We start from the raw sequence: 288,358 nt of genomic DNA, 5'->3' as shown, positions 1-288,358 counted from the left end.
CTGAATTGTTCATATCGACTGGTTAGAGCAGTGGTAAAATCAAGCTGAATGGATTGTAAAATAGTTTGAGCGGGGTCTTATTTATCTATTCCCTTTTCTACAACTGTAAAACTGCAGAAGGTGTTAAAGATACGTATATAAGTGACAATAATAATTCACTGCTTTTGCCGTGCTACGCCGACCAAATACTCTCTAGCAGCAGGTATTTGATTAAAGGGACACTCCAGGCACCCAGACCACTCCAATGGGCAACTCCCACTACCCTTAACCCTGCAGCTGTAAATAGTGCAGCTTTCATAAACTGCAATAATTACAAAGCACGGTTAACTCCTCTAGTGGCTGTCTACTAGACTGCCACAAGGGGGAATTCCTAGTTTCTAGCACAGGTTTACTGTGCTAGAGCGTTGCTGGACGTCCTCACGCTGTGTGAGGACCTCCAGCGTCGCTCAATTCCCCATAGGAAAGCATTGAAAGCATTTTCAATGCTTTCCTATGGAGAGGTCTAATGCGCGCGTGTGGCATTGCCGTGCATGCGCATTAGGGCTCTCCCGCCGGCAGCTGTGCATGCACGATCGGTCTCCCCACCGGATGACGTTGGCGGGGGAGGAGCGTGAGCGGACCCGAAACCACCGCCGAGGGACATCGGCGGGGGTCTCAGGTAAGTCACTGAAGGGGTTTTAACATTGTAGTTTCTACATGCTTTACATTATAGGGTTACAACTAAAGGGTCACTACACACAGACCACGTCATTAAAGTGAAACTCTAAGCACCATAACCACTACAGATGACTAGATTAGTCTTATGGTGTTTGTTTATGGCGCTTAGAGTCTTCAGGTGCTGTACACCATCTTGGAATTTTGTTTTATTTAAACTTTTGGAGAGGTTTGACAAAAAACTTTGCTCTTCTGTTGCCCAATGCCATGCCTTGTATTTATTTGCATTTTTACTCGACATGGAATTTGCATTATGAATAATAGAAGAATTTTAGGATTTTATTACCACCCACAGTGCAAACTATACATATTAACTGGCATTTTATCTTTTTCTATTATTAGCAAGAGAAGGTTCAGCTATGGAAACAAGGGTGGAGAAAGATTGCATTTTCTGATAGGAGACAAACAATCCATCATATCACAACAATACTATGTCATGGTATCTTTTGGGTGGAGATTTGTCCTGTAAATTCTGAAATGCATAGGAGCTCTTTAATAAATACTTGCAGTAATGATTAGCAGTGTGTTTTAAATAGAGGGAGCCTTCCTGAGTTTCTATGTGCTTCCTAGTGTTTGTATTCTTATCAGAATTATTCCAGCACTATGAATAGTATACTGTATATATACTGTATTTACTTAAGGCACAGTGGGGTACAATGGAGAAAAAATAAATTCTGAATCACAGCATTTTAGAAAATTAGTTTTTCTCTAGTGGTCATTTGAACTGGCAGTATATGGTCATTTCAATTTAAAGGAACACTCCAAGTACCATAACCACTGGCAGTGCCAATCCACCACCCCCCCCCCCCCCACTACCCCCAATTTGTAAGAGTCTTCACTACGTCAGCTTTTGTTAGATCTGCTCAGCTTAGCTACAATAGAAGAAGTAGGGGTACCAGGGCATGCATAGCACTTTAAAGGAACACTATAGGGTCAAGAACACAAACACGTATTACTGAACCTATAGTGTTAAAACCACCATCTAGACCTCCTCGCCCCCCCTTTCCTCCCTAAATATAGTAAAATCTTACTTGTATTGAAGTATGCAGCTGCTGCCTCTGCTTCTGAACTGCCTCTGTCTGCTGACATCATCAGAAGTGATGGCCTAAACCAATTACAATGCTTCCCCAAAGGATTGGCTGAGACTGTCAAGGAGGCAGATCAGGGGCAGAATCAGCGCAAGTCAAACACAGCCCTGGTCAATCAGCATCTCCTCATCTCTATGAGGAAAGTTCAGTGTCTGCATGCAGAGGGTGGAGAGACTGAATGGCAGTGTTGCAATGGAAATGGAAAACAATTAAATGTAAGAGGCATTGGTTTATTCACTAAATAATTCTGATTTAAATATAAAATCTGATTTGTTGATTTGAAAACCAAATCACTTAAATTAGGCTAAAATAGCTAAGCCATGATTAAAGAACAGTTAGAGAATTTCCAAAATCCCCTATTTTGGCCTAAATGTTGCAAATTGGTTTCTAGTTCACTAACATTCACTGTAGATTTGTTAATGAATTCTGTAATGTCCGTATACTGAAAAGCTGGTTTAAAGGGGCAGCAGAGGTAGGTCTCCTCCAAAAATGTGTTGCACAAAAAATAAACTTGTTGAAGTTGTGAGAACTAATGATGAGGGTGTCTGTTGTAATACGTTTTGCAGTGTACTTACTCCCCTTCTCTGTCTTGACGGTTGGGGATGCAAAGAAATGAATCCCAACTGTCCCAAAGTTAGGACATATTGAGGGATATTAAGGGATATGCACCAAACCCCCCAATTTATTGCATATTGAGAGAATGCTATTAACATAATAGGGAATAATAATAATATGTGTGGTGCAGGGATTATGATGTCAGGAGACCTCAAATTCATTCCCACAGTAAATGTTCAAAAAGTGTTATCCCAGCTGCTGGTTCCTCTGGTATGGACACACTTCTCTGATATATCTAAATTGGATATACCCCTTCTGCCTCATATATATAAATGTTGTCCCTATTTGGATGGAATTCATTGGCTAAAAATCATCAGCCAATGAATTTTATCCAAACAGGGAAGGAAATGAAATCACTAATGCAGATGTAGGAAATTAAAGGGCATTAGTCAAATCAGAAGTGGAGTCTGGACCGGGGGTGCTTAAGGGAACCAAATAAGTGTTAAACCATTCAAAAACCATTTGCTTTAGAATGCTGTTATGGGGCTCCTGGCACCATAACCAGTTTGGTGCCTTATTCATTAAATATTTTTCTAATGTTTGTTTTACATATATCAGACATTAAATGACCCCAATAGGTCACAAGGAATCAGCATTAGTTTAAGGAAAAGACAGGAGGGGAGAGTATAGACTTATAAGATTTATATGTGAGGTATATATTGACCTCATACCAGAAAGAAAATATATGCGACCAATAATCTTTTCTGCCAGTCTCGCATCTGAAGAAATAACCTTTTATCTATAAGGCATGTGTCTTGCGCCACACTATGCTCTTTTACTGCACTCAATCTAAGTGTAGAATCCCATTAGTTCTGCAAATGTATTTCTAATGCTTTCTGGAAGTATAAAAGTGTTGTGGTAATCCACACATTTGTCTGAGGATGCACTTTATTGTCCTCCAGTGTTGTTGCTCTATCTGTGAGTTTCCAATATTTGCCTCCATAGTCCACATCTTCTGTTACTCATATTGCACTTTGTGGTTTGAATTTCGGTGTTTGGATTTACTTGCTGGTCATTCATTGAGCATTCACTTTTTATTTTGCTTTTTCATGTCTAAATTATGGATAGTAGTTATTCATTATAAAAGCATCTTGTACATCTTTGAAACAGATATAAAACAAATCTGCAATGTGCACTTTTGTGCTCGCCATGGATCACATCTAGGATGGAGGGACAGCAGCCCGGATTTAGTACTATCTGACTGGATTTGGGACTCTTGGAAGGCCTGTAGCTCTATCTGTAAAACCATAAATCTGCAGTTCCATTCACATTTTCTGATGAATAGAAATGCCATAGAGAACGTAACTCCATATTCTGTAAAACTTAGAAGAGTTATAACCATAGCTATATAACTGGAGAGCTAAGAAATAACTCCCCCAGGTGAAAGGACCACTATAGGCACCCAGACCACTTCAACTTAATGAAGTGGTCTGAGTGCCAGGTCCAGCTAGGTTTAACCCTTTTTTCTATAAACATAGCAGTTTCAGAGAAACTGCTATGTTTATAATAGGGTTAATCCAGCCTCTCATTGACAGCCACTAGAGGCGCTTCCGCGCTTCTCACTGTGATTTTCACAGTGAGGATAATGCTTTCCTATGGACAGGCTGAATGCGCGCGCGGCTCATGCCATGCATGCGCATTCAGCCGAGGAGGAGAGGAGGAGGAGAGGAGGAGGAAAGTCCCCTGCCCGGCGCTGGAGAAATAGGTAAATTTAACCCCTTCCACCCCCTAGAGCCCGGTGGGAGGGGGGCCCTAAGGGTGGGGGCACCCTCAGGGCACTATAGTGCCAGGAAAATGAGTGTTTTCCTGGCACTATAGTGGTCCTTTAAGACCTGTGCTTTAACTGATGGGAAGGTTAGTGGGACTTTGTTTAAGACTTTCCATTTTTGCATTGGCTTTTGGTAGGGTGGAACCACTGGCGTACATACCGCGGTTGCCATCATCTTTTGCGGCCACGGCTCGCTGGGCGCTTTAACAGCGCAACTGGGCCCCCTGTGATGAGCTCACACAGAGCTGGAAGGAAATGACCGCACATCACTCCTCCCAGCATACAGAGAGCCTGCGTGGGAGGAAGCAGAGGGAGTCAGAGTGGGAACTCTGACTCCCACCCACCTGAGCCACCACTGAAGCTTAGGGAAAGTCATCCTCCTGCACCTAAAAGGTAGGAAATAGGAGGGTGACTTAGACATTATGTGTGTGTGTATGTATGTATGTATGTATGTGTCTGTCTGTGTGCCTGTCTGTATGTATGTATGTGTGTGTGTGTGTGTCTGCCTGTATGTACATGCGTCTGTCTGTATGCGTGTGTGCCTGTATGTCTGTCTGTCTGTCTGTGTCTGTCTGTGTGTCTGTATGTATGTGTCTGTGTGTGTGCCTGTCAGTCTGTATGTATGTGTCAGTGTGTGTGTGTGTCTGGATGTATATATGTGTGCCTGTCTGTTTGTATGTATGTGTGTATGTGTGTGTGTGTGTGTGTGTCTCTATGTATGTATGTGTGTGTGTGTGTCTGTCGGAGGGGGGAGTGGCGGAAATAGGGAGGGTGGGGGAGGGGCCCACGGATAATTTTCACATTGGGGCCCCATGGATTGTGTGTACGCCACTGGGTGGAACAATCCCTGCACCTCGAGCATTGACCTATGTACTGTTTTTGCTCTTTGCTAGCTTATTCACAGGGGGCTCTTTAACAATCTAGACAGTCTTTAATAATCTAGACAGAATAAGCTCTTTAGTAATCTAGACAGAAATTATGGTCTCAAAAAAGGACACGTGTATATGGCCTCTGCTCTTTACTATTTCTCTTTATTTCTTTTATAATTATTTACAATATGGCATCTGGATGATATATTTTACATTTTAGCAGTGAACTCTCTACATTTTATACAGTAGGAACGCAGATGCATAATCATTAAGACCTGGCTAGAGGAGCCACTTCTTGCCCCAGGTCGAACTTTTAGATTGTTGTGGACACATATAAACTGGATATAAGATCAAAGCCCTGGTTACAATCAAAGTTAAATAATTGGTTGGAACTCTAGGTCAGTACAGGATGAGTTCAAAGCAGAGTAAAAAACAAAGCAGGCACATTACCACAAGCAACATAATGCAGTAATCCTATAGTCAATCCATAGTAAAATAATACAAGGGAAAGGAGGTTCAAATAAACAATCTAAGTTTAAAAGCACAGGTTTATAAATTACTGCAGTTTTACATAATTAAGAGTAGGGAGACAGCAACTGTGCACCTCCTTGCACTATGAGTAAGTAGCATAAGTTGTTATAATGTTTGAAGTCTCCATTTAAAGAACAAAGAGCGTCACAATCTTGTTTGCACCAAACAAGATTGAGATGCTTCCTTCATGGAGGAATTCTGAACTTTACAATACTCAGTCTTTGAGTTCTGTCTAGCAATATTTTTGGAGCATAAAGGAAAAGCATCAGGAATATAGGGGTAGAAATGGTGGGCCTGTGAAACAAAATAAACTTTGATCAAAAAGAATAAGAATAATAAAGATCTATCCTTCCTCGGAAATGTTAATATTATGTTTATATATCTCAATAGCAGACAATTATGTACAGTTTTTGCAAAGTTTATTATGCAAATAGTGCCACCACTTTAAGAAAATATAAATACAATACAGATGCTCCTCACTTACCGACTGGGTTCCATTCTTACGAGCTGGTTGTAAAACGAATTGGTCAGTAAGTGAGGCGCATGCGCACCAGTGCAGGTTTATGTTCGGGGAAATCTTACCGAACATAGATTCGAGGGATTCCCTGCCCTGGTGCGTATGTCTATGTCTGAGGAAATTTCCCCGAACATAGACAAGCGCAGCAGAGCAGGGAATCCCTCAACTCTATGTTCGGGCAACGTTCCTCGAACATAGACTAGATGGATTCCCTGCTCTGGTGCATTTTTCTATGTTCGGAGAAATTTCCCCAAACAAAGATTAGATGGATTCCCTGCTCTGGTGCATTTTTCTATGTTCGGGGAAATTTCCCTACATATGCACCAGAGCAGGGAATCCCTCTAATATATGTTTGGGGAAATTTCCCCGAACATAAACCAGCTCTCTAACGTGGAGAATCTCTTGAATCCCCATGTTAGAGAGCTGTCCGTAAGTGCAAGTTGTCGTAAAGCAGGTAGGTTGCAAAGTGGGGACCACCTGTACCGCACTCAATAAAGTTGTAATAAGAAGCTGCTAAATGTTTTTAGTTTTTATTTGTATTTAATTTCCAATATTGGTCAGACCAAAATATCAGCAGTGATAGACAGTTAGCATAGAACAGCATAAAAAAAGCAGTCTACTGTTAGATAAGTATAATTTACAATTTACTTTTTATTTGTAACCACCCCAGAATTATATATTCCGAGGTGGAAGTTGTATTGTATAAAGTAATACATGTAAGTAATTACATGCTCTTGTTGCATTTTGTTAGTATACATCTCATGTTTTATATTCTTTTCATGTGTTAGTTCATACCTGACCAATGTTTGACATTAAATACAAATAAAAAGGAGAAAAAAAATAATTTTGCAACCTTCTTTTACAACTTTGAGTGAGGTATTTCATTTATATTTTGGTATTTTTGTATTCAGGTCTTTTGGAGAGTGACCTTAATACCCGCACCAGTGGTTCATTTGATTTCCGGTGCCACTATTTTAGCTTAATAGAAAAAATGGCAACAAACACTATCTTATTTGTAACCGGCAGTCAGAATAGAGTAAACATACAAAGAACAGGATAATTGAAACAATGTTCCCATTTCTCCTCTTTATTTGCAATGTTTGCCCTGTTACCTTTGCTGAACTGGACTATGAAGCTAAATACATTTGAAAGAAAACTAAATATCACATAGAAAAAAAGGTTATAACAAATTCCGGGTGATTTTCTAAATTTTATTCAATGGTGTAAATGTCAGATAAGTGACAGTACTACTTTAAAGAAACACATTTAGCATAATCAACTGTAACCTAATCTAACTGTGCCTGGAGTGTCCCTTTAAGCATTCTCTCTCTGTACTTCTTCTTCAAGCAGCCTCTATGTATATTCTGTGTAAAGGGGTATTTGGCGAGAAGTTAATTTGCAGTATGCAGAAACGTCTTGAAATAGCTGCAGTCTGTCTAGACACATTACTGACTCGGGGTGTAACCCACGTCTCGCTATGCAGATTCGCACAATTTATCTTTCTGCTGCAAAAAATCAGTTCGTTTTCAAAACAGTATGCTAATTTAAACATACCACGCCAAATGTGAATTAATTGAAAGCTGACAAAGAAATGACAAACATTAGGACAAAATAAACAGAATAGACAAGCTGGAACAACAAATACCTTGAAAATAACAATTCCACAAGTTTCATTCAATAAACTCCATAGAGCCTCTCCACCTCTTGCCTCTTATATCCTGCATGTTAATTACCCGTTGTGTAATATCCCCATTCTATAATTGTAAAGCACTGTGGATTACGTTGGCGCTATATAAATGCTATATTTTATAGTCCCTTTAACTGTTTAAACACTTTTTAGTACATTGCTAAACCATATGACCTATTAAGACCTTTACTGCTGTTTTTTTCTCAGATAGTTCCGCACAAAAATAGCTGATTAATCAATAAATTTAACCCATGCACCATATGAATGCTATATACTGTCAGGGGTTCTTTCCTAATATATTATCATATTGGTCTCGGAATTTGGTGATCTTGTTATCCCATCTGACAACACACGAGTTATGCATCATCCATACCTTTAAACTGCATCGAAGTGTCTTCCATAGATTGGAATGCATGCCTGTGACGGAGGAGAATGTAGGCGGTAAGGCCCGTTTCTGTATTGCATGCTTTGTATTGATTTAATAAGCATCCTGCACTGAATGTTTTTTTTTTTTTTAAGGTTTATGCAGTTGTTTCCAAATGAGAAGAACAGAGTCTTGGAAAATCTGAGGTCATTATACTTCGTGACTTGGCTTACAATCCTCCATGACCATTGCTCCCTTAAACGTGGAACTCAATCCGTCAAAAAGGATTAGAGTGTATATTTAAAGGGACACCCTAGGTGGCATTGATATCCATTTCATGTGTTATTTGCTTTAGGTTATGTATTAAATTACATATAAAAAAAAAAAAAGTATTAAAAATGTTCTTGTGGAGTAGATCGACCGAGGTATGAATTCACACTCAGATCTAAAAATGATGTGATACAGATATGTCAGCCGATCCTATGTCTCCCTTTTATTTGCCTGGAAGGATTAATGAATAATTCTAGATGAAAGTCTGACGTCACACGTTTACATACTCAGTCATTCTTCACACAGATGAGTGTTCTCCCATGTTCTTAATACAAATAAATCATAGAAAAGGTCCTAGTTTGGTATCCCATAAAGCAATGTTGACCTACCTGTGACTCACCACCTACCATCAGCCAAAATATTACTCATTGCTATCGCTTGAGTTCCCACAAAAAAACTACGTCTACATTTATATATTTTGTTTTTGGTTAAATCTAAAATAGTTTTGTTGATTTTTGAACAGAAACAACAGATAATCAAAATTCACTGTTATGGTGTTGTCTACCAAGATCAATACTATATGGGGAAAAAGGAAACTAATTCTCTACTTGCACCATATGAAGCAAAATAATGGAAACTCATTAGCTGCATTTTAAAGAGGTATTGCTTGAAACAATATCTAAAGGCCAGTAAAGGTTATGCAAGTAAAGGAATGAATAAATGCTCCACACGTTCCATTAAAACTTAAAATTTATATCTGTGTATGTTCATATGTATTACAAAACACTTAAAAATGCAATGTGACAGACATCTCAACACTTGCCTGACACATTTTGTGCTGATTTACTAAAGGGGTAGGGTTAGCATTAGGGTTAGGGTGTACGGTTAGGGGATAGGGTTAGGCCTAGCATTAGGGATAGGGTTAGGGGGTAGTGTTAGGGGTAGGGCTAGGTGTAGATTTAGGGTTAGGGGTAGGGTTAGGGCTAGCATTAGGGGTAGCTTTAGGGTTAGTGGTAGGGCTAACATTAGGGGAAGGGTTAGATTCCTGCCATTATTCCTTTAATTTTCCCTCCCTCTCTTGTTTTGCCACTTTTCAGAAATCCGAAGCACTTCGGCACTTATGAAATTCGTCACTTTGGCAATTCGCAAATACAGAAGCATCCAATGTCCGAATTGCTGAAATTTGTCTGAATTTAAATTTGGGCGAAACGAATTGCACATGTCTACTGAATAGGGACTGTGTCCATTTTTTTTTTATTTTTTTTTAATTCTTTATTTTGTTGTGCAGATTCAACAGAAATGTCCACATAGCCACAACAGCTCATGCAGGCATACTTAGCAACATATATTAATACAGTAGCAGCATATTTATATACATAGCACTTTTTATATATTAATTGTGTAGTCGTGTTGTCGTCTATTGTTTCGGGCATGTCCGAGACCTGGTGGATTCTTGGAGTGTGCCTTCTTGGGGTTTGTCTTTGGACATGTGTTGTCTTATGGGTCTGTTTGAATACCAGCTATGGAGACGTATGTTAAATGTGTGGTGTGAGGTCCGTGGGGTCCCCCCAACGTGACTGTCCGTCTAGTCTCCGGTGTGTGAGGATGAGCCTCGTCTTGGTTGGGGTGCCCTAGGATGGTATGTGTCCCTCGCCAGGGATACCCTCCTGTCACAGTGGGTATGTTTGTATCTGTGTCTTCCATGTTCGTGTGCGGGGGTAAGTCAAATGCAGTTGTGGTCGGTAGTGAGCCCGGTTGTGAGTATTTGCGTCCCCGGTATAGGGTGTGAGTGCCGCTGTCGATGTGTCTTGGGTGCGTGAAATCTACTTCGGGGAGACCTATATGGACTTTTTGTTAACTAGGAAAAAGTCAACTTTGATCAACAAAAACTCTATGAGAAGGAGGAACTTGGGTGTTGACCATGTGTAAGTTCTCAAGTGAGCAGAGCGGGTTCATCTTGGGCAGGAGGCCATATCCTGGAAGAGTGCATTATCAGCAGTCTCTGGGGTTCTGAGGAGAAACCCCTTATTGCAGTTTCCCTCAGGGTATCCTTCGTTGGTGCGGTGGTCGGGTGGGTGCTCCTGGGATAAAGTCAGTGACCGCAGCTGGGTCCAGTCTGGCGAGGTCTGAGCTTTCCCTGCGTGGGGGCGACAGTAGGCCCGCTGTGCGAAGTTGAGAGTCCAGTTCATGGTAGCTCCGAGCTCGGTATGTGGTATCCTGAAGTGTGAAGGTGACCATGTTCGGTGTCCCCCATTTATACTGGATGCTCTTGTTCCTGAGGTGTTGTAAGAGTGGCTGCATGGTCTTGCGCCATCCCATGGTGCTTTTAGTTAGGTCCTGAAAGAGGGACAGCGTGGCTCCCTCAAATGTCAGAGGGATTTTCCCCCGTGCGGCCACCAACAGCTGGGCTCTGTCTTGCAGGTTTTGAAAACGGAGGATCAGGTCTGTGTGTGCCGTAGCTGGTGCCGTTGTGGGCTTTGGCAGTCTAAATATACCATCTAGTCGCACTGCTTTTGCCTGTTTGGGTGGGAATAGATCGGCCAGCAGGTGCCTGATGAAGTGCGGTAGGTCTGTCTGGCCTATTGAATCCGGGATACCCCAGATCTTGAGATAATAGTGCCTTCGTTGGTCCTCAAGGGTGTTTATCCGGTTGTTTGATATGCTTTGTTGTGATTGCACCTCCGTTAGTGCTTGTTCTAAGGATGCTATCCTTGATTCTTGGGAGGTAGTTGAGGCCTCTAGCCTCAGGACTCTGGTAGTGACCCCCTCCACTGCCTCTTTTATACCAGCTATGTCTGCTGCTATGTTGGTTCTGAGTTCTGCCAGTATGCTCTTAAGTATTGTGGCCATGACAAGGTATTCTGCAGGGGTATGTGAGGGCTTAGGGTTGGGTGGAGGGGCTTGTGCCATACCTTCTCCGGGGTCGATGGAGAAATCATCAGATGAGAGTGAGTATCCGTCGTCTCCCGCCGCCATCTTGTCCCATGCGGACTTTTGCGAGCGTCGGAGAAGTTCCCCGATATCGTGGGTGGTCGGGTCTTTATTCGCTCGGGTTTTCTTATGTTTGCGTCCCATGGCTAATCCCGGGTCGGGTATGAGCAGTTGAGCCCGGGTGGACGTCGGAAATCGCCTTGTTTAGCGTTTTATTTGCGGTTCGTGTCGGGGAGCTCTCAGTGAGTGCGACCGCTCTGCTCCGCTTCAAGCCCCGCCTCCGGGACTGTGCCCATTTTAAGCACCAATCCCTCTGCCTCTCTTTTATATGCAAATGTCTCTCTTTTCTAGGAGTTCCATTGTAATGATATTGATGTTACAAAGTTTTGGAGTCTAGTAGCCAGATCAGCAATGTTTTCTGCCAGAGGTAGCCACTCGTTACCCAGGTGGTTGAGCCCCTGAGCCTTAAGTGGCCGTCTGGTCTTAAGCAGAGATGGGAGACTGGAACAGAGAGATGATAATCGTCATGAGGCAAGCCGAGGTCAGTGGGAAGGAGAAGCAGCAAAGTCAAAACGGTCCAAATTCAGCAACAGGTAGGAGAAACAGGAACGAGCTTGATTAGAGAGTACAGGAACCACAATAATCTGGCAAAGTTACAGAGACAGGAAGTGGCTTTTATAGGCCAAGAACCAGACACCCGACCAGACACAGCTGAAGAAAGTTGTCACTGATACCATTGCTTGTGAGTCAAGGTTATTAGATCTCAGATAAATTTGCAAAAGGCCGGCTGGTGTACTGGTAAGGAAGAGGTTAAGCAGCATGTAAACCAGGGTTCTTTACAGCCATTTTGCTGGTGTCTCTGAGTGTATAACAGAGCTCTACAGGAATTATATTTATATTAGTGTATCTTTAAACTACAGTAAGTGTGTTTAAAAATATGTCTGTGTAAATAAGATACTTTTGTTCGTTCTAAATCATATTTTAGTTGCATAAATTGTTATTAGTAAGTCACCTAAAACCAAGCCCCAGGGCACGCCCCCAGTCACATCCCTAAAATTAAAGTGTCCCTCTCTGTCCATTTGAAATATTGGAAGACATGAGAGCCAGAGTGTCAAAGATTATAGGCCACTATTAATAGTTCACTGTGTAAACTGTGAATTAATTGCATTCTAAAAAAATCTTCATGTGTATGTTAGAGAAAACGAGTTTAGAAAGTGTTTTAAATAAACACAGTTTAGGCACAATAAGTAAATATTCTTGAACTACTTGTCAAATATGTATTTTGTTTTGTTTAACAGAAGACATTTGTAAGAGAATTTTTAAATAATAAAACAAACTTTTACCTCAGGAACATATATATATATATATATATATATATATATATATAGAAACATAGAATGTGACGCAGATAAGAACCATTCGGCCCATCTAGTCTGCCCAGTTTTCTAAATACTTTCATTAGTCCCTGGCCTTATCTTATAGTTAGGATAGCCTTATGCCTATCCCACGCATGCTGAAACTCCTTTACTGTGTTAACCTCTACCACTTCAGCTGGAAGGCTATTCCATGCATCCACTACCCTCTCAGTAAAGTAATACTTCCTGATATTATTTTTAAACCTTTGCCCCTCTAATTTAAGACTATGTTCTCTTGTTGTGGTAGTTTTTCTTCTTTTAAATATAGTCTCCTCCTTTACTGTGTTGATTCCCTTTATGTATTTAAATGTTTCTATCATATCCCCCCTGTCTCGTCTTTCCTCTAAGCTATACATGTTCAGATCCTTTAACGTTTCCTGGTAAGTTTTATCCTGCAATCCATGAACCAGTTTAGTAGCCCTTCTTTGAACTCTCTCTAAGGTATCAATATCCTTCAGAAGATATGGTCTCCAGTACTGTGTACAGTACTCCAAGTGAGGTCTCACCAGTGTTCTGTACAATGGCATGAGCACTTCCCTCTTTCTACTGCTAATACCTCTCCCTATACAACCAAGCATTCTGCTAGCATTTCCTGCTGCTCTATTACATTGTCTGCCTACCTTTAAGTCATCAGAAATAATCACCCCTAAATCCCTTTCCTCATATGTTGAGGTTAGGACTCTATCAAATATTCTGTACGCTGCCCTTGGGTTTTTACGTCCAAGATGCATTATCTTGCACTTATCCACATTAAATGTCAGTTGCCACAACTCTGACCATTTTTCTAGTTTACCTAAATCATTTTCCATTTGGCTTATCCCTCCTGGAACATCAACCCTGTTACATATCTTAGTATCATCCGCAAAAAGACACACCTTACCATCAAGACCTTCTGCAATATCACTAATAAAAATATTAAAGAGAATGGGTCCAAGTACAGATCCCTGAGGTACCCCACTGGTGACAAGCCCAAGCTTTGAATATACTCCATTGACTACAACCCTCTGTTGCCTGTCACTCAGCCACTGCCTTACCCATTATATGGTAATCTCATTTTATGTTAGGAAGCATCTTACAAGAGTAAAACTGTCTCTGAAAGGTCAGATTCCAAGCAATTATTAGGGCATGCATTCCCTGTGGCAGAGCAGTGCAAGTGAACAGTGATTTGATTCTACTGGGGAGATTGCTTTAAGTCATTAGAGCATTGAAGGGTGGCTAGATTAAGTGTCATATACTTGTCTTTTGTTCTGATATCTTCTGTAAATGATCCGTATATGCCAGATTCTCATCTGTAGAAATTGAGGAAATGCTTCCACCTTGCAGCGATTTGGAACCTTGCCGCTCACTTACTTGGATTGCAAAGTGTGTAAAACAACAAACAGAACATCGGGGATTTGCAATATCTCTCCCATATTTAGCAATAATTGTAAAATTCACATCCTGCTATATTCCTTCCAGAGGAAGGTGTAATCTGTTTGGAAGATGAGGTGGGGACTGGGGACTTTATCCACTATGTTGCAGAATTTAACACTAAGAAGAAATAGTGTTTCTGGGTGTAGTAATTCAGGCTTTACATTCCCCGCCACCCCAGTGCATTTCATTTAGTTGGTCATGAACTAATTGTAAGGAAAATGACTGTTAAACATTTGTTTTCCATAGAATTCTAATTTTTACTAACTAATACAGTGAAAAATTCAAACACAGCATTCATGGTAAAGGTCTACTTTAACCAATGTACCAGCCAAGACTTGGTACCTCCATTTTCTGCAAACGGTGCACTCACAAGTCTTTTGTGGAAACCTTGCCAAGACCTCCATTTTCTGCAAACGGTGCACTCACAGGTCTTTTGTGGTAACCTTGTTGATCTGGTTTAATGAGAACAATATCACATAATGGTATCCAATCAACTTCATGAAAAAGACCAGCTGTGGGTTGAAACGCATTAGATATCATTATGAAGACCAGCTGTGGGTTGAAACGAATGAAATACTATACTACTATTATATATTATACCATTATGTAATATTGTTCTCACATTAAACCAGAGCAACAACGCTACCCACAAAACATGGTGAGTGCATCCATGATCTATTTCGATGTATTTTATTCATGCCTGGGTTGCAACCAGGCCAATTTTTAGACTTATTTCAGTTAAGTGCAGAGGTGCACCTGTAAATATCACCTTTCCATAATTGTAAACTGTTACAGAATATCCGTTTGCTATATTAATGATAATAATAATTATATTACATTTCACTATATAACTTGCTAGATTTGTATTGGGTATGTACTGGAAGAGTGGTGTATAATGATGTACAATTAGTTATGGAATTCCACTGTAACGCCATTCCTGCCTCGTGGCATATCATGTGATCATGGCACTCTTTGAGAGGAGCAATGAGAGAATAGATAAACAAAGGTAATTTGTGCCACTAACAGGCAAAGGTTTTCTGCAAATCCTTTCCTTATATACAACTAAGTAAATAGTTCTCTTGTCTCTATTCTCCCGATGACTGGCATCTGTCACAAATTATTGTTAGCCCCCAACTCGTATATTACAAATATTTGGTCAGTTTATATGTTTTATACCTCGTTGGGAGGTCTCCTCTGTCCTCCTTTATCAATCAATTCCTCGACATAGAGTCTATGCCAAGCAAATGATTGACAGGTAGGAGAAATACTTATTTTTAAAGGAACACTTTAGGCTCAGGAACACAAACATGTATTTCTGACCCTATAGTGCAAAACCCACCATTTAGGTGGCTTGCCCCACTTAGCCTCCTTAAAAGTTAATAGAACTCACCTTGTTTCCAGCGCCGTGCGGGTCCACCGGAGCTGGCCCCTCCCCCTTGGTGACATCAGAATTGCCCATGGGAAAAGCATTGGTTTGGCTAAAACTGGCACGGGGCAGGGCCAAATGCTGTTTTGGCCAATCAGCGCCTCCTCACAAAGATGCATTGAATCAATAAATCTTTTTGAGGAAACTTCAGCGTCCCCATGCAGAGCGTGGAGACGCTGAACGGCAGTGCTGCTTACTGTGCAGCACTGAGCCAGGAAGCACCTTCAGTGGCCATCTGAGGAGTAGCCACTTGGAGGTGTCCATAGGGGCAATGTAAACACTGCCTTTTGTCTGAAAAGGCAGTGTTTGCATGAAAATTCTTGCATATAATGATTATACTCACCAGAACAACTATATTAAGCTGTAGTTGTTCTGGTGACTATAGTGTCCCTTTAAATAGGTTTTTCTCCCAATCTATACATTTGCTACCAAAACTGCCAGCATAATGTATAGATGAAATGTCATGCCCTTGAAAGAGAGCTAAGTAGTTTTTGAATGACAGGTGTGCCCTTTAATATGATTTGTGCATTTGACATGTTCATTTCAAAAGTTATTAAATACAATGTGGCTTTTTAAGTTTTAATGACAGCAAGGGTACTGAAAATAATGATAGGTGATGTGTTAAAAATGATGACTGATTATCAAACAAGGAGCATCACATACATGATGTTTAACTGCTTAATAGGTCAAATATTTCAGTTGTGCCTATTTTATTAAATAGCTGTTCTATGTCTGTGCTTTTTGTGTATGTGTCGTCGTGTCACATGACCAGTGGCTTTCTAAACTGATAAAGTTACGCCGCCAGGGTAGTTAATAAACCCGTACTTAGCTCAAGCAACTTACTGTTTACCTTTTATGAACATGCAACACGTATTTTGGCTCCATTGCTTTATGCTGAAGCCAATGATTTTGCTTAGATAAATATTGTAAAATTTACACAGCATTATTTTCATTATGCGTAAGCCAAATTCCCATGTCCATCCCTCCTGACATGGTGATGTAATAAAAAAGAAATTAAAGGAGCAAACAGCTTTATTGTTAAAGGTGATCATAGAGCAAGTCTGTGTCTAGAAAGCATATCACCATGAGGTTAAATGTAGATTTAGATTTGTAGAGTGTTCAGAACTCCATTCTAGATTTTTTAAGATCTATCTACAACCTCTACATAGAGGATATATTTCTATGACTTGGCCAGTGAAATTTTAAGGGTTATCCCAAGTACTATAACCACTTCACTAATTTGAAGTGGTCATGGTGCCTGGAGTCTGTATGTACAGCATTTTGCTATAAAACACTGCACATACAGAGTTTAACCCCTTGAGCAGCCCAGCCGTGCACGTGCTGTGAATGCTGCTAACAGACTGCCAATGGTGGCATGCCCCTCCCCCCCCCCCCCCCCCTCGGTCCTGTCCCTGTTCTCCTCCAGGTTGGATTAGAACTTTAAATTACATTGCACTATTTTAGTGGACACAAGTCTCTTTTCAGCTATGTAACTATGTATTTTTCTAGAAGTATACCTGCTGTCATTACATTCTTTTTGCACTGTAGCAGGGAATTTTTTATCCAGCTTTTTGTAGCATGATTGGGATGTTTAATCTAGTAGGTGCCCTGAAAGGCACACTCAGGGACAGATTTAGGGCCTGGTGCATCGCCTCTCCCTGTCCTTGTTGTTTCCTCGGGATGTATATATATTTAGTTTCAAATGTAGTTCTTCCCAGTCAGTGATACAGAAACGTCTAAACATATGTGCCTGTTACAATGATATCAAGATGTGTTCTCTGAAAATATTTGTTCGCTGAGTACAGGAAGGAGACATTTTTTGAAAGCTGAATGTTTTGTGGCTTTCCAAGTTATGGTACCTTGTATTAGATGAGATTTGTTCATTTAGTGAATTAACTTATTAAAATAAAATGAATTATATACAATTAAAAATAAACAGAAAAAAATATTGTTAATTTCTATTCCCCCTGTATGTTCATGGTGGAATTTAAAGGAACTATATGAACACTCTAAAGCTTGCTGAAGTGCTTTATGTGTCTGGAGTCTGTCATTTTCTTGACAGTTTTTAAAACTGATGATTTTAATAGAAATTGGCACTTTTATAGTGAGGGCCGAAACACCTGGCTGTCAATCAGAAAGCTAGTGTGCCCGCCGTCCTCTTGCCACTGATCTGTACTTCCAGAGTGAGGATTTTATGCTCAATGAAAATGGTATGGTGGGGGGGGGGGGGGGGGCTGGGCTTGGCCCATCGCAGCAGTGCTGACTAACCATCTGATTACTGAAACTAAGCTTGCTTACATTTCACAGTGGTGCACAGCTACTCCAGACACAAGATGGCGGCAGACCACAATGACCACAGTTACTGCAGTCGGATTCTCAGCTAAGCTGGATGGAGAACTTCCTTGCAGCATTCGATGCTGTCTACGCCAGATTCTGGGCTTGTATCTCCTTGCAGACCGTACCAGCTGTGGCACCTCCTCTGCAGGCAGACCAAAGGGGCATCAATGTCGTTCCCTCACCTTTGGGGCCGTGAAATCAGATGGGCTTACCCCCTGAGCATAGTCCACGCGCCTGGGGGAGATCGTGACCATGACCCAGTTCAGCAGTGGACATTGTGCTTTGGTTCCCTCTGGAGCCTGGAGCAGGATGGGGAGCACTGAGAAGCACTACCAAGCAAACTCAGCAGGACTTTACCTGCGGTTGGCCGCGAAGGTCTTTCCCAGCCAGGGCATAGGCTGGCTCTAAATACCGGACTGAATTGGCTGCCCATGTGCCTACCCTAGGGCATATCGTTTTTCCTAGTGCCTGCCAATATTTGCCCCACTGTTGACTATCTGTTTACTGGTTTCATATATTTTCTTACTTAGTTTACCTTGACCATGCAGCAGGCCTTTGGAGGGTATTAGTCCTGATGAAGGGTTATTTGTTGGGGCGATGGTACCCGTTACTTGTTTGTTTAAGTGTGGTTATTAATTTTTTAATTCCTTTAAAAAAGAGTCTTGAATACTCAATAAGTGACCTGATATTGAATGGTATTAGGGTAATGATATGTCAGCTAGGTTTCTTTCCAACACACGTCTTAATGCGATAGTATATTGTTGCCTTCCTGGATTGGTCACTGATATACTGCAAAACTATGAGTTATAACTATGCCTCAATAAAAAACTAATTGACAAAAAAAGACTTTGCATTATGGATATTTTTGTAACCAGGACATTTAAATATATATATTGTTCAACGAGGGAAGGGTTTCCTTATAGTGATAACGCTTTCTCACTAAATAAACATATATTAGATTTATTATGTTTTAAGTAATGTTTAGATGGTATTTTTCTCTGGGTTCGGACCCTAATGTAATATGTTGTGTACGTGGCAGCCATACAGGGCAGTTAATTGGTCTGCCCTATATGTCGGACGCCTGCTGTGTTTGGTCTTCCACCTCCTCAAAGCCACCTTCCTCCTCTGACTCCTCTTCTTCAGACTCCTCTCTCTGCGTTGCCTCTCTCTGCGTTATTATAAGGTGTGTTAAGTAGTACTATTCCTAACAGTTTAATCCCTGTTACGTCCCCTATCAGGGGACGTGTATATGGCATTGATTTTAGGAACCGGGAGATGGAAAAAGATGCTTGGTTGGTCCTCCTACTTCAAATTTGGGGCACTGCGCGTGCAATCTAATGTGCCACCAGATAGGAGTGGTGTGTTAAGTAGTACTATTCTTATCAGGTTAATCCCTGTTACGTCCCCCTCATCAGGCCTTTTTTAGTCGAATGTATCGCCCACTGTCAGTCCCTTCGGGATCCATCCCTCATCTTAATAAAGGTGAGGTAATCTAGACTTTTTTGACCTAGGCGACTTCTCTTCTCAGTGACAATACTTCCTGCTGCACTGAAGGTCCTTTCTGCCAGGACACTTGAAGCGGGGCAGGCCAGAAGTTCTATTGCAAATTGGGATAGCTCAGGCCACAGGTCAAGCCTGCACACCCAGTAGTCAAGGGGTTCATCGCTCCTCAGAGTGTCGATATCTGCAGTTAAGGCGAGGTAGTCTGCTACCTGTCGGTCGAGTCGTTCTCTGAGGGTGGACCCGAAGGGCTGTGGCGATGCGTAGGACTTAAAAAGCTCCACATGTCCTCCATCAACAACACATCTGTAAAGCGTCCTGTCCTTGCCGGCGTGGTCGTGGGAGGATTGCTTTCACCTCTTCCCCTGTTAGATTCCCGTTGTGCTGTGACATCACCCTTATATGCTGTGTAAAGCATACTTTTAAATTTATTTTGGAACTGCTGCATCCTTTCCAACTTGCGGTAATTCGGTAACATTTCAGGCACTTTCTGCTTATACCGGGGGTCTAGTAGCGTGGACACCCAGTACAGGTAGTTTTCCTTCAGCCTTTTTATACGAGGGTCCCTCAACAGGCACAACAGCATGAAAGACGCCAATTGCACAAGGTTGGATGCCGAGCTACTCATGTCCCGTTCCTCGTCCTCAGTGATCTCACTGAAGGTATGTTCTTCCCCTAAGCCACGTACAACACCACGGGTACCAGATAGGTGACAACGAGCACCCTGGGATGCCTGTTGTGGTTAGTCTTCCTCCTCCTCCTCAAAGCCACATTCCTCCTCTGACTCTTCTTCTTCACAATCCTCTTCCAGCGTTGCCGCAGGTCCAGCAAGCGATGCTGATAAGGCTGTTTCTGGTGGTGATGGTGACCACAACTCTTCCTCTTTCTCTTCACGCTCATCTACGGCCTGATCCAGCACTCTTCGCAGGGCACGATCCAGGAAGAAAACAAATGGTATGATGTCGCTGATGGTGCCTTGGTGCGACTGACTAGGTTTGTCACCTCCTCCAAATGACGCATGAGCCTACAGGCATTGTGCATGAGCGTCCAGTAATGTGGCAAACAAATTCCCAGCTGTCCTAGCACCCCGGTCATACAAATAGTCGTTAGCGGCTTTTTCTTGTTGGAGCAGGCGGTCGAACATTAGGAGTGTTGAATTCCAATGTGTTGGGCTGTTGCAAATCAAGCGCCTCACTGGCATGTTGTTTCGCCACTGGATATCGGAAAAGTGCGCCATTGCCATGTAGGAACGCCTGAAATGGCCACACACCTTCATGGCCTGCTTAAGGACGTCCTGTAAGCCTGGGTACTTATGCACAAAGCGTTGTACGATCAGATTACACACATCTGCCATGCACGGCACATGTGTCAACTTGCCCAAATTCAATGCCGCAACAAATTTCTTCCATTGTCACAAACCACTTTGCCGTAATCCAGTTGGTGCGGATCCACCTGTGCATTCAGGGCGGAAAGGAGTGCTGGTCCGGTGTGACTCTCTGCTTTCAGGCAAGTCAACCCCAAGACGGTGTGACACTGCCGTATCCGGGATGTGGAATTGTACCTGGGGAGCTGGGGGGGTGCCGTTGATGTGGAGCAAGACGCAGCAGCAGAAGAGGACTCAGCCGAGGAGGTTATGGAAGAGGATGGAGTAGGGGGAGTAGAGGAGGTGGCAGCAGGCCTGCCTGCAAGTCATGGCGGTGTCACCAACTCCTCTGCAGAGCCACGCATTCCATGCTTGGCAGCCGTCTGCAGGTTTACCCAATGCGCAGTGTAGGTGATATACCTGTCCTGACCATGCTTTGCAGACCAGGTATCAGTGGTCAGATGGACCCTTGCGCCAACACTGTGTGCCAGACATGCCATTACTTCCTTTTGCACAATCGAGTACATGTTGGGGATTGCCTTTTGTGCAAAGAAATTTTGGCCGGGTACCTTCCACTGCGGTTTCCCAATAGCTATTTTTGGAACACCTGAGACTCCACCAGCTTGTATGGTAAAAGCTGGTGGGCTAAGAGTTCAGACAAGCCAGCTGTCAGATGCCGGGCAAGGGGGTGACTTTGTGACATTGGCTTCTTACGCTCAAAAATGTCCTTGACAGACACCTGACTGTGGGCAGATGAGCAGGAACTGCTCAACGCGAGAGACGGAGTGGCGGTTGGTTGAGAGGGGGCAAGGAGGACAGTAGTGGTTGACGTGGCTGAAGATGCTGGACCAGGAAGAGGATGGCGGCTTTGAGTTTGTGTGCTGCTTGTACTCATGTGTTGATCCCATAGGTGTTTGTGATGTGCGATCATGTGCCTTCGCAAAGCAGTTGTACCTAGGTGGGTGTTGGACTTCCCACGACTGAGTTTCTTTTGGCACAGGTTGCAAATGGCATCGCTGTTGTCAGAGGCAGACACACAAAAAAATGCCACACTGCTGAGCTCTGCAATGACGGCATTCTGGTGGTGGCAACAGCATGCGTTGATTGGCGTGCTGTCTGGCTGACCCCGGGTGCCAATGCATGCTGTCTGACAGTGCCACTAGCTCCTTGCGACGACCAACCCCTGCTTCCAACTCATCTCCTCCTCCTCTCTGTCTCCCCATCTGAACTTTCCCCCTGTTCTTCTTCTCTTCTAGCGGGCACCCACGTGACATCCACAGATGCATCATCATCATCAACAGCTTCACTTGTATCTGACAACTCAGCAAAGGAAGCAGCAGCGGGTACAACATCATCATCATCACACCGTACGTCCATGTGTGTAATGCTGCCTGACTGAGACATATCCCTGTTATCTACATCCTCTGGCAATAATGGTTGCGCATCACTCATTTCTTCCAACTGATGTGTAAATAACTCCTCTGACAGATCAAGTGAAGCGGCTGTGGTGCTAGTGTTGGTGGTGGCGGCAGGCGGGCGAGTGGTAACTTGAGAGGTGCCCAAAGCTAAGCTGGAGGAGGATGGTGCGTTGAGGTTCCGAGCGGAAGCTGTAGAAGATTGGGTGTCCTGTGTTAGCCAGTCAACTATGTCCTCAGAACTTTTCGAGTTTAGGGTACGTGGCCTCTGAACACTGGGCATTATTCTAGGGCCAAAGGGAATCACAGCACCACGACCACGACGGCCCCTGCGGGGTGGCCTGCCTCTGCCTGTAATTTTTTTTCCGATTACTGGTACTATGCGTGCAAGCTACTGTGACAACAGATATGAGGGGCACTGTGCACTGGCAGAAGTTGGCAGAGTAGACGCTGTAGGCCTGACACACACGCTTGCAGACAACTAACTGCTATTCAATCTATTACAGTCAAATTTCTAGTTTTTTTTTAAATGTACACTACTGTTACACCAGATATGAGTTGCACTGGTGTGACACTGTGCCCTGGCAGGCCCTGAAATGCACACGTGTGAAGGAAACTGACTGCTATTATTTCACAGTCAAATTTCTATTTTTTTTTTTTTTTTAATGTACACTACTGTTACACCAGATATGAGTTGCACTGGTGTGACACTGTGCCCTGGCAGGCCCTGAAACGCACACATGTGAAGGAAACGGACTGCTATTATTTCACAGTCAAATTTCTAGTTTTTTTTTTTTTTTAATGTACACTACTGTTACACCAGATATGAGTTGCACTGGTGTGACACTGTGCCCTGGCAGGCCCTTAAACGCACACGTGTGAAGGAAACTGACTGCTATTATTTCACAGTCAAATTTCTATTTTTTTTTTTTTTTTAATGTACACTACTGTTACACCAGATATGAGTTGCACTGGTGTGACACTGTGCCCTGGCAGGCCCTGAAACGCACACATGTGAAGGAAACGGACTGCTATTATTTCACAGTCAAATTTCTAGTTTTTTTTTTTTTTTAATGTACACTACTGTTACACCAGATATGAGTTGCACTGGTGTGACACTGTGCCCTGGCAGGCCCTTAAACGCACACGTGTGAAGGAAACTGACTGTTATTATATTACAGTCAAAACATTTTTTTGTTTTAAGTGCAAGCTATTGTGACACCAGATATGAGTGGTGGCACTGGGCAAGTGGGCACAGTATACGCTGTGAGCCTGACACACACGCTGGCAGGCAGGCAACTGCAATTAGATTACACAGAAAAAAAAAGCAGACTGATGTTCTAGCCCTAAAAAGGGCTTTTTGGGGTGCTGTCCTTACAGCAGAGATCAGATGAGTCCTTCAGGACTGTAGTGGACACTGAATACACTAGCCTAGCTATCGATTCCCTATTAAATCAGCAGCAGCTTAAGGGGGAGTGAGGACTACACTGTCCCTCCTCTCACTTAGAATGCAGCTTCACAATGAATCTAAAATGGATGCTGTCCAGGAGGTGGGAGGGTCTGGGAGGGAGGGTCTGCTGCTGATTGGCTGGAATGTGTCTGCTGACTGTGAGGTACAGGGTCAAAGTTTACTCAATGACGACGAATAGGGGGCGGACCGAACATCGCATATGTTCGCCAGCCGTGGCGAACGCGAACAAGCTATGTTCGCCAGGAACTATTCGCCCGCGAACAATTCGGGACATCTCTATATGTTACAAATGCACAGTGACTACTGGATGTTTGAAAGTGCTGTCTGTGTATGCACATGCAAAATTAAACATCACATTTGAGAGATGATATATATCTTTTTGACAAGGCGTAGGAGAAAAAGCAGATTGTCTAAAATCATTTAATTTGCATTTATAAACATTGTGATATAAGCTCATTGTATGACTGCAGAATTGATTCTTACACATTTTAAATGCCTTTCCAAACCCTAGGAAAGGCACTTAAAATTAAAACAACCAATCAGGTCGATTATGAGATAGTAAGCCAATGACAACTTTTAGACCACAATCGTCCGACTGAAAGCATAGCTCACTTGGTGATTTTTGCCAGTTGTGCTATTTTGGTCTGAATTCAAAAATTCACTTTGGATTCTTGACAATTCTTATGCTTCAGGGGAAAAAAAACATGTCATTGGTGGAAAAAAACTTCCAGATGTATAAGGAAATAAGCAGATTAACAATAATATAAGTTTTTGTGAGAATCATTTATTTTTTCAGATAGTGTCTGTTCCTCTATGATGTCATTGAGACAGAGAGAAATACAGATAAATATAGCATATTCATTTGATGACCACTTAATATTAACACCAGTCATTGTTTGCTACTTATGCCAAAGAAAAAACACGAATGTACTTTGATTTCCAATTAGTAGAAGATCAAATCGCACTAATGGCCTCTTCTGTTTCAGATTAAGGGAATATGTTTATTTTTAGAATGGATTGTAGATAACCTCTTCATTGGAAGGGAAAGACAAATTAACAATATTGTGTTACTGAAAGAAAACTTTATCCTATTGGGCTTTAGTTTGGAGATAGACATGTAATATTCAAAATATTTAAAATCCAAAAATGTGTATAATATTTTCTACGTGAGTTGATGTTGGTAAAATAGTGTCTAAACATAGAAATCATTAAAGTGGCACTGTCACTTGTGGGGTCTTTGCATTTTTGCAACCCAGTGATTTGTCCATTTACATGGTGGCAGCTCAATAAAATGGTTTTGGTGTATAGATCATATCTCTGTAATCTCACTGCTTAATTATCTGCCATTTAGGGGTCAAACTACTTTGTTTATGCAGCCCTAGGAACACCTCCCCTGTATGTGACTTGCACAGTCTTTCTACAGACATCCTGTAAAGAGAGATCTAATTTTTTAACTTCTTTCACTGCACAGTCAGTTTAATTTAGAATATCTTATGGTCTTCTCTGTTTATTACCTGCTAGAGCAAGCAGAGGTCTAATTTGTATGATTACAGTTCAATTAACAGAGCAAGAGATTAAAACTTCTAAAATAAACACTCTGTGCTTTGACTGAATTTGAAACCATGTTTTTCATGTAGTCTGTGTCAATCACAGCCAAGGGAGGTGTGGCTATGGTTGCATAAACAGAAACAAAAAATGATTTAATTTAAAAATGTCAGAGAATTGAACAGTGAGACTGCAGGAGCATGATTTATACACCTAAACTGCTTTATTAAACGGACACACCACTGCCCAAATACAAAATAAATTAAAAGCACTGTTTAGCATGCCTTTAATCAGTGGCGTACTAAGGGGGGGGCGGGGGGGGCGGCCCGCCCCGGGTGCCACTGACTAGGGGGGTGCCATGACGTCCAGTGTCATGTGTCACCCCCCATCATTACGCTGCGGCGGCTGCGCACAGCCGCAGCACCTTTGCGGCCCAGCGGGACTTACTTGAAGGAGAAGGGGGAGGAGTGTTGCGGGCCGCGGCGTCGCGCACCGTGATGACGTCGTGCGCAGCGCCGTCAGCCCGCCTTCACGGATATCCAGCTGAAGGTTCCAATATCCGGGCGGTGAGGCACCCAGTCGGTCAAGGCATCATCAAAATGTGAGTAGATTAATTAAGGGGGCTGTATTAAGGGGGGTGAGGATTAATTAAGGGGGTGGATTAAGGGGGGTGTGGATTAATTAAGGGGGTGTATTAATTAAGGGGGGAGTGAGGATTAATTAAGGGGGTGTATTAAGGGGGGTGAGGATTAATTAAGGGGGGAGTGAGGATTAATTAAGGGGGTGTATTAAGGGGGGTGTGGATTAATTAAGGGGGTGTATTAATTAAGGGGGGAGTGTGGATTAATTAAGGGGGTGTATTAAGGGGGGGTGGATTAATTAAGGGGGTGTATTAAGGGGGGTGTGGATTTATTAAGGGGGTGTATTAATTAAGGGGGGAGTGAGGATTAATTAAGGGGGTGTATTAAGGGGTGTGTGGATTAATTAAGGGGGTGTATTAAGGGGTGTGTGGATTAATTAAGGGGGTGTATTAAGGGGGGTGAGGATTAATTAAGGGGGTGTATTAATTAAGGGGGTGTATTAATTAAGGGGGGGGTGGATTAATTAAGGGGCTGTATTAATTAAGGGGGGAGTGAGGATTAATTAAGGGGGTGAGAGGATTAATTAAGGGGGGTGTGGATTAATTAAGGGGGCTGTATTAATTAAGGGGGGAGTGAGGATTAATTAATGGGGAGTGAGGATTAATTAAGGGGGTGTATTAATTAAGGGGGTGTATTAATTAAGGGGGAGTGAGGATTAATTAAGGGGGGAGGGAGGATTAATTTAGGGGGGTGTATTAATTTGGGGGGGTGTATTAATTAAGGGGGAGTGAGGATTAATTAAGGGGGTGTATTAATTAAGGGGTGTGTGGATTAATTAAGGGGGGTGTATTAATTAAGGGGGGGGTGGATTAATTAAGGGGGAGTGAGGATTAATTAAGGGGTGTGTGGATTATTTAAGGGGTGTGTATTGATTAAGGGGGTGTGGATTAATTAAGGGTGTGTGTATTAATTAAGGGGGTGTAATAATTAAGGGGGGTGTGGATTATTTAAGGGGGGTGTGGATTAATGAAGGGGGTGTATTAATTAAGGGGGAGTGAGGATTAATTAAGGGGGGTATATTTATTAAGGGGTGTGTGGATTAATTAAGGGGGGTGTATTATTTAAGGGGAGGTGTGGATGAATTAAGGGGGGTGTATTAATTAAGGGGGAGTGAGGATTAATTAATGGGGTGTATTAATTAAGGGGGTGTGGATTAATTAAGGGGGGTGAGTATTAATTAAAGGGGTGTATTAATTAAGGGGGTGTATTAATTAAGGGGGGTGTATTAATTAAGGGGGGTGTATTAATTAAGGGGGAGTGAGGATTAATTGAGGGGGGTGTATTAATTAAGGGGTGTGTGGATTAATTAATGGGGGTGTATTAATTAAGGGGGGTGTATTAATTAAGGGGGGAGTGAGGATTAATTAAAGGGGGCTGTGGATTAAAGAATTAAAGGGGGAGGTTTACATAATGGGGGTGCAGGGTTTTTTTGATTAAGGGGGTTGCAGTATTCTATTTATTAAGGGAGGATGTGCACTGCAGATTTTTGTTTTTTGTTAAGGGGTTGTGCAGGGTTTTTATAAGGGGTGTGTGCAGATTTTTTGTTATTAAGAGGGGTTGTGCACGTTTTTGGTTTTTATTAAGGGGGTGTGCAGGATTTTTATGTGTAGGGAGTGAATGAAATTTATGTGATCGGGGTGGGGGGGGGGGGGTGCTCTAGGTACGCCCCTGCCTTTAATTATACATGTTTTTTTATTGGGGTTACATCTAAAACCACTTGCAAAACCTGCAGGTCTCTTGTCTGCTGCCTTTGCAAGCCCTTCCCTTTTAACCCCACCCAGACCTTCTGTGACTGTCCAATCACAGACTTACCAATGCAGCTCAATGAGAAGTCTCTGCAAGGCAGGTGCTCTGAGCAACTTTTTTTTAATAAAGATTTTATCCATATAAAAAAAGTCATAGCTACTTCAACTGTCCAGATTGCCTTGCTAAATAGTAGCAATATAATGGCATCAATCAAATTTTAAGCTTTTGCTGAATAATGTGATCAGGCAGTGCTACTACTCCTTCTCTATCCTAGGGAAACAGTACTCTTAGCAAAGCCTCATAACAAATAAGATCTGTATTCCATCACCTAGGTACAATAGAAAGGAAATGGTTACAATGTTATCACAACCTTTGTGAAGTAACTGGGCTATTCTCTAAAGTGAGAATTCCAAGTGAATTCAAAATTAATTTCAAATTTAAGGCCAAAGCTGACTATTTTTTCCTTAGATTTTAAATCCACTTTAAATTCACATTTTATTAAATAACTCGGCCAGATCAGTAGATCGTTTAATAAAGTATACATAGTAACACTCCCACGTGCACAAAATATTGATAAAATGTGATATTTTTATAAGTTAAATAAAACAAGTGAAGGTTCAGCTAAACATTCAAACTCAAGTAAAGGTTTGTGTGAAACGAGTTATTCAGATTTCACTAAATGGCTATCCTGCTGGTAAATGGGTCTCTTTATAACATGTCATGCAAAAAAACATCTTGGTTTCTGCGGGGTCAAAGTCCTGAAAATGGATGAAAAAGCTCTTTCATTGAAGCATTTAAAGAAGGCAGAACGAATCAATGTAGCTACTGTACAGTATTTATTTGAAGTCATGAGACTATTGTCCGCAGAATTGAAACAATGATGGTTCTAGACTCAACTATATAACAGAAATAAAGGTATTATTAGACATTTTTTTCTTTTTCTTTTTTGTCAGAAACAAAGATAATGAATATCTATTTGAATAATGTAATTATATTTTTATTTATTGTTATTATTATTATTATAGTATATTATAGTATAGATCTGTTTTCATTTTAATATGCTTGTTACCTGTAAAATATATTGTCAAGTTAATGTCTGAGTTAAACAAAATATTATTTAGAGTTATAGCAAATTAATCGCAAAGCACAAAAGGAAATACAGCTCACACATGCTAGCACAGCATGTGTGTTGCTCCTGTTAGCTCCATGGTACAGCTAAAACAATTTAGTAGAATTAAAGTTTGTCGCCCATGTCAGCAAGGCTACAGAGATATAGCGCAGTCAAATCCTGCGATATCCTAGTTCTCCAAACCTATTATAGTAGCGTATGTGCGCACAGAATCTAGACAAAATCTAGAGTGAGTACTAAACTTGTGCATGGAGACAGGGCCGTCTTTAATTTTGATTGGACCCTGGGCAAGCATTTACTTGGGCCCCCCTGACTACATATAGATACACACAAATACACTACCTGACACACATGCAGATACACACTGACCGCATATAGATACACACAAGAACATACAGATACACACAGACACTGACACACACATAGACACACACACACAGATACAAACACTGACATACATGCAGATACAAAGGTACACACACTGACTACATATAGATACACCGACACACACACACAGATACACACAGATACACAGATACACAACCTAACACACATGCAGATATACAGATACAAACACTGACACATACAGATACAAACACAAGCACAAATGGACAACATACAGATACAGAGACACATTCTGACATACTGACACAGACAGCCATACTGAGACACACATACACAAAGACATACTGAACCACACAGACACTGATGGACTCACACACACAGACATACAGATACACTGACAGACATACCGGCACATATACACACAGACAGATGGACATACTGAAACACACATACACTGACAGACATATTGACAAACACAGACATACAGAACCACACGGACACTGACAGACTCACACATAGACATTCTGTCACACATACACACAGACAGACAGACATACAGAAACACACATACACACAGACACTGACAGACATACACACATACAGACATTTTGACACTCACAGACAGCCATACTGAAACACACATACACACATACATAATGAACCACACAAACACTGACAGACTCACACACACACAGACATACTGGCACACTAACAGACATACACACATACATATATACTGACACACACACACACACACACACACACACTCAGACACTCATGCAAAATTTGATAACCACCCTCCAGTTTCTTACCTTTTCCTGGAGGGTGACTTCCCTGGGGTCCAGTGGGCTGGCTGGGGTGGCCTGGAGTTAAGCTCTCACGGCCTGGCACCCTCCTGAACAGCTCCTTCCTCCTGCGCGGCTCCTGTTTCTGTGGGAGGAAGTGACGCGCGGCTGTCACCTCCTCCCAGTGCTGCTGAAAAGCAAGGGCCTGGTCGCGCTGTTAAAGTGCATGGACCACCCGATGGGCCCCCATAGTTTGAGGGCAGAGGGCAACGAAGCAGCTACAAAAGAAACAAATGTGTGAGTTGTAGGTGCTTATTTGTTTAGTAGTTTTCAGTGGTAGCAGCTTGTACACTTTGTGGGTGCTCCAAAAATCACCCTCTATTTAGAAAACAAGACAAAAACACACAGAGAGGATAGAGAGTGAAAGAACCCTCTACCACTCCGTGAGATAGTAGTGCAGCGCTATATAATAAAGTAAACTCACCCTATTAAAATTAGTTGGGTAGTTCAGCTAGGTCACATATTACATAGTTACATAGTTAGATAGCTGAAAAGAGACTTGCGTCCATCAAGTTCAGCCTTCCTCACACCTGTTTTTTGCTGTTGATCCAAAAGAAAAAAAAAAAAAAAAAAACAGTTTGAAGCACAATTTTGCAACAAGCTAGGACAAAAAATTCCTTCTTGACCCCAGAATGGCAGTCAGATTTATCCTTGAATCAAGCAGTTATTACCCTACATTGAAAGATTATATCCTTGAATATTCTGTCTTTGCAAGTATGCATCTAGTAGCTGTTTGAACATCTGTATGGACTCTGATAAAACCACTTCTTCAGGCAGAGAATTCCACATCCTGATTGTTCTTACAGTAAAAAAACCTTTCCTTTGCCTTAGACGAAATCTTCTTTCTTCCAGTCTAAACACATGGCCTCGTGTCCTATGTAAAGTCCGGTTTGTGAATAGATTTCCACACAATGGTTTGTATTGGCCCCAAATACACCCCAAAGCAGCTGTCTTGGGCCCCCCAGCAGGGACAGCTGCCCCGTTTGCCCGCATTTAAGACGGCCCTGCATGGAGAACATTTTTGGTTAATGCAAACTGATGCGATTCTGATTTTCACAATCTCACAAAAACAAGTCCTGCGCTCAAACTTCCACTACTCTTGGGCGGCAGCAAAGACCATAGTAAACATCAGTACATACAGTAGAAACCAAAGATAAAAAGTTACCTGTAATCTTCCCAAATCCCTATGCATATTTACACAAATTGAGGTTATTTAGTTACTCCAATGGCCATTAGAGGGATGCCCACCTGCCACGTCAAGGCAAACCTCTTAGGTGGGTCCTACACTGACTATTCACCTTGCTTCCTTGAGCTTCTGGCAAATATATCTCTAATGAGACAGAGAGGGGTATTTTTCTAAACCCCTACATGCTTATTAATCCTTAATAGGGAACACATGGGGTAGGTGGCAGCATTGTAACATAGCTGTGTGATACAAAAGTGAATACAAATACACAAAAACAAGTCCTGCGCTCAAACTCCCACTACTCTTGGGTGGCAGCAACGACCATAGTCAGCCCCAATGATTTTCACAATCATTAGGTTCTTTCAGTCAAATTTCGATCCGATATTCTGAGATTCAAAATTACGCAGTATCAATTTATTCTGACTGAAACATATTTCCTAGTCTAGTGAGTACACTTTTAGCATTCTTGCACCATAACCACTACATTGCCATTAGAGGACCACTTTAAATAAATGTAAATAGTACGTTACAATTTGAAACGTATATAGTACTTACGTGAACTTGACATCAGGCATGTAGAAGTCCCATTTGACGTTTGTGCGAGTTGCAGAGGTTTGTGTTGTTGTTTTTTTTTCCCCTCTCTTCTTTTGTCTCAACATCTCCTCCTGAAACTCCCCTCCCCCCCCCTACCCATGCCACCACCCTCATGCCTCGGTTTTCAAAAAGTTCTGAAAGGTGGGACAAGGATGAACTAAAATAAAGGAAACTATGTACACAGTGTGTATGCTTACAGGATTGTGTGCCACCAACACTCCGTTTAAGTCAGTTTTTGTCTAGTCAGTGAGTGTGTCTATTGTAGTTGCGATCTACTGCAGTGTGTGTTGCGACTTCCTTTTTATCGTATTTATGTGTGAGGTATGAGGTTGGTTATACAGTCATAAATAAGATCCTATTCAATGTAATATGATGGTATATTCAAAGTAATATGATGGGATAGTGGACCTCCTTTTCGGTATAAAATAGTTTTGCCTTTTTTGTTTGTTTTTTCTTCTCCTTCCTCCCCTATTGATTAGTTGTTTCATTTATGTGATTCTCCCATTCGGTTCTGGCTTTTAAGATGTGTTTCCGAGGTTGGAGCTATTTGTGGGCCATAGCTTCATAGTCTAGGTTCAGGGATATTTGTTTTCTTAGGGCAGATTTCAAAGTAATCATATTCGTTTTCCAGGCCCTAGCTACTAGGAGGTTTGCCGCTATAAGAGCCTGAAATATCAGGCTAGAGTCTTCAATGGAGAATGACATAAACAACAAGACCATTTTTGGTGTTATCTGTACCTTAGGTGTAGTTATGTATGATAGTTCCTCCTTTACCAGGGTTGTGTCTTTTCACATGACCACTATATGTGGTGCATGGTGCAGACTTCGCTTTGGCATCTCCAGCATAAGTCAGATGTGTTAGGATATATACGGGACAGTCTGGCAGGCACCATATACCATCTGTATTGGAGTTTGCGCTTTATCTCTAGATGTGTCTAGACTTATTTATACATTTCCTTTGGTTGGTGTTCGGGGCATATATGTTTGCTATTGTGTGTAGCACATCATACACAGATCCCATTACAATGACGTATCTACCATTGGAATCTATCTCTTGTGAATGTAGTTGGAAGGTTACATTTTTTCTAATTACGATGGAGGCTCCCCTAGATTTAGCAGGGGATGTTGCGTGGTACGGGAATGGAAAGTCAGATGTCAATTAATGCAATGATTTAATATGGTAAGTAAGAGAAACACGGAGGCCATTTCAGACTGCCACATGTATAGCAGGAAGGGTATAGGTAGGTGCTGGACAATGTCGGTGTACTTTACAGCACAATACATACACATGCACAGGACTCAATAATGTTTTTACTTTTTGCACAGACCATTCCACATTCCACCATATAAGTTTAGCCATCACTATCACCATTTAGCAAATGTTAAACAATGTTAAAACATGGTTCTGGTTGTCTTTTGAGGTTTTCTTTTAGCCATCTGTGGTTTGGCAGCCATGTTAGCTTTGAATACCTTGAATTTCAAGATAAAGACAACAAAAGAAAGTAAACTGGCCACTACAAAACAGAAACTACAAAACAGAAGCCATCATAACATAATGCATGGTCTATTTCCTGATATGATTCATGTCGCATTATGCAATCTGCATGATCTTATGGTTAGATGACAATGTACAATAACCCAATCACAAAGAAAACACTGATAACATTAAGTTCATGAATTATTATTATTCATATGAATTAAATATTAATGCAGGTTGCATGCAGGGGGACGGTTGGTACATGCCATTGTCCATGCCCTACCCATGTACAGCCAGTGGGGGCTGAAATACTATGCTTGTGAGTAACCCCTTTCTCCCCCTAGCATCTAAACTCTTTACTAGTGCCAGGGAATGCCACAGCCATCTAGGACTACTGGGCAAATAGTGCCTGCCTCCCCCTATACCCATGTGGCCATAGGAGGGTCTTTTATTATATACCCATTGTTGTAATAGAACTGCAACTCCCATGATGCGGAGCAATTGTAAGGCTGGCTGAACTTTTGTGCTTTTTAGCGGATTGCCAAACTTTTATTTAGTGTATGGCTGTATTCATAATGTGTGTCCATAATGTAGTTCACATTGTAGTAGTGAAATGTAATATTGATATGATGGTACACTGGTGAATATATATATTTCATGAGCTGTACTTTATAGAACTTTAATGAGTCTTCCTTATCCATGTGCTGCCTTTTTAAGCACGCACCATGCATCACGTTTTCCTTGATTAACCTTGTGTTGACTCTTACTCTCTCTTTAGCCTATCTGCTATTCATCCAGTAGCTTAAAACGCAAACATCTTGCATTAGCTGAGTTTAAAAGACACGGCATGGCAAAATTGTAACTAGAGCAGTATTCACTAATGTGTGAATTTGAATTAATTCAAAGTGAATTCCAATTTTTAGGCCAAACATCCAAAGCTAAATTGGAGAATTTTTCCAATATGCTATTTTGACCTGAAAATGGGAAATCCGTTTTGAATATACACGTATTGACACTTTAATATATAATCCGGTTAAAGGGACACTCCAGACGCCTAAAGCACTTTAGATTGCTAAAAACTTTATGTGTGAAAAGTGTGTCCTCTTTATTTAATTTTACAAAATGTACAGATTTCAATAAAAATTAACACTTTTATAAATTAACACCCCCCAGCTTTTCAAACAGACAACTGGTCATGTCACTTCCTGGTTTGGTAAGCTGAGTGGAGCTGAACTCAAGAGGGAGCAATTTCTCGGAGCGCCTGTCTTGCAAACACTTCTCATTGAGCTGCATTGTGAAGTCAGCCACAGAAAGTGTGGGCGGGCTTAGTACAGGAGGGTTTGCACAGGCAACATACATGCGATCTGCAGGTTTTGCAAGCTATTAGGTATACCCCAATGAAAAAAAGGCTTAATTAAATACATTTAGGTTTTCATTGTGAATATATCTACTAAATAGTGATTTCTATTTCATTTGTATTTGAGTGTCCCTTTATGTCATTGAACTCATTAGATCAACCTCTCTTTTCCTGACTTGTTTGTAAGTCCATTGATCAAGCAGTGTGGCAAAAAGTAAAAAAAAAAAAAAAAACATTTATAGTGTATAGATTGCATAGTTGGAAGCTTCAATGGTGAATGCATGTAAGTCATTTTTCATTTTTTGAGACCCCACATGGATTTTGAGGGGTGCGTATGGAAATGTATATAAAAAACAAAAAAAAAACAGATCTTTTGCAAAGTTCTAAAGGTGGAACAATGAATATGATCATTTAATTGGTTTCCTTAGTAGTGGCTCAACTTTTAGAACTTTATCTTAAAATTGCTCTTTGTAAATACCACCTACTGTGCAGAGTTCTAGAGACCATAGCTTCAAAGGTCATTTGAAGAGGGTTTGAAGTTTGATCATGTAGAAATATTTTCTGATTAAAATGAATACACTGTGGATAGGAATTAATTATCCCAATCTGACATCCTGGGATGATTATTTTATGATAGGAATAAAAATAACACAAAGTATTCCTAAAATAATGAACATTCACAGCTCGAAAATGCTAATGCGAGGGAAATATTCCTGTTGTGGTTGCATTTATTCATATGAGCAAAACCTGGTATCTGAATCAGAGGAAATGCAGTCATCCGAATGTGATTAAAAGAACAGCAGTAATAACGATTTTCAAGGTCTGTTTTCAAATCTGCTAGTAAGATAAATGTAGTGGTAGGGAGAGCACAGATAATTGTTTTCTTTTACAGATAATATAAAATGTATTAATATCAATAAATGCTGCAATGCTTAAAAAACAGTTCAGGAAGCAAAACAACGAAAAGAAAACATGTGAACAGAGATTTTAAACAATTTCTAGGGCAGTTAGTTCGTGCTTGTCTATGTAGTCTATCTAGTTGGTAATCAGGTTTTACTCCCTCATTTATCTCTTGTCCCTCTTTAAAAATTCTTACCCCCTCAATTGTCTCTTATTCCCCATTCTGAGTGTCTTTCCCCATCATTGTTCTCTTACCCCTCATTCTGAGTGTCTTACCCCATCATTGTTCTCTTACCCCATCATTGTTCTCTTACCCCTCATTCAGAGTGTCTTACCCCAACAGTGTTCTCTTACCGCTCATTCAGAGTGTCTTACCCCATCAGCGTTCTCTTACCCCTCATTCTGAGTGTCTTACCCCATCAGTGTTCTCTTACCCCTCATTCTGAGTGTCTTACCCCATCATAGTTCTCTTACCCCTCATTCTGAGTGTCTTACCCCATCATTGTTCTCATACCCCTCATTCTGAGTGCCTTACCCCATCAGTGTTCTCTGACCCCTCATTCTGAGTGCCTTACCCCATCAGTGTTCTCTTACCCCTCATTCTGAGTGTCACCCCATCATTGTTCTCTTACCCCTCATTCTGAGTGTCTTACCCCATCAGTGTTCTCTTACCCCTCATTCTGAGTGTCTTACCCCATCAGTGTTCTCTTACCCCTCATTCTGAGTGTCTTACCCCATCAGTGTTCTCTTACCCCTCATTCTGAGTTTCTTACCCCATCAGTGTTCTCTTACCCCTCATTCTGAGTGTCTTACCCCATCAGTGTTCTCTTACCCCTCATTCTGAGTGTCTTACCCCATCAGTGTTCTCTTACCCCTCATTCTGAGTGTCTTACCCCATCAGTGTTCTCTTACCCCTCATTCTGAGTGTCTTACCCCATCAGTGTTCTCTTACCCCTCATTCTGAGTGTTTTACCCATCAGTGTTCTCTTACCCCTCATTCTGAGTGTCTTACCCCATCAGTGTTCTCTTACCCCTCATTCTGAGTGTCTTACCACATCAGTGTCCTCTTACCCCTCATTCAGAGTGTCTTACCCCAACAGTGTTCTCTTACCGCTCATTCAGAGTGTCTTACCCCATCACTGTTCTCTTACCCCTCATTCTGAGTGTCTTACCCCATCAGTGTTCTCTTACCCCTCATTCTGAGTGTCTTACCCCATCATAGTTCTCTTACCCCTCATTCTGAGTGTCTTACCCCATCATAGTTCTCTTACCCCTCATTCTGAGTGTCTTACCCCATCATTGTTCTCATACCCCTCATTCTGAGTGCCTTACCCCATCAGTGTTCTCTGACCCCTCATTCTGAGTGTCACCCCATCATTGTTCTCTTACCCCTCATTCTGAGTGTCTTACCCCATCAGTGTTCTCTTACCCCTCATTCTGAGTGTCTTACCCCATCATAGTTCTCTTATCCCTCATTCTGAGTGTCTTACCCCATCATTGTTCTCATACCCCTCATTCTGAGTGCCTTACCCCATCAGTGTTCTCTGACCCCTCATTCTGAGTGTCACCCCATCATTGTTCTCTTACCCCTCATTCTGAGTGTCTTACCCCATCAGTGTTCTCTTACCCCTCATTCTGAGTGTCTTACCCCATCAGTGTTCTCTTACCCCTCATTCTGAGTGTCTTACCCCATCAGTGTTCTCTTACCCCTCATTCTGAGTGTCTTACCCCATCAGTGTTCTCTTACCCCTCATTCTGAGTGTCTTACCCCATCAGTGTTCTCTTACCCCTCATTCTGAGTGTCTTACCCCATCAGCGTCCTCTTACCCCTCATTCTGAGTGTCTTACCCCATCAGTGTTCTCTTACCCCTCATTCTGAGTGTTTTACCCATCAGTGTTCTCTTACCCCTCATTCTGAGTGTCTTACCCCATCAGTGTTCTCTTACCCCTCATTCTGAGTGTCTTACCCCATCAGTGTTCTCTTACCCCTCATTCTGAGTGTCTTACCACATCAGTGTCCTCTTACCCCTCATTCTGAGTGTCTTATCCCATCATTGTTCTCTTTCCTATTTTAATGTCTTACCCCATCATTGTTCTCTTACCCCTCATTCTGAGTGTCTTACCCCATCAGTGTCCTCTTACCCCTCATTCTGAGTGTCTTACCCCATCAGTGTTCTCTTACCCCTCATTCTGAGTGTCTTACCCCATCAGTGTTCTATTACCCCTCATTCTGAGTGTCTTACCCCATCAGTGTTCTCTTACCCCTCATTCTGAGTGTCTTACCCCATCAGTGTTCTCTTACCCCTCATTCTGAGTGTCTTACCCCATCAGTGTTCTCTTACCCCTCATTCTGAGTGTCTTACCCCATCAGTGTTCTCTTACCCCTCATTCTGAGTGTCTTACCCCATCAGTGTTCTATTACCCCTCATTCTGAGTGTCTTACCCCATCAGTGTTCTCTTATCCCTCATTCTGAGTGTCTTACCCCATCAGTGTTCTCTTACCCCTCATTCTGAGTGTCTTACCCCATCAGTGTTCTCTTACCCCTCATTCTGAGTGTCTTACTCCATCAGTGTTCTTTTACCCCTCATTCTGAGTGTCTTATCCCATCATTGTTCTCTTTCCTATTTTAATGTCTTACCCTCTTTAGTGTATCTTTAGTCCACCTTGTGTCTCTTATACCCACCTTTGTGGCTCTTACTCGCCCCCTCTCTATTTTGTGGCTCTCATCGTATCTATATCATGAACTTTGTGGATCTTTGTGGATCTTCTCTCTCTACCCAGTTTGACAGGAAGCTTCTTGCTGCTCTTCCCCACCTATCCAGCTCTATGTCAGACCAGGTTGAGAAATAAGATTCCCTCCGCAGGTCCATTAAGCCATGCAACAGAAACTGACCAGGAGTGCTGGGAGGATTTTTTCTGCTCAAAGTGAAGGCCAGAGCTGGAGCATAGAAGGCAAACCATGCAAAAATGAAATCAACCCCATGTCTACTCTTGGTCAAAAAGTTATAGAATTGACATTAACATTTTAAGAACTTTGGCTGATGCGCATTAACATGAACTTATTGCAGAATAACAGAATATTTAATTATGTTGTTTTCATTAGCATATGATTATAGGAAATTTATATAAGTGAAAACAAATATACAAGTAAAGAGGGGTCTACATGATAGCAAACACAACCATCAACATAGAACTTAATATACACAATCTGCATAGAAGTGTAAACACAAATTGTTGGTGAGAGTCCTTCTGGGTATATAACAAGGTAAGGAATCGTTGAAAATTTTAAACTAAACTTTACATGGTTTAATACACAAAGTAGGTGAATGGTATAAAATGCACTCACATAATTTGGATGATATTTCATGCTCTTCTCCCCATCTAGGGTGTAACTGCTTAACTGTGTCCTTCAGTAATCAGTATACCTTTCAAAATATGGAAACTTAAAGCAACAGAATAGTGCAAAATAGTTTTCTTACCATCATTTTTTTTTTTTTTTTTTTTTTTTTTTACAAACAAATGCACTTTCAAGATATTATTTAAAAACAGGCATATCACTGGAGACAGTTTGAGAAAAATGTATTTAGGTTCTCAGTTTGGGGATTTTTTTTACTGGTAATTTTCGTAAATTTTTTCTCAAGTTTTCTGTGCTTCAATTTTCCCACTAATGTTTTAAACATTATACAAGTTCTCAAAGATGTAACTTATATAGTTTAATTGTCTGCTTGGGTAGGACAAATAATGAATACAAGATACATACATCTTTCATATTATCTATGAATATTTGTTTTAATAACAAACACCATTTGTCTAGAAAAACAACTGTTTTTCTCTGCTGAACAATGTTTGGGTGGGTTATTATTTAGATAAGGGTGTAGGCAACTTTTGGCACTCCGATGTGGACTACATCTCCCCTGATGCTTTGCCAACATTAGGGCTGTAAGAGCATTTTAATGCATACGTTTTAAAATAAGAAAATAACCTTTCACAAATATTTTTGGAAGATCCCACACTGTGTGGAGGTGGTTACCCTGGTGCCAGCTCAATGGTGCCATTGGATATGCATCCAACATCTGCCCATACTTCCATTTGCCATTTTCCCCATCACTTTTGCTGGCTTCATCCTCCTTACAATCTCTGTCAACATTGTACACTGACAGCCACTAGCAGCACTTTTGTCGTAATTAAACTCATTTAGTTCAATCAGATGGTCTGATAGAGGCAATTTGATTGGCGCAACAAGGTGTATTGCCGAGCTTGCACACTAGCCTTCTACTGATGTCCTATGGGAAAGCTTTGGATTGGCTGAGATCGTCAAGATTGATGATCTCAGCCAAGGTCGAAACAAGTAGAGAGCCCAGGGCAAAGAAGAAAAGTTAAGTAAACGCACCTTTCTTCTTCACACAAGGGGACCAGTCCAGTCCCCTAACATTAGGTCACTATAGTGTTAGGAATACATGTTTGTGCTGTTTTGTAATATGCTTTCTAAATTAAAAAAGGTAAAAATGTACTTATTTAAAAATTGGAAAAATAACACTCGTTACTGTGAAGCAATACAACAGACAATAGAAACCTACAACGAGTAGGCACGCACGAGACAGCAGACTCACACAGAGTTAAAAGTGGGACTTTGTATTTCTGGCACTTGGTGGTATTTTCTTTTTGGAAATGTGGTCACAAATCTCTTTTCCCTTTGTCCTTATAAGGTTATAATTGTTTCACTTTTAGGAATTCTACATAAATTTAGAAGTCTCTGCACAAATGTATTTGCTTCTGCAGGATATTAGGTTGGGTGGGGACCTCGGCGAGGTTACTTGCTCTTTTAGAATTTCAATTATATCAGCATAATTCTGGAAAGTTACTGTTATCACAAGTTATAATTCTGTCTCTAGCTTTGGCAGGAAAAACAGAGCGATTACTGGTCAAAATGAAATGGACATTAAAATAACATTCCTGCTCCAGAAACTGTGTAAAAATACTTTATAGCGAAAGGCTCATTACACTTAACAGACTTTGATAGTTACATGTGTGCAGCTAGTAACATATGGGAAAGCACACTGGTCACTAAACATTTGTATGCAACAAAGTAAAACGTGTTATTTGCAATGGGCATCATTGATGTTAATATCAATCTGTAATACAACATTTCTCTTAGAATGGAACCAAATGCTTATAACAAAAAAATCTAAACTTTACCATATGATATCAGGATGTAAAGGGGGAGATTTATCAAGGAACAAAACAGGTGCTATTGGGGCAAAGTGCTAAATAAGGAGCAATCACCATGGAAACCATTAGAACGGGGTCTCAGAATTTAACAGCTTGCAATCAGACTAGTACCTTGTTAGCCCTGATAAATGTCCCTGAAATATCAGGCCATTATTTATATTCAAAAGACCACTAAAGTCACCCAGACCACGTCAATGTCGTTTTTACCCTGAAATGTAAAGCTTTGTAGTTTTGGCGTAGCAAAGGGGCAGCCACCACTGGACTCAAGTATGACCGGTTAAGTCCTGTGTACTGACAGGACCAAATTAACATAGGGGCAGGCTGATGAACCTTCAGCTCCAGGCCCATGTCCAAATTAGGTCCACTGTTAGGCTCTTCCCGTACAATACTCCTTGGCAGCACTGAGCGGAAATTATGTCACATCATACAATTTCCTCCCAGCACTCTATCAAAAGGGTATAGGAGGGAGATAATGCACTAGCTATACAATCAGCTCGAGCTCCTCTGGACCCAAAGAAAGCCGTCATCTTGCATTGATATGGTAAGTAAAGAGGAGGGTGGCTGAAATTACCCTGCGCGTTAATTTTTTTTTATAGTGTCATGAATCTGTGTGTCCTTGTGTATCTGTGAGTGTGAATCTAAAAATGTGAATCTGGGTGTGTGTGAGAATCTGTGTGTGAACCTTTGAGTGTGGGTTTTCGAGTGTGAAAATATTAGTGTGTGTTAACCTGGGAGTGGGAGTTGTGAGTTTGTGAATCTGTTAGTATGTCTTAATCTGTGTGTGTGGATCTGGGAGCATGTGTCAATGTATTTGCAAGGGAATTGCAAAATCTAGGCCGAAATTGCAAAACTGGAAACATTTTCAATTCAACTCTTTATTCCAAGTCAGCTACCTTTGTCTAAATATTGCAATTTCATTACCAATTCACCTCAGTTCACTTTTCATTGAATAACCCATTCGTAAACTAGCCTACACATTAAAAAGAATGGGATCCTAGATACCTTTTTTATCATTATTAAAAACATTCTATCGGACCTGCAATCTGTCAGAGACATGGATTTTGTTTTTGCTGAAGGGACACAAGAAAAAGGATTTGACCCGGAACCTCATGACCTCGCTATGCCTCTGGTTATAGTCATTGAAAAGAGATGAACGATATACACCACTTGAATTAATTTTTAATAGTATGTTTACTTTTTCCTATATTAAATAGACATGTGCACAAATTCTTTTCAGCTGGTATAAACAAATTAAATTCCATTTAATCTATGCTCAAATAAATCGATCCGTCTGGGATAGAGATGTCGCGAACATAAAATTTTCGTTCGCGAATGGCGAACGCAAATTTCCGCAAAGTTCGCGAACGGGCGAACCGAGCGAACCGCCATAGACTTCAATAGGCAGGAGAATTTTAAAACCCACAGGGACTCTTTCTGGCCACAATAGTGATGGAAAAGTTGTTTCAAGGGGACTAACACCTGGACTGTGGCATGCCAGAGGGGGATCCATGGCAAAACTCCCATGGAAAATTACATAGTTGATGCAGAGTCTGGTTTTAATCCATAAAGGGCATAAATCAGGTTCGGTTCGAGAATGGCGAACGCGAACTTCCGCAAATGTTCGCGAACGGGCTTCAATAGGCAGGCGAATTTTAAAACCCACAGGGACTCTTTCTGGCCACAATAGTGATGGAAAAGTTGTTTCAAGGAACTAACACCTGGACTGTGGCATGCCGGAGGGGGATCCATGGCAAAACTCCCATGGAAAATCACATAGTTGATGCAGAGTCTGGTTTTAATCCATAAAGGGCATAAATCACCTAACATTCCTAAATTGTTTGGAATAACGTGCTTTAAAACATCAGGTATGATGTTGTATCGATCAGGTAGTGTAAGGGTTACGCCCGCTTCACAGTGACAGACCAAACTCCCCATTTAACGCACAGCAAACAACCGCAAACAGTCCATTTGCACAACCGCAAACTCCCCATTTGCACAAGGTTGGATACCAAGCTAGCCATGTCCCGTTCCTTGTCCTCACTGATGTAATTGAAGGTCTCTTCCTCTACCCAGAGACGTACAACACCAAGGGTCCCCGAAAGGTGACAACAAGCCCCCTGGGACACCTGCTGTGTTTGGTCTTCCACCTCCTCAAAGCCACCTTCCTCCTCTGACTCCTCTTCTTCAGACTCCTCTCTCTGCGTTGCCTCTCTCTGCGTTATTATAAGGTGTGTTAAGTAGTACTATTCCTATCAGTTTAATCCCAGTTACGTCCCCTATCAGGCCTTTTTTAGTCGAATGTATCGCCCACTGTCAGTCCCTTCGGGATCCATCCCTCATTCATCTTAATAAAGGTGAGGTAATCTAGACTTTTTTGACCTAGGCGACTTCACTTCTCAGTGACAATACCTCCTGCTGCACTGAAGGTCATTTCTGACAGGACACTTGAAGCGGGGCAGGCCAGAAGTTCTATAGCAAATTGGGATAGCTCAGGCCACAGGTCAAGCCTGCACACCCAGTAGTCAATGGGTTCATCGCTCCTCAGAGTGTCGATATCTGCAGTTAAGGCGAAGTAGTCTGCTACCTGTCGGTCGAGTCGTTCTCTGAGGGTGGACCCCGAAGGGCTGTGGCGATGCGTAGGACTTAAAAAGCTCCGCATGTCCTCCATCAACTACACGTCTGTAAAGCGTCCTGTCCTTGCCGGCGTGGTCATGGGAGGAGGAGGATTAATTTCACCTCTTCCCCTGTTAGATTCCCGTTGTGCTGTGACATCACCCTTATACGCAGTGTAAAGCATACTTTTTAAATTTATTTTGGAACTGCTGCATCCTTTCCGACTTGCGGTAATTCGGTAACATTTCAGGCACTTTCTGCTTATACCGGGGGTCTATGTCAGGGTACCTGTGGACTCTACCTCCGAAAGAGGTAGAGACTTAGCTGTTCCTCCATCCAGACGGTCTGATGGCTCCCTTCCCCGCGGTCTATCCGGTCATGCTAGGCCGGCCGCGAGGGAGTGACTGCCTTTTACAGCATCTAGGCAGGAAGTAGTCATCAGGACACTCCCCCGGAACAACCTGTCAGTCAATGGCTGCAGGACCAATCAGGACGCCTTGGGGGCGTGGTTACTGCTCTGAACAGGGTATTTAACAGAGCTTCTTTCATTAGCTCATTGCCCTGTCGTGGTTCTAGCTTGTTCTAGTCACTCAGTGCTTGTGTATTCTATTATCCCTTTTGGTTTTGACCCGGCTTGTTTACCTTACTCTGCTTATCTCTGTTACCCTTGATTCGGCTTGTCTCTCGCTTACCTGTCTTCTGTTACTTACGTTAGTCCGGCCATTCTAAGGTCCGGTATACGTATCTGGCTACTGTTTGTACTCTGCGTGTTGGATCCCTGTCCCGATCCTGACATTACGACAGGGCCAATGGATCCTGCAAGTACAAACGGTCAGCTGGCTGCTCCTGATCCTAGGTTTGAAGCCATGGATCACAGAATGGATCAGATGGCGCTTGCGCTACAGGCTCTATTAGCTTGTGCCAATAACCCACCAGAGGAGATACGTAATACCCCTGTTTCTCTTGTCGGTTCAGGTCTAGAGGTAGCCACAGTGGGTGCTTCTTCTCACATTACCCCCCCAGTACGCTATGGTGGGGCTCCTGAGAGGTGTCGTGGTTTTTTAAACCAAATTAGTATCCACTTTGAATTGCAACCTCGCTCTTATCCTACAGATAGGGCAAAAGTAGGATTTATTATCACCCTACTCATTGAGAAAGCTCTGAGATGGGCCAACCCACTATGGGAGAACGATAATCCATTAGTTTATAACTATAACGCATTTGTAGCTGCTTTTCGAAGAACATTTGACCCTCCAGGTAGAAAGGTTAATGCAGCCAGATTACTGTTGCGCCTGAGACAGGAGAACCAAACACTGGTGGATTATGCACTAGAGTTCAGGTCTCTGGCGGCAGAAATCAAGTGGAATGAGCAGGCGTATATGGATGTATTTTTGAATGGCCTATCTGATGTAATCCTTGATGAGGTTGCTACCAGAGAACTCCCTGAGAATTTAGAGGATTTAATTTCGTTCATCTCTCGTATAGATGAACGTCTAAGAGAGAGACAGAACACTCGAGAGGGGAACCAGAGACCTTCTTTTAGGTTAGCTCCCGCTGTTCCAAGTCCTGACTCCACGATATCTTTGCTTACTGAACCTATGCAGATAGGGTATACCCGCCTCTCTGAGGAGGAAAGACAGCACAGGAGAAGAGAGGGTTTGTGTATGTATTGTGGAGCCAAGGGTCATTTACTCTCGAACTGTTCTAACCGCCCGGGAAACGCTCGCACCTAAGTCTCTCTAGAGGACAGGCCTTGGGTGTTTCTATTTTGTCCTCTACTCCTGATTATAAAGATCACAGGCTTCTGCTACCAGTTTCCTTAACTTGGGGGAAGGAAGTAGTAAGGGCTATGGCATTGATAGATTCCGGTGCTGCTGAGAATTTTATCGACCAAGCCTTTGCTAGTAAGAACAATTTCCCATCCCAGCTAAGGGAGACACCTTTGGCCGTTGAGGCCATAGATGGTAGACCACTACTAGACCCTGTTATCTTCCGTGAGACCATACCCATTAATTTAAATGTGGGTATCCTACACGTGGAGAATTTATCTCTTCTGCTCATTTCGTCTCCTTCCGTTCCCATAGTTCTGGGGTACCCATGGTTGAAAAAACATAACCCTATTATCGATTGGGAGTTAGGAGAGATACTCTCGTGGGGCCAGGGCTGCCAGGATCGGTGTTTGTGCAAGGTTTCTCCATTAGCTAATATTAACATACCGGAGAATCCTACTCAGTCCACAGAAAGACAAATACCAGACCTTTACCTAGACTTAAGGGCAGTGTTTGACAAGAAGAATGCCGATTCTTTGCCTCCACACAGGTCATTTGACTGTAAGATTAAGCTTCTACCCGGCACTATGCCTCCGAGGGGCCATGTATATCCTTTGTCTGTTCAGGAAAACTCGGTTCTAGAGGAGTATATTCGGGAGAATTTAGAAAAGGGATTCATCAGGAGGTCTTCTTCTCCGGCCGGGGCTGGGTTCTTTTTCATTAAGAAGAAGGATGGCACGCTGAGACCTTGTATCGATTACCGAGGCTTGAATAAAATAACTGTCAGAAATGCCTATCCTATCCCACTGATTACCGAGTTATTTGATCGTCTTAAGGGCTCCAAAATCTTCACCAAGTTAGATCTCAGAGGGGCTTACAATTTGGTGAGAATCCAGCAAGGTCACGAGTGGATGACGGCATTCAATACCCGGTATGGCCATTACGAATACACTGTTATGCCATTTGGACTATGCAATGCTCCTGCAGTATTTCAAGATTTGATTAATGAGGTACTTAGGGAGTTTCAGCATGATTGTGTTATTGTTTACCTGGACGACATACTAATACACTCTAAGGAGATTGAGACTCACCATAGACAGGTCAGAAAGGTATTACACAAGCTGCTGCAACATGGTCTATATTGCAAATTGGAGAAGTGCAGTTTTGATCAGTCTCAGGTAGACTTTCTTGGATACGTGATTTCTGGGGAGGGTTTTAAAATGGATCCTGTAAAACTCCAATCTATTTTAGACTGGCCCTTGCCCAAAGGACTCAAGGCTATCCAAAGGTTTATTGGTTTTTCCAACTACTATAGGCGCTTCATTAAAGGATACTCCTCTATCATTGCGCCTATTACCAATATGACCAAACAAGGGGCTGATACTAAGTTCTGGTCTAAGGAAGCTCTGGGTGCTTTCAAGACTCTCAAGGAACTTTTTGCCTCGGCTCCCATTCTAGTCCATCCTGATACGACTCTGCCTTTCTTGCTCGAGGTCGATGCCTCTGAGACAGCAGTTGGGGCTGTTCTGTCTCAAAGGTTAGGGGTGGATAAACCGTTACACCCTTGTGGTTTCTTCTCTAAGAAATTTTCTGGGCCTGAGAGCAGATATGACATCGGGGAAAGGGAACTGTTAGCAGTCATTAAAGCCTTAAAGGAGTGGAGACATTTGTTGGAGGGGACCCTACACCCTATTACGATTTTGACGGACCACAAAAACTTGTCCTATATTGGGGAGGCTAAGCGCTTATCCTCTAGACAAGCTCGTTGGTCCTTATTCCTGACTCACTTCAATTATGTACTGACTTACAGACCTGGTTCTAAAAACTCTAAAGCCGATGCATTATCTCGCCAATATGAACCTTCTACTGTACCTGAACCAGTTCTTTCTTCTATAGTTCCGAAATGCAATATCATTGCTAATACGAATCTCAGGATTCATTCTCCATTACTGGCCGAGATCATTAAGTTGCAACATCTAGCACCTAAACAGACTCCTGCGGGCCGTCATTTCGTTCCTCCTGCTCTTCAACTGGAACTTTTACAGTGTTTACATAATAGCAAGATGGCGGGACATCCTGGTATTCGCAAAACTTACGCGTTGATCTCTAAGGACTTCTGGTGGCCTGCTTTACGGAGGGACATTGAGGAGTTCATCGCTGCATGTGAAGTTTGTACTAAAACCAAACAACCCCATACGCTTCCATGTGGATTCCTGCAACCCTTGGAGGTTCCAGAAAAACCATGGTCCTGTTTGGCCATGGACTTTATTGTCGATCTACCTATCTCTAAAAGACAGACTGTTATCCTCACCGTGGTTGACAGGTTTACTAAGATGGCACACTTCATTCCCCTGCCTAAACTCCCGTCTTCTCCCGAATTGGCAGAGATATTCGCTAAGGAGATTTTTCGCCTACATGGGATACCCTCTCAAATTGTATCGGACAGAGGCTCCCAATTTGTTTCCCGCTTTTGGAGGTCCTTCTGCTCTCAACTTGGTATTAAATTAAACTTTTCTTCTGCCTATCATCCTCAGTCTAACGGAGCTGCTGAACGTACCAACCAGAAAATTGAACAATATTTACGATGCTTTGTTTCTGAACACCAGGATGATTGGGTCGGTTTGATTCCTTGGGCGGAGTTTGCACACAACAATCTCGTTTGCGATTCTACTCATTCAAGCCCCTTCTTCATGAATTATGGTTTTCATCCGTCTATTCTTCCTTCGGATTCCCCTTCCCAGGGGGTGCCGTCGGTTGATGTTCATGTTGCCAATTTGAGGAAGTTGTGGGATCAAACTCGACAAATCCTTGTGCACAACTCTATGTTGGTCAAGAAACACGCTGATAAACGTAGAAGGGCGGCTCCGGTCTTTGTTCCAGGTGATAGGGTATGGCTGAGCACGAGGAACATCCGTTTAAAAGTGCCCTCCATGAAGTTCGCTCCTCGTTATATTGGACCCTACAGGGTGCTGACCCGTATCAATCCAGTTGCGTATCGTTTAGCTCTTCCTAATACCTTACGCATCCCGAACTCGTTTCACGTTTCATTGCTGAAACCACTCATATGTAACAGATTTTCCTCCACAATAGCCCCTCCTCGCCCCGTTCAGGTGGAGGGTCAGGAGGAGTATGAGGTTAACTCTATTATTGATTCTCGAATCTCCCGGGGGAGAGTACAATATCTGGTTGATTGGAAGGGATATGGTCCTGAGGAGAGGAGTTGGGTACCTCAGGAGGATGTTCATGCTCCCCGTCTCCGCAGGGCGTATCACTCTCGCTTCCCATCTCGTCCCGGTTCATTCCGCCCGGTGGGCGTATCTGAGAGGGGGGGTACTGTCAGGGTACCTGTGGACTCTACCTCCGAAAGAGGTAGAGACTTAGCTGTTCCTCCATCCAGACGGTCTGATGGCTCCCTTCCCCGCGGTCTATCCGGTCATGCTAGGCCGGCCGCGAGGGAGTGACTGCCTTTTACAGCATCTAGGCAGGAAGTAGTCATCAGGACACTCCCCCGGAACAACCTGTCAGTCAATGGCTGCAGGACCAATCAGGACGCCTTGGGGGCGTGGTTACTGCTCTGAACAGGGTATTTAACAGAGCTTCTTTCTTTAGCTCATTACCCTGTCGTGGTTCTAGCTTGTTCTAGTCACTCAGTGCTTGTGTATTCTATTATCCCTTTTGGTTTTGACCCGGCTTGTTTACCTTACTCTGCTTATCTCTGTTACCCTTGATTCGGCTTGTCTCTCGCTTACCTGTCTTCTGTTACCCTCGACCTCGGCTTGTCTTTGACCATTCTATACTGTACTACTTACGTTAGTCCGGCCATTCTAAGGTCCGGTATACGTATCTGGCTACTGTTTGTACTCTGCGTGTTGGATCCCTGTCCCGATCCTGACAGTCTAGTAGCATGGACACCCAGTACAGGTCGTTCTCCTTCAGCCTTTTTATACGAGGGTCCCTCAACAGGCACGACAGCATGAAAGACCCCATTTGCACAAGGTTGGATGCCAAGCTACTCATGTCCCGTTCCTCGTCCTCAGTGATCTCACTGAAGGTATGTTCGTCCCCCCAGCCACGTCCAACACCTGGGATGCCTGTTGTGGTTGGTCTTCCTCCTCCTCCTCCTCCTCCTCCTCAAAGCCACATTCCTCCTCTGACTCCTCTTCCTCACAATCCTCTTCCAGCGTTGCCGCAGGTCCAGCAAGCGATGCTGATAAGGCTGTTTCTGGTGGTGATGGTGACCACAACTCTTCCTCTTCCTCTTCACGCTCATCTACTGCCTGATCCAGCACTCTTCGCAGGGCACGCTCCAGGAAGAAAACAAATGGTATGATGTCGCTGATGGTGCCTTCGGTGCGACTGACTAGGTTTGTCACCTCCTCAAAAGGACGCATGAGCCTATAGGCATTGCACATGAGCGTCCAGTAACGTGGCAAAAAAATTCCCAGCTCCACAGAGGCTGTCCTAGCACCCCGGTCATACAAATAGTCGTTAGCTGCTTTTTCTTGTTGGAGCAGGCGGTCAAACATTAGGAGTGTTGAATTCCAACATGTCGAGCTGTTGCAAATCAAGGGCCTCACTGGCATGTTGTTTCGCCGCTGGATATCTGAAAAGTGCGCCATGGCCGTGCAGAACGCCTGAAATGGCCACACACCTTCCTGGCCCGCTTCAGGATGTCCTGTAAGCCTGGGTACTTATGCACAAAGCGTTGTATGATCAGATTACACACATGTGCCATGCTCGGCACATGTGTCAACTTGCCCAAAATCAATGCCGCCAACAAATTTCTTCCATTGTCACAAACCACTTTGCCGATCTCCAGTTGGTGCGGAGTCAGCCACTGATCCACCTGTGCGTTCAGGGCGGACAGAAGTGCTTGTCCGGTGTGACTCTCTGCTTTCAGGCAAGTCAACCCTAAGATGGCGTGACACTGCCGTATCCGGGATGTGGAATAGTACCTGGGGAGCTGAGGGGGTGCCGTTGATGTGGAGCAAGACGCAGCAGCAGAAGAGGACTCAGCCGAGGAGGGTATGGAAGAGGATGGAGTAGGAGGAGTAGAGGAGGTGGCAGCAGACCTGTCTGCAAGTCGTGTCAAGTCACCAACTCCTCTGCAGAGCCACGCATTCCATGCTTGGCAGCCGTCAGCAGGTTTATCCAATGCGCAGTGTAGGTGATATACCTGCCCTGACCATGCTTTGCAGACCAGGTATCAGTGGTCAGATGGACCCTTGCCCCAACACTGTGTGCCAGACATGCCATTACTTCCTTTTGCACAATCGAGTACAGGTTGGGGATTGCCTTTTGTGCAAAGAAATTTTGGTCGGGTACCTTTCACTGCGGTGTCCCAATAGCTACAAATGTTTGGAACACCTCAGACTCCACCAGCTTGTATGGTAAAAGCTGGCGGGCTAAGAGTTCAGACAAGCCAGCTGTCAGATGCCGGGCAAGGGGCTGACTTTGTGATATTGGCTTCTTACGCTCAAACATGTCCTTGACAGACACCTGACTGTGGGCAGATGAGCAGGAACTGCTCAAGGCGAGAGACGGATTGGCGGATGGTTGAGAGGGGGCATGGAGGACAGCAGTGGTTGACGTGGATGAAGATCCTGGACCAGGAGGAGGATGGCTGCTTTGAGTTTGTGTGCTGCTTGTACTCATGTGTTGATCCCATAGGCCTTTGTGATGTCCGATCATTTGCCTTCGCAAAGCAGTTGTACCTAGGTGGGTGTTGGACTTCCCACGACTCAGTTTCTTTTGGCACAGGTTGCAAATGGCATCGCTGTTGTCAGAGGCAGACACACACACAAAAAATGCCACACTGCTGAGCTCTGCAATGACGGCATTCTGGTGGTGGCAACAGCATGTGTTGATTGGCGTGCTGTCTGGCTGACCCCGGGTGCCGATGCATGCTGTCTGACTGTGCCACTAGCTCCTTGCGACGACCTTCCCCTGCTTCCAACTCGTCTCCTCCTCCTCTCTGTCTCCCCATCTGAACTTTCCCCCTGTTCTTCTTCTCTTCTAGCGGGCACCCACGTGACATCCACGGACGCATTGTCATCATCAACCGCTTCACTTTTATCGGACAACTCAGCAAAGGAAGCAGCAGCGGGTACAACATCATCATCATCATCACACCATACGACCATGTGTGTAATGCTGCCTGACTGAGACATATCCCTGTTATCTACATCCTCTGGCAATAATGGTTGCACATCATTCATTTCTTCCAACTGATGTGTAAATAACTCCTCTGACAGATCAAGTAAAGCAGCTGTGGTGCTAGTGTTGTTGGTGGCGGCAGGCGGGCGAGTGGTAACTTGAGAGGTGCCCGAAGCTAAGCTGGAGGAGGATGGTGCGTCAAGGTTCCGAGCGGAAGCTGTAGAAGATTGGGTGTCCTGTGTTAGCCAGTCAACTATGTCCTCAGAACTTTTCGAGTTTAGGGTACGTGGCCTCTGAACACTGGGCATTATTCTAGGGCCAAAGGGAATCACAGCACCACAACCACGACGGCCCCTGTGGGGTGGCCTGCCTCTGCCTGTCATTTTTTTTCGATTAGTGATACTATGCGTGCAAGCTACTGTGACAACAGATATGAGTGGCACTGTGCACTGGCAGAAGTTAACAGAGTAGACGCTGTAGGCCTGACACACACGCTTGCAGACAACTAACTGCTATTCAATCTATTACAGTCAAAAATTATTATTTATTTTTTTTAAATGTACACTACTGTTACACCAGATATGAGTTGCACTGGTGTGACACTGTGCCCTGGCAGGCCCTGAAACGCACACGTGTGAAGTAAACTGACTGCTATTATATTACAGTCAAAAAAGGGTTTTTTTTGTTTGTTTTTTTTAAATGCAAGCTATTGTGACACCAAATATGAGTGGTGGCACTGGGCAAGTGGCCACCGTATACGCTTTGAGCCTGACACACACGCTGGCAGGCAGGCAACTGCAATTAGATTACACCGAAAAAAAAAAAAGCAGACTGATGTTAGCCCTAAAAAGGGCTTTTTGGGGTGCTGTCCTTACAGCAGAGATCAGATAAGTCCTTCAGGACTGTAGTGGACACTGAATACACTAGCCTAGCTATCGATTTCCCTATTAAATCAGCAGCAGCATACTGTCCCTCCTCTCACTAAGAATGCAGCTTCCGAATGAATCTAAAATGGATGCTGTCCAGGAGGTGGGAGGGTCTGGGAGGGAGGGTCTGCTGCTGATTGGCTGGAATGTGTCTGCTGACTGTGAGGTACAGGGTCAAAGTTTACTCAATGATGATGAATAGGGGGCGGACCGAACATCGCATATGTTCGCCCACCGTGGCGAACGCGAACAAGCTATGTTCGCCAGGAACAATTCGCCAGCGAACTATTCGGGACATCTCTAGTCTGGGATTTATCTGTAGAATCTTATTCACTGCTGGACTCAAATATTGAATCTAACACCTTCACCGTGTATCTTTTAATGTGCTTTATATATAATGCATGTACTTAGTAATTTATGTGTTTATAAAGGTATGGAGGTATGAATACTTTTGGAGTTATGAATGCTCACAGTATACACAGAGACGTACACAAACAGACATTTGTAAACACGTGTTTTTAAAGCCCCTCTATTATTCCACTCATACAAAGAGCCTTCTATAGAGAGTTTTCTAGGTCTGTTGAAGCAGCAGTTCGGAATTCCACAGTCACATTATTACCATCCTGACTTTGGTTTTAAATAGGGATGTTCAATGACTCAGCTCTCTCATGGCTGCCAAGTCTGTTTTTAACCAACTGTCTATTGCCCAATGTATTTAATTAAAGAAAGACATCAAACATCAATATTGTTTTTTTTTTATGAAATACGATCAGGTTCTTTTAGTAGTCTTATTTTCATCTACTGCTTATTTTTGTACCTGTTAAAGCAACTTTAAAAAAAAAAAAAAAAAGTTTTTCTTTACTCTTTGTTTGTCTTGGTTTTGAAATTACCAAACTAAAATTATCTTTAAAGCTTATTCTGACCTCCATGACCTATTCTGCTTTTTGCAGCGGTCATGGTGGTAGGAATCTGTATGTGCAATGTTTCTGCTTGAGTTACACCCCCAGCACATGTGACTTAGGCATCCTGGAACTCTGTTTCTGGGATACCTAACATCAATTTGTGCAAAAATTTGCCTGCGCACACAGCGTGCTGCCAAAAGACTGCTGCCTGCAAGGGGGAAGCTTGTATCTCCCCTCCTTCCCCCCACCATCCCTGCCTCACTATGCCATTAAAACTTGTGGCTTTTTTTTTCTTTAATATCCCTCTCTCCCTGTCCTTTTAATATCCATTCCATCCTATCTACCTGCCACTTCCTCCCTCCCTTTACTGGATCAGAGTGCACACATGTTCCTTGAGCCAGTGAGAACGGTCCAATCAAATGCTTATCTTTGAGAAGAATTTGATTTGAACTTGTGAAGGCAGTGGTGCCATCAGAGTAGGCATGGAAACTAGCTCGGTGCCCAGTGTCCAGTGCAAGTCTCCAGGTAAGATTATCTTTATTTTATGGGAGAAGTGGGGACCTAATAGTAATGCCTAACAGAGCATTTAACATTAAAGATGGTTGAAATAACCGTTTAAGGATACATATATGCCCTTTAAGTTGTAAGATAATAAATAATTTGAATCTTCATCAAAATTACAGCTACCAATCAATCCAATACAATAGCATAGTTTAATGAATTCGGGAATGAAAGAAACCTATAATCCCATTGGGTGAAACTGAGAACTCTGGGAAAGATTCTTAAACCTGCAAATGAAACACGAACATTGCAACATTTTCTTTTTTGTAGTGAAGCAGAGAATTAATGTGATTACAGTATATCCAAAGATTAAATGTCTACAAAACCCATTATTTTGACTTCTGCCGGGAATTGACCTGCCTCATTCAGTGTAAATAAAACATATGATGTCGTCGTTGCTTTTTGCTGTAAAGGATATGCCGGCAGGTGGATGTTATTTACACAGAGCACACTGCCTCATTGTCAAGTTTCAGTTGAACATGTCTCATAAAATAGAACTCCGAGCTTCTAAAGCATATCCATTTCACTTTCCTTCACAATAACAGGCCTGTGTTCTGCTTGTGTAATGAGCATGCATACTCTGCTTAACATACCAAGCATTTTGTTTAATGGTATAAGAACTTGGAACCAGCTCACTCCATAGAAAACACAACTACCCACAAACCATTTGTTAAACTGTTCACTGTAACATGATCCGTGTGCAAGTTTTTGTTGAGTTACAATTCAGAGCCATGTCACATCCATCGATACAATTTATGCAGTTTTGGAATATCCAATAAAGTGCATGGGATAGTAATGGGACACTTCAGGAACACGGATACAACATGTGCAATGTGTAAGTTAATGGTAATGTATAATTTTTACAATAATATTTCTTGGAAAAGCATGTTTAAAATATTAGTACCCCTGAACACCATTGTCAAGGACAGTTGCCGATGCCCCTAACATGTATTTCTTGCATTGTTGCCTAGGCCGCTAACTACGAATAACGTTATATTACTTGTTTAGTGGCAGTGTTTATCACAGCTTCATTACTGTTATTATTTCATACGGTTAGCACAATGTGAATCGAGTGTAGTTTAGGGCGTAAGCTCGAACACTAGCCGATCTCTGTATTAAGCTCGACCTATCCGATACAATAACTAGCAGAAACGAATACTCAGCAAAACTCCCGCTATGTTTTCGGGAGATTCTCCTAGACGTAACAACTACTGCGAAAATCAAGCTTTTAGAGCTTGTTAGCATAAAGGCCACACAAGCCGATGTACGCAATGCAGAGCATTGCATCTTTGGTTTCAGTTTCTCTCTTCCCGTAACTCTTCTTTGCTATACGACTAATCCTCACCGTTTAGGCAAGCATGGGACACAGAGCATAACCTGCCTATCCCACCGACCACATTCTTCAGCGCCAGTAACCCTAACACTGTCCCATGCTCATTAGACCCAGCAGCCTGCATAATTTTAAAAATTTTGTTTATGTCAATCTGTTAATTTCATTTTAATTCCTTGGAAAATATGTGATGTACGGACCGCTAAGACTTGCAGTGTCCAGCAAACTACCTGCAAACACTGTCGTGGCCTTATATGTCTCTCACTACCACTCATCGCACGAGCAACTAGCTGCTTACATTAATTTTTACTTAATTTGTTCCTTCTCCTGCAACGACTCGTAAATATACTCCTCGACCGATTGCAGTACACTACACTACGTATAACCCTGCATGTAACATAGGTTTAAGTTATGTTCCTTTATGTTCATATCATCTCCAGCACATAGTTTAGTTCATCTTAGTAAGCAAGCAAATACTTGTAACGCAAGCTGTACTACAGCATACACAGAAGGATATACCATATGAAAACGTGTCTGCGTATAACTTGTTACATGTCCTGGTATTTTAACAACCACGCTTGTATGTTTACATGACGATTTTGCAAAAAAAAAAAACTATGGCAATCTTTCTTTGAGGTGCATTGCACACCATCTTGTTATCATTAACTCATGTTACGCCACAATGCCTCCTCTTTCTCTTTTGTACCCCATAACGCATATGCCATAATAAAAGAAAGATTGACAAAAAAATAAATATTAGTACCCCTCTCTCACTACCACTTCGCTCGGCCCTGTGGTTAGAAAGGGGGTAAGCAATATTTTGCACTCCAGATGTTGTGGACACATCTCCCCTGATGCTTTGCCCGCAGTATGGCTGAAAGTGCATTATGGGAGATGTAGTTCACAACATCTGAAGTGCCAAAGGTTTCCTAAACCTGGGTTAGTATCTCATCTTTGCATATGTTGTACCACCCAACAATCCCAGATTTCACAGGATAGTCTTACATTTAGTACTCTGTACTTGTGTTACCCAGGTTTAGAGAAATACTGGGGAGCAGGAATTGATCAGACTTTCACCATGACACACATAGGGAGGTTACTTTTTAAACCTCTTAACGCTGTTATGGTGTACCGTGGCTGCAACAGCGTTAAGGGAGCACAACTGTGTCAATGGACAAGCTCGTGCTATGGAAAATCAACTTGGGCCATTCTGAACAAACAAGAGCTCTTCAAGCTGTCGTGCCATTTTTTAAAATACATTTCTGTTTATTGTGGAAATTTTTTGGTTTCATATTATTGTTATCAACACGTGATTTAAAGGTCAACAGTATAGTGGTACACGCAAGTACCCAGAAAGATCAAGCAAGGCAGTGGTCAGTTGAGACTCACAGGTTCCTATAAAGGCAGTGTGAGACTCGCAAGTCTCGGCAGATACAGAGTAGTACACGCAGGTACCCATATATAAAGCAGTTCAAGCTATAACCTGGCAATTGTCGAGGGTCGCCATGTGAGGAGGGATATATTCCTCGGTTAACGGTAGCACACGTGGTGGAGTCAAACTGGGTCAGACCACAGTGCATTGATCCGATGGCACCAAGACCGTGTGGGTCATGTGCCATTTTTGCATCACTCGTATAGCCCGTAACTGGTAACAGCAACATTTGTCAATTATAAAAACAGTCATGAATTAAGCCTAGGGCAAAGGAGAAGTCTTGGTGTGGTTTGGATTACTCCATGCAAACTGTATCATCTGTGACTAAGATTGAAGTTGTGATTGTCAGGTGGTGTACAAATTTCACTAAAAAGCTGTATAACACACAACACACTTATCCACGAATAGCTGTACCGTAAATTGGTTAAAACAACTTCATTCATAGTGTGTACAGTATGTATTAGGCTAATTACATCCCCCAAATTGAACTACAAATCCCCCACATAACTGTACATGGTTTCATGGCTCACATCAGAAGCTGCTAATCGTGTGCATTTCTAGTAAATGAAACAATAAACATTAAAAGTTGATTACATTTATTTATAACTGTTTAAACTTTTATTGTGTTTATTTTTTACTAGAAAAAAAGGAGAATCAACTCTGTCCTGGGGATGCACGTTGATTTTGTGAACAAAAGAAACAAATATGATACAAGCATAAATACTAAATTAATGAGCTGACATATCCTACTGTTAGGTTGGAGCGGGAACAAAAGAATAATAAAACTTTATACACAAAACAGGAATATGGGTAGTTTACAGGTCAACCATAAAGCGCAGTGTGAATGCTGGAAAATGCAACAATAACAAATAGTAATTTGAAAGACATAAAAACAGATGTTCACCAAAGCTATTTTTTTATTGTTTTTATTGTTTTTTGTATGGTAAATAAATAGTATACTTCATATTTATATTTATACTTTTAGTTTTCCATCTACTACTTCCTGGCATCATCCTATTCCTAGGTGGGAATTATACCACCCATGCTGTATATACTAGAGCAAGTTCTGCTCTGGTAAATGTAAGTACATTACCTCATCTTTTCACTTTATATTCACTAATACTTACCTCACCATTGGAGTATCGTTTTTGTATTTTCTCCTATATATGTCCTGCATACTGCACTTCATCTGAGACATTTGGGACGCCTATACCATCACATATCTTTAGACGGGGATTGTTCCGTCCATGCACTATAACAGCTGAGCTCTGAAATAGCTCAACCAAATGTGAGTGAAATCACACAAGATTACAAACCATGTATTCATTGTACATACTGTACTGCCCTATTATTATTTCTTCTGCTCTTTATCTTTGAGGTCAAATGTGTATACAACCTTAAAGGACCTGTGTACGTATTAATTTCTGTACATACCTTTTGGGCGCGGTTTCTTTCTATCTCTCCAATTTTCACTATCCACAAGGTTTGGGAATCCTTGTATTAGTTACTGCAGCCCATACTCATCCTGCGCCTATTTTTTTTTTCATCTTTTCACTACTATCTTTCCGATGCTTCTTCTGTCCAGTGCTTTTGAAAATTGAGGACACACATACTCTTACATTAGAGTGAAGGTCTGTTTGCTGCAGATGGAATAAGTTCTAATTACTGTAGATGGACTATAGCTATTGAAATATACATAAGTATTCCATTTCTATTTTGATCTTGAACTAAGATGAATTCTGTTCCGTTCATATTGTTCCTCATGGATGCCACCATTACATCACATCATTCCACATACCTGTTTCTCATGGGCACCGCCATCTTCCTCGTACTGCTCCTCTTCCTCTTCACCAAGAGCCGATGTCACTGCTGTACTCTTGTGTTTGCTGAGAGTACAGAATTGAGGTCTATGAGGAGATCCTGCATGATTGTGGGATCCTCCATAGACACAGCCAATTCCCTGCAGATATCACTGATGATGGCTGTCTGGAAAGTCAGGAGAAAAAGAAATACAGAGACAAAGATATCCCTACTTTGTCTCTGTATATTTTTTGACTGGGTTGGAATCTGAGTGAAATTCCAACACAGTCAAAATGAATATTTCATAAAGAATATATCTTCATGAAATACACGTTTTTCAGGAGGAGGGGAAGGGGAAGAAACCAGTGCCACTTTAAACAAGCAACTTCCCTATGTGTGTCACAGTACCAGTCTGAACACTTCCTGTTTCCAAGAATTTCTATGAAGCTGAGTATAGGTTAGATTAAGACAATTAAGATTTGAGGTCTTGTCCCTATGTTAATATGTGGTTGTTGAATAGACAATGCATTCTTAAACAGAAAGAGCATTATGGAGTTCCAGAACTCAACAACTTGCACTGTCTAGGCATGAATAGTGATAATGATCAACCCCATTTTTGGGGGGGGATAATTTGCTTTACTAAAAAAAATGCTCTATTTCCACTTTGAATGTATCATAGTAAAATATACCTGAAAAAACAGTCTGCGCTATATGCAATCGTCTTCAACTACATCCTTGTTTAGTGAGAGCTCACTGCAGATTTAAAATTGAAGCAAACTCCATCCCTTGTTCCTTAAAATAACAAGCAAATAATGCAGGTTTTGCCTGGCAATTTCCAATGTTCAGCATGTAGAACATTTAATTTCTGTGTTAGCAGACTGCCACCTGCTGGCCATAATGTTTAAAGAGAAAATTACTTTATCCAAGGACTATACAGAGCAAGTCGACATTTAATCCAATTCTAATTATTCTAACTGTATATATTTATCATTAGGTAAATCTAGCTCGTAACATTTCGAAACATTTAACTTTGGCAAAATTGAGAAATATTATCCCACTAAAGAGACATATTACCTCAGCATTATACCAGCTCAAAACCTGATAGTCGTTTAAAAATGCTAAAAACAAATTTAAATAAATTACTATCTAATAAGCAGCGTATGCCTCAATCAGCCTTTGCATGTTTGATATTAAAACAATTGACATTAAGGCGTTAGAGATAACCTATTGCTATCATGCAGAATGTATCTTTTGAAAGTCTGCTGCAACTTATTCCGCAGCGTGTTACAATTTTATGAAAGGGGGAAATTTAACAATAAATGAGACAATTACAAAATGTTGATGAACAATAGGTAGATGAGGACCCTGCTCAGACGAGGTTGTCATAGGACCCATGGAATCATTGCAAATGTTGAGAAAGTACAAGGGACCCCTTTCGATAAATTCTGTCTAAAGACATCTCATCTCAGAGCCTCTGGATCCGGTTTTTAAATGACAAGTTGTTGAAGGCGAAGATGCAACACAAACAGATCTATTCCAAGGGACCCCAATGAGACTAAATTGCTTAAAAATTAAGTGAGATAAAGTCCAATGCCAATTAGCTCACGTGAATCTTGAGTTCCACTCTGCCACCAAATTTGCTAAACCTGTTAAATATTCTGTTTCGTTTACTATGAATCCTGAATCCATCAGAAGAATTAATGGTCATTTGTGTTGTGGGTTGTTTAATACCAAGAAAGTACAGAGGATGAGACAAGTGAAATACCTTTTTGTTCCCTTCCCTTCCTTGTGCACTGGAACAAAAAATATGCATCTTTGAGAATTAATCTTGATCCTACAGTCATCTTGCATTACGAGGTTTCATAGGTCATGTATTGCTATATTTTAAAGCATTTGGTTTACACATATTTAGTGCTTTTATTACATTGCAGTTACTGAAATCAGTTTCTCCCAGAGAATACTTTTTTTTTTTTTAAATGGGTTATGCAAATCCTGGACTATCTGTTCGCAAAGTTTCAGTTAGAACAAAAATGATTTCAGATGTATTAACCCTTAATAACATTACTGAAGATGAGGGACTCAGGAATAAAGTAGTTTCTGACAATTTACAGCCTTGTCTATAAAACAGCAGGTAGGCACAGAGAAAACATAAATAAAGAACTGACGATGAGATAGTTTCAGAGATACAATATTATGTCATCGGTTTCCCAGCATTTCATGAAAATACGGTTTTATTTCAGTGTTTGAAAAAACAAACATTTTAGCAAATACCATTCCAAGAACAGTCCAAATATACAATGACAGATGTTAATTGACGTGTGGATAAATTCAGTAAGTCAAAAATCATGGAGATTTGGGAAGGGAATTACACATTTTTTCACCATTTAACTAAACAGAAATTTATTGAGATGGATAGTTCTTCGAATTCACCCATGGTCAGTAGGATAATAAGTAAAACAGCCTTCAGTAAAGTGCTCTCTAAGAACCCTAACCATACCAAACCACTACAGAATGTTGCAGTGGTGTCTTGGCTATGGTGTCAGTCGTACAGACTGTTGTAAACATTCTTATGTTATCTAGTAATTGTATAACTGTGTTTACACCCACAGCTCTTATATGCTTGTTAGTCTTCATCCGCACAGCTATCCTGACAGAATTTCCCACCAAGAGGGGCTGAGACGACTCACCGTTATTAAAGGGATACTATAGTCACCCAAACAACTTTAGCTTAATGAAGCAGTTTTGGTGTATAGATCATGCCCCTGCAGTCTCACTACTCAATTCTCTGCCATTTAGGAGTTAAATCACTTTGTTTATGAACCCTAGTCACACCTCCCTGCATGTGACTTGCACAGCCTTCCTAAACACTTCCTGTAAAGAGCCATCTAATGTTTATCCTTTCTTTATTGCAAGTTCTGTTTAATTAAGATTTTCTTATCCCCTGCTATGTTAATAGCTTGCTAGACCCTGCAAGAGCTTCCTGTATGTGATTAAAGTTCAATTTACAGAGAAAGAGATACAATTGTTTAAGGTAAATTACATCTGATTGAAAGTGAAACCATTTTTTTTTCATGCAGGCTGTGTCAATCAGAGTGAGTGTGACAAGGGCTGCATAAACAGAAACAACGTGATTTAACTCCTAAATGGCAGGGAATCGAGCAGTGAAACCTGAGAAACATGATATATACACTAAAACTGCTTCATTAAGCTAAAGTTGTTTAGGTGACTATAGTGTTCCTTTAACAGGTATGCTCATTACAGATGGGCAGGGTTATTCACTAGAGTGAGGATTCAAAGTGAACTTAAACAAAATTCAGGCCAGGGTACTCAAACTGCAAAATTCTCTATGTCAGCTATGCTTCTAGTTCGACTACTTTGGCCTACATTTTGAATTTCACTTTGAATTCTCACTCTAGTGAATTACCCTTATTTGTGTCAAATATTTGAGTAGCAGAAAGATATGAAAATAAGCCACTCAAGTCTTTTTACTGAGACACATATCTCTCAACTGTAAACAATGTACAAGATAATAAATTAATTGTAACCAAGGCCACCATGAGGGGGGCAAACCAGTACAGTGTGGGTCCTACACCCCCAAACTGCATATATTTCTGGCAAGTACTGCTATATAGATCTGAACTTGCAGTTCCTATGCTGTAGTATAATCAATGGGCCCATGAGACACCAAGCTCTCCCTCCGGCATCCACTCGCGAGTCCCGACTGCCAAAATGTTGAGGCAAGTTGCCATGGCTATGCTCAGTGCGGCATTCAATGCATGCCAGGCTCGTGAGAGATGGAGAGGACATGATGCTGGCAGTGGAAGATGAGACTGCCGGGCCTTCTCTTCACTCTAAAAGCTGCTGGGCTCCCAGACCACTAGGGAAACTAGTGCCCCTCTCCCTGGCCACAGCTAAGAGGCAGGGAGGGGGGAATAATCTGACACACACCAAATCCACTGTACATACACTGCATTGGCTTTACTGATCCAAGTGGGTGGACTCAGGGTTGGGCCCTATGGGTGTACTTGGGGCCCAGGCCTTGAGCTGTGTAAAAGTGCACACAATTTCTAATGGCAGCCATGATTATAAAATTTTGATAGAACAAAGTTACTATGGTAACAATACAGCAACTGGCGAAATTATTTCGAATTATAGCATATTAGACCACTCACTGATGGAAAGAACAATTCACTGGTTTACTAGGCTTCCACGGATTAGCAGCGTAGAATTTTTAGTACTAGGTAGATGTAATTTAATTTCTACTGTATTTTATCAAGGTCGTTTGTCTTTAATTAAATAGCTTTATGTTTTCTCCACACAGAGAACAAATTTGCAGCTTTATTCCACACATCACAAATAGTTTTTTCAAGGTAAACACTTCATTTTCATACCAGTTTTTATTTCACCTCATTATTTTGTGTTTCTGGTGACAAATTAACTGTGATTTTCAAATTGCTTTTCACATCATTGTTTGGGTATAAAACAGTCCTATTCTGTTAAGAGCATTGCATTACTTGATAACTCTCTACGCAAGCAAGACGGTTCTTTCTCCACTTCTTCTTAATGTTGCAAACTGTCCTTTAATTTTCAAAGAGGAGAATCTTTCATTGAGTGTGACACTGGTCTATGAAGAAAGAAAACATCACATTGCGTTAATAGGTTTTAAGCTGAATAAGTTCTTGGGTAGTGCTTCCTTATAGTTTATTGCACGTACTGTTTTTTTAAACATGAAGTATATGCTGGGAATCTGTTAATATTAAATATTAGCAAATAATAGAAACAGTGCCACAACAATGTATAGTTTACTGATGTTTTATTGGAACAACAATAAAAGCGCAAAAACTGGAATAAAACAAGTGTACATATTTTTGAAAAACATATTGCCCATGGAACTATCTCTCATAACTCACTTGTCCATATAGTGCCTTTCCCATTTCCCATCCATAATGAAGTACTCTGTACAACTCATTTATCTTATTCTCTGTTCCTCATCGGCTGCTATCACTGCCAGGCCCTTAAATTGATCCCATTTACCCATGGAAAATAATTTAAGATTGTGAACCTAAACAACAGAGCCCTGACATAGTTGCCCATTATCTCTCTTTCACTCCAAATATTTTCCCAACATCTTGGACCTCCCCATGATTCACACATTTCTTCTGTCATCTCTTCCCGTAGAATTCTTCATCAACCTGTTATATTCTCTTCATCATTTAACAGCGTTTAGTGTTCTCTCCAGTCTCAGAGAAGAATAATACTTATCCCCCACTAATCTAAAGTTTTCTATAGGTGACTTGTTCCTTCACCTGCGTTCCAGCTTAGGCTTCCATTATTTATTGAATAACCTGACTGCCACGTTTATATACAACAGGAAAAAGACACATACTCCGCACGAAATGCGTCCAACTCGCTTGGCATGGGGTATGTGTCTATCTCTCTCCTTTTTCTCACCATGTATGTTACCATTTTGTTCCATATGTTTCATGCTATTTATCTGCCATTGTTTTAATATTTTGCATATGTTAATGAACAGTTATAAAGAGAGGAATTATTTAATTTACTCTGGAGTATTGTTCCTTTTTGATGGAGTAAATTACTGTGAGAATTCATTTATTTTTGTTTTCTGGGGGTAACTCGAATGTGCACTCTTAGGGAACTATTAGTACCTCCTGTTTTTTTTTTTTTGTTTGTTTGTTTTTTTCTAGTGGGGAAGCAGTATTAGCAGTTTAATTTTTAAGAAAGTATACCACCAAACCAAAGATGATAATGTCACAAGATTTCAGATAACCAACACATCCTCTGAGTTTCAATACCTACATGATTAGCCATTGCTCGGAAGTTGAATCTCAGTGGGACTCCTTTCGGTAAAGGAGCTTTGGATTGCACAGCTGGTTTTCTGAATCTCAAACTGGTACGTGTCATTCCTGGTCTGTTAGGTCTGCAAGAGAAGACAGTATATGATGTACAACATTTTAAGTTAAAAATAAAATCACATAATTGTTTCACCATCAACGTTATTTTTTTTTAAATTCACTGTTGTTACAAAAAAACAAAATACAGTTCATACTGTCCCTTTACCTTCCATATTACGTCAGCACTAATATTTACCCTACATATTAACACATTTCATCTTAAGGTCTCCATTCTCTTCCTCTGCATTTCAACAGAAGGACTTTAAAAGTAGCTTTCAGCTTCTTCTCATACTTTAATCAAAATGTTTTTTTATCAGAAATGTTCATGACTTCCCGACATGAAGTGAGATTGAATAGAAAAAGCCATGATAATAGTGAATACGCTTTGTTGTGATTTGCAGTTTGTAACATGCTATATACAACAGACACTACACGTAATGCATGTGGTCTGTATTTTTAACATCTTCGTGGCATTTTTGAAAGTTTCAAGGAATTCTAGGAATGGCAGGTCATTAGCATCTAGTGAGCCAGAGTTTGAGAGCCCTGCTCTATACCCTATGCCAAAATGGAATGTTCAACTTATTAAGCTACAGAACTCTTAAGAGTTATACAGAAAGCAATTCAATAGGCAATTCCAGTTTGAAATAAGATCCTTAAAAATGAGTTACTTTGCTGGCTTTGCCAGCACTGTGGCAGATGTAGTCTACAACATTTGGAGTGACAAAGCATGCCCACTCTTGGCACAGACCATCATTGTTCCTTAACCCCTTAACGCCGCTACGGCGTTCTATGCCATCCCCATTTAAATGGGCTTTAAAGCCGTTGCGGCGGCATAGAACGCCGTAATGGCTGGCAGCCCCAGGAGCTCGGCGGTACTTAACTCCGCCGCGATCCTCTTCGGGAGGACTGCAGCCCTCCCCTGGCAAATCAGGCCCTCTATAGCTGGCTGTGGATCTGCCAGCAGGGGGACTGTCTGGAGTGTCAGACAGTCCCCCTGCTAGTGGGGAGTAGTAAAAAAATAATAATTAAACATGTTAAAATAATTTTAAATGTATTTTTATATATATATATACATCTTATATATATGTAACGTCATACATAGTGTATTTTAATGTTAATATAAGCACATATATTCGTATTAAAATACATTTAGAATGATGTTACATACATATAAGATGTATATATTATATATAATACATCTATATATATTTTATATTTATATATACACGTATAATTACAATAAGAAATATATAAAATAATAAAATAAACAAATAAAATATTTTTAAAAAACTTAAACTAAATTTTATATATATATATATGTGTAGTTTCATTCTAACTGTAATTTGTTATTTATATATATATATATATATATATGTGTGTGTGTGTGTAACAAAATACACTTAGAATGACATTCTATATATATCTATCTATATATAAAATACAAATAACCGCAAATAGATATATACACATAAATATATATAATTACATAAATAACTACATAAGTATACACGTAGACTTTAAATACATATATATGTATATATATTAAAATTCTACATATATATTTAAGTAATATTTTAACATAATTGTGTGACTTAATTAATTAAAATTTGATTGACATGCCTGACAACCCAGGCAGAAAGTGCAGAGAATTTGAATTGCAAGCACTATATTTAACCCGTTAACTTTCCAAGACACCATGAAACCTGTACAAGGGGGTACTGTTTTATTTGGAAGACTTCGCTGAACACAAATATTCTTGTTTCAAAATGGTAACTTGTATTACAACAATGATATATTTTGTAAAAGTGACGTATTTTGCATTTTTCACACAGGAACTGCACTTTTACTGACGATATTATTGTTGTCATATGTTTTAATGTTTTAAAACACTTATTTTTGGGTTCAGTGAAGTCTCCCAAGTATAACAGTACCCCCCATGTACAGTTTTTATGGTGTTTTGGAAAGTTAGAGAGTCAAATATAAGGCATGCATTTCATTTTTTCACATTGAAATTAGCCAGATTGGTTATGTTGCCTTTTGAGACCGTATGGTAGCCCAGGAATAAGAATTACCCCCATGATCGCATACCATTTGTAAAAGTAGACAACCCAAGGCATTGCAAATGGGGTATTTCCAGTCATTTTTAGTAGCCACTCAGTCACTGTCAGTATCGGGACAGGGATCCAACACGCAGAGTACAAACAGTAGAAAGGTACGTATACCGGGCCTTAGAATGGCCGGACTAACGTACAGAGAATAACAGAGAATGGTCAAAGACAAGCCGAGGTCGAGGGAACGAGAAGACAGGTAAGCGAGAGACAAGCCGGGTCAGAGGGATAACAGAGATAAGCAGAATAGTACAACAAGCCGGGTCAGAACCAAAGAGAATACTAGAATACAAGAGCACTGAGTGACTAGACAAGCTAGAACCACGACAGGGCAATGAGCTGACGAGAGAAGCAAGCTTAAATACCCTGAGTCCGGAGAGTAGCCACGCCTCCGATGGGTGCTGATTAGATAAAGCCAATAGAGTGACAGGTCGCTCGGGATAGCGTCAAGACGTCACGTATCGAGCGTCATGTTAGAAAAGGAAGCGGATCCCTTGCGGCCAGCGTTAGAATGACTGGATGGACCGCGAGGAACGGGAGAAACGGCCCGTCTAGACGGATAAACAACTAAGTCTCTACCCTTCTCAAAGGTAGAGACTTCAGGTACCCTGACAGTACCCCCCCTTTCAGATACGCCCACCGGGCGGAAGGAACCGGGACGAGATGGGAAGCGGGAGTGAAACGCCCTGCGGAGACGAGGAGCATGAACGTCCTCCTGAGGTACCCAACTCCTCTCCTCAGGACCATATCCCTTCCAGTTGACCAGATACTGTAATCCTCCCCGGGAGAATCGGGAATTGATAATGGAGTTAACCTCGTACTCCTCCTGACCGTCCACCTGAACCGAACGAGGTGAGGAAACCGTAGAGGAAAATCTGTTGCAAATCAGTGGTTTCAGCAAAGACACATGAAAGGAGTTGGGAATACGTAAGGCCGATGGCAGGGCTAGGCGATACGCAACCGGGTTGATACGAGACAAAACCCTGTAAGGGCCTATGTACCGAGGCGCAAATTTCATAGAGGGAACTTTTAAACGAATGTTCTTAGTACTCAGCCATACTCTATCCCCAGGGACAAAAACTGGAGCCGCCCTTCTGTGTTTATCAGCGTGTTTTTTGAACAACATAGAATTATGCAGGAGAATTTGACGAGTCTGATCCCACAACTTCTTCAGATTGGCGACATGATCATCAACCGACGGTACTCCTTGGGAAGAAGAGACCGAAGGAAAAATGGAAGGATGAAAGCCATAGTTCATGAAGAAGGGGCTAGAACGAGTAGAATCACAAACGAGGTTATTGTGTGCGAACTCTGCCCAAGGAATCAAACCGACCCAATCATCCTGGTGTTCGGAAACAAAGCAGCGCAGATATTGTTCAATCTTTTGATTAGTACGCTCAGCGGCTCCGTTAGACTGAGGGTGATATGCAGAGGAAAAGTTCAATTTGATACCTAATTGAGAACAGAAGGATCTCCAGAATCGTGAGACAAATTGAGAGCCTCTATCAGAAACGATTTCAGAAGGTATCCCATGTAAGCGAAAAACTTCTCTCGCAAAAATCTCCGCCAATTCAGGAGACGTGGGGAGTTTAGGTAACGGCACAAAATGAGCCATCTTAGTGAATCTATCAACCACCGTGAGAATAACAGTCTGTCTCTTGGAAGCAGGTAAATCCACAATAAAGTCCATGGCCAAACAGGACCATGGTTTCTCAGGAATGTCCAAGGGGAGCAACAAACCACAAGGGGATGCGTGAGGCTGTTTAGTCCTGGTACAAGTCTCACAAGCTCCGACGAACTCCTTAATATCCTTTCGTAAGGAAGGCCACCAGAAATCCTTGGAGATCAGGGAATAAGTCTTGCGAATGCCAGGATGACCAGCCACCTTGCTTTCGTGGAAACACTGTAAGAGCTCCAGTTGGAGTTCAGGGGGGACAAATTTCCTTCCCTCAGGAGTTTGTCCAGGTGCCAGATGTTGTAAGTTCAAGATCTGGGCAAGCAACGGAGAATGGATTTTGAGACTTGTGTTAGCAATAATATTGCATTGGGGTACTATAGAGGACAGAACCGGTTCAGAAGAAGCCAAAGGTTCATATTGGCGAGATAGAGCTTTAGAATTCTTTGAACCAGGCCTATAAGTAAGAACGTAATTGAAATGGGTGAGGAATAACGACCAACGAGCTTGCCTGGAAGACAATCGCTTGGCCTCTCCAATATAGGACAAGTTCTTGTGATCCGTTAAAATAGTAACAGGATGTAATGTCCCTTCCAATAAATGTCTCCATTCTTTTAAAGCCTTAATAACAGCTAGTAGTTCTCTGTCACCAATGTCATATCTGCTCTCAGCACCAGACAATTTTTTAGAAAAAAATCCACATGGATGTAACGGTTTATCCACACCTAGCCTTTGGGATAGGATAGCACCTATGCCAGTCTCCGAGGCGTCTACCTCAAGTAGGAAAGGAAGAGTGGTATTAGGGTGAACTAAAATTGGGGCGGAAGCAAAAAGCTCCTTGAGAGTTTTGAAAGCAAGGAGAGCTTCCGTAGACCAATTCTTAGTATCAGCCCCCTGTTTGGTCATATTGGTGATGGGCGCAATAATAGAAGAATATCCCTTAATAAAGCGCCTATAGTAATTGGAGAACCCAATAAATCTCTGAACGGCCTTAAGACCCTTGGGTAGAGGCCAATCTAGAATGGACTGGAGTTTATCCGGGTCCATCTTAAATCCCTCCCCAGAGATCACATAACCGAGGAAGTTTACTTGGGATTGATCGAAACTACATTTCTCCAATTTGCAGTACAGGCCATGTTGAAGAAGTTTGTGCAAAACCCTTCTGACTTGTTCGTGGTGAGTCTCAATCTCTCTAGAATGTATGAGTATATCATCCAGGTATACAATAACACACTCATGCTGAAATTCCCTAAGAACCTCATTTATCAGATCCTGGAATACAGCCGGTGCATTACATAACCCAAAAGGCATTACTGTATATTCATAGTGACCGTAACGAGTATTGAACACCGTCATCCACTCGTGTCCCTGCTGGACTCTCACCAAGTTATATGCCCCATCTGAGATCTAACTTGGTGAAAATGTTAGAACCCTTTAAACGATCAAAGAGTTTGGTAATCAAAGGAATGGGATAAGCATTCCTAATGGTTATCTTGTTCAAACCTCGATAATCAATACATGGCCTAAGTGTACCATCCTTCTTTTTAACAAAAAAAAATCCAGCCCCGGCAGGGGAGGAGGATCTCCTAAGGAATCCCTTGTCTAAATTCTCGTGAATATACTCCTCTAGAACTGAATTCTCTTTAGTAGATAACGGGTATACATGGCCCCTGGGAGGCATAGTACCAGGGAGTAGGTTAATCTTGCAATCAAAGGATCTGTGTGGAGGTAAGGTATCGGCTCTCTTTTTATCAAATACTGCCTTTAAATCCAGGTACTGAGGCGGTATTTGTGTCTCTGTAGGATTAGAGGAGTTAGCCGACGTGTTAGCTAGGCAAAGAGGCGAAACCTTCCGCAAACATTTCTCTTGACAATTCTGACCCCATGAAACTATCTCCCCTAACTCCCAATTAATGATAGGGTTATGTCTCTTTAACCAGGAGTACCCCAGGACTATGGGAATAGAGGGGGAGGAAATGATCAACAGGGATAGGTCTTCCTCATGCAAGATACCAATAGTTAAATTAACAGGTATGGTCTCACGGAAAATAACAGGCTCAAGTAAAGGTCTACCATCTATGGCCTCAACGGCCAGGGGTGTCTCCCTTAACTGGGATGGGATAGTATGCTTGTTAACAAAAACTTGATCGATAAAGCTCTCAGCGGCTCCAGAATCGATCAAAGCCATGGTTTTTACTACTCCCCTCTCCCAAGTCAAAGAAACGGGTAACAGAAGCCTGTGATCTTTATAATTGTGAACAGAGGACAAAATAGATACACCCAAGGCCTGTCCTCTAGAGAAACTTAGGTGCGAGCGTTTCCCGAACGATTGGGACAATTTAGGCGTAAATGACCTCTGACTCCTCAGTACATACATAAACCCTCCCTTCTCCTGTACTGTCTCTCCTCCTCTGTGAGGTGAGTATTACCTATCTGCATAGGCTCTGGGAAACGTGAGGTTTCGATCTCAGAATTTTGAAATGCAGGGGCTAGTTTAAAGGAGGGTCTACGAGTCCTATCTCGAGTGTTCTGCCTCTCTCTTAAGCGTTCATCAATGCGAGAGATAAAAGAAATTAAATCCTCCAAATTCTCAGGGAGCTCTCTAGTAGCGACCTCGTCAAGGATTACATCTGATAACCCATTTAAAAATACATCTATATAAGCCTGTTCGTTCCACTTAACTTCTGCCGCCAAGGATCTGAACTCTAGTGCATAATCCACAAGTGTTCGATTCTCCTGTCTAAGGCGCAACAGTAATCTAGCTGCATTGACCTTCCTACCAGGGGGGTCAAAAGTTCTTTTAAAGGCAGCTACAAAGGCATTATAGTTATAGACTAACGGGTTATCATTCTCCCATAAAGGATTAGCCCATCTCAGAGCCTTCTCAATGAGTAACGTAACAATAAATCCAACCTTCGCTCTATCTGTAGGATAGGAGCGGGGTTGTAATACGAAATGGATGCTGATCTGGTTCAAAAAGCCATGACACTTCTCAGGAGAACCGCCATAACGTACTGGTGGAGTAATACGAGAAGAAGCACCTACAGTGGCTACTTCTAGACCTGAACTTACAGGAGAGATCGAAGGAGTACGTGTCTCCTCTGGTGGGTTACTAGCACGAGACAATAGCGCCTGTAGTGCTAGGGCCATCTGATCCATCCTGTGTTCCATGGCATCAAACCTGGGGTCGGAAGAACCAAGCTGACTGTTTGTACCTGCAGGATCCATTGGCCCTGTCGTAATGTCAGGATCGGGACAGGGATCCAACACGCAGAGTACAAACAGTAGAAAGGTACGTATACCGGGCCTTAGAATGGCCGGACTAACGTACAGAGAATAACAGAGAATGGTCAAAGACAAGCCGAGGTCGAGGGAACGAGAAGACAGGTAAGCGAGAGACAAGCCGGGTCAGAGGGATAACAGAGATAAGCAGAATAGTACAACAAGCCGGGTCAGAACCAAAGAGAATACTAGAATACAAGAGCACTGAGTGACTAGACAAGCTAGAACCACGACAGGGCAATGAGCTGACGAGAGAAGCAAGCTTAAATACCCTGAGTCCGGAGAGTAGCCACGCCTCCGATGGGTGCTGATTAGATAAAGCCAATAGAGTGACAGGTCGCTCGGGATAGCGTCAAGACGTCACGTATCGAGCGTCATGTTAGAAAAGGAAGCGGATCCCTTGCGGCCAGCGTTAGAATGACTGGATGGACCGCGAGGAACGGGAGAAACGGCCCGTCTAGACGGATAAACAACTAAGTCTCTACCCTTCTCAAAGGTAGAGACTTCAGGTACCCTGACAGTCACAAACACTGTCCAAATGTTAGTTTTTTGCTTTTTCCACTCAAAAACAAATATGAATGCTAACTTTGGCCAGTGTTTGTGACTAAGTGGCTACTACAAAAGACTGGACATACTCCACTTGCAATACCTTGGTAGTCTACCTTTGCAAATGGTATGCCATAATGGGGGTAAATCTCATTCATGGGCTACCACACTGTCTCAAAGGTAACATTACTAATTTAGCGAATTTCAATGGGAAAAAACTGAAAAATGGAATGTGCTATATTTGACCCTGTAACTTTCCAAAACACCATAAAAACTGTTAATGGGGGCTACTGTTGTACTCGTGAGACTTTGCTGAATCCAAATATGTACTTGTTTTGCAGTAAAAGCTAACAGTATCATGACATTTACAGCTAAAATGTGAGGCGGAACTACAATTTATTTAAAAAAAAAAATTCTCAGTTTTTTTTTATTTTATTCATAATAAATTATGTTTCATGTATAAATATTTGATATGAAATGAAAGCCCTGTTTCTCCTGAACAAAATTATATATAATAAGTGTGGGTGCATTTAATATGAAAGAGGTGAATTACGGTTGAACAGACATATAGCGCAAATTCCAGTTTTTGTTTACGTTTTGTTTTGATCAGAACGTGTACTATTGACTCCGTCCTGAAGGGGTTAAGCTGGGCCTTTTGTATTTATTTACCAATATTTGTCACACTTTCTGTGTATAAAAAAAAGTCAGTTTTTCTATAAATGTTTTACTCTGCTTAAATATCGCAAACTAATGAATATTGTATTTTATCTAACGTATTAATCTTAAAATATTTCTGAACAGGATGAACAATTACATGAAATAATAAAAAATAAAAAAAATTCTACAGACTAACATCATTATTTAAAATGTATCCCTGAGTATTAAGCCAAACCTAAAAATGCTCTTCTATCCTACAGCTAGCTGTGCAGCCTTATCTTTCAGTAAGAGACGTCACAAAGGAAAAAGGTATGATACTCTACTCACAATTTGACTTGTTTTGCTTGCTGGTTCGGAACAGAAACTGTCAATGTTGATCCAAATCCGTTATCCATCTGCCATCTACTTAAGAACATAATAATAAAGTATTCTATTTATATTGGTCATCAGGTGTGAAGCTATCATTAAAATGCACTGCAGTGTGTGCAGGTGTTTACAAGGGGTTAAACAATATGTATACAATTACCTCCTTGCATTAGGCATCCTCTTTCCAGGATTTAGTGTGATTTGTTGTGTTAACTAGAAAGAAAATAAAAGACACAATTTTAAATGTAAGCACCAGATTTGAGCTTAATCTATTTACATGTAGATACATCTAATCCTCTGTGTAACAAGGATACATGGGTAGGTATGGAGAATAGATCAAATAATTCCATTGTGAGCACTTTGATTCCACTAGGACCAGCACATTTAATACTGAATTTAATGAATATTTGATATTCAACATTTATTTTTATGTTTAAAAATCAAGAAATATCTTGATTTTTTCTTTAACATTGTGTGTAATTTGTAAAACAGATAACATATATAAATGTAAGAGGTTCATTCACTAAACTGCAAATGGAGGAGAACTAAAAATGGAATTGTAAGATTTAGTCCAAAGTTGCTGTTCTAGAAACATTTTTTCTATTCAGCTATCGTTAGACCTTGGCTTTTTTAACATATATTTTGCAATTGGTTATCAATTCACTACGCTTGGATGTGCTTTGAATAAATCCCTAAGTTTCTGAAAAATGCACCCAGTTCAAACATACTCTTCTGTTTAGGTTGGGTGTACCCAATCTTTGTCTTCTTTGGCCTGTGTTAAACTGTGTCCTTCTGTTTTGAACATTGACTCTAAAACACAGAAATAAAAACATTATTAATAAATGGTGCGCTTGATTTACAATATTTGCTGTCTTCTCCGTGTGGGATATTGGCACTTTTTAAAATGCATTTTTCAATAAAATGTAAATGATCTTAATACAGGATGCACACATACTTGTGTAAATCAGTTGCAGTATATGTATTAAGGTGATCCTGTTTTGTTTTGTTTTTTATTTAAAATTATGACAAAAGTAGTTTTACTCTATGGTACTTGGATCTTTGTAAATAGCTATCGGGCTACCTCCTGTAGTGAGTATGACAACATTTCCCATGATGCTCAATAAGCTTCTAATTTGCATAGCAAAGTTTAGTCGCCAGTGGAATAGTGGGGGGGAGCAAAATGAAACCTTTGTTTATCATTTAGTAAATATAACTGTTAAACTGAGAATACTTTGCTTTGGGTATATACAGGTGGTGTTAGTAAGGCTTCCACACACTACATGTAAAATATTGGAGATTCTAGACATCTAGTGGTGTAAATGAGGCACTGCACACATTACATAATCCTTTGACACATTTTATGACTTGTTCTGTTGCAAACTATAAAACGCTTTTATCAAGTTCCTAAATTATTTAATAAATATACCAGCACACAATCACAAACCTCTGTGCACACTGTTGAATAGCAAAGGTTTTTGGTACCATTGTATGCCCACAAACTGTAGGCTTATCTGCCAACATAAGGGTGAGCTAATAGGAATTTACAACCTTACACCTATTCTAGCTTGCGGTCAGACCAGGGTAATTATCAGGCAAATGAGACTATAATGGCTAATGTGTGGTTTTATATAATGCCATGTTACAATGTAATCACACAGCTCACAACATGTTTTCATTAATAAACTGTTGGTTTTGGTGAATATAACTGTTACAAATATATATATATATATATATATATATATATATATATATATATATATATATATATATATATATATATATAGCTAAACAGCATCATTTATTCCTTATTTTACTAGTTTACCTCTTTGTCAAATCTTGCACTAGGGTGACTGCAGGCCTGAAATATTTTTGTTGCTGTGGGCGTCTCACTTGGGTTTGAGATCTGTTTTGAGTATTCTGCAAATAAACATTGTGTTAGGGTTACAATAAATGAGGGTACATAGACATATGCAAACCATTATTGCCTTACACAAACCCCAAAGCAAACCAAGATTGAACGCCTGGGGCAATCAATAGATTTAATGGTTAGTTTTCTGACCTCTCTTTGAATATGGGTATACTATATACAGTCCTATGTCAAGTATCAGAAGCAGATTATCACCCACAACAATTTCCTAGAGTAAAATATAATGCAACAAAATAAATAATAGTCAACTCAATAAATCTTGGTAAAAGTTGATTAGGAAGTTCACCAAATCCTACCATACATCAATGTCGCTTTAATGCTATTTTCTAAGAGTTACAGCAAATCTTTAACAAGCCCAAAGGCTTGAGATTAGTGATGTCGCAAACCTAAAATTTTCGGTTCGAGAATGGCGAACGCGAACTTCCGCAAATGTTCGCGAACGGGCTTCAATAGGCAGGCGAATTTTAAAACCCACAGGGACTCTTTCTGGCCACAATAGTGATGGAAAAGTTGTTTCAAGGAACTAACACCTGGACTGTGGCATGCCGGAGGGGGATCCATGGCAAAACTCCCATGGAAAATCACATAGTTGATGCAGAGTCTGGTTTTAATCCATAAAGGGCATAAATCACCTAACATTCCTAAATTGTTTGGAATAACGTGCTTTAAAACATCAGGTATGATGTTGTATCGACCAGGTAGTGTAAGGGTTACGCCCGCTTCACAGTGACAGACCAAACTCCCCGTTTAACGCACCGCAAACAACCGCAAACAGTCCATTTGCACAACCGCAAACTCCCCATTTGCACAAGGTTGGATACCAAGCTAGCCATGTCCCGTTCCTTGAAGGTCTCTTCCTCCACCCATCCACGTACAACACCAAGGGTCCTCGAAAGGTGACAACAAGCCCCCTGGGACACCTGCTGTGTTTGGTCTTCCACCTCCTCAAAGCCACCTTCCTTCTCTGACTCCTCTTCTTCAGACTCTTCTCTCTTTGCGTTGCCTCTCTCTGCGTTATTATAAGGTGTGTTAAGTAGTACTATTCCTATCAGTTTAATCCCTGTTATGTCCCCTATCAGAAGACAACCCTGGAGAAGGTCCCAGCGGGACTTCACCAACTAATGATAAAGAAGAATTTACACGTTCCAGCCCTGACAGAGACTGGCACCAGAAACACAGTTGGTCCCTTCTACCTCTGCTCCTTCTCCTTCTTCCCCCTCATCTGGATTGAATCCTGAAAGTCCCAGCTTTGTCCCTCATTCACCAGTTAGGGACTCTAACTCTATACGACCTCTGTCTACCAGATCCCTTCCCAATGGTATGAGCGAAAGACCCTGTAATGAAGAAATAAGTGGACAACCACCGAGCAACCAAGGTAGAGGCAGAAGAAATCGGAGGGCCCCGAGATTCTTGACCTATGACAACATTGGGGAACCCACATATTCTCAGAACCCCCCACACGTGCACTAAGTTAATCAATGTATTACATACTTTGACTGAAATATTGAGTGATAGGACTTCCCTGTATTAGGTTGTATTGTACCATCTTGTTAAACGGTTATAAACCAGATGGACTGCTCTTGCCAGTGGAAGGCAAGGATTCTACAGAGGGGAGGATGTAACAGACTGCTATATTTTACTGTTTTTACTTTAAGTTTTGAGATATTGAACTTTGCCCTTTGCTCTGTCTTGTGAGGAGGAGGGGCTAGGATGGCAGGAAGAAGAGGACAGGGAAGAAGCCATGTTCTCTGAGTCTGCTATAAAGAAAGTGTGTTCCTACCTGTTTATATGGTCTTTTACTGCTGGGACAGTGAGATAATAACAGGGGAAGGCTAATGCACTGCAACTAAAAGAAGTTGGAGACGGTCTACTGCTCTGCTAGGAGAATTAGAAGACTGTCATTTTATGTCCAACTCCCTGCAGATTCTGGAACTTTCTACAGGAGTGTGAATGAGCTCTTGCATCCTGCCAGCAGAAGGAAGAGAAAGGATTGCCATTGCTGTTCTGCTGCTGTCCTACATTCTGCTGGATCTCTCTGGAAATATCTGCAGTTACAGAAGTCACTCAAAGGTACTGTCTCCAGAGATTGCTTCAGGATTCTCCCTTATAACTGTACCTGGGTAGCGCTACCTACACCTAAGGGCCCCAACGTTGTGCACATAATTCACCTGCAGGTACCTAGAAGTTTAACTGTTCAGATGTAGTTATTAATGTTAATAAGAGATGTTTGTTGTCTGCATTCCTGCTGCTAAAGACTCTTGTGACTGTGTTTAACATTAGCCAGGAACTGCGTTGTTATATGTGGCTGTTATATGTGTATCCCTTTGACCACAATACAGTGTTTATTGCCATGTCTGTATTTATTTAATGTCTCTGAGGTATTAAGTGGAGGGTACTCATCTACTCAGTGGGGTGGGTTCCCCATAAATAAAAGTTGCACTGAGTGGAGGCACTGCGTCAGAACAGGATGTCCCGATCTCCCAACTATAGCGGAGGCTCAGGATCCCTGTCAGCCACAGAAGAAGGTGTAACTGCTGCTAGCTATGGCTTGTTGCCAGGAGCAGGGCAAAAAAGGGCAAAAAAAGGTTACAGGGTTACAATGGCATCGATTTTAGGAACCGGGAGATGGAAAAAGATGCTTGGTCGGTCCTCCTACTTCAAATTTGGGGCATTGCGCGTGCAATCTAATGTGCCACCAGATAGGAGTGGTGTGTTAAGTAGTACTATTCTTATCAGTTTAATCCCAATGTCACAACTACTAGTGTGGTCCAGCACGCAGAAACTATGTAAACATATACATAGGCAAGAAAAGGAAAATAAAAGGACAGAGCGTAAACCGGACTTAGAATGGCCGGACTAATACGCTAGAGACATAGAATGGTCAAAGGGAAAGCCGAGGTCAAGGAAGCCAGAAAATACACAATACCGTTTACACAAGCCAAGTCAGGGAAACCAGAATTCAGAATAACCAGGGAAAAGCCAAGATCAGGATACCAGGAAATCAGATTCACAATGATAAAGCACTCTCAGGAAACCAGGAACAGGAAACCACGACAGGGCAAGGTACTGGGGTGAGCTAGGGATTTAAATATCACGCGGCGGGCCGGCAGCCGCGACACCCTGTTACGTCCCCCTCATCAGGAACTGCTGCATCCTTTCCGACTTGCTGTAATTCGGTAACATTTCAGGCATTTTCTGCTTATACCGGGGGTCTAGTAGCGTGGACACCCAGTACAGGTCGTTCTCCTTCAGCCTTTTTATACGAGGGTCCCTCAACAGGCACGACAGCATGAAAGACCCCATTTGCACAAGGTTGGATGCCGAGCTACTCATGTCCTGTTCCTCGTTCTCAGTGATCTCTCTGAAGGTATGTTCTTCCCCCCAGCCACGTACAACACCACGGGTACCAGATAAGTGACAACGAGCACCCTGGGATGCCTGTTGTGGTTGGTCTTCCTCCTCCTCCTCAAAGCCACATTTCTCCTCTGACTCGTCTTCCTCACAATCCTCTTCCAGCGTTGCCGCAGGTCCAGCAAGCGATGCTGATAAGGCTGTTTCTGGTGGTGATGGTGACCACAACTCTTCCTCTTCACGCTCATCTATGGCCTGATCCAGCACTCTTCGCAGGGCACGCTCCAGGAAGAAAACAAATGGTATGATGTCGCTGATGGTGCCTTCGGTGCGACTGACTAGGTTTGTCACCTCCTCAAAAGGACGCATGAGCCTACAGGCATTGCGCATGAGCGTCCAGTAACGTGGCAAAAACATTCCCAGCTCCGCAGAGGCTGTCCTAGCACCCCGGTCATACAAATACTGGTTAACGGCTTTTTCTTGTTGGAGCAGGCGGTCAAACATTAGGAGTGTTTAATTCCAACGTGTCGGGCTCTCGCAAATCAAGCGCCTCACTGGCATGTTGTTTCGCCGCTGGATATCGGAAAAGTGCGCCATGGCCGTGTAGGAACGCCTGAAATGGCCACACACCTTCCTGGCCTGCTTAAGGACGTCCTGTAAGCCTGGGTACTAATGCACAAAGCGTTGTGCGATCAGATTACACACATGTGCCATGCACGGCACATGTATCAACTTGCCCAAATGCAATGCCGCCAACAAATTTCTTCCGTTGTCACAAACCACTTTGCTGATCTCCAGTTGGTGCGGAGTCTGCCACTGATCCACCTGTGCGTTCAGGGCGGACAGGAGTGCTGGTCCGGTGTTTCTCTCTGCTTTCAGGCAAGTCAACCCCAAGACGGCGTGACACTGCCGTATCCGGGATGTGGAACAGTACCTGGGGAGCTGGGGGGGGGGGGGTGCCGTTGATGTGGAGCAAGACACAGCAGCAGAAGAGGACTCAGCCGAGGAGGTTATTGAAGAGGATGGAGTATTAGGAGTAGAGGAGGTGGCAGCAGGCCTGCCTGCAAGTCGTGGCGGTGTCGCCAACTCCTCTGCAGAGCCACGCTTGGCAGCCGTCAGTAGGTTTACCCAATGCGCAGTGTAGGTGATATACCTGCCCTGACCATGCTTTGCAGACCAGGTATCAGTGGTCAGATGGACCCTTGCGCCAACACTGTGTGCCAGACATGTCATTACTTCCTTTTGCACAATCGAGTACAGGTTGGGGATTGCCTTTTGTGCAAAGAAATTTCGGCCGGGTACCTTCCACTGTGGTGTCCCAATAGCTACAAATTTTTGGAACGCCTCAGACTCCACCAGCTTGTATGGTGGGCTAAGAGTTCAGTCAAGCCAGCTGTCAGACGCCGGGCAAGGGGGTGACTTTATGACATTGGCTTCTTACGCTCAAACATGTCCTTGACAGACACCTGACTGTAGACAGATGAGCAGGAACTGCTCAAGGCGAGAGACGGAGGGGCGGATGGTTGAGAGGGGGCAAGGAGGACAGCAGTGGTTAACGTGGATGAAGATGCTGGACCAGGAGGAGGATGGCGGCTTTGAGTTTGTGTGCTGCTTGTACTCATGTGTTGATCCCATAGGCGTTTGTGATGTGCGATCATGTGCCTTCGCAAAGCAGTTGTACCTAGGTGGGTGTTGGACTTCCCACGACTCAGTTTCTTTTGGCACAGGTTTCAAATGGCATCGCTGTTGTCAGAGGCAGACACACACAAAAAATGCCACACTGCTGAGCTCTGCAATGACGGCATTATGGTGGTGGCAACAGCATGCGTTGATTGGTGTGCTGTCTGGCTGACCCCGGGTGCCGAGCCGATACATGCTGTCTGACTGTGCCACTAGCTCCTTGCGACGACCTCCCCCTGCTTACAACTCGTCTCCTCCTCCTCCTCTCTGTCTCCCCATATGAACATTCCCCCTGTTCTTTTTCTCTTCTAGGGGGCACCAACGTGACATCCACAGACGCATCGTCATCATCAACCGCTTCACTTGTATCTGACAACTCTGCAAAGGAAGCAGCAGCGGGTACAACATCATCATCATCACACCGTACGTGTAATGCTGCCTGACTGAGACATATCCCTGTTATCTACATCCTCTGGCAATAATGGTTGCGCATCACTCATTTCTTCCAAATGATGTGTAAATAACTCCTCTGACATACCGAGTGAAGCGGTTGTGGTGCTAGTGTTGGTGGTGGCGGCAGGCGGGCGAGTGGTAACTTGAGAGGTGCCCGAAGCTAAGCTGGAGGAGGATGGTGCGTCAAGGTTCTGAGCGGAAGCTGTAGAAGATTGGGAGTCCTGTGTTAGCCAGTCAACTATGTCCTCAGAACTTTTCAAGTTCAGGGTACGTGGCCTCTGAACACTGGGCATTATTCTAGGGCCAAAGGGAATCACAGCACCACGACCACGACGGCCCCTGCGGGGGTGGCCTGCCTCTGCCTGTCATTTTTTTTTCGATTAGTGGTACTATGCGTGCAAGCTACTGTGACCACAGATATGAGTGGCACTGTGCAGTGGCAGAAGTTGGCAGAGTAGACGCTGTAGCACACGCTTGCAGACAACTAACTGCTATTCAATCTATTACAGTCAAAATTTTTTTTTTTTTTTTAAATGTACACTACTGTTACACCAGATATGAGTTGCACTGGTGTGACACTGTGCCCTGGCAGGCCCTGAAACGCACACTCATGAAGGAAACTGACTGCTATTATATTACAGTCCAAAAAGTTTCGTTTTTTTTAAATGCAAGCTATTGGGACACCAGTGAGTGAGTGGTGGCACTGGGCAGGCCCTGAAACGCACACGCGTGAAGGAAACTGACTGCTATTATATTACAGTCCAAAAAGTTTAGTTTTTTTTAAATGCAAGCTATTGTGACACCAGATATGAGAGGTGGCACTGGGCAAGTGGGCACAGTATACGCTGTGAGCCTGACACACATGCTAGCAGACAACTAACTGCTATTCAATCTATTACAGTCAAAAAAAATTTATATTTTTTTAAAATGTACACTATTGTTACACCAGATATGAGTTGCACTGGTGTGACACTGTGCCCTGGCAGGCCCTGAAACACACACTAGTGAAGGAAACTGACTGCTATTATATTACAGTCAAAAAAGTTTTGTTTTTTTTAAATGCAAGCTATTGTGACACCAGTGAGTGAGTGGTGGCACTGGGCAAGTAGGCACAGTATATGCTGTGAGCCTGACACACAGGTTGGCAGGCAGGCAACTGCAATTACATTACACAGAAAAAAAAAAAAGCAGACTGATGTTCAGATGAATCCTTCAGGACTGTAGTGGACACTGAATACACTAGCCTAGCTATCAATTTCCCTATCAAATCAGCAGCAGCTACACTGTCCCTCCTCTCACTAAGAATGCAGCTTCACAATGAATGTTTGATGGATGCTGTCCAGGAGGTGGTAGGATCTGGGAGGGAGGGTCTGCTGCTGATTGACTGGAATGTGTCTGCTGACTGTGAGGTACAGGGTCAAAGTTTACTCAATGATGATGAATAGGGGGCGGACCGAACAGCGCATATGTTCGCCCTCCGTGGCGAACGCGAACAAGCGATGTTCGCCAGGAACTATTTGCCAGCGAACCGTTCGGGACATCACTACTTAAGATGTAACGTGTCATGGACTATTCTTTTTTTATTATCTCCTCATTAGTCCTTATTGCTCTCATCCACCCGACTCTCTCTGCTTGTTCCTTCAATATTGCTGCCTCCATTCACTAGGACCATTCTCCCCTATTCTGCACATTTCCCTTCTTAAACTAACAATTGGGTTCAGTTTACTTGTTGTCCAACCTTCCCATCTCTGTTCAGTTTGCTCCGTTGTACCCTGCTCGTTACTGTCTTTAACATGGAGAATGTTTTACGTATCCCTTTGTTTGTGCCCCCAGTGTTTGTTTTGTTGTGATACCTTTGCATTTGAATTCTGCTGGTTCGTTGTCCTTGATCTGTTTATGTTTGCTGCTCTTTTCCTTGTCATTGGGCCAGCTTGGTTATATTTAGGAATGATTCCAAAACCAAATTTAGGCCTGTTGGATCCTGGTGAAACAAGATACATTATTATTTCACGTTTTATTTATTCAGTCCTAACAAATTACAATATGTAACGTAAATTTATAGGGATACTCCCTCCCAAACCATGAAAGATCCACCAACCAGGAGCTTCTTGTATCATTCTGGTTTGAAATGTTGAACTTTATCCTATAAACCTCTAAAGCAACAATTCATGAAATATACAGAACACTGGTGAGACCTCACTTGGAGTATTGTATGCAGTACTGGAGACCGTATCTTCAGAAGGATATTGATACCTTAGAGAGAGTTCAGAGAAGGGCTACTAAACTGGTTCATGGATTGCAGGATAAAACTTACAAGGAAAGGTTAAAGGATCGTAACATGTATAGCTTGGAGGAAAGACGAGACAGGGGGGATATGATAGAAACATTTAAATACATAAAGGGAATCAACACAGTAAAGGAGGAGACTATATGTAAAATAAATAAACTACCACAACAAGAGGACATAGTCTTAAATTAGAGGGACAAAGGTTTTAAAAATAATGTCAGGAAGTATTACTTTACTGAGAGGGTAGTGGATGCATAGAATAGCCTTCCAACTGAAGTGGTAGAGGTTAACACAGTAAAGGAGTTTAAGCATGCGTGGGATAGGCATAAGGCTATCCTAGCTATAAGATAAGGCTAGGGACTAATGAAAGTATTTAGAAAATTGGGCAGACTAGATGGGCCGAATGGTTCTTATCTGCCGTCACATTCTATGTTTCTAATATAAACTTCAGCTCCCTAGCCTCAGTTCTCTCATTATATTTGATGAGTGGATCTGCTTAATAAGCTGATGCTAGCCTTACCAGTGCTGCTTTCAGAGCTCTCTTAAGCTGCTGATCAAACATGAGCAAATGGAGAGTAATAATCATCATAATAAATAACAATTTTATGATGATACAGTCATAGAACATATACATGTGTCAATCAAGTTCTGCCCTTTTTTGCATCCTTGTTTGCTGTTGATCCAAAAGAAGGAAACAAAAAGTAGTTTGAAGCATTCTCCAGTTTTGCAATAGACTCAGAAAAAAAAATCTTTCTCAACCACAATGGCGGCCAGATCTCTCATTGGATGCAAGAAACTGTTATACTACATATTAAAAATTATATCCTTGAATATTATGCTTTGGCAATAATCATTCAGTTGTTGTTTTAATATCTGTATAAACTCTGAAAAAAACACTTCTTCAGGCAGAGAATTCCATATCCTTATTGTATTTACTGTAAAAAAAAATGTTTCCTTTGCTTTAGACTAAATCTTTTTTCTTCCAGTCTAAATGCATTACCTCGTGTCCTATGTATAGTCCTGTTTGAGAATAGATTTCCAGAGAATGGTCCCAAATATATTTGTATAATGCTATCATATCCTCCATTCCTTTTATTAATTTTGTAGCCCACCTCTGATTTTTTTTCTAGTGCCATAACATTCTTCTTTAGAACAGGTGCGTAAAATTGCACAGCAAATTTAAGTCGTGTTCTTACCATTGATATATGAAGAGGCAAAATTATTATGTGACTGTAATGAAGAATATTGTATGAGAATAACTATGATTTTTTATTTAATTGGAACTAAATATAAATATACAAAGTTATTCTCTAAATTATAAATAATCTGTAATCGATCAAGGAATTGCAAATTGTATACCAACTCTGCCGTACCTGAAAAAATCCCCAACTTGGCTTTTGTTCCAGATCACTTGCTTTGGACTAAAGTATGAAATTCCTAGCAAACAGTTTTAAAACAAGAGTTATTTTGATCGATCAATGGATGTTTTAAGGTTTTAAGCAGGTATACTTTAATAAAATTAAATGCTTTCTATGATGCTTGTAACACTTTTTTTCCCGCAAGTTCCGAGTTTTTTTTAACTAGTTACATGACTGAAAAAAATTATAATAAAATAAACGACAGATCTGAAAAATAACAGCATATGTAACAAACCCTGCTGATTTCTTGGCTTTCTTCTAAAACCAACTCTGTTTGTGAAGTTTCTGGCTTTGTCCCTTAGACTTGTTTGGATGTCCATGGGCTGGGTATCTGTTTCTTCATGTTGAAGCTTTATTATATCATCTGAATGAGGAACAGAATTACACATCGGAACTGTCACTTATCTGGAATTTATACAATTAATTCAAGCAAAGCACATCACCTATTGCTTGTATTATCTTATTATTATTATTTTTTTTCCCCAAGAGATTTTACATTTATATTAAAGAGCTAGCAAAGGACATCAAAATCCAGTTCAGACAATGCAAAGTCAGTGCAAAAATTTCAAATAAAGAGTAAAAAATTGAAACATTGATTATTTTTTTCCTTTCTCTATGTATACTTTCTCTATGTTCGCTGAAGGGTGCAAAGAGTAAAGCTTTTAACAATGATTGATAGGACGTTAAAGATGGAGGTGAGCAGATTAAGGATAAAGAGGTGGGCATTTGCGCATTTTATTTCTTTTTATACCGCAAAAATACATTGTTGTAAACGGATAAGTAAATCTAACATTAAAAAACGGGAATGGCAGTTCTATTTCAACCATGATGAAGAAATGTAGAGACAGATTTGATTTTGTATAAAATACATTTTTACAACAGTTTTTATTTGTTGCAAGGACAAGTTTTTACTTCTATAAAATAGTTTTTTTACAACAGTTTTTATTTTACATATCAGAAATAAATAAAAATTATACCTTCTACCACCCCTGCCCTAGCGACCATGACGTCCACTATAAATCTTTTTGCTTTCATTTTTTAAAATCAGTTTAGATTACTGATATATGGTTTATGATCAATTATAGCTAGTGATTCACACGGCTATTTTAAAATGTACTTTTATCTCTAGTGTCCTCCTTAAATAATCCAAAGGATGCACTGTCATAGGAGAATGCCATATAAAGAAAATGTATAATGAATATCCAGGTTTATTATCTGTCCATCATCTGAATGTAGTGCACTGAAACATGGCAATTATCTATGCTGCCTGACACAGCCCTACGTGAAAAGAAAGTCAGCACCGGATTTACCATCAGCAACTGCTGTCAGTCAATTGTAGTGTCAGAGTGAATGGATAACGCAGCTGCTTAACCCACTCTTTATAGTTACGGAATCCTCTGGTTGCTATTATGCTGAGTAACTGAAGAATTGAGCCACTTAACCCATTGAGTTGCAATTTGTTGAATCATTAAATTTTCACTTTTCCATTCATTCTATTCATTCTATTGTGACTTTAAATAAAGATTAGAATAATTAGTTTAAAGGAAACTCCAATGTAGATGTAATATCCATCTTGTGATGCATAATGTACAAAAGGCAATCAAGAAATTTTAAATTTCAATATAAAAAAAAATTGAATCTCCTGGATATTATTATTATTATTATTATTATTATTATTATTATTATTGCCATTTGATATCACTATTTGCATGTTTTTAACAGGCTCTGTTCCGTGTAACCTTTTAACCAGGAAGTGATTGAGATCTTCATTGGTTCGTGAATGAGACCACATTGGAGCATTATCACTAATTTGTCTTAGACAAGAATAAATGGCCAACCACTCACAATCCCATTTTCTTATCTCTTATTTCTCTTGATAACGGAGCATGTGACCATTCTCAGCTATTAGTATATGGGTTTCTGGGACATAACACAGTTCTTGTCTAGGTAGCTCTCTTCATCTTGCAAGAGAGAGACAAGCGGGTGGAGCTAAACATGGGTCATTGTTTGAGCATGCATAACATCATGGCAAGTATATTAATTCCCTGTCTGTAATAAACAGCAAAGTTCTTTGGTTTCCTTACGTGTCCCATTTTAAGGTTTGAATAGTGTGATGTAAGGAGGTGGTCTTCAAAACTGAATGCATCCTGCCCATAATCTGAAGGCGCAAAGATGAAAATATACTATTGACAAATAATACACACATATATATATATATATATATATATATATATATGTGTCCTGATGAAAGCTCCATGAGGAGCTGAAACGTTGACGTCCTGAACTGAATAAAAGAAAACTTGTATCACTGAGAATTCCTGGAGTGCCGGTATTTTTTTGGATATTTATGATTTTTGCTACCAGAGCACCAGGTACCATCATATTGTTTTGTTGGAGTGCAAGAATACCTTCTCGTCTATATATATATACATACATACATTATTATATATAATACACAAGTTTTATATATATATATATATATCTATATATATATATATATATATATATATATATGTATATATATATATATATATATATATATATAGATAGATATATATATATAATATAGAGCTAGTATAGATTGATGTGACAAATATCTCATCCTTGTGTCCACAGTAAGAGAATATAATTGAAATCATCAAATGAGATACATGAAGGAACATAGGAGAGAACTGTGTTTTTGTACTCCTTATCTCCAGCTCCCTACCACTAGAACACAGACCAAGAGAAACTGTGTACTGTAAACTGTACCCATTACCTGACAAAAAGTATGCAACATGCGGGGTATGTATGAAGAAAGTGATTCCATTACCATTAGCAGATAGTACTCTGATCAGCCACAACATTAAAACCACTGACAGGTGAAGTTAAACATTGATTATACCGTTACAATAGCTCTTGCTGTGGGTTGTGAAATATAAGGAAGCAAATAAAAAGTCATTTCTTGAATTTGATGTGTTTGAAGCAGGAAAATGGGCATGTGAAAAGATCTGAGTGACTTTAACAAGGACCAAATAATAATTGTTAGGCAACTGGGTTAGAGCATCTCAAAACCGGCAAGTCTTTTGGGGTGTTCCCAGTATGCAGTGGTTAGTACCTGGCAAAAGTGGTGCAAGGAAGGCCAACTGGTGAACCGTCATCAGGGGCACCCGTGCCTCACTGATGCACATGGGGAATAAAGGCTTGCCTTGCTGGTCAAAATCACACAGAAGAGCTACTGTAGCTCAAATTGCTAAGAAAAACAACAACTAATGTTGGCCATGATAGAAAGGTGTCAGAACACACAGTATGGTTTGTTACGAATGGAGTTGCCACCTCGCAACTTGCAGAACTTAAACAATCTGCCATTAATGTGTTGGTGCCAGATATCAAAGGACATGTTCAGAGGTCTTGTGGAGTCCATGCTTCGATGTATCAGAGCAATTTTGGCAGCACAAGGGGGGCCTACACAATATTAGACAGGTGGTTTCAATGTTGTGGCACAGTGTGTGTCACAGTGCTACTACCAATATCATTTTAGATTGCTACAATAGATAGCATTTTAATTGTCACATAATCTCAAAATACATTTACCTGGAAGGAACATATTTAAACAAACAGAATCATGAAGATCAGAGGTCTATGAAAACAAATTTGTGATAGTTCTGGAAAAGCACCAAGAAGGGTTAATTATAAAAACAAACAAAACAAAACAACAACAGATTTTGAAACATCCCATAGAGTTCCATTAAATCCATTATTTAAAAATGTAAAGAATATGGCACAACTATAATTTTGTTTGGATAATGTTGTCCACCTATGTAAAGAAGTCATTAATCAGAGAAACAACCAATGGGCTGTGTTTGCATTACTGAGAACACAAGGGCAGTATATTTGCACCAAATCACTAAATTAATCTGTAGTGGTTCTGGTAATTAGTGCCCCCCTAACAATGTTGCATTTAATTAGGCAGTCAAAGAGAATGCACACACCTTAACCCACCACCACCCATTAATATAAAATTACTATTGACTAGTGCCACATAAGGATCTGCAAGCAGTTTATATATAAATGTACTTTTTTATCACAGCATATCCATGTTTCTACCAGTGTAGCTCTAATGAGCCAGGGATAGCCCTAAAGGTGCACACTTTATAGAACCTTGAGAAAATTCTTCTTCCAGTCCTCCCTGCTGATCCTTTGTTATAATGAAAGGATACCTCAACCTACTTTTTATAACCTTTCCTTAAAAAGACAGTTTATTTTTTATTAAATAATGCCAAGATAGTTTGGATTCACTAATATTGGTCTTGAACATTTGGCTGAGTGCATTTCCTATTTTTCAGCTGTCAGATTCATTCTATTCATTAATGTCCCACTCAGCAATGCTTTTTATTTTTATCTGTTCTTAGAAAATGAAATAAGGCCTGAGGGGTAAACGCGATCTCCGCAATGTTATGAAGCACAAAGATGAAAAGCAAGACTTCATAAAAAGACTAGACTCTGTCACTGTGTGTCAGGACAAATGCTAATGCAAAGTGACACCGCAGACTATGCCGTAAATTTGTGGCAGTGTGCTGATAAACAATGGAACAATTGCTTCCATAACTTAGTGCAACTTAAGATCCATCAGGTAAGTAAATCTAGATTGAATTACAGTTAAAGTGATTCGCAAGTGGTTTTACATTTATTTTCCAGGGCCAACTAGAGTTAAATAAGACATCATACTTCAATGCATCTGCACCAGGAAGGTTAAACAGAGTTGTAAATATCTATCAGGTCAAATATTTTGTCTATAGGGCAGAAACCCAATATTGAGCCAAACTCACGCCCAAAATGATCTATCCCTTCCTTAGGTATATGATCTCATATTGTGCCGTTTGTCATCAAGGCCAATTGGCTTGAGTTATGACTGTGTCCCCCATTAACCTACAGAAGGAAGGTTTCTGGAGTGATGAAACTCTCAATTCCAAGTAAGTTTTCGGGTTGCTTCACATAGTAAGGACTACTCCTGTCCCAACCTGTGTCCCTCTCAACTCTCCCTTGGTGGTCATCGTTAGAGAACGATATAGCGATATCAGAAAAAGAAATGCATAGTCAAGCAGAGAACTGAGAATTGTTGATCAAACCAAAAGTAAAATGAAAGAAGAAATAGAAATATAGAAGGCATGCTTCCCCCCCCCACCCCCCAAACCACTCATCCCAGCAACCCTCCTCGTCAAGAATTCCACCATGGCTGCCATTGATCTGCGTGTTTTGCACTATTCCCTATCAAATAAGCATGCAGTGCCTCTGCTATCTGAATTTTGGAACTCTATCTTAGTTACAGAGGCCAGGCACCAAAGACTTGGCTGTGTTGATAGGGTTTCATAAAATTGACTTTTTGTATTTCGCTATCAGGGATGGTGTGGAATGTAATAATACATTTTGTATGCAAAAGGCAGTGTCTCATCTAGAATTTCCACAGGCTCTGACAATATCCTAAAATGGCACTATCAGGGTACAGTCCTACCATATGTGCATTACTGTCCCGTCATCCTCCCCACATCTCCAACATGTTTTTGGTACCAATGGAAACACCCTGTGTAGGAGGGTTATCCCTAATATTTATTTATATATATTTTAACAGAGCTTGGATAACCTTAGGAGTGACTAAGCCAATTCCCATAAAAATGTTATTGTTGCCTAACGATTAGAGTATTTTATATAGCTTTCTAGTCACGTTCGTACCCCTTCCTTGGCCAAGAAACGGGTTGGATTTTGGAAATGTCTCCCTAATTCTGCAAACAATTGTCAACCGTTGGTTCTAACTATTCAGTATCTGAATGATCCTATGTGATCGCTACATAAACTTTTTGAAAATTGTCACGATTACACCAGACCAGACATGCAGAGTTATACAGAGGTTTTACTCAGATTGTGGAGGTATAAATGCCGGGCAGCTTGTTTCAAGAGGTACACAAGTTGGGTAGCTTGGTTCTGTTTTAGTTTACTAATCTACTACTGTTTGATGCATGGTGGATTAAACACTTTCCAGTTTTTATAAGGTTACATGTAACTGCCACTTCATTGATGAGAGAGGGTTCGTAGTTTAGTGCTATCTATTGTGGTTTCCACGGGATGGTTCTCCCATATTCATTTTGAAATAAAGACTTGTTTCTATTATTAGCTAAAAAGTTAGTTCAAACTGAGACTTGTAAAAACGTGAAAACTGTATATATTTTCACATATATATTTGACAAAATAGGTTTTTACAACCATAGTTACTGACCTTTATGGAACCCCACATTTTCAGGATGATAGTATATTTTACTGAACTCCACATTTGTTTGCGTACTAGTCTATCTTAGATTACCCTACATTTTTTAGATATTTTTAGAGTAATAAGTACTCAGTAACTAGTCTATTTAACCCCAAACTTCTGAGCAGTGTGGGTTTAAGGTGGACCCTCTCATAATCATTATATTAATATCTCATCCAAGCGAGTTGGGATATAGTGGGCATTTGCCAGTAAGCAAATAGTCTGGATTCAAATAGGTTCAAGTGCAAAAGGCCGGTTTATTTATTTTGAAAATGAGTCTGGTTCCAGGACACATCTAGTAGATATCCAATCTGTGTTTGGTAAATACAAGAATCCTATACACATGAGAATGAATGATTTTAAACCAGACACCAGATTCTACGGAATGATATTTGCTTTTTTGTAGGTAAGATACTTGCAAATGCAGGTGAAGTTTGATTATGTAAACTATTTTTTTTCAATCTTGACAACTTTCAGTCCTTAATGGGTAGCCCTGCCTGTTCTAAGTTTCTTCATGGGACATACTTCAGTATTATGAAATGATCTGTATAGTAGCACATGTAGATCTGAATCATGTGATCAAATGAGAAATAACCCATAAAAAATAAAATAAAAATCAGAGGCCTTTACGCTATTTTCACACATGGGCTGTACCTGCACATGGCTATTAGGTCAGGTTCTCTTATAAGCCATATATATATATATATAGATTTCAGTTCTTGCATTTAAATCACAAGCTGTTTCATTTTTATTCAGTAAGATGACGACTCGTCCCAAGCCTAATGTGCTACAACTTAAACACATGTAGCTGTTAATAAAACATCAAAGGCTTTCAGCTCTTTGAAGTCTCATTCAAATGCATGCTGTAGTTAGCGCAGAAAAAGAAATCAAACAGCGTAATCACACACAGTAAACAAGCAAAACACAACAGTTTAGTTTTTTCTTTGCTCTGATAACCAAATTAAAATGTTTGCTGTGCCATAGACATCATGATTCCGGGACTCATGCTAAAGTGTTGGAGGTGCCGTTGGTAAGCTGATGGCTTGATGGCCATTCCAACCCAATTTAAATCCCTTGATAAGGTAAAAAATTGGAATCCTATCTTTATCACTAATAGTGTCCTCACGTTAAGTGACAGGTGATCCTTTATTCCCTCATCCATAATATATAGGCATACGGCCCTAGTAAACCAGATATACTCTAGGCAAATATAGCCTACATAGTATTATTGTCTTTATGTAATAGTTCAAATCTTGTGTCAATTCACCAATGCCATTATGAATGAAGATTCAGAGAGGCCAAACACATTTTACCCTCTCAGAAATTTTAGATGGATAATGCGTTTTATGTAACCCAGATGTTGTAGGAGGTGGACTGTGGGTGTTGGGTATTCATCAAACTGCTTGAAAACAGTATAGTAAAACACATAAAGATGGCGCCTATAAGATATTTTATATATATATATATATATATATATATATATATATATATATATATATATATAGTCTATTATAAACTGTAGTGGTTGTGGTGCTTTAATTAAAGAATGTAAATATACCACAATGGATCAAAACAACCTATTAAGACATGGATTCCATTTTGATAAAAAAAAAATACTTTTCAGATGTGTATACATTTTATACTAAAAAGTGACTGCATTATGTATCGGAGTTACAGTGCTTCCTCTCAATCTCAGTGTGTGATACTAGTTGCAAATGAGTCTAAGCAACCAAAAATTTAGTTTTTAAACGGATACTTGTGGCTACATGTGATACTGACAGCAAAATATTTTACAGAACACATAGCACTTAATATTGAATGGGATTTACCATCCATTGGTATTATTGCCTTGTTTGCAATCCTATATCAGCAATGTCTCCAGCACACAAGCAGAAGGAGAAAGCAAGCTCCCAACACGTTGGCAAACTAGCCAGTACCCCACTATTGGATATAGCCAACTTCCTTAAAGGTAGTGTACTTGATCAAGGTAATTTAGAAAGCTAAAGCATTGCTTATGTGATAAAAAGTTGCCCTTTTTAATACTGTTGATACGCCTATTCCTAGGGGGAAAAAAGGTGAATTGGGGGGCACACCTAGAACATGCATTTATTACTAGTGATGCTGCTCTACAGACCAAAATATATAGAAAATACAGATTCAAGAGACATGCCTAACTTTGAGACTTTAACTTTGAATGAGACAATTACCTCACCCTGCAAAGAGCAAACAGCAAACAGAAAAAAACAGGTATATATGTTTTTTTTTCTTCATATGTTTACCTGCTTCTTCTTTCCTATGCTTTCCACACCCATGTAATGGGGGACATTGATCTATTCAGTCAGTGTCCTATCCCTAGGAATGCTGAAAAGGCGCATTGGGCATGTCTGACAAATTTACACCTTTGCAGTTGAAAGATCTCTACAACTCTGCAACAGCCTGACATGGGAGAAGAGAGGGAGTCTGATCACTGTGATCCATGCAGAGAAGGCTTTGGTACCAAGTTTCTCTCCTGCTCCTGTTTCTGTCAATATTGGACTGGTCTGAAACTGAGATGGCTGGGTAAGAGGGAGGCTGATTAAACTCCTCTAATTAAAAGGTGTATCCAAACATGCAATTTTAAAAAGTTTACAATAAATTTGCACTGATCCGCCACAACATTAAAACTGTCAGCCTAATATCGTGTAAGTTCCCCTCGTGCTGCCAAAATAGCTTTTATGCGTCGAGGCATGGGCTCCACAAGACCTTTGAAAATGTTGTATCTGAAACCAAGTCATTAACAGCAGATCCTTTAAGTCCTGCAGGTTGCGAGGTGGAGCCTCTGTGGATCGGATTTATTGTTCCATAACATCCCACAGATGCTCAAATGGATTGAAAGCTAGGGAATTTGGAAGCCAAGGCAACAACTTGAACTCTTTGTCATGTTCCTCAAACCATTCCTGAACATGTTTTGCAGTGTGGAAAGGTGCATTATCCTTCTGAAAGAGGCAATTGCCATCAGGAACCACATTGCCATAAAGGGATGTACGTGGTGTGCAACAATCTCTAGGTAGGTTGTTCGTGTCAAAGTAACATTCACATGAATACCAGAACCAGCAGAACCTTGCCCAGAGCATGACGTTGCCTCAACAGTCCTTTTTTCCCATAGTGTATTCTTCTGCCATCTCCTACCAATATAAATGACACACACATACCCGGTTATACACCTGATCTAAAAGCATACATGATTCATTAGACCAGGTGACCTTCATACCTGCATACTGGGAACATGCCACAAGACTTGCTGTTTTGGAGATGCTCTGGTCCAGTTGTCTAGCCATCACTTTGTGGCCCTTGTGAAGTCACTCAGATCTTTTCACTTGCCCATTTTTCCTGCTCCCAACACATGGAATTCAAGAGCTGACTGTTCACGTGCTTCCTAATTTATCCCACCCCTTGACAGGTGTCATTGTAACATTACAATCAATGTTATTCACTTCACCTATTAAGGGCTTTGATGTTGTGGCTGATTAGTGTATAAATATTTATAACATACTTTAGTGCTTTAGTTTTTAGTACTTTAGTAGTTTCTCTTGCTTTATTTTGGTTTGTATATTTGTTTTAATGTGTTTGCTAGTTTAAAAAAAAAAAAAGAAAGTCAATTGATTCATGTTCTTTTAGTGGAACAGTGCAGAAGCCCCAAAAATATAGTTTTAAATCTTAGAATTAATACTACTTAATACTTAAATGACCTATCTTAGTAAACAAATATGGAGGTATGTTCACATAAAGGCTTTACCGTACTAAGTCCACCACTTCATCATAGAATCCCAAAAGTTACTTGGATGAAGTGGTGGGTTTAACACAGTAGGGCCGTATTTTGTGACCATATCCCCACATTTGTTTGCTAAGTGGCCTTCTGAGATTTAAACTGTATATTTTTTTTAAATGATAAGTGCGGTGTAAGTGACAAAGAACTTATACCAGTAAGTGGAGCGCTTTAACACATATAGCTTACCAAAATGGTCAAAATGATCTTTCATTCAATGATGGTGTGCAAGGTACATTTCGAGAAAAAATATATATATATATAAAGGGTACAATATAGTGCAGATGGTTTCATGATAATAGTAAAATATAACACAATTGGTGGTATCTTAAAAAATGGAACACTCACATTTAAAGGAGCCTGTATATGAGAACACTTTGGTCTGCTTCTCCCATTCTTTTCTTTTGAGGAATACCCCACATTGAAGCAGACGGGCTGTGCTACCCCAAATAAGCACACAAGCCATAATACGGAGCCAGTGTTCTCATATACAGGCTCCTTTAAATGTGAGTGTTCCATTTTTTAAGATACCACCAATTGTGTTATATTTTACTATTATCCTGAAACCATCTGCACTATATTGTACCCTTTATATATTTATTTTCTCGATATTTACCTTGCACACCATCATTGAATGAAAGATCATTTTGACCATTTTGGTAAGCTATATGTGTTAAAGCGCTCCACTTACTGGTATAAGTTCTTTGTCACTCACACCGCACTTATAATTTTAAACTTTGTTCTTGTGGAATAGAGGATATTTCCACATTAGTGTTTTGAGCAGCTTGACAATTATTGTATTTGTTTAAAAGACACTCTGGTATACACATTCCTCTGTAAAAGGAGGTACTCTTTGATGTATATTTTTTTGCCTGCACTATTCTTTTAATCTGTTCTTTGTGAACCCAATCCTGATTGGATATTTGCTATGTCTGTAGCCCCTGTAACATCCACCAATTTGTCTTCCAGAATGGACTAGAAGACTTTTACTATTCTGATATAACTACATCCGAAAGATAAATGCCATGCCAGAATCCAATGAAAGAATGAAATAAACAATAAACAGAAAACTGTCTAATAGCACAAATTATTTCCATCAACACATCTATTAACATGTGTCCTGCTCTACTTTTTCTCGAGTTTACAAAGATATATATAAAAGTATACATATGATGATAAAGCATTACATCAGTATATCTATAAATACTTTAATGCTCAATCTTCCAACATTTGATTTATGATATAAAACAGGTGCCAACATCACATGTAAATGTGTGTGATCACAGACTTTATCAACTGTTCACTTAAAAATGCTTTGAGAATAATGAAACTCTCAGAGTGTTACACTATATGAGCACCAAGGGTCAAGAAGTAAAAGACTTAAATTAATCATTCCAAAATATAGAACAAAACAAAAAATGAATAGATCTATATATATTTTGATTCTACATTATCAATGCCAGTCTGCCAGTTAGGAAAGATTAGACTCGGTACTAAAAAATTTTTGGAACAAAACATACTACACAATACTACGCTGAACCTCATATGATCTGGGAGTGCAACTGCTCACGTCCATTTAATTTTCGACTGCTGTGTCTCTAATGTTTTATTTGTTGGAATTATGGCAGATGGGCTGGCAAGGAGTTATGGAGGATGAAAGGTAGCAGCAGGCCATGTAGCTGTCTGGCCACAGTATTTACAATGATGCCTAAAAGTGTTTAGACACATCACAGCCTCTCTGCTGAGCTCTATAAACATTTTTAGTAGGCCTTGATTATTATAAATGTAATTATTAAAGGTGCAACTTAACCACAACAGCCCAGAGTAGTGCTGTTACTAATCTGTGGGATGCTCCCTCCCTTTTTTTTTTTGTCAAGTCGATTGTTACCAAAATTACAAAAGTCTGAGTTTTTCCTGCTTCCAGCATACTGCCTTACAAAGTTGATAAAAAAAAACAATGGGATGTTACCCAAAGCCTATATGTAGCACTGTAGCACAGGGTAGGCACTCAAGATGTATAGGACTACATCTCCCACAATGCTTTGCCAACATTATGGCTGTACAAGCATTGTGGGAGATGTAGTCCACAACATCTGGAGTGCCAAATGTTACATAACCACTGATGTAGCATAACCACTACACTCCAGTGCTCTGGGTGTGTACCGGCTAAGACTATCCCTTTAAAGACTAGCTTTTGTTTATTATAGTTTAATAATATGTCTTAAAGCAGAGGTTAATTCACTAAACTGAATTTAAAAATAACACAGCAAAATGTAGCAATATATCTCATTTTGAAAATTCCAAGTCAGATATAATCACAATATAGCTATTTTAGGTTAAATTTTGGAATTTAGTTCTCAATTCACCACTTTTCAGTATTTAGCGAATGAACTAAAAAAAACAAACAAAAAACAAAACCTATTCCAGAGAAATTTTTTAAGTAGTGTTTTACCAACTTCAATAAGTAGCGGACTTTCTTGATAAATATCCATTATGCAATTATTGTATCCAACAAGTGCTGATATAAATATTCCCCATCAAACACCATTGACTAATATTAAACTGGCACTAAAGTAGCCATAACTTCATAAAAGGTTCCGTATGCAGGCTACACTTGTGCCAGAACATTAGAACGTCTGGTTTGTGGGACAGAAAATTTCTATTAAGTGTGACCTACCCAGAGACATGTCAATTTTCCCATTGTCCGGATGGAACCCAGGGTCTGTCTGATCTTGTTCTTCCATGACTGGAGCTCTGGGGGAATTAACAACGAATGAAACCCAAGACTTAGACTATGTGGCTGGCAGCTGTGCTGAGCGGGCCCCCTCCCGGCTGGAGTGTCAGATGAGTGTCATCACAACTCTCAGTCATTAACTACCATGTATGGAGGCAGCCAAAGTGGAACAGCAGGCACACTCACTGCAAGGCACAGTGACAGGTCAGTGCAATGGTCTGTGGAATTCCAGCGTCACATGGGCAATTCTTTAACCCTTTTAGCACCAGGTGTTTTCAAAAGCTCCTAATGCCAAGTTGCACAGTGACAAGCACTGGAACATTTACAGGGATAGTCATTAAACTTAAATTTAAAATTAAAATTAATTGTTGGTAATTCAAAATTAATTTTAAGTCAATTTAACATTTTGTGAAAATAACTGCATTGGAAAAGATAATATGAGTCATTTGATTTTAATGCGTAATTTTGGCTTAATTTTCCTTTTTTTGCAGTCGATATATTTTTGTTGAGTTTTACAAAGTTACAAAAAAAAGAAAAGTCAATAAACAAAAGGACTCATAGTGCACACTCATACATAGGTATAAATAGACACGACTAACTTTCTCAACCAATCACCAGCAGCCAATGCTTCCCTTTAAGATTCTGGACCAGTACATGTACAAAACTGCTGAGGACAGCAAAAGCCCTGCACAATGCATTGCTGCTGCTTTATTCCTGCAATGAACCTTCCAAATCCTGTGTATCGAGATACTGGTGTGGGGTAGCGGGAGGGAAGGGCAGGCCTGCACAAATGATTGCATCACTAGTGCCACCCAAATGGGTGGACACCCCCCTCCCCAAAGAGGGCGCAGGTCTTTCCAAAGGATTGGCAGGTCATCCTGACGTGAACTCACTCCAGGCTTCCTGACCATCATTCAGGTCAGCCTGCTAATGCCCTGAGCATAGACTGAGCGCATATAATTTTGCACAGGCACTATGCTTGTTGGGGACAGGTTTCCAAAACTAAGCTGGGATAGGTGGACATGACCCAAAAATCCTGCCAATATCAGGATGGCTGCAGTACTCCCAATTCATCTGATTCTACTTTAAGCCACAAAAGATGGTACCTCTCATTTCAGTTGCTCGTCACACAACTAGTCTCTTCCATAGTCCAGTCTACTCTCTCACATTCCTCTCTTTGGTTTTTCTATACGCCAACTTTACTAGTTTATGTTCTTCTTCTTGTGTTACTTTAACTCATCCTCATAGATTGTAGGCTTATTTGAACAGGGCCTTTCTCACCTCTTGTCTCAGCCAACATTATTTTATATCTTGATTACTTGTAAAATATCCCCATACTATGACTGTAAAAAGAGCAGCCTGTTGTGCTATATAGATGGTAACAATAATAATATGAGATTGCAGCCCACCACGCCTGTATGGGCGTCACAGTGAGTCAAAATGGTTTCCAAATATGTCATTATTGCCCAGCTCATATTTTGGACCACACATGCGTAGATAGAGCAGTGAGAATGTTATTCTCTCTCTGCACCTCCACTGTCAAACCTGTCCACCCAGCCTGGATTTCAGTTCGGATATTTTTTTTTTTTTACGGGAACTGGGCTTCCATCTCAAACTTTGAACTTGTTCAGCACTGCTCAATCTATACTTCACCTGGACATTCTGCACGTCCAACCCTTGACCAATTCTCTGCCATGATCCAGGTGTACTGTTTGTTGATAGTTCTTCTACAGATTGACAATCTTCATCAAGTCTGACTTCTCCTGATTGTAATTGTAATGTGCTAATTGATAACTGTCTAACTATTAACCTATACAAAGTTTTAGAGTTAGAAAGGATGAACTTGGTGAATGCACATCTCTTTTCAGCTATGTAACCATGTAACGTTTTATAAATATAAGAATTATACCACAATAAATAAATCAAATGTCCAACATATTCTGTGAACCCAACAAGTATACATGTGCAAGTTTTAACAATTCATCACAAAGATACATGATGTATTCCATGTAAATTTTTGAGCCACCATCCTCCGCTCCGGTGCTGCTATTTTATGTCTTTGTGGGTGGTACTCTTCTTGTAATATCCACCTTTGGTCTGCCCTTTGGGATGCTTCCCCTAGCTGGGCAGACCTCCTGTGTAATGCCGACACACTTGTTTCTTTGCCAGTTATTACACTCCCTAGCCTGTACTAGCAGTGATCGTTAGAGAGCTACCAGGAGGGCTTTCTGCTCTGCCTTGTAGGTCCATTGTCAAGAATTGACTGACAGGTGGAAAATACCTGTTTTTGCATAGGTTTTTCTCCCAATTAACGCAAATCTGCACGCTATATATAGATAACATTTTCTGCACTTTCCAATAGGGAGACTATGAAAAACAAAAACTAAAAAAGGTATGTTATTAAAATTTTAGTATCATGCTCACGGATTAGGCTACCAAATTATACCTAGAATCATGGTAATTACAAAAATAAATTATCTGTGTTTTTTAGATTTAAATTATAGAATGCATGAATGCTTTTAGAATGGGGTTCTAAATTTGCCTCATTTTATTTTGGTATAGCAACTCAATATTCTTATATTACTCTAGGAAACACAACTGTAATGGTAGAATTTATGAGGATCGATAATGCATTTGTTGTTTGTATACATTTGCTTACTATTATTATTCACATTAGGACATTCTTTGGGTTTAATTCCTGCTCACACCAGGGAGAACCAGGTATTAATCCGTTCTGAGCCAGCCCCGTCCCCAAAGATATCAACAGGGTCTGAAATGATGCAAACAGGGTCTCCCTGCATGACCGCCTGCCGATTGTGATTCGCGGTGGACTATGCCAACTGCCCAGCACCGATCACTATGGATTCAGCAGAGACAGCTTGCCGAAGCTCCAGCAAGAGAGAGAGATCTTTCTCTCATGCTGCAATCACCGAGTAGATGGCAATAACAGACCACTCTCTGTTTTAGCTGGAAAATCCCATCCCTCTGTGAATGTCAGCATAGGGAATCCCTTTGAGTTAGGGTTAGCTTTAGGTTAGGGGTAGGGTTAGTGTTAGGGTAAGTAATGGTTACTGCTGGGTTAGGGTTAATACTATTTTAGCGTTATGGATAGTGTAGGGTTAAGGTTTGGGGTAGGGTTGGTAAAGGGTTAACGTTAACTAATAAAAATGTAGTTACACCCTAGACATATGAGGCACTGAACAAGCAGGACTAATACATGCACCTATTACAAATTACATTTCTTTAGTTGCACTTGATGTGTACTTAAATGGATAATATAGACATCAGAACAACATTAGCATTATGAAGCAGTTTTAGTGTGTAGATCATGCCTTTGCAGTATCATTGTTCAATTCATGCAGGTCCAGCCAGACCTCCCCTGGCTGGGACTCACACAGGAAATAATGGTATCATTTTCAATCAGAATGTAACTTGCTTTAGAAGCTTTTATCTATATTAGATTTTATGTAAAATCCAGCCATTCTAAGGTCCGGTAATACGTTTAGGTTTTTCTGTATTCTATATTGGTTACTTGAATTCTACATATTGGGTAACTGTCAACAGTCAACACAAATACACTACTGAAGCCAAATTTCAATATTACATACATATACACAACTCTGCAATCAAATGGCAACACTACACACAAACACACCCCTACATTCAAACATCAACACTACATACAACTAAATTGCTGCATTCAGACTCTAAAACTGCATGCAAACCACACTCAAACACCAACACTACACACTTACAGTCACACACACCTACTCCATATAAGAACATGCTTACACTCAAATACACAGACACTACCCACATACAGCTCTTCAAGTGGTAAATCCGCAGCTGGCAAAGCATCATGGGAGTTGTACGACAGTTAAGGATTTACCTTTAGGCCATCCTTGTGTTAAGGAGGGGTGGGGGGGTGTTAAAGAAATCCTTGCACCATGGCCCTCTCTTTGTTAGTACTGCCACTGACAACATTCTGTGGTGGAATCTCGGTAAAAATAAATTTAGTAGGCCGAGATTACCACGTGGCATGTGTACGTGCATATGCTGACGTATCGATCAGTTGGTTGCACGAGGCAAGATACGATCAGTAGTGTACGGAGCATGTGCAAGAATACAGGATGTAGTATTCCCCTCCTCCATTGTGCTGGACAGGCCATGCGGTCAAGCAGGAAGTTAATTCTTATTTGTATTGATTGGTCAAGAGAATGTGCGGGTGGAGCTTACTATGGGAGGAGTTATGTGCTTATATAAGGAGCCTGCACTATTGTCCGGGGCTCAGAACTTGCTGTATTTTTGGTGACATTAGTCCCTCTGAGTCCCGATCGGTGATCCAATAAAGAATCTCTTCCTTCCTGAAGAAACCTGTGTCCATCTCTCTGTGCTTTGCTTCCGTCAGTTTCTCCGGTATCATTTGGTGCATTGGCCGGGAAGCTCATCGTTCAACGGTAGCTGAGAGGCAGAGGCGTGAGACGGTCTATCTTTGCCCACGTTCTCTACGGCTGCACCCCTGAACTTCTGCGTGGACCTCCCTTCGTCTCGGCGCCACTGGTCTGTTGTCCAGGAGATCATCTGCCTCTACGTAAGAAGTGCTGGGGTGTCCCCGTCGATGAGTGTGAACTCAGGTTCAGGAACGAGGAGATAAGACAACTGCTGTTTTAGACGGCAGACCCACTACGGGTATACCGATTGTGTGGTAGGCCCATAAGGGGTTATTTGTGTATGGAATCTGCCCCCTCTGTCGGAGGGAAGGAGCGAAGGCGCACCGCTCGATCGAACGCTCTTTAGTCAGACCGTTTGATTTTGTTAGTCAGGCGGGGTTCTGGTGTAAATAGCCCTAGCCGGACACCGGTGTCTTGTCTAGACTAGCGTTCTAGGGTGTATATTTTGTTCGCTAGGTCGGAGGGACCGGGAGACTAAGCGGCGTCTGTGTAAATTCGGTTCGCTAGCTCTCAACCTATCTTGGCTAAGTGGGAAGGCGTGTAAATTTGGAACCCACTAGATTTTTGATAGTAATCGACTAAGAGGCGTCTGTGTAAATTCGGTCCTCTAGCTCGCTATATGTGGTGCTTGGGCAGTGTGGCTAACCAAAACGGGTGTACATAGTTTTAGGTAGTCCATTCAAGGTACTGGCCAATAGTTTAGTTGGGAATTGTAAATGTGTTAAAGATTGTTTAGTAAAGTGTATATCTTGTTAGATAGCGCGAGCTCAGCCGTCTAGCGAGAGTGTTAATAGTGTGTTGCTGTATCATAGTGCACGGTACCATAACCCTGTATATTTACTGACACTGTATATAAGTACTAATCATTGTCGTCTATTGCATGTTTAACACCATAACCACTAATAATTGTATTGTGACCTTAAATTGTGCTTTGACCTATGCTAACCGTACTGTAACCGCTATTTGTAAAAGACGATGTTACTGGGGTGTGTTATAGACGAGTAATTCATATATAGAGAATTATAGCGTGGGTGACTGTATAGTTTCGCCAAAGGGCATAATATTGATTATCTAGTGACTGGTGTAACAGCTGTGCGTGTACGGGAATTCCCTGAGTGTTTATTGTGTTATTGTGTACGTTTCACTTGGTAACCGTACCACGTGGTGCTGTTGCCAGAGGAAACGGGTGTGACTGTTGAATAGTACGCGTGCATAGTATTCGTTGTCAACGACGTTCCATTGATAAGTATGGGCGCGTCGCAGTCAACGATTCCGGATCCCTTAGGTTGTATGGTGAAGAATTTTAAAAAGGGATTCAAAACATGTGATTTTGGGGTTAAAATGTCTCCTGTACGTTTGGTCACTTTGTGTACTAGGGAGTGGCCTACTTTGGTTGCGGCATGGCCGCCACGTGGCAGTTTGGATCCAACTCTGGTACAGCGCTTACACGTGGCTGTATCGGGTAGGCCTGAACTTTACGGGCAGTTTCCTTATATTGATTGTTGGAGACAGGCCGTAAATGACTCGCCAAAATGGATTCAGACATGCCACGAGGAGCAATGTCGCCTCATGGTGGCTAGGACTTGTTTGTCCACTAGGACTGGCGTTAGGCCCATTTTGGACACGCCCCCTGAGTCCGAGATCCCTTTGCCGCCCCCTTACTTTCCTTTAAGAGGAAGTGACGCGAATGCAGGAAGTCCTGCACCCCTTCCCCCATTGCCCCCATCCACTTCCGCTTCCTCCTCCAGTACAGAATCCACCCCCTCTCGTACTAAATCTCCCCTTCCGGAACCAGAAACAACCCCCATTAGATCTGAATATCCTGATTTGGCGCCACTTCAGACTTCCGGTCAAGCTTCTTCTAGCTCGGCTCGAAGTGTTCTATTTACTAACTTTTCCCAAAACCAAGCTCCCACATCCTCATGTTTTATTACCCCCCGACCTGAACCTCTAACTGACGCCCCTCTACGTAGCCCCATACTAACCCGACAACTGACCGGTACCCAACAATTAAAACATTATCAGATGCCTCTTCGTCTGAATCCCGGGTCAGCCTATATCGATGCCGCAGGTCAAATGGCACATGCTGACCCAGTCTTCGTATATGTCCCGTTCACGACTACCGATCTCTTGAATTGGAAGACCCACAATTCCTCGTACACTGAGAAACCACAAGCTATGACCGATCTGTTCACCTCGATAATTCAGACACATAACCCGACATGGGCTGATTGCCAGCAGTTATTAATGACTTTGTTCAATAATGAGGAAAGGACAAGGATTAATCAAGCGGCCATTAAAGCGCTAGAGGATAGAGCCCGTGCTTTGAATCAAGCCAATCCAGCAGCATGGGCCGCAACACATTATCCTAACACCGATCCCGACTGGAATGTAAATGGTGCTGATATGGTTCAACTCAGAGCCTATAGAGACGCTATAATTGCTGGCATGAAAGCCGGAGGAAAGAAAGCCATTAATATGTCGAAGACAGTTGAGGTGATTCAGAAAAGTGATGAAGCGCCCAGTGTCTTTTATGACCGATTATTGGAGACATACCGCTTGTATACCCCCTTTAATCCGGAAGACGCAGATAATTCCCGAATGGTGAACTCCGCCTTTGTCAGCTAAGCTTACGGAGATATTAAGCGCAAGCTACAGAAGTTAGAAGGGTTTGCAGGTATGTCTATCACCCAACTAATGGAGGTAGCGAATAAAGTATACATGAACAGGGAAACAGAAAGTAAGAAAGAGGAAGAGCGCAAGATGCGTAGAAAGGCAGATATGCTAGCGGTAGCGATCGCAGGCGTAGATAGACGGGGCCCAGATAGAGGCGATAGTAAGTGGAATGAGGAACCTCTAAGTAGAAATCAGTGCGCATACTGTAGGGAAGAAGGGCATTGGAGAAATGAGTGTCCGCGAAGAGAACAGTATGAGAGAGACAGACCTAGGACAGGTTATGGAAACTTTAGAGGCAGAGCGAGAGGTAGAGGAGGCCCCGGAGGGAGTAATGGTAATAGAGGGAGCAATGGGAACAGAGGAAGTGTTAGGGAAGATAGGTATTTTCCAGCAGCGCAAAGGTCCCGCGATAGAGAAGGTAGGGACTTTGTAGGATTGGCTGACACGGTCATGGAGGACTATTGATACCGACCGGGCTCCATCCCCCTTGGTCGAGCGGAGCCTATGGTCGATGTATCAATAGGGGGAAAAAGGAGTGCGTTCATGATCGACACTGGTGCTGAACATTCAGTGGTGACTAATCTAGTTGCTCCTCCATCTGGAAGGACTATTACTGTAATAGGAGCAACTGGAAGAAGTGCTGAAAAAACGGTTCTTAAAAGTCGACTCTGTACATTGGGAGGCCACGTAGTAAAACATCAATTCCTTTATATGCCTGAATGTCCAGTCCAATTGCTGGGACGTGATATGCTATCTAAATTACAAGCGCAGATTACGTTCCTACCAAATGGAACAACATCCTTAAAGTTTAATGGACCTTCAGGTATTATGACATTATCCGTACCAAAGGAAGAAGAGTGGCGACTTTATACAGCGTTGACTAGCCAAAACCCTAGGAGTGATGAGTCCTTATTCAACATACCAGGAGTTTGGGCAGAGAACAACCCACCAGGACTGGCCCGCAATATTCCACCTATTAAAATCGAACTAAAACTTGGGGTTTATCCAGTGAGCCTAAGACAATATCACATCCCGCAGAAGGCTAAGAAGAACATCCAATCTTATCTGGATAAGTTCATACGGTATGGTATCCTAAAATTCTGTACTTCCCCCTGGAACACCCCATTGCTGCCTGTTCAAAAGCCCGGTACAGATGAGTATCGACCTGTGCAGGACTTGAGAGCAGTCAATGATGCGGTTGTTAGTATACATCCAGTTGTACCCAATCCATATAACCTGCTTGCTTTAATTCCGGGCGGGGCTACTTACTTTACAGTCTTAGACCTCAAAGATGCCTTCTTTTGCCTCCGAATTGCCGCAGAAAGTCAATGTATCTTCGCTTTCCAATGGGAAAACGCTGTAACGGGCTCAAAACGCCAAATGACCTGGACAAGACTGCCCCAGGGGTTTAAAAATTCACCTACCCTATTTGGTTCAGCTCTAAGTCAAGATCTACTGGATTTCGAGTCCATCCCAGGAGAGTGTGTATTGTTACAATATGTAGATGACTTGTTGATAGCAGCAGTTACAAAGGAAATATGTCAGCAAGCAACGCACGATCTACTACACATTCTCTGGAAGGCAGGATACAAGGTGTCTAGAAAGAAGGCTCAGTTGTGTTTGCCAACTGTCAAATATCTGGGATTCCATATCTCTGAAGGTCAAAGAATTATGGGGCCAGAGAGAAAAGAAGCTGTGTGCCAAATACCGATACCCAAGAATAGAAGACAAGTGCGAGAATTCTTGGGGGCAGCAGGCTTCTGTAGGATATGGATTCCCAGCTACGCGATACTGGCAAAACCTCTGTATGCAGCTATCAAAGGTACAGAGCACGACCCCTTCTTATGGACTCAAGAACAGCAAACGGCATTTGAAGATGTGAAGAAGGCTTTGATGAGTGCCCCAGCATTAGGTCTACCTGATCACACACGACCATTCTACCTGTATGTACATGAGCAAAGAAGAATGGCTGTGGGAGTATTGACACAGTACTTGGGATCATGGCAAAGACCTGTTGCCTACATGTCTAAGCAACTGGATGCAGTGGCCAGCGGACTTCCACCTTGTCTAAGAGCCGTAGCTGCAGCCGCCCTGCTAGTAGCTGAAGCCGATAAACTCACTCTGGGTCAAGAACTTTATGTACGAGTCCCACATGCAGTACAGACGTTGTTGGATTACAAAGGAAATCATTGGTTTAGTAACAGCCGTATGACAAAGTATCAAGCAATGTTGTGTGAAAACCCAAGAGTGCATTTAGAGACTGTAAACACCTTAAATCCAGCTACCCTTTTGCCACAACCTACTGAAAGTCAACATGATTGTTTGGAAGTAATGGATGAAGTATTTTCAAGTAGACCAGATCTTCGTGATTTTCCCATCCAGAACCCCGATGTTCAATATTACACCGATGGCAGTAGTTATGTGAAAGAAGGGATCCGCTATGCAGGATATGCAGTAACAACAATAGACAAGGTGATAGAAGCTCGGCCACTGGCGAAAGGAACATCAGCACAAAAGGCAGAATTGATAGCACTGACACGAGCGTTACAATTGGCTGAAGGTTTAAGAGTGAACATCTACACGGACTCCAAGTATGCGTTTTTAACCACTCATGCCCACGGAGCTTTGTATAAAGAAAGAGGACTATTGAATTCAGAAGGCAAAGAAATCACGTATGCAGCTGAAATCCTACAACTATTGGAAGCAGTGTGGGAGCCGAAAGAAGTCGGTATTATTCATTGTCGAGCGCATCTGAGAGGAGATGGTGATGTAACCAAAGGAAATCGGATGGCAGATAGTGCAGCTAAGCGTGCCGCTGAATCGGGAAGACAAGAGTATGTGGGGCATATAGCTGCTCTTATACCAACTCCACTGTCTCAATGGACTCCAGTTTATACAGCTCAAGAAGAGGAGTGGTTAAAGACTGAACCTGGAAAGTATTTGGAGAACAAGTGGTATCAGTTAGAAGATGGAAGAATAGTCATTCCAGCATCACTAGCGGTAGAAATTGTCCAAAATTATCACAACGGGACACATTCTGGGAGAGACAGCACAGAAGAATCTCTCAGAAAACATTTCTACATACCAAGATTGTCCAACTTGACTCAGGCCATTGTACGAAGATGTGTAACGTGTGCTAAAAATAATGCAAGGCAAGGACCAGTAAAGCCACCAGGAGTCCAGTTTATGGGGGGACTCCCCATGTCCGATTTACAAATTGACTATACAGTGATGCCTAAATCGGGTGGACATCGTTACCTGCTGGTAATTGTGTGCACCTATTCAGGCTGGGTAGAAGCATGTCCTACTCGTACAGAGAAAGCAGGAGAAGTTGTGAGATTCCTGCTACGAGAAATAATACCCCGATATGGACTACCCTGCTCTATAGGATCGGACAATGGTCCAGCTTTTGTTCATCAGTGCCTACAACAACTGACTCATATGCTTGGTATAAAGTGGAGGCTTCATACGGCATATAGACCCCAGAGTTCTGGTAAGGTAGAGAGAATGAATAGAACTATTAAGAATCAGTTGGCTAAAATGTGTCAGGAAACCCAACTTAAGTGGAACGTTCTCTTACCCATAGCACTATTGCGAATCCGCAGTACCCCTACCAGAAGGATGGGCCTCTCTCCTTTTGAAATCATGTATGGGCGACCACCTCCCGTACTTGGTAACTTAAGGGGGGATTTGAGTCAGTTGGGAGAAGGAATTACCCGGCAGCAGGTTGTAGAGTTGGGTAAGACTATGGAGGAGGTACAGAAATGGGTACAAGATAGATTACCTGTGAATATTTATCCCCCAGTTCATAGTTACCACCCAGGAGACCAAGTGTGGATTAAAGAGTGGAATAATGTACCGTTAGGGCCCAAGTGGAGAGGTCCTTATGTTGTTCTTTTGTCTACCCCTACAGCGATAAAAGTAGCCGAAGTGACTCCGTGGATACATCACTCCAGGGTTAAACCAGCAGCAGTCGATTCTTGGCAAGTTACAACAGATCCAGAGAATCCCTGCAAGATCCGGTTAAAACGCACGACTCAGTCGGAGTGACGAGGAACTTTGTGGATTACAAAATTTTATTGTTTCAGAGATTTGGTACGTGAGTGAGAGGGCCATAATAAAGCCTGTCCGCCCACCGACGTATAGTGTATAAGCCAGGAAAGTCTCGAAGGGACTCCTGTGAAGACGAGCAGAACTCCATTCCCTGCAGCCCTTACATCCTGGAAGCTGAGGTGCCTTCGCACGGACGAAGACTGAGGATGACGACGAAAGATGTGTTTATGATAATGTTTATTTATGTGTATTTTTATATTCAGGAAGGTAGAGGTACCGACACTCCTAGCTGTGAGGTATGCATTAAGACTACAAGAACAGGTAACCATATTTCCCAAACCCTAATTTGGCATTCACAATACGAGTGTAAAGGAGATGTATCAAGATGTAGATACCTAAATATAGAATATAGTGTGTGCCATTTAGGAGTAGGAGAACCTAAGTGCTTCAGTCCAGAGTATCAACCTCGTACAATTTGGTTGACTCTCAGGAATGGAGATCCTCAGGGGACCCTAATTAACAAGACAGTATTAGAATCCGTACATTCTTCGGGTGTTCTGCTATTTGATGCGTGTAAGGCGATATCAAGTGGTAGAAAACCGTGGAATGTATGTGGGGATCTTAGATGGGAGAGGACGTATGGGTCTAACGATAAATATATTTGTCCCAGTAGTAAAAATAAATATGTGAGTCCTAGATGCCCAAATAGAGATTATAACTTTTGCCCATATTGGTCTTGTGTGGGGTGGGCAACTTGGGGACAGACAGTAGACAAGGACATGATAGTGACTAAGTTGCCTACCAGCCCATATTGTAAGTCTATGGAATGCAATCCAGTCCATATACTTATAAATAACCCCGACAAGTTCTTAGACAAATATGGTAATTTATTTGGGTTTCAAATATATGGGACGGGTTTAGATCCTGGGACAGTATTGTTTATAGGGATAGAGACTGATACGGTATCCTCCCAAACTCATCAAGTATACCATTCCTTTTATGAAGAGATGAGTATAGATAACAAGATCCCCCATAATGCTAAAAACCTGTTCATTGATTTAGCTGAAAGTATTGCCGGTAGTCTTAATGTTACCAACTGCTATGTGTGTGGAGGTACTAACATGGGAGACCAATGGCCTTGGGAAGCAAAGGAGGTAATGTCCGGTTCTGAGGCAGTTGACCAATTAATATCTACACAAGCCGATTATCATATGAGTGTTAGAGGTAAATCTGAGTGGAGATTAAAGACCTCCATCATAGGTTATGTTTGCATAGCAAGGAAAGGAATGATGTATAATACTTCTGTAGGAGAATTAACTTGTCTAGGGCAAAAAGCTTATGATGATGATACAAAGAATACAACTTGGTGGTCGGCTTCAAATGTCTCAGAACCATCTAACCCGTTTGCTAGATACGCCAATTTAAAGGATGTGTGGTTTGACCTATCTATCACATCTACCTGGAGAGCCCCAGCAAATTTGTACTGGATCTGTGGTAAGAAAGCCTATTCGGAGTTGCCACAGGACTGGGAAGGGGCATGTGTGTTGGGTATGCTCAAACCATCCTTCTTCTTGTTACCTATTGAAACAGGTGAGACTTTAGGTGTTAAAGTGTATGATGTGAATCATAGGAAGAAAAGGGGACCCATAGAAATAGGCGCCTGGGAAGATAATGAATGGCCTCCCCAGCGTATTATAGATTATTATGGGCCAGCCACGTGGGCAGAAGATGGTACCTTTGGTTATAGAACCCCTATTTATATGCTCAACCGTATTATACGATTACAGGCGGTGGTTGAGATTATTACTAACGAGACATCACAAGCGCTCAATCTTCTAGCGAAGCATAATACCAGGATGAGGACAGCAGTCTACCAGAATAGATTAGCCTTGGATTACCTTTTGGCAGTAGAGGGAGGTGTATGTGGGAAGTTTAACCTGAGCAATTGCTGTCTTCAAATAGATGACGAAGGGCAAGCAATAGCTGAGCTTACTAGCCATATGGTTAAACTAGCGCATGTGCCTACTCAGGTATGGAAAGGGTATAATCCAAGCAGTTGGTTTGGTAGCTGGTATGAGTGGTTTGGAGGGCTTAAGGCAGTGGTAGGTGGAGTCCTACTGATTTTAATGTTGTGTCTACTCCTGCCGTGTCTTATACCCTTAGTAGTTAGGTCTGTGCAAAGCCTGATAGAAAATATAGCAGAGAGGAAGGCTGCTGCACAGATAATGGCAATTTATAAATATAAGGCTCTAGATCAGGGAGAACAAATGCAGGAAGATGAGTGTTGAAGATTCACATCATAAGATAAGTCTGGTCTGGTTCAAGGTAAACTTGCGGTGTATGCAAACTAAGGTTAAGTGATGCCTCAAGTAATTGTGAAATATCAAGAGGCATCAAAGGGGGGAATGTGGTGGAATCTCGGTAAGAATAAATTTAGTAGGCCGAGATTACCACGTGGCATGTGTACGTGCATATGCTGACGTATCGATCAGTTGGTTGCACGAGGCAAGATACGATCAGTAGTGTACGGAGCATGTGCAAGAATACAGGATGTAGTATTCCCCTCCTCCATTGTGCTGGACAGGCCATGCGGTCAAGCAGGAAGTTAATTCTTATTTGTATTGATTGGTCAAGAGAATGTGCGGGTGGAGCTTACTATGGGAGGAGTTATGTGCTTATATAAGGAGCCTGCACTATTGTCCGGGGCTCAGAACTTGCTGTATTTTTGGTGACATTAGTCCCTCTGAGTCCCGATCGGTGATCCAATAAAGAATCTCTTCCTTCCTGAAGAAACCTGTGTCCATCTCTCTGTGCTTTGCTTCCGTCAGTTTCTCCGGTATCAATTCCTTTTACCTACATGATCTTTAAAGTGGAACTGTCACTAATTGCTTAATGATTATGCTCAGTCATGCATTCTGGGCACAGCATATAAATTAAATTAACCCCTGCACTACAGAATGCATGGCAAACGCACATGTACTGTTTTACTGAAGGAGTGCCCGAGCGTGCATGCTCTTACATAGCATTTCTCCATAGAAGCCCAAGTGTGCAAAATAATTGAATAGCTGCAGAAGTAAGTATTGTTTTATTTAAATAAAATAAATCCAATATTATAAAAAAGAAATGCTAAATATATATATATATATATTGTATTTTCATTCAAATAGTAGTACAGGAGTGTTTATAATGCTATCCGGTATGGAAATGATCTTAGTGGACGAAGAACACATACATTTTGATATACACATTTGCTACCTATCTTGTATCAATATTTGGCAATTTACTTTTTCTTTTAATCACACCCATACCACACTACACAACGAGTAGGCTTTAAATGTATAGTAACACTATTACTAAGGTTTATATGCAGGAAACAATGTGCGTCACAATCAATAGGTTTTTATAGAAATACGATAGAGTCATAAACTGCCAATTCACATACCTATCAGTTATACCATTGAGGAGCTCCTATATTCTCTCCTACATTAACTGGATTACTCACTAAAGTGAGAATTCAAAGAGAATTTCAAATTTAAGGTCAAAATAACTAAACTAGAAAAAATGTCTAAGCCAACCATTCTTACAGTTTGTCTACTTTGTCCTTAAATTTGAAATTCACATTGCATTCTCACGTTTGGAGGTAAAACACGCTAATTAAAAACAAAGATAAAATAATATTTAAAGTCACAGAGGTTATTTATGCTAATGGTGTTCATTTTGGCCAGGACGTTCCTTGGGATATTCACATTATTGGGAATTCAATGTAAATTTCACATTTAAGGTTAAAATAGCCAAAATGAAAAAAGGATCCGACTTGGCTATGTTTCCAGTTCAGGTAGTTATAATTAAAATTCACTTTGAATTCCTGACAGTTCTCATTGCAGTAAGCAACCCTGAAAGCGACACACTCACACATACATAATTACAAATAATTGTAATATTATTATTTATATAGCGCCATCAGATTCCATAGCGCTGTACAATGGGATCACTCCCAAACAACGGTGTCATGATATCACTCCTAAACAACGGTGTTATGATAATGCATCCCAGTAAAATCTGTTTACAGAGAAGGTAGTGGATGCATGGAATAACCTTCCAGCTGAAGTGGTAGAGGTTAACACAGTGAGGGAGTTTAAGCATGCGTGGGATAGGCATAAGGCTATCCCAACTATAAGATAAGGCCAGGGACTAATGAAAGTATTTAGAAAATTGGGCAGACTAGATGGGCTGAATGGTTCATATCTGCAATCACATTCTATGTTTTTATTTTTCTATTTCTTTTTTCATTGTTATAAGCGGTGGGGTTACTAACAGCTTGTATTTATTGTAATGATACAACACAATTACATAAATATTTAATATTAGCAGGGTATTACCAAAGCAAGAATTTTCACAAATTCAAGGCAAATTAAATTTCAATTTCTAGACTGAAACGGCCGAACTGAAAACATAGTTTAATATTTTCCCCAGTTTAGCTGTTGTGGCTTATAATTTGAAAATCACTTTTAATTTGCGACAAACCACGTTTTCGTGCAAGAACTGATTTTTTCTTTTTTTTTGTTTGCTTTTCCAAAAAATAAAGAAGTAAGACTGTTTTCACTTCCCTGTCTGCTATCGATGACAAAATGCATCACTTCAAGAAGCTTCCCCACTGACTCTGGGGTTTGTACACTTAATTCCAAACTAAATCAAAATATAAAAAGAAAATATAAAATGTAAAATGTATCCGATGCGCTACACTACGTTTTATATTTTACTTTTAGTTTAGTGTTAGGGAAGGTACCGACCAGCAGCTAATTACATTCATACTGTAATTATTTTTACATTAAGACAGGAATGTAAGCACCATTAAATACACATTTATTTTATTTTAAATTAAAATCTAAATGGAAAAACTAAAGGTTAAAATAGGTGATCTGGAAAAAAAAAAAAACATTGCACACCAGCTCAGTTACAGTGAGAGCATGTAAACTGTATGTAAACAAAACATGTACATCGCAGACACAGCACATGCCACATGCTCAGAGCTATTTACAGGGAAGTGAAGGACAAAACATCCAAACAATATCCTTTATTCTAGTGGTAGGACAGATAATGACCAGCTATGTTTATCACTGAGGTCATTACACCCTGGCCATCTCTCTGACCTCACTAACATGTTATAGGGGGTTGTCACTAAAACATATTAAAGGTGCCATCACCTGATTGCTCTGAGAGCCCTACATATTGTTTTTGTTTTGCCTGTATCCCCCCTCTTTCCGTCTTGGTTCCGCCCATCGCCTCCCACTTTCCTTCTTGGTACCGCCCATCCCGCCCCTCTTTTCCTTCTGAGTTTTGTTTTGGTTTTGTCTACTCCTCTCTTTCCCTCTTGGTTCCGCCCACTCCAGCCCTGAGATGGCGCCTGCGCACTGCGCGCCGCACTTGCTAACGGTGTCATTCTAGCAGGGCTATTCCTCAGCAGAAATGGCGGCCAATGTGACGGTGGCCGGAGGAGGAGGCGGCGGCTGTCTGGGTCCCGGCGGCGGTGGTTCTGCAGGAGGAGGTGGAGGCTGTAATATTGGAGGGGGCCCCGGTGCGGCCGGCTATTATCCTTCCTCGGTGTCCCTGCACCCCTGCTTCCCCAGCGGACCCCACTGGATGACGGGAAACGTCCAGCAGCACACGGTGCGCAGCCTGGACCGGGCCTTGGAGGAGGCAGTGAGCTCAGGCATCCTCAACCTGAGCGGCCGGAAGCTGAGGGACTTCCCTGGCAATGGCTGTGACCTGACGGACACCACGCAAGCAGGTGGGCCCACTGCTACAAGACCCCCCCCTCCCCCCCCCAGACTGCAGCCAAAGGGCTCCCACTGCTACAAGACCCCCCCCAGACTGCAGCCAAAGGGCTCCCACTGCTACAAGACCCCCCCCAGACTGCAGCTAAAGGGCTCCCCACTGCTACAAGACCCCTCACCCCCAAACTGCAGCCAATGGGCTCCCCACTGCTACAATACACCCCCCCAGACTGCAGCCAAAGGGCTCCCCACTGCTACAAGACCCCCCAGACTGCAGCCAAAGGGCTCCCCACTGCTACAAGACCCCCAGACTGCAGCCAAGAGCTCCCCACTGCTAAAAGACCCCCCAGACTGCAGCCAAAGGGTTCCTCACTGCTCAAAGACCCCCCACCCCACCAGACTGCAGCCAAAAGAGCTCCACACTTCCCAGAACCCCCCTCAGTGCAGTGAGTAAGGACCCCCCAGAAAGCAGACATTGGCTCCACATTTCTCAGAAACCTCTTCAGTGCAGTGATTGGCGAGACCACACCAAACATCAGCCAGGGGCTCCCCATGTCACAGAAAGCCCCTCTGTGCAATGAGTGGGGATCCTCCAAAGCAGCAGCCATGGAAACCCCTTCAGTGCAGTGAGTGGAGAGACCACCCCAACCATCAGCCAGGGGCTCCCCATGTCACAGAAACCCCCTCTGTGTAGTGAGTGGGAACCCCTGAGACAGCAGCTATGGGCATCCCACTTACCAGACACCACCTCAGTGCAGTGAGTACGGATCCCCCCCAGACAGCAACCAAGGCCACCTCACTCCCCCCCCCCCCCCCAAAAAAAAACAAAACCTCAGTGCAGTGACTGGGACTACCAGAAACCTCCACAGTGCAGTGAGTGGGGGCACCCATTCCCTTAGTGCAAGGCATTGCCCAACCTGGATCCCAGGGATGCTGTCCGTGGTACCTGAGATACACCCTTTGTGTCTATATATGCAGAGATAGTAGAGTGGATACCGCACTCATCAAATAACCAAGGTGCTCTGGGTTATTTGATGAGATGCAGAATAAATAACGGTTTAGACACTCAAGGATAACAAAAATAGCAGCAATATTGGGGCAAAAGCAGCAAAAAAAGTGCTTGATAAAGACCCGGTATGATCGAAATGTTGCTGCTTTTGCCTCAATAAAGCTGCTATTTTTGTTATCCTGGAGTGCCTGAACCGTGATTTATTCTGCATATGTATGCAGAGAGACACAGGGCTATTCACTAAACTGCAAACTGTTTAGAGAATGGATAACTGAATTGCAACATATAGCCATGCTCAGCCTGTAGAGTTGGAGAATTTTTCACGATCAGCTGTTTTGCCTTCATTTTGCTATTGAAATTTTAATTCAAGAGATTTATGACTTTAGTGCATAATTGAGGAGTGTAAGTCTTCTGTATTTTTCATCAAGTGATAGGGATACCCACGAAGTATTCCGCACAGGTCATTAGGTGCATATTTACCAATTTTATTCTTCCGCACAGGTCATTAGGTGCATATTTACCAATTTTATTCTTCCGCACAGGTCATTAGGTGCATATTTACCAATTTTATTCAAGTTAATGGTGTTTGATAGTAGTCATTTGGGTAACAGATATGTATCTGGTAAATATTGTAAGTACTCTGCTGAAATGGTCTGTTTCTAATGATAGTTGGGGAAAAAGATGATCTATACTCCTGTAAACGGTATCCTTTTTTTTTTTTTGCATCTCCTGCTTTATTAGATGCTGTTACATGTTACAGTGCTCACCTGGTGTCTCCTTCTAACGCCCCCACCAGTTCACTGAGCCAGACTCTCTGTATCAGGGAAATCCTTCCTGCAATCTGTAGTAGGAAACCCCTTTCCTCTGGTGTATTCTGCAGTGTGTCATGTCCTTGGTAACGTCTCAGTGCATATTTGATATTCCACTAACTAAAATAATTACTGAGCATCTTGAGAGTTGTAACACCTAGCTGCAAATAGCTAAATGTAAACCATGGCTGCCGTAGAAATCCCCTCCCTCCATTCATTGTGTGTATGGCGCATACTTTGTGGAACGTTACTGTACCTGAGTTTCACCTGCCTCCTATGCATAGCACATTTCTCTGCAAGTTTTTAAACCTGGAGTAATGACAGTATGGAAATAGACACAGTTCTTGGATAAGCTGCCTACTGATTGTATTATCCAGTTTTGAAGAAACTGTCAGCTGTACAACCTTACTCATGTAAAACCAGCCCAACAGGGAATCTGGAGACATTTATATTTTCTGTATAATTTGGACAGTTGTTAATCTTGGGTGTTTATGTATAAAAATGAAGTTGGTGACAATTACCAAAAACTGATACACTGAGTAGGTCGAAACATTGTGAGTGGCAGTGGGTTCAATAAATTTGCCTTTTTGTATTTTGGAGTGCCTGGACCTTTTTTCTATTTTTCTGTAGGAACATTTGCCTGGCAGCCAGTGGTAGTCTGACAGCATCAACTGATATTAGTCTATCCCTGGCTGCCCATTGAAAGTTTATATTGCAGCCCAACAGTAAAAAATAAATAAAATAAAAAAATTATGCCAATTGCTTGTTTTTGCAAAATGTAAACCTTTCTCGGAAACAGCAGTGTTGCACATTGTCCAAGGAAGGAACAGGGTCTTTGCCCCAAATCTACTCCATTAAGTTAGTGTGTTGTGGCATGGTGCCCATCTAAGCTCTTGTTCTTTGGTGTTGTCATACTTCTTTGGTTTGTGGCGACTTAATCTGCCTGGAGCCGTCATCAGTATTGTACTCTTGTGTATGCATATGAGAACAAAATTGATTCTATTGAAGATCTCACAGGATCTGCCATAGATCATCTTGAGCATGCACAGTAAGAAGCTGTAGGCATCTTTTTCGCATTGCATGAAAGGATCCTATCAGCAGTTGAGGTCAATGGCTGATGGGGAATTATCAGTAAAAACAGATTGCCAATTACATAAGGTAGGCCTTAACTTATTTAATGCGTATCTTTTGATTGCGTTGGAATTTGTAAGAAATTCCAACACATTAAAATAATAGCGTTTCATAAAGCTATATCAGAACTGCTCTAATAAATATGCTGGTAAAGTTTTTATTTGCAATGTCCTCTGAGTACTCTTCCACACTATAAAGTAAAAGTTGTTGTAGGGATTCCTGCCCTTTGTTTCATCATCTCATGGAGGTTTCTTCAACAGTCTCATCACTGTCAATTTTTTTTTAAAGGATCACCTTATTGGTTTGATTGAACACTTGTTTTATAATATAATGTCCAGCTGCCCCATCCTTCGTCATTTAGTAATCAAAATTAGGTTGCATTGAGCTATATTATTGTTACGTTTGTGTTTAATAAGTTAAGATGTGATCTAATACTTTTTTCCCCTCTATCTGTAGCACCTGACAGTCATTTGCAAGTGTATCAATGCTTTTTCATTTATTGAATGCACACCCCTGTTGGGTTTGAGGCAGATGTTTGGTTGAATAGTCTGACCGTGGCTTACAATTTAAGTGTGCAGCATTGTGTTAGAAAGCTATTATTTCGATGGAGCTGCTTATTGCTGCTCTCTTTAGAATATGGTATTTAGTTCTTGATCCATTTATTTATATTATTTAAGTCTGTATTGTTTTTAGCCTTCGGTAGCATGGATCTGTGATGGAAGTTGTCAGTGTTTATTTTACACAATACCAGATCCTTTGTTATTAATGCAAATGTCTTGAACTCTATGATTTTAAAGGTTCAAGAAGCCACATTTGCATGAATCTTTATAATTATCCGTAGACTTATGTCCTCTTATATTGTACTTGGTGATCTAAAAACACAAGCCATAAGTCACCTTTTCATTTCACTTTAAGTTTCCCTTTTCTGATGATTGGTTTGGATTATTATTTTATTACAATTTGTGTGTGTTGCATAATATTACCATGTAAATGAATATTGCATATTTTCTCAGTAAAACCCTTTGTATTAAACTGTGTCTTAAACGGTGTTCCCTGTGGTAAAACATAGCTGTACAATATGTTACCTGTTTATACTTCTTTGAACAATTAATTTTACTTATCTTGAGAAAAAAACTGTCACATTGAGTCACTTAGAATTTTAATTTACCAATTGCTAGTGATGGTTTTAATGTGTTCTAGGGTGTATAAAGCTGTGCTTTGTTATTCTTCTTAATGGTCTTTGTGGTCCTCAGCTGTAGCTGAAACATCTAGTTAATTATGCCTATGGTGTTATGCTCTTTGTAACATAAGATCACATCAACCTTTCGGTGTTCACCTTTAATTCTGCAGTGCATTGTATACATTTAAATCTCTCCAGAAATCAACCCATATTGAGTACTTTTCGGAAATATATATATTTATTTTTGAAATTAGGCGTGAAATGTCCTACACAAAGATGGCTATAGAAATTCTCTGTTGATTAGACATTTGTAGTCTAATGATATGATACGATGCTCAGAGCATCGCCTGTCTCTGTTCTCAGAGGATACATTTATTTGTGATTATTGCTGGCTTGTGTCTCTTCCTCTTTCATTTCTAGGCACAGTGGTTCGAATGGAGGAAGTTATTCACTAACAGGAGCTGCAGAATTATGTATCTGTAGTGATCCAACAAAGCTCATTAACCCCCCTTGTTTGATTGTCACAAGTCCCAAATGCCATTATTACCCACTGTACTTGTAAAAATCTATATTTCTGCTCATAGAAGGTATATATTTTTTGTTCCTTATTGACGACAAATAAACAGTGTTATTCATATTGAGTTTTTTTCAACATCTAACCTGCCTCTATCTCAATTTGTATTGTATTTGTTGACATGCTAAATTCTCATTTATATTTGCACGAGTATATTATACTCTCAACACAATGCACACCTGACTGTGATATGATTCCATATTTTATTTAGAGGAATGTTTTTTTGTGTGTTGATTGATGTAAAACTGTAGTGTTGTATTTTTCCTCTTGTCCAATGTAAATTATTTGACCTAATTCTTGAACAGTGGGGCGGCAATTGTGATGCACATGGACCCGCCACAGTGCACTGTTTGCATATGTTAATCCCTTTTTTTGTTTTTCTAAAAATACGATTAACAAGAAAAATAATATTTATCTGAAAGTAAGAATGTTTCTCATTCAGCCGTCATGGTTATATTGTATTTATGAATGTGCACAGAGATTTTTCAAATGCTGGCCTACTGCGCATGTGTGGCAATTACCATGCTTTGCCTATTGGTTGCTTCCTCAATAGACACATTAAATCAAATGCCTCTCGTTTGAGAAGCATTAACAGTGTTTGCACCATCATGCTGGGCATGATGACTCAGAACACGAAAACGTTTACATTTTTCAAAGTCTTCTTCAGGATGCATCCCTAGTGACAGTTACTTGAGGTATGGTTTCCAACAAAATGTAAATGTTGTTAATCTTAAATGGCATATTTTAAATTATCACAAAAAAAAAATGTAATTAAATGAATAACATTTGTATATAGTGGCTGTTAGTGTGGCAGCCTCCAGGGGCATAGTTTTGTACAGATGTAAACGTTGCCATTTCTCTGACATTGTCATAAAAATGGGAGGGACGAGGTTTATGTGCCAAACCATATTCACAATGTGAAGAACATATCTTAAATAATTCATTCAAGCATAAGAATCACTACAGTCCATTGTAGTTACTTTGATTTCAGGAATACCCTGGCGTGGTTCCGCCCGTACACTGGCAAACCATTTTAAGGACCCTCTTACTTGGGTCTTGTCGAGTCGACAGGGTTATGTACTAAAGTTAGAATTCAAAGGGAATTTCTAATCTACGCATGCGTACAGTCACTGATGTCTAAAGGGATCCCGTGGGGACCTCCAAAGATATCTCGTGATGAGCTAGCTAATCGCTAGCAACTGCTGAATGAAGTGACACAATTTGTAGGTGTTAGCTCTGCCTTTTGTCAAGTTTTGCTAATTTGAGAATTAGTACCTACTTTGTATGATATTGTTTTACTGCGTTGAAAGTTATATTTAATTCTCACACCTTCGTTATGAGCATTTCTTAAAGATTTTATCTTTATGGAATGCTTATTTTGGGTGGGTGGCAGAGCTGCTTTAAAGGGACACTAGTCACCAGAACAACTACAGTTTATTGTATTTGTTTTGGTGAGTATAATTTTCTTCAGGCTTTTTGCAGTAAACATTGTCTTTTCAGAGAAAATGCAGTGTTTACATTACAGCCTAGGGATACCTCCACTGGCCACTCCTCATATGGCTGCTAGAGGTGTCACTCCACTTCTGGCAGAGTCATTGGAGCGTCATTAGTCAGCCCAGAACTAGAGTTCCAGGTTGGCTAATGGGAATTCTGTGCATATTTCTGTGCACAAAATGTCATTTGTTGGTTGAGAGCAGTTAGCCAATGTAACCAGTAAGCAGGATCGACATTGCAAACCTGCTGCAGAGAGCTAAGTGTTGTAAAACTTTTTGCCCTTTTAACTGGGAATGGCTCCAAGAAATATTGTGGGCTAAAGTGGTTATGATGTTTGGGGTAACACTTTAAATTTCCTTCAAACACGAGCATATTTGAATTTGGTTACTGCAATTCTAGACTATAAATAAACAAAGCTAGAATAAACAAAAATCTTCATGGAAAAATAAATCTACTCTGCACAGTGCACTGATGATGAAGCCCAATTGTGGAAAAGTAGAAACAAACAGAATATAAGAAGGCTGAAAACGGGCAAAAACTCAGTAGCTTTTATTATCTAGATTTTGCCGTTCTTAATTTTTTGCACTCTATTTTGGCTTGTTAGCATAGTGCCTCTGGTCTAAGTAAGGAAAAACAGTAATGCAGACTATGAACCCCTTGCTCACTGTGCATATAAGCTGGGCTCAAAATTTCCCCTAGCCATTGGTGAGTGAAATTTGAGCACTGGCAATTAGAAACTCACCACGAGCGAGTGCTCCATGTACCCTCCAGGCTTGTACTAGCAAGTAACTTTTAAAGCCTGGCTAGTGACATATGACTTGAAATTGTAAGCCCTGCATAGAAAAGTATTAGCCATACCTTATTGAGGAGGCCCACCAAGGCCAACTCAAACGATCACTCATCCTCAACCACCATGATCCAACTCAACCACTAAAGCTAGGAATGAAAGCCAACTTCCAGACTTGTGTTCATTTTACAAGACCAAGTTTGTGGATCTCTAATGAGACTGTAATCTTCGTATTGATTTTTGAAATTAATCCTTTTCAGAAAAATACACGGCTGGAGACGCATGAACTCTGGCAGACACAAATAATTTTTTAATTTAAATCCACCCAGCTCCCCTCCTTTTAAAAGAGCTGGAGTGGATCAACTCTCCCTGGAGTCCTGTGGGGCTGCTGTCACCTATCTGCTCTGCTCTCTTGCGCTCTTTTGTGATGCCGGGGTCAGGGTGATGTCATATTCTGGCTCCTTGCATCACAGCAGAGCGTGAGGGGGAGCAGAGCAGAAGATTACAGCTCTCTCGGCGCCTCCATTTTGCATGGCCTGCCGCCTCTGCTCTTCCACAGTCGTCCGGCCTCCTCCATTCTCCATCTGCCAGCATCTGCATGCTACCTCGCCTCCTCAGCTGAACTGGCTCACAAATCCCAGGACAAAATTCCCTGCTCCAAGTTGAAATTAGAAAATGGGTCTGTTAGGGGCCCTACCCAACAGGTGGATGCCAGGAGGGACCCTATGTCCCCCGTTTTGTTGAATAGCCCCTATTCACGGGGCACAGGTGGGGCTCGGGGGGGATATTATGCCCTGCATGGGGCTTTTTATTGGGGGGAGGGGTGCTTTATTTATTCTTTATTTTTTACAATTTAGTAGACATGCATAGTGAGTAGGGGCAGATTATTTACGAATACTAAGTTATCATTACTTAGTATTAGTAAAGTTGTCCGAAAGACTAATTTAGGTCTTTCAGCCTTTTGGTAGATAGCTCCCTTCATCCGACAGAAATTTCGAAACAAACTAAAAGTACCAAATGTCGTCTTAACATGAATGAACACACTGTTCTCATTCTGTTAGGATGAAATTCGGTTGTTTAGCCGGCGTTCTGTCTAGTTGATTGGATGTTCGGGAATAGTGAAAGGAGACATCGCAAGATCACGGAGGAATGGGTGAGTATTGTGGGAAAATTTCTCTGACCCACAGGAAATGGGTCGTAGCGGGTCAAGCGTAGGAAAAATAAATAAGACAAAGTAGTCGCTACTTTGTCTTATGTTTAAAGAAAAACTAGAGCAGATAGGAAAAAAAAAAAGTACCGATACGGAGAGAAGAGGAATCGATTAGGGAAAGGTAATTTCGGCATGACCGTGCCGCTTTAAGCAGAGTTAGATGGCCAGCATTCCTGGTCTGAACGACCATGTTTATGGTGTGGTGGCATAAAAAAAAATAATAGCCCTAACAGGATGGGATCTGTCAAATAGTTTATTTTTTTTTCTGTAATTGCCCAAGTTGAGCTAAAACTTGCTTGAGAGCTGATTAGGGACCCACCGAAGAGCCAGCGATTTGTTGTCTGTTTTCAGTATTCTTATGCATGTACCGGTATATACAAAACTAAGATTGAAAACTGTAATTCCTTCTGGCCTGAAACTACTAAAGTCTTAAACATAATATATTTTTCTAAACTTAGGACCAATAATATTATATATTTTGAGTTTTTTGGGAGTAGTAGTTATTCTAAACAGAAACTGTGAAATAGCTTTTTTTATATATTGTCTGTTTTTTTTTGTTTTCATATCTATATTTAGAATTGTATAACAGGCACATACATGCCTCTACTATGGAGAGTTGGAAGCTCCTTTTTGCCATGCTTGGGGGATACAAAGGATTGGTTGATGCTGGCAATTGTTTGATAGGTGGGGGAAAAGGCCTATTTTTAAATGTTATTTTTTCTCCCAAGCAATATATTTTATAGCCATTTTGCTAGCGTAATATCTATATGAAAATCCCAAGCTTTTTAAAATGAGTAGTACTGTGTAGCATGACAGGCACAATTAAAAGGTGACATGAAGCAAGGCTATTGTAAAGAAGTGTTCAGAATGATATAAGAATAGCATTTAAGTTACAGAGATGCAGTTACGTGTATTAGACCATACATGGGAATATGACATGCATGTTATAATGCTGAAACATGCATATAAACGGCTAAATATACAGTTGCAAGAAAAAGTATGTGAACCCTTTGGAATGATATGGATTTCTGCGCAAATTGGTCATAAAATGTGATCTAATCATCATCATCTAAGTCACAACAATAGACGATCACAGTCTGCTTAAACTAATAACACAAAGAATGAAATGTTGCCATGTTTTTATTGAACACACCATGTAAACATTCACAGTGCAGGTGGAAAAAGTATGTGAACCCTTTGGAATGATATGGATTTCTGCACAAATTGGTCATAAAATGTGATCTAATCATCATGTAAACATTCACAGTGCAGGTGGAAAGAGTATGTGAACCCCTAGACTAATGACATCTCCAAGAGCTAATTGGAGTGAGATGTCAGCCAACTGGAGTCCAATCAATGAGATTAGATTGGAGGTGTTGGTTACAGCTGCCGTGCCCTATAAAAAAACACACACCAGTTCTGGGTTTGCTTTTCACAAGAAGCATTGCCTGATGGGAATGATGCCTCGCACAAAAGAGCTCTCAGGAGACCTACGATTAAGAATTGTTGACTTGCATAAAGCTGGAAAGGGTTATAAAAGTATCTCCAAAAGCCTTGCTGTCCATCAGTCCACGGTAAGACAAATTGTCTATAAATGGAGAAAGTTCAGCACTGCTGCTACTCTCCCTAGGAGTGGCCGTCCTGTAAAGATGACTGCAAGAGCACAGCGCAGACTGCTCAATGAGGTGAAGAAGAATCCTAGAGTGTCAGCTAAAGACTTACAAAAGTCACTGGCAAATGCTAACATCCCTGTTAGCGAATCTACAATACTTAAAACACTAAACAAGAATGGATTTCATGGGAGGATACCACAGAGGAAGCCACTGCTGTCCAAACAAAGCATTGCTGCACGTTTACAGTTTGCAGAAGAGCACCTGGATGTTCCACAGCAGTACTGGCAAAATAGTTTGTGGACAGATGAAACCAAAGTTGAGTTGTCTGGAAGAAACACACAACACTATGTGTGGCGAAAAAGAGGCACAGCACACCAACATTAAAACCTCATCCCAACTGTGAAGTATGGTGGTGGGGGCATCATGGTTTGGGGCTGCTTTGCTGCGTCAGGGCCTGGATGGATTGCTATCATCAAAGGAAAAATGAATTCCCAAGTTTATCAAGACATTTTGCAGGAGAACTTAAGGCCATCTGTCTACCAGCTGAAGCTCAACATAAGATGGATGTTGCAACAGGACAATGACCCAAGGCATAGAAGTAAATCAACAACAGAATGGCTTAAACAGAAAAAAATACGCCTTCTGAAGTGGCCCAGTCAGAGTCCTGACCTCAACCTGTTTGAGATGCTGTGGCATGACCTCAAGAAAGCGATTCACACCAGACATCCCAAGAATATTGCTGAACTGAAACAGTTCTGTAAAGAGGAATGGCCAAGAATTACTCATGACCGTTGTGCACGTCTGATCTGCAACTACAAGAAACGTTTGGTTGAAGTTATTGCTGCCAAAGGAGGTTCAACCAGTTATTAAATCCAAGGGTTCACATACTTTTTCCACCTGCACTGTGAATGTTTACATGGTGTGTTCAATAAAAACATGGCAACATTTCATTCTTTGTGTGTTATTAGTTTAAGCAGACTGTGATTGTCTATTGTTGTGACTTAGATGATGATCAGATCACATTTTATTGACCAATTTGTGCAGAAATCCATATCATTCCAAAGGGTTGACATACTTTTTCTTGCAACTGTGTATGACATTAAAATTTCAATTAAAATATATTTTTTTTGTTAATGCGCTTTGATTTCCGTTTTTTAAGATTTGTGTGCTATGTACAATGCACATTCTTACCATACATGGGATATTGCATGTGCTAAAGTAGCGTTGTACACACATGCAACTTACTAATGGAGTAGTGGCATTTATAAATCGGGTCATTTATAAATGCTATTCATTCAGTATAGAAGGACCCCCCAACATCGTGTCATTTATACATCCGATTTAAACACTACAGAAGCACCTCTCTCCCAGGAAAACAGTCTGTAGTGTTATTGCATTTGCTTGTGCAATATTCAGTTAAAATGATTTGATGGATTGTGCTAGCCAGCATTTTAGCAAATGCATGTACTGTATATTTACCGGAAGTTAACTGCTTCTACAGACTAAAATTATGCTGATAAATATGTCACACTCGGAGTACAATGTTTAAGCTACCAGATTGCATATTGCACAAAATGCAGCACAGCCCACTCAGTGGGCACAAGGTAAAGAGCCAATGATGGAATTATTTTGTCATGGTTGTCTTGGTTCTCCATGTTGGAATAATTCCATCATGTAATATTTTTATAGGCAGAGACTGTTTATGTGCGAGTAACCCCCAGGTATCGTTAGAATTAGTGGCCCTACCCTGACTGATGAGCTGTATTCAGCGCTCAAAGTGAGTGCTGCCTACAGCCCTTTAAATTTGATTTAAATCCCCCGATGTTACAACTTGGTGTGAGCATGGTTAAATCCCCCTGAGGCTCCCCTCTGTCAGCTTGGGACATATTTAGTGGCACCAGACTGACAGATGAGTTGTATGTAGCCCTCAAAGTGAACTCTGAATGTAGCTCTTTAAATCCTTTTAATGTCAGTTCTGCTGAGCCACGGCGATTGCAAATCTGAGGGAACCACGGTTTGAAAAGAAGATGGAAATGTTAGGTTTAGGGTGAAGATTAAGACCAGCAAGAAAATTCATCTGTGGAAATCAGTCACCCTATTGCTACGTGTAGGATTACATTTATCTGCTGGTTAATGAAATGTTGCAGGTTTTATTGTTAACTTAGGTTGTCTCTGGGACACCTGTTTAGCTGAAATTTCAAATCAAAGAGAGTAACATTGTTTATTTAAATTCATTTGAGAAAATATACTTTTCATAAACCATCATAATATAGAAGCAATTTACTGTGTTTAGTAAGTTTGTTTTTTGCATCGAAACAGAGTACCAGGTTGAATTTGTCATCATTGGTGCCTTGGAAATTTGCCTTGGTTTGTTACATCTCGCAGGCAAAAAGCCTATTTAATGTGATTTCTTCACTGTTATGACATTGTATGGTAAGTAGTTTGTCTGAGGCCTGTTATCCCAAGGGAAGTATGATTGTTCTTCCAGTTAACTGAACGTTGTTTTAATGTGCAATGCTTACTAAATGGTATTGCAGCAGACTTTTTTAGATCTTTTCGGTACTTTTAATGAGGATATGTTTTCCCACCAATAACTTTTAACACCAGTGTTATGTTTGGTTGAGTGAGTCAATTGATATCTATAAAATTGGATCTATTTATTTTTAATAAAATATGAGCAAAATATATTTATTTTATAGATAAAAGATTTGCTTGGGGGCAGGCGTGTTTGCAGCCATCTTTTAGTTTCTTCATTCTCCAACATTTACGCAAAAAGTATTCTATTTTCCATTTATATTATATATTTTTTAAATATCATGACTTGCTTCGAGGGAAATACAAACTCTGAGGCAGCTTTATTTTGTGTTTTTATTTTTTTTACTTTCTGTCTGGAATAAATGAGGAACAAACTCATTCACGTCTCAAAGGATCATTTATTTTTCCTACTCTACGTAAAAAGAATATAAAACGCATCTACAGGTCCTTTTTTTTTTTTTTTTATTATTGTTCGTATAATGTAAATTCGATAGCAGTTCCATTTCATTGACATGCTATGTTTGTGTTTGCTCATTATTTCACTGTAAATGCTTGTGGAAGTTTAGCCAGCATTGTGCATCTCTGTAATTCTATGTAGTACGAGTTTACATTGAGGATACTTCATATTTTTTATTAAGAATGCTGATGGAATTTTGGAAATGCTGTAACGAATGAAAAGTGAATGATTGTGTCTAGTGAAGCTGCAGATTTTTAAATTTGCTAAATTCACAAGCCAGGTTTATGGAATTTTATATATTTGTACATAAGACAGTATATTTTGCGTTAAAAAGGGTTGGTGTGTGCTAAACAAATAACTGCCCTAGATTTTATATATATATATTATCTATCAATAAACACTCTAGCTTTAAAGGGTTACTCCAACCTCCATGACCACATCAGTGATTTGAAGCAGTCATGGTGGTAGGAGCCTGGATGTGCAGTGATTCTGCTTGAAATACTGCACATTCAGAGTTCTAAAAGTGACTTAGGCAGCCAAGAACTCTGCTCCAGGCAACCTAATGTCAATTCTGTGCATATTTTACCACATGTGTCGTCAGCATGCACTGCACTCTGGCAGACCTAATAATATGCTACCTTGCAGGCAGAAAGCCTGCAAGGGGAAGATGGCTTTCCCCTCCCTCACACCCTGTGGTCACGTCTTCCTGCTCTTTATTTCTGATTTTTTTTTTAGTGGCCAAAATCTCACCCAACCTCCCGTCGCCGACTCAGATTGTATGCATGCCCTTTCAGCCGGCGAAACGGTCCAGTCACAGGCTGCAAAGATAACCCATGTAGGAGGAATATAAGTAGTTCCATTTTTATGTTTTCATATTGCTAAACCATCACTGAATTTTAAGTTTTTACACATTTTGCTAATTAATACTGCATGAGTTTGAAAATTGCTTTAGTTTTAATTTGTGCTTTTTAACTGCCTCATTTAGCTTTATGGTATTTAGCAAATGTTACAGCCAGGTTTTAAGAAATCACATTATATCTGTGCTGGAGAAAGCTTTCAGTGTTAATGGAAGCTGGGAAATCTCAGTAGATTTAGGTTGGTGTTCTGAGATGTAAATTTGGTTGCCTCATTCCAAGAAGGTTTTGAGGTCTTTATTTATGCTTCAGGAACTGTCGGTTTGATAAACACGTATTTAATTTGTTTTGTATATTAACCATAGAATGTCTTAGATCCTGAGAAATCTTTCAGAATGTCTCAGGAAATAACTCCATTTATGAGCTACATCTGACAACATGTGATAACATGCTCATAAAATAATGGGTGAAGAGCAGTTTACATATATTGGGGAGGGGGAGACAAAACTAACATAAATGTGTTGAGTACTAAGTAAATTTCTTCTTAAAGTGAATCTAAAATGACAGGTTCACTTTAAAGGGACACTATAGTCACCAGAACAACTAAAGCTTAATGTAGTTGTTCTGGTGACTATAGTCAGCCCCTGCATGCCTTTTGCTGTAAACACTGCCTTTTCAGAGAAAAGTCTGTGTTTACATCAGGGCTCGACAAATCCCACGGTGTGAGCATGTCTGTCTGGGAATGTGTGTCTATCAGTGAGTGTGTTTGTTTAGGTGACCGGCCCCCTCTGATTGCATGGGAAAGGTGATTTTTTTTATATATATTAAAACACTGGGGAGGTGCACCAGGGCACTCCTAGCCCCATAACCAATGCTGTACATTGATTCTAAACTTCTGGCTATTTTTATGAAGTAATGGGGACAGGGAGCTGTGCGTAGCAGACCCTATGTAAGAAGTCACAAATACTAAGAAGTTGAAATGAAATGTGGAGTAAGAAGCCAAACCAATGAAATGCAAATCACTGCCCACTGCCTATACATAGCTCGATTGATCGCTCTAGTAAGCTGTTTTACAATGGCGGGGATTTTTACAAAAAGTTGCCACTATATCCACCTCTCAGATATGTGTGTGTGCTCAGAGTGCACTAGGCACCATGCACTGTGCAGTAGACATGTGCAATTCGTTCAAATGTAAATTCAGGCAAAATTCGAATGCCCGAAGTGCTTTGGATTTCTGAAAAGTGGCAAAACAAGAGGAGGGAAAATTACATGAATGATGACCGGAATCTCCTGTAGATAGACCTGTAGATAAACATTGTTGGTGATTAAAGGGACTCTCCAGGCAGAGTAGTTTACTCACCTCGTTCCAGCGCCGGGAGCCTCGTGAAACCGTGCCCCCTATTTTTTCAAAATGACGAAATAGGCGGGCGCGAGCAGGGAGCAATCAGACGCTTCTATTTGGATGTGTTATTGCTCCCTTGTGCGCATGCGTGGCTTCGCCGCACATGCGCACACACTTCATAGGCGGCATTCATGCTGCCCTCTGAAGTCCTGAGCGCACTACCGCGCATGCGGCCGAGAGCTGAGCTGACTGACAGCTCATCTTGCGGTCTTTGCCCGCCCCCTCTCCTCTGCTGACAGGCTGGAGAGAGAAGGCGCGCACACAGTGCCTTCTCTCTCCTGCACACGTCAGACGTATCTTAATACGTCTGACGTGTACAAGGCCTTTTTAGGGCCCTACATGATAGGAAGTCCCTCTGGAGGCCGTCTGAGTGACGCCCACTGGAGGTATTCCTTTCAATCAATGTAAACACTGTATTTTCTCTGAAAATACAGTGTTTACATTAGATTGCCTGCAGGGAGCTATAGATCTCACCTGAACAAATACATTAAGCTGTAGTTGTTCAGGTGACTATAGTGTCCCTTTAACTTTAGAAAGTAGTCTTCCTTCATCCCAGGCATCCTATATTCAGCGTTTTATTTGATGTTGAAATACATTTTGATTCAGTCCTCTTAGTTGATTTGAATTTTAGCAATGTCTTTTACAATATTTCTCACAGTGCAAAGAGATTAGACTCGAGGAGACAATCAGTCAAAACCTATAAATGGAAAAAAAAAAAAGTGATTCAAATCTTTTTGCAGCAAATGTATTTTACACAATTGTAGACGGCGATGTTTTCAGGTGATTGTTTTGTTACCTGGTTATTTTTTTGTACTGTCACCTATGCCTTTTTGTAAAGTATATCGCCACAAAGGAAATGTTTGTTCCCAGAATTTTTTATTTTTGCTACATTTACCAAGTATTTATTTGTGAGGTGTGAAAAAGAAAATTAAATGTAGACATCCAACCCTCTTTGTACTGTAACTGGGTACCTCCATCTTTGCTCCCTGTCAATCATTATTACAAGCAACTGTCAGTCAGCATGGAGAAAGCATATAGATAAGATGAAACAATGTTTCTTATTTATCGTCTTTATCTGCCATGCATGCTGTGACACTATCTGGACAGTACTGAATTATGTTTTTGCTAAATCTTTAATACAAAGTTAAAAGAAAACCGATCATCTTGTGAAAAAGGTTTACACAAGGTATAGGTGATTTTAAAAGTTTTTGTGCTCTCATGTAATTGTCGGAGAAGTGAGCGCTCCATATTAACATGTAAAAACAAACACACAAAATACTATTTGCGTATAACAAGCATGCATATTTGATTGCCAGGAAAAATAACTGCTTGCATATAATTAGCATTCGTATTGCACTGCTGAACTGAGCACATTTTGAGTGGGACTGATTCACTTCTGAAAGGTGTTAGTTATGCTTTTAAACACTTTTCAGAATGATTTTTGAGGGGGTTCTGATTATTGCCAATGTTCATGATTGTATTTCATGTGTAATCCACATTTGCCAGTTTGTATTTGTAACATTTGGTGCTTTATTCAGTGTTCACAAGGCAGTCTGTGCTATACAGCTGGGAACTGGTAAAGCTATACGTCAATGCATCTAATCCAGTAATAAGAATTTCCTTCTTATCCCGGCTAGCAGATCATCAGTACTAATTGACAGCTGGGAGGTTGCAACTTTGTCACTTTATAAGTGTGACAAAGCGTGGAAAATCTATTAACTTTGCCTTCTTACCTTAAGTGCTTAGACATTTGAGAATGGTTTAACACTTTAAAATTTAAAGGGACACTATAATCACCCAGACCACTTCAGCTCAAAGAAGTGATCTGGGTGCCAGGTCCCTCAGGTTCTAACCCTTCACATGTAAACATAGCAGTTTCATGGAAACTGCTATGTTTACACTGCAGGGTTAATCCAACCTCTAGTGGCTGTCTTCCTGACAGCCACTAGAGGCACTTCTGCGACGCTGGATGCTGGGCTCCAGGCACTTAAACAACGTCTTCAAGATGAAATTGTTGGTCTGTGGAGTTTGAAATCCCAGCACAGTCTTTACGAGCATTTCATAAAGATATTTTTGTTTATGAAATGCTATTAAAAAAAATTATATTGTGAAATCTGTCCCATCAGTCAAATTTCCGTTTAATTTATTTTTTTTAACTTTTTTTGATTGTTTGTTCTGTGCAGCAATTTTAATCAGGACTCATATACTGGTATATTTTTAAATAATTGATTTTTATTTTCAACAATATGCAGGCAGTAATATGGACCGTAATATGCTAAAATACACAATCCTTTACATCTGAGTAATGCAGAGGAAGGCAAATCAAAACCCTGGTTAATCTCACACTTACACTCTGACATACATTTTACTGTACATATTATAAAATAACAGTATATTGTTCAGAGGTCTGTGCTCTCAGATCGTACAATCTAGTGCAGCTTTTCAAGACAGCTATGTTCATAGTTACATAGGCTGAAAAGAGACATGTGTCCATCAAGTCTTCCTCACATTTGTTTTTTCTGTTGATCCAGAAGAAGGCAAAAAAAAAACAAAAAACAGTTTGAAGCACTCCCAATTTTGCAACAAACTAGGAAAAAATGTCCCTCTTGACCCTGAAATTGAAAAATTGTATCCTTGAATATTCTGTTTTTGCAAGTATTGCATCTAGTTGCTGTTTGAACATCTGAATGGACTCTGATAAAACCATACATAATCTATGTTCATACATAGATTACATGATATTATATAGTATTAACAGTGTGGATTTTATTCAAATCAAGTTGATTTAACATGTTTAAATCACTAGTCAGTAAGACTTGATTTAAAACATAATTTTTAAATAGAAGACTTGTTCTTGTTGGTTCTTATAAATTTTGATATTTGCAACCAGATGGAGATTTAACAGTAAAAACAATAACTTTTCACATTAGTTATCTCTGAAATTTATAAATACAAAGATATTGGTGAAATTATGGCAAGGTGAGCCATCTCCAGTTAAAAGGTTAAAGTGGCTCCCTTTGGCACAAATATTTCTCTTATTGTTTCCTTTTTTTACACTCCTAAAAATTAATCTTCCTTATTTCTTATATATTTCTCTTTAAAACGTGAGAAAAAGTAGAGACTACATTGTCTTATGTATTTTTCCTACGACTGATAAATCTTGACAAAGGGTGAAGCAAGGGTGGACTTGCTTGTTTGTCCATAATTCTGTGATATCGATCAGAAATGTGTATATTTGCTCAATTTTGTTGAGTGGAAAATGCTTAGCCAATTATCTGTTTTAACGTGACATGTCTTAGGAGACTGATAAACTTTCCACCTAGCTTGTTCACCCACTTATTTATTTATTTTTTTTTTTAAGCATTAAAAACATAAACAATATGTTCAGGGTTTATTCACTGTTAATGTTATGGATTTGAAAATCAAATCACATAATTCAGACTCTAATAGATGTGACTATAGCCTAAATTGCAGAATTTTGGAGAGATACTTGCATCAAGCAACCCCTTATAGCAGAACACTTAACGTAAAGTATTGCAATCGATACCCAAGGCTAGTGGTCTGCTCTCTGTTATACTAACAAACTAATGAGGGAAATTGATTACTTGTTGAAATTTTCCCATTTAAGCCTTAGCGTTCCAGTAAATTGAGTTAAGTTTCTAAGTAATGAAGTGCTGCTTGCCAACTCTTATGGACCCACTATATAATTTATGTACGTAAAATAAACTCTCTCTTCTCTTACAGACCTCTCCAGAAACAGATTCCCGGAGATTCCAGCAGATATTTGCTTGTGTGCACCACTAGAAACCTTAAATTTATATCACAACTGTATCAAGTGCATTCCAGAAACAATTAGAAATCTTCAGATGCTGACATATCTAAATATCAGGTAAGTAGTTTCTATTTTCATCCACTCATTCTTGTGAAATGAGTGTGTTGTGAATATATGCGTGATAGGTTTGAAATTCATTTAAACAGCCCTTAAGCCTTAAAATAATTCTTAAATAACTTCTAAAATGCATACGTACCCTTTTGTAACCTTTATTTTGTATTTAGTGATTTCAAGCTGCTCTGCAGCAATGCACATGTGGATATGTATTATAATATGTGGATATAAGTTTGTATTTTCAAATGTGAATGCAGTGATAGCCCGCACAATTAAAGCTCTTGTAAGGCTGTTGTGTGTAACGCTCTCTTACTAAGAAAAAAAAATAAATGCATTTAAAAGAATAATTTCAAAAGTGCAAAACATATGTTTGCTAAGCTGTCTTCTGTTAAAATTAGTTTAGCATTTTACTGGCATTTGTTCTTAATTATTATTAAAAGGCCATTTTAAGCAAAAAAACGACTTCATCTCAGTAAGTTAACTTGAGTGGTTTTGGTGCATAGAATTAATTTTTTGGACAATGTAAAACACTGACGTTTCAGAGAAGTAGCAGTGTTTTTCTTTTTTCTTAAGACACACCCCTAGCGACTGTCAGACTGACAGTCACCTGCTTGAAGACATTCGTTTTTTTATTGGTATTCATGTTTGGTGTCATCACAAGTAATATAATGAGACAACTAATGCTTCTCTTTGGATTCAATGCTTCTCTATGAAAAGCATCTGATTGGCGGCAATTGCTGTGCATACTCCAGAGGTTTTCCTTGCTTCGGATTGGACTCTGTCGATTATCATTACGTTACAAGTATGTTTTTAAGAAACTTTTTTTACAAAACCAAAACAAAAAATGGGGTGGTAAATATAAAAAACATTAAAGGAACACATTTAACTCATGGTTTAATAAAATACTAAGATTTATGTTGAAGTGTTCTTTGACATATATGCCCTAATTCTTATCGCATCCTGACAACCATAGTGCTTCATATCTTGTTAGTACACTTAGCAACAAGTCATGTGCCTACTAACCTGAAAGAAGAAATAGCTAGGTTTATGTTCACAAGAACATGCATAACACAAGAATGGGAGAACATGTGTTGGCGGTATGTCAGGTGTTTAGCACTCGGAGTGGGCACATGGCTTTACTTAGGCTTACATTCTACTTACTGCAGAATATTGTAATGGTAATCGGTTTGTCATTTTAAGAATTCTATAGAAGCAAATAACAGCAACAAAAAAAATAAAAGAAGAAGTTTGGAAATTTAACTAAAAGTTCTGAAGTTATTCTATTTTCAAAGAGGAACAACCTTTGTACAAACACAAAGGTATGGCACATTGTAATGGCTAACTAAAAGTTACCCATTAGTTCTGTTCTTTTTGATGCATTTTTGGCTGTGTATGGCATCATGGGAAAAAGATGCCCATGACACACTTTTAGGTTTGTACTATACTCCCAGCTAGAGTCCATACATGTTGTTATTTAGGAGGAGTTGTACTGCAAATGCAGGTGCCCCTTACAGAACAAACATAGGTGAACATACAGGGTCAGTCAATTATGTTGCACAAAATTATGTAAAGGTAGAACACACTACAGCAAATGTATATTAATTATTCTTGAAGCACTATTAAAGGAACAATATAACATTAGGAATACAAACATGTATTCTTTACATTAGGATATTTTCCTCACTATTTAAAATTTATGTTTCAGAAATGATTGAAGACTTTAACTTTCATTTAGCACCTTGGTGCGCCGGTCTCATTGTGGCAACTGCTACTGGCTGAGATTATCATTACAGATGATATAAGGAAGCTTTGGAAGGCTATTGTGTGTGCATAGCGATCACGCCCTGCGCCGATCAGAAGCTCCTCATAGAATTGCCTTGACTCAGTGCATCTGTACAAGTAGCATTCTGCGTCTTCATGCAGAGCGTGGAAGCACCGAATATCAGTCGTGCAGAGACTGCAAGACCACACTTGCAAGTGGTCGTAGGACAGTGTTTGCATTACAGCGACTGCAGGGACAGTCTCTTGATCCAAAACTACTACAATGAGCTGTAGTGGTTCTGGTGCTTAGGGTGTCCCTTTTTAATATTCTCTTGGTAATTTTCTCGTTGCAATGATCTAAGAGTGCTATATATACTGACAATATAAACTGCTTTCTTATACTTGTCCCACCACCTGTCTGTGTAGTTTTATTTTTCTTTTCTTTGTTCAGACTCAAGCTCTCTCTATGCATATCTGCTGGGTTCTGGAATAATGTATACACAGTGTTTCACCCAATCAACTTCTTTATGATGCTATCTGCTACTATTGCATACGTGTTTTACATTTTTTTTTTTTTTTTTTTTTTATAAAATACTGACAATATATCCCTTTCCTTGCCAAAAATGTCTTTAATAATACAATGTGTTCCTTTCCTTTATTCAGTCGGAATCTTTTATCAACGTTGCCAAAACATCTATTTGACTTGCCATTGAAGGTTTTGGTCGTTAGTAATAATAAATTGGTCTCTATTCCAGAAGAAGTTGGAAAGTTAAAAGATTTAATGGAACTTGTGAGTAAACAATTCACTCTTGAATTAATCATATATGTTAACTATATGTTAATTTTGGTTTTGGACACATTATTTTTCCCCTTCATAAATTTGTATTTCTTATAAAAATTGTTAGCAGTCATTTACAAAACATTTCTTGTCTTTGCCTCTACCTGGAAGGGCCAAATGTTTATTCTTATAGTTCTTATATTCTTGTTTCTCGATTAGAATCTCTGTCCAGAAGTGGGGTAGGTAACGGGAAAAAAAGGGGTATGCCAACAGGAAACGGTACTGGGAATCTCTAGGTGGTTAGGATAATTCTGTTGTGCATTTTGATACCTGGATACCTGGCTGTTAGAGCCAGAGCTTGCTGGTGCGGTGATCATTGATGTCATAGAGATGCGCTAATTAAATCTTAGCAATGATTGTTCTTCGAGAAAAGGCTTTTAAGCAGTTTAAGCGATTTGTAAATGGTTTAACCTATTTTTCACTCATAATGATACGATTTACATTGTCTGGTAAAGTATATTAATATAAATTCCTTTACAATCCATTTAAGCTCCTAAAAGCGACTTTCTATTTCAACAACCTGAGATTGTCGAAAATAAATTCCACTTCAAGGCTCAAATCTAAGACCGATAAAAACTTAATTCTCAGGCACTTATTAAATGTATATTAATTCCAATCCTCAAATGAACCGGGGCCGGCATATTTCAAGTACCATGTCAGCAGTTTAGCTTTAGAGGAGTTTTTATGGTTAAAGGGTAAACCCTGTTATTAACCCCTAAAATGAAAGAACTGAATGAATATGCAAATCCAGCCTTTAAAGATTTTCTATAAAAAAAAAAAAGCAGCACATGCCATACTAACATTAAGAACCAGTTTTGTGATCATTAAAGGATTAAAAATGTGGCCATTTAGGGGATGTAAGTGATACAGATAATATGGAAGGGCTAAGTAAATAATGTATACTTTGTTTTTCCCTTTCTTCTTTTCAAGGACATTAGTTGTAACGAAATACAAGTCCTTCCTCAGCAAGTCGGAAAACTGCATTCACTTAGAGAATTAAATCTGAGGAGAAATAACCTCCAAGTCTTGCCGGATGGTGAGATTCCTTTAATGCAATACTTTTTTTTTTTGTGGTTGCAAAGTGCTAAATTGGTAAATGTTATAAATCAAGTTAAAATGGCTTAGCTTCGCTTCTTTGAAAGTTAGTTGAATAATTGAGGGTTTACTTTGGCTAAATTCATAAATCTTCATTTTCAAAAAAATAAAATTTTAAGGCACTAGCATAAGGGAAATTCAGCCTAATGATTTATATAATAGAGAGCTGAGCAGCAATAAAAATATGTTGGAAGCATAACTTGACTGGATTATCGGGCCAAATTAAAACTAGAACATATTCTCTTATATATTCACTTTTCTGGAATTTACCCTATTGAATAAAACATTGAAAAACACCTTTTTTCAAAAGATGCCCTGCTTTATTTTAAACTTGTATTTACAATTTAGCAAATAATATCGCAATCATTTTAGAACAAGCCAAAGTCATGGCAAACATTGCTCATGAAGAGGAGAAATTAAAGACATTGTTTAACTTCTCCTCTTTTCTCAGTGCTTTCTCTACGATGACTGTCAGGTGCAAAGGACATCGTTTTTGACCATGACTGATGGGGATCTCAGATGGAGAGACACTTATAGGATAAAGAGTTGGGAATTTCTAAATGGTTCTTTATTTATTTTTTAAACATTTTTTTTACACCTCTCACATACATACTTGTAAAGGGACAGTATAGTCACACAGACCACTTCATCTCAATTAAGTGGTCTGGGTGCAGTGGACTTGTAATTTTAACCTGCAATGTAAAATATTGCTGTTTTTGAGAAGCTGCAATGTGTATATTGCAGGATTAAGCCCACCTCTAGTGGCTGACTTCAAGACTGCAACTAGAGTTGCTTCCGCTGCACTGACTGAGTAAAACTTGTCATGTGACACAAATAACCCCATAGAATAGCATTGATTCAGTGCTTAAAGGACCACTATCAGCACCTAGACCACTTCAGCTTAATGAAGTGGTCTGGGTTCCAGGTCCAGCTAGGGTTAACCCTTTTTTCTATAAACATAGCAGTTTCAGAGAAACTGCTATGTTTATATTTTGGTTAATCCAGCCTCTAGTGGCTGTCTCATTGACAGCCGCTAGAGGCGCTTGCGTGCCTCTCACTGTGATTTTCACATTGAGAAGACGCTGCCGTTCATAGGAAAGCATTGAGAATGCTTTCCTTTGAGACTGGCTGAATGAGTGCGCATTCAGCCGAGGAGGCGGAGAGGAGGAGAGCTCCCCGCCCGGCGCTGGAGAAAGAGGTAAGTTTAACCTCTTCCTCTCCATCCAGCCCGGCGGGAGGGGGACCCTGAGGGTGGGGGCACCCTCAGGGCACTATAGTGCCAGGAAAACAAGAGTGTTTTCCTGGCACTATAGTGGTCCTTTAACTATGGGGAGGCTTGAATCCGCACGCAGCACTTGTCACACATGTTCTTCAAGCCCCCATTCTCTTCTATGAGGGTTATTGAATTGGACCGTTGCGAAAGGCAAAGATGAAAGCAGCACAGAGAGAGCATCGGTGCTGGAAAAGATTAGTAAATCCTTTATTTTTTTGCAAACGGGCTGGGAGGGGGAGACCCACCTATGTAGAGCTAGAGACAAGGGCAACATAGTGTTAGTACAGTTTTGTATTCCTAGCGATAGTGTGTGAGTATAGGGCATGAGTAAACCTAGTATTACAAATTCTGCAAAGTGAGTTCCCCTTAAACTTCGTGCATCTGACATACAAATATGACACAATGGTACATAATAGCCAATAATATTTATTTTATATGCTTTTCTAGTAAAATTGCTTTAAAGGGACACTCCCGATACAACTTGTATACAACTAATGCATTTAATAGATTCAGGCCTCATTAAAATGATGTATTTTTTCATGCTGCAATCTTTATAGTTTTTGCTCCAAAAAAATATTTTGCAGAATGCTGCACCAAAAGCCTGCATCTTTTTAGCCATGCCCCCCCTCAAGCCAGGGAGGCATGATAGTTTCCCTTTAAAGTAGACTTCCTTATCAAATGTATGCACACAGTCTCAGCCCCAACAGCACTGGGTGAGCTGCTTTTAATTCACTGGCTGCAGACAGTCAGAAAAACTACAATGTCCTGTCCTTCAAATGCAAGTTGTTTTGTTGTTCAGTAGGGTCAGTGGCAGATCTGCGTTCATACCTTTGATTAATCATTATTTTTCTATAGCGAGGGGTGTGGCTAAAGAGGCAGGCGTATGATGCAGAATTCTGCAAAACATTTATGTATTTAGTGCAAAAACTATAAAGATTTGAGCATGCAAAAAATACAGCAAATTAAGGAGGCCAAAAGCTATCAAATGCATTAAAGTTGTATTGGTGTGTAAATTTAAAGATGGACTGTCACTTCTCCAGAATGTACACTATTATACAAAACATCAAATCTAACCTATAACTTGTACTGAATGTTTTTAAGAGATGCACCACTTTTTTTTAAATTTATACTAAACATTTAGGAAATTACATCATAATCTGTTTCAAACATGGCAAAGCTGGAGCAAACAGTGCAGTCTTGTTGGTAATATCATCTTATTGTGTATATATATATATGTGTGTGTGTGTGTGTGTGTGTGTGTGTATATATATATATATATATATATATATATATATATATATATATATATATATATATATATATTGCACTTAGGCGTGACTCACCACTATTTAATTTCACTGGGGTTTGTCTCCCCCTGTGTGTCAGTCACACTGGCAAGCCTAAGCACTATGCAACAGTGGTACTGCAAATATGTAGTTTTGAAAGCTGTAGATGGGAGTTTCAAGTATTGTTTTATTAATTGTCAATAATTTTCAAGACTCCAATCTAAAAATGTTTTATTGCCATGCAATGAGGAAAAATGAACTATCAATTCAAAAAAAGTGCCCACCATTGAAACATTTTACTGTGGAGAATAACACAGCAGACGAAATAAAAACAAAAACAAACAAACAAACAAACAAACAAAAAAACAAAACAACATTTATATATATATCAAGTTATTCAGTATCTATTGCATTAAAACCAGCTTTTGAGCCTCACTTTGGTGAGTCTCTAAATTATTTATTTATCTTTTGTTTAATACTCTACTCTGGGTACAAGCCCTATATGGTGGAACTGGAACCACCAAACTGACCTCAGTTTGTCACTCACTCTCATAAGTGTATGAGGTGTCTGACACACTTTTCTTATCTTATTTAAAGGTGACTTTTAACCCATTCTGAAGGGGCTAAGGGGGAGGGGAGGCAAAATGGTGAGTTTTGCACCATAGGGCCAGGAATATATGTTTGTATTCCTGACCCTATAGTGTTCCTTTAACCCCTTAAGGACATAGCTTCAAAAGCTTGTCTTGCACTTAAGGATCCAAGAAATGTTAAAAAATTTTGCTGTTTGTGTTCAACTGCAATTTACTATTTTATTGCACCGACACATATTATATACCGTTTTTAAAAGGACAAAAAGGGCTTTAAATTGATGTAACATATACATATATAAATGCTTATTTATTATAAAAAAAAAATACAAAAAAATGCCCAAAAATGTAAAAATATTGGGTTTTTTCTTCATTTTTTGCAATAATAATGTGTGTATAATTAGTGCGGGTTAAGGAAAGTAATTAAAAATAAATTAATTTAGTTGTTCTGATTTACAGAATATATAATGTCTCTAGGATTTTCAGTTTTTTTTGGTAGTTACAGCTCACAAAACACAAGGAGTAAAATAAACTTTTAATGTGGAGCGATTTTAGAATTTGGTATGTTTGTCTTGTAAGCTTAACCCCTTCAGGACGGAGTCAATAGTGCACGTTCTGATCAAAACAAAACGTAAACAAAAACTGGAATTTGCGCTATGTGTCTGTTCACCCGTAGTTCCCCTCTTTCAAATTATATGCACCCACACTTATTATATATCATTTTGTTCAGGAGAAACAGGGCTTTAATCTATCATTAACTATTCATATATGGAACATCATTTATTATGAATAAAAGTAAAAAAAATGTGAGAAAATAAGATTTTTTTTTACATTTGCATTTCCGTCTGACATTTTAACTGTGAATGTCATAATACTGTTAGGTTTTACTGCAAAAAAAATGCACATATTTGTAATCAGCGATGTCTCACGAGTACAACAGTACCCCCCATTAACAGGTTTTATGTTGTTTTGGAAAGTTACAGGGTCAAATATAGAACATTACATTTTCAAATTGAAATTTGCCAGATTGGTAATGTTACCTTTGAGACGGTGTGGTAGCCCAGGAATGAGAATTACCCCCATAATGGCATACCATTTGAAAAAGTAGACAAGCCAAGGTATTGAAAGTGGGGTATGTTTAGTCTTTTTTAGTAGCCACTTAGTCACAAACACTGGCCAAAGTTAGCGTTCATATTTGTTTTTGTGTGAAAAAAGCAAAAAACGAATATTTGGCCAGTGTTTGTGACTAAGTGGCTACTAAGAAAGACTGGACATACCCCACTTGCAATACCTCGGGTTGTCTACTTTTGCAAATGGTATGCCATCATGGGGGTAATTCTCATTCCTGGGCTACCATACGCTCTCAAAGGCAACATAACCAATCTGGAAAATTTCAATGTGAAAAAAATGAAATGCAAGCCTTATATGTGACTCTCTAACGTTCCAAAACACCATAAAACCTGTACATGGGGGGTACTGTTATTCTCGGGAGACTTCACTAAACACAAATATTAGTGTTTTAAAACAGTAAAACATATTACAACAATAATATAGACCATAAAAGTGCAGTTCGCTTGTAAAAAATGCAAAAAACGTCACTTTTACTTAAAATATCATCGTTGTAATACAATTTACCAGTTTGAAACATGAATATTTGAGTTCAGCGAAGTCTCCCGAGTAAAACAGTACCCCCTATGTACAGGTTTTATGGTGTCTTGGAGAGTTACAGGGTCAAATATAGTGCTTGCGAATTAAATTCTCTGCACTTTCTCCCTGTGTTGTCGTGCATGTCAATCAAATTTTAATTAATCAAATCACATAATTACGTTAAAAGATTATTTAAATATACATGTAGAATTTTAATATATATGCATTTATAGGTATTTAAATTCTACGTGTATACTAATGTAATCTTTTATGTAATTATATGTATTTATCTATATATATATATTTGCGGTTATTTGTATTTTATATATAGATAGATATATATAGAATGTCATTCTAAGTGTATTTTGTTACCGATATATATATATATTAATAACAAAATACAGTTAGAATGAAATTACATATGCATATATAATTTATATTAAATTTTGTTTCAATATTTTATTTATTTATTTTATTATTTAATTTATTTATTATTTTAATTATACATATTTATATATAATATATATATGTACATCTATTATATATATAATATATATACATATTATATATATGTAATGTCATTCTAAGTGTATTTTAATATTAATATATATACTTATATTAATATTAAAATACACTTTGTATGACGTTACATATATATAATATGTATATATATTATATATATAATATATATACATATTATATATATATAAAAATGCATTTATTTTATTTTTACACATGTCTAATTATTTTTTTTAATTCTTCCCACCAGCAGGGGGACTGTCTGATATTTCAAACAGTCCCCCTGCTGGCATATCCACAGCCAGCTATAGGGGGCCATGTGATCGCTCTTTGAGAGCGATCACATGGCCCCCGGGGGCCTCATTTGCCGTGGGAGGGCTGCCTGGGCTGTGAGGCAGTCCTCCCGAAGCGGATCGCGGCGGAGGTAAGTATAACTTACCTCCTGGGGCTGCAAGCCGTTACGGCGTGCTATGCCGTCATAACGGCGTTAAAGCCCACTTAACCCGTGACGGCATAGCATGCCGTAACGGCGTTAAGGGGTTAATAGCCATAGCTTAATAGCCATAAAAGAAAAAAAAGCTTAATAGCCATAAAAGAAAACAAAATTGCCACACAAAAGTATATATTTATATAAAGCAGACATCACAGGCTATTTGACTAACATTATTTTGACATGTTTAACGTAGCCATTTCACCGCTAATCCCTGCTAAATATTGGACAAAGATTTTGTTTTTTTTGTTTTTTGACACACAAAATTATAACAGAGAACTTCTCATGTGTATTTCGTAAAGTTAGTGTGTGCTATTCCTGTACAAAACCTAATTTTGTGTTCAGCTACATTTGCTGAGTACAACAATACCCCTATTGTATGTCTTCGGCACTGTTTTGTGAAGCTATAGCGCCATATAGGAGACCTGTCCATTTTGGTATTTACAGTAGAATTCTGAGAGACGGATTTGATGGGCCTATGTTTCAATTTGGGCCACTATAGCAGTTTGACTGTTGGAAACCCCCCCACAAAGGCCTACCATTTGTAAAAGTAGACACTCCAGGGTATCTCATATGGTGCATATTGTGCCTTAACATGCCCCCATTTTTTCACCAATGTATGTCAAAGTTAGTGGTAAAAAATAATTTTGGGCATTTTTAACATCCGCATTACTTTTTTGCTGGGCATTTTGTATATTTGACATGTGCCACCATGATCAAAGCCCAAAAATTATGCTCAGCTAAGTCTTCTGAGTAAAATGACACCCCCATTGTAGGTCTTTGGCACTATTTCGTGAAGCTACAGCGACATATAGGAGACCTGTCCATTTCGGTATTTACAGTAGAATTTTGAGAGACGGATTTCATGGGCCTATGTTTCAATTTGGGCCACTATAGCAGTTTGACTGTTGGAAAACCCCCCACAAAGGCCTACCATTTGTAAAAGTAGACACTACAGGGTATTTCAAATGGCATATTTTAAACCCTAGCGTAGGATCATTTTTTTGCTAGTTTGTACCAGGTCTAGTAGCAATTAGCATTTTTTCTGCCTTTTTGACACACACTTGGAGATGTTACTGTATATTTTGCAATCCTTATGTGTGCTCCGGCAGTATAACGCCTATTATGTTGCTCAGCTATGTCGTCTTGGTACAACAATACCCCCATGTGTACCTTTTTCAGGGATATGTGGATGTTGAAGGGGCACATTGGAGTTTTTTTTTTTTTCAAACTTTGAATTTTGACGCTGGGTCCATGTGCAATTTTAGAGCCTCTTAGCAGGCTGATACTTCAAACCACCCCACAAAGGCCTACCATTTGTAAAAGTAGACACTCCAGGGTATTTCAAAGGGCATATTTTAAACCTTAGCGTCGGATCATTTTTTTTGCTAGTTTGTACCAAGTCTAGTAGCAATTAGCATTTTTTCTGCCTTTTTGACACACACTTGGAGAGGTTACTGTATATTTTGCAATCCTTATGTGTGCTATGACAGTATAACTCCTTTTATGTTGCTCAGCTATGTCGTCTTTAAGAGATATGGGGATGTTGAAGGGGCACTTTGGAGACTAAGCCATATCAGTTTTTTTCCAAACTTTGACGCTGGGTCCATGTGCAATTTTAGAGCATCTTAGCAGGCTGATAATTCAAACCACCCCACAAAGGCCTACCATTTTTTAAAGAAGGTATTAATCACCGTATTAACCTGCATCAAACTCTGGGGCACTGCCTGTCTGCTGATAGAATTCATAACTTCCTAAGCATTTTTTACTTTTTACACAAAAACTTTAACTAAATAATGTTCTAAAATATTATTTTTTTTCTATTTTTAAAAAAATCTTTTCACCCCTAGCGTAACAATAAACTCCCCAACTTCCTATGAATTACTACGCACCCTAATTAACTAAAATTAGAAAAATAAAGAATTGCAGTAGCCTCCTTGGCCCTAAAGTGTGTATATATGTATATGTATATATGTATATATATATATATATATATATATATATATATATATATATATATTGTGCAACTTATTCTCCCTGGGTGTGAAAAACTTTAAAACAGTTGCCAATACAAAGGCCGGGCTGAGAGGGGCAATCAGGGTAATAAAAGCTGGTTTCCGTCCTTACGCCCCTCTGGTAGCACAACCTGCACCTTTTCTGGGGTGTCTTCTTTTTTGGGGGTTGGTGGTATCCGGAAACAGAAGTGACCTGTCTCAACCCTTCTGCTGCTAGGCCCAGCTGATGGTTCCCCACTGTGGCACTCAGTGAGCAGCCCAGAAATAAGCTGAAACTGGAAATCCAGAAATGTGGATTTAAGGTCAGCATTTGCCTTTTTGTACAGAATAAAGGCATTGTGAGTCGCCATTTGCATAAGGTAAATACCAAGCTTTTTGTACCATGCCCTGGTCTTCATCAGTATTAAATAGGGTTGCAGCAGTTGGTCGGACAGGTCAACTCCCCCCATGTGCTTGTTATACTGCCTAATGCAGACTGGCACCCATCTAATTTCTTGTCTGCCACGAACTGCGACTCTTCGACTGTGCTCCGTATGCGTAGATGTTAGCATGAACACCTTCTTCTTATCTTTGAATTTGAGAGCCAGCAGTTCGTCCTGGCAGAGAGCAGCCGTTTCCCCCCTCTTGAGCTTTTTTTGTGCCAGGACTTTTGGGAAACCGACACGTGTCTTTCGGATAGTGCCGCAGGCCACAGTTTCAAAGCAATAACTCATCCTAAGAAGAGGGATGCTATTATAGTAATTGTCTATAAATAAATTATACCCCTTATTTAGCAATGGGTTAATTAAATCCCATTCGATTTTTCCACTCGTCCCAATGATGTCCGGGCAACCTGGGGGATCCAAGTGGCTGTCTTTACCATCGTAAACACGGAAGGTGTAAACATACCCACTAGCCGTTTCACAAAGTTTATACAACTTTATCCCATGCTGGGATATATTGTTTAAACCCCAGTCTACCCTTGTATTTCATAAGAGACTCGTCTACACAAATATTTTTTTGTGGGGTGTACATTGAGCCAAACTGTCTGTTGAAGTGGGAAATAAGGGGGCGAATCTTATAGAGATTATCGTATTGAGGATTATCTCTTGGGGGGCACTTCGAATTGTCGCTGAATTGTAAAAAGCGAAGCATTGCTTCATATCTGGACCTGTTCATGGTCTGGGAGTAAATAGGGGAGCTGCATACAGTATTTTTGGACCAGTACATCCTGATGCTGGTTTTTTTAATAATGCCCATTAGCATTGTTAGTGCCCACATTTTTTTTAATTCTGGCACACTGGTGGGGTACCAACTCCCTTGCCTGGTGATGAGACTCTGATCATTAAGTGTCAGGTACTGCACAGCATAAAGGTTGGTCTGGGTGACTATATCCCCTATAATATCATCCTCCAAGAATAGCTGCATGAAATCCAGTGCACTGTAGTTGGTGACGTCCAACTGAATTCCAGGACTGCCAGTAAACAGTGGGATGTCAGGCGTGAAATCATTTAGGGGTTCCCAGTCACCAGCGTCATGAGCCAGGTCAGAGGACTCGGGCTTACAGCAGAGGGCCCTGCAGTATCTGGCATAGTCTCATCACCACTCTCAGAGGCAGTGTCTGTGGCGTCAGTCGGCTGCTAGTATATCATAAGCCTCCTCAGCAGTGTACCTTCGAGACATTATGAAGGTGTAACTTTAACAAACTTTTTTTAAACTTTTTTTCTTTTTTTAATCCTTTTTATCTTTTCTTCTTTTTTTATCGTTTTTTAAAAACCTTTCAGAACTTTTCAGAAAGTTTCAGAACTTTTCTAAACTTTTCGTCTCTAACTAGCCTAACACTCAATTTCCCAAATTCCCACTAAAGTCCACCCACTCCAGCTAACTAAGAAATTAACGTTAAATTAATTAAATAACAAATTAAATAAAATTAACCCCTAGGGGTTAAAAAAGAAATCAAAATTAACCCTTGAGGGTACAAAAAAAAAATAGATCACAGTTAAATACTGTGATCAGTAAACTGATCACTGCAGGCAGTGATCAAAAGGGCAGGGAAAGGGTTAAAACTGTTTTTATAGTTATAAAATTACTTTTAAAACACAGATACACTTTATACTAAATTGACACACAATGTTTCAGCACTGATCCGTCTCTCTCCACTTCTCAAACCACACAGAGGTGGAGGGAGGAGGATCAGGAATCCCAGCAGCACTGTGATCGCTGTGACTGGCTGTCACAGCGATCACATGTGCTGGGACAGCTCTATTGGCGGTTGCTGATCTGCCTCTGACTTCGAGGCACCCAGCAACAGCGTTAACCCCACGATCGCGGCGATCTGGCGTTAACGTTAGTAAATGACGGAGATTTTCCGTCAGCGGTCCTTAACGCACGGACAAGCTTGACGGAAAATCTCCGTCTTCAGTCGGGAAGGGGTTAAATATGAAAGGGAAAGGAATTGTTATGAAGCCTTCAGATAACCATTTATATACCACTTATTGTATCATTACTTTTATTCACAATATAATTTTTTTTTTAATTATGCAACATGTTTATTACATTTCATTATAATGATTAAAACCCTGACTGACCAGATATATTATACTAATTATCAACATCCTACCAAAACATACGCATCCCTTTATATCCTATACTGCAACAAAAACAAATGGTCAGTATATCAAATAAAACCACAATCTCATTCGAGTTTAAAAATAACAGATTTACTTTAAAGTAATAAATAGTAAATATATATACTACAAATGCATAAATATTAAATTATTTTAGTAAACTTGTTTAACATGATTCCACCTACCTATAATCACATAAACTCTTGCCTACATTTCTTTAAAGTTTATTTAAATGTATTTACTTGACCTTATTTTTTGTTCAATTAATTATCTTGGATCACCTTTTTTTAATCAAAAAATTAAATACGTAATCTTGTTTGTGTTATATTTTTTGATCTGTAGAATTATCATCACTCCCCCTGGTAAAGTTGGATTTTTCTTGTAATAAAGTTACGGAAATTCCAGTCAGTTACAGGAAACTACGCCACCTAGAATTAATAATTTTGGATAATAATCCAATGCAGAGTCCTCCTGCACAAGTGAGTACATATGAATGTGTTGTTTGTGTTTATGGCATTACTTCTGTTAACAGAAATATATATATATGATCTCTGATGGTTTTAAAAGTAATTAAATACCTGGCTAACATTCTTGTAGGCTGAAACAAAAAGAAAAGTAAATTCTATTGTACTGATCAGTAATATGTATGGTCACCAATTATTATGTTAAAATAATTATTACAATAATTGCAGTAATTTATTATTGTATTTAAATATTTGGGTTATCCCCTACAGTCCTTACTTCACGACCCTTTTTTTGAGCCTCTTGTTTATTCGAGTCCCATATTCTTTGTATCTTGTATAATTATTCATAAACCCAGGTCATACTTGAATACAAGAGAAATATCAATGTATCCTTCCTGGTAAAATATTTAATAAATTCATATAATATTTTTTTTCAAATAAATGTTGCCGTCCCGCAGAATATCCTGGACAGAGAAATGCATGAGGAAAATAAGCTGAAACAAAATAGTAACATAGTGTGTAATAAATGTAAAGTGGAGCGCTAAAAGATAAACTAAATGGTGATAGTCTATAATCACTTAAATGGGAACATACAATCCATAGACAATATGGGGAATGGAAAAGCGAGATCCCCCCTTTCCCATACAATGAAAAAGTATCAGAGATATTGAAGTATAGTTATATTCAACAATACTGTCTCAACTTTACAGCACAATGCAGGATCATATAGTTCAAATATTGCAAATAATAGTGCAGTCCTGTTGGTAATATATTGCTATTAATAATTACGTATGAGGACTCCCACTCACATTCTTAAGAGCTGACCACACAGCACTATATAAAGCGTTCACTGTATTTATAGATAGCCCAGTGATCACAGCATAGCACACAAACCTTTATTAAACACACTAAAATGAAAAAAAGGGGAAAATTGCAGCCTCTTCATATCCTAGTTGTGTGTGCGTGCCCTGACAGAAATAGAAAATGTGAGAATATATACTAAAAAGCTGCCACTCTATTAGGCTTTAAATAGCAGGTAAATCCTTAAATGCAGTTTAAAATGCTGCTTTTAAGGATTTACCTGCGCTTTAAAGCCTAAGTAAGTGGTGACTTTCTAGCTGCATATACTCGCCACCAGTAGGTTTTATTACTGCTCCATTTCTGTCCAGGGCGAGCACACACAAAGCTAAAAACACATTTGCAATGTTTATGGAACTTAAACAGCAATTTGAAAATCAAAGTGTTTGTGGGCTTCCTCTATTTCTTTACTCTCTATTTTTGTATCTGTGTAGTTGTTTTGGCTTAATTCTTTGCATCCTTTTATCTGACATATCTTTCTTTTATTTTCTCTTGTTACGTTTCTCTTCTAGATTTGCCTGAAAGGTAAAGTGCATATATTTAAATTTCTAAACATCCAAGCTTGCTGTAGATCAGAAAAGAAGCCAGATTCTCTCGACTTACCTTCTTTAGTGAAAAGACTTCCTTCTCAGCCTCTCACAGACAGGTACATCACTGCCTGTTTGTACGGACAGGCCTATACAATATCTGCTTCTGATTTATCATTCATATATTTAATCATGCTTTCATGTTGATCAAATACTAACTTTAACACATTTGGTTTAGCTATATATTAAAAACCATTGCAGTTTAATTCAGCATTCTCAGATACTGGAAGTATGTTTATTTGGCACCGCAAGTGTTCTAAATGCGTTTAGCTGTACGGCGAATGTGTCTCATGTTCATCGATCAGTGTCATTCATAGGGTTGAATATTTCATGAAATAACTTGTTTGAATGAGGTGTCCTGTAAAATAGAGGCAACATTTTTTTATTATTATTCTCTCATCCCTCTCTCTATAACGTTTGATCAATATGTGATGTTCTTGTAGCATGGAAGACTTTTATCCAAATAAAAATCACGGCCCTGACTCTGGAATTGGCAGTGATAATGGAGACAAACGTCTATCAACCACTGAGGTGACTTTGATTTGTACATTTTTGACAAGCACATTTCATTTTCCTAGATTCTGTTGATTTGCTATCTGGAAGCTCAAGCTTGAAGCATTTTTGTATCACCTTTAGCTACCTCTCAGCAAAACCTAAAGCCATGATATTGTGCTTCAGCAAAAAATTCACCTTTTCAATAAAAAAAATTGTAGCCCTTGTTTGGCACGGAAAGTTTAATACCATTTCCTTTCCTATTTTTACAACTTCTGAATATGGATTTCTATTGATGTTATTCATGATAAGCACATGTATGTTTTTGGATGTAGCAGACTTTTAACACTTGCTATACAGTTATTCTGACTTCGGAACTCTTTAACTGTCGATTTAAACTTGATTACATGTGTTTTATTTATTTTTTATTTTTATTATTTAACTGAACCAATATTAACTAATAATAAGAAGGCCTGATGAAACATAAAATACCAAAACACTAGGCTTCTTGGTTGGGTGATTCTATGTACAGAGTTCACTGTTCAATCCATTCTTTAATTATTGGCTTCTTATTTGTAGCCATTTTGAAAACATACACTGACATTTTTTGAAATCTTTATTGGTTTATATCAATTAAACATTTTATTCTTTTATTTCACATTGTAATTGAGTACACATTTTCTTCCTCTGCTGTATTCAGCTGATATGCAGAGGGGCAATTTTTCCTAAAATACATGCATAAGTTAAAGGATTATTCCATCCCTTTGTACACATTTTTTTTTAAATTAAGTTTGCAATGTGATACTAGGCATTATTCACTAGTCCCTGCCGCCATCCTACTAAACCTGCAAATAAAGATTAAACTTACCTGTAATCTAGCACTGGAGAAAGCTCGCCATTCTGGTTAACATGCCCCTGTTGACCTCACCACTTCCTGCTTGTGATCCAAGCATTTGATTGGACAGTTACACAGGCTCAAAGCGCATGTGTGTCTCTGAGCTGGGAGGGGAGGGATGGAATATAGAAAAAATAATTTAAAGAGTCCATCAGTGCACAGAGTTGGGGTTGACCCTCACACAGGTAGAAGCTCATTACATATGTTGCTAGCAGATGTAATTTTTGCAAATAATCAATATTAGGCAGTCATGTGTTCTGGAGGTCGAGCTAGCCCCCAGCACAAAAATGCAGATTACATTGTGTGTGCTGCATTTCAATCTCCTGCCACCATGACCACTTCTAAAAGCAGAAGTGGTCATAGTGAATGGAGTATCTGTTTAAGTCAAAATGGTTTTGTGTATTATATATATTCTACATATAGTGGAGACTTATTAAATACTTTGGTTATTACATTATTTTGTTTACATCTCTTCACAGCCATCAGATGATGATACAATTAGCCTTCACTCTCAGGTATCTGAATCAACAAGAGACCAGGCACTGAAAAACGACAATCAATTATTGGGATGCAAACTTGATTCTCAGAAAGGTAACAATTCATAATTGTACTTAAGTAGCATGCATCACACATTTAAAGGCTAATTCATTGTGCACTGCTGCCAGTTTAAAGAACCACTATAGGCACCCAGACCACTCCAGCTCAATGAAGTGGTCTGGGTGCCAGGTCCATCTAGGATTAACCCTGCCTGCTGTAAACATAGCAGTTTCAGAGAAACTGCTATGTTTACATTAGGGTTAATCCAGCCTCTAGTGAAACAAAGCTTACCTATTACTGTAATATATTATACACATGCTTAATACATTGAAATATAATGCATTTATATAGTACTAGTACTAATATATATATGTCAATAAAAATAAGATTCTCAGCTATGAATTCTCATTGTTTGTATTTGCCAAATATTTGCTGGAATGAGGAGAGGACTAAACTTTCCTATTTTCCACTTTACTATTTTCCATTTCACGCGGTCACCAAAAGAATTACAATTAAAATGGCTAATTATACTACTTATTTTTTTTTTGTCTCCTAAGATGGAAAGACTTTGCATAAAAAAAGACTAATACTTAACTCACAGTTTACAGATATAGATAAGCTAAATGAAAGCTGACAGCGTGCCATAGTACTGAGCTAAAGCTTCAAAACTTGTCAGTATTTAGATTATATACTGCACTATATACAACTGCTGCTTAAAGCTCTAGACTTTATCACGTTATCCTGAAAGTGCAGTCTGAAGCAATGAACATCCATTTTATATGGTATGTTTTAATAGGAAAATTAACTTTGTACTAAGTACTTCTCACATGTGACCATTTTGCCCTCTATATTTAGGGAATTCTATTATTAATAGATTATTAGTATTACATTTTCAAAGTATTTTGCAGTGTGGCATATTAGGGAAAGAACAGGCAACGCAAAGACACTTAGCAGTTTTAATATTTTGATATTTTTTCATTCTTTAATCACAGGGCTTGATCAAGAGATATATGACTATGATCCAGGTGAAGAAGATACTGACAATGGTGATGTGCAGCTTAGCAGTCCTTTTGTCTCTTATATTAAGGTAACAGTTTAAACAGTAATAATACATTCAGTTTCTGACAAATACATTTTACATTGTCTACATTTAAAGTATTTTTTGTTTTGTGATCTATTCAAGGAACGAGGGAAACTAAGTGACAGAGTTGAAGAGAGTGAAGAATGGGATGAAGAGAAGAGGTATAAGGTTAACTTTAACATCACAGAATATGAACAAATACTTTTCATAATCTGAATCCCTGTGCACTTCTGGAGTACAGTTTTGCCCATGACTTGTTTAATTTTTTCCCAATAGGAACTCTTATAGGATTTATTTAAACAAAAACAGAAAGAGGGGAGTTAAGGTACAGAAGGCGATACTTAAATACTATATAAAATGCACCACACAGAATCCATACTAATATATATTATTCGTGAGTGTATTCAATCACTTCCACATTTCTTTTTTCTTCATATACAGGCTATACTATGTACTATTTTTTATCTTTATAGGTCTTTATATGGAACATCTCCTATACGTACCTGTACATGTATAAGTATTAATATTGCCTGTTCTGATACACAGGGAGTGGTGTGTGTATTTGGCACTTGTTGCTTTTAGTACCCTCTGTTATTAATATATATTATTATATCACACTGTATGCCGACATAAAAAACACATTACATGTTTCACATATGTAAATATGATATCAAATGTATCACAATGCATATCATGGTGTACAGCAAGCATGTCAAACTCAAGTCTAGCACGGGCCAAATAAAAAAGGTTTTTTGTTTGTGGACCGCAAAAAAAAAAAAAAAAAAACACTTAAATTTTCATGGAAACTTAGGTTTATTTTGAAAAGTACAGTATAAAAAAAAACAGCATCTCCCTCTACAAAATCCCAGCCCCCCTCTTAAATCCAAGCACCCCCCCTCTTAAATCCAAGCACCCCCCCTCTTAAATCCAAGCACCCCGCCTCTTAAATCCAAGCACCCCCCTCTTAAATCCAAGCACCCCCCCTCTTAAATCCAAGCACCCCCCCTCTTAAATCCAAGCACCCCCCCTCTTAAATCCAAGCACCCCCCCCTCTTAAATCCAAGCACCCCCCCCTCTTAAATCCAAGCACCCCCCTCTTAAATCCAAGCACCCCCCCTCTTAAATCCAAGCACCCCCCCTCTTAAATCCAAGCACCCCCCCTCTTAAATCCAAGCACCCCCCCTCTTAAATCCAAGCACCCCCGCCTCTTAAATCCAAGCACCCCCCCCCTTAAATCCAAGCACCCCCCCTCTTAAATCCAAGCACCCCCCCCTCTTAAATCCAAGCACCCCCCCTCTTAAATCCAAGCACCCCCCCTCTTAAATCCAAGCACCCCCCCTCTTAAATCCAAGCACCCCCCCTCTTAAATCCAAGCGCACCCCCCCTCTTAAATCCAAGCACCCCCCCTCTTAAATCCAAGCACCCCCCCCTCTTAAATCCAAGCACCCCCCCCCTCTTAAATCCAAGCACCCCCCCCCTCTTAAATCCAAGCACCCCCCCCTCTTAAATCCAAGCACCCCCCCCTCTTAAATCCAAGCACCCCCCCTCTTAAATCCAAGCACCCCCCCCTCTTAAATCCAAGCACCCCCCCCTCTTAAATCCAAGCACCCCCCCCCCCTTAAATCCAAGCACCCCCCCTCTAGCCAACAAGCAGACTCCACTTACATTGCCGCTGCCAGTATGCGACTCCGGAGCCCGGCCTCTGGTATACCCCAGATGACGCCGTCCGCACAAACTCACTGACAGACACTCTCACTCACTCACTGACAGACACACATTTCCACATTCTTGCACATACTCACATCATTTTATATATTGCTCCCTACTTTTGGGAGCTGGTGTGGGGATCTTCTATCTAGAGATCTCAGTCTTCCTGCTCCTCACTGCTCCCTTACGCTCGCAGTTTAGTGATGCCGGGTGCCGGAATATGACGTCATATTCCGGCACACTGCATCACTACAGAGGTCGCGTGCGAGGGAGCAGTGAGGAGCAGGAATGTTGAGCTCCTCCAGCGACCTCCCAGTCCCGGCCAGATAAATTTTAGTAGAGTGGGCACCTGCAATGTGGAGAGAGCAGGTGCCTACTCTGCTTTACCACTAAGCAGGTCTCAAACTCGTATGTTTAGGAACAGGCTGTCGGTAGCTTAATCATTTTTTATGTTATGTAATAGGCTTCAGAAGGAGCAGCTTTTGGTAGAAGAGGAGGAAGATGATGAGTTGAAGGAAGTAACTGACCTGCGGAAGATTGCAGCACAATTATTGCAACAGGAAAAGCACAACAGGTATTGCATGTCTTTTCTCTCTCCGTGCCACCCAAATCCTTGGAATACGGCTAATAATTTAATTGCAATTAATGGTAATTTGTAAGTTATATAGTGCGCTAGTGAAACCATCAGCAAATGTTTTGCATAAAAATAACTATTCTTGATACCATTTACAATAATATTTCAAATAGCCTTGTGTTTCTTTCCTAGATTGTTTTTATGTTTGTTGCAGTTTGTTTCTCTTCTTTTTCCCACTAATAAGATTTACTAGTTTTATGGAGACCTACCAGCTAAGGTAACATCCCCAGGACGTACTTGAAAACCAGAGTAATCTGAATGTACCTTTCCTGGTTAAATACTTTATTATTATTATTATTATTATTATTATTATTATTATTATCATCTCCCTTTTAAAACCATATCTGGTTCTACATTTTGCTTAGTTCCTTTTTGGAACAGGTGAATTGGTTAGCTGTACTGCATGTTTATAAGATGGTTATTTTGTGCTCTAAAATAGATTTAATTTTTTTTTGGCTCGGAGACGGCAGCTTGTGTGTCTAATCCAATTTTCAGATTATCAGAGTGAGTCCGTTAAGTGGGAAGGAAATTCCTTAGACAAGGTTTTGTTGTAATCTACTGTATTTAATGAATTATTTGGGAAGTAGCGTGCATGCTACTTTGTAATATAATGTGATATCCTTTCTGTAGAAATATTCGCAAGGTATTGCAAGTGAAAGTTTTTTTTGTTTGTTTTTTTTTAAGCTTATTATATCTTTTGTTAATTTCTGACCTTTGTAACCTATAGTTACACTTAATTTAATTTGCGGTTATGTCTGATGTACAGTTATTACATTACTTAAAAATATAATTACTTTGAAAAAGAGAAATAAGTTCATAGCATACCTCAGTAGTCTTATCTGTATGACTGAGTCATTCCTGTCTGTTAGGTGACAGAATGTGGAGTATAGGTAATATTTGTTTAACAGTTGCCTTTACTTAATGTATGGAACTATGTGTGCCTGCCATTACTAATTATGGCGACCAGACCTGGACCCCTGGTTCATGGCAATGTGGGTCAGGTTGGCGAATGCATAAAAAAATTATAGGAACACTATAGTGTTACAAAGCTTTATTTCTTACACTATAGAGTCTCTCTGTCCCTGAGGCCTTCTCTTGCAGCAATGAAAGGTTTAATTGCTTTAAGAAAATAATTAGAAAAACACCTAACCAGGGGCTAACGGGGCGGTAGCCCGTGGGTTGGTGTGGATATGCCCTAAAAAACTCTCCAAGGCGGGGAATAACCCACAAATAATAAACGTTGAGGAGGAGAAAAAGGACCTAAGTCCCTATTGGGAGAGTAATGAAATGAGGGGGTCCCTACCTTTAATAAACCTAAGATAATAAGTAAAAAAGACAAAAAAGACAGGAGGGGACCAAACAGGGATAATTGGAACCAGTCTAAACCATTATTATTTGGTGAGAAAAATAGGTAGATGGTAATAAGAAGGGGGGGGGGGGAGGGAGGGTGGAAGCCAGAGGAATAGGGGAAACAAATCTCCTTGGAATAACCAATACCCCAATGGCTCACCTTAAGTCCCAAATCCCCACACCTAAAGGGGGCACAATACTTGCCCTGTATACCTCAGCACTGTAGAAAAACCATAAGTGCCTACCTATAACTCAATATCCTATCTGGCTACACAGCAGAAGATCAGGATCTCGTGACCTGGTCCCATATGAAGGGGGGGGGGGGGGGGGGTTAGACAGGGGTGGGGGGAGAGGGAAGGAAACCAGAGGAATAGGAGAAGTAACCCTCCTTGGAGGAGTAAAAGGATCCCCAGTAGTTCGCCCAGAATCCAAAGTATCCCAATTGTCCACACTTAAAGAGCACACTAAAGCTTGCCCTGTATACCTCAGCACTCTGGATAAACCAAAAGTGTCTACCTTCAACCCTGATGTCCTTCCTGTCTTAGTAGCAACGAACACACACTTAGTGAAATCACTCCATAGTGCTACCTAAATCAATAGTGCTACCTAAAGTGGAAAAAGAAAATTCTATCTCGACGCGCGTTTCGGCGTTCTAACACGCCGTCGTCAGGAGTAATGAGCTTCAATGTGACACAGTATCCTTTTATATGTTATGTGGCAATCCGTCTATAAATCGTTGGCCGGTGTGGTTCGTCACATGTGACGGAATATGAGTTCTGCGATTGGTCAGGAGCTCTCCCTTATTCCGATTGGACAGGGGGCGTGGCGACCAGTCACCAGCACTCGGCATCCACGTGGGGAACGAGAGAAAGTTTGCCGCGATTAGGGGGAGTGGTTTCGTGACGTCACTGTCACTGTCCACATTAACCCATGCGGTAAAACGAAGAGGTTGCCAACATATAACTACCCCATAGTGCATTCTCGCCCCAGCTGATCAAAGAGACATACACCGATTGACTTCTTAGGTCAATCCTATTTTCATTTAATGATGAAGGGAAGGAGGATGGCACTATGGGCCGAATTTAAAGGGATAGAAGTCTTGATGTAATTGTGGATTTATGGTGCATCAAAATTCAATATGATGGTTTTAAATCCGTATGATAACTAGTAGGTGCACAGTACAGTCACCCTAATTGTATAAACGGATATTACCACTTATGAATTCAAATGGTGAACCTTCTTATCTCATAACATAAAGACCCTGATATAGTTATGGCATAAGGTGCACCTATAATACAATATGATGGTTTTGATTCCGTATAAGTAATAGGTGAACAGAACCGTCACCCTAATTATATAAAGGGATGTTACCACCTATGGATACAATGGTGAACCTTTATCCCATAACCCAGATCCCTAGTGACAGAAGAACATACAATAAATAAAATATATACAACTTATATACAAAGATTGGGTGGGAGTTCCCTTAGATTGTGTAACATCTAAAGATGGAGAGGTCACAAAAATGCGGTGAATGAAAATCCCTCATTAAGCCCTATGGGCGAGAGGGTTTTAAGTCTGTGAATCCAATTGGTATACCAGCCTTAAGAGATTGTGGATGGTAACTGGTCCAGTTTAGGAGGCTATTTGTAGCTGTTTGTTTTTTGAAAAGGGTGGTCTGTGCTGGACCTCTTTTTTCGATTGAGATTGTGATGTCTAGGAAGTTGATCTGTTTCCCACCGACCTCGCTAGTAAATTTAAACACAGGAGCTTCAGTCACCTGACACATACATTGATTTTGTCTCAAACATACTTAGGATAGTACAAACAGCTACAAATAGCCTCCTAAACTGGACCAGTTACCATCCACAATCTCTTAAGGCTGGTATACCAATAGGCCAGTACCTAAGACTAAGACGTAACTGCTCGTCCATAGAGGACTTTAAGATTAAAGCCTGGGACTTAAGGAAGGCCTTTAAAGACAAAGGATATCCCAATAGGGTCTTACGCAGGGCATATACTAGAGCCATTAAGACCGATAGAGATACGCTTCTCACCGATAAGATTGCACAATCAGAAGATCAAAAACTGATCAGATGTATCGCCACATACGACGCGGGTTGGGACTACATGATGGCAACACTTAAACGGTACTGGCCGATTTTGAAGTCCGATCCACACCGTAAACATGTAATTACCCCTTCACCCTCCGTGACAGCAAGGAGGGGTCGTAATTTCCGCGACACCCTGGTACAGAGCCATCTGGCACCTAAGAAGAAAAAAGATCTATCAAACTATCTACCTAAGGGCACCTTTAAATGTGGCCACTGCAGTGCATGCGACTTTATAGACAAAAATTCCAAGGCATTTACTGACAGTAACAATATGGACACATCTAAAGTTCGGTCATTTTTCAACTGCAGTACAGAAGGTGTCATTTATCTATTAACTTGTTCCTGCGGCATAAAATACGTAGGGAAAACGTTCAGACCCTTTAGAAAACGTATTAGGGAACATGTCAATTCTGTCAGGAGACCTTTAGAAACTGCGATATCCCGCCATCTGAAAATACATCACCTCAATTCCTCTAAAAAGTTGAAATTTATGGGTATTGAACATATCCCACGGACTCAGAGAAGAGGTGATTGGGATACTAAATTGAGACAACGTGAGTCCTATTGGATTCACAGACTTAAAACCCTCTCGCCCATAGGGCTTAATGAGGGATTTTCATTCACCGCATTTTTGTGACCTCTCCATCTTTAGATGTTACACAATCTAAGGGAACTCCCACCCAATCTTTGTATATAAGTTGTATATATTTTATTTATTGTATGTTCTTCTGTCACTAGGGATCTGGGTTATGGGATAAAGGTTCACCATTGTATCCATAGGTGGTAACATCCCTTTATATAATTAGGGTGACGGTTCTGTTCACCTATTACTTATACAGAATCAAAACCATCATATTGTATTATAGGTGCACCTTATGCCATAACTATATCAGGGTCTTTATGTTATGAGATAAGAAGGTTCACCATTTGAATTCATAAGTGGTAATATCCGTTTATACAATTAGGGTGACTGTACTGTGCACCTACTAGTTATCATACGGATTTAAAACCATCATATTGAATTTTGATGCACCATAAATCCACAATTACATCAAGACTTCTATCCCTTTAAATTCGGCCCATAGTGCCATCCTCCTTCCATTCATCATTAAATGAAAATAGGATTGACCTAAGAAGTCAATCGGTGTATGTCTCTTTGATCAGCTGGGGCGAGAATGCACTATGGGGTAGTTATATGTTGGCAACCTCTTCGTTTTACCGCATGGGTTAATGTGGACAGTGACAGTGACGTCACGAAACCACTCCCCCTAATCGCGGCAAACTTTCTCTCGTTCCCCACGTGGATGCTGAGTGCTGGTGACTGGTCGCCACGCCCCCTGTCCAATCGGAATAAGGGAGAGCTGACCAATCGCAGAACTCATATTCCGTCACATGTGACGAACCACACCGGCCAACGATTTATAGACGGATTGCCACATAACATATAAAAGGATACTGTGTCACATTGAAGCTCATTACTCCTGACGACGGCGTGTTAGAACACCGAAACGCGCGTCGAGATAGAATTTTCTTTTTCCACTTTAGGTAGCACTATTGATTTAGGTAGCACTATGGAGTGATTTCACTAAGTGTGTGTTCGTTGCTACTAAGACAGGAAGGACATCAGGGTTGAAGGTAGACACTTTTGGTTTATCCAGAGTGCTGAGGTATACAGGGCAAGCTTTAGTGTGCTCTTTAAGTGTGGACAATTGGGATACTTTGGATTCTGGGCGAACTACTGGGGATCCTTTTACTCCAAGGAGGGTTACTTCTCCTATTCCTCTGGTTTCCTTCCCTCTCCCCCCACCCCTGTCTAACCTCCCCCCCCCCCCCCTTCATATGGGACCAGGTCACGAGATCCTGATCTTCTGCTGTGTAGCCAGATAGGATATTGAGTTATAGGTAGGCACTTATGGTTTTTCTACAGTGCTGAGGTATACAGGGCAAGTATTGTGCCCCCTTTAGGTGTGGGGATTTGGGACTTAAGGTGAGCCATTGGGGTATTGGTTATTCCAAGGAGATTTGTTTCCCCTATTCCTCTGGCTTCCACCATCCCCCCCCCCCCCCCCCCCCCCCCCCCCCCTTCTTATTACCATCTACCTATTTTTCTCACCATATAATAATGGTTTAGACTGGTTCCAATTATCCCTGTTTGGTCCCCTCCTGTCTTTTTTACTTATTATCTTAGGTTTATTAAAGGTAGGGACCCCCTCTATGATGCTGGACGTCCTCCTGCAAAGCTTGAGACACTTGTCCAGTGTCGTTTTACGGTTTTAAACCTGTGAAAAGCCAGGAAGCGCATCTAGTGGGAGAATGGTAGGCATTAAGCATATCTGCCCTCTTTTCACACATTAGGTTTTAACGAATTGGGGGGTGCCAGGGCACTCCAGGCATTATATCTATTACAGTGCACTGTAGCAGGAATGGTGCTTGGAGTATTGAGACTTGTCATCCGACTATGATGTATTTGCGTTAAAGGGATACTGTCCATGAATGCATATATTTAAGACTTTTATTAAAATTTCCATAAATATATCCTAAACGCTAAAATCGTACCTTTTATTAGCTACAAAATTGGCTTCTGCAGTTAAAGATTTTTGCCCAGTACTTACTGCTTAATGCTGGGCATTGTCCTCATATGGAATCATTGAGGACAAATCTACAATTCAGAGAGTCTGATTAAGATGGGTGGCTTTGTTGAGATTAGGATTTAAAAAAAAAAAAAAATCATACTTTAAAACTGTAATAGTTGAAGTGCCATTATTAATTATTCATTTTCATGCCTCTATTAAAATGATGACCTGCTATATAAAGCCATAAGACAAACTTCTTATCAGGCTTAGTTCAGCCACCAGTGTATGCTGTTTATAGGAGTTATATGACACATATGCTGTTTAGCAGGTGGTTTCCTTACCATGCCATTACATCACATGTATATTTTAACTCCAGCCATCCTTAGTCAGAATTTCACTGTACTGGTAAGTGTTATAGTCAAGCATGTGTGGACAATGCCTTTCACATCTGCAACCTATGCTTCCACTTCTGGCACTGACCAACTGCAGACTGTGTGACAGCATGCTGAACCCACACACAAAAGTTGCACAATACTGATATTGCCAGCTAGACACAGGGAGCATACCGACCGGCTGATGTATATTCCAGGGAGATGGCCCCTACTCACAGGGAAAAAAAGTTTTTATCTTCTGAATGAAACCATACATGAGGCTGCAGTAAAAGGGTCTTTATGATGATACTCAATAAGAGAATTGTTGCGGAGTCCAATTTACCTCAAGCTATTCCTTCCCCAGCATTACCTTGCTGTAAGAAAAACAAAAGAAAAAGTGGTGTGGAGATAATTAACAATGTAAGTAAAAATAATCACCCACTTCAAATAATGAAAAAATTCAACCTGTAATAATTTTTTTTTAATAAAAATCCCTCTAATCAAAAACAATCCTTAAAGTGCAAAACCAGACCTTTCAGTTTCAATAATTAATTCTGACATATAAATAATGTAATCAAGGGCATCATCCGGAAGAGGGAGTATAATCTCACTCCTCTACATTGAAGTTAAAGGGAAACTATACCATTTTATCTTTTTTGGGTGCCATGTCTCTGTTGTTTCAATCCTGCATCTGAAAACCACTGCAGGGTTTAAACACCTCCAGTGGATGTCACTCTGACAGCATCTAGAGGCACTTCTGATGAAATACTAAAAAGTATTAGAATAAAAAAATGCAAAACAGATCTCTATTAAAAACAAAAGCCGCCTGAGCAGCACTGACATTTTTCGACGTAAAGGTCTTTGTTGTTTTTTGGTTGAATTACCTACAGAGGGTGATAGTAGCACCTTTTTTTTTTTACAACCATCTATCTCACAGATCCTTTTATTGTTAATTCTGGTAAACTAGCAGAGTTAAACTCTACTTCAATCAGATGGTCTAATACAGACCATTTGATTGGTGCAGTGCAGTGTTTTGCCACACATGAGCACTAGCCTTCAAAACATTTGATTGGCTGATATCATCAAGATTGATCATCTCAGCTAAATAGGCAGGCCAGCTGTATTTTTTTCCTTCACACAGGGGGAGTCTGGATGCTAAACATTGAGTAGGCCACTATAGCATTCGGAATACATGTTTGTATTCCTAAGACTGTAGTGTTCCTTTATAGTTGTACAAACGTATTGGCAATGAAGTATCAGATGGAAAATAAACGATCACAAAGGGATACAAATCTTGAAAAACAGGTGTGTATGCAATGTGGCTTGACAAGCAAAAAATCACACTGGCCCAAGTTCAAAAATCGCTATAGTGTTTTCAATGTGACCTCTAGTTAGCTTATAACACAGAATCGCTCGATGGACAACAGATTTAAAGGAAACGAATGCCAAGGGTAAAGAGTATGAAAAGAAAATATTTTGCAGAAAGCAGTAATAAAGTGATAGACAAAAGAGGAAACTGATGCAAAACTACTACTACTTGCGGTTTGCTTTATCCCTCATCAGGGAGTTTGCAATATTGCTAATGTGCAAGGTAGCACAAATGCATTTTCCCCCTATAAAGGTTTTATCTTTATGAAAAAAAACTCTGAATTGAATGTACTGCTGTTTTGGCAGCAATGTCTCTTTTTTTGTATCAGTGTACTAGTTCTTTTGTGTTTCATAGACCGATGATGGATACATTTGACAAAGAAGTATGAAATATGAACAGGCCAACCTAGTTTCTGAGTTTCATATAAAAAAAAAACCCAAAAAACTTGTTTAACTCATCATGAAATTTGTTATTTTCTTAACATCTAATATATGATTGTCTCATATTCCTTGCATGTGTGTGTGTTGGCTGTTTCTGGAATAATCATTTGGTTGAAGTTGATTGACTTTATATTTCGATGGCCATGTAATTATCTGGTTTTACTAATCATTTATAAATGCTCCATTGGATGTGCATCGTGGAAAATGTAGCTCACAAATTTCCGGTATGCCTGGGTTAACAATCGCGGTTTTCACTTTATTCATCCTTTTTAACATTACTTTCATCCTTTTCTAATTCACGGTAGTGATTTTTGGCAAATGCCATGCAGCATGACTCTTAAATCTGTCTCTTTTTCCTTTCTGCAAAATTAACACCTCTGCACTTTTCCGCCTATCCTCTGCTTCTTTCTTCCATCACTGGGTTTGGTTGGTCTGCTTGAAATATGAACACACAGACGAAGACCATTAAGTTATAGAACATCATTCAGTGAAAAACTATTCCAGAGGACACGAGCAGCTGGACGGGCAACCAGGTATCTAGATCCTGAGGTTTTAGATGGGTTGTCTCAGTGTGTAATGCTGCAATGTTACCCAAATGTCCTGCCATGCATGCCAACAACCTTTATTAGACATACCAGGGTCCACTTTGAGTCCGCATTAATGGTCTAATATATTAATTCCCAAATAGAGATATTTAAACTATTTCTACTCCTAACTTTTTTTTTTTTTTTTTTATTATCTTACAGGGTTATTATTAATTATAAAGCGCTGTTATTCATTAACATGATAATTTGAAGTGAATTTAAGGTCAACTTGCTAAACTGGAAAAATTCTCTAAGCTTACTCTGCTTTCAAGTTGGCCACTCTGGCCTTAAATTTGAAATTCACTTTGAATTCTCACTTTAGCTAATAACCCTGTTGGATAGTGATAGCATACGCATCATTTTTATTATCCTAAAATAAACACATTATTTAATTGACCATTTATTCTTCATGATTAGCTATGAATCTATATGGCTATTAATAATTTTACAATTTTATTAAGCTTTGGTTTAAATAAAAAAGTAAAAATGAGAATACAACCATTAAATTATAATGCACCTAAAGGTTGTGTAACTGAAAAAGGAAAATTTAAATCCACTCTGATTTTGAAATAAATAAAATGAGGGTGGATTGTGTATCACTCAAAATAAATAATCCTGTCTGAAACTATAGGAAGCAGTGTTTTTTATTTTAATGATTATTTGTATGTAAATTTTGTTGTATAGTATTGGGATTCCCATAGCTGTCTCTGCTAAAAGATGTGACCTTGTATTACACACTTTAATGATGTTTTAATATGCGTTTTCTCATATTGTGCTTGTAATATTTTTCTGATTTCCTAAATAATGTCAAGTAAGCATGAAATTCTGAATAATATTTTATCAATTAAGCATGAAACCATTCTTTAAATACAAAAGTAGTCTTACTTTATAACCTTTTCACATTAGGTTAATATAGTGGTCCTTTAATACCTATATGCTTAATTACACTTTTTTTTTTTTTTTTTTTTTAAAGCACTCTTTAAAGTGTATCTGTCAATCTCAAGGGTATTTGTATATTTCGAAGGTCCGGTGACTGCCGGGTGCAGGTTATGTGAATTCTACTTACCTGTCCCTTGTGGCCGCCTTAATGTTAACAGAGCTTCAGCTGCCTGGGCCCATGAGAATGGTATACGATCATCCATAGACAAAGCATTTGTGACGGTTGCTGGGATTGGACAAAAGTTGACAGAGGAACCCTTACTTTTATCATCCTCAGGCTTTACCATAAGACAAAGTAGTCCCTACTTTGTCTAAGGGTGTCTTTGAATTACGTTGGAATTTCAGTGAAATTCCAATGCAGTCTTCGTCAGTATTTCATTATATCTTTATGAAATACTGAAAAGTTACAAATCTGCTTTAACATTACTGCAAGAGCAAATGGTTCCAAATTATATTAAAATGTGTTTATGTTCAATTCAACTGATGAAAAAAATTAATTCAAGTGACATGCAAGTAACAGTTTCTTTATATGTATGGAAATAAAATAATACGGGTTATACACAAAGCAGACCATTAACATAGATATTTTGGATCACATAGTTAAGCTAGAACAAGTTGCCATGTTATCTAATTTTGACGTTTACATCCCTTTTCACCTTTCAACTATTCTGGTTTAGTAAATAGTCCCAAATGTTTAAAATAACATGGGATAGATGGAAATGTTATGTTATAGCTCTGGCAAATACATGCTGTTTCTGGCTTGAGATGTTAATCTCTAAACTTGTTAGAGACCCTAAATAAAGTGTTAAAAAAGTAAAAGAAGATTCAGCTATTCTCATTATGAATACGGAGAGCTCTAGTCATCCACCCATAACTGATCAAGAACACAGATTTTTATCAGCTTAAAATAAATCTAAGCATGTTTTTTATTTTTTTTCAACTCAGTTATGTTAGTCTTAAAGGGACACTATAGTCACCTGAACAACTTCAGCTTAATGAGGTTGTTCAGGTGAGAACTATAGCTCCCTGCAGCCTTTCTCATGTAAATACTGTATTTTCTGAGAAAATAGTGTTTACATTGAAAGCTAGGACCACCTCCAGTTGCAGTCACTCAGAGTGAACCAGAGGGACTTCAGAGTTGATGGAGGCATAATATGCCTCCATCCACTAAGATCTGCTGTCAGCAGAGCACAGGGCAGCACTGTGCACAGCATCCTGTGATTCAGTGTTTTCCTCCCTCTGCATGCAGACACTGAACTTTCCTCATAGAGATTCATTGATTCAATTCATCTCTATGAGGAGATGCTGATTGGCCAGGGCTGTGTTTAAATCATGCTGGCTCTGCCCCTGATCTGCCTCTTTGTCAGTCTCAGCCAATCCTATGGGGAAGCACTGTGATTGGATCAGGCTACCATATGTCAGAAGACTTCTTGTTTTTCTGAGTCTAACAGCATGCAGATTTACAGCTTCATTCTTGAATACAGTAAGATTTTTTACTATATTTGTGGAGGCATGAGGGGCCCAGGGGGGGCTAGATGGTGGTGTTAACACTATAGGGTCAGGAATCCATGTTAGTGTTCCTGACCCTATAGTGATCCTTTAAATTTGCAGTACTCATAATATCCATGGTCTAGTAAATACACCCAGTAATCTATAGTGAGTATACTGTTGTACAGGGAATTTGATGTTCACCTCTGTGACATTGATCTCTATAAACAAAAATCACAGGTCCACTGTTTGTGTGAGGCGCATATAATACAGTGAATCCAGTGTTAATCTATCCCCAGTTTTGTCCCCGTTATTCATGTGTGCTGTGCTATGTGTACACATACCCATTGCTTGCATAAAATATTGTTTCCAAACTGATTTCAATGTTCAGCTGGAGTGGGTGATTAATGACTCGCATACCATTCATGCATATATTCCAAGTACTTGGGATTTGATTCCTTCATTTTAGAATCTGTTCACCAAACACACATAGTCGTGTTTCTTTGCCTTTTTTTTTTTTAATTTAAATTTTAAAGGTCTGAAGAGGTTAAATATCTTGGATACAGTTTCTTGGATTATTTTATTATGTTTTATTATTTTTTTTTGCTTCTTCAGATATCATTTTTTTTTTATATTTGCAGCCACAGAGTTCCCTGTGGTTAAAGGAGATAAAACATTAATTTAGCTACATATCGTTCCTGGGGCATAGTTTCCATTAATACTAAATGCATCTTTCAGTACTCCCGTAATACATCACAGAAGGTGCTCCTGGCTATGTTTTTAAAAAGCTCTTCCATTCTGTAGATGAATTTTCAAGCAGTCTTGTTTTGCTTTCAGATTTCTAAACCACACTACTTCAGGGAACACAAGAGATCGTCCTAAGCAAAGCAGAGGATCAGAAAAATGGTACCTATCAAAATCACTTTTTTTTTAAAATATAAGATTTTTATTTTGTCATATAAACAAAAAAGTAATAACTTGGGGATACAGAAAGGAAAAAAGGGTGGGGGGGGGGTATAAAAGCAAGTCAGACTTTTTGACATTGTTTGATCATCTGCAATTCTATACGTGTACACATCCATGAATAAATACACAAGCATGAATAGGCATGAATAAAACATAAATAAACATGAATGCATCTAAATAAACATACTTGGACCCATGTCAGTATCTGTAATGTAGTGAACTCTTTGCTGTAGGTTATTGTCTAGCTCTACTCATCCTTATCAATTTAAGCTATTCCCCAACTTTCTTGATCAGCTTAGTACAATTTTACAAATGTACCTTCGATAATTAGGGCTATTTCCTGTGCGGTCTAAACTGGCCACAAACCACGTCTTATATATTAATCCGTGCTACCCCTTGTGTGCCATTTGTATCGCTTTTACTACTTTTCTATACCGTTTTATTTGTGTAGGAAGCTAAGGATATCTAACGGTTCTGTCTGGATTGTGAAGTTCACCATTAGTGGGTCGGATGGTAGACTTTGTTTGGTGAGGTTATCCTTGGGCTGAGGTGTCGGTCCAGATAGTCAAACTAGCGCTATGCTGTAGAGGGTGAGGGAGGAGAGAATATAGAACGGGGAGGGGGGGAACAAGAGTGTCTGTACTGAACGGAAGAGTGCCTTCTAACGGTGCAACTATTTAGTTATGTCTGGTTTAGGTGTTTAGGTGTTTAAGCAGTACAGTGGGACCTCGGTTTACGAATTTAATGCGTTCTCCGGGATGTTTCGTATTGCGAAAAATTCGTAAACCGAAACACGGTTTCCCATAGGAATGCATTGAAAACCAATTAATTCGTTCCGGAGGTGAGAAAAAAGTCAAATAAAGTATTTCATCTGTTCAAAACTCTTTATAAAGTGCACTTTAAAGGCATAAATACTGTACAGGGACATGATTAATCAAACAATAACATTTCAAACATCCAACTATATGTTTTAAAACATCACACATCAACACACAGTAAAAGGCATGCAAACAACTAAGCTCAGCTCCCTACCTTTCCACTTCTTGAGATGCACCAAAAAGGCTCCAAAACCTGCTGCAAATGGCTCCAAAAGGCTCCAAAACTTGCTGCAAAGTGCTCAAAAAGGCTCCACAATTTGCTGCAAATGGCTCCAAAAGGCTCCAAAACTTGCTGCAAAGTGCTCAAAAAGGCTCCACAATTTGCTGCAAATGGCTCCAAAAGGCTCCAAAACCTGCTGCAAATGGCTCCAAAAGGCTCCACAACTTGCTGCAAATGGCTCCAAAAGGCTCCACAACTTGCTGCAAATGGCTCCAAAAGGCTCCACAACTTGCTGAAAGTGGCTTCAAAAGGCTCCACAACTTGCTGAAAATGGCTCCAAAAGGCTCCACAAGGCTCCACAACTTGCTGCAAATGGCTCCAAAACCTCTCCAACACCTCCACACTACACACTCATGTGCTACCCACACTTCAGTATGCAGGGGGCGGAGCTATAAACTGGGACACTTGTTTCGTATTGTGAAAAAAATACGTAAACCGAGGCATTTTTTTAAATGAATTTTTATACGTAAACCGAATTTTTCGTTTACCGAGGCATTCGTTAACCGAGGTTCCACTGTATAGCTATTCCATGAGGTGTTCCTCTACGCGACTTGTACTGTCCATTCTCCTTGATTGTTCTGAACATTCTGATGATAGCGTGATATATAGGTGTTTGAAAGCAGACTATCTTATAGATAATCTAACTATGTATTGGTCTCATTAATTATAGTAGTCGACTTCTCATCGTGCAAATGTTTGTTGAGGTAATGTCTCTTCAACCACGGGGCCCAAAGTGCCCTTATTTTCTTTGACTTTTCGGGAGAGTCTGAAGAGAGAGCTTCATATCTATAGTATTGGTGCATTTTATCTATGAGTTCTTTTTTAGTCGGGCAATATGTAGATTTCCAGTGTGATGTGAGAAGACTTCTGGCTGCCAATATAATCAAAATAGCAATTCTCCTAAGGTTCATGCTCCATGACTCAGGAAATAGCAAGAGGATGCCCATTATCAATGTTAGAGGGTGGGTTGACTCTGTTTCTTCTTGTAGTAGCGTTTGTACTTGCAACCATAGGGGCTTGATCTCGTCACACTCCCACCATATGTGGGTCATGTTTCCCTCTTCAGTGCCACACCTCCAGCATTTGGGGTCTACATTTGGATACATTTTATGTAATTTGTGTGGTGTGAGGTACCATCTGAAGATTACTTTCTTATGGGCCTCCACATGGGAGAAGCAAGACGTGGCACCTCGTAGTGCATTTAATGCTTTGAGCCATTGTTCATCCGTGAGCTTAGGGAATCCTTCCTTCACCCACTGTGTCACATATTTGAAAGAGCTAGGTGGGGCTTTGTTTAATAGAATTTGGTAACAAAGGGATAAGGCCTTAGGTTTAGTTGGGGCCGAAAGGCACCTGTTATGGAGTAGTATGGCTGGGTCCTTCCGTAGGGTGGACTCGTCTGACGAGAATGTGACTTTGGTGTTTTTAATGCTCTTCAATTGGAGGTATGGAAAGATAAATGAATTGGGTAGGTTGTATTTATGTTGCATTTCAGAGAAGGGTAGGATCATTGATCTACTATGGCAGAGGTCACTAATCTTTTTAACTCCCAGAGCCGTCCATGTTTTTAAGGAGAGCCAAGGGGATATGATTTCCAAGGTTTCCAGAGGTGCCTGAGCACAGAAGTTGCCCTCTGTAGACCAACTAGATCTGGTGGCATCCCATACTTTCAGGGTCAGCGCAGAGGTAGGGTACAGCATGTTTGTGTGTGGACGATAAGCTTTTGGTGACCATAGAATATTTGTTAGGCTATGTGGTTGTGAAATGGCTTGCTCCATGTCCACCCATTGAAAGGTATTCATCGGAGCATGAAGTCTGATGGCTGATTCAAGGCTAGCTGCTTTGTAGTAAGCCAGCACTGTCGGAAGGCCCAATCCTCCTTCAGACGTGGTCAAGTAAAGGAGTGATACCGGCAATCTTGGCTTCATGCCTCCCCATACGAATTTGTTTAGTGTGGATTGTATGGTTTTGAGTAACTGTAGAGGGACTTGTAAGTGTAGCATCCTGAAGATATATAAAATTTTTGGCAGTATTACCATCTTGATCGTATTCAATCTCCCCAACCAGGACAAGCGCACATCTCTCCATTTCTGGAAAATGGAATTACATATATTCGGCAGGGTAGCGTAGTTAAGAGTTATCATTTTTTGTTTGTGGAGAGCTAGTTTTACTCCTAGGTATGTAATGTAGTGTTGCCTCCAGTCAAACTGATAAGAGGTTCGTAGTGTTTTAGCTCTTTGTGACGAAATGTTGACTGCAAGTGCTTGCGTTTTATTTTTATTAAGTCTATAGTAAGACACTCGCCCATAAGAGTCCAGGATGTTTAGGAGTCTCGGCAGTGACTTCTCCGGTTTGCTAAGGGATACCAATATGTCATCCGCGAACATCGCTAGTCGATATTCACTTGAGTGAATTGGTATACCTGTGATTAGAGGATCATGACGTATTTTATAGAGTATGAATAAGAGTGGAGATAACGGGAGATAACGGGCATCCTTGCCGTGTTCCATTGGTAAGTTTAAAAGGATGTGAAATAAAGCCTGAGTTAGAGACTTGTGCAGTTGATCAAAATCACTTTTAACCCACTTTAACCAATTTAACCCAGGCCTATGAATAGTATTTCATTGAGCTTCAAACATTGTTCTCCCCCCTCCTTTTCTTAGCTGCTATTATTCACATTATTATTATTACTAAATAGAAACAGGTATGCAAAGCTGGAGGGGTGTACTGTATCCATATGTCCGCATTCTAAATTAGAACTTTATATCCAATGGGGATCCTATTGGAATCCATCAGTTTCTATGTCGTTATCTGCTCGCATTGTTTGCCAGTTCAAGGCTTCAGAAATTCTGATTTCAATTCTGCCATATGCTATCTCCTGATAGAGAAGTACATTTTCTTGAACTAGTAAAGCATTTTTATTCAAAATTGTATATTCTGTATTATATATACTGTTTATATTATATAATATACTGTATATATGTGTGTTCATGATGGGCATTTTAGAAAAATATAAAAATTGGAAAAGATAAATATTGTTTAAAAATAGCTTGTAGTGCTCCAAATACAGTATATTTTAATATATTTTGCATAGTGCTAACATAGTGAGGAGAAGCTGCATTTGAGATGTCAGAAAACTGAAAGATCTGTGTATGAATATATTGCACTGTGTTATACAAATATACAGGTGTTTTACATGCAGCCACATCATGGATGCATGTGTTTCATGGTGTTGTGTTTCTCTCCACTCTGGCATCTTTTTATTGTTACAAGTTCTCCATCTAAAAGCATATAAATTCACTTGATACCTGTGATACTCTGTAGGCTAGATGCTATAATGGCATATGTAAACCTTAAGGTTTTCATGAGTGGTTAAGGATATTTCAAAGTACATCTTTAAAAGTAAATCCTATAACCTGTATATCTATATGTATATCTGCTCTTGTGTGTAATTGGAAAGTAGTAGTTTATTGATTGTGGGTATGCTAATGTTATCATTTCCATTCAGGAAATTGATTGTGCATGCAAATGGGTGTTAAGTCGAGGTTATCTACTTTATAAATACCGGTATTTGTCTTCAGATATTGAATATCTAAAATTCAGAAAACTACAGACCTGCCATTGCTAGGTTCCAGGAACACCTGGGGCTCGAGCCTAAAAGAAAACTCTATGACCCCCTACACTAACAGAGCAGTAGTAGATATGTCATGATATATCCCCATTCTTCTGTGTCATTTCTCCTTATGTCTATCCATTAATGCTGATGTTTTCCATGGTCTCAATGAAAGTGTACCTGGAACCAAACACACTCTGCACAGCAATATATTCAATGCAATCCTACCACCAACCTAAATAATAGGAGTGGTATGCAGCACCCCCTCCATACAGTCACCTAAGGGACATAACCTATACAAGGGTCTTCTATTTATTGTAATAGACAGTTGCAGCTACCTAATTTAAAATAAAAAATTATTGTAACCGGGCCAGAACATTTTTTTTGATCCATAACATTGTCTGCTACCATTGCATCTCACACATAGAGAAAACCAATCCACAATATTGCGTTGTCATTTACTGTTCTCTGCTAATTTCCTATCATTCTATGGGATAATCTACAAATGAAATTACAGACCTGTGTTCTAACTTTGTAATATCAAGTGGACACTTCAGAAGTGTGTTGACCCCACCTCCTCCACCCCCCACCTAACACAACACCCTTTTAGCACTATATTGATGATGCAATACTATAAAATTAAAAAATACTCGTACATTAGATTTTCATAGTGCTTCCAGTTGATGTGTGGCTGAGAACTATTTAAAGGGATGCTATAGGAATCAATACCACTTTAGCAGTCTTTCTGTTCAATTCTCTGCCATTTAGGGGTTACATTATTTTGTTTATGCAGCTGTAGCCTTGTCAGGGAGACAACGAGAAAGAAACTCCTTGAATCATAACTTATAAATCCTAATCAGAAACTTTGCAAGAAGCCTAGGTTTTTATAACCTAATGATGGACAATGTCACTTTTTGTTCACTATTAATATTATTTTGCAAAGTGAGAAATACAGTGATTACGATTGAGACAGGGTGTTTTTAAATGCAAAATTATGTTTCAGACATCATCCTGTCGGGTACATGACTGCAATTGTGATTATACATTTCAAATTAAAACCAATTTAACCTGTTCGTTATTCTCACTATTAAGACAAACATGATATGATATAAACTTAATCAATTTAACCTGTTCGTTATTCTCACTATTAAGACAAACATGATATGATATAAACTTAATCTCACAGACGTCCTTAAAAGTATTTTTATAGGCTGCAATGGTGTAGATATTACTGTGGGCATACTATGGCTGCTTTTCTTTACAGTCCTGTATAGTTTTGTGAACCAGGCTGTGAGCAGAAGTACACAGGGCTACCAGCCATGGCTTTGGATGTCAACAGAGGTGTAGCAAAAAGGAGAGAAACCTCCATGTAGCAGGCCTTATAGATGCAGCAATTTGTTTTTGAATTCTGGGAAGGAAGAAATATTGCTGGGTACAATGTACCCAGGACATACTTGAAAACAAGAGAAATCTCAATGTATCCTCCCTGGTAAAATATTTTCTAAATAAATATAACTTTTGGATTGATGCAAAGTCAACGTGCGTAGAATGTCCCTTTAAAGGGACGCTATAGTCACCAGAACAACTACAGCTTATTGTATTTGTTCTGGTGAGTATAATCATTCCCTTTAGCCTTTTAGCTGTAAATAATGTGTTTTCAGAGAAAAGCCAGTGTTTACATTATAGACTAGGGATAGCTCCACTGGCCACTCATCAGATGGAGGTGCTTCCTGTGGCTGTGCAGCACTGCACAGAGGGTGTCTCCACCCTCTGCATGAAGACACTGATCTTTTCTCATCAATGCATCTCTGAGGAGATGCTGATTGGCCAGGGTTCTGTTTGGCTTGTGTTGGCTCTCTCCCTGATCTGCCTCATTAACAGTCTCAGCCAATCCAATGCTTTCCTATGAGAAAGCATTGTAATTGGCTCAGAACACCACTTTTGATGATGTCAACCAATCAGGTAGATCAATGGCAGAATCAGCAGCAAACTAGAATAAAAGTAAGATTTTACTATATATAGTGGTGCAAAGGAGGGATCAGGGGGGCTAGATGGTGTCTCCACCCTCTGCATGATGGAACTGAACATTCCTTAAATCTATGCATCTCTATAAGGAGATGCTGATTCGCCAGGGCTCTGTTTGGCTTGTGTTGGCTCTATCCATGATTTGCCTCATTGACCGTCTCAATCAATACAATGCTTTCCTATGAGAAAGCATTGTGATTGGCTCAGAACACTACTTCTGATGATGTCAGCCAAGCAGGCAGATCAGTGGTAGAACCAGCAGCACTCTAGAATAAAGGTAAGAATTTACTATATTTAGTAGGGCAAGGGAGGTAACAGGGGGGCTAGATGGTGTTTTTAACATTATAGTGTCAGGAATACATGTTTGTGTTCATGACCCTATAGTGTTCCTTTAGGTTTCTGGCTTGGTCACCTGAATGAAGGTGTAGCGGACCTCTGTCTATATGTTGGTAGAACAGACACGTTTTATCACAGATGCATATGGTTTCGTGTGTGTGTGTATATATGTATGTATATATGTATATATGTATGTATATATATATATATATATATATATATATATATATATATATATAGCATAAACCATCAGAAAGTTGTTATATCAGAATCATTTATTAAAAGTCCCTTTACAGAACAACTAAGTGTGTTGACACTTTTCTTTTAAATCATATGTGTGTTATATTTGCAAGCTTTTACAACATTCTCAGTGGTATAATAAAATCTGTTCTTTTCTTTTCAGCACCCCTACAGGTGATAATTCACAGTTATCACAATGCAGTTGGCAGGTAAGACATAAATAACATTTTGTTTTGTTTTCTCTGTTTGTTTGTCATCTACATCACTGGTTATATGCTCAATCTGGGATTGATTTACACAGGCTGCACAAGCATCTCAAAGTAAAATGCATAAATTGTTAGCAAAGTTACAGAAAAACAAGAATTGGAATAGTGCTGGGTTAGTCTCTCCCAAAAACCCAAAGGAAATAATAATATAGAACAATATGGTGCGCCAAGCGGTTAGGAATCAAAATAGCTCTAAGTAAAACAAATGAGATGACAAATTATACACTGTCCATAAGATAATATAAAGTCGTGTATATAGAAAAGGACAAGCCAAAAGTCCAGGGTAAAATATAAAAGTGTGGCAAAGTCTATAGAGGTTTGCCTGTGTCTTCAGGTAACTATGTCTTCCAGGTGTTCAAAATCCAGGGACATAAAAGAGAAGAAAAAACCTCAAATAGTGCAATATATATAAAATATGATAAAAGCTTGAGTAAAAAGAAATCCAAAATGGCTTAATCACCTGCGATAGAGCTCAAACCAGCTCTAGTATAAAGCGCTTGCAGTGGATTTATTCCCCCACTTCAGGGATATGGTGGAAGATATTGACCAGCACATGTCTTGTCAGCAGATTATATGTGAAAATAAAAGCAAGGGGTGCAAAGATAGTGCTCTCTGTATAAAATATGTTTAACCAGGAGTAAAAATAAATAAATTGTACTCACATTTATCTCAGCAGATAACCCGCTCAGTATAATCAGCGTAGGTGGTATAATCTCCACCAGGGATACTTGGTGAGGTCCTCACTAGGAAGATAAAAACTGGATGCAAGGTAACAAAGAAGGAAATAGGGTACTAATATCGGTGTTAAAAGTTTCCAAAATCCTTTATTTCAACAAAAATGATTATACCACTTACGCTGATTATACTGAGTGGCTTATCTGCTGAGATAAATGTGAGTACAATGTATTTTTTTTTGCTCCTGGTTAAACATATTTTATACAGAGAGCACTATCTTTGCACCCCTTACTTGCTATGGTAACGCGCTGCAACGCTCCTGCTTGCCTGCTCGTGGGAGGATCACAGCCTCCCGGTTCCTCCTCCTGTCTAGCAGGCTCCAGGGTCCTTCCTCCCCTCCGCCCTCTCCCTAAAGAAAATGCCAGGAAAAAAAGGCAGATAGCAGGGCCGGCTCTCCACGGACCAGATGATTTTGCGGGCCTTATACGGGCCGCAGGCCGGACGTTCACCACCCCTGGTTTAGACTTTTTTTTTTTTTTACAATACATCTTGTGTTTGTAAAATTATGTCGATCTCTATTTTATATTACATGGTTTAGCATTTTTAATAACCAATTTCGCAATGGTTTATGGACTTGGTTATGTATTTTCTATATATTCTATTGCTTAATAATGCTGTAAAGGAAAGCAGTTCATGTTTAAGAATAAAGTAACTATGGCTTTTTAAAAAAAAAATATATATATATATTCATATAATAGGGGTCTGATAAAGATTGTGGTGATGAACAAAGTTGGGCAGAAGCAGAGTCTGCAATATGGCATTCAGAAGAAAGGAGACGATCGAAGCAGACGCGTAAGGAGTATTTCAAGGTAATGGGATCTTTTTTTTTTTTTTTTTTTAAATTGAAGTTTTATGGACTATATGACCTGAAAATGCCTATTTAAAAAATAAAGGCTGTAGGTAGATATCCTTACTCCATGCCTTTTTGCCATCCACCCCTCCACAGAAATACATCATTTTAATTAAAATATAATGGTTGTGAACTTTTGGCAGAACGCCATTTTCTAATTCTATACTTATGACTAAGTAAGTTATCCGTGTAAGTATGAACAAGTAATTTTTAAACTAAAGTAGCAATATGTATATAGAAGGCATTAAAGGGACTCTGACATCTCTGCTTTGGGTTCCTTGGCCATGAGGTTCTGTAGCAGTAAGTTCTACTTTTCTGAAGCTGTTCATTGTGGACGCTGCCCTCTTCTTTCTGAAGACCTTCTTTTGCCTGGAGTCAAATCACTGCTGTACTCTTGCGTATGTGAAAGAATACATCACTGAGGTCTATGGAGGATCCTGCCTCACGATGTTGTATGTAGATGATGCCCGATATCCACAGCTGTTGCTTGCGATGGCTGCTGGGGTTTGGTAAATGTTGTGGTGATCTCCTGCCTTGAGTCAACTTCAGTCTTGCCAATAAGACAAAGTAATTACTACATTGTCTTATTATATCTTTTAGATTACCCTGGAATTTCAATGACATTGCAATGCAGTCCGTATGAGTTTTATAAAGAATATATATATATATTTTTTTTTAAATACGCAGAAGTGGCAGAACTGCTTTAAGAGTAATGCAACCTCTTGGTGGACGTTTAACACTTCGATAAGTGACCAGGGCTCAGATATTTTCAGTACTAGAACTATGCTTTGTCTTAGTTTTTTTTCCCTCTTTTCTCCATTCACATTTATACATATTAAAGTCCTGCTTTGAAAATATTCAGAGTGCAGGTTTTGTGCACTTGCTTAACTCTGTTTGCCTATGTAATGTTGTTTTCCTAGTTTGTTGCAAAATTGGAAGCGCTTCAGACTAGGTTTTTTTGCCTTCTTTTGGATCAACAGCAAAAACATATGTGAGGAAGGCTGAACTTGATGGACGCAAGTTGATGGACGCAAGTTTTTTTTTTAATTTGACAATTTTTATTTTTTTGTATGAGGCCCCTTTTGGGGGTCGGCTTAAAGGTCAAACGGGGTACAGAAAGGAAGCAGGGTGGGGGAGGTGGGGTGAGAAACATTTGTACAATTAACACATGTGGCTGTAGGACATGTATATGTATATTCACACCGTTCGGTTGTCCTTCCTAGTTGCTCCCCACCACGACTTCTCCGCTACACTCCACTCAACTCCCCTCCTTCCGTTAGAGGTTTACCTTGCCTATTCTTTTTATACCCTTGTGGAGTGGCTGAGGTCAGCAGTGGGTAGTCGGTCAGTGTGTTGTTCATTGTACTAGGTATGGGGGGAGGGTGGGTCCATGGGGTTCGGTTGCAAGTCTCTTTTCAGCTATGTAACTATGTATTGAACACATCGGTGATGGGCTGAGTTAGACTTACAAATGATCTTTATATTGTACATGTGAAACCACCAGTACATATACAGATTAGGTTATATACCCACCTGAAGATGTGTATTACGCCTTCAAGGACACTGTAAAATGGGGAACAGCTGTGCGTGTATCAATCTAATCCCCAATGTCCTGCAAATCATCTATAGTGCAGGTGCAGTCATTTGCAAACCTTTCTGTATCCCTGTTGATTGTTTCAGCACCAAGAAGCTGGTCACAAAAACATACTGATATTTACACAAAGTAAAAAAAATATATATAGTTTTAGGTATTTTTATAGCCGTTTTGCCAGTGCAATGTGTTGATGAAGTAGCCTAGAATACAGAAATCATATTTTTATATGTATTTGCATTCGATGGGTGTAATGGATGCATAATAAATGTTCAAATCATCCCTATACCATGTACTTTTTTTTCCCTACATTATTATTTGAGGAACGGATTTATATTGGTAAGCATTTTTCTATACATAGTGATTTATATGTTAAAAACATAATTTGCAAAGGAAAACTGAACGTTTTCTTTAAAAAAATAAAAAAATATGTTTTACATACATATACTAAATCTTAAAGGGATACTATAGTCACGAGAACAATTACTGCTTCTTGTAGTTGTCCGGCTGAGTATAATCATTCCCTGCAGGCATTTACATATAAACACTGCATTCTCAGAGAAAAGGTTGTGTTTACATTGCCCCGTAGAGATACCTCCAGTAGCCACTGGAGGTGCTGCACTGTGCAGCACTGCCATTCAGCATCTCCACGCTTTGCATGGAGACGCTGAATTTTCCTCAGAGATGCATTGATTCAGTGCATCTCTATGAGGAAGTGCTGATTGGCCAATTCTGATGTCAGCAAGAAGGCTGATCGGGGGCGGGGCCAATACTGGCCGACCTGCCCGGCGCTGGAAATAAGGTGAGTTAAGAGTGAGAAGCCACCTAAAGGGTAGATTTAACACTATAGAAATACAGAGACAGAATTTATATTTTTCAAACTTGTGTTTTCAATCGACATCTTAAACATGTTTTTTCTTAGTGAAAAATAGAAATCCATCATTTATTTGGTACAAAATTGGCTTTATCAATAGTAGAAAAAAATATATATATATTGCAGAAAAGCAAACAAAATGTATGAAGATCTAAAAACGCACAATATACTGGTAAACTAGGAAGGGTAGGAGAAAGAATGACTAAGATAATTCTCAGTACATTTTGTGTCTGCTTCTTGACTTTTTTTCATATATTTTGTTTCTTCTAAATGATCATATTTCACAAGCATTGCAATTTCTAAGATCTGCACTAGATGGCAGTATTGGCCTGTTCTACGGTTTGTTTCTGAGCTTTGCTTTTCTTTGTATGTTTTCTTTAAATTGTGCTTAACAAATTAAAGCATTGCATTGTTCTGTACTGTTTCACTGTTCATTTTTGCTGAAATAAGTAACAATCAAATGTTTTTGTTATTAATGTATCATGAACGTTTAGTCTCTATTGAACCCTTTAAAGGCAAAGAGTTAGGCAAACTCCATAATGTCATAACATGCCTTTGGTCTTTAAAAATGACAATTGGTCTAAGTGTACTTGAATATTAAGAAGAGCTGGATCGTCAGAGAAAAGTCTCCTTTACATTTCTAGGCTGTAATAATTGCAGTTGATTCCCTTTACTAATCGATTTGACAGTGTTTCTAAAGGAATGCATTGTATGCACAGGTGAAATGCATATAATTAGGTCTATTGCGACTGTAACCACTGGATGCAAACAAGACTACTGTAACGGATCGCCTGGCACCCCGACTTGGTACCTCCGTTAATGGATGCTCCTAGTGCTTCCTGAGGACTCCAAGCACTCTGGCAGACACCACAATCACCGAATCAGAGAAGCATAGGAATCCTCTCTAGCATATGAATGCTGTAGACCGTTGAATAGGAACCATACGAATAGGCTTACACTCCTAGCAGTCAACTGGAACAGCATGCAATAAATCCTTCCCCCAATAATGAGACGACACTTCACTTTGAGGGTAAAACAGGAACTCTGGACTGGCTCATCCAGCCTGGCTTTTATTACAATAATACACATACAGTCCACACCCAGGGGGAGGCATAAAATACCCAATCACATACATGGTTCAGCCCACACATCCCCTCCCCTCAGATAACATTAAACCCAATTATCCGGTACACCTTTTCAGCCAAGTTCTGGATGTACCCCAAAAACAGGGGGTACCCCTTATTCAGGGGGACAACATATTCAAAATTCAAGTCATTCGGATGAACGGTTCGGGATATATGGGGTTCCAAAGATTTGACCGACCGCATGGGTAAAGTATCCGAAAACAGTTCCATGCATTTTGGCCCTGCGGTCGGTCACAAACAAGGGAATGAAAACAGACGAATTGCCTGTGTTATAGAGCCTGGAGAGGGTTTGAATGAATTCCCTTGTTTGTGGGGTTCTTTCTACCGAACGGCGGGTCATTCGGTAGTTTCTATACGAATTTCTGGAAGTATGGAGGTCTCAGCGGTGTTTGCCTAGTCAAGTGTCCGATTTTAGTTCCAGACACTTGACGGCAAAACACCGCTGTTCGGTAGTTTAAGATGGCCGCCGCCACGTGTTCGTTTCCCGAATGGCGGCCACCCAGAGGACAAAGCATACATTACACTGATTGCCAATTACCCGTTTGCAACATTGTTGCAAACGGTAATTGGAGGCACACTTATTCCTGGGTGGTCTGGTTGTTCGGTAGTTTCACTCAATATACTGAATGGAGTGATTCTACCGAACAATCAGATGAATGCTGCATACATATAACCCAGGTTAACTGAACACATAAATGCATACATGATATTAAAGGACCAAAGGCAGTATTACTGTAATATGCTCCACAGTCTTAAAGGTACAGTATCCCAAAAGTCCCAATATGTCCATCGATGATTTTAAAGGGCCAGTAGCAGCAATATAAAGTACAATATGCCCCAAATACCCCAGGGGCCATAGTCAGCAGGTAGGAGGCTAGCAAACAGGCTTCTCCAGGGCCCAGTGGCGAGGTTGGTTTCGCCACAACTACTGTCATGGCTCATTATTTTACTTTGTTTGCAGTATGCCATGTTTTTTACCGTAAAGATAAAAACTGTATGTGAATTAGCTTAGGTAATTTAGTGATTTTGTCCATTGAAACATTGTAGTTGAAGGTATTTGTCTGCGTCAAGGTAAATTCATGCTTTACAAAACTTCCTGTCAGAATCAAAACCATTTGTCAGGTGTTGAACTATATATTGTTACATACAAGCTCATTTATGACTGCTCTAGTCCAATAATATGTTCCTACATCACAGACTCTATTGGTAGCTCTGCCATTTAGATCAAATCATATGTATGCTGGTGAGGAGACACTGAAATCCATTTGAGAACATTTCTTCACTCTGCCAGTATGAGCCTTGAAAAGCAACTTGATGTGTTTATTACTTATCTAGTCAGATGTTTTATCTTTTTTTGTTTTTCTTTATTCACAGTACAAGTCATCCCGTAAATCTTCAAGTGGAAATGAAAATGACGAGGTGAGTGTCAAAACATCAGTACTGTAAGATTTCCTGTGTACTAAAACATGAGAATGGATTACACAGCCTATATAAGTTAATGCTGTTTTGCCACTTGTACACGAGTTCAATTAGAACACTAGTGACACATTCTACTCAAAGAACCCCTTTTATATTTTAAACTGAGTTGATTTTTGATGTTTATTGAAAGCTTTTTCCAAAGTTGCAGAACGTTGTTTGATAGTGCAGCTTGACTTTTTAAAACTTTTTATAAGTGAGTGTAATATAATGTGGAGTAGAGATTATATGAGGTGTAGGTAGTAGGAGTCATATTCTGGTATAAACTCTTATCTCCTATAATTGTTTAACTGTGTGGGGGGCATAAATTTGTGTAATCATTTGGACTTCTAACTATATAGCAAAACATGCCAAGGCTCTGCTTGATGTCCAGTATTTCTCACTATGCTTTAAATATGAAGATAGGAGTAGTTAATCTAAACTCTGCGTGATGCCATGTGTAGCTGTTTAGTGTTTTCAGACTGTGTGTGTGTGTGCAAAATCTGTGCTCATTAAAAAGTGGAGCAGTTCTGATAAGGGAATCTTTTAGGCAAACCAATAAGTTTGAATGACTATCTGTTCCTGACCAAATTAGAAATGTTTAACCCCTTAAGGACGCGGGACGGTTCAGGACCGTCATCGGCATTTTCCCATTGCCGACCGACGACGGTCCTGAACCGTCCTTAATTTAAAATGTACTTACCCGATCGCCGTCGTTCCCCCGGCGGCGATCGGCGGTGCTCCCGTTGTGGGGAGACTGCCTGCAGCCCAGACGGTCTCCCCATGGCGGTTTAGGACCCCTGCGACCATGTGATCGCCCAACAGGGCGACCACATGGTCACAATAGGTGTCCTAGTCTCTGCCTGCAGGGGGACTGTCTGTGCTGACAGGCAGTCTCCCTGCAACTGTAAAATCAAAAAAAATTTTAAGTGAAAGTTAATAAAAAAAAAAAATATTATTATATATGTGTATATATATATATATATATATGATATATAGACATATATTCTACCTATATAATATATGTCTATATATCATATATATAATGTCATGCTAAGTGTATTTTTATATTATGTACATATATTAATATAAAAATACACTTATAATTAAATTACACACGTATATATATATAATATATATATAATAACTATATGTATTGTATATATATATTATTATAAAATACAAATAATAAGTAAATTAAATTAAATAAAAATTTTTTAAAATAATAAAAAATTAAAAAAAAATTATATATCTATACGAAATTTTATTCTAACTGTATTTTGATATTAATATATATATTTATATCAAAATACACTTAGAATGAAATTGTATATATATCTATGTATATATAAATAAATAAAAAGAATACGAACTATTCATATGTCCATATACAAAATTACATAAATAATTATATAAATATACACGTAGACTTCAAATATATAAATATGCATATATATTTAAATTCTACGTGCGTATTTATGTAATATTTTTACATAATGAAGTTATTTTATTGATTGCAATTTAAGGGACCTGCCTGCCAACCCAGGCCGAAAGTCCAGAGAATTTAATTTGCTATCACTGTATTTTACCCTGTAACGTTCTATGACACCCTAAAACCTGTACATGGGGGGTACTGTTTTACTCGGGAGACTTAATATTTTTACATTGAAAATGGCCAGGTTGGTTACGTGCCTTTGAGAGCGTATGGTAGCCCAGGAATGAGAATTACCCCCATGATGGCATACCATTTGCAAAAGAAGACAACCCAAGGTATTGCAAATGGGGTATGTCCAGTCTTTTTTAGTAACCACTTAGTCACAAACACTGGCCAAAATTAGCGTTCAATTTAGTTTTTTACTTTTTTCACACACAAACAAATATGAACGCTAACTTTGGCCAGTGTTTGCGACTAACTGGCTACTAAAAAAGTCTGGACATACCCCATATTGAATACCCTGGGTTGTCTACTTTAAAAAAAAATCTGTACATGTGGGATGTTATTCAGAGATTTATGACAGATAATAGTGTTACAATGTCACTATTGATACATTTTAAAAATGTATGTTTTGAAACTGCAATATCCTACTTGTACTTATAGCCCTATAACATGCAAAAAAATAGCAAAAAGCATGTAAACACTGGGTATTTTTAAACTCAGGACAACATTTTGAATCTATTTAGCAGTTTTTTTCATTCGCTTTTGTAGATGAGTAAAATATTTTTCACATAAAAGTCAAAAAACATGTATTTTTTTCAATTTTTCATCATATTTTTTCATTTTTAAAAAATTAAATTACATGAGATTATATAAATAATGGTATGTAAAGAAAGCCCCTTTTGTCCTGAAAAACACAATATATAATTTGTATGGGAACAGTAAATGAGAGAGCGGAAAATTACAGCTAAACACAAACACCACAAAAGTGTAAAAAGATGCCTGGTCGCAAATGTACAACATCGCAAAAAAAGTCCGGTCCTTAAGGGGTTAAATTGCGTATACGCAGAAGTAAATTCACACTGACACACGGAGTTCAGGTTAAAAGAACTTCGAGGAAATTTATTGGCATCTGTTAAAAAGCGGGCTCGCAGACCCTTTTAAAGGCAAAATTACATCATTGAAAGAAATCAAGATATAGGCAAATAAACATTGTCAATTGGCTCAAGTGCAAAGTGGTTAGTCAAATGCCCTCCTTGTTGGGTGTTAGCTGACGTCATGACGAGCTCCCACAGGTTTCGGCTCCATCTTGCTGGGCACGAGGGAGCTTACTCGATGGGAGGGGGGCTTTGGCAGCTATCCATAATGAGTAGCTGGTACGTTAGTCGTTCAAGGTTAGTATCCTCAAGGCCTTTTTTTTTTAGCAATTATACATTCTATTAAGACTATCTGCTACAGTGTTCCATTTAATCAAGATTCTAGCATTTCCTGCTGACATGCTATCTCTACGAACAAAGCAATCTTGTAAGGTTTAAACTATGAGGCCTGAGAACTGAATATGAGAATATAGTATTAAAGGGGCCCAGTAATGGTTATAGTTTATAAGGGGCCTAATAATTCTACAACAGTCCCCCCTATAGAGTGTTAATTACTAAAAAGGATAAACTTTATTTGTTAATATCAGAAGATTTGTTAGCCCAAAGACACATAAAACCCCCATGTCCGCTAATTTGGTGTTAGTGCAAAGTGCAAGTCTAGTAAGCTGCAGCTCATCCGTCAGTACAGCTCTCGAACACTTCACTCCCATGGGTATCCCACGGTGGCTTGTCCACCACTTGTCCACCACTTCTCCACACGGTAGGCTAACCCATACAGACGGAAGCTGTCCCTTAGCTGTCCCTCCCTAGAATTTCTGCACTTCGTCGTCATAGGGAAGAGTTTGTAGCGGAATGCAGGGCGATGTGAGATCTTGATCACCAATTTCCAGATGAGTAAAGGTTGGTGTCGTTTGGTCTACAGTCTTCTGTAGGAATTTTCTGAGGCATGGGAGGACACAACAAACGAGAAGAGCAAGAATAAAAAGAAAAATTAGTACAGCCATACCAATATGAACTAAAGCTTTTTGCCAACCAGTCATCCAACCAAACCATTTTTTCCCAGGGATCTGTCACCCCAGAATTCCTTTTCAACTCTTCTGAGAGTTTATTTAATTTTTCTATGGCAAGGGTGACCTATTTTCAGGAATGTAGGTGCAACAAGTCATGGTGTCGGGTAGTATTTTACATACACCCCCCTTCTCGGCTAGAATCATGTCTAAGGCCAGTCTGTTCTGGAAGGTCATCTGGGATGTGGCTTGTAATTGTTCGGCTAATCCCTGGAGGGCATCCCTGGTATAGTTAACAAAGCGCTGTTGGTTGTAATAGATATAATTTATCCAGTTAAGGTTCTTATTGGCAGTGACTATAGTGAACAATGATTCAAACCCCACTGCAACTTCATCTCTAGCTTTAAATTCATTAGGTACCCCAATGGCATCTATGTAAACATGTGGGTCAAAACTGCCTTTTACTGGGGTTTCTCGTTTGGCTCTGGCTGATGTGTGTGTTGGATCATGAGTGTCAGGATGACTATCAGAAATAATGTGGATGGGCATGATGACTTTGACTAAGGTACACTCTCCCCACCACTCAGACTCCAGTCTAGACCTTAACTGTAAATCCCCACATAACCAGTAAATATCTCCTAGTGACCTAGTATGGTGTAACATGTGCACAGGAACAGTTCTGTAGGTGGCACAATAACCTTTGGAAAAGTTACCCATGAATTTACCGTTCCCATCATACATGGTGTAACAAGTGTAATTACCTTTATAGATTGTGATTCCATCTGGGGGTTTAACACTTCCTACTAGGATAGGGTACTCTGCTGTCCATGCTTTGCAGAAGGACCTGTTAAAATCATAGCGGTAGGCAAAAAGACTCAAGAAGCAATCTTCTATTTCTAAAGGGAGAGTCAGGGGAACGGTGCCAAGGTGAGGTCGGGCACCACCACATACATAACATGCGGTTCTATTATGCTTGTTGGCATTATATCTCATCCACTCTAACCACAAATTAATGTCATTAAATCCAGTTTCAGCGGCAATGGTATCTTCAAAAGTGGGGTTAGCAATGGCCATCATGTCTCTAAAGGACTGGATATGTGGTTTCAGCGGATTTGGGATCATATGTACAGCCCCTTGCCACTCTGGAGAGTGACACATATCTTTGAGGTAGAAATGGCCTAGTTTATTATAGGAACCTCTTCTCCAATACATTCCCATCACATATTGATCAGCATCCTCTGGGCCAGGATGTTCAATATTCAACATTAATTTCATAGGGATACCTCCTTCTAGGCTTTCTCAAAGTCATTCTTTGAAGGAGGGATCTACCATGGTCGTCTACCTTTGACAAGGCACTTTTTGGTTTGTAACCCCAGGCAGGCCCGGCATTCCATCCCGCCGCCCCCCCCAATGGTCACAGTTGTGCCCCCACTGTTTGTCAACTACACAAACATAGGGGTCTTTTGCTTGTGGTATGTCTTTATAAATGGCTTGGATCTGTGATTTGGGGAATGGGCAATCTACAATATCACAGTAGTCAAAAGTAAAAGTGGCTACACGGGTACATGATGAATTATACCAGAAGGTGTACCCACTAGCATCTTTAGTAATGGCCACCTGCTGGGCTTTAAGAAGGCCAATCAAGGGGATTAGGTACCAGAAGTACATGGTTGTGCGGAACTAGCTTCCTCTGGAGCGGGAGTCTTCTTGCAATGGGAGGCGTGAATCCAATGTGGCCTACCAGCCAGCTTGACAGAGGTAGCGGTGATCAGGAGAACCTGGAATGGTCCCTCAAATCTTGGTTCCAGAGTGTGTGTTCGCACAAATTTCTTGACTAGGACCCAATAACCGGGTAGCAGACTGTGGTTGCCTGTGTCAGAATCAGGATCTGGAATTGAAGAGAAAACTTGGGCATGGATTTTGTTTAAGGCACTTGCAAGTTCAGTCACATAATCTACTAAAACATCAGTCTGAAGCTGTAGTTGTTGGGGAAAATAGCAACCTAGCCTGGGTGCAGTACCAAATAGAATCTCATATGGGTGTGTGTCTGACACTGAACAGGGCTATTGACAAGCTTTCTGGCCAGGGCATTTTTGTCTCTTGTGACATTTTTAGCATTCTAGTTTTCAAGGTACCATTCATACGCTCCACCTTACCACTACTCTGTGGGTGGTAAGGGGTGTGAAAAGCAAGGGTCACTCCTAGGGCAGTCCAAATTTCTTTGGTAACTGATGCTGTGAAGGCCGGACCTTGGTCACTTTCAATGACTTCCGGCAATCCAAATCTACACACAATTTCTGTAAGTAGACGTCGTGCTGTTGTTTTGGCGGTCATGTTAATCACTGGGTAGGCTTCTGGCCAGCCTGAGAACATGCCCACTATCACTAGTGCATATTCATAGTTGCCACTCTTTGGCATCTGGATATGATCTATCTGGATTCTTTGGAATGGATACATGGGCTTAGCCAGGTGCTTCACGGGGACTTTAGCTGTTTTCCCAGGATTACATTTAGCACAGATGACACACGCTTTGCAGTAGTTATTGATTAGCGTGGTAATTCCAGGAGCTTCATAGTACTTCTGTACGAGGGCATTCATCAGATCCTTTGATAAGTGTGCAGGGCCATGTGCCCATTGAACAACTGCTGGGTACAAACTCTTAGGGAGACAGAATCTGAGGTTGTTGTAATACACTCCATCTTTTAGAACAGCCCCTTTCTGTTTCCATTTTTGTTTTTCCTCAGGGGCTACTGTAGCCTGTTGTTCTCGTAAGATCTTTAAGTCGGTTGGAAGAGTCTGCAGAGTGAATATTGGAGTTTCTTCATTTCTTGGGATTTCTTCATTTCCGGACACTCTTCTTTCCACTTCCTGTGGTCCTCTTGCAGCTTGATCAGCTAGATGGTTGCCGTTTGCTTCATCCGAGTCCAACTTCCCATGTGCTTTTATCTTCAAAACAGCCACTTCTTCTGGAAGTAGGAGGGCATCCATCAGCTCCTTGATTGCAAAACTGTGCTTGACTGGTGTACCGGCAGTGGTAAGAAATCCTCTTGTTTTCCAAATCAGTCCGAAGTCATGAGCCACGCCCAGTGCATATCTTGAGTCTGTATAGATATTGGCGCGCTTTCCTTCAGAAATCTTGCATGCTGAAGTTAGGGCTTGTAATTCAGCTTCTCGTGCAGACTTTGTTGATGGTAGTGATGATGATTCAATAATTTCATCTGTTGTGGTGACGGCATATCCTGTATGATATTTTCCTTCTTCATCAGCATATCTGGAGCCGTCCACAAACGGGGTGATGTCAGGATCTGTTAGTGGATCCTCATGCACGGTTGGTAGATGTGTGGTTTCCACTTTCATCTGTTCAAAGCAGTCATGGGGGGTTTCTGGATCATAGTCATGCTGTATGACCAGGTCTTCAAATTCTTCTTCCAGAAAGTAACGTGGCCATGCTCTTACAGGTTCATGTTCAGTTGATGCATACTTGGCAACACCTATTTCTTGAAGTTGTGAATCATCCATGGTGGCCCATAGTTTTGCCATGGGCCCAAGATCACCCCATGACTTAGTCTTTGACTTGGTTACAGGGACATGTGGAATGGCTGTGTCCCAATGATGGTACAGATGTTTAAGTTCATGTGGCAGTTGGACTAAGGTCATGCTGTTACCTTCAGTATCATAGTAGAAGTCCCGTAAGGTGAGTGTTATCTCAACCAAGTGAAAAAGTTCATCCTCATAGCGAGGTTCAGGGTTGATGGTTGGTTTGTACCACATGGGGAGCAGTTTTGCCAGGGTGTGTGTAAGGAGTAGGACATATCCTTCATCCATGATGAATCCATAATAGGTACCCCCCTCAGGGAGTGGCAGAAGAGTGGACGGGTTTAAAACCTGACATCTTTGGAGGGTGACGTTGTCAGGTAGTAGAAGACGACACTGGAGTCGAAGGTGTCTGGCAGCTGTGACATGTTTGATTTGGACCTGGTTAATTATAGCAGAAATGTCATGAGGTGCCAAAACAGTAAGAGGGTGACCAAGAACCAGGTCCCCAGTACATTCAATAAGTTCCTGAGCTGCAAAGACAGCACGAAGGCAGGAAGGGGTGCCTCTGGCCACGATATCCAGTTGACAGGAGAAGAATCCAATAGGCCTCTGACGTCCGCCAGGACCATGTGGTTGAGTGAGGACGCCTGTAGCATGGCCTTGTCTTTCTGACACAAACAATTTGAAAGGTTTGTCATAATTTGGTAGGCCAAGAGCAGGGGCAGAGGCAATTGCTCGCTGAAGAGTGTAGAAGTTGTCAAGTGCCTCTGGTGACAGGCAGAAGGGGTCTGATTTGAGAGCGTCATACAAGGGTTGCATGAGCAGAGAGGCCTCAGGGATCCAGGCTCTGCAGTATGAGATGAGGCCTAGGAAAGCATGTAGGGACTTTGTGCTCTTTGGAGGTGGAATGGCCAACACTGCTCTGACACGGTCACGTGTGAGGTGTCTGGTGCCATGTGACAGGCAGTGGCCTAGGAAGATTACAGTAGGCTGACAGAATTGAAGTTTGAAGAGAGACGCCTTGCATCCTTGATCTGCAAGATAACAGAGGAGATCCAGAGAGCATTTTTCTATTATGGGAACATCATCTCCACAAAGGAGCAAGCCATCTACATATTGGAGTAGGACAACCTCTGGATGGTCAGACTGCCAGGGGTCAAGGATGATACTCATTGCTTTTGCAAACTGGCTTGGGGAATTCTGCGCCCCTTGGGGCATAACAGTCCATGTATATTGTTGTTTTTCATGTGTGAAGGCAAACAGGTATTGACAGCTTGGTTCCAGGGGAACACTGAAGAATGCATTGGCCAGGTCAATCACTGTGAAGTACCTGGCAGAGGGTGGAACGCCAGAGAGGAGTGTGTGCGGATTTGGCACAATTGGGATGTCTAGGACTGTTGCCTCATTTACTGCTCTGAGGTCCTGGACCATTCGGTATTTCTCTGGTTCACCCTTGGGTGTCTTCTTCTTCACAGGAAACAATGGAGTGTTACATGGAGCTTCACATTTAACAAGAGACCCTTTTTCAAGTAATGCCTGGACTTGTTTAGAAATGGCTGCCGCCTGGGCAGGTTTCAATGGGTATTGGGACTTTCTTGGTAGCTTTGCCCCTGGAATGAGTTTGACCATCACTGGTGGGACTTTCAGATGGCCTATATCCTCTGGGCCTGAGGACCACAAAGTCTTAGGGACACTGTTCATTAGAGATGCAGGAAAATTGTCTCTCATGCCTTCTGCATAACCCTGTGGTGTCTCTAGATGAAGCATCAGAGGTAAGGAACACAAGGCTGAGGTATCCGAATCAGAGAGGGCTGAAGATAATTCCACTTGGCCATCCGGTGTGAAAGTGATTGATGCCTGTAGGCGGGAAAATACATCAGCACCTAACAGGTTAATGGGACATGTGGATGACGCCACAAAACGGGCAAGCAGACTAGGGCAGCTGCCAACCCGCAAAGGAGTAGTTAATGGACTTTGTCTTGGAAGACCATCCACTCCCACACAGGAGACATCAATATTGGACAGGAAGGAAGAATCAGGCAGGTCTTGTTCTCGCAGAACACTTCGGGCTGCACCTGTATCAACAAGGAATGTGGTGGGGTGGCCTTCAATGGGTAAAGTGACAGTGGCTAATGGCCCCCCTTGTTCCCCTGCAGAAACTGCCATAACAGGGGTTAATGATACAGGCTTGCCAATATCCTAGTCTTCTTGGGCTGAATCAGGTGAAGGAGGTGCTGGGGCCTTTGTGGTAGATTTAGGCCTGTTAGATCTTTGGGGTTTAAGGGATGCAGGGCAATCACTCCTAAAATGGCCCTTTTCCCCACAGTTGAAGCAGATTCCATCTGCAGGCTTAGTGCCTTTGGGGATCGGTGGACGTGATACCATAAGGGGAGTGGGATTGGGTCTCCTTGGAACCTGTGCGGCTTCTAAGCCTCTGGCAACTAAGAGCAGCTTATCAAGGGGAACCACTCTATACTCTGGGCGGGCAGCAATAATACCCGTACGTATAGAGTCCTTGATGCCTAGGACAAAGGCACCGGAAAGCATCTGAGCGTGTATTTTATTACTGAGCTCAAATCCTAGGTCGGTGAACACTTGGAAAAGCCTAGCATGAAATCTTTCTACAGATTCACCTTTTTCCTGAATAATGTCGTTAAGGCCTGCTGCTAAATCTGCAAGCTTATCCTTAGCCCAGGTCTTCAGCTGGTCACAGAACTAAATACCGAACATATAATCTGTGTCACTGACTAACCAGTTAGTACAGAGGTGACGGGCAATGCTAGGCCAGTAGGCATCCCCAGCTTTAATGGCACAAAGGCTCAGTAAGTCTCGCCAAGCGGCGGAGTAAGTTTGCTGGATCTGAACTATTGCTCTGTAGAAGGGCATGGGCTGTTTTTCGGGGTCAGGGAGTGACTTCATCAGTGTACTGGCTTGTGTTGGGTTAAAGGTGACATACATTACAGGGGCCTCACCTCCCTGAAGCCTGCGGCCAAAAGTGTCATTTAAAGAACGCCGGGATGATTGGGGTGAAGTTTCCCTGGCGTCCGGTGGCACCTGGTAGCCATGGGTGCTAAACGAGCTAAACGAGCTAGATTCATCTGCTTGTGTCACCCGGATGCCTGGGGGACGCACTACTTGGGGTGTCAAGGCTGGGGGCAGAAGTGGCACTCCTCCGGCTGGGGCTGCCGGTGTACTAAGAGTTGGTGGAAGTAGATCATTCGGAAGGACCGGCATAAGAGGTGCTGTGTTACTGGGGGACCCCATATTGGAGGCGTGGAAGGAAGTGACGTTTGGGTTCAGTGAGGAAGTGGCGGCTGTGTTGGATGTGGGCATGACAAGGGCAGGTGTAAGAGGAGCTGGCTGCGTGACTACGGGGGACACAGGGGAAGTGGGTGTATAGGGCAGAAGTGACGGAAAAGGATATGAGAGGGGCCAAGACAGTTGGGTGGAGTAGGCGTAGGGCGGTGGTGACGAGTAGGGGCTAGGAAGGGCGGAAGGATACAGAGGATATGGACATGAGGACACGGAAGGGGAGGGATGAGAAGCGGGTGGAGTAGGAGGGGAAGAGGGTGGAGTAGGCGGGGCTGGAGGAGTAGGAGGAGGAGAAGGTGGGACAGGGGAAGTAGGGGAGGTAAAAGGAGGAGGGACAAGCCAAGGGGATGGGTCAGTGGGAAGAGGAGTGGAAAGTGGGCGGGCGCGAGGGCGTATAGGTGGGGACGGGCGGAGGGACGTCATGTTGGAGGGGTGGAAGGGGCTGGAGGGAGATGGACGGGGTGAAGGGTTGGATGATGAGGATGATGGGAGTTGTGGGACTGATGGTGGGGAAAATATGGAGCCATCAGCATTCAGGACTTGGTAAACGGGGGCAGTGGCAGAGAGGGGACTAGGAGCGGGAGCTATGGTCAATTGCTTTTCACTCATTGCTGGAGTGATGCTGGGAGGGGTCACCTCGTGTGCGCCATAACTAAGCGCTGGCTGGGAGAGCTTCCCTGAAACAAAGTTTTTGTAGTACACAAACAGTTTTACACCTTTATGATCAACCTCTTCCTCAATCCATCCCTCTTGCTGAATAGCCTTTGCCACCCGGTACCAAGCCTCAGCTGTCCGGACTAAGTCATGATCTGAGAGCTTTCCTTTCTTTTCTGTCAGTAACTTACGCCAGCTCTCTGGCTGCAATCTACCGCACGGAGGTACGGTAATTCCACACACTTTAGCAATCTTATCAACCTTCATAACCATCTCTTCCCCTTCTCTATCCTCTACCAAATCACATGCGAACCACCCCTTACTGGGTTTTCCTAATTTCTGTCCCATACCCTCTATATAAGGTGTCCCAGATACAGAGAGAGAGAGAGAGAGAGAGAGAGAGAGAGAGAGAGAGAGAGAGAGAGAGAGAGAGAGAGAGAGAGAGATAAATGGAAGAGAATGTCTACAATGCTCGACTGCTACGCAAGAATAAATTCCAACGTACGTCTTCCCAAAACGTAGACTAGTCACTGATTCCACCTACCCAAGGTAGCCGCGGATTGGAGCGAGGCGAGAAGTGTGTGACCAATCACTTCTCTCAGAACAGGGAAATAGGAGGGGAAAGTGTAAATGATACAGAAAGTAAGATTAAAGTAAATATAGGAACCAGCGTGACAGACAATGAAAACAATATTCAAGTATAAATACAGTACATGCATCACAGTGCAAATAAGTTCAACAGTTCAAACAGGGTTAACAAAAATCCCTTTCTCTTTCACGTGTGGCAAAAGCCACCTACCTCAATCCCGTAGTACACCTGCAGACCCACCCGCAAGTACCACTACCACGTGGTGATGGAAACAGCAATACCAGCCTGAATCCACCTGCCACAAAAGTTAAACTGGAACACCCAGCGTCAGCGCTCGAGGCTGCAGTGTTCCACCTCTCTGCACACAACAAGCAGAGTAAAGTGATGTCCAATGAGGCTAGCAGTCAAAGTGACACTTATGGGAAACCCCCCCCTTTTCCTTACTGCCGTAGCTACTCGGCACCTAAAAGAGGAAAACAGGCAAACAGAAGATCCCCAAGAAAACTTCCACAGATCCACCCCCCTTTTTCCTTACTACCACAGCCACGTGGTACCTAAAAGGGGTAAACGGGCAAATAAACAAATAAACTACCCGGGCACTAAGATAAGGACAAATCAATAAGAGCACACCCAGGTAACAGATAGTCAGTATGTGCAGGTAAAAGTAAATATCAACAATTAAGGTGTGGGGTCTCTGGGCAAGATATTACCTGTCTTTGATGACCTCTTGGCAGCCAATCACAGACGCTGGGGCAGGTTAATCACAGGGGCTGGAATCTCCTTCCTTCCCCCAGGATTCATCCACCCCACGTCTTCTCGGACGGCTGCCCTAGCAGGGCATAACCCAGGCCGCACAGTTGGGCGCCAGCTGATAAGGGAATCTTTTAGGCAAACCAATAAGTTTGAATGACTATCTGTTCCTGACCAAATTAGAGATGTTTAAATTGCGTATACGCAGAAGTAAATTCACACTGACACAGGGAGTTCAGGTTAAAAGAACTTCGAGGAAATTTATTGGCATCTGTTAAAAAGCGGGCTCGCAGACCCTTTTAAAGGCAAAATTACATCATTGAAAGAAATCAAGATATAGGCAAATAAACATTGTCAATTGGCTCAAGTGCAAAGTGGTTAGTCAAATGCCCTCCTTGTTGGCATCTTTATGTCATAGCTGACGTCATGACGAGCTCCCACAGGTTTCGGCTCCATCTTGCTGGGCACGAGGGAGCTTACTCGATGGGAGGGGGGCTTTGGCAGCTATCCATAATGAGTAGCTGGTACGTTAGTCGTTCAAGGTTAGTATCCTCAAGGCCTTTTTTTTAGCAATTATACATTCTATTAAGACTATCTGCTACAGTGTTTCATTTAATCAAGATTCTAGCATTTCCTGCTGACATGCTATTTCTACGAACAAAGCAATCTTGTAAGGTTTAAACTATGAGGCCTGAGAACTGAATATGAGAATATAGTATTAAAGGGGCCCAGTAATGGTTATAGTTTATAAGGGGCCTAATAATTCTACAACAGTTCCAGTATTCAGTATAACATACCCCAGTGTGAAAGTGTTGAATTTCATTTAAATCCACCTTGGAGTTTGACAATTATACTTATGATTTAGCTGAGTGCTTGTTTTGTAGTTGATGAATTAGTTGTGTAATCCTGCCTTGCAAGGTTTGATCCTCGATGGACGTTTTTAGTTATGAGCCATCACACCCATGGTGGTTAAATAAATTTTAAAATAACATATAATTCATTGCTTTAATGCTTTTTCCTTTTTTCCCCCCTGTTGTTTCTAAATGTTAGTTTGCATTGTATTCATTGTATGCCAGTCTGTCTTGGCACAGCCAAAACACTATGCAAATTAATTAAATTACCACCATGCATAACGGAGGCGCTCCATAAGTGGAGAGCAGCTGATCTAATAAGTAACAGAAGGAGGACTAAAATAACATAGGCACCTGAAGCTTGGGAGTGTGGCACTCACACATTATTATTGGAAGAATTAAGCTATCTCCGGGATCTGAGGACATTTACAAGCCTCATTATGCAGTCTCTAGAAACATTTAGGGCATTAGTTTCCATATTATACAATTTGTACATGCTCACACTGATAACCACAAAGCTTTTAAAATTACCTGTCTTGTGTAAAAACAATTGAATTAAGATTTAGTTAATATGATTAGGCCAGCCACTATTTACATCATACACCATTTTGGCAGGTTATACCCTCTGTATACCTACACCTCCCTTTAATAATTTCCTTACTTGCTTACATCTTTTATATTCTCATATTGTCTCTTGTTCTGTCACTTTTACCCTCTGTATTCTGCACCATCCTTCTTATTACGTATCTCTGTTTTAAAGGATCACTATAGTGTCAGGAAAACAAATCGGTTTTCCTGACACTATAGTACCCTGAGGGTGCCCCCACCCGTGGTGTTGAAGGGGTTAAAACCCGTTCAGTTACTCACCTTCTTCCACCGCCGGGCTCCCTTACTTCTCCTCCCCCGTCTGACGTCAGAAGAGCGGAATGCGCATGCGCGACAGTGCCGCGCGCGCATTCAAAGTGTCCATAGGAAAGCATTTTTCAATGCTTTCCTATGGACGCTCTGCATGATGGAGGCATAATATGCCTCCAGCGTCGCAGATGCACCTCTAGTGGCTGTCCGGAAGACAGCCACTAGAGGCTGGCTTAACCCCAAATGTAAACATAGCAGTTTCTCTGAATTATGTGCACTGAAACTATGTTTACAGCAGGCAGGGTTAACCCTAGAGGGACCTGGCACCCAGACCACTACATTGAACTGAAGTGGTCTGGGTGACTATAGTGTCCCTTTAATGGTCAGCAGCTAGATACAGTTATTTTAAATCTATCAAGCTGGGTTTGCATCTGTGGAAAATAGGAATATCTAATTTATATATGAGGTCCAACCAAGCCATAACTTGGCACACTTCTCTAATCCCGCTTGAATTACCATTTCTATAGACCAGGGATAGGCAACCTTCTGCACTCCAGATGTTGTGGACTACATCCCCCATAATGCTCTTACACCCATAATGCTAGCAAAGCATCATGGGAGGTGTAGTCCAAAACATCTGGAGTGCCGAAGGTTGCTTATGCCTGCTATAGACTGTAGTCAATGAAAATAATTCTATATCTCTCATGATGTGTGGTTGAGTAAACACAGGGGGAATTCATACTACAGTAAAAGGAGGCAATTGTGGAATGGTATAATTTCAGAACAAGAAGTAGAGCTTTTATTTGCACCTCATCGGCATAGTTTACCTATTATGATAGACGTCTGATGATTAAATTTTTGTCTCATTTCATTTTAGCCAAACAGTGATAGTGCAACTGTATCACCCTCATCTCCTGTGTCATCCGAGGTACATATGCATGTGATTTTTTTTTTCTTTTTTTTCTTTTTCAAGTATATTTTTTCTTTGTCTTTTAAGTTTGAGTAACATAATTGATCACCTGACCATATATACACCATTTTATTTTTCTTTATTTAAAATCGGTTTCCCTAAAATGTTTGTGTTTACCGTATATACTCGAGTATAAGCAGAGTTTTTCAGCACATTTTTTGTGCTTAAAAACCCCAACTCTGCTTATACTTGAGTCAATTGTCTGTATTATGTCAATTTGCCATAATAAGTAAGAGCACACACACACACACACGCTGCACTCATATATACACACACACACACGCTGCACTCATACACACACTGCATTCATTATATACACACACTGTAAATAAATATTCAATTAACATAATTTTTTTAGGATCTAATTTTATTTAGAAATTTACCAGTAGCTGCTGCATTTCCCACCCTAGTCTTATACTCGAGTCAATAAGTTTTCCCAGTTTTTTGGGGTAAAATTAGGGGCCTCGGCTTATATTCGGGTCGGCTTATACTCGAGTATATACGGTACTTCCATTACCATTATCACTTGATTTTTGCATGCATATGTAATATACATGCCATATGCATTGCCTATCATGACATTTTATGGTTTTATTCCATTTATTTTGCTAATTTTATCATTTGGCTTGCTAAATATAAATCTACATTATAAGTATTGCTTATAGATAACCAAACCCTCACACAACACTCAATACAAAAAGAATGTTAATATTCTGTTATTGTTCCTTTTAATTTTTGTTCAGTTCTGGACTGAATCCATATTACGTGAGAATTTGACGTTTAGAGATTGAATGACTTTTTTGAAGTAACTGCAGAATTAGTTTGTTTGCGTGTTTTTCTGTCTTAAAGCGTTTTATGATTTATATAATGCCAACACATCCTGCAACCCATCACAACAGGGTAGTAAAAAGCACAATTAAATAACAAATTAAATGAATAGCGCCCTACACAAACTAGCTTACATTCCAGAGGAGGAAAAATACTTACCACTGTTTGCATCCTCATATAATAATGCAAAGCCTTATTGACATCAAGAGAGGATGTTTTGCTTCCTTTATCTTCCAAATCTGACCACACTGCTTGCAACATTTGCACTTCCTCTATCTGGCTGTTTGAGACCATGAGTCATGGCCGTACCGATGTGTGGCTTAGTAATAAAAGTGAACTTGTCTGGGGGAAAACAAAACTAATTGCTGACACAAACCATTTATTAAGCGGGTCCACTCATCAGATGGAATGAGTGAGCCGTGTTTTGACCTAACTGCGGGTTTCTATTGAAAAAACTATCAATTTGCGCCAACAGATTAAGACTGCAATATATCTTTCATGCTCAATGTCAAAATTATTACACATTAGAAGGACTCTCTAGTGACCCTGTACATTTCATCTTGAAGTTGTTATGGTGCCTGGAGTCCCTTGTTGCCATACTGATACCGGAGAAACTGACGGAAGCCAAGCACAGAGAGATGGACACAGGTTTCTTCAGGAAGGAAGAGATTCTTTATTGGATCACCGATCGGGACTCAGAGGGACTAGCGTCACCAAAATACAGCAAATTCTGAGCCCCGGACAATAGTGCAGGCTCCTTATATAGGCACATAACTCCTCCCATATTAAGCTCCACCCGCACATTCTCTTAACCAATCAACACAAATAAGAATTAACTTCCTGTTTGACCGCATGGCTTGTCCAGCACAATGGAGGAGGGGGAATACTACATCCTGTATTCTTGCACATGCTCCGTACACTACTGATCGTATCTTGCCTCGTGCAACCAACTGATCGATACGTCAGCATATGCACGTACACATGCCACGTGGTAATCTCGGCCTACTAAATTTATTTTTACCGAGATTCCACCACATTCCCCCCTTTGATGCCTCTTGATATTTCACAATTACTTGAGGCATCACTTAACCTTGGTTTGCATACACCGCAAGTTACCTTGAACCAGACCAGACTTATCTTATGATGTGAATCTTCAACACTCATCTTCTTGCATTGGTTCTCCCTGATTTAGAGCCTTATACTTATAAATCGCCATTATCTGTGCAGCAGCCTTCCTCTCTGCTATATTTTCTATCAGGCTTTGCACAGACCTAACTACTAAGGGTATAAGACACGGCAGGAGTAGACACAACATTAAAATCAGTAGGACTCCACCTACCACTGCCTTAAGCCCTCCAAACCACTCATACCAGCTACCAAACCAACTACTTGGATTATACCCTTTCCATACCTGAGTAGGCACATGCGCTAGTTTAACCATATGGCTAGTAAGCTCAGCTATTGCTTGCCCTTCGTCATCTATTTGAAGACAGCAATTGCTCAGGTTAAACTTCCCACATACACCTCCCTCTACTGCCAAAAGGTAATCCAAGGCTAATCTATTTTGGTAGACTGCCGTCCTCATCCTGGTGTTATGCTTCGCTAGAAGATTGAGCGCTTGTGACGTCTCGTTGGTGATAATCTCAACCACCGCCTGTAATCTTATAATACGGTTGAGCATATAAATAGGGGTTCTGTAACCAAAGGTACCGTCCTCAGCCCACGTGGCTGGCCCATAATAATCTATGATACGCTGGGGAGGCCATTCATCATCTTCCCAGGCGCCTATCTCTATGGGTCCCCTTTTCTTCCTATGATTCACATCATACACTTTAACACCTAAAGTCTCACCTGTTTCAATTGGTAACAAGAAGAAGGATGGTTTGAGCATACCCAACACACATGCCCCTTCCCAGTCCTGTGGCAACTCCGAATAGGCTTTCTTACCACAGATCCAGTACAAATTTGCTGGGGCTCTCCAGGTAGATGTGATGGATAAATCAAACCACACATCCTTTAAATTGGCGTATCTAGCAAACGGGTTAGATGGTTCTGAGACATTTGAAGCCGACCACCAAGTTGTATTCTTTGTACCATCATCATAAGCTTTTTGCCCTAGACAAGTTAATTCTCCTACAGAAGTGTTATACATTATTCCTTTCCTTGCTATGCAAACATAACCTATGATGGAGGTCTTTAATCTCCACTCAGATTTACCTCTAACACTCATATGATAATCGGCTTGTGTAGATATTAATTGGTCAACTGCCTCAGAACCGGACATTACCTCCTTTGCTTCCCAAGGCCATTGGTCTCCCATGTTAGTACCTCCACACACATAGCAGTTGGTAACATTAAGACTACCGGCAATACTTTCGGCTAAATCAATAAACAGGTTTTTAGCATTATGGGGGATCTTATTATCTATACTCATCTCTTCATAAAAGGAATGGTATACTTGATGAGTTTGGGAGGATACCGTATCAGTCTCTATCCCTATAAACAATAATGTCCCAGGATCTAAACCCGTCCCGTATATCTGAAACCCAAATAAATTGCCATATTTGTCTAAGAACTTATCGGGGTTATTTATAAGTATATGGATGGGATTACATTCCATAGACTTACAATATGGGCTAGTCGGCAACTTAGTCACTATCATGTCTTTGTCTACTGTCTGTCCCCAAGTCGCCCACCCCACACAAGACCAATATGGGCAAAAGTTATAGTCTTTATTTGGGCATCTAGGACTTACATATTTATTTTTACTACTGGGACAAATATATTTATCATCAGACCCATACGTCCTCTCCCATCTAAGATCCCCACATACATTCCACGGCTTTCTACCACTCGATATCGCTTTACACGCATCAAATAGCAGAACACCCGAAGAATGTACGGATTCTAACACCGTCTTATTAATTAGGGTCCCCTGAGGATCTCCATTCCTGAGAGTCAACCAGATTGTACGAGGTTGATACTCTGGACTGAAGCACTTAGGTTCTCCTACTCCTAAATGGCACACACTATAGTCTATATTTAAGTATCTACATCTCGATACATCTCCTTTACACTCGTATTGTGAATGCCAAATTAGGGTTTGGGAAATATGGTTACCTGTTCTCGTAGTCTTAATGCATACCTCACAGCTAGGAGTGTCGGTACCTCTACCTTCCTGAATATAAAAACACATATAAATAAACACTATCAAAAGCACATCTTTCGCCGTCATCCTCAGTCTTCGTCCGTGCGAAGGCGCCTCAGCTTCCAGGATGTGAGGGCTGCAGGGAATGGAGTTCTGCTCGTCTTCACAGGTGTCCCTTCGAGACTTTCCTGGCTTATATACTATGTGTTGGTAAGCGGACAGGCTTTATTATGGCCTTCTCACTCACGCACCAAATCCCTGTAACAATAAAATTTGTAATCCACACGATTCCTCGTTACTCCGACTGAGTAGTGCGTTTTAACCGGATCTTGCAGGGATTCTCTGGATCTGCTGTAACTTGCCAAGAATCGACTGCTGCTGGTTTAACCCTGGAGTGATGTATCCACGGAGTCACTTCGGCTACTTTTATCGCTGTAGGGGTAGACAAAAGAACAACATAAGGACCTCTCCACTTGGGCCCTAACGGTACATTATTCCACTCTTTAATCCACACTTGATCTCCTGGATGATAACTATGAACAGGGGGATAAATATTCACAGGTAATCTATCTTGTACCCATTTCTGTACCTCCTCCATAGTCTTACCCAACTCTACAACCTGCTGCCGGGTAATTCCTTCTCCCAACTGACTCAAGTCCCCCCTTAAGTTACCAAGTACGGGAGGTGGTCGCCCATACATGATTTCAAAAGGAGAGAGGCCCATCCTTCTGGTAGGGGTACTGCGGATTCGCAATAGAGCTATGGGTAAGAGAACGTTCCACTTAAGTTGGGTTTCCTGACACATTTTAGCCAACTGGTTCTTAATAGTTCTATTCATTCTCTCTACCTTACCAGAACTCTGGGGTCTATATGCAGTATGAAGCCTCCACTTTATACCAAGCATATGAGTCAGTTGTTGTAGGCACTGATGAACAAAAGCTGGACCATTGTCTGATCCTATAGAACAGGGTAGTCCATATCGGGGTATTATTTCTCGTAGCAGGAATCTTACAACTTCTCCTGCTTTCTCTGTACGAGTAGGACATGCTTCTACCCAGCCTGAATAGGTGCACACAATTACCAACAGGTAACGATGTCCACCCGATTTAGGCATCACTGTAAAGTCTATTTGTAGATCGGACATGGGGAGTCCCCCCATAAACTGGACTCCCGGTGGCTTTACTGGTCCTTGTCTTGCATTATTTTTAGCACACGTTACACATCTTCGTACAATGGCCTGAGTCAAGTTGGACAATCTTGGTATGTAGAAATGTTTTCTAAGAGATTCTTCAGTACTATCTCTCCCAGAATGTGTCCCGTTATGATAATTTTGGACAATTTCTACCGCTAGTGATGCTGGTATGACTATTCTTCCATCTTCTAGCTGATACCACTTGTTCTCCAAATACTTTCCTGGTTCAGTCTTTAACCACTCCTCTTCTTGAGCTGTATAAACTGGAGTCCATTGGGACAGTGGAGTTGGTATAAGAGCAGCTATATGCCCCACATACTCCTGTCTTCCTGATTCAGCAGCACGCTTAGCTGCACTATCTGCCATCCGATTTCCCTTGGTTACATCACCATCTCCTCTCAGATGCGCTCGACAATGTATGATACCGACTTCTTTCGGCTCCCACACTGCTTCCAATAGTTGTAGGATTTCAGCTGCGTATTTGATTTCTTTGCCTTCTGAATTCAGTAGTCCTCTTTCTTTATACAAAGCTCCGTGGGCATGAGTGGTTAAAAACGCATATTTGGAGTCCGTATAGATGTTCACTCTTAAACCTTCAGCCAATTGTAACGCTCGTGTTAGTGCTATTAATTCTGCCTTTTGTGCTGATGTTCCTTTCGCCAGTGGCCGAGCTTCTATCACCTTGTCTATTGTTGTTACTGCATATCCTGCATAGCGGATCCCTTCTTTCACATAACTACTGCTGTCGGTATAATATTGAACATCGGGGTTCTGGATGGGAAAATCACGAAGATCTGGTCTACTTGAGAATACTTCATCCATTACTTCCAAACAATCATGTTGACTCTCAGTAGGTTGTGGCAAAAGGGTAGCTGGATTTAAGGTGTTTACAGTCTCTAAATGCACTCTTGGGTTTTCACACAACATTGCTTGATACTTGGTCATACGGCTGTTACTAAACCAATGATTTCCTTTGTAATCCAACAACGTCTGTACTGCATGTGGGACTCGTACATAAAGTTCTTGACCCAGAGTGAGTTTATCGGCTTCAGCTACTAGCAGGGCGGCTGCAGCTACGGCTCTTAGACAAGGTGGAAGTCCGCTGGCCACTGCATCCAATTGCTTAGACATATAGGCAACAGGTCTTTGCCATGATCCCAAGTACTGTGTCAATACTCCCACAGCCATTCTTCTTTGCTCATGTACATATAAGTAGAATGGTCGTGTGTGATCAGGTAGACCTAATGCTGGGGCACTCATCAAAGCCTTCTTCACATCTTCAAATGCCGTTTGCTGTTCTTGGGTCCATAAGAAGGGGTCGTGCTCTGTACCTTTGATAGCTGCGTACAGAGGTTTTGCCAGTATCGCATAGCTGGGAATCCATATCCTACAGAAGCCTGCTGCCCCCAAGAATTCTCGCACTTGTCTTCTATTCTTGGGTATTGGTATTTGGCAGACAGCTTCTTTTCTCTCTGGCCCCATAATTCTTTGACCTTCAGAGATATGGAATCCCAGATATTTGACAGTTGGCAAACACAACTGAGCCTTCTTTCTAGACACCTTGTATCCTGCCTTCCAGAGAATGTGTAGTAGATCGTGCGTTGCTTGCTGACAGATCTCTTTTGTAACTGCTGCTATCAACAAGTCATCTACATATTGTAACAATACACACTCTCCTGGGATGGACTCGAAATCCAGTAGATCTTGACTTAGGGCTGAACCAAATAGGGTAGGTGAATTTTTAAACCCTTGGGGCAGTCTTGTCCAAGTCATCTGGCGTTTTGAGCCCGTTACAGCGTTCTCCCATTGGAAAGCGAAAATACATTGACTTTCTGCGGCAATTCGGAGGCAAAAGAAGGCATCTTTGAGATATCTAAGACTGTGAAGTAAGTAGCCCCGCCCGGAATTAAAGCAAGCAGGTTATATGGATTGGGTACAACTGGATGTATACTAACAACCGCATCATTGACTGCTCTCAAGTCCTGCACAGGTCGATACTCATCTGTACCGGGCTTTTGAACAGGCAGCAATGGGGTGTTCCAGGGGGAAGTACAGAATTTTAGGATACCATACCGTATGAACTTATCCAGATAGGATTGGATGTTCTTCTTAGCCTTCTGCGGGATGTGGTATTGTCTTAGGCTCACTGGATAAACCCCAAGTTTTAGTTCAATTTTTATAGGTGGAATATTGCGGGCCAGTCCTGGTGGGTTGTTCTCTGCCCAAACTCCTGGTATGTTAAATAATGTCTCATCACTCCTAGGGTTTTGGCTAGTCAACACTGTATAAAGTCGCCACTCTTCTTCCTTTGGTACGGATAATGTCATGATACCTGAAGGTCCATTAAACTTTAAGGATGTTGTTCCATTTGGTAGGAACGTAATCTGCGCTTGTAATTTTGATAGCATATCACGTCCCAGCAATTGGACTGGACATTCAGGCATATAAAGGAATTGATGTTTTACTACGTGGCCTCCCAATGTACAGAGTCGACTTTTAAGAACCGGTTTTTCAGCACTTCTTCCAGTTGCTCCTATCACAGTAATAGTCCTTCCAGATGGAGGAGCAACTAGATTAGTCACCACTGAATGTTCAGCACCAGTGTCGATCATGAACGCACTCCTTTTTCCCCCTATTGATACATCGACCATAGGCTCCGCTCGACCAAGGGGGATGGAGCCCGGTCGGTATCAATAGTCCTCCATGACCGTGTCAGCCAATCCTACAAAGTCCCTACCTTCTCTATCGTGGGACCTTTGCGCTGCTGGAATATACCTGTCTTCCCTAACACTTCCTCTGTTCCCATTACTCCCTCTATTACCATTACTCCCTCCGGGGCCTCCTCTACCTCTCGCTCTGCCTCTAAAGTTTCCGTAGCCTGCCCTGGGTAGGTCTCTCTCGTACTGCTCTCTTTGCGGACATTCGTTCCTCCAATGCCCTTCTTCCTTGCAATACGCGCACTGATTCCTACTCAAAGGCTCCCTACTCCATCTACTATCGCCTCTATCTGGGCCCCGTCTATCTACGCCTGCGATCGCTACCGCTAGCATATCAGCCTTTTTACGCATCTTGCGCTCTTCCTCTTTCTTACTTTCTGTTTCCCTATTCATATAAACCTTATTCGCTACCTCCATTAGTTGGGTGATTGACATACCTGCAAACCCTTCTAACTTTTGTAGCTTGCGCTTAATATCTCCGTAAGCTTGGCTGACAAAGCCGGAGTTCACCATTCGGGAATTGTCTGTGTCTTCCGGATTAAAGGGGGTATACAAGCGGTATGCCTCCAATAATCGGTCATAAAAGACACTGGGCGCTTCATCGCTTTTCTGAATCACCTCAACTGTCTTCGACATGTTAATAGCTTTCTTTCCTCCGGCTTTCATGCCAGCAATTATAGCGTCTCTATAGGCTCTGAGTTGAACCATATCAGCACCATTTACATTCCAATCGGGATCGGTGTTGGGATAATGTGTTGCGGCCCATGCTGCTGGATTAGCTTGGTTCAAAGTACGGGCTTTATCCTCTAGTGCCTTAATGGCTGCTTGATTTATTCTTGTCCTTTCCTCATTGTTAAACAAAGTCATTAATAACTGCTGGCAATCAGCCCATGTCGGGTTATGTGTCTGTACTATTGAGGTGAACAGATCAGTCATAGCTTGTGGTTTCTCAGTATACGAGGAATTGTGGGTCTTCCAGTTTAAAAGATCGGTTGTCGTGAATGGGACATATACAAAGACTGGGTCAGCATGTGCCATTTGGCCTGCGGCATCGATATAGGCTGACCCAGGATTCAGACGAAGAGGCATCTGATAGTGTCTTAATTGTTGGGCACCGGTCAACTGTCGGGTCTGTATGGGGCTACGTGGAGGGGCGTCAGTCATAGGTTCCAGTCGGGGAGAAATAGGGTATGGGGATATGGGAGCTTGGTTTTGGGAAAAGGTTGTAAATAAAACACTTCGAGCCGAGCTAGATGAAGCTTGACCGGAAGTCTGAAGTGGCGCCAAATCAGGATATTCGTTTTTAATGGGGGTTGGTTCTGATTCCGGAAGGGGAGATTTAGTACGAGGGGGGGTGGATCCTGTACTGGAGGAGGAAGCGGAAGTGGATCGGGGTAATGAGGGGAGGGTTGCAGGACTTCCTGCATTCGCGTCACTTCCTCTTAACGGAAAGTAAGGGGGCGGCAAAGGGATCTCGGACTCAGGGGGCGTGTCCAAAATGGGCCTAGCACCAGTCCTAGTGGACGAACAAGTCCTAGCTACCATGAGGCGACACTGCTCCTCGTGGCATGTCCGGAGCCATTTTGGCGAGTCATTTACGGCCTGACTCCAACAATCAATATAAGGAAACTGGCCGTAAAGTTCAGGCCTACCCGATACAGCCACGTGTAAGCGCTGTACCAGAGTTGGATCCAAACTGCCACGTGGCGGCCATGCCGCAACCAAAGTAGGCCACTCCCTAGTACACAAAGTGACCAAACGTACAGGAGACATTTTAACCCCAAAATCACAAGTTTTGAATCCCTTTTTAAAATTCTTCACCATACAACCTAAGGGATCCGGAATCGTTGACTGCGACGCACCCATACTTAACAATGGAACGTTGTCGACAACGAATACTATACACGCGTACTATTCAACAGTCACACCCGTTTCCTCTGGCAACAGCACCACGTGGTACGGTTACCAAGTGAAACGTACACAATAACAATAAACACTCAGGGAATTCCCGTACACACACAGCTGCTACACCAGTCACTATATAATCAATATTATGCCCTTTGGCGTAACTATACAGTCACCCACGCTATAATTCTCTATATACGAATTACCCGTCTATAACACACCCCAGTAACATCGTCTTTTACAAATAGCGGTTACAGTACGGTTAGCATAGGTCAAAGCACAAGTTAAGGTCACAATACAATTATTAGTGGTTATGGTGTTAAACATGCAATGGACGACAATGATTAGTACTTATATACAGTGTCAGTAAATATACAGGGTTATGGTACCGTGCACTATAATACAGCAACACACTATTAACACTCTCGCTAGACGGCTGAGCTCGCGCTATCTAACAAGATATACACTTTACTAAACAATCGTTAACACATTTACAATTCCCAACTAAACTATTGGCCAGTACCTTGAATGGACTACCTAAAACTATATACACCCGTTTTGGTTAGCCACACTGCCCAATCACCACATATAGCGAGCTAGAGAACCGAATTTACACAGGCGCCTCTTAGTCGCACTATCAAAAGTCTAGTGGGTTCCAAATTTACACGCCTTCCCACTTAGCCCAGATAGGTTGAGAGCTAGCGAACCGAATTTACACAGACGCCGCTTAGTCTCCCGGTCCCTCCGACCTAGCGAACGTAATATACACCCTAGAACGCTAGTCTAGACAAGACACCGGTGTCCGGCTAGGGCTATTTACACCAGGACCCCGCCTGACTAACAAAATCAAACGGTCTGACTAAAGAGCGTTCGATCGAGCGGTGCGCCTTCGCTCCTTCCCTCCGACAGAGGGGGCAGATACACAGATTCAAACCCCTTTGGGCCTACCGCACAATCGGTATACCCCTAGTGGGTCCTGCCGTCTAAAACAGCAGTTGTCTTACCTCCTCGTTCCTGAACCTGAGTTCACACTCATCGACGGGGACACCCCAGCACTTCTCACGTAGAGGCCGATGATCTCCTGGACAACAGACCAGTGGCGCCGAGACGAAGGGAGGTCCACGCAGAAGTTCAGGGGTGCAGCCGTAGAGAACGTGGGCAAAGATAGACCGTCTCACGCCTCTGCCTCTCAGCTACCGTTGAACGATGAGCTTCCCGGCCAATGCACCAAATGATACCGGAGAAACTGACGGAAGCCAAGCACAGAGAGATGGACACAGGTTTCTTCAGGAAGGAAGAGATTCTTTATTGGATCACCGATCGGGACTCAGAGGGACTAGCGTCACCAAAATACAGCAAATTCTGAGCCCCGGACAATAGTGCAGGCTCCTTATATAGGCACATAACTCCTCCCATATTAAGCTCCACCCGCACATTCTCTTAACCAATCAACACAAATAAGAATTAACTTCCTGTTTGACCGCATGGCTTGTCCAGCACAATGGAGGAGGGGGAATACTACATCCTGTATTCTTGCACATGCTCCGTACACTACTGATCGTATCTTGCCTCGTGCAACCAACTGATCGATACGTCAGCATATGCACGTACACATGCCACGTGGTAATCTCGGCCTACTAAATTTATTTTTACCGAGATTCCACCACAATACCACTGGTCAAACCATTTTAATTTGGTTTAACACTGAATTAGGGTCTTGGCATGAGTGGGCTTCCATCACTGTGCTAGACCATTTGAAAAGCATTTGATCCTGAAAAATGAGTGAGATTAAATGAGTATGGGGCCTAGAGTGTCCCTTTTATACAATATGATAAGGTGCAATAAGTAGTTGTTATAACTTATTTTTATTTTTTTACATTTGTATATATGATGTTTGAATGTATAAATATTTTTTTGTAATTTGATTACTTATTAATATCTTTGACTTCGAGATATAAACATTTTGGCTTCTATTTTTGAATAATTGTTAAATTAATGCTTTTTTTTTTTTAACCACAAGACTAAACATATCAAATTATGTCACTGCTCTTGTTTGTGTTTTGTTTTAGGATTGTGAAAGATCTCACAGTAGTTCTCCTACTCCATTTGGATTAAAGCCAAGATCAGGTAAGTAATTGCATATACTGAGTATTTTAGACGGTTATTGGAGTGAAAAATCTATTCTAATATTTTTAAACAAAAAAATCATAATTATATTTCCACATTATTATTTGTATACATATTGTATTTATGTAGTGCTATTCAAGTTCAATTGAGAGATATGACACATTCAGAATGTGTACTGACCCTGTATGTGCATAAAATATATATATATAAATTTTTGTATATCTGCTACATATGATGATTTTATTTAATATATTTATCACTAATTCCCTGTTTATCCTTAAAGGACCACTCTAGGCACCCAGACCACTTCAGCTTAATGAAGTGGTCTGGGTGCCAGGTCCAGCTAGGGTTAACCCATTTTTTTTTTATAAACATAGCAGTTTCAGAGAAACTGCTATGTTTATTAATGGGTTAAGCCTTCCCCCAAATCCTCTAGTGGCTGTCTCATTGACAGCCGCTAGAGGCGCTTGCGTGATTCTCACTGTGAAAATCACAGTGCGAGCACGCAAGCGTCCATAGGAAAGCATTGTAAATGCTTTCCTATGCGACCGGCTGAATGTGCGTGCAGCTCTTGCCGCGTGTGCGCATTCAGCCAACGGGGCGGAACGGAGGAGGATCGGAGGCAGAGATCTCCCCGCCCAGCGCTGGAAAAAGGTACGTTTTACCCCTTTTCCCCTTTCCAGAGCCGGGCGGGAGGGGGACCCTGAGGGTGGGGGCACCCTCAGGGCACTATAGTGCCAGGAAAACGAATATGTTTTCCTGGCACTAGAGTGGTCCTTTAAAGTGATAATCTCAGTTATGAATTATGTGCACTGTCCTATCAAGTGGGAGTCAGTGATGTTTTAATACATGCTTTGACTTATAATGCAACAGATTATTTTCTGATCCAGCCAAAACACTTGGTAACCTGTTGTGCGTCATTCTGTTTCTATTAGTTTTTTCTATTCTTCCTAAAGTAATGTTTTAGATCCTGTTTGGATGTCTTCTTTTTATGACAGTCATATTTTATAGTTTTTAATCAAGCAAAACAAAAAAAAAAACCTTTTGGTCTGCATCAGGGTTTTTTTTATTTTTTTATTTTGGAAGGTTCTACTGGTGCAGCTGCATCGCACAGGTTCATGGTCAATTGAGTGGCCAATGCAATTATGGCCACCAAGTAGACATGTACCCTTTAGGGGCCCAGTCGTGTACTGCGCAACTTTAACAGCGCGACCGGGCCCCTTCTCTGCAGGAAGAGCTGGGAGGAAGTGAGACCCAGGCACTTCCTCCCAGTTCACACAGATCCAGCTGTGCAAGAGGGGGGTCCACAAGCTGTGAGAATGGGCGGACTAGAAGAGGAGCAAGCCCCTGACTCCCACGAGCCTGCAGAAGGCACCCTCCTGAACCTAAAAAGTTGGAAACTGGAGGGATGATACATTTTATTTTACTTGTATGTGTGTGTGTCATTGTTTGTATCTATCTATCTATCTATCTGTGTGTGTCTGTCATTGTTTCTTTCTGTGTGTTTATACATGTGTTTGTGTCTGCACTGTTACAATATATATATTGTATCAAACATTTTTCAAATATGAGATATACAATTTATGGAAATGGGTTGCCAAAGGGTTCACAAGTGATAAATGGTTGGGAACCACTTGTTTACATTATTAAGTGTTCTTGCATAGCAAGACCACTTAATGTTATCTCACATATATATTATTATAGCCAAATTTGCCACCCTAACTCCTCCCACAGTTTTTACACTAAATAGACAGTAATATACCGAAACGTGCGGATTGTTCCCGATCAGATTGCTATTACTTTGTGGAACGTTTCGCCAAATGGTTCACGGAATATCGTCGTTCTTGTGGCGAAATTGGTCCCATAGGAATGAATAGCAAAATGTTCAAAACTAGAGTGGGAGCTGGCAAAAGCTGAAAAATCAGGACATGATTTCTAAACTGCCACCACTCCCTCATTTTCAAGCCCACCTACACAAATCTTATATCAAAACGTTCAGCTATCCCTGCTGTCACTAAAAATTTCCACGGCCAAGCCATAGTCCGGATAGTTTTAACAATATGACCATTTGTTTGCAACTCATGCCGTCCATTGACATTCATTGAAACTCCACTCTAGCCAGGTCAAACTTGAAGGGCAATTTCTAAACTGCAACTGTGCCTTCATTTTTAATACTTATATAAATGCTGATATAATAATGATCTATACACCAAAACCATTTATTTAAAAAAAGTTGTTTTGGTAACCTTAAATGTTTCTAAATATTCACTGCTTTAGGCAATGTTATCAGTTAAAATAAATTGCATTTAGAGTAGATTGAAACTAGTGCTGGCTAATACAGAAATTCTAGATTCCTTGGAACCTTGGAGGATTTCCAGTAAATATTTACATATCTTTAACACTTGGAACATCATATCACCCACTGTTTTCTTTTTATTTACAGTCAACTAACCCCTGCCTCGGCATCTGTTTCGAGATTGGGAATTTCCATGTCTGCAAAGTAATAGTTACAAAATTTGCTTTTGCAGCTTTTAGTCGTTCATCTCGTTCAGACTACGCGTCATCCGATCCAGGGTTCACAATGAGAAGAAAAATGGAACACCTGAGAGAAGAAAGAGAGCAGATAAAACAACTGCGTAATGTACGTGTGATTGTATAGAACTGGTCATGTAATACAGACTGTGGCCAACATCTTACAATAGAATATGTGCACCTGGGTTGGCGTTCTGTGTTTGTTAATTTAAAAAAAAACAACACAAAATAAAAACGATACATCCACATTTGAATTAAGAAATATCCAAGGGGCATTGACACCAAAATATATACATGACTTACATGTTGTGTAACACAATGAGTTAAGGTTGCATGCACATGTTAAGACTCCTATGGATTTGCATCCTTCCCTATCACAGATGCCTCTTTCCATGGCCCTATTTAACCTTGCAGAGGGCCCAGGAGGAAGGATTTCCCAAGTAAGTGGGTTAATCTCATTAGAGCAGGCATTAGCATTAGGTTGGTAGGATAGGACCTGCCAAAATGCAGTTGATTGGCATTGTGGCAGGTTTATGCAATGTATGGTCACCATGATCACATGGCCGCAATAGGAGTCTATGGAGCTGCCAGCGGGGGGACTGTCTGAGCTATCAGGCAGTCCCCCAGGCTGCATATATATAATAATTAAAGCATTTTACAATATATTATACATATATATGATTTCATTATAAGTGTACATTGAGATATATACACATATATCTCAAAATACACTTATAATGTAAATATATACATGTATAATATATTATAAAATGCTTTTAATTATTTTATAATGCATTATACATATATAGGAAGTGTGTGTGTGTGTATATATATATATATATATATATATATAGTACATAGTACATTTAAAAAAAACATACATACATATTAATTTTACATAATTATATGGTTTTATTAATTATAATTTGAGGGACCTGCCTGACAACCCAGGCAGACAGTCCATAGAATGTAATTGGCAAGCCCTATATTTAACCCCGAAACTTTCCAAAACACCATAAAACCTTTACATGGGGATATTGTTATACTCGTTAGACTTTACTGAACAACACAAATATGAATGTTTTAAAAAGTAAAACTTATTACGACGATGATATAACCAGTAAAGTGCAGTTTTTGTTTAAAAAAAAATTAATGAAAAAAACTAATAAAAACGCTAACTTTGGCCATCGTTAATTACTTAGCGGCTACTACAAAAGACTGCACGTACCCCATTTTGAATACCCTGGGTTGTCTACATTAGCAAATGGTATGCCATGATGGGGTTCATTCACATTCCTGGGCTACCCCATATGGTCTCAAAGGCAATATAGACCCAGAAAACCAATCTGGCAAACTGAAATGGGCAAGCCCTATATTGACCCTGTACCTTTCCAAAACACCATAAAACATGTACGTGGGGGGTATTGTTATACTTGGGAGACTTTGCGGAACACAAATATGAGTTTTTAAAAAAAGTAAAATCTATCACAGCGATGATATTGTCAGTGAAAGTGAAGTTTTGTGCATTTTTCACACACAAACGGCACTTTCACTGATTATATCATTGTTGTGATACGTTTTACTGTTTTGAAACACTAATATTTGTTTTCAGCAAAGTCTCGTGAGAATAACAGTACCCCCCATGTACATGTTTTATAGTGTTTTTAAAAGTTACAGATTCAAATATAAGACTTGATTTTCCATTTTTTACATTGAAATTTGCCAGATTGGTTTTGTTTCCTTCGAGAGGGTATGGTAGCCCAGGAATGAGAATTACCCCCATGATGGCATACTAGTTGCAAATGATGACAACCCAAGGTATTGCAAATGGGGTATGTTCAGTATTTTTTTAGTAGCCACTTAGTCACAAACACTGGCCAAAGTTAGCGTTCATAATACTTTTTTGCATTTTTAACACACAAACAAATATAAATGCTAACTTTGGCCAGTCTTTGTGACTAAGTGGCTACTAAAAAGACTGGACATACCCCATATTGAATACCCTGGGTTGTCTACTTTAAAAAAAATATGTACATGTGAGGTGTGATTCAGAGATTTATGACAAATAACAGTGTTACAATGTCACTACTGATACATTTTAAAAAATATATATTTTGAAACCGCAATGTCGTACTTATAGCCCTATAACTTGCAAAAAGAAAAAGCTAAGAACATGTTAACATTGGGTATTTTCTAAACTCAGGACAAAATTTAGAAACTATTTAGAATGGGTGTTTTTTGGCGGTTGTAGATGTGTAACAGAAGTTAGAAAATGTGTGGTGTTTTTTTTTTTTTTTTTCAATTGTTTTACATTTTTTTTAGTAAATTATGATGTGATGAAAATAATGGTATTTTAGAAAGACCATTTAATGGCAAGAAAAACGGTATATCATATGTGTGGGTACAGTAAATGCATAAGGAAAATTACAGCTAAACACAAACACAGCAGAAATGTAAAAACAACCGGGGTCCTTAACGGTAAGAAAATTGAAAAGCGGTCTGGTCACTATGGGGTTAAAAAAAAATCAGTCTGTTAAATTATTTAAGCTTTAAAGTTGTTGTTTAGTGAGTAAATACCTGTGCGACATCTTGTATATTGTACATGTTAAAATTGTGCACTTTATTTCAGCAAGAAACTCTGCGTTTTAGTTATTACCAATTCCACTGCTTCCTTGTTTTCTCTCTGCAACTCATTATTTGCGTTATATTCTTATTGGTTGCATGCTGCTGTTAATCAGAACAAAGCTTGTATTCGAATAATGGTCACTGACCAGAAAACACACGCGTGAGAATTAGGGGAAAAAAACGTCAGACACCTGTCTGCTTTAAGATGCTTGCTTTGTGGCAATACAAGTGAAACATAGACATAGCCCGCATCCGCCCCTTTCTTACGCAAGATGCTACCAAGGAGCTTGTCCATGCTCTAGTAATTTCCCGCATGGATTACTGTAATCCTCTCCTGATTGGTCTCCCCAAAAGCCGTACTGCCCCGCTACAGTCTGTAATGAATGCTGCAGCTAGACTGATTTTCCTATCCAGTCGGTCCTCTCACACCTCGCCCCTCTGCCAGTCCTTACATTGGCTCCCTGTATCCTATCGGAGTCAATTCAAAGTGCTAACCCATACATTTAAAGCACTGAACAATTCCAGCCCCTCTTATATCTCTTCACTGATCCAGAGGTATGCCCCTCCTCGTACCCTCCGCTCTGCCCGCGACCACCTCCTGACCGCTGCTCGCACCCGTACGGCCAACTCACGCTTGCAGGACTTCTCACGGGCGGCTCCTCTCCTATGGAATAACTTGCCTACTGCCATCAGACTCTCCCCTAGTCTTCAATCATTTAAGAAGGGCCTTAAATCCCATCTCTTCAGGAAAGCGTATGGCCTCCCAGAGTAATCTCTCCCTTACATACCTGTCCCTATGGGATAGTGCTTTGCTCTCTCCTCCAGCTCTGCTTCACTCCTACTTGATATTTCCTATCCTAATGTTTCTAATACCCCACTTCCTATAGACTGTAAGCTCATTTGAGCAGGGTCCTCTTCAACCTATTATTCCTGTAAGTTTTCTTGTAATTGTCTTATTTATTGTTACATCCCCCCCCCCTCTCAAAATATTGTAAAGCACTACGGAATCTGTTGGCGCTATATAAATGGCAATAATAATAATAATATTAATAGATTGGTTCCTTAACCTTTACTTAAATTTGGTTTTCTAATCATGCGCTTATGTAAGATCTACTTGCATGTTGGTTTTCTGGCAGATTAGTCCATAGAATGCAAATATCTGTATGACATTATTAGATATGTCTGTACACACACACACACACACACACACACACACACTTGCATGAAAGATAGCTAAGTAAATATTCTGTTTAACTATATCTGCATTAACCCGTCAATTTGATATCTACAGAATCTTGAGTCCAGACTAAAGGTTATATTACCCGATGATATTGGAGCAGCACTAATGGATGGAGTTGTTTTGTGCCACCTTGCCAACCATATACGACCCCGATCTGTCGCCAGCATTCATGTTCCGTCACCAGCAGTGGTAAGAAATGCCTCCCAGAAATGTATTGCACAGCATTTCTGCTCATACTGAACTGCATGGCAATTATTCATACCGTTATGCATTTTATCACTGATGTTCTGTGCGTGTGCAACAATATTCTGCTAAGCAATTTGTCCATAGGTCACACCCATGGCCAATATTCTATTTGTAAATCCACAAGTCCCCACTCCCAGCAATTAATTATTAATCCAAACGTCTGCCCAGGTGCTATCCTAGCAACATGCATATGCCAAAAGAGAGAAAGCACTCATGGGACTTCCATAAAAAAAAACTAAAATAAATTAATTATATCAAAGCAAATCGATGTTTCAAGACAAAAGAAATGCATATTACAAACCCTAATATATAAAGTTAAAAAAAGTTTTCTTCCCAATATGTCTAATATTGTCTAAAATGTAAAATTTCAGTTTCCAGTTTCCAGTTCCCTGCTTTTCAGTCTGTTTGGTGAATAAATTCCATAGTAACAAGGGTGTACTATATTTTTACTGAAGGACATATGCGAAGTTAGTTGCTTAAAGAGCACCGTGAATTTAAAATGTTTATTCACTAAATACAGAACTGTAAGGCCAAATTGAAAGTTTTAGATATTAAAATAGCCAACTATACTGAATCTGGTGAATTTTTTTCTTATCAACTATTTCAGCCTAAATTTTGCTATTTGATTTTCATTTTGCTACAATTCGATGTTTAGTGACGAAACACTTCAATATTGCGCTGCCTGTTTCTTTAACTATGGTTAATTTTCAGATCCATTCAGACCTCTGGATAGTAGGTTCAAGTCTTTTCAAGGCTGAAGCCTTTAATAATTTTTCTGGATAAAATGAGTAACATTATTTTGCCTAAAGTAACATATCCTCATCGACCCCAACTTTTGTGATAAGTGAGTTTCACTGGGATTATGAAATTGTCTTAAGGGAGTTTTTACATTTCATCATCCTTTATAAATTCAGTAGTTCATCACGTATCTGTGATAAACTGTTATTAACTGTGCACTTTCTGTTTAAATAATGTTCTCTACAAGAAATATTGAGACCTTGGGTCACTGCCACATATTTAGCTTTTATTTGATTAAATCGGTTAACAGCTTTTAAAACAGTAAGTATATAAATTATGATAAAGATAAATTATATATTCATTTGTTGTAGCAGTTGGGAACACCGTCAACCCTCGCCCATGACATGCTGATTTTGTTGGCAGAAAGGGAGTGACTTGTGTCATTCTATTCCTATACTCTGGCATGCACAAGATACAGTATCCAGAGGAATAGCACTGTGAGGGAGAGCAGGAAAACCAATTACAAGCGGGTTCTTCTCCTCCCCACACTGTCAACAAGTGATTGACAGGTGATGGGAATAGGTTTAAACAGATATAACTGAAAACCTAGACATTTGCTAATACTATGTAATGATGATTATTTTATTTATTTCTTGCCATTTTAAGATCTAGTTGTGGGTGCAATGGCACGTACACTCCAAAGAGGGGCACTCAAAAGGTAAATCCCTATATAAGAAAAATGAAAGAATGGGCAAAATAACCTCCACACATAGAGCTATGTGAAGGTGGGAGATTGCTCGTTCAATGATCTATACCCCTTTGGTAATGGTATTTGTGGGGAAGAGGAAAGCGTAAGTTTTAAAACAAAAACCTTTTTATGTTTTATATGGAAGAAGACGTGGGTATTCAACCTTTAATAAGACAACTTATACTAATCACAATGAGGTATAAAACTGGCTCTACTTATGGCCAGGAAGGTGGAATTTCCCTGGTAGGGTAAATTCGTGGGTGAGGTAAGTACTCACAAATACTGGTCCAAGCCCATGCAGTGTATAAGTGCCAATGATTATGCACATAGTATGTCAAACTTTAACATCGTAAAGTGGCCAGAGGGCTGGCCAGGAGGGGTATGGGCTAGAGTGTGTGGGGATAGTGAGTAAACCTAGGTAGGTAAGGTACCCTTGGAAGGGGAGCAGAGTGGTCACTAAAGTGGGCTATAGGCACTGGTGTGAGAGGACGGGCAGAGGAAACCAATGGCCAATTCTGACCGTGTATGCATGCCCCACAGAGCGTGAAATAATAGCTTGTTGTCAAATGGACCCAAAGGATATGTCCATCCCTCACCCTAAATAGCCCTAGGATAACTAACCTAGGGTTCCCTAGGTCCAGGGGAGACAGTTAGTTATCCTAGGGCTATTTAGGGTGAGGGATGGACATATCCTTTGGGTCCATTTGACAACAAGCTACTATTTCACGCTCTGTGGGGCATGCATACACGGTCAGAATTGGCCATTGGTTTCCTCTGCCCGTCCTCTCACACCAGTGCCTATAGCCCACTTTAGTGACCACTCTGCTCCCCTTCCAAGGGTACCTTACCTACCTAGGTTTACTCACTATCCCCACACACTCTAGCCCATACCCCCTCTGGCCACTTTACGATGTTAAAGTTTGACATACTATGTGCATAATCATTGGCACTTATACACTGCATGAGCTTGGACCAGTATTTGTGAGTACTTACCTCACCCACGAATTTACCCTACCAGGGAAATTCCACCTTCCTGGCCATAAGTAGAGCCAGTTTTATACCTCATTGTGATTAGTATAAGTTGTCTTATTAAAGGTTGAATACCCACGTCTTCTTCCATATAAAACATAAAAAGGTTTTTGTTTTAAAACTTACGCTTTCCTCTTCCCCACAAATACCATTACCAAAGGGGTATAGATCATTGAACGAGCAATCTCCCACCTTCACATAGCTCTATGTGTGGTGGTTATTTTGCCCATTCTTTCATTTTTCTTTTCCTTGCCTCCGGGGTCAAGCCCCCTATACCCCTTGTAACCACTTCAGAGCTGGGGCAGCTGGTTCCCTCCAGCACCCTATATTCTCTGTCTCCTTCTCTCTAATCGTTAAATCCCTATATATTTTATAACAGCAACTTCAATTATGGTTTGCCATTCTAAAACATCTAGTGATCTCCCTTTTGGACACCCCTGCTCTAAATCTATGAACATTACGTATATGCCGCAACTTGTAAATTATTTATCTGTAAAATTAGCTTTTGTTTCAACATTGAGTTCAGTGTATTGGGAGTATCGTCTGAGAACTCTCCAAAATGAATAAAAATTTATTCCATTAATTACTGTCATCAGAATTTCTTTGAAAATACCCAATTAATCCAGCCTTCTAGACCTGACATAGTGGGTGATTATTTGTTTTCCAGCCTAAACTCAGCATGGCGAAATGCAGAAGAAATGTTGAGAATTTCCTTGAGGCATGTAAAAAACTTGGTGTTCCACAGGTATAGTATTATTACTGAAAATGTCTTCATGTTCTTTGCTAATTAACATACCTATGCAATGTTTTAGTATTTTGATTAATGAATGTGGCTAGAGACAAAATACTTATCTGACCCTTACAACTGTGTTTTCCTGTCTCAAGGTATAATATAACACAAAGTGGTTTAATTACGTAATTTGACATAAAAAATTTAGTGTTCTATATCAATCGCTGTATTTTTCTGCAAATAACATTGTTAAAGAATGGGTTCAACAAGCTGTCAATATTTGTTCACAACGTAAATAAGGTGCCAGGATATATAAACCTTAGATCAGGTTTTACAATGCAACATAACTGAGATTTACATGTTCTGGCAGTAGGTAATGTAGCTCCCATGGACTGTATCCTTCACTCTATCTCTTTATGCTGTTATGCCAGGTGAGAGGCTAGGGAGACAGAAACAGTACAGTACTCCCTCTCCTGGTTCTCTCCCAGCATATCACTGCAGGGAAAAGGTCTGTATTAAGGACAGTGGATGTGGATAGCAATTTTTGCCCATGAGTCTGACTCACTCAATCTTAGAAAAGCAGATTGAAAATCTTAGAAAAGCAATATTTTATTATTTTTTCTATTATAGGTATTAGTATTTTATTGCAGAAACTATTAAAGGTTATCTTTTATTTTTGTATATATACATGGTTATCTACTAGGGGGTGCCCTATTTTTTTCTGACCCACCAGGTCTGCTTTTCTACTTATACACTTATGTGAGGGTTATCCCCTGTTTTGGTCGCCCCGGACACACACTTAGTTGTTTCCCTTCTGGGTATCCAACTTTACGTTCTTCTCACTCAATCTTAGGAGAGTCAGAATAGTTATATAAGATTAAAGGGGCCCTAACCAACCCTACTTGTAAATTATTGAATGTGAAAGATATGCAACACTGATTTTTTTATTGTAGGATGGTAATGCTATCTCAGTGATGTTATTTTTCCATAATACAGGCTTCATAGTTACTTAAGGTTTTTACAGCATATATCAGAAATATGTATTATTCAAATGTACTAGTTTGTTTAGTCTACAATGTGTAAAACGATGTAATCCTCAGCCTGGTTTGTTTGGTTACTCTAGTTTCAACTATACATTAAGGACCAGACAGACGATTACATATAGATGTACTGCTTCAACACTTATTCGTATATATTTTGGCCATGCAACAAAAACATGTGTTACATGTAGGTCTGTGACTTTCATTTGCAAATTTTTACTGCCAACTAAAAGTTTACACTCCGGTTACTTTAACCAAGATGAGAATATTACAGTGTATAGTAGGATATTTCATTTTATTTATAGAGTGCTGCTAAAAGTTATTTGCCGCTGTTGCTGTTTTTGTACATGTGTAATTAAAGAGAACAAACCTATTCCTTTAATGATGTATGTACCGTATATACTCGAGTATAAGCCGACCCGAATATAAGCCGAGGCCCCTAATTTTACCCCCAAAAATTGGGAAAACGTATTGACTCGAGTATAAGACTAGGGTGGGAAATGAAGCAGCTACTGGTACATTTCTAAATAAAATTAGATCCTAAAAAAATTATATTAACTGAATATTTATTTACAGCGTATGTATATAATGAATGCAGTGTGTATATGAATGCAGTGTGTGTGTATGCAGTGTGTATATAATGAATGGAGTGCAGTGTGTATAATGAATGCAGTGCAGTGTGTGTATGAGTGCAGTGTGTGTATGAATGCAGTGTATGTATGAGTGCAGTGTGTGTATATGAGTGCAGTGTGTGTGTGTGTGTGTGTATGAATGCAGTGTGTATATAATGAATGCAGTGCAGTGTGTGTATGAGTGTAGTGTGTGTATATGAGTGCAGTGTGTATATGAGTGTGTATAATGAATGCAGTGCAGTGTGTGTATGAGTGCAGTGTGTATATGAGTGCAGTGTGTATATAATGAATGATGAATGCAGTGTCTATGTGTGAGTGCAGTGTGTATGCAGTGTGTATATAATGAATGCAGTGCAGTGTGTGTATGTGTGAGTGCAGTGTGTGTGTGTGTGTGTGTGTGTGTGTGTGTGTGTGTGTGTGCAGAGCATTGGTGGGGGTTGGGCATTTTATTAATTATTATCTTAATTTTTTTTTAGGTAATTTTTTTTTATTTTATTATTAATTGTATTATTTTTTTTTTGTTATTATTATTTTCATATTTTTTTTTCTTATTATTTGTTTTATTAATATTTTTATTTTTTCGTCCCCCCTCCCTGCCTGTTAGCTGGCCAGGGAGGGGGGCTCTGACTCCCTGGTGGTCCAGTGGATGGGCTGTAGGAGGGGGGCTGGCAGGAAGCTGTAACTTACCTTCACCGCAGCTCCTGTCAGCTCCCTTCTCTCTCCTCCGTCCGTGCAGCTCCCAGGTCAGCTTCCTCTGCAACTCTCGCGGCCGCGCGGAGCGTTGCCACGGTAACCCGTGGCAACGCTCTGACCCCGCGGCTCTCGCGAGAGTTGCAGAGGAAACTGACCTGGGAGCTGCACGGACGGAGGAGAGAGAAGGGAGCTGACAGGAGCTGCGGTGAAGGTAAGTTACAGCTCTGCCAGCCCCCCTCTCCCCCCAGTCTGTATTATGGCAATGAAAATTGCCATAATACAGACACTCGAGTATAAGACGAGTGGGAGCTTTTCAGCACAAAAAATGTGCTGAAAAACTCGTCTTATACTCGAGTATATACGGTATACAGGGAGTGCAGAATTATTAGGCAAATGAGTATTTTGACCACATCATCCTCTTTATGCATGTTGTCTTACTCCAAGCTGTATAGGCTCGAAAGCCTACAACCAATTAAGCATATTAGGTGATGTGCATCTCTGTAATGAGAAGGGGTGTGGTCTAATGACATCAACACCCTATATCAGGTGTGCATAATTATTAGGCAACTTCCTTTCCTTTGGCAAAATGGGTCAAAAGAAGGACTTGACAGGCTCAGAAAAGTCAAAAATAGTGAGATATCTTGCAGAGGGATGCAGCACTCTTAAAATTGCAAAGCTTCTGAAGCGTGATCATCGAACAATCAAGCGTTTCATTCAAAATAGTCAACAGGGTCGCAAGAAGCGTGTGGAGAAACCAAGGCGCAAAATAACTGCCCATGAACTGAGAAAAGTCAAGCGTGCAGCTGCCAAGATGCCACTTGCCACCAGTTTGGCCATATTTCAGAGCTGCAACATCACTGGAGTGCCCAAAAGCACAAGGTGTGCAATACTCAGAGACATAGCCAAGGTAAGAAAGGCTGAAAGACGACCACCACTGAACAAGACACACAAGCTGAAACGTCAAGACTGGGCCAAGAAATATCTCAAGACTGATTTTTCTAAGGTTTTATGGACTGATGAAATGAGAGTGAGTCTTGATGGGCCAGATGGATGGGCTCGTGGCTGGATTGGTAAAGGGCAGAGAGCTCCAGTCCGACTCAGACGCCAGCAAGGTGGAGTACTGGTTTGGGCTGGTATCATCAAAGATGAGCTTGTGGGGCCTTTTCGGGTTGAGGATGGAGTCAAGCTCAACTCCCAGTCCTACTGCCAGTTTCTGGAAGACACCTTCTTCAAGCAGTGGTACAGGAAGAAGTCTGCATCCTTCAAGAAAAACATGATTTTCATGCAGGACAATGCTCCATCACACGCGTCCAAGTACTCCACAGCGTGGCTGGCAAGAAAGGGTATAAAAGAAGAAAATCTAATGACATGGCCTCCTTGTTCACCTGATCTGAACCCCATTGAGAACCTGTGGTCCATCATCAAATGTGAGATTTACAAGGAGGGAAAACAGTACACCTCTCTGAACAGTGTCTGGGAGGCTGTGGTTGCTGCTGCACGCAATGTTGATGGCAAACAGATCAAAACACTGACAGAATCCATGGATGGCAGGCTTTTGAGTGTCCTTGCAAAGAAAGGTGGCTTTATTGGTCACTGATTTGTTTTTGTTTTGTTTTTGAATGTCAGAAATGTATATTTGTGAATGTTTGAGATGTTATATTGGTTTCACTGGTAAAAATAAATAATTGAAATGGGTATATATTTGTTTTTTGTTAAGTTGCCTAATAATTATGCACAGTAATAGTCACCTGCACACACAGATATCCCCCTAAAATAGCTATAACTAAAAACTACTTCCAAAAATATTCAGCTTTGATATTAATGAGTTTTTTGGGTTCATTGAGAACATGGTTGTTGTTCAATAATAAAATGAATCCTCAAAAATACAACTTGCCTAATAATTCTGCACTCCCTGTACATCCTTCAATACTCTGTAAACTATATCCTGTGCTCCTTTTAAAAACTTTTTTTTTTTTTTTTAAGGATTTTGAACCCAGGGAGTTGTAAGAATGTATTCAGCCAATCAAACTCCTATTTTATGCACATTAAGTCACATCTGTTTCTCTGCCTTAACAAACGTTGCTCTGGGTAATTTTAAAAAAAGAAAAGAAAAACCGAAATACGTGAAATTAATTGTTATTCTAATGTTTGCACTGAGAGCCCAAATTAAGGTCACAAAATGGGATTACCAGTATCTATACCCTGCTTTCCACTGCCATATTCCAACTTTAGATAACAAACACAGAGTTGCACTTGTTAATGAATTCACCAAAACTGGAAAGTGTTTATTAAAAACTTTTCGAATTCATACCATTTGGTCTTGGCGTTGATATTTGAAAACTAGTGTACAATGCTTAAGGCATTTGGTTCGTAGATTATAAAACAATTTTTATATTTTGGCATATATAATTTATTTTAAGTAAATGGCTGTTATATAGTTTAACACACACATATTATCAAATATGTTACAAAAGTTACGTTACGGGGGCATGTGAGTTTAAAACCTGGGTTAAACCGAAAATTCTGCTCCAGCACCCGTGTGCACTGCATTCTATGTTCTTTCAGCCAGCCACACTGCACTAATGCAAAAGGTTGTGATTAGTGATTCGCTGAGAATGTCCACTTACATTACCAGCCTATCACTGGCTGCCCATTGAGAGTAACTGTATGTCTGAACATACAATTATTTGCAATGGGTCGCTAGTGATTGCCCTCGGTTTACCTTCAAATATTTGCTTCATGACAAGCACTAAAAATATTTTAGTGCTGCATTTTATGTTTTCACTGTATGCCCTGGCATAGATGCTACATACATTTTTTTTTCCATAGTTAATTGTTAAAATAATGTTCTTTTGTTTTGTTTTTGTTAATGAGCTCAAAGGGTAGCATTATTCTAAGACAATTTACAGATGTCTCTGTTTGACGCATGGTATGGTAGTATTTTTTGAAGAAAGCTAAAATCTATTATTTTGTTTTTGCAGGACAGACTTTGCTTGCCCCACCACATCTTAGAAGAGCGGGGCTTGGTGAAAGTTGGATTAACTGTTCAGGCACTCTTAGACCTGCCTTTACTAAAAGTGTCACAACTTTCGTCAGTGTAAAATTCCATGGGAACCTAAAAAAAGAGAGCACTGACCTTCTTGTTGCTAGTGTTCAAGCCTCAAGAGTAAAATTGCGGAAGATTAACCCACTGACACTGTTCTTCAGATGTGAAAACGGAAAGGATCCTGTTCACAACTAATGAAACTTCACTATTTTAGTGAATTTCAGAGGGGGGAAAAGGCACATTTTCACCATTCCAGTTGTCGAATTTTTAGGGATATATTTTTGGTTTTGTAATTGCTGTTTTAACTTTATTTTTGCCTTTCTTTTGACACATGGTATATAATTTGCATACAATAGTCACTTTACGAATTTTAGTTTACTCCTGTTCATAGTGCACTGAGATATTAGTGCAAATTATACTCTAGACCAGTGCTTGTAGTTTTTAACCAGTGGAATAATTTGACAACAATTAGTTTGATGTAATGAATTATTTATTGCAGTTATTGTAATTTTATATATTTTAGGCATCTTGAGTAATTTGTTTGGTGAATTAGTGACTGCTACAACTCAGTGGCCTAAATTATTTTGAAATTTGTATATATATTTGTAATTTTTTTAAGTATTATTTTTCTAAGTCTGCGTTGGTGCCAAAATATTATTTTTTTTTTTTTTTTGTAGACTGTTTACATGTGAAGTGCCTGTGTAACTGAACTTTTAGAGTTTAAATTGTTTCTGAAAACTAAACTGAGACTTCCAAAAATCAGTTTTGTAATGACAAGACAGTAACAGGGTTTCACATTTTTTGTTTTTTTTTGTTTGTTGTTTAGTTTTTTTTAAGCATTATATTTTACTTTTAGTTTTGTTTTAAAATTGAATATCATTTTGTAAAGTGAATTTTAAAGCTGCTTTATGTGGCAGAAGGTTTGTTCTGTAAATGTATTTTACACACTTTTTTTTTTAAAACTTTTATTTTAGTTAAATCTTTTATTGCGAAGAATAATTAATTAATAAGCTACTTATTACTGAACTCTTGTGTAGAGTTTTTAGTATTTGACAAAAGGATATTGAATGCTTTTCTCCATAGAGACCTGAAGAAACTGTGTCTCAGAATTATTGGTTGATATATATTTACACTGCCCTGGTCAGAACATTTCTTCTCCAATGGTTTGTCAAAATGTGGGCTTGGGGAACCTGAGCCATTTTTGCATAACCGGCGCTCAAGACACATGTAATGCACCTTTTTTTCTACACAATCCTTTAAAAGAATAGTTTTAACTACATTTTTGATCATAGTAAAATTAAAGCTTCAACCCCTAATGATCCCCATCTGTTACCCTAAATTGTCTCTTGATGGCATCTAATGTAAGAATAAGTTCAAGAACATCTGGAAAGGTTTGAGTTTTATTGTATTTTTTACATTATTATTATTTTGACCGTAAAAATACCTGTTTTGATTTTCTGTTGATGAAGCAATGTCATTATAACTGGCTGTATAGGGGATTTCCACTTAAATATTATGTATATATAGAAAAAGTTAACGGAAGTATATACAATTTAGAGTAAAGAGCTGTGCTGAATATTAAAAAACTAATAATAAATTTGATCTGACAGCACTGCTCTGTAATAAAAAAAAAAAAAAACTGCTCTTGGAGTGCCTCTGGCCCTCAACAAGGCTGCATTTTGATATGCACTTAAACATGGCAATGTGATATTAAATGATGCATATTACTACAATAATGCCTTTTTTGTTATTTTATCCTTTAAACATTTCAGGAAATAGTTTAACTTTAATTGTATGTGAACACTGAAATACAAATACTGACTGGACTTTTTCTCAGCATCTGACAAATTATGTATAGTTTATATAAAGGAAAATTATTTAAGTGCAGTCTGCATCCTGAGGTCCTCTCTTAAATTACCATCAATCATATGGCAGTGTCCACAGCTGGTGGAGCTTACACCTTATAATATACATAGAATTAGTTACCAGTCTGGAGCATGTTTTTTTTTTTTTTTCCTTTTACCATATGGTAATGTTCTGCATTTTTGTCTTTGCCTTATGAGGGATCATTGATCATATGCAATGTATTTTATTCTGTTTTTCCTACTGTTGTCATTTGTAAAGTTCAAACTGTTATGTCAAAACAATGGTAGATCAGCACTGTAACTTGTGGAGACCCACGCGGTGGCCAGGGGATATAATTGAGGAAATATACTTTAAGTTTTCTGTCATCTGTACTTTCATCTTTCCATACAAATGTTTGCTCATCTTCTGTGACTTCACCTGCAAGGAACCAATGTCACTTGTGAACACTCTGGCATGCCGGAGGGTCCAAAACGGACTGTTTCGAAGATTCCACAGATAATCTTAATTTTTTGCGATACGGTGTTGTAGGCATCTGCCATGCATCATGCAAGATGATACCTAGAGCCATTAACCATCGTCATCGATGGTCTCCAGCCATTGCCAAAGAGCGGCACTTATACAAGACAAAGAAGTCCTTATTTTGTCCTGTGTTTGTGTGATGGTTTTGAAATTCTAACACTATCACCAAAAGTTTTTCATAAAGAATCTACCATCATGAAAAGCTTTAAAGTGACTGGTGACTCTTTAACTCTACTCCATTTAATAATAAACAAAAACATTAAATACAGCACTATCTATACATGTGGTATTGTGCAGATCCAATTAACATGTGGGTCAGTTGGTTCCCTGGGTAGGTTTATCTCATTAGTATATATGTTTTGGTTTATATTGATGGTTTGGTTTGTTGTTGGGGAGAAAGACAAAGGTTAGGTCAGTTTCATTGCTCATTTAAGTAGATTAACACTGCCCCTCAACAGTCCCAATTTCGCGGTTCTCTCCCGATTTCGTTTCCTGGTGTCCCGCAACTGGAGATACCAGGGAACTGTCTTCGTGCTACGCATGGGCACTGTTACCTTGCAGAGAGGCCTTCAGCAGCACTCTCTGCAGATTGGGGCCTGGCCCTTTTCTGGACAGGTCCACCTCTTGTGAACGTTGCCAGTGATGTGAGTCCACGTCATTGGCAACATCCTCTTTCACACAGGTCAACCCATCCCAGTCTGCATACCTCTCAATGTTGTAAGGTAAGGGTTAATGCTCTGTAGTGCTATGTGCACTCTGGTAATGACTGCTCAGCCAAGAAACAAGATTGGGTTGTTGCTCCATTAAATTCACATAATTTGATAATTTAATGTATGAATAATAGTGAAATAAATATTTAAAGATAGGTTCTCTAAAATGGGTGTTAGATTTTCAGTATTTTCATCTAAATAATTGTCAGGATCGTTAGATGTTTATTAAAAAAAGTATTATTTTCTCTTTAAGTATGTTAATACTCACAGTGCATCACATCACAACTCTCACATATTCCACTGAGACCTGTCATTGTTTACTAATGGGTTAAGAAACAAAGAATTCATGAAACAAAAGTCCAGTGTTATGGAACGTATGGTTGTTTTTTTTTATTTTGTTTTTTTAAACAATTTTTTTTTTCCAGGATCCACAATTAATTAGCCAAAATATTTCAACCTCATATATGAAAGGATCTCCATTTCCTTGAGTCCTGAGTCTTAAAACGTTCACACAGAAGGAAAGGTTAAATCTCAATCTCTGCGCTATAGGACAATGAGAAGCACCCGTGTTTATTGCAAATCCTGAGTGATGGTTACATTTAATGTATACATGTTTTGTGAGATCCAGAGTTGCAAGTTCTATCCACAGCAGAACTAAACCCACAGTTTGCTGATTTGCTTTAGTGGTTAACTCACTGTCCTTTTGTCTTATTTTATAAAAGTGCCAATTTTAAGAGAAATCTGCACTTTTATAACCCTCTCCTTTGATAACTCCTACCAGCTTTGAAACAGACAGGGAAGGTGTTCTTGCTTATTAGTCTTGAGTGATTATTCAAGGTGGAAGTGAGGTCTGCTCAGACAGAAGCTTTGGTTTTAATGCTTCTCTATGATGGATTTGCCAACACATTTCATCATTTGCTGCGTATGTATCCTGCCTCCCTATACTTCCATCTGAGAAACGTTAAATTGACAGAGAGATCATCACTAATGATGATCGCTTGGAGGTGGGGTGGTACTGTGCCGAGAAGATGTTCTTGCAAGTGGATTAAGTAACTAATTTTAGGAAGATTTGAGATGTTCAGAATCTAAGGTAAAAAATTAATTCTCCAGTGGAAGAAATAAATGTATTTCTAATTTTGGAGTATTGCTTTAAACAGTGCACCTGTTGATTTAATTTTAAAAGTATTATATAGAAGTTACTTAGCAATTTATAAACATTATTAACAAGGTGCTAGAAATCTTTTATGCAAGCTATATCTGTTACAAGCACAGTTTTATATTAAAAGCATCTGCAATAGGTATTATACCAGAAAGTTTTTTTTTTCAGTCTATGTAGAGTCAATATTCTCCACTGTGACAAAGGTGTACTCATTTCCAAAGGGATAAAGCTAAACTTAACAAAGACTGCCAATGTTTAACCATAAATATCATTCTGTATTTTACAGTAAAATGACAAAATGCTTTGACATAGTCAGCCATGATTTGTTTTGGCTTAATTCTTTAACAAATATGGAAATATGCCCTATATCTGAGGGGGATTTTTAATTTGATTATAAATGCTGCTTATTTTGTTATTCTGTTATACCCAATAGGTTTAGCGTGTCTTTATTTTGATGTATAGATTAATCATTTTATTTCTGAATCAAAGAACCATTCATATTATTAAACCTACAAAGCCATATTGACAACAGAATCCTCCTACTACCTCCTAACCGACCCATACTAAAAAGCAAAATCCAAAATACAGCTTGCATACTGCCAACTCTAGGGGGTTTTGCTGGGAAGATGTGAAGTATGGACATTGTGTAGTAGAATAGGAAATATAGTTCTGTGTAATAATGAAAAATACCGCTATGCATACATGGTTTTCCATTGAAGTCAGTATTCAAAGTGGACTTAAATAGTCAAATTGGTATAATTCTTCAAGTTGGCTATGCTTTCAGTACACTGACCATAAACGTAACATTCACTTTGAATTGCTTACATTTCTCACTTTACGGAATTTCCCTAATAGAACCCAAATTCAAGTTTTACTTCTTGTCAGCATGAGTCATTGAGTGTTCAATGTTGTTTTATCTCATCTTGGTAACATTAGGAAACAATTTATGAATTCCTAGACCTGAAATATATACAAAGTTCCAGAATGTAAGTAGAATCAGTAGGCGATTTTCAGGGTATCAGACTTTATCTAACTCGTGTATTTACTAATAAATTATGGAGGAGACATCATGACATCTCACTTGGAGTGTTTTGTTCATGTTGAAAGATGAGGTTAGGGAATTTAGTATATAAATTGTACGTAACAAATATTAGTCATTTTGTTTTTTCATTTATTTACACAACTGTTTCTTGCACACCTATTTCACATTATTATTGCAATATCTGTAAAAAAAAACAAATAGCAGTATTTTATAGCATGAATGGAACAAGTATATTTGATACATTTCTCAATATATATTTTTCCCTAAATTAGAAATAAACAGGTTTACAGATGGTGTGCATCTGTATGTGTATTTATATGTAGTTATGTAGACATACAGTATACTTTCAAAAGAAGGGGGTTTCTTAGTGGCTTATTTATCATACTTGCATCAAATGTGTTTACATTGCAGGAAAGAATCTCTAGCAATGCATTGTGTAACAATCGGTCATTCTGAATTTCATGTGAAATGTTTAGTCTTTCTATTTTTAGTTCTACTTGGAAATCTTCTCGGTAACAGGGAAAGGGATTTTAAGTTCAAAATACATCCGTTTCACACCGAAGTATGTGTTCTTTTCAAAATGTTCACAATGTATGAATTGTTTGAAAAAAAAACTTCATACACAATATGATGACTGTTAGCATCAGCAACAGCCGTTTTTGTTCTGGATCTAACAGCTATGGTTAAGAATTAGTTAGATGTGGTTACTGATTATCAAATGAGATGAAATGAATTAATAATATTGTAAAGCGCTGCAGAATTAGTTGCCGATATATATATATATATATATATATACACACACACACTAATAATACGTTGCGAAGTGACAGATATGAGTGCATTTGCTTATTCTGAATTATTGAAATTAATGGACATAGAAGCATATTTGTTATCGGTCCTAGTGATGTGAGACCACTTTTCGATTGTTGAACTATGACAGATACCCATTGTGGCTTCCTGCACTCCCTCACGATTTTGTTTGTCTCTTCTAATCCCCACTAACCCCTTGTGCTCCTGTTAACCCACCTTTACTCCATGTGTCTCTTCTAATCCCTCCCCTTGTATTTCTCATTTTATCCCCCCCTCCACTCACACTGCCTTTCTGAATTCTAGTTGCAGAATGAGCAGAGGAACATGCAGAGCCTCATCCTCTGATGAGGTCCACTCACTTGTGCTACAGTGCCAGTAGGGGGTGCTGTGTGCATTCCCTTCCCACCTGTCACCAGAGGTACTCTGCCCCCTCTCACCTTGATACTCTACTTCAGGGGTTCTCAACCTTGTCCTCAAGGACCCTCTACCAGTCCAGGGTTTAGGGATTACCTGGGTGTGTCTAAGGTGTTTAGAAAAAGAAAAACACCTTAGAGTCTAAGGTGTTTTTTTTCCCTTTTTCTAAACACCTTTTTCTAAACCCCCCCCCCCCCCCCCCCCCCAAAAAAAAGGGAAGATTTCTGGACTTTTATTATTTTTTTTTTCTTGCCTGTACTGCAGTCCTTACCCCAATATAAACTAGGAATTACTAAGTTAAGTGAATGAGGAACTGTCACTTCCAGAAGTTAGTACTTTTTAAAAGTATTTGGGCGGCTGAGACATGCAATTTGAGTCTTTAGATGATGCTTCTATTGGACAAATTCACCAAATGTAGTGTGAAATTTTTTGGGGTGGTTGCCAAAGCAATCCAGCTTCAGTATATTTAAATACATAAATAGCAGTTGTTGAGCCTGCTTATTGTAAGCTGTTGTGCGTCCTAGACTGCCTTCTACTCAGTTCTGTTGAAGCACAAAGTAACGCTTTAGTAGAACTGGCCAAATATGATCTCAGAATTTGAGGCTGATTGTTGATATATTCACAGTATAGAATCTTGTGCACAGCCAATGCCACACAGTTGTTTGTTTGTTTTTTTTATACCTTTTTGAAATGTGATGCAGCCTTGAATATATAACCTATTTTACATGTTCCGACTCTATAAATAACTAGCTCTGCAGTGATTTCAGGAAACAAAAAAAGGGAAGAATTTCTCAAGTCTTCTGTGCAGTTCAAATGCTTAACTGCCACAAGTATTTAAGGAGTATGACTTTTGTGATCTGTGCATATGTAAATATTTCTTTGTAATACTGACAATTTACTGACTATTTAAATCCTTTCTGATGTAAACTGTGTTTTCCCATCATTAAGAATATGAACTTGTATGACAACACTTTTTTTTTTTTTTTTTTTTTTCTTGATAATGCTTCCAACTTTTATATGTTCATTTAAAGAATGTTGTTGTTTTTTTCCCTCTACCTGTAAATACTTTTTTGGGATATTTTCTTTTCTTTTTTTTTTTTTTTTTTAATTCATTTTGCATGGACAATACCTTGTCTAAAATAAGATTGTAAATATTCCTGGAATAAAGTACAAAGCATTTGATAAATGTGTGTCTGTTTTAACTGTTTAATATGATTGCTTCCTGAAAAATTGGGACTAGCATAGAATTTTTTAATACGTAAAGGGACCACTCATGGCACAATGAAAACTTTATCACAATTAAGTTGTTATGGTACAAGGAGGTCCCAGGAGCCATCTTACCTGAAGGGAAGTCTTGGAAAAAAATTTTTTAAACGAAATGCGTTGACGGGTAGCTGTCATTTGCTTGCTCTGAATCACAGTTCTGCATTTTTGTATTCATAGTGTTGTGTGAGTTTGATGGTAACTTTTTAATTATGAGAAATAATTATACTTTGATTTGTGTCTGACTGACACATTTTTTAACATATTGTTATACTGGGAGTGACCTTGCTTCATGACTATGGAGGAAGGTACACCATTTATTGTTTAAGTTTGCATATTAAAGACAATCCCACCAAGTTTTTAAACTACCACTTTGTGAATACAAAAGTGTAATGTGCAAAATACTTATAAGACAATATAAAGAAATTATGATAACATTAATCATAATTAAAATAGCATAAAAACATATGTATTATAATTTATTTTAAACATTAGAAAATTTAACTTTTTTTTTTTTTTTAAATCCTTCGGCATATTACTATTCTTTATAGAGATGCTTTGACCTTAGAATAAATCAGAGAACTCTGAGAACTGGCAAAAGTTTAGAGGAACTCAGTGGCTTGCTCTTGCTCAGTCTTAAAAAAAGGTTTTGCTCCCTTATACCATAACAAAGAAAACCTATTAGGCATGTGCATGGGGAAAATTTTCGGTTCGGCATTCCGAAATTCGGGACTTCAGCAATTTGGGACTTTGGTTCGGTTCGGCACTTCAACACTTCGGAATTTTTGGGACTTCGGGACTTCTCTTGCAGCCGCTTAGTAGATAACTCCCTAATTCCCACGGAATTAGGGAGTTATCTACCAAAAGGCTGAAAGTCCTAAATTGGTCTTTCAGCCAAATTTACTAATACTAGGTAAAGAAGAACAAAAGACAGGTAGCGGAGAACAGACTGAGAACCTGGGCCCTAACGGGGACGGTCACAATCTGGACACGCTAACCTGTGTACCGCAAGGAGACTCCAGGGGTCTCCAGGGGCTTAACCCCTAAACTGAGTATGCAAAACAAGAAAAAAAGGGTGCTAAAGGGTCTCAAACTCAAACAAGTTATGAGACCCCATGCATCCCCTGGATATTGGTATAGCCAGCTGGAAAATAAAGCTATATAGAAGCTGGTTGGCCCAATGGCCCAAAAATAGAGAGGTAAGTACTGCAAAAGACTATTGCATATAAAAAGCTGTGAACCTAAAATAGGTGGTATCATATAGGTCCCCAGCCCCCCTTCCGGTTAACAGGAGTCCAAAAAAGAGACTCAAATCAAATAATAATAATAATATATTAGGGTTATTAGTAATGCAGGAGGAAATAAAGCAGTATACAGAGAGAAATATAGAACAGAATCAAAAGTCAGTGCCAAATGCACTGACAGTTACTTTATAAAGCCTCTCTCCCTGTAAAACTAGCTAAACAGACATAGTAGGGAAAAAAAGAATAAATCAAAGGTAGTGGTTCAGAGCATCATCAAGGTGCTCTACACCCGAGGTGTCTAATAAGTGCCCATGTGAGAACAGCAAAAAAATAACAAAACGCCCGACGCGCGTTTCGGTGCTTAGGTAATGCACCTTCGTCAGGGACCAATTGAATGGGGTAACAGACCTCCCTTAAATATGAAAGGCGCCAAAAATGCCACTATACCTGTAGCCAATCCGGTGAAAAGGGGAGAAAATTCCCTCAGGTGCTGCAGTATTACCTTAATGGGTCCGGTTGATGGAGGAACTCCATGCCGGGTGGGTACATCACGTGATCGCTACTCCGAGGACGTGGATTGGTTGCCCTACTAAGCTTCTGTGATTGGATCAAAACCCACGTGGGGCTCGTCCAATCGGCGGGTAATATGCCTTAGGGTGACACGTCCACTGGGAGGCTTCCTTGTACAGCCGATCATACCCAGTTAGGGATGACTGTAAATCCTATGTCTCTCAGCCAGCTGTCCCAAAAAGGAACTTAAACCGGCAGCTGCTCACAGACATATATGTACAAACCGCCCATTGAGTCAAATAAATTTTCTAATGACTCCACAAGGAAGACGGACCTCTATTGGAGGGGGGGTTAAATATTTATTAAAAAAACTATTATTTTACCACTGTCAACAAAGGCAGTGTAACCCTCTCCCAAACCAAAGGAACACACTTACCCCATATTATACTCAACTTCATTATGTATTCAAAGAGACAGTACCCTATTCAAGTAGAGGGTATGTTTACTAAGGAGCACATAAACCTTGGGGGTGTGTTAATAAGGAATACATGTATCAGGTATACTGACAATTACAATATTCAAAGGTATAGGCAAAAGGGAAGGCCAACAGCGTAAAGGTAATAAAAAATCCAAGGGGGCGTGGTTTGGCCGTGAACGAAGATGGCCGCGTAAAGACCGAGCTCCGACCCACTCAGCTAATAAAGCGGACCTACACATAAGCACGGCACGAAAATGGGGCGCACTAAACGCCCAGACGGATCCCAAACACCCAGGCACCCAGCAACTGCCGCACATACGGGCCCCATGGATGGCTACCTGGCTCCGGCACCCGCCGAATACCACGAGGCAGCCGGCGCAAGCATGGCCGACTCCCCGACCACCTCACCAGTACCGGAGACGGCTGCACCCACGCTGGCGGACATCAGTGCAGACATAAAGGCAATTAAAGCCCTGGCAGCAGCAATGGTAACTAAAACAGACATGCAGACCCTATCCGAGAATCTACACTCAGCGATCCGCACTGAGGTAAACTCTATTAAGGCCGAAATCTCCACACAGGCCTCCAGGATACAGGCAGCTGAGGCCTCAGTGCAAGCTGTTGGGGAGAGGGTTGAAGCCTCAAATCTGGCCATACATAGACAGGGCAATATCCTCCTACACCTTAGACGCCAAACCGAAGATCTTGACAACAGGGGCCGCAGATCGAACATTAGGGTCCGTGGCCTTCCGGAACCTGAAGGGGCGGAAGCCATAGAAGCAACACTACAGTCGCTGTTCCGCGACATACTGGGCCCAGAAGCGCCAGACTCCATAACATTTGACAGGGCGCATAGGGCTAACAGAGCACGCACGTCTGATAACGCACCGAGAGACATTATATGTTGCCTCCACTCCTATAAGCTGAAGGAGAAAATTATGAACAAGGCCCGCGCAAGGCCCACCTGGCGTTTCAATGGCGCAGAAGTTGCCCTCTTTCAAGACCTATCTCCCCTCACGCTTGAGGCTCGTAGGGCACTGAGACCCATCACAGCACTACTCAGGGATAGAGGGATCCCATACAAATGGGGTTTCCCCTTTATGTTATTAGCCAGACATCATGACGATTGGTTCCCGCTACGCTGGCCGGAGGAGGTGCCCAGGTTCCTTCAGCGCCTCAACCTCCCACCTACAGAGGTCACCGACTGGATCCTGGGGCCACTGGACCAGAGGCAGGGACTTCACACCCCGAACTTACAACGAAGACGACGAGACGTCACACCTAGGCGCCCACAGGCCCGCAGACAACTGATGCCCACGGACCCGGAGGAATAAAGTTCTACCCCCCCACCTGTATCCTCCAAGCAAGGAAGACCGACCAGGACACACTAACGTACCACGGCCCGCTGACAACCACAGATGACATCGCTATCCCGTGTACACCAGATGCCAGATAAGTACTGTTTACGCACACACAAGTAAGGGGACTTGTTCATGACCGGGTGCTACAACACTCCGCTAACACGCCCCTGGGTGAGGAAAGCTACCCCAAGTTGTTTAGGGAGGGGGGCCTGTAGGGGGGGGGGACTCACCGTTTGGCCTACCCATGGGATGGGGTATCTGCAGGGCATATCCCGCATGTGCACGTAAGACACAACCTATGTCGCTATACGGGACTATTGAACTGCTATACACACGTGCACATATATGGAGACTTCCCTAAGGCAGGGTGTTGCCACACATTCTCAACATGCCCCGGGAGACGGGAGGCTGCTCTAAGTTGTTTGGGAGGGGGGCCTAAGGGGGATAGGATGCACCTTCTAGCTTGCCCGCGGGATGGGACTCTTGCGAGACATGCCCCACTTGTGCACGCGGAACACGAACTAGATTGCCCCATGAGACTGCTGGTTATTCACGGGACACTCAAGCATTTGATGTATTATGGTTTTACTGAAGCTGTGCTGCGAGCTGGTCCGGTCGTAGCTGTAACTTATCACCAGCTATGGCACCAGAAGGGGGATAGATGGAGGGAGGGGGGGAACGAATGAGGGATTCTTATGTGAATATTGCTTTTATTTCGATGATATTGTTATGCCGGGCCATATTGGGTGTGAAAGCTTTATGGGCGGGAGAAGGGTGGAGACGCCACGGGGACATAGGGCTACGGAAGGGACGGGGGCCACGAGGTGAGCTTACCTGGGACTACACCTACGAATGTACATATAGTATCAGATTTCTGGGGTGGGGGGGGCGTGGGGAGGTCGGGCTGGGAGGGGGGGCGGCTGATCTCTGAATAATGTTACGATGTGAGGTCATATGTTTATTAGGTAGCATTGTTTATACCTTGCAATGTATGATAAGACTCACTTGCGATGTTCACTTTTGGCAGACAAACACACGCACTCCCATACCACCTGACTCTTGCCCTCCCCCCCCCCCCCCCCCCCCATGGATGGCCAGCCCCGCTTCCTGCCCCCGGAACATAGGAACGGGGACGGAGCCCGATATGGGAGACAGGGGGACTAAGACCGAACTCCCTGTGCGGCCGGCCCGGCCAGACACGGCCCAAAATTCGAACTACCTTACGACAGCAAAGGGCTATCCGCCCCGACACAGGGTAGAGCCAGCAGCCACACGTACCGTCTATCCCTACAGTTGTAGACCCATTCCCCCATACTTCGTGACCGTAATACTCGATTTTTTATACAAGTATTGGCCATTAAATTCAACTAAGGAACATGTGGGACACGGACACTCCTTTGAGAGTACACACACTACTACATCACTGGACACTGTACATCCATTACTGACCGGACAGTGACACAAGACATCTTCGGCCACACCGCCACCCCGACATACACCTGTGTAGACCACATTACTGGGGGCCCCAGGACCGTGGCTGCCCTAGCCTGATAGGGAACGGTACGGTCCTGTTATCCACCCAGCTACACAGGACACCCTCGAGTGGAGGAGTTAACTTTAATTCTTATTGATAACGTAACACTGAGCACTCACAACAGGGGCCTCCTGGGACGGGCTACACTGGGTGTGGGCCGAGCCGCCCCCAACTCGTGGGACCTATAACTTACGAAGGTTCTACCTTTCATCTTCTTTAACTGCACTTACAACCTTCTTCTTTTTTCTCTTTTTTATGCCACGAATTACATCCCCCTTTTGCGCACAATCCTCAACGATCTCAAAAGCTGGAACTACGACCACATCTCCTGGCAGGGACGTATATCGGTAATAAAGATGAACGTCCTCCCGCGGCTCCTTTACTACTTTCACACCATCCCCTGGCACATCCCGACGGGATTTTTTGCATCTCTTAAGTCAGCGGTGATACAATACATCTGGAAGGGAGAAAGGGCACGGCTCAGCTTTGACAAGTTATGCCTACCCAAAAATTGGGGAGGCCTGGCTTTGCCAGATATCCGCAAATACTATCATGCCACGGTACTACAGCGGATTAGGGATTGGCAGGTGGCACCTGACACCAAACTGTGGGTGGCACTGAATAGAGAGGGCAGTAACAAAGCCCTCCACAGACTCACGTGGCATAATTCGGTGGACGCAACGTCAATGCTAGGTGCTGAATCACCCGTCGCTCAAACATTGAAGACATGGTCCCACCTGAGACGTAACCAACACATCTCCCCGCAGCCGAGCCCCCTGATACCGATCACCTTCAACTCTGATATAGGAGGAGGACTTCCCCGCTCTTCCTGGCCAATTGTAGGAAATGATGACTTTGTCCCGATATCCGAAGTCCTCAGTAACGCGGGTATACAGAACCTTCGAGACTGGAGTGGGATACCACATCCAACACTCATGCATAGATTCCATTATGCGCAACTACGACATTTCTACTATAACCTTCCCAACAGGGTAGCAATACATAGAGAACAAACGTGGTTTGAACATCTCTGCACGACTGACTCAGATGCCGATGGCAGAGTCTCAGTCATATATCAACGGCTAATAACGGGAGAACGCTCCAGGAACACGGCGTTCAAAAGAAGATGGGAAGAGCTGACGGATAGGACGTTCACCGACACACAATGGGAACAGATATTGATTCTACAGCACAAGAGCTCCATCAGCACCAATTACCAGGAGGTCAACTTCAAACTGCTTTCCCACTGGTACAAGACCCCCTCCTTGCTACATAGAATATTCCCGGGATCCTCAGACGCATGTTGGAGATGCGAATCCCACACAGGCACAATAAGACACATTTGGTGGGACTGCGCACGGATTAAGCCGTTTTGGGAGGATATACAACGAGAGATGAAGACCATACTGGGAGACCTACCTGACCTCACCATAGAAATGGCCCTACTCCATCACACCGAGGGCTCAATTGCCCAATACAAGAGGTCGATAGTCCGACACCTACTAAATGCGGCTAAAGCATCCGTTCCCGCTAAATGGAAGCAGACACAACCACCGACTGTGACGGACTGGCTTCAGAGAGTAGAAGACATCCACACGGCTGAGGCGCGATATGCAGAATTGCTCGGAAGGAGTACCAAACATGTAGAGGCCTGGACCCCGTGGTATGTATACCTCTCACGACCAGGAGCAGTGAGACCATGAAAACACACCATTTCATACGGTCTTGGAGAGACCGAGCGTGCGCTGATGTCTGGTGCCATATCTAAACCCAACCCCTCCCCCCCCTCCTCACCCACCCCCCCCCCCCCCCTCTTCTTCTCCTTCCAACAATATACGAGGTTTCTTACTCATCCCCACGCGACCCATCTCTGGGACTCAGTGGTAGCGGCTCGGACTGCCCCAGGGGGGCCGGAACGGGGGTACCTGACTGTGAGGATGCGTGAGCTATAGGAGAACTTTGTAGTAGACACCGGAGAGGCACTCCAGTGCCATCACCCCCCAAAACATTAAATAAACAACTAACAACGGATTACAGGGATGACTGGGACACTAAACGAACTGAACAACGACTCCATAGTATGACTCAATAGACCGACGAGGGGAAGGGAACATAACATACGCCCTGCGACACTCCAAGGCACCCCATCAGGCGTCTGACTGATGGACCTACGAAGGGGACAGACTCACCTAAACCACTCCTGTAACATAAGTAGCCACTGGAGGTTCTCCCCCAGGAGACCCTAGACTAGGACGAAGACTTGAGGGTTACACCCTTAGTGGTACACTGAATGTGCTTGACAATCACACCCTCAATTGCTACACAATGCACTTAGCTCATCGATAAATACTCACATGTCCTCGACACTGCTCCCACGCAGGATTACGATGAGGCCCTCAGTCATGTATGTCGCATCTCGTTATGACTACAAATATGAACACTACCTTCCCTCCCGACTATTAGACTTAAAACCGGGCCACCTGAAGGTGCCACGGAATAGAGGCCCTAAGTTATCCCATTATTTAGCTTTCATTGAGAGGTTTTTGATGTTACTGGAATGGCATTAGCTTTTAACGATGCATCTAACTATATTTGTTCACTTGTCACTTTGCTAGAGTTGCCTACGCTTTATTGGCTAATGAACAACCATATGACGCTTGTTGCATACCAGATGATCAGAAGATAAAAATGCTTACTTTTGATGTTAAATTTCGAACTGACTTGCTGTATATACACTGTTGTGGTGTATGATTGTTTGTTTCTGTACTCACCTGTTCGTAATAATAAAGAATTTACAAAAAAATAAAAAATCCAAATGTGCTATACAAATGTGTGAGTGTGTATGAGGCATATATTATATATTTACATATTTACAAAAGGGACCTTAAATCTCAATCTGAGATAAAAGAAGTGTATGAGAAGCCCTCATTGAGACCAAGGGGTGAGAGTGTCTTGAGTTTGTAGATCCAAAAGCTCTCTCTTTGTAAGAGCTTTTTGTCAAGATCTCCACCCCTTGGTCCCAGTGTAACCTTTTCCAAGCCACAGAACCTAATCCCGTCTGGGGACCCCCTATGGTGTAGTTTGAGATGTTTTGAGACTGGTGTATCTGTCAGTCTCCTAGGGTTCACTGAGTTCACGTGTTCCCTTATTCTCAATTTGAACATCCTGGAGGTTTTCCCAACGTAGAGTTTTTTACACGAACATGTGAGTAGATAAACTACGCCTTTCGTTTGGCAATTAAAGAAATTTTTAACCTTAAACTCCTGGGAGTAGGAAGAGTCTGTGAAAGTTTTGGATGGGCGACGTATGAAATGACAAGCCTTACACCTACCGCACTGGTAGGTGCCTACAACTGGAGATTTTAACCAGGTGGGATTCTGAGGGGTGTTTTGCAAATGGCTGGGGACTAGTAAATCCTTCAGGTTGCGTCCCCTTCTTGCAGTGACGGATGCATGAGAGGTAATCACTTTATGTACATGGGGATCTTGATGCAGAAGAGGCCAGAATCTTTCCAAGATCTTAAGGATTTGATTCCAGCCTGCATCATAGTTCCCAATGCATCTGATTACGTCTTGTGGTGATTTATGATTACTCTCATCTGACAGTAGATCATTGCGATCTACAAGTAATGCCCGTTTATATGCATATTTAATGCATTTATTAGGGTAGCCTTTTTGTTTGAACTGACTCCGAAGGGTCTTAGCCTTAAGTTTGAAGTCCTCTAAATTGGAGCAGTTCCGTCGGAGGCGTAAGTATTGCCCTATGGGTATACCTTTTTTGAGGGGTGGAGGGTGGTAACTCTCCCAGTTGAGCAAGTTATTAGTTGCTGTTGGTTTCCAAAATAACGTGGACTTGAGGTATCCATCCTCTGTCAGTGTGATGGTAATGTCCAGAAAATTGATTTTATTTCCCCCTACTTCACTTGTTAATTTCAAGTTGGTCATTTACATTTAGGGTCATCACAAATTCATGGAAGAGGTCAATGGTGTCCGTCCAAATCAGCAGGACGTCATCAATATATCTCTTCCAGATTTTAATGTGTTTGGTATACTTCTGCATATGGGCACTAAAGACCATGGTTCTCTCCCACCATCCTAAGTGGAGATTGGCATATGAGGGGGCACATGCCGTCCCCATAGCCGTCCCTCTTAGCTGATGGTAGTACTTCCCTTGGAACATGAAAAAATTATGGGTCAAAATGAATTGCATGAGATCATGCACTAGGCGGTTATGTGGGGGAGAGGCACCAGGTTGCTCATCCAGAAACGCCCGGATGTGCTTCAGGCCCACTCTGTGTGGTATAGAGCTATATAGGTTCTCGACGTCTAGGCTACATAAAATGGCATCACCCGTGACTTTTATTTCCTCAATGATGTTCAGAGTGTGCTTAGTATCTCTCAGGTAGGATGGAAGTTCAATGACCAGTTTGCGTAGGATCTGGTCTACATAAAGGCTCGTGTTCTGGGTTAGGTTTCCCCTGCCCGAAACGATTGGTCTCCCACTAAGATCAGGTTTTTGTTTATGTATTTTCGGGAGAGCGTAGAATGTCGCTGTTATAGTTTTTTTTGTCAAGATGAAGTTAAATTCATCTTTAGAAATTAAAGATGATGTTAGGGCCGTGTCAAGAATGCTTTTGAGTTCTACTAGATATTTATTAGTAGGATCACAGGGGAGTATTTCGTATGTGTCTTTATCCTGAATTAGGTTATGTACCATTGACACATAGTCCGTTTTATTCAGGATTACCGTATTGCCCCCTTTGTCTGACGGTTTAAAAATCACCTTGTCCAAAGATTACCTAGTATTAGTAAGTTTAAAAAATGAGCAGCCTGTGGTCCTAAATACTAATAGGGGGGACCTAATGTCAGAGCACTCTGATTGGTAGGTTTAAGCCATCCAATCAGAGTGCTCTGACAGGTAAACGAAGAGACTGACAGGTAAGTCTCTATATTTACCTGTCACAGCACTCTAATTGGTTGGCTTGAAATCCACCAATCAGAGTGCTCTGTGTCATTTTACACAGCGTGTGAAAGTTCTTTGGAATTTTCCCACCCTGTGTAATTTGACTCATAACTCTGATTGGTTACTTAATCCACCAATCACAGTGTTGCAAATGCTTACAGCTGAATCCTGGCTATGTTTGTATACTTTTTATTTAAAATTGTAACATTCTTCATTCTTCATTCTTCCACTGGGTAAGTATATTCGTTCTTAGGCAATACTGTGCTTCGGAACTTCGGAAATTCTGTAATTTCGGGACTTCGGCAATTCGGCAATTCATCTATTCGGACATTCGGAAGTACCCGAATGTCCGAATTGCCCGAAATTCGTGCAAATTCACATTCGGACTGAAACAAATTGCACATGTCTAGAACCTATACGATCTGCATATCAGACTGATGATCCAAACCATAAAGGCAGTCCAGAACCGAAATGCCAGCATTTTGCCAGCACAAAATATACAACACTCCTGGGCAATTGTTTCGGCCTTCATCTTTATTTGACCTTGACCTTGAAAACAATATTTTAGCTGAAAGAAGTACTGTGTATCCACTGCTATATCCATTGCTGCTGCCCAAGAGTAGTGGGAATTAGAGTGCATGGTTTACTTTGCTGTGTTTTGTTTTTCCTGAATACAACCTACTTAATCTGTTTTAAAATGTTCTGATTCATCATTCATTTAATATCCCATTCTGCCAAGATAGTCAAAATATATTTTGGGTTTCTTTTTGCAAATGTTTGTTTTTGTTTTAAGAACCTTTGCAGTGCAACTAGAAAATGGATTTGTTGCGCAGAACACATTGAAAGAAGAAGCACTATAAATAACATGTATTTTACTTTATGCCACTTGTATTGTATTATATCTCCTGTTGAAGTCGGCTATTGGTTAACTTCTCATGAAAGAAACATTTTAAAAAAAATACCACCCTATATTTGGCAGCGAGTCAACCTAAGGCTTAGGAATACAGCTAAATAAATAAGAGTTTGCAATACTGATTTCATTGTATTAAGCTATCCTACGGTTTTATACTTTTTGGGCGTTTTTCCTGTGCTGTCATTTTGTTGGAGAGATCTTAGCCAGGAAAAATACAGACTCAAAAGAAGTGAGGTCCATGAACTGTGAGTGCCAAATTTAGATTTTTGTCATCATTTTTTTTTTTTTGTACATACATACTATGCTATTGGATTTTATTTTCATATGTTTTTCAGTTGAATAAGAAAAGAAAAATGGTACAAGGCTAAGTATTACCTTTGTAATTCTCTCATTGAATGCGATTTGTAAAGGCTTTAAAGATTTGTTTTTTACTGAGAAAGATGGCAAACACTAATAAAATGCAAATAACCACACGTGGTAAAAAGTAAAAAAAAAATTATATAAAACATTCTTGTGAGTTACTTCATCATCCGTTTTTTTTTTTGTTCTCCCATAATCTCTTCTTAATTCTTTCAACACTTTTTGTCCTGTTTAATTTCTTCTTTATTACATTTCCTTTGGTCTTTTAGTGCAGAATAATGCATATAAATGGGTGGTTGGCATTTTGCTAGAAATCTGTAACGGTGTTGTCAGAAGATCTTTAAAACAACTGGGAACCGCTATGTTCCACTTAATTTTATTTTTCTTTGCATTTTCACAGTCTGATGTGATGTGCTAATGATGATTAATAAATCCATGACTAGCATTTCACAAAAGTATCATAATGTAGTATCCTATAAAATGGGTTTCAGTTACTTAGTTAATCATTTTCCGGTAAAATAAAGACAAAAGAACTGTCCAATAAACGATAACTCAGTATAGTAGTCTGAGGTGTCACGTGGAAAATTTCTAGGATGAAGATTTTGAATTCATTTTGAACACAGCTTTTATCATTCTTATTTTGGAAGCACTGTATTTTTTTTTCCCCAAGAAATATTTGCAATTTAAAAGTATGTCAAGCATAAAATAAACCTTGTTAAACTATCAGTTACAAGTAATTTAATAGAATAAACAACTTGACGTAATACAAATTGTTAGAAAGAATGATAATGTTTTACATTCTTTTGTATTTAATTAATCTTGTGTTAAATGTAGTGTTTAAAATTCTTCCCTAGGGCGCTGCAGGCTAGCTCCCCTAATCTAACGCTCCACGCATGGTCAGCTCTAGGGATTTGCAAAATACAAGACCTATACTACCAGGATACGTTAAAAGCATTCCCAACCTTGCAAAGTGAGTTTTCCCTGGATTCCAGGGACTTCATGTATCTAAGGGTCAAAAACATACTGCAGGCACATAGCAAACTCGAAGTAAACACAAAATAGTTAGAAAAACTACCTGCACGTTACATTCTGGCATCTCTCTCCATCAAACCCCTATCCCTATGTTACAACACACTAGGGGGGCATGATGGCTAAACACAAACTCCCTTACATGTGGAAATGGGAAGAAGACATAGGGAGGACATTTACCGTACAACAATGGCATGAAGCCTTTCATATCAGTAAACGAGCTTCCAAGAGCCTGTCTCTGTGAATCATATTGTAAAATCGCAATGCGCTGGTACCTAATCCCCCTAAGACTGTCCAAGACTTTTCCCACTGTTTCCCTGTTATGCTGGAGATGCAAAAACAAACCGGGGACGTTGATACATGTATTCTGGGAATGCTCAATCATAACCCCGTTCTTGACTTCCATCCAAACACTCATACACGCAGCAACAAGCATGACCCTACCACAGTCTCCTGAACACTACCTGCTTCATATGCTACCAATGACCAGCCCGACCAGACACCCTGCAACCATAATGCTCTGAACATATTAACAGCCAAAATTGTGATAGCCTCGCACTGGAAAAGCGATACACCTCCAACCATAGAGGAGGTAGCAAATAGGGTGGATAGCATATGCCTTTACAAGCAGATGGCATTTAGATTGCAAGGGATATCTGAGCAACACTCTACCCAATGGGGTGGATGGCAGAGCTTTCGAGCGAGTGACAGGACAGATGGGATAGACAACACAACTGAGTAACCCAAGATCAAGGAGACCAGACAGGGTGGGGGTCCATGGGTTGTAGGGGTCGAGCTGACTTAAAAGTGAACACAAGGTTAAGCGCACAAGACGCAGGTACACAGTTCTAAAGTTAAAAGTTGAATGTTTAATCCTTCCCTTAACCTTTTCCTTTCTGTACCCGGATGCATGTAACGAGTGAGATATAAGCTACACCTGCACACCATGCTAAGGCTTACAGGTGACTATTGTACACTGTGAGGAATACCCAAGACAAGCCAGCATGCAATAAAAAGAATAACCTAACACCGATAAATTTGCGGTCAACATCAGGCAGTTGGCCACAAAGACTAGCGATGTATAAATGTAAAATGTATTTGTGTACTTGGTCAACACGCTGCTGTGCCAGCAAATGTACTATGCATCGGGATACTACCCAAAACTAATAAAAAGGAAATATGCAAAAAAAAAAATAATTCTTCCCTAGGACTCTGGTTGGATAATGTAACCAATAGGAAGTTCCTTCTTTAATGTAAATGAAGTGTTTATTACTGTGTAACCGCAATGCTTATGCACTGGGTTACATCGGGAACTTGCAGAGAGATATACAGCTTTTAGATGAAATAGCAAGCAGTCTCCAATTTGTAGCAGATATTTAATCAAATGAATGTGAAATGGATGAAACAACATGGAGAAAGCGAACATTTTTATAAGATCTTGAAATAAAATGTATTTCCTATGAATGTTGTTCCAGTAGATGAGATCTAGGTTTAAGTCCTAGTCAGAATTAAGTGGAAGGACTGGAGGTATTATAGACCTAGGAGCAAAAATATAAAAATCACTTTAAAGGAACACTATGGGGTCATGAATTCAAACATGTATTCCTGTCTCTATAGTATTAAACACACTATTTAGCATTCTGGCACCCCCTTGCCACCCTTAAAAAGCTGTAAAACTCACCTTCCATATTCCAGCTCAGCACAACTCTGCCGCCGCCTCCTTGGCTGAGATAATCAGAATTGACAATCTCAGCCTCGGAGGCGGGGTGGAGCCAAATGCTGCTCTTGCCAATCAGCATCTCCTCATAGAGATGCATTGAATGTCAAGTGTCTCCATGCAGAGCATCTGAGTGACTGCCCTGGAGTTGTCGCTAGGGAGCAATATAAACACTGCTTTTTACATGAAAAGGCAGTGTTTACACGAAAAAGCCTGTAGGGACTGACTTTACTCACCAGAACAAGTACATTAAGCTGTGGTTGCCCTGGTGACTATAGTGTTAATAGAAAGCCAAGTTTTATATAGTATAGATTTATACTTTAGAAACGAACACATACCGAAGTACAGGATTTATGATACATAAACGGATATAAAACAGATCACATGCAGGAAACCGATACTAGGTGATCAGTACAGTAGGGTAGATAATAAGTATGCAAAAAGATGTTTTCATATAATGCTGGCTACATTTATGAAATAAGCCAATTCTCTGACCATTTTCATCCACTTCAAACTTCTGTAAGTGATCTTGATATCGCCAGCTGTAAGTCATCATCTTGAAAGTCAAATTAAATGTGTGTACCAACCCTAAGATCATCAGATCATAACAGTTCAAATATTTATAATTTCTTCACTCCCATCATGACATGTTTTTAGAAAAAAAAATTTTTATCTTGCATATTTCAGTATCCTTGCAATCACTGCATATAATTATGGTCACATTTTTATTTGTCTAAAAGTGCATTGGAAAATAAATATTAAGAGTGATGATTCATATGAAAGAAGCGAATACAGTTATTACAAACAAAAACTGCAAAATGGACCGCATCACATTTCAATGAAATATCTGCATACTTTATTTGCTGGGTGGGGAAGGGAGGTTCAATCAGGGTTCACCACTAATATACACATTTTTGTGAATCAAAATTCCCATGGTGAAAGTGAAGCAAGTTGTCACTGGCTGAGTTGGAGAATTTTTCCAGATAAGCTATTTTTGGGTCAGTTTTTCCATTCAGATTTAATTCCTGAAAGTCCATGTACTATATGGACAAAAGTATTGGGACTGACCTCTCAATTAATGATTTCAGGTGTATAAAATAGGCATGCCGTCTGCTTTTACAAACATTCTTTGAACAAAATGGGTTGTTCTGAGGAGCTTTGTGAATTCAAGTGTGGTGCCATGATATGATGACACCTTTGCAAGAAGTCAGTCGTGCTATATATTCCACGGTCCCACACTTGCTTCCAGTCTCTACATAATTCTGCTCCAACCTACCTATCCTCCCTAATACACAAGTATACCCCGTCAAGGCCCCTGCGCTCTGCCAAAGACCTACATCTATCCTCTGTCCGTACTCCCACCTCTGATGCTCACCTCCAAGACTTCTCCAGGGCTGCACCTTTTCTGTGGAACTCCCTTACCTTCTCCGTTATGCTTTCACCCAGTCTCCACTCCTTCAAAAAATCTTTGAAAACTCACTTCAGGAAAGCGTATCATTTAAACTGTTAACAGTTTTTCATCCCTCCCACGACTCCTCTCCTGCAACTGTCAAAAAAAGCCTAAGCTCTCAGTAAATACTTTTCTAGCAACCTATTTCACTACTCCCTTTGTGTCACTATACCTCACTCCCTCTAGCATGTAAGCTGATAGAGCAGGGCCCTCAAACCTCTGTTCCTGTGCATCCATTTGTCTGGCTATTAATACGGGTCTGTTAGTCCACCTATTGTACAGCTCTATGGAACTTGCTGACGCTATATACATAATAATAGTAACTGTAAGTTGTATTATTGGAATGTGGAAGCTTATAGGAACAGCATGAAGCGGAAGACCACAAAGTCACAGAGCTAGATCACAGAGCTCAGAGTGTTGAGGGGAAATGGTGTAAACGTTACCAATGCTGTGCTGATTACATAGCTAAAGAGTTGCAAACTTCCACTGGCATTAATATGAGTACAAAACCTGTGCGGCGGCAGCTTCAGGAAATGGGTTTCTATGGCCGAGTAGCTACATGCAAAGCTCACATCACCAAGTACATTGCCAAGCGTCTGATCAAGTGGTGTAAAGCACGGACTCGGGAGCAGTGGAAATATGTTCTGTGAAGTGTCAAAAAATGCTTCTCTGTTTACCAGTCAGATGGGCGAGTCTGGGTTTGGATGATGCCATGAGAACATTACCTGGCTAACTGCATTGTGCCAACTGTAAAGTTTGGTGGAGGAGGGATAATACTATGGGGCTGCTATGCGGGGGTTGGGCTAGAACCCTTACTTCTAGTGAAGGGAAATCTTAATGCTTCAGCATACCAAGACATTTTGCTTCCATGGGGAAGGCAGTTTTCTATTTCAGCATGACTATGCCCAGTAGTACCAAGGTCCATAAAGACATGGTTGGATGAGCTTGGTGTGGAAAAACTTGACAGGCCGAACAGAGCCCTGAACTCAAACCCATCAAACACTTTTTGAGTGAACAGGAACGGAGATGGAGAGCCAGGCCTTCTCATCCAGCTTCACTGTGTTTAGGGAAAACGTTTGAGATGAATAGGCAAAAATTTACACAGAAACACTCCAAAAACTTGAGGAGATCCTACCCAGAAGAGTGGAAGCCGTTAAAGTTGCAAAGGGGTAACAAACTACATTTTACTTTTAATGCATTTAAAAAGCTATGTCACAAAAGTTCCTGTTGGTGTAATGGTCAGGTGTCCCAATAATTTTGTCCATATCGTGTAGCTTTGTGAATAACCCTGAAAATGCATTTTTTAGAAATAAGATACCCATCATGTTTTACCTGTTCACCACCAGAACCTGGATAAGAACTCTTTCTCCACCAATTGTAGCATACACATTTATTTATACAGTATTCTACCAGGAAGCATACATATGTATTATACGTAACAACACTGGGCAGGAAATAATAAAAAAAAATCTGCTGTAATTGCGGTTTCGGATTTATTATACAGCCTGAAAGGCTTAATATTTAAATACTTAAGCAGCACTGTGCCACAAAAATATTTATGCACAACAAAAGAACATTGCTTTGAAAGTATGTCACAAATCTGTAATGAAAAACTGAGCCTTAAAAAACTTGCTATTGGTGAGTGCTCACTTTTGGACATGCACAATGAGCCCCTATCCGCAATCAAGAATTAGCAGGTATTCTGGACTAGTTTTCTTTTCTGCTGAAACAAAGAACTCACATAAATATTTCCATGAAACAAACCCTGAGATTACTTTTTTCCCCCATAGGTTTTTACCACCTTCTGCTGAATAGAATATTAGGCAGTATGGCACTGATTGTATAGATTCCCTTTAACTAAAGCAGTACTATTGCAAACTGACCCGTTGGGATTGTGTCATCCTGTAAGAAAGCTACATGGAAGAACACTGATCTCTGAGGTTATTTTGCTCCCTGTGATATTCTCCTAAATGAGAATTCTCTATTTTGCGTGCAGTGTGTGTACTCCACATCAAAGTTACACTGGCACCTAGAAATTCATTGTTTCAGGCCACCTGACTGATGACCTTTATTCCTGTTTTAGGGATGTTATTTATTTATTTTTTTACACAAATAAATGCCAGTATATTTCATTCTCCAAAATGAGTAGGTTGGAGGTTCTCTAAGCACCATGCATGTTGCAAGTTTTTTTTTTTTTTTGTTTAGACTGTTGGTCTTATAGAGGGCTGCGCAAATTAATTCAACCAAATAAGGGCTGGTTTTTGTGTGATGTTATATAGTTTATCAAACAGAAAACATAACCTTGGTGATTATTGCTGTGTTTAAGATCTAGGTGTAAGAGAAAGAAACACTAGTGCAGATGGTACTATCCAAATAAAATATAGTAGATACACTCACAATATTCAGAGCCTGGGGATAAGGCTCTATAAAGACGCAGATGTGCTCTTATAGGCAGCACCCCACCTTCTTGGGCGGAAATCACCCTCAGGGTAAACAAATATAAAAATGTGGGTGCAGTATGTCTATATACATATATATCATACACCCAGAACAAGATATTAAAGAGACTCTCACCTTATTTAGAGCGTATTGTGGCCTTGGCTCTAAGGTGGAGATGCCTGGTGTCAAATTGTGGGGTGACACTCCCCAATATGGAACAGATTGCCAGTGGTGCTAAAATCCAATATTTATTATCAGCAAAGCTTTTAAATCTCTTTATTTTAGCTTGCCTTTATACAGTGATCACAATACAAAAGATAATGTGGTTATAATCTCAAAATACACTGTACAGAGATCATGATAGTTAACAAAAACACAGAGAACCACAGCATTTAACCGGGAGTCTCCAGGAAGTCAGCCTGAACAGTAAGCGTGCCTTCGGATCAGCAAAGCTTTTAAAAACAAAAGTTTAAAAACAAACAAATGGCAAGCACTTACCCAGTCTTTGTAGTCCAATCTTGGTGAGCCAAAACGCGTTTCACTGTCTAAAGCTTCTTCAGTTGGTTGATAGTATGGAGAGTCATCTTTTATGTAGAATAGCACTGCAACTGCTTTTTAAAATAATTTTATTATTTATTTATTATATGGAGATCTGAAGTGGTTTAGGAGGACTTCCACATAGATTACATGTTTCAAAATAGTCATCCGTGTGGGTTGAATGCACATGGACAATCACCATATTTGAAAGGAGGATGCAAGGCTTCAACCCCGTCTTCAACAAAGGTTGGATTTCATGAGATCTAAAAGAAGGATCCAGACTCCTGTCCGATACCATATTGATATTATAATTTGCTCTTTTGTTCTCCGGCGATGCTGATATATTTGTGAGTAAAGCTGAATATTATTTCCTATTGGTTTTAAGGAGTGTGTCCATTCTACTCTAAATGCCTGGGTGAAAGATGGCAATACCGGGACAAGCTCTGAAAAAAGTTATTTATACTAATAGGATACAAGGTAAATGGTGGTAATCACAAGAGGGATCAATCAATAATGAGAGCTCACAGGAATGCATGGTTGCAACAATTTCACTCATAAAGAAAGTTGAATGAAACATTGAAAATCAACTAAAACATCTGTCAAACCTTTTTTCATGGGATGTGTTTTCCTTTAAATTTTAATTATAGATTTAGCAAATTCCACTATGATCCAGTTGGGACAAGGCACATATGGGACAAATGCAGAGGAGAATTATAAACATTGTTGCATTGGTGCAAAGGACAGAGATTACAACAATAAGTGGCAAGGAGCTAAGTGTTTAGGCATTCATTTGCAGAATAAAGAACTGGGAATTTCTTCATTTTTTTTTTTTTTTCCACATCTCACAAATACATATGTGTTAAATATGGTGATTAGTAAACATAATATTTAGACCCCTGGGACATGACAGGCCTCCCAAATTGTAGCTGACATTTAAAAATTCACTTGGAATTCCTGACAATTCTTTTTTTGTGAATAACCTTACTAGAGTTTTATACCATATGCACAAATCTTCCATATGCAGCTTTTCAGACACCTCTTACAGGCTTTTCAGTGAAAAAAGAATTGCACAGAATCAAGGAGAAATCCCAAATTTTGGTAAAAAATAACTAAAAGGAAATCATAACGGACTTGGTTTTTCCAATTCAGCTATTGTGGTCTAAATTTTCAATTCACTTTAAAATCACTGGTAAGGCACACATTATTGGATAACGTTGTGGGATTCGTGACAGCTTACTGTCAAAGGTACAGATCGAGGTTATTTGCACGAAATCTAAGAATTACAAAAACAAGTGTATTTAAAAAAAAAATGTATTCTAAACTGTGTGACACATAAAAGATAAAAGTGTCTGCTGCTGCCAGATTAATCCTTTTAATTCACCAACTTGTATTCGATTATTGGAGTTTGTTTATACCCGTTCCAGCATGCACTCTTGGTTTAGATTGGGATCTGTTGATGTCCGGCCAGTTCTCTGATCCTTAGACTCTTTGATTGTTCTCCATCTTTTCGTATTTATTTATTCTCAGACCTGGCCTGCAACATAAGCCCCGTATTGTTCATTGTAAACTTTCATTTCAAATACTAAGTGCACTCTGCTTTCTAATGCTAATTTTTAGAACTGGAGCCTCTGACAAAGCTGTTATTTTTTGCAATGCCCTTTCAAACTTTTTTATAGTTATCTCTGTTTGTCCTTTTTAGCATGATGGCAATACGAAAATGTATAAATATCTTTTTTTTTTTTTTATCTTGCTTTAAACAATGTGTGTAGGGTGTTTAATCAAAAATCCAGGACCCGAGGGAACTCTGATATCTCTGGAGTACTGCCATTTAAGTAAGTATTAAGATATGAGGATTACATATATTGTTATTTTTCTAAGAAAGCAGCATGAACTATTGACTTTTCTTAAGAAAAATTGTGTCCTAGCATTTATTTATATAAGCAACTTTTTATTTTCCATTTCCTAGAATTTACAAATCACACACAAATGACTCCATTGTTTACTTTTTAGAAAACTCTGAAAATCTGGAAAAAAAAAAAAAATAATAATAATATTATTAAAATGTAGGAAATTTCTGCACTCCAACTTAAAAGAAGATGATACCTGGTGCTCTGGTAGACACACACCCCCGGCCCCCAAGCTTCCTACTTTGTGAAATGCAGATTAGCCCAGGGAAATGTGTTGTTTTAAAATGAATATTGAACTTTATATTAGTGTGCTTGGGCCCTGGGGTGGAAAGTAGGGTGGGTCAGTGCTCCACTCCAGATATTGAAGGTTGCTGGGAAACTGCGGATGAGGAGTCAGGTTCCAGAGTTTCAACACTGTGATTTACCTCACCTTCAAAAGATAGTTAATTACAGGTGCTATAAAGTACTCCCCTGCCATAGAAGGAGTAGAGAGTGTGTTCGCTTCCAGTGAGTTGAAAGAGAAAGTGGAAAGAACCTAAAACAGTAAGGTGGGTGGGTGTTTATTTATGTTGGGAAATGGACAAGCCATCCAACCCAGTTAGTTTATTTTGTTAAGTTAGTGCTATTTTGTTATATCCTTTTATACTTTACTGCACACTGTTAAATTTTGGCCACAAGTCCTTTTATCTCATCCAGCGTGTGAAGTGTCTCTGAAGCCTGAAAAAGACTGTGTAACACTCTAATTCCAGGACAAGGTACCAATGGAAAGGAGAACTTTGGTCACATATGGTGGAGGATCCAGGCAACACAATGCAAGTCTGTAAGTTGGGAGAAAGAGACTGTTGGGGAAATGGAGGATGTCATGAAAGCTTTGCTCCAGAGGTTTGATTCAACCTCCTGACCAGGACAGACCCAAGAATCTGAAAATCTCATCTCAAAACCAAAAAAGTGGGTTTTGAGATGAGACGGTGTTTATTACCCAAGAGAAACATAGAAACATAGAATGTGACGGCAGATAAGAACCATTCGGCCCATCTAGTCTGCCCAGTTTTCTAAATACTTTCATTAGTCCCTGGCATTATTTTATAGTTATGCCTTATGCCTATCCCACGCATGCTTAAACTCCTTTACTGTGTTAACCTCTACCACTTCAGCTGGAAGGCTATTCCATGCATCCACTACCCTCTCAGTAAAGTAATACTTCCTGATATTATTTTTAAACCTTTGTCCCTCTAATTTTAGACTATGTCCTCTGGTTGTGGTAGTTTTTCTTCTTTTAAATATAGTCTCCTCCTTTACTGTGTTGATTCCCTTTATGTATTTAAATGTTTCTATCATATCCCCCCTGTCTCGTCTTTCCACCAAGCTATACATGTTAAGATCCTTTAACCTTTCCTGGTAAGTTTTATCCTGCAATCCATGAACCAGTTTAGTAGCCCTTCTTTGAACTCTCTCTAAGGTATCAATATCCTTCTGAAGATATGGTCTCCAGTACTGTGTACAGTACTCCAAGTGAGGTCTCACCAGTGTTCTGTACAATGGCATGAGCACTTCCTTCTTTCTACTGCTAATACCTCTCCCTATACAACCAAGCATTCTGCTAGCATTTCCTGCTGCTCTATTACATTGTCTGCCTACCTTTAAGTCCTCAGAAATAATCACCCCTAAATCCCTTTCCTCAGATGTTGAGGTTAGGACTCAAATATTCTGTACTCTGCCCTTGGGTTTTTACGTCCAAGATGCATTATCTTGCACTTATCCACATTAAATGTCAGTTGCCACAACTCTGACCATTTTTCTAGTTTACCTAAATCATTTGCCATTTGGCTTATCCCTCCTGGAACATCAACCCTGTTACATATCTTAGTATCATCCGCAAAAAGACACACCTTACCATCAAGACCTTCTGCAATATCACTAATAAAAATATTAAAGAGAATGGGTCCAAGTACAGATCCCTGAGGTACCCCACTGGTGACAAGCCCAAGCTTCGAATATACTCCATTGACTACAACCCTCTGTTGCCTGTCACTCAGCCACTGCCTTACCCATTCAACAATATTGGAATCCAAACTCAAAGATTGCAGTTTATTGATAAGCCTTCTATGTGCAACAGTGTCAAAAGCCTTACTAAAATCTAGGTAAGCAATGTCTACTGCACCACCCTGATCTATAATTTTAGTTACCCAATCAAAAAAATCAATAAGATTAGTTTGGCATGATCTCCCTGAAGTAAACCCATGTTGTCTCTGATCTTGAAATCCATGTGTTTTTAGATGTTCAACAATCCTATCCTTTAACATGGTTTCCATCACTTTCCCCACTACTGAAGTAAGGCTTACTGGCCTATAGTTGCCCGACTCCTCCCTATTACCTTTCTTGTGAATGGGCACAACATTCGCTAACGTCCAATCTTCTGGGACTACTCCTGTTAACAATGATTGGTTAAATAAATCTGTTAATGGTTTTGCTAGTACACCACTAAGCTCTTTTAATAGCTTTGGGTGTATTCCATCAGGTCCCATTGACTTATTTGTCTTTACTTTTGACAGTTGAAATAGAACCTCTTCCTCTGTAAGAGACATTGTTAAAATAAAAAAATAAAAAGACTTTGGGGTGTGGGAAGAGGCTACAGGAGAAACAAAAAGCAGGAACCTTGCAGAATTTGGTGAGAAATATACACTCCATCCACCCCATTTCTATGCTTTCAGTCTCTCTATATATATAACAATATGCCTACCTGACAGAGAGGCATTATTGAATACCCAGATTTTTTATGGTCCCTGAGGAAGTTCACATATAGTGAACGAAACGCGTAGGACCTCGACATTTTATACCTTATTTTATATTTTATTAATTGTTTGGTGGTATTTTTTCCACCTTACTATTAAATCTGCTATTTTTCATCATTTCTGGAGTCCTGCATTGTGTATCCATCGGTGAACTACAGAAGGGATAACTTGGCTCCCCATTTCTATCCAGGGAGGCACCCTAGAGCTCTATTTTTCACGAAATCCTGTGAATGCATTACATTTATGCTATTTGTTTTTTTTTAAACTGTATCACACTATGTATGTGTTTTGTTTGCTGGGTATTCAATAATGCCTCTCTGTCAGGTAGGCATATTGTTATTGACCCCTCTTTATAGTGACAGTGCAGACCAATGGAGTACCTCACTGTGTTTAGAGAAAAAGTTTGAGAAGATGAGTGAACCTTTCCTCCATTTTCATACTCCTCCTTTCCTTCCTTCTACTACACGTATGAAGTAAAAAGTGAGTTTTGCTTTACCTTTCCCCATTACAGTGGTGGTGTTGGATGTACTAGGCAGTCAGAAATTCCTTTCTGTTCCTTGCTGCTCTAGAGGGTGGTTAATTTAATATGTTATTAGATTTACTGAGGATGGCCTTATTCTCAGAACAGTTTTCTAAAGAAGTTAATAAAACCTACAAAACTGGTAGTCAACGGATCCTTGTTTGTTTTCAATCAGACTTATTCATAGGAAGTCAGTTTTATGAGATTATTGAACTAAGTCTTCTTGAAATGGTTACCATAGTCAAAATTGTTTAGATCAGTGGTTCCCAAACTTTTTAGGTTCGAGGTGCCCTTAATATTTCAATTTTTTTTTCAAGGGGCCCCAAGTTAAAATACATTCTTAGGTTGTATATATGTACAGCGTAGCAACATATATTGAGCCCCTGTTCAGCAGAAATGCTTGCCGTTCAAGCGCAGATCCAGTACCTAATCTGGGGAGGGGCACTGGTAGATTATTTAAAGAAACAATCCAGGCACAATAACCACTACAGCACTCTGTAGTGGGTATGGTGCCAGTAGTGCCATAGTGACCTCCAAGAGTAAGTAGTCAAACTGTTTTGCCAACTTACCTGGGATCTGCCGGGATAGGGGCTGTAGTGTGTCTAAGGGGTGCAATATGTGTGTGTGAGTGGTAGAGTGTGTGCGTGTGTGGTTTGCAGTGAGTGTACAGGGTGCATTGTGTTTGTGAAGGATGCCGTATGTGTGTATATGGGGCAATTTGTGCATGAGGGGTACAGTGTGTGTGTGTGTGTGGGCAGGTTGTATGAGGGGTGCAGACACAGTGTGTGTGTGAGGGGTACTGTTTGTGTGTATGTAGGGTTAATGTGTGTGTATGGAGTTAGTGTGTGTATATGGGGGTAATTGTGTTTATAGGGGGAGTTATTGGGGTCTGTGAGGGTAGGAGCACAGATAAATATATACTTTTTTTTTTCATTCTCTTTTTATTATTTAATTTCTCACCATAATTTCATTATACAAAAAAGTATTTAAAAAATCATATTCGTACACATAAACACTTAGACAAAAAAGACAAAAACACAAAACAACCCACCCCCCCCCACGAGAGCTCTACATACTTCCAATTTTTATTTCTTATTTCAAATGGTATCAATATTACATTTGTAGTAATTTTTTTTCCCAGTTTGCCCATAGGCTCAAGTTATCATTCAGAATCTTGCAGTGATCCTTCTCCATTTTAATTTGGTAAATCAACTGTATTGTTATTAATTTGATGTTAAATGTGGTATCTCCCTTCCAGTTCCTTGCTATTATTATTTTACAGGCTGTTAAACAATGAATGATTAAGAATTGATTAATTTTATTTTATTTTGGCCATTGATAGTGTAATAGCATTGTTTCAGGTTTTAGAAATATTTTGACACCACACAGTGTATGGATGATAAATTGAGCCCACTGCCATACAACAATCACTTGTTTACATGACCACCACATGTGGATATAATTTCCTTTTTCCTCCCTACACTTCCAACACTTTGTGTCTATAGATGTATCAAATGTGGCTATTTTAGTTGGCGTCATATACCATTGATAAAAAAAACTTGAAGTGTGTTTCTATCAATATAAAGGAATGGACATATTTATTGATTTTTTGTAGAGTAGCTAACCATTCATTTAGTTCTATATTTATTTTTAATTCAGTGTTCCATTTTTTAATAGCACTGGATAGGACTAAATCATTCATTGGGTCTAACATTCTAACACAACTAGAGAACAGCTGCTTTGTTTTATTCTGGTGTAAGGTTGATTTTAAAATATCATACGTCTTACCCACTGTTACTAACTCAACTTTCTCCAAAAAGTGTTTTACTCTGAGGTAAGTATATACATCTTTAGCAGAGAACTTAAACTCCTCTATCAACGTTTTATAAGGTTTGATTTTACCATCTTTGGTCAGATCTTTTAAAGTACTTATTCCTTTTTTCCTTCCATACTTTTAAGGAAATATTCTCCATGTTTAATTCAATTATATCTAAGTTTTGAAAATCAAATATTTTATCAACTAAATCATTTTTTTCCTTATTTTTTGCCATATTGGAGTAATCTGTCCTAAGATGTATGATCTGGATAAATTGCATTTTTTTATTTTCCAGACTAAGTCTAGGGAATTTCTTAATTGGCTAGATTCTAATTCTGACCACCACCATACTTCCTCTTTATTTTGTATTATCTGACCTGCCATAACATGCATAATAATCCCAGCTTCATAATATTTTCTTATGTTTGGGTATCCTAAGCCTCCCTTCTTTATTCCTCTTGATAGTACTTCGTTTTTGATTCTGGGTTTTTTCCCTCGCCATACAAAGTTTGAAAAAGAGTTGTTAAAGGGACACTCCAGGCACCCAGACCACTTCTGCTCATTGGAGTGGTCTGGGTGCCAACTCCCACTACCCTTAACCCTGCAAGTGTAATTATTGCAGTTTTTTTTAAACTGCAATAATTACCTTGCAGGGTTAAGTCCTCCCCTAGTGGCTGTCTATTAGACAGCCACTAGAGGACACTTCCTGCTCTATAGCACAGGTTTTCTGTGCTAGAGCGTCGCTGGACGTCCTCACGCTGTGTGAGGACCTCCAGCGTCGCTCTATTCCCCATAGGGAAGCATTGAAATTCATTTTCAATGCTTTCCTATGGGGTGCGCAAATGCGCATGCGCGGCATTGCCGCGCATGCGCATTAGGTCTCCTCGGCCGGCGGGCGAGATCAGTCTCGCCCACCGGCCGATTTAAGCAGAAGGAGGAGCGGCGGGGGAGGAGGAAGCAGCGACGTGGGACATGTCGCTGCCTCTGGTAAGTCACTGAAGGGGTTTTCACCCCTTCAGCAACTGGGGATTGGGGGGTGGGAGGGAGAGGGACCCTCCAGTGCCAGGAAAACAAATCGTTTCCTGGCACTGGAGTTTCCCTTTAATCATTGTTAACCATGCATTCGGGATTTCTAATGGGAGCATTCTAAACATATAAATCCATTTTGGCAAAACGTATGATTTCAAAATATTTATTCTTCCTCCCCAAGATACTTCTAATTTTCTCCATTCTTTCAGATTCTTATTAGTTTCTTTTAGGAGATCCATAAAGTTTATTTGCATAATGTTTTCTACTTTTCTGATAATTTTGATTCCTAAGTATGGGAACGTTTTAGCTTTAGTAAAATTGTATGTTTCTTGATAGGAATCTATTTCTTGATTCGACATATTGATATATATAGCAATTGATTTTGTTTTATTTAATTTGTAATTTGATACTGCACTATACATTTCAATTTCTAACATTGCATTTGGTATTGATGTTGACGAATTACTTAAAAATAGAAGAGTATCATCAGCGTAAAGAGATATTTTCAGTTCTTTCTGACTTGCTATGAATCCCTTAATATTTACGTTGTTTCTAATTCTGTTAGCTAGAACCTCTATAGTTAATATAAAAACAGTAAAGGGGACAACGGGCAACCTTTTCTGGTCCCGTTTTTCAATTTGAACCAGTCTGAGCATATGCCAGGACCAATTGTTCTCGCCGTTGGATCTTTATATAAAGCTAAAATTGCATCAAGCAACCATCCCTGTATGCCTAGTTCTTCTAAATTAAACTTCATAAAGTCCCAGCTGACCCTGTCAAAGGCTTTCTCAGCATCTAAAGACAGGATCAGCATGGGACTTTCTTTACGTTGTGATATATCTAGTGCATCTATCAAACGTCTAATATTGTTGCTTGATGTTCTGTCTGAGATAAAACCTGTTTGGTCAGGATGGATTAGTTGTTTCATAACTTCTTTTAATCTGCTAGCAATAATCGCAGAAAATATCTTAATATCTACATTTATTGGTGATATTGGGCGATAGCTCTGAACTTTAGTTGGATCTTTCCCTGGTTTCAATATAGGTAGAATGTTTGCTTTAAGCATTTCTTCTGGGAATCTGCCCTTTTTAACTGCAGTATTAAAAATATTTTTTAGGTGACCTATCAATTGGTGTTTCATAATTTTATAGAATTTGTTCCCAAACCCATCCGGACCTGGCGTTGTATGAGTTTCTAATCTATCTATTATTATATTAATCTCTTCTTCCGTGATTTCTTTGTTTAGATTATTTACTTGTGTTTCTGTTATTTTATTCAATTTTGCTGATTTAATATATTGTTTTATTATTTCTGAAGGAGTAGTTACTGAGTGACTATATAAGTTGGCATAATACTCATTAAATGCTTTCCCTATCTGTTCTGGAAAAAGGGAGATGGTATCATTAGTTATTATTTTTTTTTTTTTATTTCTTTTTATTAAGTTTTTCTCATTTTTACAAAACATTAAGTATTAACAATTATACTTAATCAATAAAACATGATTCTGTTATGAATCCTACATGCTATACATTCCCATACATTTATAACCTAACCATAGATACTTATCCTATATATACACACAAAAAAAAAAAGAAATATAAAAGAAAATATTGAAAAGGAAAAAAAAACAAAACATTTATTATTAGTTATATTTGTTGTCTCTTGACTATGATTAGATTATCTACATTCATACCAACCAGCATATAATTAAATATTAATATCTCTCGTGTACAATGGGTAATCTTTGTTTCATTATGACAGTAGACCGCATCTATTCTATTCGTTTTATGTCTATTATTAGAGAGTTATATATTTCTCTTAGTAGGTTTTGTTTTTTATTGTCATTATACCAGGTTGTTCCTATTTCCATCTCTAGCTGGTTCAGAATTTGTTCTTTTATATGTTGTAAGTCAGGGATATCAGTATTTTTCCATAATCTTGCAATCAACAGCTTTAAAGCCATAAAACAGTGAGTGACTAATATTTCATTTTTTTTGTTTAATTCGGTATTATAAATATGTAGTAAGGCAGTTTCTGGTGTAAAGTTTAACTGTATATTACTTATCTGTATTATTATGCTATATATAAGCTCCCATATTGGTTGAATTCTTGGGCAGCTCCACCATATATGTAGCATAGAGCCGTCTAAGTTAAAACATCTCCAACAATTTGGAGGGTTAGTATGGCAGATTTTATTTAATCTCTTTGGGACCATGTACCATCTATAGCTTACTTTTATAAAGTTTTCCAGTATGTTTAAGGAATGGAGGTTTTTTTTAATTTTTTGGAAAGCTTGGCACCATGAGGTAAAGTCGATTTTGCTATCCAATTCTCTTTCCCATTTTTTAAAGATCACCGGAATATTTGGTTGATTTATGAGATTAAGTAGCTCTATTATTGTGGAGTATTTTTTATTCGTGGTGTCTTTGGTTAAGATCTTTCTAATTAACTTTCCTGTATTCCCATTATATTTTATCAGGTGCTTCTTTAGGAAGCTTTTAATGCGTAAATAGCTGAAAATTTCCCTAGATGGTAGATCTAGTCTTGTTTTTATGGTCGGGTAATCTTCTATCTGATCTTTTCTATATAAATCATTAATACATGTGTCAAAATTTTTATACCAATTTTCCATATTTATATCCTCCATAATATTTTCTACCGTTTTTATGGGTATAGTGTCTGGGATTTGATCCGCTATTCCCAAATTTTTTTTATTATATACCATTCATTTATTGTTTGTGAGATAATTTTACTTTTGATTTCTGGTAAGCAAACCCTTTTGTTTATATTGGTCCAAAGTAATGTTTCTAAATTTGTATCCTTTTCTCTATATAGTTCTATTTTATACCATGCTTGTTCTTTGCAGTCTGCAGTTTGTAAATTTAGGGCATGTGTTGTCATAATTGCATGATAAATATTAGTTATTAATGGGTACCCCAGGCCTCCCCGATGAGTTTTGTTCGCTAGTGTTAGTGAGTTAATTCTGGGTTTCTTGCCCCTCCAAATGAAGTCAGTGAAACATTTTTGTATTATATTTAGCCAATGAATTGAGATCTTGAGGGGTATCATACGAAACAGGTAAATCCATTTTGGGACTATATAGGCTCTAATCGTGTTTATCCGGCCCCACCATGAGATTTCATAGTGCCTCCATTCCCTCAAGAGTCTATTCATTTCTTTTAATTGATTCATAAAGTTAATTTCCATTAAACTGTCAACATCTGATGTTAACAGAATACCTAAATATGGTAATTTTGTAATTGCCCAGTTAAACTGATAGTTTTGTCTTAATCTTTGTAACTGTATTTTATTTATGTTTGTGGTTAGAACTGAGGTTTTATTAATATTCATTTTGAAATTAGAGACCTCTCCGTATTGCGTTGTCTCATATAGCAACTGAGGTAACGAGTTTTCTGGGTCTGTTATGGTCAGTATTATGTCATCTGCGTAAAGGCAGATTTTGAGTTGTTCATCGGGAATTTTAATTCCTATTATGCCTGTGTTTTGTCTAATCCTGCATGCCAGAGGTTCCACAGAAATGACGTATAACAGCGGAGAGAGTGGACAGCCCTGTCTCGTGCCGTTTAGGATTGTAAACCATTCTGATCTTAAATCTCTACCTACAATCCTGGCGGACGGCACTGAGTACAGGGCCTCCACTGCCCCCATAAACCATCCCTCAAAACCCATTTTATACATAGTTTGTTTTAGGAAATCCCAGCTGACCCTGTCAAACGCTTTTTCGGCGTCAATAGACAGGGTCAGCTGAGGCGTCCCACTTTTCTGAGCCCAATCCAGTATTTCTATCATTCTTCTAGTGTTATTATTAGATTGTCTTCCAGCCACAAATCCTATCTGGTCTTTGTGTATAATTTCTGGCATTACTAGTTGGAGTCTCTTCGCCAATATTGCTGAATAGAGTTTTGCGTCGGCGTTTATTAGTGAAATTGGGCGGTAATTTGTTATTTCTGTCGAGGATTTGCCCGGTTTTAGTATTGGAGTAATATGTGCTCTCAAGAAATCAATAGAAGCTTGACCTTTGTTTGATATTTCATTGAATGTGTCTGTTAACGCTGGAATGATTTGGGATTTAAATTTCTTATAAAATTGATTAGTGTATCCGTCCGGGCCCGGGGCCTTATTTTTTGCTAAGTTTTTTATTGCCCATTCTAGTTCGTCTATGGTAAATGGTTTATTTAACTTCTTTTTTTGGTCTATAGTAATTTTTGGCATTTTTATCTTTGCTAAGTATCTTTCCATATCTTTTATTGGGGGATTTAAATGTAAATTATATAATTTGCCATAGAATTTTTTAAAAGCCTCGGCTATGTTCTCCGGTTTTATAATATTCTCGTCTCCTACTATTAATTTATAGATTTTTCTTTCTACATTTTGTTTTTTTAATCTATTTGTTAGTATGGAATCTACTTTATTGTTTTTGTAATAAAATTTTATTTTCAATTTTTTGAGGTTTCGTTGAATTCTGGCCTCAATTAGCTGGTTTATGTTTAATTCACAGGTTTTGATCCTTTTTTGTCTTTCAGTTGAGAACTCATTTTTATTCAAATTTACTAAATTGTAATATTCAATGTACAAATCTGATAAATTTGCCTCTCTTTTTGTTTTTTGTTGACTTGCCATCTTAATCCAGTACCCTCTTATTACCGCTTTAAAGGTGCACCAGAGACATTCTTTGGTGGTCTCTACCTTTGTATTTTCTTTGAAAAAAAATTCCATCATATTACTCATATAATCTATATTTTTCTTTTCTTCCAAGAGCCGATCGTCTAATCTCCACAGTGGGGGATTTCTTTTTATATTTTCCGCCACTTCGGCTATTATTAAATCGTGATCTGACCAAGTGTTACCTAGTATCTTAACTGAGGTCAATGATTTAGAAAAATCTAGGTTTCCAAGTATTAAATCAATTCTTGCAACTGAGCCATGGGGGGCAGACCTGTGAGTATAATTTTTATCGTTGGGATGCATCAATCTCCAGCAATCAATTAAATCATATTTATTTACTGTTTTGTTCATTTCTTTAGCCTGTTTTACTAAATTTTGGTTAATTTTTTGATTTCCCCTCAGTTGTTTATCCATGGAGGGGTCAAGTATGCAGTTAAAATCCCCAGCCACTATTACTTTTCCTTTTTTTACCTGTTCCACCAGTCTCAAAATCTCAATTAATTTTCTAGTTGGATGTTTATTTGGCAAGTATACATTCACGAGTGTATACATCACCCCATTAAGCAAACCGATCAGTATTATAAATCTTCCTTCTGAGTCGGCCTTTTGGTATTGGGGCTCAAATATTGTGTCTTTGGAAAAAATTATAGAAACACCCCTTTTTTTTTTTTTCTTTGTTGGGATGCGTTATACAGTATTGGAAATTTTTTATAGTGCCATAAGCCTTTGTTTTTTGCTAGCCAGTGCGTCTCCTGAATAAATCCCACATTAACTTTCTCTCTAATCAGTGTGTCATATAGAAAACCTCTTTTAACGTGGGAGTTTAGACCTTGAGCATTTATTGAGATTAGTCTAACCATAAATCCTTTAGGGTTTTGGAACAACCTGAAAATTTTACCTCATTTTTTAAGACATATGCTGAATATACATAAACATTTATTCCATTCATCACCCCATACTCATTCATCCATCTCTTGGATAACCGTGCGTGATCCAAGGTCTGGGTACTATCTTTCAGTACCCTGTGGGGGGAGACAGCTCTGTCCGCAGGGAAGGGGAGAGTAAGGTAAGAAAAGATAGCAGAGGCTGCGCTGTCTCTATTTTGAGTTAATTAATTTTTCTATGTCTAGCCAGGGGTTGGGGGAAGGAAGTTACTAGGGGTTATTATTTCCTCTACTATTCATCTTCACCTTCTTTCTTTCCCCTTTCTCTTTCTTCCCCTTCCCCCTCTACTTCGTATTAATTTAGACTTAATCAATTTCCATATATACGGTTACTTATCGTCGTGACTACCACAGGACCTCATATATACAATGCTTATGCGTCTGTAAAAAAAAAAAAAAAAAAAAAAGAGAAAAAAAACCTTTAAATAATTAATACCTACTTTTACATATACCATAACTTATACCCATAACCAATGCATCCCACTTAACTATTTGGGATTCCATTTTCCATTTAATTGCTATTTTCCCTAAGTTATTGTGCAAGTTCCGTTCGTGTTATCATCTATTCCCATTAATAATATTATTTAAGTTAAGTGCCTATATTATCTGTATGTTCACTAAATTTATCTAAATATCATATATACCTCCTGTGCCTTTTCACATTCACATTCTTGTGCCGATTTTGCTTACTATTATGAAATGTTATAACCAACACTGCCTTTCTTATTTCGTTTTAGGCCTCTATGCCCCCCTTTTTACCATTGTAATTTTCCGAATTTTCGTGCTATACATTTGATTATCCTCATGTTTACCACAACTCACGTGTGTCATATATATACATAACTTATACTATTCGTGTCAAAATGGGGGGGGGGGGGGAGAGAAAAAAATAAATAAATAAAAAAATAAAAATAAATAAATAAATTAATAGATAAATAAAATGAACTACCTTTAAGTAATTAATACATACTTTAACATATACCATGACTTATTCCCATAACCGGTGCATCCAACTTAAGTATTTGGGATTCCATTTTCCTTTTAATTACCATTTTTCCTAAGTTATTATGCAAGTTCAGTTCGTGTTAACATCTATTCCCATTAATAATATTATTTAAGTTGAGTGTCTGTATTACCTGTGTGTTCACTAAGTTTGTCTAAATATCATATATACCTCATGTGCCTTTTCACATTCACATTCTTGTGTCGATTTTTTGCTTACTATTATAAAATATTATAACCAACACTGCATTTCTTATTTCGTTTTAGGCCTCTATGCCCCCCTTTTTACCATTGTAATTTTCCGAATTTTCGTGCTATACATTTGATTATCGTCATGTTTACCACAACTCACGTGTGTCATATATATACATAACTTATACTATTCGTGTCAAAGTGGGGGGGGGAGAAGAAAAAAAAAAAAAAAAAAGAGGAGGAAATCCTTTCGGCTCCATATCTTGTTCCCTTTATCTCTCTTTTATTTCACTCCTTCTCCTTCCCTTCTTTCACAGTTTTTTTTTTTCTCTCTTCCTCCTTTACAGCAGATCGTTAGAGCCAAGCCATTCTAGTGCCAGTTCCAGTGAGTTAAATCCTCTCCATTCTTCTTTATATAAAATTGAAAGTTTGGATTGGGGATTCCATTTGAATTTTAGATGATGTTTTTTCAGAATAGTAAAGATTGGTGTGAAGACGGCTCTTCTAGTTCTTGTAGTGGCTGACAGATCATTCAGGATTCTTAAATTTTTGAATTTTTCATCAGTAATTGAGGTTTTTTTTGCAGTGGAGAATATCTGTAGTTTAAGTTCTTGTGAGTATAAGGCAACTATCACATCTCTTGGATAGTTATGATCTTGTTTTCTTTGCATTAATCTGTGTATCCTTATAACTTGTAGCTCTGTTTGTCTCCTCTGTATTCCTATATGCTCCATAAAAGCTTCAAAAAATTATTTTAAGTTGTTGTCTGTTACTTCCTCTGGTATGTTTCTAATCCTTAGATTGCATCGTCTTGATCTGTCTTCCATTATACAGACCTTGTCTTCCATTTCTTTTATATTTATTATTGATTTTTTGTATAATTCTTTCAGTTCTTTTATCTGGAAATCTCTTGTTTCTTCTCTACTCTCTATATTTTGAATTCTTTCATTTAGTGTTGCAATCTCTGTTTTTATTTCTGAGGATTTATCATTCAGTTCTCTTTTAATGTCCGATACCGCTTCTTCCAGGCAAACTTTTAATTCTTGCAGTGAGACAGACTCTTTTTCTCTTGTTGGTTTTGGGGAGGGGGGGAAGGGTAAGGATGAATGAGAAAGTTCCATTGTTGAAATCTCTGATATTTCTTGAGTTGACTGTGGAGAAAAAAACGTTGAGAGCCTCTTTTCCGATTTTTGCACTTTCTCAGATTTAGCTGACATTTTTTGATCATGTGTCTTTTTTTTCGCTGCCATTTTTCTTTGCGACTTTTCTCCCCTTTTTTATTTGGGGTTCTCGTTTTCCTTCCCTTTTGTGTTTGTTGATTAGTCTTCCTCTTTCTTTGTTTTTTCTATTCCTTTCTGTTTACCCTTTAGGCTTCCAGCTATTAAACTATTAATCGTGTCCTATTTTGGTATTGCTGCTATAATTCCACTATAAAGCCGCTAGTTAAATTCCCACCGGCATACCTGTGTAGCCTTTTGTCATATCTTTACGCTTCCTCCTCTGACGGCCCATACATGAGACAACTTATTCATTGCCAATCGGCATGCCGTTCTAGTTGCAGGGCTGCACACTAACACTACCACTGGCACTAACAGTATCTTCAATGTCAGTATCAATTGCAGCCTTTTTCTTCCCCTTTTTTTTTTTTGTTTGTGGGTTTTTAGCCCAAAATTAATACATAGTATTTTAAACCGAAAGGTAGCAGCTAGTAAGTAAATGGCAATTAGACAGGGACACTTTATGCTTGATCGCCAGATGAAATAGCCAGGTAAGATATTAACACATCAGAATATCAGGTCTTTAATTTAGCTTTGAGGAAGCTTATATAACATTTGTGCCTGTACCCGATTTCTGTTGCCTTTTTTTTTCGATCTGGTCTGGTCCGGTCTTTCCTGGGCGGGATATTCAGCAATATGTTCAATGTATCCCTGTCTCGTTAGCTGCCAGCGCTTGCTTCAGGTTCTGTCCCGGATTTGCGTTTGCATTTGCTTCGAGTTCTTATCCTCACCCCCTCGAATATGCTTTGGAGCAGCCAGTATACCAGAGTGCTTTGTCCTCGTGCTCCGTCTGTTCTCAGACAGCCGACGTAACTAACGGCTCTCTCTCGCTGCTTTCCTCTCCCGCCAAACACCCCGCCAAATCTTCCCCGCGGGCATTGTCTCCTCCCCTCACAGCGTGCGCGTGCACGTCCTCCTCACGTGTCCTCCGTCATCACGCCCTCCTCCATTAGTTATTATTTTATCAACCTTATTGGATGTATTTCTTTTTTTCAGCATATTCGACATTATTTTATCAGCTCTATTAGATTTATGATAATATTTAATTTTAAGTTTATGCATATTTATTCTGATTTTTTCACAAGTTTTTTCCTGTATCTCAGATTTAATGTTATCTATTTTTAACTGATTTTCCTTGGTTGGGTTTGTATTATTTTTCTTATTTAAATTATATAGTTCAATGTCCCTTTATTACTGCTTTAAATGAACACCATAGAGTATCGTTCTCCACTTGTCCATTATTATTTTCTTCAAAATAACAAATGGTCATTTTATCTATATAGTCTTTATATTCTTTATTTAATAATAATGATTCATCTAGCCTCCAGGTTGTATTCTTACTGCACTTTAATCTATTACTATTTAGTTCCAGGCACACACTATCATGGTCTGACCATATTACTGGTTTGATCTCTATTCTATATGTTCTTTCTAACAGTTTAGAGTCTCCAAAAACCAGATCTATTCGCGAATACGAATTATGAGGCCAGGAGTAAAACGTGAATTCTTTCTCTGCAGGATTATTAAGTCTCCATATGTCAAATAGTCCTTCTCTTTTCATCAAGTTGTTAAAAGTCCTTGCGTTTTTTAAGACTTGTTTGTCCCAAATGGTTTGTTTTTCAGAGAATTTGTCTAATAAGGGGTCTTGTATGCTATTGAAGTCCCCTGCATATACCTTAATTCCTACTCCTACTTTCTCAACCTTATTTAATACTTTTCTCAATAGACATATGGGGTTTTTGTTGGGCAGATAAACATTTATTAGAGTGAATAGTTCATCATTAATTGTAGCTACTAAGATGATAAATCTCCCCTCTAAATCTATTTCCATAAATTTTATGTTTATTTTTAAATCTTTTGCAAAAAATATTGCAACTCCTTCCTTTTTTCCCTCCTCTCTAGAGGAACACATTTTTAAGGGAAAGGATCTATTAGTCCATCTTTTTTCATCCTGTTTACGCCAGTGTGTCTCTTGAATCATAGCAATTTGAACATGTTCCTTTTTTAAATACTCTTGAAAAGCTTGTCTTTTTTGAGGGATATTTAAACCTTGAATATTTAACGTTATTATTTTAACCATTCTCGTAAAATTTTTTTTTTTTGGTTAGTCTAGTGAGCTCTCGTGAACAATACAAAAAATTGACATCACAATGCATAAATGAAACAACTACAAGTATATTTAGTACTTGGAGTATATTTCCACTCTTTCCAAAGACTCTAAAAAGAGTCAAAAAAACACTTTCCTTGGTGGGTCTTAATGCCCACTTTTAACCTTTTTCAGGTTACAGCAGGGGAGGCTCTCTCGGACATGGAGGAACCAAGTCTAAATGTTCCTTTTCTCTCTCTCTCTCTCCCTACTCCCTCTCTCTCGTCTACTCTATGTAGTATATTCTTCTTCTCCACTCTTATTCCTCTGAGACGAAGAGAAGAGATTAGTAGCAGAGATTGGGGAGAGAGAGAGAGAGAGAGAGAGAGAGAGAGAGAGAGAGAGGAGGGAAAAAAAAAAAAAGCAAAGCACTGGCGATTAACTCAAATACATTCTAATATTTTGTTTTCTTATAAATCTCTCTGATCTCTCTTAATTTATTTGATCATTTGATCCCTTTAGTTTATCTCTATTGCCCCTTGAACCATTGATGAACACAAGAGATAGAAGGAGAAACTTTCTTAACGTACACACAAAAAAAAAAAAAGAATTAACTCTTTTTACGTGCCTTTTTTCTTTATATTTGTGATCATAATGTGATTTTTCTATTGCCATTATTAACTGTAAGTTATTTATTAACACGTCTATATTTCTATTTTCTTTTGTGTTTAATATATATTTGAATTTTTCATACCTCTTATTTTCTACCTTTGCTATTTTTACCTTGTGCTGCATTACAAATATTTAAATTTTGTATTACCCTTTTTTAATTATATAGTGCCTCAATTAAATTTGTTACTTTCCCCTACTTTGTTTAGAGAAAAAACAAAACAAAACAAAACAATGTTTTTACTTTTTTACATAATTATAACAAATTTTCTCTTTTTTTTCTTTCCTTTCCAAGTCTCTAATCCTTGTTAATTACTACTGTGCAATTTGTGTTTCTAAGTGCACCACTTTCTCCTCAAAAATTTAGTGTATCTTACATAATGTCATTTCCATTTCCTTACATAAAAATTACATTACTAAACTATACGTGATTTCTTTTAAGTTAAAATTTCTTCTCTACATTCATTTCTCCTTCTTTGATTACAATCTATTCTCTATGTTTTCAACCTAGATGTTTCAGCGTCCTTTGTAAATTTCTGGCTTTCTTTGGATCAGTTAATTTCTACTTATGCTTTAAGTCTTCAGTGTCTTTGCTTTCTCTTCTCCTCTCTCTTCTTCTCTTCTCTTCTCCCTCCCTTTTCTCTTCCTTATCCAATTTATAAAGTTATTTATTTTTCTTCCTTATCCATTCTTCAATCTGAGATGGGGTCGTGAATGGCTCAGGTAGTCCTTCTGTAATAATCTTTATTTTACTGGGATAGATCCACGAGTATTTTATGTTTAAACTTCTTAGTGAGGTTGTGACCGTCGAGAATTTATTTCTTTGTTGTCTGGTGTAGAAAGATTAGTCTTGAAATATCTTGATATCACCAAACTTTTCTGTATTAATCTGTTTTGTTCGAGCTGCATGTAATATAGCTTCCTTGAATTGAAAGGACTGAAAATTGATTATTATATCTCTCGGTAGTTGTTGAGGGACCGATCTAGGTTTGCTTAAACGGTGGTATCGCTCCACTTTGGTATTTAGGGTCGACAAATCTAGATTGAGTGTTGCCCATAAAGTATCAAGATACTCAGGTATTTTGTCTCTGACACACTTCTTAATCTCAAATTGTTTCTTCTTGAGCGGTCTTCTAGATCTCCTAATTTTCCTTCTATTTGTCTCATTTGATTGTTCAGCTGCTCATTTTGTTCTTTATATGCTCTGCTTTCAAATTCCAAAGCTGTGATTTTTTCTTCACTTTGCTTTAGTTTTTCCAATATTTCCAGAAACTGTTTTTTTGTTTCAGCTGTATTTTTATTGACTTCGGCAGTTATTGCCACCAGTTGCTCTTCTAAACATTGTTTTAGAAAATTTGCTGTAATATAGTTTTCTATTTGACTGGATGGACTTTGAATTGATTCTTCGCTTTTTGATGAGTACATAATTGAGCTATCTAAATTTTTTTCAGCAGTAGATTTTTGTCCTGGTGAAAAGAAACTTGAGGGTTTTTTTTTCTATTTGTTGATCTTGCTTTGCTGCTTTCTTAATGGCGGCTTTTCCTGATGACTTAGTTGCCATGATCTCTTTTTACTTTTTTTCTTCCTTTTCTCCTTTAATTGTGGTTTTTCAGAATTCAAAATCTCTCTTTTCTTTTTCCCTTTTTCTTTCCTTTACTTCTTCTTTTATTTTAAGTTATATTTACACTTCTCCCCCTTTTTTTTGTTATTCAATTCACCAGCTTTTTCTACATTTGGTCCTTTTATTTATCTTCTTTTTGTTCTGCTTTTCTATTCCCAGTACTTTCCCTTTAATCAGAGGCTGTTCTTTTCCAAAGGTCATTTAGTTTTAATCTGATAGGTCTGATTAATTTACTTTGTGATATAGCTTTTTCCGCCTTTTTTTTTTTTAAATTCTTTATTTTTCTTGTGCATTATATTACAAAACAGAGTAGTCTGTAGCGCCACAACAGCGGTTACAGGCATTTCAGCGGCATACATGGTCATGGCAAAGATAAACTGCACATTTTATTTTTTATAAGTAGATATAACGCGCTAGGAACATTGTTAAACTAAGAAACATGGTAAATGCTCGTTTGTGTCACACTTCTATTATGTTGAGTCACGAGTGGATCGACATGCTTAAATTATGAAACATAATATAATTTCACCTCGCTCAGAGAAGTAAGTACAGGTAAACAATGCCTGATTAGTTAAGATGTATATATAAGACATCTTAGCGTGATTACACACATTCTGCCGAGTTATCAAGAGTGGCATTTTTATGATGCGAAGCTAGCTAAATTAATTATATCAGTGCATCATTACACCTGTCCTATGGTAGTGCCCTTTGCTGTGTAATCTTTTGCTGGTTATTATAATAAGTAGCGGGGAGACTCAAGCTTTGAGCTACGCGTCAGGGTCATGTATTCCGCTCTAAGGGGTAGTTTTCCTACCATTAAATGATGTTAGGTTTTGTTATAAATCTGACGAAATTATCAGCGTTCCGTATACTCTGGGTCGATGTTTATAATAATAATTGCGTACGACCGTGTCGTGCAAGCAGTCATATGTAAGTCTTGTCGTCTTAAGCTGCTGGTTTACGTAAGTATTTATATGTAATTTCGCTATTCCCTCGCATGTCACCCCATGGGTCCTCTTGACCGACGGGGGGGGGGGGGTCTGAGTGTTGCATAATGTGGTATCAAAGAATAAAAAGAGCGGAGAGGTGGCCGCGTGTGCGGTCGCCATGGTAAAATGAAACGTATTTCGATTGATCAACAAAAACAATATAAATTAGGCTGAGATAGGGCTAAGTAAATGGTAAGTCAAAATGGTGAGTCAAAATGCCAAATAATTATGGCTAAACGATACATTATGCATTGTCCCAATAGTGTCAGGGAAACAGTTTGTGGGTCATTCCGGGTCTTTAGGTGCCGGCTCCTTCAGAAGGTTCCTGCCTGGGTCGTCGCGGCACAAAAGTTGTGTGGAAGCCTTGTGGTCGTCTGGAATGCCGTGTGGTGCATGGAATCCTGTGGTAGGCCCAAAGCCTGAAGTAAGTCCCGTGCTCCTTGGAGGTCATGAAAAACATGTTTATCTTCGCCCCTCTGGATTAGGAGGGAGCGGTCGGGGCGCCATCTGTATGGTATGTCCCTTTGTCTGAGTAACGTGGTGAAGGGTTTTAACAACCCCCTCCAGGCCAACGTGCCTCCCGTGAGATCCACAAAGAAAGACAAGGCGTGGCCCGCAAACGTAAGTTGTGCCCAGTTTCTAGCCACTGCTAGGGTTGCGGCCCTGTCCTTTCTGTGTTGAAAGTGAATTATTAGGTCGCGAGTGGCCGTCGCTGGGGCTCTGGCCGGTTTCGGGATCCTGAATGTGCCGTCGAGTTGGATGGCTTTGGCTGCTTTCGGTGAGAGTAGTTCAGCCAGTAGCCTGCGTGTGTAGTGCGGTAGTTCCTCGGCAGGTATGTCATCGGGCAGTCCTTACTTTTATGTTAGCTGCTCGGCGCTCATCCTCTACAGTGGCGAACCTCCGTTCAAATGCTGCATTTTGTTTTTGAAGGTGCGCAATCTCCGTCTGTATGGAGGTGATGCTCGTGCTGTGAGCTGCTGAGGTGACTTCCATGGCGCCCAGCCTCGAGTTTATGCCTTGCAGCTCCACACGGAGGGTGGCTATGTCCCCTTGTAGCGTGGACTGTAGGTTAGCCAGCAGGGACTTTAATACTGATGTTGTGATCGGCGCCCCGTCTGGGGCTTGGTCATGGCAGCCGGTGGTCTCGGCATAACTAGCTCGTCCTCCTCCAGGGAGGTTTCATCTGATAAGTCAGAGTATGTGTCGGCTAGGGTGGCCATCTTGGGCCCTGGTGCTCCGTGCACTTGCCTCCACATTGCCCCGATATCGTGGTTATGTCCTTGCTGGTCCGGCTTCGGTTTTTTTGATTTTCGACCCATGACTGGTCTGCCACCTCTTGCCGGTATTTGTGTCGGTTTTAAAAGGTTTTGCTGGTCTGATGTGACTAAAACTATAATTATTTCTCTGGAGCTTCGGCGCCATGCGACCTCTCCGCTTCGCAGTCACCATTCACCTCTTTTCCGCCTTTTTTATCTTTGCTTTCTTTACTTTCTTTTTCTCTCCCCCTTGTCTTTCCTTTATCTCTCTCCTTTTATTTATTCTTTATTCATTCCTTTCAGTCCTTTCACTGCCTTTACTCTTTTTTTCCTTTTCTCTCTCTTTTTCCCTTTATGCCTTAATAACTCGTTTATCTTATTTTAATTTGGTTATATTTATTTATCCATTATCTGTTTCTCCTTTTTTTTTCCTTTTACTTTCTTCCTTGCTCGGTCCTTTCTCGGTTTCTAACCCAGCTTAATAAGTATAGAGAAAAAGGGAAGTACTTAGCATGTCTTCATTTCGTGTCATATAAGCAGGTTTGCTGTATTATTCGTTTTCCCAAATCGGCGTCCTTTACAACTTAAAATTCAACGTCGGTTCGTGCCTCGTGTAGACCTGTAGAACGCTGCGTTCCTCCTCCATTACGATCTCAGCCTCCCCGCCTCAGGATGCGTGCGTGCGTACCTCCGCCCACCTCTACGTCATCACGCAAACCGCGTCCCACTTTATTTTTTATTTTAATTAATAAAAAAAAAAGTTTTAAAATTTTAATGAAAAAAAAAATATTATTTTAATATGCCCCCTCCATGCTTACCTTTGCCTGGGAGTGGGGACACTTCCTGCAGTTCCTGGTGGTCCCAGTGGTGAGAGTGAACTCTCGCAGCTTCAGAACAATGGCAATGCTCTGAGCTCACGAGAGGAGAACCCGGTGGAGCTGTAGGTTACAGCTCCCGCAGGTCCTCCCCCAGGTCCTCTCTCAACCCCCTCCCTGACTGCTGTCAGAATTTCAGTGCTAGTGGGCCAGAGAGAGATTTTTGATCTCCCCTCCGGTCCTGCATAGCCGGCAGGGGAGAAGGAGGCACATTTCCAGGTGCTATGATCATTTTATTATAGCACCGGGAAAATATCTTGCGGCTCCCCTGTGTGTCTGTTGCGGCGCCTGGGACACAGTTTGGGAACCGCTGGTTTAGATGAAATGTCTTTTAATTTAAATTCTTTGGTCAAACGGGCCGGTGTTCCTAATGAAATGGCCTTTAAGTTATATCAAACAATTCCAGTTCCCATCTAGTTCTCGTTCATAATAAAAATTAAATACCTAACAAAGGAGCACTATAAGAAGGATCAATAATTTATGAGAATGATAATATTTTCTGTTAATATTTAAACAATGTCCTTTGCTCTAATCATCAAATATTGTATGCAGAAAATGAGTCATTTGGGGTGGTAACGTTCTATAATCCTTATTTTTCTTAATGTTCATCTCTTTTTGGGAAGAAAGATTAAAGAGGAATTTACATGCCTTTTTAATTTACAGTATCTGCTGTGTATCTTTTATCAATACACCCCCAGTTTATATCCTCAGTACATGGGACATAGCATGTAACTGCCCTGTGGCTGTTTTGTTTCTGTGCATTCATCCTGCCAGAAATACTTTCTTAGAAGACTGAGGTTTGTTTGGAGTGACTCTTTGTCACGTCAGATATATTCCAGGTTGTAGAAAAAAAAAAAAAAAATTAAGTGTAACGTAAAGGAAACTATCACTTCTTTGGAAATCACACCAGTAAATAAAACATTTTTAAAAATCCACTATAAGTCATGTAAACCATTTTTTCCTTGAGATGCTAAATTTTCATTTGGATTTATATTAAAGATTTAGCAAATTACATCACAATCCAATTCAGACAAGACAAAGCATTACTAGTGCATGTATGTATGTGGCATTTTGAGCTTGAACTGTATTGGTGGGATAAGCAAGGCAGCTAAACTGCCCAGTCTGGAGTCTCTCATTTCCAGGCAGATATTAGATACTTGTACAGGAGGAGGGAGTAGTGCCTCAGTGTTTTCTAGTGGTATATGAAACAAAAACACATAAGTAAAAAATAGAGACGTATATGGTGTAATATTTCTCACACAATGGGATCATTAGAAATGAAAAGCACTTACAAATGGATGGAGCTATCAAGAGCTCGACTTCTATGCATGTGAGTGGTATAATCCTCGCTTATGGATTCTCGTTGTATCCCCTGTTTCCAGTTGATGATCTGGGGTATATAAAATAAAAGCAAAAATTGGCCAATATAGTGTAGTATATCCAAATAGTATTAATAAAATAGGCTTGCACTCACATGATACAAAACCTATACAATGGCTCCTAAAATATAGAGTGGAGTGGTACAATTCCTACTCTGCGATTACTGGTGGTAGGTGTAGTTCTTCTCCATGTTTTGTATATGCAATAAAACAGAGATAGGAATATAGTGTATATATTTTTTTTTTTTTATTTTTTTTTTATTCCATATTGTTATATCTTGATTTTTAAATCTATGCACATTTTTTGTATTGAGATAACGTGATGACATCACATGTTCGCAAATTTCAATTATACTTATTTGCTATATAAGGAGTATTTGTCCAGTGTGCTATAACACTTTGAAAGGGCTTTTTACGGTGAAATGCGTCAGTGTTTAATTTTTAACAAATTAATTTTTTTAATAGCTGTTTGTGTATTAGAATGTAGTTAGATTATTTATTCAAGAATTCTTGACCTTTCTGCCTTTTTTTCCCAAGTCACCTTCTATACATCACTTTGCTTGGCAGGGAATGTACCACCCTAAAGCTGTATGGATTGAGCAAAACCCATATTTGCTCTACCTTCCATTTATTTGTACAAATTAGTACTATATTTCTATCTCTAGGTAGAAAACAAGAAAAAACAAGTTTGAGCCAAGTATACATTGAAATAAGTATTGATGTGTGTGTAATATATATTTGTGCTCGGAATTTTAATATGTAATGGATAGTATCTGTGAGCAAAGTTGGTTGTGGTGTGCCGAAGCCAACGTACGAGTGGGCCTGTAAATAAAAGAGGGCCCACCAAGGAGAATGTAGTTATAACTGGGTGTAGGTGGGTGGGGACAATCAGCTGAACGGCAGAGGTGAGTAGGGCCTGGGAGTTTATGTAGGGGACTTACTCCTCCCACAAATTCAGGCCTAATGGCCTTTCTACTTGTGCTCGGAATTTTAATATGTAATGGATAGTATCTGTGATCAAAGTTGGTTGTGGTATGCCGAAACCAACGTACGAGTGGGCCTGTAAATAAAAGAGGGCAAAAGATAAATTTCGAGAAAATACACACTTGCTTGCATTTTTACAAGACCAAGTTCCTGAAAGCTTGGCAAAGTTCTTTCTCCGGTTGTGGAATATATGCGTTATATATGGAGGATTTCCATCAACCCAGTCTCTTGATGATGTGGACCGGTGTGTTTGTGCTGGAGGCTGCTCCTATACGGAAGGAGTGCCTGGAGAATGCAGCCGGGTTGTGTCCCATCTTAGATAACAGATTTCTGACATGCAACATCAATTTTGCCGTGGTCAGTGGGTTCCCTTGTAGTGTTAAGAGCGGAGAGTCTGGTAGGTGTGCTAGAAGAGTTGACTGTAGGTGGTCTAGTACCTTTACCGGACACCAGGCATTATCAGTAGGGAAGAAAGGAATTATTGTAGGGTGTAGTGACTGGTTGGTTTTTGTTGTAGGGATCGACAGTAGGTAGTGATCCTCTATCTTAGTGAGGTGTGATTTTTTAAGGCTTAATGTGATATCTCCTTGACACACCACGGTGAGCTCTCTAGGTCTGAGAAAACCATAAAAAGCGAGATATATAGCAGCTTTGATCACCGTATTAGTGTTGCTATCGAATGGGGCTGTGTCAAGGAGGTTGCTAAGTGACCTGAAGATATGCCCGTCTATAGGTAATCTAGTGATAGTGAGTGGAGGTGAAACCTTAGATATGCCTTTCAAAACCTTTTTAATGGGATATGATGACAGGAAAGGAGTGTTGTTAGGAAAAGTGGTGAGGCTGTGGTGCTGAACCCCGGTGAGGTAAAGTTTGATGGTGTTGTGAGAAAGTTTAAGGTGTAGGTGGCAAAAAGAGGCAAAAGCCACCATGGTTTGGATAGAAAAGTCACCTTGTAGACCGAATTCTGCAGTGAATTTGTTAAATATTTTTAGTGCCCTATTGTAAGTGATAACGGTGTTGGGTGATAATGCTTGGTGAGTGAGTGTTCTAGCATGATGCAAGAGTGTGCTTAATCCAAGATTAGGTCGTGAAACCGTGGTGTCCTGGATGGATGTTGGTGAGCCGTTGGGAGTGCCTGAGAGAATGCCTGGAATTGAGAACGAGAAAGAGCGTCAGCGGGCGTATTGTGAATACCCGGGATGTGAAAACATACTAAGTGAAACTGACCGGATGCTGCCAACCAGGTCAGCTTGGGAATCAGCTGCATGATGGTCAGGGATGATGAGCGCCCTTTGTTAACGATTTTGCAAGCCGCCGAGTTGTCTGAGTAGCATTTTACTGCCTTGCCAGACCAGAGATGACCCCAGGTGTGTGCGGCCGCCACAATGGGATAAATTTCGAATAGTGCTGAGGTCTCCCTGAATCCTGGCAAGGCATCCGTCTCAGTGGGCCAGTGGCCCCTAAACCAGTGGTTTCCAAAAATGGCAGCAAAACCGGTGTTGGCTGCTGCGTCTGTGTGGATGATGGGTGAAGAGGTGGAGAGAGGGGGGATAAACATGGAGATACCATTCCAGTCTTTCAAAAACTTCCCCCACATAGCCAAGTTGGCCTTGGCATGGGGGTCCAAAGAAACTGTGCCGGAGTCCGGAACTCCGTGGAGCAGGCAAAGAAGTCTGGATATGAAAGACCTTCCCTGCGGGATGATGCGCATGGCGAAGTTCAGGGATCCGAGAAGTGACTGAAGTTCTCTCCTAGTGCAAACATCATTCCGCAGGAACATGTCTATCTCCCCTCTCAATCGTGAATAGTTTGTTGTGGGGAAGGCTAGCTCTGTGGTGCACAGAGTCCAGCTCTATCCCCAGAAAGGTCAATTTAGTTGTGGGGCCTATAGTTTTGGCTGGGGACAAATGGACACCAAGTGTGGAAAAAAGTGCTGTAGTACTTCTGATAGCTGTGGGTGTTGGTGACCCTGGCTCTATCAGTAGAATGTCGTCTAGGTAGTGAATAACGGAGTGACACCTGATGACGTTCAGAAGCAGCCAGCATAGTGACTCGGCGAAAATGTCGAACAGTTTGGGGCTGCTTCGAGAGCCGAAAGTGAGTCGTGTTGAGAAGTAATATTTCCCTCGCCATTTAACACTGTGTAAGTGCCAGAGTGAGGGGTGCATGGGTAATAATTTAAATGCGTTTGTAATGTCTGTTTTGCTGAGCCAGGGTCGATTACCAGAGGATATGATGGACTGTATTGCGTCATCGATGGTTACCTGCTGAAGTGAAAATTATTCTGCTGGAATATGTGTGTTTATGCTTGGAACAAAAGAGGAGTGCGGTGCCGATAAATCAATAATTAGACGTTTTTTATTAGAATATTTGTGGATAGCAATACCAATGGGGTTTGTGCGCCAGGAGGAAAATGGTGATGAGGTGAAGGGCCCGATCATGAAACCGTTTGTGATTTCGGAGGAAATTAGAGTGTCTATGGATACTGAGTCTAAACGTGCTGACTGGAGATTAGGACATTCGAGTGTACCTGGGGGAATGGCTACTATGCCCGTGAGAAACCCTTGTGTGAACCCTGTGGTGAGATATTCCACCAAGTGCTGCTAGGGTGAGACCTTAGGTAAAAAAACAGGTTGTCGATGTTTATGTCGGTTAGTCATTTGTTTGGCGACAACCTGGCCGGACACATGGTCTTCGTATGTGCCCTGAAACATATGGAGCAGATGTACAATAATCTACAGGCACTGAAACTGCAGGAGCCTGCGTTGAAATTATTGCACACCTGCGCTTTACCTAGAAAGGAGATGGGCCTACCCAGCTTATCCCTTAGACCACCCGCTGGTTTGTTGTGAGGGGTGAAAGTAGAGTGCGGTGTGAAAGTGGAGTGCTGGGTGGGAGTGGAGGTGGTGGCATCTGCTTCGACGGGACATAAGTCCGCCATGTGGGATGTTGAATTACATATGGCACAAGCCGGGGGCCTGAGTCCAGCGAAGTGGCGACAGAAGAGTTTTGTGTCCATCTGAGCCCAGTTCATTTTTATATTGAACTGCTTCAGATGGGTCGCCGCCTTCGCTGAAACTGACTTGTGATAGTCATAGAAAGAAGAGCCCCCGTACTTGATGCCTAGATCCACCACCTTGTGAAGATAGAGGTCTAACTCTTCTCTTCTGTGGGGATATACCGTGCAAATGACGTCGCGGTATATCCCAAAAGCTATGACGAACTGGGGGATAGACAATTTCTTATTGAGCCTGGGATCCCTCGTTTTGAGCACCACTGAGATGTCACCATAATTGTATGCCTTATTCTCGAGTATATCCTGAGAGGCTATGAGCAGAGACACCAGACACATGTCCTTCCCGTCTAGGATATCTTTCCTGATAGAGTCTGGGACGGAGTGTGCTGGTGATGAAGGGTGTAATGGCTGTGCCTGGTGCTGGAGGGGGAAGTATAGGAGGGCATGATGGTATATCGGGTACAGCCGTGGCGGAGACTGGGACTTCCATGGTAGTACCTGGGGAGGAGATGGCGCTCTCCACCTTAGATAGCCTGCTATTGAGTGTCTGCAGGTTGGCCAAGATAGCTGCCAGGGTATCCTGGGTGGCCGTGCTGTTGCCTGGTGGTTGTCCTTGAGAGCTTGTGCCTGGCCTGGGCTCGGGGGCTTGTTGGGTAAGCAGCCTGTAAAGTTCTGCCTTTCTAGCTGTGGCCGGAGAGGGGATTCCCCTGAGCCTAAGCTCGGCCGTAATTTTGGGAATAGTTGGGGGTTGAAAGGGTGAGTGATTCGCCTGGAGACTCGGGTCTGGTTGGCGTGAATGGTATCTCTGTCAATTCTTCGGTTGGAATTGGTTCTTGGGACATTCTAAAAAGGAATTATTATGTGAAGATATATTAGTAAGGGAGTAAGGTAAGTTGGAGGGGTGTGGGGGGTGGTGTATATGGAAGAACTGGACTGTAATGCTGGATGCCGAAGCGAAAAACTGTTGAATGTTTGGGTAGGTGAGGCCCTGCTAATGCCAAATGTCGGTGAGAGGCTCTACCTATGATTTGGCTTATGACGTAGTTGCCACAGACGTGGTGGCGGGATGTTGGCCTCTCGGTGACAGTAAAGAGAGATCAAAAACGTGTGGCCGTGACAGGTGAGGCCTTGACTAGAGCCCTATAGTAGGGCATGCGAGGCTTATAACTATGATTTGGGCATGGGGCCGTACCTCCGTGTTGAGGTGGGGTGGGGATGGAAGGCCTCGCGGGATTGGATTTCCTAATAGGGTGAGCTAAGGCACCCTGTAGCCAGTTCGATTGTATACTAAAGGGTATAGTGCGAGGACTGGAGTGGTATGTGGATACTAACATTGACTGGTTGCAAATGGTCTCTGGAACCTTTTGGTAGTATTAAATGTAGTGAGTCTAGTCTTGTTGTTGTCCTCGAGGAAGAATCCTGGGGATTTAAGACAGATGTTGATGTATTTATGCGTATTGTGGTGGCGTATGATTTGTATTGAGAGTTGGTTTGCTAGGGGCACAAAGAGGGATCCTGCGTTGAGGGATCTGGAAGGTTTAGGGTGTGTGAATGGGATGATTTAGATATTTTTTGAGAAGGCTGAATGAGGCCTTGGGTTGGACAATGGACGTATTTGGGAAAGGACGTAAGTACCTGAAGGTATGGCTGAGTACCGGGTCAGGATTTGGTGTTTTTCCAGAGCCTGAAGGCCGTATGACCGTATGTCTGGGTAGAAGATAATAAAGAGTTAACGTACCGTGGGCGTAAGCCTTTGAGAAAGTAGTAATGAAAAAATGAGACCACGTGAGGTCTTAGTATGAAAAGTTGTAAACAAAATAGAGAACTATACCTTGGTTTGACGTACAGAAATTATGTTAAGCGTAGTAGGTTTTAACAGTGTTGAACCGGTGGAAGCCTAGGTTAATACTGGAGCTAAGGGTTAACCAAAGAAAATTTTCATAGTTAACAACAGATGTGATGGTATGTAATAAAACTTAGTTTAAATGAATTTTTTAGGCCTAAACCTTGATGACCCAAAGTGATAAAATACAATACCTGTTCCTGTAATAAAAGACCTTGAAATAACAACTTTAGCGCAGAAAGGCAAGAAACCGATGCAATCTGTAAAGCCAAAATATGTGACAGCGTGATTATATGGAAAATGAATAGTACAGATGTTGATGTAACTGATATTTCAGCACGTAGTGTTTAATGGTGTAATGTCTGTATGTAGAGGATTTTAAAAAGTGTCTGTTGTATATTTAAAGAATTGTATAACTATTGTTAGTGACGTATGGAGTATGGACCGTGGTTGAAAGGATGAAGTTATACGTTTATTATGATGTGTATGAAAAACCGTATGTTTATTCCAGTATAGGAGATTTATTAATGTAGAAAAAAAATAATTTAAAACCTGTGAACATAGATAGAAAAAGAAAAGACTGGTAGTTAGACCAGATTAGTGTAACCACATACTGACGTGTAAGTATCAGTATTTTAACTGACCGAATCAGGGAATATAGGTTAAATAACGAAGGATTCGTGTAAATGAAATAAGTGAATTGATTCTATGTTTAGAAATAGGATGTAACTGAATATGAATAGTATAAAGTGTTCGTTTTAAACCGTACGAAATAGGTCAGTACTTAAATGACTGAACAGAAATAAGGGAATACAAGAAATAACGTGAGTGCTATATTTGATATATAGATTCGGTAGTATCCGTACGAATATGTTCAGTGAAGCATAAATGTGACGAGCGTTCGTCCGTTTTGGCGCGAACGCTAAATACGTTTAAACGAGCATGTATTCGGATGGAGTAAGATAGAGGGAGCCTACCCCTACGTTTTTAGGCCCGAACGGAGGGAAATAGCCGAACGCTATTTCCCTCGCTTTAGCTTACGTGAACGTGCCGGTCTCGTGACTGGAAGCCGGGTACCTCGACCGGGAAAAAAACGTGTGGAAGGGCCTCCAACGGACGGAGGATTGCTCAGGGCGTCTGACTGCTGGAAAACAGGAACAGTTCTGGCGGGAAGCCTGGACCGGAAGTGCTGGTTGCTATGGAGACAATCAGCTGAACGGCAGAGGTGAGTAGGGCCTGGGAGTTTAAGTAGGGGACTTACTCCTCCCATAAATTCAGGCCTAATGGCCTTTCTACATGTATAATATATATGTATTATACACATACATATATACACAAAAAATGAAAAGATCTCTTGCACTCACGCTTTGTTGCAGGGTTCTAGATAGCCAGGGCTTTAGTATCTATTCATCCAAAGAGGTAGCAGCAATCACAGGGTTAAAAGGTCCAGTCTTTAGTTCAAAACTTTAAAATCACGATCAACGTTTCAGTCCTACATCTAGGAATTTCATGAGGATCAATACAAACATACATTACAAAATCGATACTTGTATAGGCAAATGAAATAACTAAATTAACTTACCCCAGGTGAAGTGAATCCCAGATCGGCATCCTAGTTCAACCAGTGCACAGGCGCACTGGTGTATGTGTATATATACACATAAACACAGTAAAACCAAATAGTGATAGAATCTAGATATACTTAAAAAATCCCAGAGGAATAAAAGAGATTTTTTTCTATAAGCTTTTGAGGAGGAGATGCTTTAGTGTAGAGCAGTCAAAGGTCCTCCTTGGCATTCCAATAAATTAGGTTTTGATTGAGGTAGGGAGTTCTGTTATTGGCATTTCATGTACAATATAAGCAGAAAAGAAAAGATCAATGGTGCAACCCAGTATGTTCAATATCTCAATTATGTGAAGAAAAATAATACACTCACAAGGATAGAACCTCCAATCAGCTCTTCGATAAGGCTCTGAGTGGTATTATCCTCAGTTAGGGATGAAACGGAGTGTTCACAGTAAAAGCGGCATATGAAAGAATAAAAACAGGATATAGTGCTCACTGTTTCAAACCAATAAAAGTGTATGGAAAAGTATGAAAATTACCCACAATTTAAAGAGCACCTTATGCTCAATGATATCAGCTTGGGTGGAAGGATACCCACCGAGGATATATATGAGTAGAGGTAGATGTTGTGTTGGTCCATGGAGAGGCTCCTTTATGATAAAAGAAATGCAGGATAAAAAATAAAAAACATTTTTAGGGTAAAAACAATATTTATTGTAATATACAATATATTTAAAAAAAACAACAACTTTCTGATCACTTGAGAAAGCCCAAGGGTGAAACCGGTTGTGACTATTCAGAAATACTTTTTGATTTGCTTTTATTTCATTTATTTATGAACCCTAGTCACTGTCAGGCCTTAAGCCTCCCGATGTCTCCTCTTGCTTCTGGGTTTGACGGAGCTTAGCCACACCCCCATTGACGCGGTTTGCTATTTAATGCGACCGCACCAGCTGATAGAGGCTGGATTATTGAAACGCGTACCGCACCTAACTCACCGGCTCACATACCTCGCTGAGACGACCACATGCTACTGGACCGGACTGGAGGATTATTCAAGTCCCCAACATCTCTCCTCATCACCGACAAGTGCCTGCACTCTCTGCAACCATACACTGAAGCAACCGCCTCAGAGGAGAGCTGGGGACACAATCCCTCTACTTCTGGAAGCTAAGTATCTTACAGTCTCTGAGATAAGAGCTAACAATGCTAAAGCTTTATTTCAACTTACTAAAGTCTGCTATCAAGTTGTCCAGCAAGCCTGCTACAGCTTTCCTCAAATCAAGTATTATTCAAGTTCAGCTGTACCTGTCTTGCTACAGATGGTCTTATTTCTTCTTACTAAAGTTTGCTATCAAGTTGTCCAGCAAGCCTGCTACAGCATCCCTCAAAACAAGTACTATTTAAGTTCTGCTGCACCTGTCTTGCTACTGATAATTCCAATGTATACAATCTCTTATAATTTGAACTGTTAACAAGAATAACGGACTCTAATGAATTCTGAACCTTGTCATTGCTAACTGAAGCAAACCGTTTATTATTTAAAGAAACAGTACCTGTAATTCTGGAACTGAAGTCTCAGTTCCATCTAAGTGTCTTAATAAAATATCAAAGTCCTAAGAAATCTGCAGTTGTGTTCCACATCATTTACTGTGAACGTGACAGTCACACCTCCCTGCATGTGACTTACACAGCCTTCCTAAATACTTCCGGTAAAGATTCATCTAATATTTACACTTCCTTTATTAAAATTCTGTTTAATTTAGAATTTCTTATATCCTGCTCTGATAACAGCTTGCTAAAAGCTAAATTTACAGAGCAGGAGATACAACTTTTAGTAACATCTGATTAACATCTGATTAAAAATGATAAAAGCTTTTTGTTTTCATGCAGGCTGTGTCAGTCACAGCCAGGGGAGGTGTGGCTAGGGCTGCATAAACAGAAACAAAGAGGTTTAACTCCTAAATGACAGTGAATTGAGCAGTGAGACTGCATGAGCATGATCTTTACATAAAAACTGATTCATTAAGCTAAAGTTGTTTCGGTGACTATAATGTCCCTTTAAGGTCGGAGTAGCTGAACTAAAGACCTATCAGACTCCCCCCCCCCCCCGAGTTTTGCTATTTTGACCTTATATTTGAAATTCACTTTGAATTCTCACATTAGTGAATAACCCTGTGTATTTTTTCTCTATGCTGAATGACAGGTGCAAAGAACTGAGTTTATATCAGTGAGAGGGACTAACATGGTAGGATAAACAAAAACGTGGATTTCTATATTTAAGTTTAATTTTCAGTGGACGTACTAATACAAAAAAAAAAAGAATCAACATTCATGAATGCACAAGTCAGTCCCCAAAAGCCACAGGTGCAACGTGAGCCTAGAAAATGTGATACTTTGCCTTGTACATACTTTTGTAAATTAAAGTTGATAAACTTGAGGCAAAAGGGAGGTAACAAAATCTACAGAAGAAATACTTGGCATTCCAGGGGCTCTTCAGGTAAATATCTGAAAATAGGCACTACATAATTAGCTGATAACAAATGTAACCTCTGTATAAGCAGATTAGATGCTTCTTTTGTTAAGGTATCCAGATCATTCCTTATAGATTTAGAAGGATCACAAGATAAGGGTTGATAAAAATTATCACCCAACAACCTATTAGCCTCAAACAGTTAGTTCTGTCTATCAAAGAAAAAAAAAAAAAAAAGCAGCCTTATCTGCCACTTTCATAATAATTTGAGTATGACCCCTTAATAAGTTTAAGTTCTAGTTATATTCAGAATATATCTATATCTATATCTATATCTCTATCTATCATCTATCTATCATCTATCTATCTATCATCTATCTATCATCTATCTATCATCTATCTATCATCTATCATCTATCATCTATCATCTATCATCTATCATCTATCTCTCGATATCTATCTATCTCTCGATATCTATCTCTATCTCTCGCTATCTCTATCTCTCGCTATCTCTATCTCTCGCTATCTCTATCTCTCGCTATCTCTATCTCTCGCTATCTCTATCTCTCGCTATCTCTATCTCTCGCTATCTCTATCTCTCGCTATCTCTATCTCTCGCTATCTCTATCTCTCGCTATCTCGCTATCTCCAATAAAGCACTATTAAAAATATAGGGATAAGTGTGGGGGGAGGTGGGGTATGGCTGACCGAGTGAATGTTCAGACGTGTTCCAGTGAAACTCTGCATCTATTCCGAGACTAAACTGGTAATGTACTGACTTTAAGACTTGCGGAAGCCTAACCATAAACTCATCCCACCAGAGACGTAATGGGGCGCAAGCATTGCATGTTTTACCCACCGGAGCCTCTGAAATATCCACATATTAAACTCTAGGTGCGCCCCTGGCTGTCTGCTTTCTCCTTAACAATTATTAGGTCAAATTACATTTGCACAGTATTACCAACACATTCAATATTGTTGGAATTAGATATAGTAAAATTATATTACAATTTTTTTAAATAAAGCAATGCAACCCCTGAATTCAAACTTATTAGGAGGGCAAAAGTAAAAACACCAAAAGTAAGAACAACCACGTCTGCATCTTCTATATTTACATTTCTTCGTTTGACTGTCTGTTTCTCAAAAAGGGGGTAAGGGGCTTCATAAATTCTGACTTATTCACTATGAGGAGAGGCCACCTCATCCAGAGCAGATATAATACCTTCCATAACTACTCTTAACCTATGTGTCCTTCAGATTCAAATTCGTGTTCTGTGCCTCCATCAGTCATGGTTCCCAATCTGAGCTATTCTTCTTCATTCTTCAATGAAGCAAACTTATTATAAGAGAGATATTTGAGATCTTTATCACAAAAACATTTTGTCCTGCTGTTACTGCTATATTTATTCAAATGTTAATTATTAGTTATATCTTTCATTAGACCACCACATAATATCTATAATCTGGTTCTTTGAATCTAGCAGTGTGTTTCCTCTTTGCCTATTTTTAGGAGTGCCCAAGGGGGACTTCACAGAATCAGTCTATTTAAGTTGTATCTTCTTTGCAAAAATTTGTCTATTTATTAAATTCCTTTGTTTAGCTTTAACAATCTTATTCTTTCCTATTATTAACCCTTTAAGGACCAAGGACCGCTGACAAGAAACAGTCCTTAGCGACTGCGGACGTACCTAGTACGTCTGGCACGTCCTTATTACTTACACGATCGCCGCCATTCCCCCACTGGCGATCGGTGTTGCTTCTGGTCTAGGGGGGACTGCCTGGCAGCCCAGACAGTCCCCCCTCAGCAAATTAGGCCCCCGTGGGCCAAGTCATCGCTCTGAAAGAGCATCCATAGTGCTGCCCATAACTGACAGGCAGTCTCCCTGCATCTGTAAAAGAAAAAAAAAAAGAAAAAAGAAAAAATGATAATATATATAATGTCATACTGTGTATTTTTATGTTAAATATATTAAATATTAATATAAAAATACACTTATAATTAAATTACAGATATATATATATATATATATATAAAATAACTATATATTGTATATGCATATTATTATAACATTTAAATAAGTAAATAAAAATAAAATGTAAAAATTAGAATATATACACACATATATATTTATATCAAAATACACTTAGAATAAAATAATATATATATATATATATATATATATATATATGTGTGTATATATTAATAAATAAAAATAAAACAATATTTATCCATCTACATAAATAATTTCATAAATATACACGTAGATTTCACATATATAAATATATATATTAAAGGTGCAGCGCTTCAGTAATCCGTGACAAGGTATATGTGGAGAGAACCAGAGAAGAAATAATATTATTTAAAACTGTAGTGGTGATAGGTAAAATAAAAGATGTGCACTGCACTCACACTTTCCTGGAGCTTCAATACAGCTCCAATGTATGCACCTGGGCGGAATAATCACCGCCTATTGATCAAGTGCAGAGGTAATTCTGCGAATTATAGGTGTGGTGGGGGTATCCTCATACAAAATAAACAAATAAAAATCGTAGATGCTGAAATATGTAGAGCTATGAATCAAGGGTAGGTAAAACCTATAAAATGTGCACTCACGTGTAATGGAGCCATGAAACCTGGCTCCTCTGATAGTGCTTGAAGTGGTATGATTCCCACTCAAGGATACAGGTGTAAATATAAATTCTTCCGTCCGTATATATGTGGAGATAAACAAAGAGAACCACAATAGTGTACACTGTAAAAAGGAGTGTAAGCAGAAATAAATAAGTTAAACCTACTCACATGCTAAAGAGCAAGTTCCGGTTTGCTCAATCCAAAGCACTTGGGTGGTATGATCCCCACCAGTGATATAGCTCCAAACAATCCAACAGCAGCAAAGTTAGTTCCAATTAAAAAATTACTTTAATATTAAATAAATAATAAAAGTAATACAATATATAATAAAATTAAATAGTGATAAAAGTTATAAACCATACACTTAACACAATTCTCCTTGGATAGGCTGTATCAAAAGTGTTTTACAGAGTGAATGGGACCTGAGCTGCTTAAATAGCGTTAGGATTTTAAAAATAAAGGTTTTGTGATATCAGTCACATGACCAATTTTAAAAAAAATGTTTTGCTCCAACAAAATGACATTTGCCTGGATAAGCTAGGGATCCAAAAAAATGGTGGACAGATAATTTGTATAACAAAGATAGAAGGGGCAGTAGCTCCCTCTACAGGCAAAAAACTGGAATAACACATATACTAAAATAAATAAGAGGAGCAATAGCTCCCTCTATAGACATAAAAAAAAAAAAAAAATGAAGATAAGAATCTAAAACAACTTCTATTAATAAATCATATTATCTATGCATATTAGATGAAAAAAAATAAGTAAGAAGGACTAAAATAAAAAAAGGGAGTACATGGTTATAACTGAATCCAAGAGCATCTTTGTAAATACAAATAAAAGTTTAAAAATATACTTAATATAATGACAAATCTAGATGATACAGTCTGAAGCAAATTAAATAATGAAAAATAACAAAAGTGTAATTAACATAAAACATAAATAAAATAAAATTACTGAATTTACAACACATAAATCATATATGTAAAATATAATAAGTGCATTGAAAATAATAAAAATAATAATAATAATAATAATAATAATAAAAAAGAAAAACAATGAGTATAAAACAGAGGGTAAATTGAATACAGAGCTATAGGCATTAAAAGTTTAAAAAAAATCAATGGAAGAGGAAATTAAATGATGAGATGGAAAATGGAATAATAAGATTTAAAAAAAAAAAGGGGGGGTTATAAAAAATTGTACAGATCAAAGGCTGAATTCAAGTTTTTAGGTGAAATACCCATTTTATTTCACACTGCCCAAGGATTTTTGTAATTTTGCCACCCCTCCATGGTAAAAGTGCAAACATCTATAGCATAAAATTTCAAGAATTTTGGATTTTTATTGTGTATTTAGAAATGTTTGGACACTGGTTAGCAAACCCTTTTAGAATATTCCTGCAATGTTCGGCTATCCTGGTTTTAAGTTTTCTGGTTGTCATGCCTACATATTGGAGACTGCAAGGGCACTCCAATACGTAAATTAGATTTTTAGTATACTAAAATTTATTTTGTATTCTTTGTTAGTAATTTTTTTTACATTTAGTAGTACTGTTACAGGAATTATCTGTGTATTTGCATGCCGAACACATTTTACATTTGAAGAAACTTTTTTTTTTTTTTTAAAGTGTTTTTTTTTTGTTTAGTAGATATTGTGTAATTTGTAGTTAGGAAGGATCTGAGATTAGGAGCTCCTCCCAATACGATTTTGGGTTTGGACGGTAGGATCTTTCTCAGTATATCATCCTCCTTAAGTATATTCCAATGTTTATTGATAATTTTTTTTCATTTGGTTACTTGTTGCTGTAATTAAAAACTAAGGGAAGCACTATGTCTTGTTTTTGTTTTGGTTTATATTCCAGC

The 288,358-nt window shown here is 40.1% G+C and overlaps 2 protein-coding genes across 7 annotated transcripts; one reads left to right on the top strand and one right to left on the bottom strand.

Moving 5' to 3' along the window:
- Nucleotides 1-62,556: 62,556 nt before the first annotated feature.
- Nucleotides 62,557-96,736, bottom strand: LOC134572754 (UAP56-interacting factor-like). 3 transcript variants are annotated; one of them, XM_063431917.1, is made up of 9 exons: nucleotides 96,603-96,733; nucleotides 84,076-84,204; nucleotides 81,989-82,116; nucleotides 74,547-74,641; nucleotides 73,453-73,534; nucleotides 72,885-72,937; nucleotides 72,686-72,763; nucleotides 63,996-64,116; nucleotides 62,557-62,802 (listed from the first exon to the last, which is right to left on the bottom strand). In XM_063431917.1, exons 1-9 carry the CDS (start codon nucleotides 96,667-96,669, stop codon nucleotides 62,704-62,706), a joined length of 852 nt encoding a protein of 283 aa, XP_063287987.1. In that variant the 5' UTR covers nucleotides 96,670-96,733; the 3' UTR covers nucleotides 62,557-62,703. The 3 variants fall into 3 exon arrangements, with proteins under 3 accessions (XP_063287987.1, XP_063287988.1, XP_063287989.1); XM_063431918.1 differs by having other exon boundaries at nucleotides 72,686-72,760; nucleotides 96,603-96,732; XM_063431919.1 differs by lacking the exon at nucleotides 84,076-84,204 and having other exon boundaries at nucleotides 96,603-96,736.
- Nucleotides 96,737-113,242: 16,506 nt separating this feature from the next.
- LRCH2 (leucine rich repeats and calponin homology domain containing 2) lies at nucleotides 113,243-223,522 on the top strand. 4 transcript variants are annotated; one of them, XM_063433358.1, is made up of 22 exons: nucleotides 113,243-113,627; nucleotides 132,413-132,557; nucleotides 134,979-135,105; nucleotides 136,084-136,189; nucleotides 147,014-147,150; nucleotides 148,506-148,639; nucleotides 149,024-149,111; nucleotides 150,447-150,558; nucleotides 151,497-151,591; nucleotides 151,688-151,746; nucleotides 153,756-153,866; nucleotides 162,599-162,676; nucleotides 165,992-166,060; nucleotides 173,596-173,641; nucleotides 175,132-175,242; nucleotides 180,268-180,312; nucleotides 195,313-195,363; nucleotides 207,265-207,322; nucleotides 209,851-209,963; nucleotides 213,771-213,908; nucleotides 217,148-217,225; nucleotides 222,557-223,522. In XM_063433358.1, exons 1-22 carry the CDS (start codon nucleotides 113,306-113,308, stop codon nucleotides 222,674-222,676), a joined length of 2,343 nt encoding a protein of 780 aa, XP_063289428.1. In that variant the 5' UTR covers nucleotides 113,243-113,305; the 3' UTR covers nucleotides 222,677-223,522. The 4 variants fall into 4 exon arrangements, with proteins under 4 accessions (XP_063289428.1, XP_063289429.1, XP_063289430.1 ...); XM_063433359.1 differs by lacking the exon at nucleotides 162,599-162,676; XM_063433360.1 differs by lacking the exons at nucleotides 162,599-162,676; nucleotides 165,992-166,060.
- The last annotated feature ends 64,836 nt before the right edge of the window (nucleotides 223,523-288,358 follow it).

Source organism: Pelobates fuscus, chromosome 9 (genome assembly GCF_036172605.1).
Source record: "Pelobates fuscus isolate aPelFus1 chromosome 9, aPelFus1.pri, whole genome shotgun sequence".
NCBI classification, from domain to species: Eukaryota; Metazoa; Chordata; class Amphibia; order Anura; family Pelobatidae; genus Pelobates; species Pelobates fuscus.
This window is presented reverse-complemented; position numbering and strand designations above follow the sequence as displayed.

What these genes read in the sequence shown, in the direction of transcription:
- LOC134572754 (XM_063431917.1), bottom strand. Translation starts at nt 96,669, where the DNA reads ATGGAAGAACAAGATCAGACAGACCCTGGGTTCCATCCGGACAATGGG. An exon ending in AGCAGAATTCAAATGCAAAG is followed by an intron (nt 74,642 to 81,988) that starts GTATCACAACAA and finishes GTTTATTTGCAG; the next exon opens with AATACTCAAAACAGATCTCA. An exon ending in GTGCAAGATTTGACAAAGAG is followed by an intron (nt 73,535 to 74,546) that starts GTAAACTAGTAA and finishes TCTGTGTTTTAG; the next exon opens with AGTCAATGTTCAAAACAGAA.
- LRCH2 (XM_063433358.1), top strand. Translation starts at nt 113,306, where the DNA reads ATGGCGGCCAATGTGACGGTGGCCGGAGGAGGAGGCGGCGGCTGTCTG. An exon ending in GACGGACACCACGCAAGCAG is followed by an intron (nt 113,628 to 132,412) that starts GTGGGCCCACTG and finishes CTTCTCTTACAG; the next exon opens with ACCTCTCCAGAAACAGATTC. An exon ending in CTGACATATCTAAATATCAG is followed by an intron (nt 132,558 to 134,978) that starts GTAAGTAGTTTC and finishes TCCTTTATTCAG; the next exon opens with TCGGAATCTTTTATCAACGT.